The sequence below is a fragment of the Poecile atricapillus genome, chromosome 1 (genome assembly GCF_030490865.1).
Source record: "Poecile atricapillus isolate bPoeAtr1 chromosome 1, bPoeAtr1.hap1, whole genome shotgun sequence".
Taxonomy (NCBI): domain Eukaryota; kingdom Metazoa; phylum Chordata; class Aves; order Passeriformes; family Paridae; genus Poecile; species Poecile atricapillus.
In genome coordinates this window covers 56,243,641-56,531,998 of record NC_081249.1, presented here as the reverse complement: position 1 = coordinate 56,531,998, position 288,358 = coordinate 56,243,641, and the positions used below count along the sequence as shown (strand labels likewise).

At 37.0% G+C, this 288,358-nt stretch overlaps 1 protein-coding gene and 1 non-coding gene across 2 annotated transcripts; both read right to left on the bottom strand.

The window, feature by feature from the left end:
• Window positions 1–38,418: 38,418 nt before the first annotated feature.
• On the bottom strand, window positions 38,419–38,492 carry TRNAF-GAA (transfer RNA phenylalanine (anticodon GAA)). The gene has a single exon. It is a non-coding gene; the product is annotated as a tRNA-Phe (tRNA).
• Window positions 38,493–68,940: 30,448 nt separating this feature from the next.
• DIAPH3 (diaphanous related formin 3) lies at window positions 68,941–286,656 on the bottom strand. Its single transcript, XM_058829342.1, has 28 exons — window positions 286,507–286,656; window positions 275,249–275,281; window positions 263,897–264,070; window positions 260,266–260,370; window positions 254,560–254,690; window positions 252,448–252,522; window positions 252,298–252,367; window positions 251,782–251,918; window positions 251,233–251,338; window positions 241,785–241,895; window positions 241,240–241,358; window positions 240,409–240,525; window positions 239,071–239,189; window positions 238,808–238,872; window positions 238,119–238,223; window positions 235,531–235,866; window positions 234,451–234,565; window positions 197,110–197,205; window positions 196,091–196,185; window positions 189,760–189,861; window positions 178,257–178,496; window positions 175,494–175,623; window positions 165,809–165,933; window positions 156,752–156,916; window positions 151,505–151,640; window positions 135,615–135,710; window positions 135,113–135,172; window positions 68,941–70,387 (listed from the first exon to the last, which is right to left on the bottom strand). Exons 1-28 carry the CDS (start codon window positions 286,654–286,656, stop codon window positions 70,131–70,133), a joined length of 3,570 nt encoding a protein of 1,189 aa, XP_058685325.1. The 3' UTR covers window positions 68,941–70,130.
• Between the last annotated feature and the right edge of the window lie 1,702 nt (window positions 286,657–288,358).

Sequence of the window (288,358 nt, the reverse complement as noted above, 5' to 3'; positions counted from 1 at the left end):
TATAATATAGATTATTCTATAGCATGCTCTTTAGAGACAGAAGAGATCAATTATAGCTAAATTGAGATGTGATAGAAGGAGATTTAGTGATATGAGGAAGCTTAAATTAATCCCTCCTAAGGTAATATCGACAAATGTTGCTCGCTGGTCTCATCAGTCTAGTGCTTTCAGTAGTCTGTGACATGGGCAAGAGTACTGCCTTCTATGAAAGGAAGGAAGTGCTTCATCAGCAACCAAGACCAGTTCACTGGATTGTCAAAACCCTGAAAAAAACCTCCCTGATAATAAAACCCTAAATGCAGCCTTAAGGATTAAATTTTTGCTGTCTCATCAGATTGCCCTTGGACTCAGCACCTTGTTTTCACTGCAGGCCATACCAGCGGCCAGCCAAGGTTCAACACTTCCCAGAGAGTCTCCTCGGAGACAGGGCACAGGGTAGAGCAGCTGAAGGTTAAGCCTACCTAGACCCACAACCATGCCTAGGGAACTGCTTGGGTATCCCAAATAATGACAGAATCAGCCCTCTTGGCTTCTACCAGCACTCTCTGCAAGCCCCATGCACAGGGCATGGTTGTCTTTCAGCACTATACCTTAGCAACCCCTGGCCTGTTGAGTTCCATTCCCTCGTCCTCCAGTCCCTTTCCTCAGACCTGGAGGTAGCCAGTAAAAAGCTGAAAGACAGGAGCAGTCTCTTCTATTCCTGTTCCTTCTTTCTCTACTGGCCCAGGTTGGCTGAGGAGGAGAGGAAAAAGATGGCTGCAGATCCCCAATGGGCTGTCCCCCAGACAATGTGGGACACCTGGAAGCTGCTGGCAAACCCAGCCCTTCTCCAAGAGTTCCTTCATCATCTGTGCCTCTGCCCAGATATCTTTATCTGAGGGCTAAAGCTTAGAAAACCAAAACAAAACTTCTATTTTTCCAGAGGGAAAATACACAGTGGAAGCTGTGTATACTACCCTATGTGAAGGACCATTCTGCTTTTCATATACACCATGATTAAACACTTGTTCTTGTACTGCTGTGGTTCAGTTCCTTATGTGATCTTCAAAGGTGAAAGCTAAATTCCCCCCAGCCCTCTAAATTCAATGCAATTCTGCATCTTTTGATGGTACTCCACATAAATCACTTTGAATATCTGGGACTTTAATTTGGTGTGATCCTAATCAGAATCATACTAGAGCAGACCCAGGGTCCGTGTAGTCCCCTGCAGCAGCTGAAGCCTTCATGGCTCTCAGTGGATTTCTCTTCTACTTGAAGTCTTCCCTTGAACCCACTCAGTGTCTACATAACCTGGCAGGATGGCATTGAAATCTGTCCACAGAATAACCAGCACCTTAATGAGACTGGATACTTTTTGAGAAAGAAGACAGAGGGGAAATGCAAAAGCTATACATGGTGGAACATCAGATATTGCCCAGAAAACATCTGAAATTACATAAATGGAAGTTGTTAGTACAGCTTTGGGTTGGATTGAGGGAAAGGAGGAGCGAAAGGACCTGCTGATCACAGACTTGAGATCTAAAATTAGAAAAATCCTGTTAAATACTAAACTCGGTGGGTTGTGGGCAGAACGTGACAGATGGCTTCAAATGGCTAAAACAGCATTTCCTCAAAGGAAGCGATAAAACTCATATGCTGCTAGCTTACAATCTCAGACAGGGAAAGAAATAATAAAAAAAAAATCTATCTTACCAATTAAGAACTGTATTAGAGCTATGAAATATGAACCAAAAGAAATTTGTGAGTGCCTTGAAGATTTCTTTTAACACCTTTGTGCTTGCAAGAAACTGGTCTCTGGAGATAAAAGGTCAGATTTTGAAGGCTAATATGTCTGGTTACTCAGCAGAATAAAAGGCCAGATTGGACTGTCCTTTTGAAGCTAAGGAAATTCAAAAGTGATTTTAAAAATATGCTGGCAGAAAAACTTCAGACTTTTTCAATTCCCTTGTGACTTTTCATATTTTCACAAAATACTAGGTAACATGGATACATTGGAGGACAAATTTGCTTTTCCATTATGATGGAGGCAAATTTTACACATTCCTATAATTCATAAGCGCATTATAAAATGTAGATATGGATCCACTTTTCTGTTTGTCTAGAAGAGCATTTTCCATTACTACAGACGCAAGAAATATAAATTGAGCGTCTGCATTGATGTTTGTTAAGATGTGCTTCAAATTTGGTAAATGCAGTGAATTAGATAAAAGAGGTGAATTAGAAGAATGAGGGTAGAAAGGAAATTGGATAATGCATGGCTAAACTCAGTTGAAGGTGGGTTTAATTTTTTATTTGGAGAGACTGAAATTACTGACTGAAATAAATAAAAAGTGAATTTATTACTTTTGAATGTTACGGTACCTTGGTTCATAAAGGGGTACATTATGCTGATCTTGAACTCAAAGAAGCACCAAAACTGTTCCAACAAAGCTCCCACAGAGAAAGGCTTAGCCATCAAGTTCAAGCAGACTCCAGACTGTGAGCTTGCATGGTGGGCACCCACCTATCAGCTGTTTGATGTCTGACAGAGACATTTGATGGAAGCTGTGCTTACTCATCTTGCTCTTTTTTCCTGCCTCCTGTATTGTTCCTTAAGATCTTGCTGCTTGTCTTCAACAGACTTTTTGACAACTCTGGGGTCTTGCCATGGGTTTTGGACTTTCCAGATTCTGGATCAACTTTCCCTGATCATGGAACATGGATCTAGATCCAATCCCTGTCACTGAGCCTCAGCAGTTAGATATGATTTCTCACATCCAGTCATACATACACGCTCAGATCTTACCCATGCCATGATTGACCCTGCATTTGAGATATGTGGCAGAACTATTTTATTATTAGTGTAATGTTTAAATACTTCCACAACACACTAATGGCTAACAACCAGTTCTAACTTTGCTTATAGGGCAACAATATTACAATACAACCACAGAATAACACAGAATAGCTGAAGGTGGAAGGAGACCCACTGGAGACCACCTGGTCCAGCCCCTATACTCAAGCAGGGCCACTTAGAAGAGACTCCCTAGGACTGTGTCAAGGCAGCTTTTGACTGTCTCCAAGAAAACTCCACAACCTCCCTGGATTACCTGTGCTAATGATCAATCAATGTCAGTAAAAAAAAAAAAAAAGCATTTCCTGGTGTTCTGACAGAGTTTCCAGTGTTTCAGTTTTGTGCCTCTTACCTCTGGTCCTGTGATCAGAAAATAGTCTGGTTCTGTCCTCCTTACAGACCGTCCCCATGTATTTGTATACATTGATAAAATTCCCCTGAGCCTTCTTTAGCTAAACAATCCCAGCTTCCTCAACCTTTCATCATAAGAGTGATACTCCAGTCACCATCCTTGTCGCTCTCTGCTGGACTGTCTCCAGTATGTCCATATATTTTCTGTACTGAGAAGCTTAGAATGAGACACAATATCAGAGAATCAGAGAATCACAGAATATCATGACTTGGAAGGGGCCCACAAGTGTCAAGTCCAATCCTGGTCTTGCGCAAGATAACCCCAAAAATCATGCTATGTGTCTGAGAGCACTGCCCAAATGCTTCTTGAACTCTGTGAGGCTTGGTGCTGTGACCACTTCCCTGGAGAGCCTTTCCAGACCCCACCTGCAGGTATAGAACCTTTTTCTAATATCCAACCTCAACCTCGCCTGACACAACTTCAGGGCATTCCCTTGGGTTCTGTCCCTGGTCACCACAGAGCAGAGACAAGTGCCTGCTCCACCTCTTCACCTCAAAAGGAAGTTGTAACTGCAACTAGGTCTCCCCTCAGTGTCCTCAGTTTCCTCTTTTCCAGGCTGAACAGACCATGTGAGGTCAGCCATAGTTGATGACCTTCATTCAGACTCCCTGCTGTGTCCTAACCAGGGCTGAAGAGAGGGAAAGGATAACCTCCTTTCCCCTGCTGGCAACGCTCCCTTTATGCAACCCAGAATACTGGCACCCTTCATTACTGCAAGATCACACTGCTGTGTCCCCAGGACCCATAGGTCCTGTTCTGCAAAGAAGCTTTCCAGATGAGCATCCACCAGCATATATTGGTGCCTGGGGTTGTTCCTCTCCAGGTGCACGATATTGCTCTTTCCTCTGTTAGGCATCTTATAGGAGAGAGTATGGATAACCTCAGAGTGGAATTCCTTCACCAGCACCCTCTCTGCAGGCCTGTAATGTGGTATTTGACTACAGCTGGCCCCATGACACATATATTGCTATATAATCTTTATATATTTGTGTTGGCCGCTTCAAAATTATCTTAGAAAATGAATCTTATCTCATTGTTGTATGAGTTTAAAATACTATATTAGATTGGCAAAGATTGAAAGATTTACTATGTTTGCTCTAATGAAAGCATCGCTTTCATACCTTTGAAAAATAATTTATTACTTTTTAGAGTTCTGCACTGATTGCTCTTTAAATACTTCTAACCTTAATAAAAATATCTCTGGCGTAATCCTAATAAATGTTTTATCAACTTGTGAACTTCACAGAACAGATGACTTTGGGACTGACGTGCATGAAATTCAGCTAGTGAAAAACTATCTGTAACACAAAAAGAAACAAATTACTTTGGGGGGCGTGTGTCAAAAAATTGTTTGCCTTGCGAGAGGTAGCAGCTCTTATCCAAATAAAATCTACTTAAAATAAGAGAATTTTAATACAGAAATTTACCTACATTTTATTCTGTATACCCTCCACATTCATTTTCTGCAAATTCTATCTAAGGATATTGAGGTTTATATAATTTCCAGAAATATCATAATAGAGCAGTCTTCATGAGAAGTAAAATCAGATGTTTTCCCCTCCAGAGAACTGGTCTCATTACAAGGCTGCAAGGACAAGTTTCTTCCTTTTTGTCTCCCTAAAGCACATTCCTTTCTATGGCATTCCTTTCTATGCAGTAGTGATAGAAAATTATTTAGAAAACACAGAATTATAAAACAATTCAGATATTAAAATCCTTCAAGAGACAATTTCCAACAGCTTTTCCAGTCACATTTTGCAGTGCTTGACAGACCTCACACTGAAGAATATTGTCCTGCTTATCCAACCAGAATTCCCTTTGCTGCAGACAGTGAATATTGCCTCTTGTCCTTTACTGTGCTCTTCTGCTTCTCTATAACTGCCCTTTTAGAAGCTAAAAGCAGCAATTGGATTCATACTTAACATTCACTTCTCCAGGCTAAGCAAACAAATCTTCCTGTGGTTCTTTCTGTATATGAAGTGTTCTGCAGCCCTACTCACTAGGTGCCCTAGACATGCATCTTAGTAATTCTGGAATGGTTCCTTTCCAGTTTGTCTATGTTTGTTTTATACCAGGAAGCTTAAAGCTAGACAAAATGCTCTAGACCTCAGGAGGCTGGAGTACAAGGAAACAATCAATCCCTTCCCTTGATCTGCTAGATATCCTCTTGCTAATGCATCCTAGTATGTCGCTATCCTTCACCTCCAGGTGGCCTTGCTGCTGATTTGTGTTCTACAAAAACTGCACCTCCTCCACCAGTGCTATTCCACAGAGCTGCTGCTTTTCCACTCAGGCCCACCATACATGGGCTTATTCCATCCCAGGAGAAGGACTTTTAATTCACTTTTTCCAAGTGTGCCAAGGTTCCTGCTTGCTAATTCCTCTGGGTTGTGGAAGTATTGGGGTCCTGCCCTCCAGAATATCAATTGCTTTACCTTGTCTGGTGTCATCTGAGAAGCTGACAAAAATGCTTTCTGTCCCATTGCCCAAGCCATTGATGAAGACATTAAACACTGCTGAGGAGTTCACTAGTGGCTCAGCTGTATAGAAAGCTTACAGAGGCAAAGTGAGTATGGTTAACTGCTCCTTTCTGAAGTATTCAGATACAATAATAATAGATGCCATTGGGAATAACCATGCGGAAAGTAATAATTCAGTCTTCAGAATGACATTTGAATAGTGTGCAGCAAATAAGGCCTGGGGCAACACATCAAATTCTACAGATAAAAGAAAAAAAACTAGCATCTGCTCATTCTTTGAGCATTATCTATCTTTTGTGTTGAAAGGAGCAGGGGTTCAGTGAAAAATCTCAGTGATCATGTGATCAGGAAAAAAATAATCACTGGTCATTTACTGAAGTGGGCAAGGGAACTGAATCCAATATTTCTTATTTTATAAATGTTTTTCATTGTAATCTGCAATGTATGCATGTAGTTGGAATGGATGAAAAGGCTGTATCTTGAAGTAATAGTCTTACTACTATGATTCTGTGAAATTACTGCTCTGAACAGTCTTCACCTTAGTTGATCACTTCTACAGCATCACACAAGGAGGAGATTCAGTTACACTGAGGAATAAGAGAAAGAGGAATATGGCAGAAGAGAACAAGCTATGCTGATTTTCACATTTTATGGAGAAACTGAGTGAACTATAATTTGTTAAGCTTCAGCACTTATTAATATATAGCCATCTTTTTCAAGATTTGTATACTGCTGTAATCGTCAGTGTGTTCCTCATTTTGCATATTGGACATCTAGAGATTTGGATCAAATTCCAAATCTGTCTTTAATCACAGCTTTTACTGAGACCAATACTAAATGTACCTTTGGTTATTGCAAAAATATGTGGATACTGAAATGGGCTGCTGATACTGCACATTGACAATTCAAATATTTATTAGAACTGTCTGCCAAGGGAAACTGTGTGAAGAAAGCCATGTTTAAGGCACTTTAAATAATTCCCTTTAAAACAGTCAGTGTGTTAGTGTCCTGCACACACAAATGTGCATGCAAGCACTAGGCTGAAACTGGAAGCCAAATAATAATTAATAAACTATTATAATAAATAATAAACTATTGTGACTTGTATTTTATTACACCTAATTATTGTTTTATTTTCTAACTATCTTCAAATCCTTGCTGAAAAGGAACACCAAATCATATCGCACAGGGGTAAAGGTACAGCCTTGTAATGATGTATTTCTAATGCACGTTGCATAGCTTACAATTTTCCTATGGAAGTCAGATACCAAACAGTTATTAAAGAACTGTATGTGAAAAGGGAAATACACAAACCTGGGATGTGTTCAGATGCTGAAAAATACATGATTGCTCTTAGTTGAATAAAAACATGATTTGTACTCCTTAAGATTTCTTCTGAAAGAGAAAATCCACTACCTTACTTGAAAAAATAGGACCTGCAAACTTCCTACTTGTTTTCTTTTCAAGCAGATCAGGGCTTTTCTCTTTTACAAGAGAATATGAAGGGCACAATAAAGAACGTCAAAAGAAAATTTGTTCAATTTGAAAGGTGCTGAAACAATTAATTGGAATGTCACTATTATAATGAGGCAATCATGTATGAACAACTATTACCTTTATTAATGATCTGCAAAAGGCTTGTATTTGCAGCTAGCTCGGGTGGACGTTTTACCTCTCAAACTTTGCATATCTCCCTGTCTCTTTTTAAATAGTGCTGTAACTTTGTCAGAAATTTAATTTTCACTTGAGCAGGAGAAAAATCATTATGCCAGTGACAGATATATTAATAAAATCTTTGAAGAATCATGATGTTACTTGAACAACTGCAATGATTTCTTTTACTGTGCAGTCCCCAATCTGAGGGACTTCAATTCTGTTCTCTTTTATATGAAAAGAAGTGCATTTCTTTTCACTGGACATCATAATTGCCAAAATAGGTGGCTATGGCTTCATAAAAGTGTCAAATATATAAATAGCTTTTTCTAGCTATCATATATATCTAGATATATGGGGGGTTTTTTACTACTACAGTGCACTTCCAGGAGAGTGTTAGTATTAAATAATGCATTTTAAACAACTGGAAACCAGAAATTCTAATAGCAGGTTTTTAATCTCTTTCTAAAGGCAATATTTTACTGCTGACTAAAAGATAATAGTGGGGAGATGCTCAGTGTTGCTAGCAAAGGACACTTAGCCATGTAAATTACATACTTTGAGGTCATATTCTGAATGAGTGGGAAATACTCTTTTTTTCATTAAAGAACTTAAATGCGCATGGACTCTTTTTTTGTTGTTGACATGTAATCAGGCTCAGTGCTTCACAGATCTTCTTGCTCTGCTCTTTACTAATGACCTGTGTGCCTCTGCTGTGTTAAGAATTAATGGAATGTGCCTCTAACTGACCCCCTGACCAAAGCCACTGGTGGGACAGGCACTTGACAATGGCCAACAAAGTGGCTCTACCCCAAAGAGGCTGCTCAAAATGTGGAAATAAATTCTAAAGTTTCAGCTGTACAGTTGGTTTCAAAACCTTCTGCACAAAATATCTCAAAAAGGTTTACCTTTTCTCCTGTTACACTGCTGCACAGCTCCAAGGTGGGGTGGGACTGTCAAAATTCGACTTAAAAGATGCAGAAATCCTTGGCTACCTTCTCTGAATCCAGGGATGTAGAATGCCAAAGTTCAAGCAAATTTTGGATTAACAAATTCCTACATGATGACCAAGTGAAATGTATAGGATGAAATATGCGAAAACATTTTCCAAAATTACTCTGGAAGGAGCTTATATTTTTCTTTTCAATCTTTATCTAAGCATATTATTTATCACACAAGTGGTTTCATGTCAAGGAGGCAGAGGAATTATGTGAGCTCTAGTGATTAAACACAGAGATGTTAAACCTTGTCATAGCCTTGTGTTTGTCTCTGGGGCTGTCACTGTAGGAGGTGCCAGCTACTGAGGCCTGTCAAAATCCATTAAATGTGATCTGCTGCTTAATGCCCTGATCTGACGACAGGACAGGGAATCTGACAATGCAAGAGGAGCAGGTAAACAAAAGAGTGCTCATAAAAATACTCCCACTGAAGTGCAGAGAAGTAAGTTTTCATTACCAGTTTCTGAAAATTATCTTTTAATAAAAAGCAGTGTGAAATTTTGGAGGAGGGGTTCATAACTGTAGAAGAGACACTGTTTCCTTCAAGAAACAAAGAGGAAATACTTCTCTCATTCAAGCTAAGCACTGCTCTTATGCTGATCAGAAGAATATAAAGATTTTATGTATTTGGGAAGGTTCTATCAGTCCATGAAAGTTGTGTGAAAAAATATCTCCAAGTGCAGAGGTGGAACTAGAAGATAGGAGACCACGGGGGACAAACACATCAGACTGGCATTCTCTGCTGTTCTTTGCAAGCAAAAGAGGAAAACAAGGCTTTTCCCAGTAATTCCTCAGTGTTGATTACTCACACCAGTGCACAAAATGAATTTGAAGCATAGCTTTCTGTTTCCCTGTTCGTTCACTTGCATTCAGAGGTTCATGGGCAGAAAAAGAATGGGAAATGACAGAGCACCAGAGCCCTGGGGACCTGCCTGTCCCTGTGCATTCCAGTTGGCTCCCCCAACTCTGCCCAGGATTCAGGACCCTATTTCAGTCCTCAGGATCAAGCAGTGCCTTGTCAGAGCACTGCATGGGGAGATTTTCCATAGTGTTGATGGGCCTTCTTTAGTAAGATCACTGAAAGGATGTTTTCCTGTTTTGCAGAGGTTTGTCATTTGACTGGGAAAAGCCTTACACTAAACTTTATTTGACCAAAAGTAAAAAACACATTTAAAATTCATTGCATATACCCAAGCATGATAAGATGGGACACGCTTAGATTTGAACCAGACTGATACTAGTATTGTACAGGATCTTTACTCAATGTCAAAAGCATGAAGGGTTTTCAGTACCCACAAAAAAATTGTGCATCTTGCATTTTTTCTCAGGCATCTTTTTTTATTATCTTGTCATAAAAAATACTAGTTTTAGAACTGCTACACCTATTTTGATACCTACAGGACTACTAAATCTGTTCTAGTTCCTGAATTAATAAACATATGCACAAATGCACTAGAATATCAAAATCCCAGAAAATTTGTCCATCAGAAACATATTTTTATAGCCATGAGATACATGTTTTATATAGGTCTGAAAGGAATCCCCTACACCATAAATCAAGGCTTCAACTTTTTCAAGCAACCACACACATGACTTTATAAATGTATTGAGCTCCATATTAGAAACTGGGATTTTAATCTCATTACTACTACTGGATGGCTGTTCAAAATGTCATTTCTGTAAAGGTTAGAAACCCTTCCTTAATTTACAGCTTAATTGTGTTTACACAGTTAGTTTCTGTGCCAGGCTCACCCTTTAATTTAGTCTTGCCTTTCCATTTTTGCAATGCACTTTCAGAAACAGGTGACATCGCCTCACTTCAGTACCTTTCATCTTTCTGGGCTAAAGAAAACCAGACTTTTTTTGGAAGGTTTTGCCTTTTCAGTCTTCATCCTTTACCCTGTCTGAACCAGCTGCAGTTTTTTTTTTATTGCAAATGACCAGAATAACTTACTGTGTTCTAGATAATAACTTATACATCATAAAAAAGTATAAATCACTGATGAATTATATTCTGCTTTGGTAATACTGTACTTTGCCCTTTTAGAAGATGCATGGCTCCCCTCTCATTAGGTAAAAACATGTTTCTCTTTACGGTAGTTTGAGTGCTGACTTCAATGAGGCCAATATTTTAGCTCTACTTTTCAGCAGATTTAGGAGTTCATGGATGCATCTCAACATTTTGTGAGCAAAATAAATCCCTTTAATTATAACAAAATGTTAAAGCTCCACAAATGTTCTATGGATATTACACTACTGGGAAATGAGGCAATACTTAAAAAAAAAATTCAACAAAATATTTAAGCTGAAGAGATGAATGGAGGAATAATGTTGTTCTCTTGATAAATGTGAAGTTATATTTACAGTCCTTCCTTCCCACTGTCTCCAGAAACTGGAAGAGCTATCTGTTTTTAATGACAGTTCTTTCTTTGATCAGTATATGTATCTTCTAAGGATGCAGTTTGGACAAAGAAAGACAGCATGTGACTACATATGTGGCTCAGATAATAATTAGTGGTTTACTGCATTGATCTAGACTGAATCAAAAGTGATTTTCATTTGCTGTGTAACAAGTTCAAGCTCATCTTGCATCCAACCCAGTATTTCCAACTGTTACATTTTAAATACCAGTCAGCAGCATCTCAGCAGAACTGTTGCACCTCCAGTAAAGCAGGCACCTTTCTACTGTTTCACTAACAGGCTGCTGGCATGAGTAATAAAGAATTTTCCTGAGACACAGACTCCAGGATCTGATAAAAATTGGCAATATATCCTGATGGCATCCTGTTGCATGTCTTTTCTTCAGTAACCTCAATATCAAATTTAATTATGTAGGTTGAGCTTTTTAGACTTGTCTCAGGATATAAAATTAATTCCCATAAATCTCATGCTCTCCACATTCTGGTCTGTGCAGAGGTTAGTGAGCAACTGTCCCCGTGCCTTGCTGTTCAAGAGGGCTTTCAAAAGGACTGGAGTCATAGGCATAAATATTATTGAAAGACTGACATACTTCTGCAAAACTAATTTTCCCATCCTCTTATCAAGGATTTGTAGACAAGCAGGCACCTAGAAACTGCTGTTTAAAAGCTGAACTGTGCAGGCTAATGCTTCTAAATGGAATTGGCTGCCTTAGGTATATTTATTTGTTATTTTGCCTATTTCTATCCAGGTTCATTCTCCCACCTCTCTTCCCCTGGAGTCTTAGAGAATAGTTATTCACTTTCAATTGGTTGAAAAAGAAACCAGCAGAGAACATGAAAGCTCACCTGAGAGGCATTAGGAGGAATTGTATCGCTCAAGTTTTCCATAGACTACCAAGTCAGTTCTTCACTGTTGAAGAACTTGGCACTCACAAACCCATCAAGAGATGGGGAGTGTCTTGCCAGTGTTAATCTGTGAGTTGATTGCCACAAACACAGATTGAGGGTGTGACTTTTGGGCAATTGTAATCACAATTCTATGTATTTTGCCGTATTCTATGGCATTTTTGGGTCCTTCATGCACTCAATCTTTTGAGACTAGTGTTATTGTCCAATTATCCACAAGGATGTACTCAATGGCAGTTTCACAAATAAATACAGAAAGCATTTGCAGAATAATATGAGCACAGAATGCACATCCAATAGCCTCAGCAGTGCATTTTAGTAACATCTTGTAAACAATGGACTTAACTCGGCGCTTCTGTGTAACGTGTATGATTTGTCAGCACAGTGGTAGTCTGTTTAAAAGATGAAGCACTGAGGCTATAGTTGCATAAATTGAACTGGCCAGCATTTTTCCAATGGGAAATTTTATTTGATGGAAAAATATTTTTGTAGGTAGCAATTCTTAAACTCCAGGTATTTACAGTTTAGCTTCCAAAGTGGTGGAATTTATGATCAAAACAGGAAAGCTCCTCAGACACAAGAACAGATGGTAGCCTAAAGTTTTAAGAATGAGGTGAGAGATCAGTATGAAGACGCTCTTCTGTGGGATTCAGAAGAATTTAATCTGCAGACTTTTCATTGTTAAATGAGTGGCCTGATCATTACACATTTCAGCTACTCTGGATGTATCTTTCCTTTCAGAGGGTTCTACTTTGTACTAAAAATGCATTGAAGGAGAATAAAAGAGATTGGTTTCAGTGCTGTTTTTGGGTATAGGAGATAAAAGATCAGATACTTGTTCTGAAGGATATTTATTTATACATATAGCAAGTAGCAGCTCCAATAAGAGACACTAGAAAACCCTTCAATTTCCTCAAATGCTTAGTAGTCTGGTAGACTAGACATTCACCTGGAATTTCAGACTGAAGTTTCAATTCCTGGACTTAATCACGTGGAATAAGAACTTTCCTATCTCAGGAGAACACACAAATATGAACGTGTGAAAATCCCCTTATTTCATGGTCTTAGCATCAACTTCACACGTACTGGGAAATATCACAAAGCGTAAGGAATCCACAGCACTCTGCATTTTGCAAGTCCTTGCTCTGGCATTTCACCCCACAGTACACACCCATAGCAGGGTAGAAGGTACCACCTTCTCAGTGGTTCCATCCTTTGGTTGTATCAAGTGATGTTCAAGCAATTTCCTTTCTCCAATGGTACAACAACTGTAACCAGCAGCTCCCAGGGCTTATTCTGTACTGATAAAAAAAAAATATAATTGTAGCAGCCTTGCAAGAATTCTCCTCTCATTCAATCCTTCAAATATGTGCTGTCTAATATTCATAAGGTCTCCAATATTGTCAATTAATTATCCATCTACAGCACAAACTCATGAACTACTAGGTAGAAGTTCTACAGATAGATTTAGGTTAACTGGAGCTGCGTTCCTTTCCATATAAGGAGGGATCTATGCTGGTAGTAACCAGAAAAGCACAGTTTTTTTCATCTAGTTTTCCTGAAGCTTGGTGCATTTTATTTTTCTTTATGATAATCTCAAAGTGCCAAAAAAATATTTACACTTCTAACAAAAATAAAAAATTTGCACACTCCAAAAGCCATTTAATCTGAGTCATGTCTATTTTCCTCTCCTTTCTGCATTCATCCTACTACATTTACTGTTGTTTTTCTTGCTAATGGATAGACATAAACACAGGAGCAGGAGCAACTGGAAAACAGAAACATGTATTTATGTAAACGAGTATTGATTCAACTTAAAAAAAAAAAAGAAACAGAAAAACACAAAGAAACCAAGGCTTTCAATGCTGTTCTGAAAATCATTATGATCAGGGCTGCTTATCTGCAAAGAATACCTGGCTGAGTTCTTCTGATATTCCTTAAATCTGCTATGAATTTTCAGAGTTAAAATTGCTATATGTAGTTAAAAGTCTCTGCCCAATAGTCATCATTAGGTATAGATATTTGTGTGGTTTTCTTTGGTCTCTGAACATGATGGCTGTTTTATTTGTTTATGCAGCTCTGTGCTCTATGGCTGACAGCTCCACATTTGGGAACATCTGAAAAAGAGGTCACATGACCTTTCCAAACACAGGAAAACTGTGTTCTTCTCAAGATGACCCAAAATGTTCTAATTATTGGTTATTCCCTCTAGTTGGTGATGCAGCCAACAAGCACGTAAAGTTCAGTGAACCCACAATTGTACAGCTGTTATCTTTGACTTGTGGCCAAAATAAAAATTGGAACAAAATTTACCCAGACAAGTATAAAGCCTCCTGTTTAAAGCAGTTATTTTCTAAGCTGAATAATCAGATTGAAACTAAGGAAGAGTGAATCCTTTTTCTAGGAACACTGATTCAAACCAGGGTCAACATTTCAGAGATGAGCTGTTAACACAGATTACTGACTTGACTGCACAAGTCTCCCAAAGACACACAAGTCTCAAATCTATTAATATGTGTGCAGTTTTACCTTGTAATCCAATTGTTCCAATTTCATCATATATGTCATCTTTTCTTGCAGGCTGTAAGTTGATTTTATTTGTCTCCTGCATAATCAAGGTGAAGGTTGAAAGATGGCAGTGGTGGGTCAGCTGGAATAACCTCTGACATGCCCCAATGATATCTGCTCTGATGCACTAGTTTAGAGCAGCCAGAAATGAGAAAGCAGTCATTCCCTACTCGTTTCAACATTAATGTTTCTTAGGAAATTTCCATCATTAACTAATCTGGGTCTTCTTATATGAGGTCAAAAAGGTATGCTAGAAATCAGAGCCATAGCAGAAATTGCATGCACCTCCTCTTCCGACTGCTTATCCAGGCACCTCTGTCTGATGTGCTTTTCAGATCAATTCTGTGCTAGCTAAGACTAAGGGAAGGGAGACAATGTAATCAGAAATAAAGTTTCACAGTGCTTTCCATGCTGTGCTTGCCTATGCTGTACAGTGAGCAGATCTAAATAGCTGATTCCTGAACATATGTAAGTCACATCCATAGTAAGCCAGAGGAGAGAGGTCTTTCCACTACAGTGAACGTGTGTATCAACTCATCCAAATGGGTATTTGATTTCTGGTGAACTGTATCATGAGCTGCAAATCAGCTTCTACTTTCCAGGTAGCAGAGCCTGCCTGACTGATAACAAGGCTTAATTAATGTGCATCTGAAAAGCTTCTTCCTGTCTCTTTATTTTGAGACAAGGCACATTTGTACAGGGAACAATGCAAGTCTTACTAGCAGATGTAATCCTATCCAGAAGTCCCCCTGCACTGTTTGTGACAATAACAGAAATGCAGCAGTGCGCTGAGAAAATACTTTTTTGGAACAGAAAGCAGCTTATTACATTGTATGCAAAACCAATTGTAACTAAAACTTCTGACAGCAAGTTCGATAATAGTTCACATTTTAGGTTGTCAGCTTGGTAATGCCATCAGCAACAGTTTTCAGAAGTCTGTTGAACAAATGAATGGATGTTCTCACTGTACACCATAAAAACCAGTGGCTGACATTCTTTCAAATGATGGGTTCAGATGTAAAGTGCTTTTAAAGGAACAGTTTTTTGTGTTGGTGGGAAATTGGATTTTTCATCAAACAAAAAATAATGTTTTTCAAGGTAATGCTTGATAGACTGACAACTGACAACTAGTCAGTGGTTGGACAATTATATCTATAAAAATAATGTTGCAGTCAAAAGTTCCTACAAACATAGCAGGCCATCAAAACATTTCATTGCAATTTTTGTGCATGTTAGGGAGAAAATGCTAGCAAAATACATCCCCTCCTAAACTCTTTCCTTTCTCTAAGTAGCCAACGTCTTCATCAAGAAATGGATTTTATCTTGTCTTTTTCCTTTCAATAAATATTTATTTGAATATGTTAAGCAATCTTTATATTTCATTAAGTTCTTACTAAGATATCTCCCCACTCAGCGACTAGAAAATTCACAAATAAATTGCTGTATAGAGTCATATATAAGTAGTCATCTTCAAACTGCAGGTAGTGAAGTGGACTTCTTTCTCCTCAGTATTCCAAGTATTAAATTTTTCTTTCCTGTGAGACAGTTCAATTGCTTGTCTCAGGTTTTGGTGGGGTTTTTTCCCTCCTTCCAATGGATTGTGTTGGTTTTCTTATCTATTCCATGTTTTACTTGTGTTATTTGAAGTACATTTTTCTTAGAAGAGAAAGGGATATGAAAGCTTTTACCAGGAGGCAAATAAAATGGATTAATCTCTGTGTGATAGAGTATTCAGGTTTCAAGATAAAAACAGAAGAATTACCATGGACTGTTATGAGAGATGCACACACACTACACAGAGGGAAAAAAGAATATCACACCAAATTATATATATTTAAATAGATTTGCTACACAAGAAATCTGTCCCTTATAAAGTACACATTGCGAGTTAAAAGCACACCAAAAGATTATTTTCAGAGCAATTAAAAGTAAATCTTGTATCACTAACTGGTTTTTGACCATTCAAGTTGACTCATCTTTATTTCTCCTCAGATCCTTCTGTGCATTTCTGGTGCAATTTCTACAGCAAGAGGAGCACAGCAGAGTCAAGTTCTTGGATTAGGGAATGAAAGATTCTCTTGCTACTTCATCAGAAGTCAGTTACTTGTGGGAAGGATATCCAGATGGGGAAGCTTGGTCTGCTGCCCAGAAACCCTGCTTGTGCATGTCATGAGTGAGAGTTTGACAGCCACAGAGAACATCAGGTTGCAGCTCAGGTGGGTATGTGGCACAGTCCCACCTGATGAACCATTCAAATCTTCCTGGTTTCTGCAGAGCTGATACAATTTTTTAATGTTTTGAGAGAGACAGAAAGGCAGAGTAACAGGAAGCTTAAACATTAGCTGGAAGAAATGCTGGAGAGGAAATATGTGTGAAAGAAGACAAAGGCAGAATATTCTCAAGAATTTGATAGGAGCCATAGAGGAAAAGTGACATGTGGATAGTTGTCATTAGGGGATGGCAGATGAAAATGCTTTGATTTTGTTAGAAAGGCTAAAGAGAGGGTTGGGTTAGGACAATACCAAATATTTGTGTGAAAGAGGAGTGTGTGTGTGTGTGTGTGTGTGTGTGTGTGTGTGTGTGTGTGTGTGTGTGTGTAAATAATCAAAGAAGTCGTTCATTGAGTGGTCAGTAAGGAGCCAGGCTGTTTGAATGGCTGTAGGAAAAAAGATGTCATGATATTGAGTAAGAGTAGGAAAGGGGGAGAGGCAGGAAGCAGATACTATTTGTGAAGGATGATGGACTGATGCTTTGCAGGGTCAGAAACTGTATGGGACAGCTGCAAATCAGAAAAGTAGGCTAAGGTGGTGTCTGGAATGGAAATGAATGGATTTATGAAGGTTTCTTTTCATTCATATATCTGGTGACTTGAAGGGCCAAATGGTGGAACCGAACAGTGTCCATGGAGTGAGCGTGCTCAGTTGAGATAGGCATGATACTGCTGTGTATTGTGGCCACTCAGAGGCTTGCTGCCAGCACACTTAGTCCTTTGAATGCTGGAGAAGGAGATTTACTAATAAGAGCCAAACAAGCCATACCACAATTAGCTAAACAAGTTTAAAGAGTGTTTGCTACAGTCTGAGAGAGAAAGCAATTTTAAACATTTAGTGTCCTAGATTTGCAATTATCCTCTGCGCTGGTACATCACGGAGCATCATTAAGGTTCCTGACTTCACACTGTAAAATACAGAACAGTAGAACTGCAGGATACAGAGCTGCAAAGTTTGTGATGGAAAAAAAAGTATTAGGAACAGATTGATGTGTTCAACCGCTATAAACTATGGTAACATCAGGATTGTTGGTTATATGGCTTGGTTGTTCTGTTAATCAGTTAAACTTTGTCTTATTTAAACTATCTAAAGGTAAATTATTCCCTTTTTAGGAGGGAAAAAATATATAAATGCATTAGAAGGACATCTATCATCATTTATCATCTGAACAGAGGGACAAGGTCTACTGTACTTTGGATATGAGCACAAAAAGATTGTGTTAGATTTATGAGTCTGCTTGAGAAAATATCTATTCTATTTCCTGTCCTGCAGAGCCCCCTATCTATGGGCTTGTTCTGTGCAACTTGACTAATTTTGGGAATGTCTTGTAAACTCATTTCCCCATATACAGTGAGATTTTCCTTGCCAAAAGCAGTGTTCTGTCTTTCTTATACAATGGCTTGTTAAGTTTTCTTTGTTTTGCTCTTAAATAAAAGGTTTTCTTTGAACCTCATAGAACTGCATCATAGATGCTGTTGCCATGCCAGGTGAAGGAAATTGAAATATATAGAAACATAGTGCAACAGGTCATTCTGAATATTTAGGCTCTCACATTAATTGATGCCAGTTAGTGCTCACTGCTAAATTTCTGTAAGATTAGAATGGTTTTTAATGAAGCTCAGATTCAATGTCTGATGGTCATGAGATGGAGTGAGTCCATTCCTTCTCCATGTAACAGCTCCAAGTTCTTAGCAAATCAGATACCAGCAAACATGGTGGCAAAAATTTGTGCAAAGAAAAACACCATCAAAGAACTTCACAGAAAAGTTTCTCTCCAGGCTGAAATGAAAAAGTGGTATGTTTCTTTTCTTATTTGTACTATTAAGTGTGTGCATGGAAAAGTGGACTTCTACAAAATAAATTACTGGCATAGCAAGTGATCATAGTGGGTATTACCTCCTTTTCTGCTTCAAATTTACCTACACTGAAGCCAAATATGCAATGCAGCTCCTGTAGGCTGCCAGCTCTGCTACAACAAAATGTAGTAAAAACACAAATCTTAAAGCTTGCAGAGAAGTTTGTGCAGACCTCAGGCATGTAACTAGGAGACATACCCCCGCTGTGTTCCCATCTGCCCTCATGACACTGCTAGCAGGATCCAGCTTCACTAATGTTAAAGCAGCCTCTGCTACATCAGGGTGGGAAACATTTTTAAGTTTGTAGTTAAGAGTATAGTGATCAGGGAAAAGTCATTCTTGGCTCTGCCCCATTTCAGTGAGTATGGTGGAACAATCCAGCACCAGTGAACACAAATGTGTTGCTACACAAAAGTAGGCCAAGGATCTTGAGCACTGGACCTTGCTGTCATTGCATGATTATTAGATTTTTACTTTTCTGTGTATTGATCTGCTCCCTTTAAGTCCAAGATGAACTTTACACGATCATTTGTAGAGAGACACAGCACAGTTTAATTTGTGGTCTGAGTCAGATAAGCGTGGGACAGTGTCAGTATAGAAACCATGCTGCGCTTTAACTTTTACCAGTTCTGTGCTGGTATAATCAGCATTTGCTGCATTTGTTTTTAATTAATTCTGTCAGCATCTCTTAAATATTTTTCAGCTTGGGCAGCTATGAGTCTGTGTGAAACCTAACCATCTCTGCCTGGGGCTTTGGGACTTTGGCAAGGGCTGGGTAACTGTCTCCCAAGGCAGAGTACTGCTGAGCTGTATCTTAACTTCTAGGTGCCAAGAAAATGCTAAGACCAGTATTCTGTTTCTGATAGTGGCAAAAGAGAATGCTTTCTAGTGAGAGCATATGGACTTGACTTCTTCCTAAGATCTTCCTCCTTATACACCCATGGCATCTAGAAGTCCTGAATTAGAGTAGTTAAGGTTGTTGCATTCCTGTCTAGTCCTTTTAGTACCCCTTAACAGATGTGCTGGCTATGAATTTATCCAACTTCTTTTAAACCCTGCTGATACTGTCTGCTTCCACAGTCTCTGTGCTCAGAACACTATTTGCTGCACAAAAAAATACCTTCCTTTATTCAGTTTAAACTTAACTCCTACAGCTCAATCCAGTTTAGTATGCAATATTTTAGCAAATAACAGTTCTGCATTCAGCTAATCTATTGCCTTCATTATTTTGCAAACCTTGTTCATATCCTCTCTCCTGCTTAGCCTCTCCACTATGAAGATTCTCAGCCTCTAAACCTTATAAAGCAGCTGCTCCTCATCACAGGCTATTTTCACTGTCTTTTTCTACACCCTTTCCTACTCCACTACACCCTTCTTTGAGATGCAGGGAACAGAATGACACACAGGACTCAGTGTGTGCACAGCAGAGCTTTTGTACAGAAGAGAAGTGACATCCTTTCTTGTCCACAGCATACATCCTGGTGGTGACCAAGATTTTGCAGGCTTTTTTGGCTGCCCCTTCATACTGACTCAATGATTCAGAGAACTGTCAACACTGCTGCTTTAAAATCTCTTTTGCTAGATTTAATATCAGTTCTGATGTCAGCACCATGTAGACAGGGTTCAGATTCTTTTTTTCCTAGGTGCATTACTTCATGTCTGTCTACACTGAAGTTTACCCTCCAACCTTTTTGCCTTGTGTGGCCTTGCATCTGCAGACTAGGAAATGTTACTTTTTATTTCCTTCTCTAAGACACTGATGATCTCTGGGAGACCACTGAAGATTCTTTTTAATTTAGAAAAGAGATCAGTAACCTCTGTGTGTAGCACCTAATCTTTAACCAGATTCCAGTCTACAAAAGAGCATTTTCACCACAACCAGTGGCAGCTTAACTTCTTTCATAATCTTTGACATAGAATCTTATCAAGACTTTAAAAAAAAACCCCAAATATATTATTTAGGCAGGTATTGTCTTTGTCCAGGTACCTCCTGTTCAAGTAAAAGCAGATTAGTATTGCAAGATTTCACTTTACAGAAGCTGTGCTGACTCTTTTTGCAGAAATCCCTGTCCATTTGGACTCTCAATGATGTTATTCCCTGTTATAAACTCTACCATCTTAACAATGGAAGCCAGAATTCCCAGTCTAGTCTGTAGCTCTCAGGATCTCCTCTAGTACCATTTCTATAGGTGGAGTTCATCCACCTGTATGTTGGCACAATAACTGCTTGTAAAGGGAGCCTTCATGACACAATTCAACACCTCCACAATCTCACATTCAAAGAAATAAAATATGTAGTGGTGGAGGTGGTCAGTTAAGTATTTTGTTACCTGCCTATACATCCAGCTTTGCATATACAGTGGTTTCTACAGTAACACAGCACGCATCCTGTGCGCCTTAGAGCCTCTGTGTAAAGCTGATCTTGCCTTTGGCAAGTACAGAATGTCTCTCACTCCCAGCTTCCAGGAAAATGGAAGATGCTAATACTCTCATGCTGTTCTTCACCTTGTACTTGCTGTTTCGCTCAGTATGTCAGTACTTGAAAAGTGCCAGGCATATGTTGGTTGCTGCATGTCACTCTTGCTGTCTTGGAGTCTTGAGACATATACATTAGATATGTGACATATGCTAAGAATGAACTGCTGATGTTTGAAAAGGATTTCCATTGCTTTACACAAGCTTTGTGAGTGATAGCCTTCCAGCTTCTCCTACCTAATTCTCTGTGTGTCCCCTGACTATTTAACTCTGCTCTTATGAGCCTGCACATTACGTGGAATTTGCAACACAACTATTTGGTGAGCTTAACTGGTTGTTAGCAACCCTTTTTTGACCTCTGCTTTGGGAGGATGAATTGAGAAATCCAAAACGCTTCCATCCCCTGAGCTATTGTACATTCTTTCATTTGCTTATTTTTCTCTTGTCATTTAAGTATTATTTTTTTTTAAAAAGTAGCTCTTCTTTCCCCTCTTCTCTGTATTTATAACATATTTTAATATATTTATTGACATTTTCCTATTTGATTCTTTTATATATCTTTCAGTTTTTCCTTTCTCCAACTCATTTATTCAGTCCCTCATTCTACAGAGTTTGGGAAGCTATTTCCAGAAACAAATTAATTACTAGGGTCAGAAGGAGTGTCATTATATAATCAGGGTGAGATGGGTTAGAAAAATCTGGCACAAAAGCCTACAGTCCACTTTATTCTTGATAGGTCAAAATCCTGGATATTATCTCTTTGGTAGTTCTAAGCTGAGCTTTATTTGGAGTGGATGATTCAATGGCACTTATACCAGAAAAAAATCCAGCCATTGATAATTTTTTACTGAATGGGAGTTGTGCTGTGTGCTGGGATTTTTCTGCCCTGAAGAAACAAAGAAATCTAAATAACTATGTAATGGCTATATCACAATGAAAATAATCATCTAAATCATTGCACATACCAATTCTGATCCAAGCATAATCTTGATCGAGCTGTGATACTAATCTATTAATATCATAGAACTTGTTAGCATGAACAGCAACAACAGAGTCATTGAACCTAAAGTGTTGTAACTGGGTTTTTATTTCATCAAATAGAATTTCTAAACAAATTAGAGATAAGGTAGGAAGGACATAGGTGCTGTCTGCTACAGTTCATCCAGGAGGAGCAAAAATGCCTCACTTGCATGTAGAAATAATATTGTAGACATGATGATTCAAGGACTTTAAATGAGGTACATTTGATAAAATAGGTTGGGGGGAAAAAGTACAATTTTGATGAGTACTTTAGAATGATTTAGAACAATTTTCATAGAGACTGGTCATGACCCCGATTTGCCTTCCTTCAGTCACTTCAAGAATCTGGTCTAAGTATATTTTGGGTGAAGATGAATAGATGAAGCAAAGAAGGTAATTTTTTGCAGATTCACTTTCGCATATAATGTCATTGTAATGGTCTGATAACTAGGGTTATGCATGATCTAATTTCTGAGGATGATGTCATATTTCATAAGCATCCAGCAGAGATGATACAATCATTTCACAGAGGGAGCTGTAAGATGTAATTGCCAGCAACATCACATGGATCTCTGGCCAGCAGGTCACATTCAATTCATATTTTATATGGTGCTAATATGCCTTTTTTAGCTATTTTTTCATCTGAAGATGCCACAGTGAAGAACTTTTATTTTATGTTCATATTTTTTATTTAAAATCTGAGTTTCTTGTTTGTTTTTAAAATAGAGTAATTCAAAATGTCAGAAGATCTTTTTAACTTAAGGGGTTTCTACTTGCTTTTCCCGCTTTATAATACTGATACTTACTGAATTTGTGTGGCGAGGGTTTGGCAGCTGGGTGCTACAGAGATCTTTTACATGGGTGGTTTCTCTGAGGAGCTGCCAGAAGCTTCCCCACGTATCCGCCAGAGTCAATGCCAGTGGACTCACATGACTCCACTAATGCCTGGTCATTCTGTTCCATAGCCTTCCTTCTGCCAGCTAGATACTACCAGCTCGTAACTAATCACAGGATGCAAACAGAAGATCACATCATCAGCCCCTTGCTCAGATTTTTGTTGAGGCTAAGTGCTCTTTTAGTTCTTTAACAGTCCTGTCTAAATAAAGATTAGGTTAAGTAAAAGTCAGCCCTCTGAAACTAAGAATAATGGAACTAAAATTGCTTCCACGTACAAACAAAACAAAGACTGAATTCAGAATTCAGACAAAATTGTGAGGCAACTTTTACTTTCAGTGCCTTCCCTCCAGTCTTGCCTCAGAGAGGAATTTTGAGCAAATTAATTTCTGTCCTTTCAACTCCTCTTTTTTTTCCAGCACTCTTCTTTGCAGGTACATGTTCAGTTACACTGATCTCTTCTTTATACCTTCTTTTCTTTCTTTGGGTGATTTTCCCCCTGTCCCTCATCTCATTTACTTTCCTGCTTCAAAGATCTGTTTCTTAGATTATGCAAACAAAAATACAAATCATACCGGTTCCTTCTCTGAGATGATTGCTACTGTGGTCCTTTGCATATTCTTCTTCAGATTCCAAAGAATAGAAGTGTAAAACCCAAAATTTTATTTCACATTTACCTGGGATCATAAAAGAGGGTACTTGTGCTGTGCAGAATTTAGAAGTAAATAGATATCAGCTTTGACTTCTAATTACATTAAAAAAATCAGCAGCATGTCCCAGTGGCAAATTTCAGTGTTGTGTACTCTTTTTAGGTGTCCGGTCCCAGAATAAGAGGCTTTGCTAGTATGGAGTCTTTCCAGATTGCTTTGTCACAGATGTCCACTAAGGTTCCCTTCCCATAGTTACCAAAGGAAAAGAGTTCTCCCCTAACAGGCATCTCCTGTTTGGAGATCATCATGTTTGACTGTACCTGCATTATGGTATTGCTTTTGGCTTCCACAGCTCTTACCAAGGCTTCAACAGCAATGGCTAATGAAAACAACACCCCTTTGCTTAGCAAAAGAGTTTACCAGAAATGGGACTAGCACTGCTCTTGTTGCACCCTTGCTCTCCACCCATACACAGCCTGAGTGGTTCCAGCAGGAACCTGCCCAGTGCAGCTTTCTATGAAGTCACCTTAGGCAACACATGCACTCTCTGAGCCCTGAGATTACTGTCCAGCACACATTGCTCATGCATTTTGAGTAGGAGGATTGAGTGTTTGTTTGGCAGGAATTCATACTAGGAAGAATGAAAGTCAGCACAAGTTCTGATGAAGTGGGCATTGCTTTATCAGCCAAGTCCAAATGCAAAATGTCATACGAAGAACTGTGAACAAAACAGACATAAAAATACAGCTGTGATTTTTTTCTTCTTCTCACTTACAGGAAGAGAAAGATTGGGTTTTTGTCTCTACTTGGACACACTGGAAAGATACAAGCATTTCTATGGTCTGACTGCATAATTATTTAAAAGATACAGACCTCATTGATGCTGAATAAGCATTAAGGAAATTCAAAAGATGAAGCAATTAAAAATTAAATTTAATAGTAAAAATATAGAAAAAAAAAGTGGAAAAATAGTAAGATTTTGTTGCAGTACTGTCATCAGAAGTGCAAGGTGTGAAGAAACTCAATTTACAAGATGTTATCAGTCCAAATTATTTTGAAAACATAGGTATTAATCCAGTTTTCCTAGTGTCCACAGTATCACCCTGGTATTCAGACTGAGCTTATTGTTTGGTAACCCTTCTCAGTTACAGTCAGATGCAAACTAGATTTGACATCCATGTTTTAAAATTACCTCTCCAATCTCATATATTTTTTTAGTTGTTAAAACTTACATTGGGACCAGTTTGGCTCTTTTCATGATTTTTTTCATTTGTCAGCATATTCACTCAGAAGTTGTTTGATTTTCTTACTTTTTGTTCATCTCTGATTGTTCACATATAGGTGGTCCCAGCCCTTTATGAAGCAGCTGGTTTTCCTGGATAATGTATGCTAAAAAATTGAAAAAAAACCCTGACATTCTGCTCTGCCTTCATGAATATTTCTTTATTATATTTTTGGATAAAAATGTATTTCTTCATTATTTTTACCCATGGGTCCTTCAGGCAGTCACTGTCCATTATCTTGGACAGAGATGGGCACTAATCACTACTGCTTTAGAGACTAGCTGTTAACCAAATGCTTTAAAATGTAATTTGTTTAGTTCCACGTTGAATAAAGGACTATCCTTTCCATTTCTTTCCCATTCTGACCTTGTGCAAACTTTTATGTACGTTTAGATAGCCCTCTCTCCTTGACCATGATCTGTCCACTCAGCTGTAGTGAACTTCTTTGAAGATAAGAACTAAGAATTGCTTGCTCCAGAGCAAGGGGCAAGAACGGAAATTAGAGGAGTGTAAGGATGTTGTGGTCCATTTGATTTTTACAATGGATTCCCTGATTTCTTTGGGGGTCATTTCTCAATTTATGTTTTTACAAGAACTGAAATCAAATTATTACTTTGAAACATGTCTTGACAAATACAGCTGTGCAAAAGGCAGTCTTCACCATTTCCTCACACTTACTACTTGTGGTTTGCTCTCTTCAGGTGAAAAAGAGGTTGCCCTCTGCTTAGGCAGTGATATTTTTTTACCTCTAATCTTTTTTTGCTCAAGCACAAATCTTCAAGTAGAGAGAATGGATCTAGCTATAACTGGAGGTGTCCAACTCATGAAGCTCAGTGATACAGAGCAATATATACAGTATAACATTTTCTAGTGAGGCCTCAACCTAGCAGCTAATATAATACAATTAACAACTTCAGACATTTTTGACATGCCTAAAAATAGTTTTATTATTTGGTTATAATTAGCAATTTTAATAGTACTCCCTTCCCCTTTGTCTTGGAGTGAGGCATCTTTTTATCACAACATACTTTGCTTTACAGCCTTGTTATTGCCATCTTGTTGATGTTTTCTGGCCACGGTACTAATTAAAAGATTGAGGTATTCTTCTTTCACTCAATATCTTGCAAGAAAAAGTGATTTAAAGAGAGACACTTAGCATAGAAAACTCATAAATTTCCACCTAAATAAGCAGTTAGAGAACAGCAGATGTTTTAGATTGCATCAGTAAATGCTATAGTGTTATAGGCCCACCAGTACAGTTAATGCTACTTGTAATGCACTTTTGTCAAAATTGGTTCTTTTTTTCTTAAACTTAATTTCTGATTTATTTCACTTTCCATAGAGTAATTCTGCAAACCTGGTGTCTTTTGCATTTCATGCCTGCTAATGGAAAGCTGGATTAATCTGTACAAGGTTCATCTGTCTTAAGTATGTTAAAACAGACATGCTTGATGGAAAAGTGTCTCAGATATTTTGACAAGATTTGGTTTTTACATGTTGTCTTAGTTTAGGGTAAATTAGGGAGGAAAACTCTGGATGGGGATTTCCCCAGGGAAATGCCCCTCCCCACTAACCGGTCCGGGAAAGGGAAAAAATTTCTTTGGAGAGAAGTGGAAAAAGCTGTTTATTTAACAGAAAATTGAATAATATTAAATAATAAAACCTCTTGCTGTTCGATGGGATGGTAAATCTAGGAAGAAAAGTCCTTTTCATGTGGTGTGTAGCTCGGCTTGCTCAGTTTCTTATCAGTCCTTCCAGCGCTGGAAAAGTGCCGAGGCCCAGGCCCTGGTGGGCCACAGGCGTGGGCTCCCGGGGTTTAGCTGGGTGTTCAGTCCAGAGCAGGCTTGCACAGATCCAAGAAAAAGGAAAAAAACCAAAGGTCCGGGGAATTCTTTTGCCTCAGCTAGCTAAAACTAACTAAAAGCCAGGGAGAAGCTCTGTCCCGCTGTCTGTCTGTGCTGCAGACAACACCGTCCAGGAGCGAGATGTGTGGGAGTTATATTTTCTTTAACACAAACTGCGGCTTCTTTTTCCCCCTCTTTTGCTCTCAGAGCCAGTCTTAAAGGTACAGAGCTTAATATATAACATAAACCAGACGATTGGGGATACCAGTATCATAAAGTCACCCCAGGACACATGTTCATGGTATTGTGTTATATGATTTGGCTTGATATAAACCACACAACATTTAAGATCTTTCAAAGTCTGAATTTCTTGAAATTCTAATCTTGTGTATTTGTACAGTCACATAACACTGTTGGCTTTGGAAGTTTAACTGTGGAGTTAGAAGCAAACAGGATTTGGGGGGTTTTTTGCTTTAGAAAATAGCATGATGGTTTTTGCCATTTAATTTCTGAAGTGTGTTTTTTAAGTTTTCATGTAAGATCTTTGGGCAGAAGCAGTGCTGTGTTCAATGTATACAATACCTGGGAGTAGAGCATTTTTCAACATAAGAGTGCTGCCGAAATATCAACTGTAGTTGTTCTGTGAAGTAAAATGGTTGCTTTTTAAATAGGTTACTTTATCTTACTCTGCTTTTCTGGTGACTCAAACAACATTTTATAGGCCATCTTTTGTTCATAATGCAATACAATATAGAATGTGATTATTTAATAAAGGGCCTCATATGAAAGACAAAAGGAAGGAAGAAAAAATGGCTGAGACAACTGTTATAAGGAAAGCAAAATGTCATTAGGTAATTGAAAATATTAAAGACCTATTATGTTTCTGAAGTATCAATATTTTCCTCCATCCATAAGACAGAACATATACCTATGCTACATGAACAGAAGGTGAGTTTCTCATACCAGTCCCTCAAATTTTAAACAAACACAAATGAAGTTAGTCTGAGCCATCATCAGTTTGCTGTTGGCCCATGGATTTAGCACTCTTGTATTTTATATGCACTTTGTTGTTTGCATCTGCTCAGACTGCTCTCTCACTATTACAGTCTAATATTTCACGACCTGTATAACAGCACTTTTTTTTTCTTTTTCTGATAAATACTAGTTTGGAATACTTCTTTTTCTGCCCTATTTTCTTGGAAGGAAATAGTATTCTGCATGTGCCTACATCCATACAGCTGTGACAGAAATAGAGAATATTGGTCTGACTTCAACATACTCCCTGAAAAATGAACTGAAAATATTCTCTTTGTGAGAATGCCAGTCTGTCTTTTTACTGTTCCTTGTAAAAACACTGGCTCTTACCAAGGAAGGCTCTATCTCCTACCCCCATCATCAATCTGAAACTATCTCATTAGTCTAATGAGGGCAAAAATGGGCAAGATTTAACAGAACTGATACGATTAGCAGACATTAGAGTTGTTCTTTCCTGGATGGTGGCGGACAAACGCAGACTGTGTAGTGACAGACAGGTCATCTCTGGATTTCAACATGAAGGAAAGGAAAGGTTCAGTTCAGATTTTCACCTGACTTTTTAACACTGCAGGTCTCTGTGTTCCCTTCTGAAATCTCAATGCATCCTGATATTATTTAGATTAAAAATGTCATTCACATTTGGATACAGTTAAACCTTTAGCGTCTCCTTCTGTCAGTGTTCCATTTTCACAAACACTGCTCCATTGATTAGGTGGAAATAGGGCTTTCTTTCTATATCATTAGGATTATTGGCAAAATGACCCTCTACAGTTTCTGGAAATCTCTCTCTCTCTCTCTCTCTCTCTCTCTCTCTCTGAAGTACTGAGACACACAGTATGAAAGTTTCCGAATAGTTGAAGTCTACAATGTGTAGAGCTATTTTGTTCCACACATGACTTCTAGGCAGGCAAAGATATAGGGAATGACAGATGTTGAGTGAAGTGCAATAATCCTGAGACAGTGTTTGCTTGGAAACCTTCCAGATCTGGTCTTACTTTTTTGCAGCCTGAGATCATCAGACTTGAAGCCAGAGCTAAACAGAGCTCCCATCTCTCACAGCCAGTGAGTACGAGTTGTTCTTTTCTGCCATGACAGTGACTGAGAGCCAGACTGCCCTTTAGACTCCTACAGCTGGGGAGCATGGCAGGAAAATGTGATGCCTCCCTGACACGGCCTCTGATGTAGGAGAGGAGTGACTACCCCTGACCTTCTCCACCTCCCTGCAAGGAAACACAATGGTGAGGGAAAGGGAGGTGGGGAAGGAACCGGACAGGAAAACTTGCTTCAAGGGTTCTATATTTGAAAGATTTTGCTGGAAATCTGAGTGGGTCTATGAGGAAGGAGATTAAGGGCAGGCTTGCACAGCCTGGGCACAGAGTTATCTGTTATATAGCTGTACATTCACTCACATTCTGCCAGTGTCATATTTTCTCCCTTACCCATCCCTGTACATGTTAAAACTAATGAGTCAAGGACACAGATCAAAAGTCTTTAGCTGGTAATTCCTATCTCAGTTTTCACATAAAGGCAGATATCACAGGCCTCTTCACAGTATATTCCTGTAAAAGGTATTTGCCATGATCTTTCCTGGAATGGGTACAGATCCTGAGCACACCTCCTTGAAGTCAGAGAGACGAGAATTTATCATTTCCTAATAACAAAGTTGATTTCTCTGCTTTTCTTCAAGAATATACTTTCTGAAGTATTTCAGGATCCAACACAGATTAAATTAATCTAAAAATGATAGACTGTAATAAAGGATTATACTATCTCAGTGATGCAACTTCACAGCCGTCACTTCTTTTCAGACTCTTTAGGATTTTTCAGAAAGCACAAAATGTTTGCATTTTAAAATAGTTTTCCAAATGGAGTAAAGAAAACATCAACGACCTTACAGCTTCATATAAATCTTTTTTTACTGTCTGATCATGACAGAATGCTGACAAGCAGCTTCATTTTTGCCCAAGTAATTAAATAATATTCCAGCATTTCTGACCTCAAACAAATGATAAAGGATTGCACCCAGAAAGAGAGCTTTTGTGGGAGCCAATCAGTGACAGTTTGCTTGCTTCAAGGATATATATGGACCCAATTCACAGAAAAATGCTAACTAGTTGGGGTTTTTCCCAGCAGTATTTTGTTACAGAAAAGTTTTGCACATAGTGTAGAACTCATGTGGCACTTACACCTGCTAGTGTGCCTATTCTTGCAGGTTGGACCACAACTGCAAGATCCTCATGAAGAGATTTTCTATGAATGTTCCCTGAAGAAAGTGGGTAGGGAAAATTTTCATAGAAACATAGAAATATTTGGGTTGGAAGAAACACTGTAGATCATCTAGTTCCAGCTCCCATGCCACATGCAGGGACACCTTCCACTAGATCAGATTGCTCAAAGCCCCATCCAGCTTGACCTTGAACACTTCTAGGTATGGGACATCTATATCTTCCCTAGGCAACATGTTCCAGTGTTTCACCACCCTCACAGTAAAAATTTTTTTCATAATTTCTAATCTAAATCTATCGTCTTTCAGTTTGAAGCCTCTCCTTCTGGCCTATCACTACATGTTTTTGTAAAAAGTTACTCTCCAGTTCTCTTGCAGCCCCCTTCAGGTACTGGAAGGTGCTCCAAGGTCTTTTCAAAGCCTTTCTTCTTCAGGATGAAAAGCCCAAACTCTTTCAAGGAGATTTCTTTTTAGGAGAGTTCTCCATTCATCTGACCATCTTTGTTTTGACTCTCCTCTGGACTCTTTCCAACAGGCCCATGTTCATCCAAAAAGGCCTACTAGTAGTTTTGTGTGATTTCCTCAGGATGTGTCACTCCTGAGCTAGAAGGAGGTGTTCCTTGATATTAACCAACCTTCTTGGACCCCCACTATAATGCTACCTTGCTGCTGCTTTCTAGGGCTCCTCATCCATCCCCAGGCAGAGCTCCATGCACTACAGCAGGCCACTGACAAAGCATGACACTTTCTCCTGGTTTCCCTTGCTTGTCCTTCCCAAAAATCCTGTGTCCTTCCATTCCAACACTCCCCACCCCACCACATCTCCATGATGACACTAAGATGTCATCACAGTCCTGCATGGAGGCCTGACTCCATCTCTGACTCCTTTTGTTTATTCCCCCTGCTATATGTGTTTGCATAGGTGCATTTAACTGGCTGGCAATGAAGTTGATTTGCTGGTTGAAGCAGCTGGAATTCCTCTATGCTGCACTTCAGGTGCTCTCCTGACTTGTAATCCCTCTCCAGCCTCTGGGCATTTCTCACTTGCCCTGGCATCAGACTGATAGGAGTGGTATGGATTGAAGTTCCCTTCCCCCAGCAACTTTAAACCTCTGTAGTTTGACAGCATCAGCCTCCTCTATTGTTCCTTCACAGATATATATTTCTCTCACAGCTGGAATTTTGGAATTCAAAACTAAAGTAATAGTAGGAGAAACTTATTTTAATCTCCATAGGCCCCATTAGCTCAACGACTTGCTTATTCTCTAATGTGTGATAGCAGGGTGCAAGAGAGGTTGTTATAGTGTTAGCCTGGCTTCCTGTGTGTCTTTTTGTCTTAGCAGCTCTGCAGAAATGCCAGCATAACACAAAAGTAATTGTTGTGCTGTGATAATCAGGATTGCTGCCTTTTGTCAGCTCATTAGGAAGGCAAATATATCTCATTTACAAAGGAACTTTTTGACTGATGATTAAAGTACAGGGTTGAAAGTCAGTTACGTAAAAACAAGTTTCTATCTCTGTAGTGTTTGGAGTTTTTAATATGTCTTCTTTTTTTTATTATTTTAATTTTTATGAAAACTTTGATTAAGCATACTGTGCCTCAGTTTCCTTTCAGGTACAAGGAAGTTAATAAGTTAATATATTATAAACTTTTGATTGACAAATTTAATATTTGTCAGGTACTTTGACATGTTTAGATAAAAGGGTCTTGAAGTGCAAATTACAGAAGTAAGCATGACTGAGATGCAAGTGTCCTATCCTTATTTTGGTGGCAGCATCTACCAGTCTTGTAACTGATTTTTTTGTGAAAGCCTGTCGTGCAGCACTGTCTAATATCCTTTTTTTTCTTTTTTTTTTAATGGGGAGAGAGCCTTGTTTTGCTAGGAAGCCACTGTTTTCTTTTCCCTAGAGAAAAGTTATTTTTATGGAGTGTTTAAGAATCCTCATAAGTGAGATATATAATATATTGTATATCAGAGGTCTGGAAAAAGTATTGATATTTATTGTGCTAACTTTTTAGCATGGAGGTAAAATGTCAGATTATAAGGGTCAATCTGTTAATGTTTAGGCCTGGGTAACTAAAGCTTGAAGTATGTTAAGTTCCTATCTAGCCATACTTCAGATAAAATCACTATTTGGAAACATGACCTCAAGATGTACAGTTGAGGTGTCTTTGTTCCTCTTGAGCCATCTCCCCTCTCATCAGGTAGCACCTTTGTTGGATGGGATCTTATTCCTCTATTTGTGAGTAAGGTTTAAGTAGGAAGTTGTTCAGTGATTCTCCCTCTTTGGCTTTGCCATCATGAGTTTAGCTTGCAGGAATAACAAAAGTCTGTTAGAGACTTCACATTGTCCTCTGCCTTCCTACAAGCTTCTGTTTCTGGGTACATTCCCTTGGAGTTACCTCAACACAAATGAAAACTAATATACCTACAGGAATTATTGGAAAAATAAAAAAGACAGATATCTTAAGGGGAAGGTCTTCATTAGGCTCTGTGAATGAACTCTTCATTTTTTAGAGTTTGCACAGCATTAGAGGGAAAATTAGACTTTATCAGCCAAAAGGGATTTCATGTCAGGGCAGAGGATATGTAAATTAGCCTTAGTCTGCTTTATCAGAGGTTTTTCATCATATCTGCATGATGTTGAGAGAGGCTGGCAACTAGGGAAAGCTATTAATCTTGCATTGTTTTCACTGTATCATGTCTATTTTTGAAAAATTACCTTTGATTTAAGTGCAGTACTTTGAAGAAATAATTATAATTTATTAACCAAAACCTTTTCCAACCATCCACAGTGATATAAGTGTGCATGTTTGCGTGCACCCATATGGTCTTCTAGCTATAACTCCTGCAGGAATGAGTTTGACTTTGTGGACTTGCTGTGTCTTCTAACTGATGAGGTCAGCACCTTGCAGGAATAAGTTTGTAGGTCATCCACCAAGTTCACAGGTCATATTGGCTTATCACTGTCTTATTTGAAAGGTCATAAGTAATATTTACAGTATTAACTTTAAACTGTTCATTGAACATAACTGTCTATAATAAGTACTCTCAACAATGTCTCATGGAATGCAGGTAGTGATTTCCTATTAATTATCACAAGGCCTTGCATTCTCCTACACTTGTACTTCTAGAATTTATCAGAGAGGTGTTCAGTTCCCAGGAATCTGCCCTAATCCCCAAAAATGAGGCATGCTAGGAGTCAACAACACTTCAAGATAAGTGTATTTCCAAGCAAACTAGGACAAAAAGTAGCTCTATCAGAAGCAGAGTAAAGGAAGCCTGGTATCCAAAGGGATTTGGTCATCTCACTGAATTATTTGATATAATTCAGCTGAAGTTTTCTCTAGCTGAAAAGTTCTTAACATGCATTTTTGACTGCAGAAATTTGTTTTTGAGTAATATCTGCAGCTTTTCCCTTGGAGAAGAGAGGGTAGTAAAGGAGAACCTTCTTTACTTACTTGCCCATTTATGTAAGAAAGATTTTTCTAAAATGCATCTCCATTTTCAAAAATTGTAAGGGAAAGGACAGAAAGATGTGCATGCATACACAATACACTTGCATATATTTTGATCCCAAACAGGCTGAGACCTAAGGAATTAAGACTGAAAATTAGACAAAAAGCATTAAAATTAAACAAACAAAAAAACCAAACCCTTGCAGCACTAGCGAAAAAGTGTTCTAAAGCAACAATAAGGTCTTCTTGATGGCATTGTGCCTTACTTTGTTTTTGCAATTTCTGCTGAAAATCTTTAAGTTGGTGTGCATATAGGAACTGCTTCCACCTTTGTTCTTCCTTGCCTTGAGAGGAAAAACAATAAAATAGAAAAGAAAGTTTCCTAGGATTCTAGAATCATCAAATCCTAACATATCCTAAGTTGGAAGGGACCCACAAGGATCACTGAAATCCATGTTCCAGCTCTCTGCAGTGCTACACCAACAATCACACATGCCTGAGAGCACTGCCCAGGCTCTTCTTGACTCTGGTATGCTGGTGCTCTGACTGCTTCCCTGGAGAGCCATTCCAGTGCCTTACCAATTACCTTCTGTGTAAAGACCTTTTTCCCGATATCCAACCTAAGCCACCCCCAACTCAGCTTCAGGCCATTTCCTCGAGTCCTGTCACTTATCACAAGGATGAAGAGATTGGTTCCTGCTGCTCCTCACAAGGAAGCTGTAACTGCAGGGACGTCTCCCCTCAGTCTCCAGTCTGAACACACCAAGTGATCTCAGTTGCTTCTCGTTGGCTTCCCCTCATCCCATCACCATGGGTGACCCAGATTAGAAAGGTGTGGAGACAGCCATCTCACTGCCTTGCTGTGAACCACTTAGAATGACTTTTCCAGCCCCAGTTTCCCTGAAGCTGTAAGCTTTCTTGCACTTTAAACCCTGTCCCTAGCCCAATTTACCAGATATTTTTCAGAGATAGTAAGTGTAAGAGTATGACATTACTGTACTTTTTTTTTAAACTCTGGAAGGAAAAGTCAGCACCATTATGAAATCCATTATAATCACAAATGCCAGAATGCTGGAGTAGTTGCAGGAATTGTTGAATTCTCTGGGGAGTGTTTATTTCAGTTGTTTCATTTGCTCTAGCTATTTAGATTGTCCCTTGTCTGGATTCTTTCTCTATTTTCTGCACATTGAAAGCAAATGCATACCTCAGAGTACCAAGAGTTGACAGCTCTCTTGAGCTTAACAGAGGAACAATATTTTTCTCCCCCACCCCACACTCTGAAAAACTTAAATGCAATGATATGCTCTCTTGGGCTTTTATGTTTCCTAACTATATATAAATAAAACAGATGCAATTTTTTTAGAGCAAGGTTCCTGTCATTTTACATTTGTCTGTAAAACACATCAGTATTTATCTTTGGTATTATTAAAAAAAAAAACAAAAAAAAAAACCACAAACAAACTAACCAAAAAAACTATCTTGCATCTGATAATAATAAATAGCAAATAAAAATTACATATTAAAAAAAAATTAGTAAACTTCAGTCCAGCTTTAAAAGTATCTCCAGCCGTTCCAGGATTACTAAAACACATTTATTTTTCCCATGTCTTGTGGTTTAACCCCAACCAGCAGCCAAGCCCCATGGAGCCACTCACTCACTCCCGCACCAGCAGGATCAGGGAGAGAATCAGAAAGGTAAAAGATAGAAAACTCTTGGGCTAGGAGAAAGACAGTTTAATAGGGAAAGCAAAGGCAGCACACACAGGCAGAGCAAAACAAGGAATTCATTCACTGCTTCCCATGGTTCAGGAGGCTCCTGTTAAGGCAATTCCTGTACAAATCATGGTTCACAGCAACTGAAAGGACCACTCATTACATCTCCATGCCTAGCTGTTTTGGGCCCAGTTGTTTGGTTTAATATTGCAATGAACTCTACCCCTTGTTCCCAGCCTGGTTAATAAGGGACTTATGTTGGAGTCCACCATATCACAGTCCTCCATGGGCTGCAGGGGCACTACAGGCTGCAGGGGAATCTTTTCTTTCCCTACTCCTACACACAGGAGACACTCCTCCTTGAACTTCTCCAACATGGATCCTTCCCACAGGCTGCAGTTCTTCACTAGATGCTCCAGCATGGGTCTTCTGTAAGGCCACAAGTCCTGCCCAAAACCTGCTCCATCACAGGCATCTCACAGTCCACATGTCACATTCTCCTTCAGGCTTCCACCTGCTCCAGCATGGGATCCTCCCCAGGCTGCAGGTGGATCTCTGCCCCCTCATTCACACATACCAGTGCCTTCATCTCAAGTTCACACTGGAGTTTCAGTCTGTCCATTAGAGCTGCACAGAATTGCACACATGTAGATAACCTGATCACAGATACTAAATTTAACTCACTCATTATTTTCATACAACTTTTGTTCTATGTTTACTCTCCTGCTTTAAAATCATCCCAACTATTCTTGCAACCCTAGTGAGTAAATGGATTTTTTGAGTCAGATATTTATTTCAGTGTATTTCAGTATCTTCCTGGGATTCATAGGATTTTATGTTTAGTTGTACTATTCAGTTACAAGAATTTCCTTGAGGACTTCTATCTTCAGGCAACAAGCACAGTCCTCCAGTGGTTTCTTACCAGCCTCTGCAAGTGTCAAGAAAGAATTCTACCTGATTTTTAATGTTATCAAGCTCTTACATGACCATATTTCCTTCCAGTACATCAGCAAAAGGTTACAAGGATGCTGGAATTCAAGTGAAATTTAACTCAGTTTGCAAGGGGCAATTTGATTTTGCTCTTATACTCACTAGCAAAAGTACCATGTGTTTCTGAGCAGGGAAAAAATGTAACAAAAAAAAAGTGTTTGCATTTATAAGGCTTTAGCTGAGTACTGTTTCAATCCTTTGCCTGGCAACTCCATATGATATGATTATATCCTTACAGGATATTGAATACAATAAAGCTATTCACAGTCCAGGATGTCCCTGTGATAAGCTGAGAACAAGACTACTTCTGCCAGTCCAATACAGGATGGCAGAACAAAATCTCTCAGTGACAGGTACTGAAGAGCATCTTATATTCCCCAAGTCATATCAAGCATCCTGCCTGCAAAAGGTAATTTAAAATTTAATTACTAGAAAATAGACACAAAATTAGCCTCATAATGTGTATTATTCTCTAATAGTGTCTTTTTTTGTTAGACATTTCTTCTGGACAGATCCCAGTACTTATATAAGATACACGGTGCACCAAATTTCAGTCTTTCTGCAAGAAAAATCAGGAAAGATTTCTGTGTTGGTTAAACATCCAAGTCCATCTTAGGGAGAATGCTGGGGGCAATCATAACTTCTCATATATTGACAAATGCTGAGCAGCATAGCTCATAATATATTCTCATCAATATGAGAATCCATCAAGATATGTATTTTGAATTTTTTTTCTTAGCCAAGTCCATTTCTAAACAGCAGTTTTGATTTACTCTAATACCCACATCATCTGGTAATGTTTATTTTTTTCTGTATTGAACACTATTTCATTCTGGTACTGCCTTGACAAGTAAAAATGCCTGCCATAGAATCATAGAATCATTAAGTTGGAGAAAACTTCTAAGATCATTGAGTCCAGCTGTTAACCCAGAACCAACATGTGCTGATTCTCTAAATCATATCCCTAAGTGCCACATCCCACTACTGAACACTTCCAGGGATGGCAATTCCACTACTTTCCTGGGCAACAGTCAGTATAACTGCTTTAGGGAGAAGAGAGAAAAAATATTTTCAAGCTTTCCTGTGACCTTTCATTTTTGAAGTGTTAATATCCCCTGATTTAGGTGACTCTAAGATAAAAAAAAAAAATCTAGAAATAAAAATGGAGATTAATATCCAAGGCTTTGTGTTTGTTATTATGAAGTGAAGTTTGACAGATTCTGTCATGTTTAGAGTGTTTCTTGACTCTTTAGAGCATTGCCTGACTGAAGGCTGCAACTTTGGATTAATCTGGACATACTAATTAAAGGAAGATGCTCATTTTTTTGCTGTCAGTGTCTGGCAAAGCTGGCTGCATTCCAGCACACAAGTAGATATCAATGTGTATTATCAAACACAGGTGCTTACATATTTTTTAAGTAACAATACTTAATTTTCTGCTTGAGCACTGAGCTTCTGTTTTCAAGCATTGCCCACCAGTTTAGTGTGACAGGTTGAGTGTTCAGGCTCCACCCAAAGCTTTGAGCTCTACTTGCTGAGTTATTAGGCCAGGTATTTTGGCTTAACCAGTGGTTCTCCAGGGATTGTGTGGACTACCCAAATGGACCTGAGGTTCACCACATCACTCTCCCATCAGCACGCCTTCCCCTTGGTTTGGCCACCTGAGCTTGCTTTTACCAAGTCCTGCCCTGTGTCCACCTGCCCCACTGCAGCCTGCCAGCCCCAAGGTGTGAGGTGAACTTGATAGTAAAAGGTTCTAAAATCTTAGAAAATTCGGAGACTTAGAACGAAAGTTATGTTTGGAAAGCTGTTGCCTCGGATGAGACGTAGCGACCCGGTTCGTGAGTGACACGATGGCTAAACTTACAGGCCTGTTGGGCTAATCACACGCGAACACCAATGTGGTGGATGGTGAAGAGCATTTATTTCCGGTGTACAAGGTTTTATATGACCGAGTTATGATGACGTAATCACCGTGTTATTATGGGTTATAGAACATTGGAGAAAGAGGGGCCCTATCTTCACGTACATCGCGAGATCTTCCGATCGGCTTTCCCTATCTAACCACATCATCTCCCTCCCTCTCCATGAACAGAACTTTATAACTAAATGACTTATGTAATTAACAACAAACTGTGAACTTGTTAGTAATGAACATTAAAAGAAACCGCGGTGTGTTAGTACAAACTATCATGCAAACTCAGGTTAACTGTCTCTGTTCTAAATATAAAATGTCAATCTTATCCAAACGGATTTTTACAAACTGGGCTAACTTATTAAGAAGACAAGGACCAAAAATAAGTGCAAACACAACAACGATAACTGCTAATGTGGATATGAGGGTAATAATGCAGGGGGACTGACTGAACATTGAGTTAAACCAGTTTTGTTGAGAGCGTTGTCAGCTATGCTGTTCAAGTCTCTCTTGAAGCTCTGCCGAAACTCGGGATCGAACCAGGGACCTTTAAGATCTTCAGTCTAACATTCTCCCAACTGAGCTATTTCGGTGGGCCAGAGCTGGTTACGGTTGTGTTGGTTCTGAACAGCTATGACCTCCTTGATGCATAGATAGGATATCAAGTCCGCGTCTGTCGCTCTTAGGCTCAAAAGCACCGCGAGGCTGACGGCGGTAATGAGTTCTTGCTTTTGGCGTGGGAAACTTCTCTCTTGGTGGTAAGGCAATTCATCTCCATGGAAATACAGGATCCTAGGGATAACAACCACTCGGACACAAAAATCATTAGCTTCATCAAAGTGTTTGATGGAAATACACAGGGTAATACCTGTGGAGCTACAGGCCCAGATTCCCGAGGTTGGTGGAACTACCCAGGACTCAGTCTTATCGAGTGGCAGTGGGCTTCCGGGCTACGATGCCTTTTGGTGGGACTCCGCCCTCTCCCTTTCCCAGGGACGGGTTTCTCCCCTCCCTTTCTGCACCTTCCTTCCAGCGGGTTCTTTTCTTTACAAGGAGATACTCTAGAGCACGCTCTCTGATTGGACTGTGAGCTCTCCTCCCCTTCACCATGAGCGCTGTCCTCCCGCTTCCCCTCAGACTCCCGATTGCCTATGTCTGCGTGTGTTAGGCACCCTTCGCTCCACCCCTTGCTCCTCTCCCCGGCGCCATTTCGCGGCGCGTACAGCGGAGGCCTTTCCCCGACATCTCCAGGGCCTGCGGTGTCAGGCGCGACCCGCGGCTCAGTGGCATTGGTACCCCCCGGCGGCAAATTATGTTCCACGGCCAAACCCGCGTTAGAACCGGGCAGGCGGGACGGCAACTCGGGTTGCCCATCATCATTGGATGGCCAGTTAGAATTGGTGGGGCAATCAATAAACGTGGTCTGAGTGGCATCTCCAACCCCCACCCGTGGTGTAACCTTTAAACAGCTTTGAGCTGCCTTCCAAGTTTCCTGCTCTTGAAGCGCTTTTCGCAGCGCTTCCATAACTCTCGCCCAGCTTTTAAGGCACTTGCTGGACTTAAAGCACAACAAGTCATCCGTGAGCGCCTTAGTACACCTAACCCAGCAATCTGGGTGTAATATATCTACGGGATCATCAATAACACATAATTCTAGTAATCTGACAACCACGCATTCAAAGTCCCTTGATTTGCAGTCTATACCCCACTGCTTATGCAGCTGAGAAACTACCTTGCTGAGCGACTGCATCAGGGAGGTACGGGAGCGTCCTCCCCGCTGAAGTCGGTCCCGCCGCTCCAGCTGTCCCTCTGCATCCAGCAAGACTCCCGAAATCTGGCCGCTCGAACCCATGTGTCGGGGAGTGGTCCCGGGTTTCGGAACCACTATGTTGCCTCGGATGAGGCATAGCGACCCGGTTCGTGAGTGACACGATGGCTAAACTTAGAGGCCTGTCGGGCTAATCACACACGAACACCAATGTGGTGGACAGTGAAGAGCGTTTATTTCCGGTGTACAAGGTTTTATATGACTGAGTTATGATTATGTCATCACCATAATATTATGGGTTATAGAACTTTGGAGAAAGAGGGGCCCTATCTTCACGTACATCGCGAGATCTTCCGATCGGCTTTCCCTATCTAACCACATCAGAAAGCCCTGGGGAAAGTAGGCCCTGAGAAATGTTAGGCCTTGTGCTTGCCAAAGATCAGGTCAAACTGCACCTGTGTAGTCAGTATATGATAAATGATACAATTGTTAGATGTGATTAGATATAATTATTGTTTAAAGAACATGAGGAACAATGTTAGGGGGCTAGGGGGGATCATGAGAAACCCATGCTTGGGTAAAAACAATGCTTACAATAGAACAATGTAAGTTTAATAATTAATATGTAAGTTGTATAACGATAGAGTATAAAACATGTTCAACTCAAAACCAAATCCGGTCAGATTTGGGTATGTGTACCCCTGACACCCAGAGCTCTTGCATAAAGCACCTTCATATAATCATTTGTGATTATGTGTGTTCCTGAATGCTAACAAACGGAGGCAGTGTGACAAAGCAAGTTGGGATATGCAGAATCTGGCTCTCACTCTCCTTCTCTCTCCCTTAGTGTAGGACCCAGTGTTGACTCTGGGGTAAATTATACTCGTGGGGTCCCTAGTTCTTTCCATCGCAGGGTTGCCTTGGAGACCCAGATGAAGAAGTGTAAGGTAGAAGTATGGCATGAACCAAGAGTAGAATGATGAGGAGACCACTGATGTGCCTTGCTCCTTGGAGCTTTTCTATTCCTCTATTTTTATTTCTCTCCATTAGCTGGAACTTTTGTGTGTTCTCCTGAGAAGAAGAAAAGAAAGGTAAAGACCATAGCATCTTAGTGATCTCTCCATGAAATACTTTTTAAAGTATCTTTTTGAGAACACAGAGTTGGCAAAATTCAGCTTTGCCTACAAAGGTGAGAAGTCTTGAACCAAGCATGCTGACTGATTAAATCCATAGATTCTTGCAAGCAACGAGAATAGGTTATTTAGTATTTCTATTTCTTTTCAAGATTTTCAGAGTCCTCCTGCAGGCCACAGAGAAAAAAATCCTTATAAAAATCTCACTGATTTACACTTCTACATCCTGTCCCCAGAAGTAATTTAAAAGCAAAATGACATTAACTGTCAAGGAGACTTATGATTCAAAATGTCTGCCCCTTCTGAAAATGAGCTTTAGCTTCAAAATCTGCTATGTTTTGGAAGTCTAAACTGGGAAGAATACAAGACATTTTTGAGAAAGAACAGATTATAAAGACTACAATATGTATGTTTTTAGTGTTTCTTAACAGCTGTCTGTGGAAATGATTTCATTTCTTGAAAAAGAATGTAAAGTAAGTGTTCATCAATTAAATGATATCCAATGCTTAGGACCCTTAAATGCTGTAAGGAAATACCATCTGATACTGAAAATATTTATCAGCAATTAGTCTGACCCTTTTTCTGCTGTATGTTTTTACTATAGCTATCAAAATCATGCACAGCCAGGGCCTATGGGAATAACAATTACTCACCTGTTACAAAGAAGACTTTTTTAAGGGAGGCAAAAAAGGATTATTTTGATTCATTTCCTCTTAACACAAAGGCTTTGTATAAATACAGGGAAGAGATATGTCTTTCATCTTCTCTGAATAGTTGCCAACAGTTTCCAAATTTTTTTCAGACTTTCTACTGAAAAAATTGTATTAGAGACCAAAATCTCTGTTCTTCATAACATATTCAGCAACAAAGACTCGCAAAGCAAAATCCTTCTTTGTCCTGCATAACCTGTAGTGCGTGCACTGGCACGTCTGTTATCAGTGCAGTGCACTGTGCAACTGCAAACAGTAATACAATCAGGTTTTCATTTATATTAATGTGGCTAAGCTCTGTGTTTGATCATGTTAAAAGATATGCACTTGCTAAATGTAATTCCCATATATTAATATATTACCTACAAAAGGCCATTGTTTACGTAATGTGATTCACATGTGGATTCTGAATAAAAATTTATCAGTTAGATTGGTAAAAATTCTCATTTAGTTTTAGATTAGAAGAATTTAAAAAAAAAAATAAAAAGGCTTCACATGAAATCGGTAAATGTCCATCAACAGCAGATTTACTATCATCATCTCAAGACAAAACTCATCATCATGTATAAACCAAATCCCACAGTCCTGCTCAGGAATATATTCATCATTATCGAATGAAAACTGAACTTTGTATTTCTCTTATGGAGAAATTACGTTCTTCACACATGAAGAACTGTGGCAAAATAAAATCCAGGTTTCAGCACTGTGGCTCAACATGATCCCTATATTACAATTAGGATTGTACCGGAAATGGATTTTCCAGAGCTGATATTCATAAGGTTGAAAGTAACCAGCAGCCTTTTCTACAGTAAAGCAGGAGTTAAAGACATGTTCTCACAAGGCAGAAAATCTGGCTTAGTGTCTTCCTTGGCTTGGATGGACTCAAACCCCTATATCCCAAACAGGTCCATTTTTTTTTTTTTTTTTAATTGAGCATGAACAAGAACAAAGACTTAGATGCAAGGATTCACATGCTGGGATGTTCTACTCTCTGTTATCATAATCTTGTGCTTTTCCTCACTGGAAAATTTTTTGTTTAGGTACCAGCACTGTCTTCAAACCCTTTCAAGAAATAGAAGAAATTTAACCAGAGACTAAGCATGACCTCAATAAGTGCACTCCCCACTGAGGTATAAGCAGAAAGGGATATATACACATACTGTAATTTAGCTCTCCTGAGAACATAGGAAACTGCATTTTTCTGAATACCTCCTTATGACATCTTTTCACATATCAGAGGTGCTTAATTTGTAATAACTGGGGTCCTGTTAGTAAACTGGAGCTCTGTTCCCAATTACTTAAAAACATATCTGAAAAGCATTTTATATCAATGTTACTTGGCAGAGGATGAAACAATACCGATGTGATTGGTATTCAGTTCTCCATGTAGCTCCATTTACAGGTAGATTTCCTGTCTGCCCAGGCAGAGATAAAGATTTTAAGAGGTAGAACCAGGAGAACAGGGAAAGCTATGGGAGATGAAAAAAATAATCAGTATAATACTACAGGACAGTTTTTTTCTGGACAAATTAGTTTTCGAGAGTAGTTTAACTAGGCTGAGAAATTTTAGTCTGCCTTATTAGACGTAAATTTCAAAGAGATAATGAAGGCCTAATGATGGCAGGATTTACTGGAAATGAAGATGAATGAGGTAGTTGCCAACAGGTGAGTAAGAAAGGGGTGCATAAACTGAAGGAAGTGTATTTAGCTGACTGGAATTTATCAAAGCTTCAGTGAAAATTTTCTGTGAGGGAGGAAGGAAATATCCAGAAAAGGATATTTTATTTTTAGATCTCTGCTCTGCATGTGTGTACCTTTGAAAAAGTGTGCTTTGTTCTGAAAAAAACATTCTGAAAAAACTGCAGTCAGCTCAGCAGTCACAAATCCCTGAAGGAAGAAGGGATCACAGATGCCAGATGCACTTGTCATGCTACCAGAGCTGGAGAAATGGGAATGTCTGGCTAGTGATCCATTTCAGATTTCATCTTCTGAGAGAGTGGCCTGGTCACTGAGTACACGGAAGAAAGATGGAAACAGTCCAAAGGGAAGATCTCCCAAAGACAATAATGCTTGGTGTTGTCCAGTGACAATTTTTAGCTGGTAGCAAAGACAGCTGAAGGAACCTGTGTCCCTGGGCACTTGTTCTACGTCTCACTAGCCCATCAGTTTTGCAAACATCACTTTTACTGGGGCTGCACTGTAACCTAAAGCATCAAAACCATTGCGCTAAAAGGAGACCACCCAGCATGGACTGGGAACTTCTTTAAACCACAGCTGGTCTTTCTGCTGACCTCCATGTCAGCATGGCCACTCAGACATCCTCAACACTACAGAGAGGGAAACAGCAGCCTTGAGGTCTGAGGGAACAGGTGGCAAAGGGGGTTGGCACCTGCTATTTATTATATATGTTCCCAGCTTCTCTGCAGCCACAGTCCGCCCTTCTGCAGCTCAGAAAGGGGGGAAGATATTATGGCATGAACGAAAAGGACTAAAACAAGGCTCTTTCTCTCCTGAGATGGTATTACAGCTTTATTCTGGGGATCACGTGGAGAAAGAGGAAGAAAATTGATAACGCGCTCCTTTTTGAAGTCAGGGAAAGGGGGGAAGGGTTACAGCCTTACAGCCAATGAGGAAAACTGGGGAGGAAGAGGTAAGGGGAGAAGCTAACATTCTATATTTCAGGGGTACATTCTTGGGTTATACCATTTTTCTAAATGCGTTACAACAGGCACCCTGTCAGCCCACCCATCCAGTATGGTTTACACCCCCATGATGCCCACATTGCTGACAGTGTGCACCAGGTCTGGCCATGTACTGCAAACATTCCCAAGTTTCAGTACATGTTGGTTGATGGTTTGCCATAGATTTGTGAAAGGTATGGTCAAATGACCTTGGGATCAATGGAGACACAGTTCAGCTTTTTCAAGAGTGAGGAATTTTCTTTTTCTGAAAGCATGTAATACTCTTGATTTTTTGCTTGCATTCCATAAATCACCATTCATTTATTGAAAAGCTCAAAGTAGGAGATCTGATTATCTTGGAGGTAATTAAAATCTTATTCTTATCTGTGAGCAGGGCAATTACCTGGGAGGTCCCTTTTACATTTTATGGAGTACAACATAAAACCACTGAAGCAATATCAGATGACTCTGACAACATATTATGTGGTGCTGCCACATTACTGGAAAACTACTGTCATTTTTTAAAGGGAAAGTTGTGGTGCAGTTTTCCATGAGATACTGATTAATATGCTATTGAGTCTATAAATAAGGTGCCAACCAGCAGCAGTTGTGACAGCATTTCTGCACCTTGCTAGGCTGGGGCTGAGATCAGCAAGTCAGTTCACATAGGCCAGTTATCTACGATGTAACAGTAATGAATGGTGAAAGGCAGGATATGAGTTGCTATTTAGAGGGAAGGTGTTCAGAAAAATAAGGACAAAATGAGAATTTCTTCATACAACTTTAGCCATGCTACAAACATACCCAGACAGAAAAATGAGAGAAGTGTCTAAGTGCAAAACAAGCAATAAATCTGAAGATAATAGAAAGCAGTGACTGGCAGTCCAAGGCCACACACTGCATTTCATCATATGTGCAAAAAAAAAAAAAAAGAAAGAAATACAGAGAAATAAGACCCTAAGCAACCCTCTGATCTTTGTTTTAAGCTTAAGGTAGTTAGTCCTGTGGGCCTGTGTCCTCTTATTTAGCCCTGTTTTTCTACAGAATCAATGAATTTTGAGTGCATTAATAATAGCATAAATATTTTTTTTCTGTGGTCTGGACAAGATTCTAGTTTTGAAATATCTCCAGGTTCCTCTCAGGTTTATACTGTGGAAATAGTGAGGCTACAGCAGAAACATTGGTAGAATGAGAAAAAACATTTAATGGATGAGGTCCCTGGGATGCTTTGATTTGGGAATAACTCAAACACATGGTTTGATCAGGCAGCTGTCTGTGTGTAGTTTGTCATTTCTAAACTCTGTTTTTCCAGGAGATTAATTAAAGTCCATGCAGTGGTTTTTGTCTCAATTAGAAGTAATGAAATGGAGGAGCTTCCTTAAAATTACAGCATATAGGAGAAAGTCTAAAATGAATGGACACCATAAGAAAAACTAACCTCTCACAAATTATTCACATGGAATGTTGAAATAACAATATTCTCAGTGTCCCAGACAGAAGTTTGTAACTAATAGTATGTGTTAAGTTTTATTATGGCAATTGTGTATCCTAACCAACACTAGTTTATAAAAAGACTTATCCGTATTTCAACGGTCTATTATAATTTTTGTGAAATTTCTTTTGCTTAAAGTTTTGCCATTAGTCTTCTCCAAGCAAACCATCCTCAGATCTGACTAGTGAATTATCACATCCATGGCACTTGACTGGACTCAGTCTAGCATGTCTGTGTCAGTATTGCAGTGGGGAGCCCAGAACTGAACCCAGCATTCCAGATATATCTCACAGGGACTGAGCAGAGGGGAAGGATCACCCCCCTCCATCTCCTGCCAATGCTCTTGCTGCCACAAGGGCCTTCCTTGATTTCCTTCTAACTAAAAAAACAAAATGAAAAACAACTAAAACACATACACACACACCCCACAAATAAACAAACAGACAGACAAACAAACAAAAACCCTACCATTTTTTTGACAAGTCTTTAGGAAACATTGCATTGTATGTTTGTATGTTTTTGTTTGTTATAGCTTTCTTATTTTTCAGTGTTTCCAGAATTTTAAGAGGATGTACCAAATTGCAAAGATTAACCCTGTGTAACCAGCCTGGAGAGACCTGTTAAGTTTTGTGATCACCTGTTAATAACAGCATATGATTTTAGGAGTTGACATACTGAGGGTATTGACACATTGATTTGGGATTGTGTGTATATTTAAAAAATGGTCTGCACCACAGCAGCTACTACCAAATGCCTGTACAATACCAAATGATGGTAGGATATCTCCATAGGATATCATATGATTCCTAATATGTTTTCTCCTTACAGATCAGCCCTGAAACTCTAAATTCCACCTCTTTATTTTGTTTGTCATTGTTGCTTGATGTTATAGCTGGACAATTTTATTAATAGGATTATGTGTAGACTTCCTTTAATTTTGCTGGCTTACTAATCTCAAGAGTGCCCTCTGACAGTCTGTTTAACAGGATGGTCACACTTTTCTGGTTTGCCTATTCAATCAAACTGTTCTTTATTCAAATTTAGAGTTGTTGTCTTTCAGTGTATCTGGATGTCCTTTCAATCCTATAGAGAAAAGAATGAAGAAGATAGCAATTATTTTCCTCTCCACTATTCATTATTTACATTCCTTATTATTTCTTGCCTCCCTTGTGATTCAAATGCTTTTGCATTAAAAATATTATTTTCTTTTTAAGATTTTTTTCTCCCTTTTAATCATTCTTGTTGTCATAAGGGCTTTGTTTTTGCAAATGATGTCAGCAGAGTAATTTTACGGCGTTTTAGCTTTATGCTTAATGCTTGTATATCAAAGTATATAATCAGTTATGTCTGATGATTGACTGATTACTGTTTTCTATGTAAACATGCACAGAGGTATTCTTTGTATTTCACCTTGACAGTGAAATTGTAGGCTATTTTCCTTTGTTAAAGCATTACAAAACCCATTTGCCTACTTTTTGGTATTTCTTACCTTTTCTAAGCAAAAATTCCATTCTGTTCTTCATTATTTCCTTGTTGTTTACCAGAGGGACATCAATTAAAAAGATCAGGCATTATGAAAAGTCATTATTGCTTAAAGACTTTTAAATCCATGCTTTTGTGACTCCCTTGTTACCTATTTTCAGATAAACTCTTCCAAATTTGCTAAGCTGATATGAATTGAGATAAATTAGATCATTTATCCGAGCCCTTACTGCCAAATTTGGATCTGCAGTCTGTGTGCTTCCCTGTACAGAGCATGGCATTGTGTGCTGGGTCCTCTTGGAGGATGAAATCTCAAATTTACTCTCAGTTCAGACAGCTATTTTGCTTTCCCAGCACAGCTAGCAGTCATTGCTTCCCTCATTTTCTTACCACAATTGTCAACAATTACCTTCCATGTGCTTGTGCTCTCCAGTGCCTTCTGTGCCAGCAGTTTGATCATAGTATCCCACACTCTTTGAGAAATTTTAAGAATATGCATTTGAGCACACCCCTGCAGATGATGGCAGCAAGAACTCTCTACTTCATAGTGGTGGCAAGGTACTTCATTGAGCTCACATTTCTTGTTTACCAGGAAGGTGGGGATTCATTCATCTGATATGTCAAATTCATTGAATCTTTGTTAAAATATTACCTTGACTCGTTTTGAGTCAAATAGTAATTTTGAATTTGAGCATCTAATGAGACACACACAGGAGAAAATATTTGTACTTGTGTGAACTGTGGCTGATGCAGTATTGAAATAAATGGTTGATTCTGCAGTATTTAGACCACCATTTTGCACTTGATCCACACTTTAAGAAATATTGTAGAGTTCAGATCTGTCTGTGGGACTTTTTGAAAGATTGGCATTTCTGTAATGTAAAGTGGAACTTCCCCAATTCTTATCTGAACTTTCCAAACTGCAGTGGTTTTGAATAGAATCTGCTTTCAATAAAGCTCCAAAGTTTGGCTTTGTAACAGCAGACAAGAGTTTAAACAGGAGAAAAAAAAAACCACTATTGTAAATCAAACCGTACCTATGAAAACTAACAAATGTAGATTTGGAGAGCAAAGCTGGAATTACACTAGGAGTCCTGCAAGCTGCTGGGAATTTTTTACTACAGAAAATCAGATATCTTCCTTCTCATTTAAGAATTCATGGTAATGACAACAGTGCAGTTGTTTAGAGAGGCCTGGCACCAGACTGTGTTTGCCCAAGGCTTCATTGACCTCCTTAAATTGGTAGGTTTGGTATTACTTGCAAGACTCCTGCCTGCTTCCAAACACCACAGGTGCTCCAGGGAACAGGTATGAATGGATCTTCTGTGGCTTGAAAGGTTGTTAAATGTTGATTGATAGAAACTTTCATGAGATGCCTTGCAGCATGTGTAGCGGTTTTAAGGTAGGTGGATCATGGCCTCAGTTTGGAGGTGGCTGACAAGTAAAGGAAGGAGTAAAGTGCTGCTGCATTAAGGATTGGTTAGCACACACACACAAAGAAAAATGTTTTTAAGCTCAGGATTAGGAATCATGAAATAACCAACAAAGGTCATGGTGAGCAGATGTTCCACCACAAGCCAGCTGTAGTTCACTAGCCAGATAAGCAGTGTGAGTGAAAAAGGTGAAGGAGGGATTCACACTGTGTTGGAGCTAATCTGATTTACAAAAGTGTTAGCATGGCTATGGTACTGAAGCAGTACTATGTGGCTGTATTCATATAAATAAGACACAAAATAAAACTTCATTTTAAAACTTTTTTACAAATTAAATTGTGTTTTGGTGTATTTCTTTTTCTTTACAGCTTTTGGAGTGTTTAGGGTATGTCTCAAACTTGCCTTCATACATAGCAACTTTGAACCTACTCTCTACTTAAGTTAGGGCTCAAATAATAAAAAGTCACCCTAAGTATTTCATGACAGTGTAGCCCTGTACAGAGCAGAGTAATAAGATGTCACTCTATGTGATGTAAATTCTCAGCATTAACTTTTCTGGGAATACAAGTATGCAGTTGTCATTTATCATCATGAGTTCAGGGGATAATGGATATACACCTCAACCAAGTCACCTGAAAAGTAAAAACAACTCCAAAATCTAGGCTTGGCCTAGATTAGTTACAGCCAACTTCATCTGAGGAGGTGGTGCACAATTTATTCTTTCAGAAATCAATGACTAGAACATTCACAAGAAATAGGTAAACCTCATTCTAACCTTAATTCAGCCTAATACACATTGAGCGCCAATCTCTGATAAACTGTGAGAATGCTCTTAGTTCACTGGAGCATTTGGTGTAAAGAGACTTAAAAGCTCCCTGTTAAATGTATAGCCAGGCATGCAAGAGAGCTCTCTGCAAAAAACCCACTACCCAACAGAAGCAACAAAAACAACAACGGTAATAACCACAACAACAACACAAAAAAAGAGAGAGAAAAAAAATCCAAGTTAAAAAAATAGGAAGCCCTTCTTTAGCCTTGTGCCTAGGACACCTAGCCAAAGTGATAAAAATCAGCTTAGGGGTTTATATGTATTACACTTATGTCATATCATTAAACAAGGAGCAGACCCCAAAATATCTCTACCTGTGTAATGCCCTGGGTGAACTCTGGACTGCCTTTTCACATCCATGAGAAGATCTTAAGGGGGTGTTCACAAGTTGACTCCACTTTTTAATGGTCAAAACTGCTGTCAATTCTTATTGATACTGATAATTGGTCAGGAGGAAAGACTCCCATCAGCCACCAACAGCTTCAACTTCCTTAGCTCCCAAAACCATCTTAAAGGTAAAGTCACCCCATGACAAGTACCTTTGTACTCCTGTCACAATAACCTTCCTCCTTTCCTGCAGAGAGAGCTCCTGACACCAAATCCTGACCCAGGAAGGCAGGAACACTCAGTCTGTACTGGACTGACTGCCAGTTTCTCCATCATCTCCTCTTCCCTCTCCCATCCTGTTATCTTTTCCTGTAATTGCTGTGGGCTGAGCAGAGGGTGACAGGAGTCTCTCTCTTTTCATGTCCTTGTGCTTTACTTTCTGTGGCTGAAAAACCACAGCAGGCAGCAGAGCTGCTGGACTGGAGGGTGCTGTGAGGACTTCAGCAATGTAAGGTAACAATTGGACTCAGTGACCTTAGAGACCTTTTCTGACCAGAATTCTATGATTCTATGACTAATGAGAAAGCAAGGTGGGGCTCTACTACCACTGGCAGCAGGGGAACCTCCAGCGAGACTTGGAATATACAGAACTGGTAATAGCCTAAATTGTGATAGTTTCTATATTATGCTGGCTGCAGCATTCAGAGAATTTCAGTGAGATCTTTTTTTCTGTAAAACAATATTCAGGATCCTGCTACAGCATGTTAAGTTCTTGCTGCAAATGCACCAGCTTCACTTGGAGGTGTATGTGTTGTGCTGAACTTGTTGAGGTGAACTGCTGTGCTTGTTGTGCTGTGCTGAACAGACCTCACCAGTGACATGGTGGTTGACAGGGAAAAGCTGTATGAAAATTGCTGGCACAAAGGAAATACTGTGAAATGGACTCATCTAGGTTATTCAGAAATAAGAGCATTCTTGCACAGTGGCTGCTGGGAGGGAATGTGACCTGAGCAGTTCTGCTTTGGTAGCAACACTAGAATGGAGACAGGACTGGAAGACTTAAGTTTTACAATGTCTGTTCACAGCATGTCAAATTGATGCAAATAGACAAAATGTGAAGACTGACAAGAATTCATGCTTCTGAAGAGATTACCTATGGTAGATTTTGAAAATTAATGGTCAAAATTAATAAAAATTCTACACTTTGGGGGTAGGGGAGGAGTATGAAAGGAAAAAAAGGCAAAACCCCCGTCAAACAGTTTTTGGAGTGAGGTTGGAAGAGGGATAAATCAGATGGCTCTGAGAAGAATGAAGTGCTCATGCTGCATTGCTCAGAAAGGATGGAATTGAGGCATTGCCATGTGCCAGTGGAGCTGAATGACCTCCACAGCAGATGTGAGCTGATATGATCTGTGAAGATGCACTGTAACAGTGCAGAGCAGGACTGAAAACTCCAGTCTTTGCATGTATGTTAGAAAACCTGGTGATACATGCTTTCCACTGTGTAATAAAAAAGGGAAAATAAAAGCATATTACAAGGCAGAGGTTGGTTGCCAGAATGAGAATTGAACTGGCATCTTGTTTGCACTCGCAGTGTGAGAAGTCAGTGCCAGATCAATCACTTGTTCAAGCAGAGTTATGGATCTCACTGGGTGTAAAATGTAGAGTGTATATCCAGGAGATCTAACCACAAGGCCAATTATTTTTGCCCTTAGAGTAAAAATGACCTAAAGACCAATTTAGACTCACTAGGAAACAGGATATCACTTCCCTGTGGTTGAGTGGATGGCACTTAGGAATAAAAACATGTTATTGTTAATGGGCTGTGAGTTCCTTCATTTAACAAGGACACTCTCAGGCTACAAAATGTAATAAATTGGCCAGGAAGGACCATAGAGGAAGCTGGGGGACTGTTGCAAGGATTGGGCTGATACAAACCCCTGGAGGTGTTTTTGTCTGTCCTGTGCACTGTAACATGGCGAATTAGTGAGATAATTATAAGTAAGAAGGTGAGTTCATCCTCCTGCTCTGAGGAACAGCCCACCCTTCCCAGAGTATCTTGCACAGGTGTTTGTCTAACCTTTTCCTTGAAAACCATTGATGATGGGTGTCATGCCTGGGGCTGAAGGGGGAGCTGTTGACTATACATTTTCTGATGTTTTTCATTTCCAAGGATGACAACTTGCACGCAATCATGCTGTGCTGGCTCCCTGCAAAGTGTGTTTGCCAAACACTGAAACTCTTGAGGACTCAGATCTCTGCACTCTGCCTTAGGATGATCATTTCCACAGAGGCAGTGCTTCCCAGTTTATCATCTCCACCCTGATTCATGCCATGACATTTGGCTCATCTCATGAAACTAGGCTGTCTTTGTAATGAAACAAATTACAAGTGTAATTATCCAGTTGTCATATGTCAAAGGAATAGATACATAGGCTGAAAGAAACAAGATTATAAGTGAAGTAAAATTCATCTTAACAATGGAATACATCCCTTGCTTCACTACTGTCCTGAGATGCAGACTGCCTCCTGTTTCCCCTCTTTTTAGTAGAAGACCTCTAAGCTTCAGGATTAGCTGCTTCTCTCCACGGAAGAGTCATACTTGTCTTTAAAATCTCTTAGATTTACAGCACTCCATGCATGGTGCATTGCAAAAGTGTTGATTGTACATATGTTCAATCGTGCCAGTGCCCTCCAGCATATTCTCATTTTTTTATTATTTAAAAGGTACCACAGGAACAGATGTTCTCTCATGGACTGTCTCTAAGGTCAGGCTGTTCCCTCAGCTACTCTGGTGTGGGGGCAAGTGAGACTACAGCACTTCTGTTGTACCTAGTAATTTGGTGATATTCAAATTCACTTTTGTAGTATTGTGACCCGAGTGAATCTGACCCCATCTTTTCTTTTAGTGAGTTTGAACAATGTCAACTTTAGTCCCTTCATGTGTGAGTATGAGCGTAGGCATAAGAAAATCATAAAGTATATACATACATTCACTGATAAAGTGTATATATACATTCACAGAGTGAATATATAAATAAATACATCCCAAAATGCAAAAAAAGGGCAAATTACAGTGGTAATTTTTTGTCTCAAACTAGGCTTTCTTAACAGTACACTACTGGATAAATCAAGCTTTCCACATTTTTATTGTTATATTAATCCTTTTAAGTATTACTCTTTGTTTCTTACTAAATAGCATCATGCTTATTTCATACTATGTCCCAAATTTACAGAATAATTTAAGACTTTAATCCTATTATTCCAAATGCTTGCAAGGCCTCATGGACAGGTACCATCTGTACATTTTCCGAATGTAACCACTCGTGCAATACAACCAATTCAAAGTAAACTTGGCATAGAAGTGGATTCATGGTCAATCTCTCAGAACTTCGTTCTCCTGAAACATGGTCTTCTCATTTTATCGTTATATTACTTGGAGCAACTCACTTGTGAGGCCTTTTTTGAGCAGCTATGAAAGTACCACATGGCAATTTCACTTAGATAAAATTATGTGGGTTTTGGATATAAAAAACTAATCTAGATTAACATCAGAAACCCTAGAAAACTCAGAGTATCTCAAGAGACATACCCTTCTGATCCACCACATCCTGTCAGAAAAATGACATAAATCTGTCACAGTTTATCCTTCACAGATGTCTGTTGGTTGTCCACTCCAGCCTCAACCTTTAGGCTGGTGTCTGTCCAACTGCTCATGGTCCAGGACACCACTTTAAGTGGGATGGAGCTGGTCCATGATTGGCACCTGGTCCTTAAGAGGCCACATTTTTGTTGTCCTCTTCCCAGCATCCAACCTTCCAGGTGTCACCTCAGGCCTATTTGCTCTTCTCTGTGGACATGTCTAAGGAGATAAAAAGGGTCGGGAGTGCTATTCCAGTGCTTGTCAGTTGCTATGTAGTCGTTTGTTCCCGTGTGTCATCACGGATGAAATTTTAACTAATTATTCTTGGTTGTCCAGGCTCTTTTTGTTTAATCAAACAGGGGATGTATTTACCTTCCTCTTGATCACTTCAAACTGCCTTGAATCCACAAGTTCTTGAAGAACATGAGGATCACACAGTCTGTTTTCTCTCAATTCTTCAGTACCTTAGCAAGCATTTCTTTGAGGGATGGCAATAATTCATCCAGACTATTTAGGTGTTATTTCTTTATTCTATTCCTGTCCTAGCTTATGGTTCTGTCTTCTTCTAAAACCATTACTCTAAGCAGCTGATCAAATATAATAATTTTTTTGAAGACTGGTGCAGGAGATTTTTCATATGACTTTGTACCATTAATTATTGCTGTCCTCTGATTTGAATAATTGTCATGGGGTGACTTTACCTTTAAGATAGTTTTGAGAGCTAAGGAAGTTGAAGCTGCTGGTGGCTGATGGGAGTCTTTTCTCCTGACCAATTATCGGTCATTTCTAAGAATTGACAGCAGTTTTGACCATTGAAAAGTGAGATCAACTTGTGAACACCCCCTTAAAGATGTAAAGCCAGAGCTGTCTTGTTCTCTTTTTTAGGTTTCTGATTTCTGAAAAGGTAACAAGGCTCTGTCTTGGCCTCCTCCCCCCCCCTCCAGGCCGGACAAGGCCGCAGAGGGCAGGGGAGGAGAAACGGAGCCGGCCGGCTGGGCTTGGTTTGTAGTTTCTGCTGCTGGACTGAAACCTGACACCATGAACATCTGCAGCTTTTCCAAGACTTTAATTCTTTTACTACCTGGGTAAAACGTACAGATTACTCCTTTTTCCCAGAGAGACAGAGAGAGAGAGAGAGAGAGAGACAATCAACCATCAAAGACAGTGAAGAAAAGAGTTAAGTTTGAGATGGGGAAGAGAGAATAAGGAGATGCTTTATAAGCTGAAATATCTTTCTGTTAAAGCTATGGAGATGGACAATAAGGTCCTGAAAAAACTCCTTTAATTCATGACAGAGTATATTGGGAGGAATGGAGAGTTCAAAGTGTGGATTTTGAGCAAAAGGGAGAGTAATTGTGATACAGTGAGGTGCTGGAACAGAGTGAGGAGAAGATTTGAGGCCTTGAGGGCAATGAGAAAACTGTTTTCCAGAGAAGCTCACAGAGACAGATGAAAAGGACTTTTGCCTTTGAATAACTCATCCTTAAAAATGACATCCCTAGACTCATTGACCCATACACACCTCAGAGTGATGTGCAATGGGCGGAGTGAACTCTGATGACAGGATTTCCGGGCAGCTGGCATCAGAGAAATAGAAAACTATAACAGAAGTAGTTTTCTCATGAGAAACTCCATAGATTAGTTTAGATTAAATAGATTAAATCTCCATAGATTAAAACCACGACATTTATTTGGTGTGTTGGCTGAGAAAACGAAATTGACAAATCTAAACCACTACAATAATCAGCCTGTGCATTCTGTTGTCTTTTTTGCACTTCTATTTTATTTCTAAATCTTTTTCTAGTTTCCTTTACTCCTTGTAAAATGACTTTTTCTGGGTTTAGCCCTGTATGCCCTTCTGCTTCCTTAACACTGCTATGATCAAATAAAGTGGTAGGTGCTTGCCTGTAGTTCTAGAACTAGGGTGCTACTTGTTTCTGTAGGCAAACATGGAAGTCCAGATCTAAAGTCCCATCTCTGTGAGATGTTGAAATGGAATCTTCAGCACTGACATTTTCTCTGAACATCACAATGAGTGTGGTCTTTAATGCCTAAAGAAAATTGGTTTGGATCACCTGGAAATTTATTTCATTTCCTACAGGTACAATGTGAACTTATCATATTGTAGAAAGGCTGGAAAAAACCTTTCATGAATAATCTTAACAAGTTGCCTATGTAAATACCAGCTGAAATAATCTTTATATCATAATTTTCTTAGAGCTGCTGTGAGTTTGTTACCTTTCCAAAACACATGGGTATAGCACAGGTGAGATGTAGCCAACCTGCAGGGAAGGGCAATAGCCAGGCAGGCTGTTGACAAGACAGAGAAAATGTTGGTGAAGGACAATGGGGCAATCCTTCTTTTCATGAGAGAAGTGTCACTCATTCTTTAATATCCTTGCAGAGCAGACAAGGCCTCATTTTTTACAGTCTCATATTACCATAATGGCTCTCTGTTACACACTGAGGAGGCGCTAACAAGGCTACCCCCTGCCCTTTCTTTATAATAACTTCCAGGTTAATGCATCACGTTTCATTCAGGTTCATTTGCCCAGGCCATGTTTTTTCCTTTCTGGATACCCATTCTGGCCTCTTTGTGCCTCAGACCCTGACAATATGAATATCAATCTCAAAGCAGATTTTTCTGCCTCAGACAATTCTGTAATTTACATTTAGATTTATTTAATTTCCCAGACTCTGCAAGTTACAGAGCTGGGAACATTTTGGCCTGCAAAACCTTTTTCAAATAGCTGAAGCTGCATTCTTATCCTCCTTTCACACCATCAGACACCAGGTGCTGACCCAGTCCCATTAACCAATTACTCACACGTCACACCATTAATCTTTCATTGCGATTCGATCAAGTTCATTCCCATCTCCATATTATTCTTTATAATCCCACTGTGTAAAACGTGCACTATTTTGTCACTGTTCATTTTGCCCCAGTCTGCACTGCTTCAGGCTGGGAAGTGAAGTGACAGTAAATGTAATTTATAGAATCATGGGCTGTATAGAAACTCTTTTCAGTATGACCTGATGCGACAGGTTGTAATAGTTTCTTTGGAACCACTCTGGTTTGTCAAGTAGACAGGCTTCTTCCTTTAAATATCCAAAATAACAGATTTGTTTGAGCAGGATTAGGTGGTGTTCAGAGCTCTATTGCTATCTTATCCTTTGTCTCTTTTGTTTCACACAAACCCTTTTTCATGTAGCCCTCTGCTCATCCTGAGCTTTGGAAAGAAAAGGAATTCTAGTATGCAAAACTTAGGTATAGAAATTGAAATCTCCACCCTCACCTTCACCTATATGAACCAAATTCAGTAAAAGCCTTTGCCATATTTGGGGTGCAGCCCCACATGCTGCCTCTTGTGACAGAAACAGACCTCTGTTCCCATTTCCCTCCCACATGCCCGGAACAGGGCTCTGCACTAGCATCACATCTGCTGAGCACAGAGCAGTCAAATATTGTGGTTTGGTTCCAGAGAAAGAATAGCAATGTGGGACACATCTGGGAGTGATCTGTACCAGCAGATCAGCTTAGGTGTCATAAGATTATTCTGACTACCGTATCATGAAGGGGGAGGAGGATGAAAGCCCTATTTTCTTAGATGAACAAAAAAATAAGAGGGCAAGAGAGATTGTTTACTTAATCCATCACTTTGCCATATGTCAGATTCAACTCTAATTATGGAAATCCTGATAGATGATGACGAAGAAGTTAAAAGACATCCAACGTGGGGACTGCATTTCCTCTGCAGTGAGGAGTGGGTATGATGGTAGCAGGATGTATGGTGGAATCACTGCCCTTCTCCATATGGCTAGGAATTCTCTTTTATTGTCTGTCTGAAGCACTGCCACTTCAGTTTGTCTGTGACTTTTGTCCTAACCATTAAAGGTTTGAAGAACAGAATAGTCCTCTTTGTGATCATTTTCCCTACATTATTTTGCATCCCTCCTCATTCTTATTTAGGTAAACAACCCCAAATCAGTTAATCTTTCCTTCTAGGTAGGGTTTGCTAGATCTCTGATTTTTGTCCTTCCTCTTAAGATTTGTGCCTGGACTTATTATTGAAATGCAGTGCTGGAAAACTGGACACAGCTTTCCCAGGATGTTTTGACAGGACTGAACAAAATGAGTTGGTTACTTTAAAGGTGTGCCATGCTGTAGAAGGATCTATAAGCCCCTACAGGGTGATTACCATTTTTTCTAAGGCAGTGTGATGACTCAAGTTCACTTGTGCTTGCTTTGGTTCTACAAAACCCCCATGTTTTTCATGGTGACCACCATGGTGACTTCATGTAGCTACTTAGAGTGGTTTCTTTTCTCTATTTGCATAACAGATTACTTCTGCCTATAACAAAATACATTTTTTAGCCAGCTTTGTAACTATTTGGAACTGGTTTTGCATAGTCATGCTTTCCTGCAAGAAAGCCCCAGAGCATGGTGTGAAACACCACACGGAATCCAGTGTATATGACATTCTAAGGTGGTGTTGTAACCTTCTTTTCTGTTAGGCATCATGATTACTTCTTCCTGTCCTGATCTCTGATCCCTCCTGAGCCCTTAGGAGTTCTCAAGGATGGTCATTGTATAAACTGGAATAAAACTCCTGAGACCAAATTAATTTGAAAGGTTTTAACTTCTTTATGCCTTAAAGGCTTCCTAGCCTATATTTTCCTGCTAAAAAAATGTGGCATTGTCCCTTACTCACCCCTATGAAATGGCAGCCACGTGATCAGCTTCCCTTCTCAGAAAAGGCATGCAAGAAAATTAAAGAGCTTTCCTGAAGCTGTCTCTTGATTGCTTTCCTCCTCCTTTGAGTATCAGACCAACAACTTTTCTTAACTCTTGGTGGTAATGTCAGTATTCTTACAAACCAATTTCTTGCTATCTTCCATGTTCTCAGTTAATTGAATATCATGTTACATTGCTACTTTTATTTTTCTTTTGTGTCTTTGAATATTTTCCTTTTCTTTTGTCATTAGAAACCTGAGTTATGTTTGTCCTGTTGTGAAACTTCTCTGTCTCTCAAATCCAACTTAGTCATATTTGTATCTGCTAACGTTTTCCTCTACAGATAGATACCTCTTCCCATGTTTTGTTTGTTTCATTTTGGTGGGATATTTTCTTAGGAAATGACAGATTTTGTTTACTTTGGATCATAATCACAGATGATTTTCCTGTGCAAACCTCTGAATTCATTAGTCTCCCTCCAGATCCTCTCAGGATTGTCTACCACATCTATGGGAAGTCACTTCCAGTGTTTCATCACCCTTTTCATAAAAAAAATCCTCTTTGTAAGGAGTCTGAATTTACTCTCTTTCAGTTTAAGATTATCCTTTGTCCTGGTACAACAGGCCCTGATAAAATGTTTCTTGCCATCTTATAAGCTGCCCTTGAGTGCTGAAAGACTGCAGTAAGGCCTCCCCACACAGCCTACTCTTCTCCAGGCTGAACAGACCCAACTCTCAGCCTGTCCTCTCAGAAGAAGTGTTCCCACCCTCTGCTTGCCTTCATGGCCCCACTCTGAGCCCTCTCCAACAGGTCACAGTACTGAGGACCCCAGGGCTGGATGCCATCCTCCAGCATGGGATTTCCTTGTTTCCTCGTTTCACTATCCTCTATTAAATACAGACATATTAAGTTACCTTAATCCTTACCCAGCTGCTCATTAAGAAACAGCCCACAGATGAGAAGCCAGTACTCCAGTGCCACCCCCAGAAACCCGTTTCTGCTCTTACCCAAAACATGATTCTTGTTAGGGACAATTGGCACATGCAAGGGTTTCCACCCACACTCCAACTCCTTGTAGTCACTTTTGTTCTGCCATGGCTATTCCTGTCAGTATTGTTAATACCATAGGGATGAGCCGCACAGGAAAACTTGGTGTTAGTTTTCACTGGATGCCATGTCTGGTTGACAGATACATTCCTCTGTTCCCCTTAGGAAAGAGACAGCAATCACCACCACTGCTCTTTTGCTTCTTCCTGGAAATTATGATGAATTGCCGAGCTTTTGGAGTGCACAGCTTTTCCTAAACTGCCAGTCAGGTTGGCGTTATACCTGCAACATGAGGATTAGCGCCAGCACATGGTGTCAGTAGGAGTCAGGTTCAAAATAAACAAAAGGAGATGCCGAGGGGAGGGAGTAAGAGGGTTGAGTTCCTTGCCAAAGGACACTGTGTACAAGAGATGTTTACATGACTGGAAAAACAGCAGAAAGAGAGATCAGCTAGGTACTAGACATGTTTACAGCACTGAATCGTTTCCATAGCATATAGCTTCCAACTGCTAGACACAGGTAAGTCCCTACATTCCCCTTCAGGGATCAGAGATGGTTTGTTTTTGTTGCTATGTTCCTTTACCAGTATTCAATTACCTTTAGAAAATCTCATGGTTTCTTTTGTGAACTGCTGGCATAAAGGTTTTTCTGCCTTCAGCAACACAGTGATCTTTGCTTAGGGATAAAATCTCATTGCTTTTTGTCTTGATACCACATCTGCAGCAGTCTTGGAGGATTGTGGATTTCACTTCTCCTATTTAAAATAAATAAATAAATAAATAAATAAATAAATAAAAGCATATCAACACTAGGTGTTTTGCCATCTGATAGCAGCTGTGGCTTTCAGAAGCCCTCTGTGCAAAAGTAGCACTCTTCACCCTTTTGGAACATGACAGTAGACAACCCCCCTCTGCCTTCCCTGAAACAGTGCAAATCTGCCATAAAGCCAGAGGCTTTCAGTGTACTGCTGCACCTATGATCTACAAAGCATCTTGGAATGCTGTAGCAAGGCATTATCCAGTTCTGCATGTCAATATAATTAGGTGAGATAAAGGTGAAACTGGGAGGTCAGCATTCCGAGATGTCCTTGTTTCTGCAAGCTTAAGTAATTTCTCCTATTATGTTCACAGGGATTTCTGAGATAAAGTCTCTAAAAACACAGATAGCGAGTAACTTTGCTATGTATCACTTAAGTTGTACCTTCTTTTTGCTTTTATAAAAACCCTAGATTCATATTATAAACATGGAAGATGAAGTTCAATAAGTTATTCTTGTCATAGACATGTCATCAAGAGACAGAGGAGAAAATAAAGCCTTTTTACATTTTTTTATATATAATCTTTAAGAGAGAAATTTCATAGCTGCAGAATATGAGATGGAAAACAGGTGACTACATGCAAGTGGAATGACAAGACATTTGTGGAAGTTGATTATTCCAAATATATCATAGGCTATGAATAGCTGTTGTACCAGTCAAAGTCTGATGCAAAGCACAAAAACACACAGGAAGAAGAACAAAACAAGACACCTTCTTGTCAGGTGGTTGCTACAAATTTACACTGCCGGGTTTTTTTTAAGTGCACTGCCCACTGCTTTGATGGTGGGTTGATTTTAAGTGAATCATTGTTTTGCCATAGGCTTAGTGAGTGACTGTTGGTGGATGGGTCAAAAGTGGGAATTTAATTTCAAGGTCCAAACTGAGCAGAAAATACATGGGACAAGAGGCAACACCATAGGGCTAAGGTCCAGGCTAAAGCATAGAATCTGTGGGATCACGCTTTAGGAAGCCTCCAGCACACCATCAACTGAAAGGCAAACAGATGGTCCCCAGGGAACAGAATTGTCCAGGTACTTGTGTTAGATTCTGTGCTAACATCATTCAAGGGGAGAATTTTCTGCCAAGAGGACTCAATTCACCTCCTTCTTTTGTGAGCACGAGAGACATCTGCTGTTTCAAGCCTGGCAAGAAAGAACAAAGCACATGGAGTTCGTGACATGATGCTGAGCAGGGGCTCCATCTTCCCTTTATTCTAGATTTAGGTAGCACACTGGTTTCTCTAATCATTTGCAAATGCTCAGTTTCATCTGCCCACACCCGAGCTGGTCCCCTCAGGCTCTCTTTCTAGTCGAAGGAGGGAATAGGCATGGCTGCAGACTACCTTCTTTCTTCCTGACATATGCAGTTGAAAGAGTTCAAATTGGCCTGTTCTGTGTAGGAGGAAAGCCATGATGAGTGATAAAGAAAAGCCGAGATGAATGATAATCTCTGTTGGGGATTTTTACATCAGCAACATCTGAAGTGAGCCGATATGAAGCCTGCACAAGAGATTGCGTATTGTTCCAGGCAAAAAAGAGCTTTCCTTTCACTTTTGTTATTAGCAAGAGCAATTTGTATAAAACACATTTTGCTCTCCATTATAGCCAGATTGTGCACAGGGACCCCAGGCTTCAGTGGCAATGCTACCCTGCAGCCCTCAGCCTGATGCTGCTAACAATAAACATCTTCTTTTGTTCATGACATCTCCCAGGGAAGCATGGAAAGGTGTCATATCACAGACTTCTGGGCCTCATTTTTATATAATTAACTGGTTTGCCACCTAAAATGCTGTAATTAAGCTTTCATGTGTAAAGCAGGAACATATGCTTCTGTCACAAGAATGTGAATGAGACAAGTCAGGCATTTCATGTTAATTTAACTTTACCACGATTAACTCTTCCACTTGTTAGTGGTGACCAAAGGCAGAATCTACTGGCTGTTGCTTGCACACAAACCTGGCAGAGCTCTCAGTGAGGTGCACTGTGCCAAGCACTAACAACGTGACCTAGCTCAAAGGTAAGAGTTGTTTCTGTCAGGCATGACTGATCTCAGTGATGCAGGAGAGTTTTCTGTTACTGGTCAGTAACACATGACTGAGTTAGTTGTAGATGGACAGGAGAAGTGTTCTAACATACTTTGTGTCTATAAGAATACTAAATTTTGGATTTCAAGTTCACAAAGTCTCTGTGTATAACAGTACTCTACAGAGTCATAGCATGGGCTGAGGCACTGGCCCACTGTCCCCCATGTTATATAATTATTAATTTGTCCCTGAAACAAGTGTGACCTATGCCAATACGCCCATGAACAATTTGTGGGATGACACAACAGACAACACAGAGACAGTGTGTCCTGGGACATGGCCTTCAATATTGCTTACCCATTGCTTTGTTCCCCAGCTGGCTGAGCCACTGACTGGAATGCTGCCTTGTAGACCATGTGTTTTCTGTTGAGCTGTCTTTATGATTGTGGCTCATTTAAGGAAAATTAGAATTGTACACAATCCTGAGTCCTGCATGACATAAGAAATCTGATTACAGGATCATTTTTGCTGGTTAAAATTTCAAGCAGTAATTCAACCCTCCTATCCAGCATGATATTTATTGGGCTGGCAACAAGAAAATTATAATTATACTAAAAATCTGTGCAGATTGGAGCTGGAAGCTATGAGACAATAAAGCCCCACAGTATCAGCTGTATAGCTGCCTCCAGGCTAGAGCTGCACTTTGAGTCATCCTATTTAGGAGCTGTCTCCAGCACTCAGTGAAGTCAACAGGAGCCTTTGATTTCTTCTCAGTAGGTGCTGGATCAGACTGTTACAGTCTCCTTTTAAAGTCTAAGAACAAGGGGGCAAAAGGCAAGCTTAGTGAGCCACATTGTACCTTTGAAATGATATCACTTTAAGAAGAAACATTCTCCTTGGAGGAACATGAAATTTGCAGGAGGATGGGAGTTCAGGGCACTGCAATTACTACATAACAGTAAACTTTCATCAGTGAGCAAGGACAAAGCTGAATTTTTGGGGTAATGCTTGGTGTGAAGCATGGAAGAGCTTTGAAAAAAACTAAATCCATGGTTGGAAAATAGGCAGCATTTAGAAATAAAAACCACAGTAATTAACAATGCAGTTTGTATGCAAGGGGCTTGAGGTTAAAAATGTGTTATGTACTCATCTAAAACTTTATGGTGCTTTGAGATGTATCTGCCATATATATGGTGGGACACGCCAATCATCTGGCAAAAAATTGTCCAAAAGTTCAGTGAATTAATTAGTTAGTTAGAGCATTATCCATTTCTTTCTGAAGGCCAGTCACACGGGTCAAGTTGTTCTGCCAGGAAAATGTCCTAAGGGGAATATTTTATTTTACCTTTGTCAGCACATTGGAGAGGATTTCACTCAAGTCACCTTTGTATATTTTATTCATTAGGGCGTGATCCTGAAAAGCTAGAGTCACCCTTTGATCAGAGTAATTTCATGCAGTCTGAGGATGATGAGTACTTACGAGGACATGCCAGGGACCTCACAGGATTAGGTTTTGGGCATGTGTGTTCATATATTGTACTTCTGAGTTGAAAATGGGGCAGGTTAATAATTTGAGACAAGGTGCTGAAACTGTGCTAATCAAAGCACCAGTGAAAAAGGTACAGATGAAAAGATGAACACTGGGTCTTGGGTTTATCTAATTAAAAGCAATTCTAACTTTAATATAGGTTTGTGTATTTAGTATTAAAGATATTGGACATGGAAATGGAAGAAATGATCCTGCACAGCCTCTTTCATGAAGGACTTAATTTGTTCTTGCCTGCTGACTTTGATGCTCTACCTAGGTGTTATTGAGTTTTAACTGTTTATTAGATAATGGAAAGATTTACTGTAGCACAGTCCTTCTGAGAAAAATAAAAACATCTAATCTCTCCTTGGGGATTTGTTAATCAAAGAATAGGAAATTGCATTCTGGAGCCAAAGTTAATGAGAGCTCAGTCTGTTCCTTCTGGACAAGAGTGACCCATGTCCTCTGCTGAGGGGACAGGAGGAAAGCTGGCTCTTCCAAACCATCATCCAGAGGCTTGAGCAATTAATCTGTGGTGTGGGGTTGCAGGCTGGAATCCATTACATCCATGCAAAAAAAATTCTCATACATCCGTAACCGCTACAGTTACGGTTCCTTCTGATTCTCCACAATGTCAGTGGATTCCAGGACAGAGATGAAGACAGGGGTCTGGTTATGTTGTCATGGCAAGCTGCCACCAACTACATGGCAGGATTGTATTTTTTTCTGTCCAGGCTTTTTTAATGTTGTGGCCAGGCACCTTAGAGATAAATTAGTCATAAGCAATTCCCCTTCTAAAGGGGTGGAAATCTCTCACCCCATTTTTCATTTCAAACCACTTTTTGTGGCTCCTCTACCTCAGTGGTTGTCTTTCAGGAGCAGTGCTGATGGGTTGTGCTCTGAGGTTCATTACTGAAGAAGTCGTAAAATTGATGGGTCTTGCATTCCACTATCAAGGTGACTTGTTTGACTGGACTGCTCCGCTATTCTATCCATTAGCAGAAAGTACCCTTCGTTAGTAAGGAATTCGATCAACAGACTACATAATTGCCATTTCTGTCTTAGTTAATGGAAAGAGTCGTGTCGCACTCCATGTTTTTAACTATGTGCAACAACCCTCACATTAAAATGCAACAAATTAAACAGAGCTTTTACAAAAGCTTCTTTTTTAACTAACAGTTATAGACTGCAAAGCTTAAATGGCTTGCTTTGGACTGAAAATTTCAATTAAGGGCAGAACTATATATAAGAAGCCAAAATAATTGAGAATTGAAGCTCCTTCTGTGCAGCATGCATGGAGTCATCAGACTTGGAGAGTGGATATAATAGCTGTCTTTAGAAGGCATAAGGAATATGTGCACATTCTGGTGCTGTTTTGACACCTGAATAATTTAGAAGACTGTCTTTTTTACTGTACTTAATGCGTGGCTCTAGAACCATGGGGTCTTTTTTATGGTGATCCCGTGATTTGAGGCCATGTTTTCTGGCCATGGTTCCTGTGTCTTTCCTCAGTCTGAAACACTGGGAGGGCAGAGTGGCATCTGCGCTGCCTTCACTGTGCCAGCCAGGGCAGCTGCCAAGAGCAGCTTTGTCTGGCACAGCCATAGGGAAGGCATGGCCACCATGTGGACTCCTCTCTCTCCTCATGCTACCAAAGTGAAGAGGAGCAGGGCTGGTGCTTGGATATGAGATGAAAATATTCTCAGGTTTAATGGTAGTTCATATTTATCTCTGCCAGACTTTTCCTTCCTTTGATTCATTTGAGGGCTTTGAGAACTAACAGCCCAACAGTATTGCTTATTCCGAGGATATTCTGATATATGTCTTTGAAAAGACAAGACACCTGTGGCCATACCAACTCCGGATCGCCCACCATCATTTCCTTCATGACCTTTACAGATGTCAGATGAGACTGGGATTTTTTCCCCCCTAGTTCCTTCATTCTGCACTGGATGCAATTTCAGGTCCCAAAAGTGAAATCAGGCAGCACATTAATCAACTCTGCTCCCCAGTCTCTGCAATTCTGTCTTTCCAGAGTTTATTTTTTCTGGCTAATGTAACACAGATTTAAAAATAGGGGTACATTATCCTTCCAAAATACATACAGTTCTGGTGTCAGCAATGGAATAAGCTCATTTAGATGAAAGGAACTGTTTTCTTTCTATGGAATGAAATACCTTATCTGCCTGTTCGGGTTACATTTCAAGTGTTATGCCTCCTATGGCATATAGGGCTGATGTTGCATGCAAGCCATCTGCCTAGTGTCCTCTTGGTATGCTGCTAGAAAATATTTCCCTTAACAGTTCTTCAGTGTATGCCATTGCATGGATCACAAAAAGAAAAAGCTGCATTATGGAAGAAGAAGCACAGAGGGGTTTCAATGTACTCAGCTAACGTATGAAACTTAATGGCTATCTCTGCAGCTGGGAGAGAAAAACTGTGTCTGAACACCTCTTGTTTATTTCTCACTGCTGTCAGTGACCAGAATGCTTTATCAAACATGTTTTTACAGTGAGATGTGGAGTCCTGTTCTAAATACTGTACTTCAGCTAAAACACACAATAGTGCAATGGAGAAAGTATACTTGTAAAGGAAGAAAATGTGCTTGCTTCATGTGTTAAAAAAATGTAAACCAAGCTCATTAGTTGGTGCTGTTGTTAGTTTAATAGCAGATGGTTAATTTTAGAATTTCTTAGATATAGGAATCTTGGCATAAAATTAGGTTGGAAAATTGATAAAGTGCAATTTGTCTAATTCTTTTTATTTCATAGACTAGACAAACAGTTCCTCAGACTCAAAAGAAGTTATTTTTCTGCTGCAGTTCTGTTGGTAAAACTCACAGATCACAATAATAAAAAAAATAATTAGAAAATTGTATAGTAATGCTTTATTTTGTTCTGGACAAACCAATATTGTCATGTAATTGCTTTTTTTTTGCTGAGCTCTTTCACTTGACCTTGCTTGTTTATTATCATGTTTTAGGTGCCCTAGCTTGGGGTTTATTGACCCCTGTTTGTTGCCCATTTGTTTTATAGTTACTGGATATTGTAAGGCTTGGTAAGATTAGTGTAAAAATTACAATTTGGTCCTGCTCATTAGAAATGGATGTGGAAAGTGTTATCAGTAAATGCCATCTTTCTCAGCTTTTATTATAAAGCCCGAAGGGCTGCAACACCTCCAGCTGGTCAGCATTAACTGATGCAGTTCTGGAGAGTGTGACTTTGGACAGGCCAGGCTGAGGAATAGTTGTATAAGGGAAAACAAGGAAAACTGTCTGTTGGAGAAAATCTGTTTGTAACAACTGCATCTGAGACACTTTTTTCCTACATGTGGTCCCTTCAGTCTCCTAAGCAGTAGTGTTGCCATATTGGGAACTAAAAATAAGTACTTTCAGGTTGCTGGTCTGTGCTTCTTTAATGAAGTGCCTGATCCAGAGCAGTATCACATCTCATGGCAGCCACCAGGTGCTGGCACCGCTGGACGTTTTGCAACCAAGGCACTTCCCCCACTTTTTCTTCTGGGCTTACGCACGTTGGCGTACTACCTACGGCCTGTGAGTCAGGTGTCACACTGCTTGGCTGTGTGCAGCTTGAAGAGACTGCTCCAAACTTTCCTGCCTTGCTAAAGTCAAAACATTTGAATATTTCATACAAATTCAGACCACCATCACAATATGGTGTCCGCAGGAAGTCAAAATTGATATAGTAATCAAAATTGTTTTACTGAGTGAGATGAAAGGAGAAAAAAAAAAAAAAAAGCATGTGAAGAATCAAAAAGATGTGTTTTTACAGTTGTATTGGCATGAAAAGTCATGGATGTTTGTGCCTTGTCTGCTGTTCAGGTAGGGGAGGAGCCTTATGAGATTACTTCAAATGCTTTTATCTGAACAGTGTTTGACTAAATCAGGAAGCTCTTTTTATAAGGCCTAAATTTTCAGGTGGGAGTTATAGAGAGGGTGTGGTACAGTATGTGAAACCTTTGTCCATATCTAGCAGAAGTGTTTCATGGCTCAATCCCTCAGTTGTAGGAGTAGACTTGATAACTACTAAAAATGACTAGCACATACCAGTAAAGGTCTACCCTAAGTAGTCTGAAATTGAAATAACTTTAAATTTTAAACTGAATAAATGAATTAATTTTAAAATTTAATTAAAGCAATTTACTTTGTATAATTTACAAGCTGAGTTTTATATTTTAATAAAAACATAAAATCATATAAATACAGCTGTAGTACTTTCAAAGTTATTTTTTCCCTGAACTCATTAAGAAACAATAGCATTTTTCATATTAAAAACATCCTGTGTATGAGTTTGTGTCTAATGGAAATTAAAGAAAGATAAAATGTGGAAAGAAAACTTACTGCGTACTTCAGCTGGACCATGTACTTTAACTCTGAGTAGATCAGGTTATGACAGTACAAAGAAGCACAGAAGGAGAAAAAAAACCTGGATACTGTATTTACTTGGATTCTAAGAAATTGCATAGCTTTTTATTTGCCTTGTTACACCAAAAAAACTTCTGCAAATTAACTTGATGGCTCCTTGAAAGGATTAATTCAGAAAAACACCACATTAGAAGAATTAAAAGCCCTGGAATACATTTCTTAAATGTATTATAATTTAAAGATAAATATTTATTTGAAAATCAGGAGATGCTAGGCTTCTAGCAGCATTTTGTTCATTGCAAAACTCAGTAGGTAATTTTGTAACTTTGCTTGATCAGCTATGCAGCTGTGTCCTGAACTGCCAGTTTTCTGAGGTGGAATATCACCCACTAAGTCAAAGTTTACAGTGTTCATGAAAATAATTTGTACTTCCACTTGGTAGATGATCCTCCTAATATTTAAGAGATGGCCCTCTACTTTTAGCTCTTTTATTTTAGCACATCCTCAGCAACTGAAGAGATCCAGTGAACTGCTAACTTTTATTCCCCTTGAACAGACATTTTCTTTGTGTTTGAAATGTCATTTTATGTAGTCAATCATATTGGACTTTTTAGATAGTAATTTTTACTGCATCCTGTAAATAGGGGTAGTAAGTCTTAATACTGAAGGTGCAGACCTTAGTGGAACAACTATCAGTCACTCTATTTTGAATTATACATTCAAGATATATCTCAGGTTCCCAAAGGTGTCTCTGTATGACAGCTGTGCCCATTGTTTGCAAGGGGAGCTGAAGAAATGTCTGTTTGACAGGCCTTCCCTGACTTGTGTTTATACCTCTCTTTTTTCAGCAAAGGTGGGAAATGTAATTAGCGTATAATGACAGCTACAACAGTTCCAGAAACTGGAGATTGATTCCCACAATGGCTGAAACCCCCCCCTATGCCATGTGTATAATCAGGCCCAGTTTTCAAGTTCTAATTAACTTTATTAATGTTTAGTGCAGGAAGTACAAAGGCAACTTAAACAAGGACATAAAAAGCACTGGAGCATTGAAACACTGGTTTCATGTAACTGACTCTTATTGAAAGACATATTTTTCAGCATTTTGTAAGAAAAATAAAGTAATTTAGAAGAAAGACATTAGATTCTTAATACACTCTTATAATAAGGAAGCTTAAAATAACTGAGCAAAGAGAATAACAATAGCTCCCTACTTGGTAACATTGGTAGCAACTCTTTCTGATGTGCAATTAATAAATATGACAGCGAACATGCAACACTGTACAGTGACAGTGGGATAAAAGAGATGCAATCACTTGTAAGACTCCTGTTGTGCCAGTAAGTAAGACTTTATGGGCTACTGGAAAATGAGTTTGTGAAAAACCAATTGAAAAAATCTTCCCCATTACATGTTCCTTTTATAGAAACATATTAATTCCCATGTGAAAAGATAAAATATTACACTGGTAAATTACTGTGAAGACATTTTCCCCCACTGTAGACACAATTGCAAAACCTTGCAATCAAAGCAATTGTATATATTATTTTGATATAATAATCATAATAACCTTAAAAGCAGAGATATATTAATTACAAATAAAGTATATTACTTGCATAGATTTTTGTTTACTGCCCATGGATTAACACGTGGTAAATACATCTATAATTCAGCAAGATTTGGTGCTCTTTGATAAGCTCAAACTGAAATATGGTTGATAGTGTATATTACTGTAATTGCAAAAGACACTATAATGACACATTTTTGGTGCTTTAGCCTCTTAAATATAGAAATTACAGTAGAAAACATAAGAATACCTTTTCTGTTATACATTGACCCTATTCCCAGGCATGATGATTTAACAGTACATAAAAGATATTCCTATTTTCAGAAGCACTCAAAACAGATGGCTAGCAGCCTGTCAAGTAAAAGAATTGTGCTTTGGAACAATTTAATATTTATTTTCTTCTGATACTTTTCATATGCTTAAGTAAAAACATATAATAAAAAATCATCTTGCAGTTATGCAAAACTATAGTACTGTATAGACTTGCAAGCAAAGTTTAGAAGCAGATCGTTCTTCCACAGAGAAGTAAGGAACTCAGAAATATGTAACATCAAAAATAGAAAATTACTGTTTCTTTAAATATGTAGTGTAGGCTATTGTTTTTAACTTTTATTTAATCTGTTATATGATTATTCTATAATGCTCGCAGTCTTGCCAAGAGAGCTTCTACTTCTGGAATGGCTTCTCCCTTTGAAGGGGACCTGATAGGATCTATTTTCTTTTCTTTGCCACCTTCTCCATGACAGGCTTCCTTTCTTCCAACAGCCTTGTTCAACACCTTAGAACTTGTTTCCACATCATATGTAACTTCTTTGGTGATTGGGTTTCTTGTCGAGTTTAAACTGATACTGTGGTGCGAACATGCCTTCTCTGGCTGTCCATTCTGGTTCTCTGCAGAAGACAAATCAAACAAATCTTGTTTCACTATTAAAATACTCAGTTTCAATATTCTGTAATATAAAAAGACCTCTTGATCAGACAAATTTTACATGCAGATGATGTACTGCAAGGAGTAATGATTGCCAAGGAGGCAAGACAAAATATATTATCACTTCAAAAGCAGTGGACTTGGTCCCTTGGAAGTGATACAGACTTTACATGTCTTCATTAGATTAACATCCATATTTCTTACAAAATCACAGATATAGCCTGACAGCATCCTCCTTTCCTACTGGAGTCGGAGGCACCTAGCACTTCTCAGTGTCTTACAAGATTTTACCTTGTTAATTAAACTTCCTACATATTTTTTAATTGTTCAAATTTTAAAATGTATTTTAAAATCTATTTTAATTTAATTATCCATTTTAATACCTTTTCTTTCCTTTGTGAACTTTTAGGCAGCTAATTTCAAGAAATTGCATAATTCACTATTTTTTGCTAAACATCACTGGAATTGCCTGTCACACAAAGTTGCACTCAGTTAATATCCAGGCAGGAGTTTTGCAGGTTTGGCATGTATTAATAGACAGATATCTTTTTCTGTCATTCCCTACCTCCCTTCCAGATCAAGTGACTGTTTTCCAAACCAGCATATGAGTAGTTTCTCTCATAGATCGCAAACTTTTTTAAAACAGGCCTACTCAATATTCATGTAACCTTGAGCAAGGCTTGAAAATGCCTTCAACACACTTGACATGACATTTAAAGTTTTTTGGTTATTCGCTGAAAGATGTTCCATCATCCCAATAGTAATGACTTTGGAGCACAGGCAGTCACTCATGACAGTGTGTTTTATGTGAGTGCTGAAAATTCCTACCGAAAACAGCTTGTACATTAAAAGGCAGCTGCTGAAGATATTTACTGCACTGTCATTCCCTGACCAGGGGCTCTTAGTGATGGATGAGGATTTTACACACTTTCTTGGACAATCTCAGCAAATTCTGTAAGTACGATCACCTTTTGGGAAGTGGAGGAAAATAAATACCTCCTTTCCATCATCTTTTAAATCAGATAAACAATTCTTAATTAAAATTTCTTAAGACAAACTTGACACTTAGCTGAAAAACATAATTTTTTTTACACTACGGAAAATAATTTGACCTTGAATATGCAGCAGCACAGTGTCCCTGAATCACAGGAGGCCAATGACTGGTTATGAACATATCTTTATAATTATATGTAATAAACCCGTCATATATAATGAAAATATCCCTTGTATGTGCACTCTTAAATATTCCATTCTACTTAAATGTTTATGCTTATTGATTCTGAACACATATTTGCAAGCTGATAAAAGCATGCTACCTGTGTCAAGATACAAACTACCAGCTGCACCACAGATCTTTCTGTTTACGTTCAGTCTAGGGGCAGCAGGAAAAATAGTTGGTGTGTAAAAATCAACGCTTTTAAGTAAAAGAAAACACATTATTATACCATCTGAAATGAAGCACAGTTGTTAGATTTTAAAAAAGTCTAAAAGAAATTAGGCACTGAAAGTAAGCTTCTCAAATGTACCAACAACCAAATTTTAACTACTTTGCACTTCAGCAGTCTTTACCCCAAAATGTGAGGGTGAATTAGGTGTAGTGAACTAGACTGTATAACAGACAAGGGGAATTCTTATGAACCGAGGCCTCTAAGTAAAATCCAGCAGTAAAATCTCCCAGCTGCTCATAGTGTACACAGGGCAGAGTAGAGGTACCTTAGAGTGAAATTCACAACTGCAGCCTAAGCATGGAACTCTTGTAAGCTAGCTATTAATAAGTAGTAGCTCATGGGATCTATCCAAACTCTTTTACTATTTTGAAACTCAGTAACTAATTGAGGCTTTCACTTAACTTTGTCCCATAAATTGCTGCCTACAATCTGGAATTGTTGTGTAGCAATAGGACAGAGTAAAGCTGAAGACAGCCATGCCTTTTTTTCCCTTTAAAACAACAGCAATTGTGAATTTCTAGGCATATACTAATAAGTGCAATATTTAATTTGAATGACCATCCTTTCCCTTCACTCTGAAGAGTCCTGCAACAATGAAAAATGGCATTAGGAAACTGCCTTAAATTGTGTTTAGTTAATGTGAGTAGTTCTTGTTTCATCTCCTTTGCAATGATAATGTCAAAATTCGCTACAAAAATCACAAAGTCTCACGGTAGTGATTAGCAGCATTCCTTAATAATGAGAACACTTTGGTCTCACCATGTTACAAATAATATTGAGCAGCTAGAGTAAATTTTTTTTTAAATAGTACTTGGACACATATTTAATCTAAATCCAGTATTATCATCTCAAAGTTGTTATTTCAGCTGTTTTCTAAATCAGGTGACATCTTTACTACTTATGTTCTTCAGTCAAGGAGGAACTTCTCCACAGAGCATTTCTATGCCTAAGTGCAAGTCCAGTATTAGCAGATGTGGAGGTAGATAGTTCCCTGCTTAGCAAACTGGCTATTGTGAATTTCATTCAGAAACACTGAACTTTGCTAGGCCTGGCTCAGAAAGCATACAAATTTACTTACAGCCCTAGATTTCACTTCAGTAAATGTGCATGTAAAGAATTAACACTGTATTACTTGAGGTATCTGTGCTGCTCATGGCATTCTTATCAGAGCAAAAGATGACTTCTCTTTAGATCAAAGTGTAAAATTAGTCAGGCACTATCAAGGTAAAAAGTCTCACTAATTCCTCAATATTTTATTTTAAGACAACAAAAACTAATTTGTGTTAAATCCAAACTCTTATGCACTCTATACTGCTTCACACACTGATTCAAAACGCACGTGCATTGGTGATTTGATGCCACATCCATTCCACTACCGTGACATGGGATTGTAACCTTACCTCCCTCAAATCCTGTGCTATAGTAGTGAAAGCAAAGAAGTTAATTTTCAGCCTGTCAGTGTGAGGTGGTCTAAAAAAACTAGTGCATCTTGCTTGTGAATTCAGAACTATATGGCTGCGAAGTGCTGTAGGTTAGCACACAGCTTTGACCACAGCTGTGGAAAAACTGGACTTGGCTCCATATGATAAAGGCTATAAAGCATACAGTTATCTACTTGCAAGAAAAGCCAGAAGTCAAGAGTTAACTGACAAAGTACAATAAACAGCCATTAATTTACTGCTGGAAATTAAGACATTAAAACCTTGAACAACCAGGGTAATGAAGTTCTGGAATTCACATGCAATAGGAAGAAACTATAACCAGTTATAAGCAGGAATTTAATATGTTTCTGAAGACAGTATTTGATACGGCTGCCCAAACAGCCAGGACATGGCTTAGTGACATTGGCCACCTACGTTTCCAGAAAAAAAGAACACTGAGAAAATCCACAAACCATACAGGTATTAACAGACTTTTCCTAAAATGCTTTGAACCATTACATCATAGACATACATAAATTTGTTTTGTGCTTTTGACAATAAACTATATTTAATAAAATAAACAAATTATGTATTTACACAATGCATTGGTTCAAATACATTTCTGAAGAACTGAATAGAATTAAACACACAGAAGGTTAAACAAAAACTACTCATGGAAAGGCACTTCTGCATGAATTCATGCTAAGAAGAAAGCTTACATTTCCGGAGATGCACTATTTGTCCACCTGTAGCAAGGTGCACCTTCCAGCAGTAGCAAGACAAAAAGAAATCAGACATTACAAATCACTGGATAAAGACAGAACTTAATCATTTCCTGTATATACTGGAAGTAGTTGAGACAAGTTTCTCAAGTGACTATTTGGTCACTTTCAATAATCGAAATTTGTCATTCACCTGTATCACAACAATCACTATGCAGATGACAAAACAAAAAAAAAAAACCCACAATAATTTTTAATTAATTATCAAGTTTTCTAAAGGCTCAGCTGGTAACCCATAATAGTTTTGACTTTACTGCTAGTGAATGCTCCCAGGCACAGGTCAGGAAGAGATCATATTGTACACTATGAAAGTCTCAGTGTCCAGATTCCATGATACGTAAATTTTTTCTTCCCTTTGTTCAATATTGAACTTTTGTGGGTCCTCGAGACCTATTCAAATGCAGTTTTTGCAGATATTAATTGCTTGAACATTGCTGTTAATCAAAAGCATTCCAAAGCCATATTCACAAAACCTAGAGCCAAATAGTTACTATCATCTAGACACAAGACTTCTAACAGCAATGCTCAGGAAATTCATTTGACAGAAAATTGTGCTTACTATAGCTGTCCACAGTTTAAATGATGTCCTAACACAGAACAACTTATAATTGTATGCTTATAACCTAGTAAAAGATACATCATATTCAGAAAAAGGAAACTGTGCACTAGCATCTGAACAAAAAAAAAAATAAATCAGTAGTATGAGACCTGCCTGCTGTGAACTTTGGGAAGCAAAATATGATCAGTTGGAGATTTTAAAATCCTACACAATAGTGTTATATATTACCTTTAATAGAGAACAAAAATGATTGCAAGAGACTCACTAAAGTCAAGATAGATTTTTTTAAAACAACTAATAAATATTTAATATTAAAAAAAAATGTTTAAAAGCTTTATTTCATCGCACAGTTTCTCAGTAAAAGTCTTGATACTAAGGACATATTTTGGTTTTATGTAAATACTTATATACTGATTGAAAAATAAAGTTGCAAATACAATAAGGAGAACAGCATTGTGTGGCATTATGTGCTCGTATTACAGTCATACATCTCAATGTAGGGCATGACAAAACAGTAACATAAAAAGAACAATTGCAGTTACAACCTCATTACATCTCTTACCAAGTTAACAGGGAAAAATGTTCAAAAACCCAGTGGAATATTTGTGATCTCACTGACTTGTGCTCCACATGCTGCATCATATTCCTGAAGCTAGGTCTATGCCAACATTTTCCATAGCCCACCCATACATTATTGGCAGTGCAAATTATTTTTACATTTTAAGTCATGACTTGTCATTTAAGTCATGTCCTAGACAATACTCTGAAGGAACGTCCCCATGCCAAAGGGCTTTAGTGTGGAAAAAGTAACAGCCCTACCAATAACTCTTACCACTGGCTCTCCAGTTTGGTGCCATGGTGTGTCTCTGGTTCCTCATCCCTGATGTATGGAACTGAAATTCTCAAAAAGCTACACCATGCTGATGACGTGCTCATGTATTTTCCCAGCAAAACATCAGAGAAAAGAACATGTATTTTTAACAGCTATGTGTTTGCCATGTGCTAATTCTGGATGCAGCTGTAGAACATTCCCACAAGCTGAAATGCTTGACACAACCCAGTCGCTGTCTGGAAGTCCTGTCCATTTCTCAGAAATTTCACTGACCACATCATCATGCATGTCCCGGTACAACCTTAACAAGTTGTACTTAGACAATGGTCACATACTATGGATGTTGTGGGGATACCGGGGTATATCCTCATATGTTTCATCTAAATAAACAGATTCCAAACTCTTGGCTTCTTATTATCAAAAATGCCAAGAAGAAAATAATTAATTTATGTTTTCCTCTCAATTTTGAAACGACAGTCTTGTTTCCTGCACCAACCCCTATTAGAGCCCCAGACACAGGTCAGTTGCTAGCCCCAAGATTTTTCGGGCACCCAATTTTCTTTAATTTTTACAGCCCAAAGTTGGCCTTCTGAAATCCATTCTGAGACTTTAGCCCTGGTGTGAGAACATAACAAGTTCTTTGCTATACTTCTCAAAGCCTGCCTTATTCCTCAGAAACAGCATTTAGACATAATATTATAATATTTAGACTTCTATAGCTAGAAGGTCCATCCATATTACATAAGATCATGCATAAAAAAATGGGATAGCTCCTTTCTGGATGGTTTAATGGAAATATTCTAAATACTTTTTATTGATTTCATGTTTTCTCAACAATATCTCTGACTGACAAGGGTAGGCTTGAGGAATGTCCCTGGTAAAAGGAGCACTGTGTTGCTATTACTTATTTCGGTTTGAACCTGCAGCTCCAGCCCTAACACATAAAGGAGTGTGAGCTGTAGTCAAAAGATCTTTGCTTGATAAGTAATTTCTTACACCTTTGTATTTCATACTAAATGCTCACAATTCTACTAATCTTAAGCAGACAACTCATGAGACTGAGCTACAGGAGCTACTGATATTTGGAACAATTTTTCTTTAAACTATGCACATTTCATTTGATGCTCCTGTTCTTGAGTGTTGCAATCAGAATGTGTGAAACACAAGGAAGAAACACTATCAGTAAGCTCAATTTTGGTGAGACAGTTTTCAGAAATAGTGAATATAGGGGGTTTATGTATTTTAATGGCAAGAAGTAAGTATATCAGCCCTCTGTATTGTGTGACTAATACAGAGAATTTATAGGAACTAAATTTCAAAGACAGTCAATTACAAACTGTGAGGAAACTAATTTTCGACAAGAGGAACTCTGCTGGACCAGCTCCCTTTTACTTGGCCCTAAAGAAAAAATTCTTTTAATCCCTTTCCTATCAATATCTTCTCAAAGACTACTTTAACTTCCTGATGATCACTCCATTCAAACTTTTACCTATCCTTTCCAAAGACACTTTGCAATCGCAATGAATTGGAATCAATTTCTCTGTTTAAACTAATATATTCTCACTTCCGATAAGACAATGACCTTTTTTTACAAGAAACGCAACTTTCACTTACTGGGATTTTAACAAAAGTCTTGAGTACCTGTCAAGATGATAAGAGAACAAGAGTGTGGATCAAGATGCTGACAGAAATCACTGAAGGTCAGTGAGAGAAGAAACCTCTGCAATTGTCTAAGATGGCTACTTCAGACTTAGGAGTTTGGCATCCTTCCTATTTCACCCTGAATTCCAGTTGAAATTTCCTGTGTCTTTTCATGCATTTTTCCTCAAAAGATGGCACATATGGCAGTTTCCAGGAAAACTGAAAAATGGAAATTTCCAAAAAAGAAATCTGCTTTGTGGTCATTAATGATTTTTGGAGCACATGGTTTGAAACATTCTTGAAAAACAAAATTTTAAGTCTCTCAGTTTCAAAATGGACAGATCATAAGTCATAACTTTAGTATTAATAACCAATATATTACTCTTATTTACGTCAGGCAAAGGGGGTTAAATGGTAAATATTGATCTACGTGAATACCAGTGGCATGGGGTCTTCAGGCCCCAGTGGGCAGAAACAATCCACAGCCTGGGTGTTTATAGGACTTCTCTCAAGGTACAAATAGGACAAACATCAACTTTTTATCTTCTTTAAGTCAAGAAACAACCAGGAAATTACAATAATAAAACTGGAAGTTAACATATTTAGAATATTTTAAATTCCTGGAATTCCCAGAACATGGTTTATTATTTGTTTTATTTTGTTCACAAGTATATTGCAGCTTGCATTCCAAGTTGTCTTGAGAGTTAACAGTCAAAAATGATGACTGTCTAAGTTGGTGACCTGTGACAATATACACAGAGGTACATAGTCTTAAGCTACCCTCTTCAGCTGATGATAATTAAAGTAGATCACACATACTAAAGTGCCTTCAAGCAGTAGACACCTGTCTCCAAACCTGTCTGCAAACCAGCTACCTATAGATGAATAGTGCTTTCAAGGTGCACTTTGATAAAAAAACTTCAGGAATATGCATAAAGACTGCTGCTATCAAAGGAAAGCCACTGGCAGATGCAATGGGGAATGATAAGCAACATGCTGATGAACATAACTGAAATGGAAAAGAAACACACGATTTTGTCTTCTTTTACCAACCGTTGAGGAAAAACACAGTAGGAGGCCTCCTACCTCTGGAAAATAAAACCCACAACAAATCCAAACAGCAAAGCAAATCTTAAAAGGCTGACCTTCTATTTATGAGATTCTACTCACTGCAGTTCTAAATGTTGTTGCTTCTGTTCAGTATTTTCTATTTAGCATACACATTGAAAAAATCCAGACAAACAAGCAAAACCCACAAACCCTCACAAAAACCATGCCCCAGCCCTGGAGAGGTTCAAGGCAAGGATGGATGGGGTTCTGAGCAACCTGATCTAGTGGGTGGTGTCCGTACCCATGGTGTGGGTGTAGGAATTAGATGACCTTTAAGGCCAATTCTGACCCAAACCATTCTACAGTTTTATGTACTGTCCTGGGGTGACTTTATGATGCTTGTATCCCCAATCACCTGTTCTGTTTATGATGGATGTTAAGTTCTGGGCCTCTAAGACTGGTTCCGAGAGCGAAGGGGGGAAGAAGAAGCCGCAGTTTGTTTTCAGAAGCGGCGCTCACTGCCCCTCACACTGCTCCGGCCTGTGCTGTCTGCAGCACGGACAGACAGAGGGACAGAGCTCTCCTGTGCTGTTAGTTTCTAGCCAGCTGAGGCAGGGAAGTTCCCCAGACTGTGGCTTTTCTTTCCCTTGGAGCTGTTCAAACTGCTCAGGACCGAAATCCCAGACAAAGCCCGGGAGCTCAGGCCTGTGGCCGACGGGGCCCTGGGCCTCGGCACTTTCCAGCGCTGGAGGGACTGATAAGGGACTGAGCGAGCCGAGCTACGCCCCACAGCAAGGACTTTCTGCATCTGCCATCTCTTCAGAACAGTGAGAGGTTCCATTGTTTAGTATTATTCATTTTTCCATGTTTGTGAGTACTTTGCCCGTTAAATAAACAGTTTTTTCCACTTTTCTTGAAGGAGATTTATGTCTCCCAAACTGGTAGGACAAGGGGCCACTTGAAATTGCTTTCTAGAGAAACGCCTTTGGAGGTTTCTGCCCAAATTTGCCCTAAACCAGAACATGTATCTATGTCTAGTAATTGCCTTAAAAATTTAACACTATTATTATTTCTTATCCACTACTCTTGATACCAAATGTTTACAAGACATTCTCTAGCTATGCAGTTGCTGCTACAAATCCATGTAATTTTTATTTTTTTATCCCATTGCCAAGTTTACATCAGCATTCAGAGTACTGGTAGGTTGAACTACTTTAAGTTTGAATACAAATACTTTGCAATATCAAATCAATCCAACAAGAAGAACTATCTTTCATCTCTATCAATATATTATATTTCATAAGTCTCATCATCTGTTGCTCTTATCTCCTAAGGAATCAAACCACTTCTAAGCTAAAGAGAGATCTACAGAGTCCTGGAAATACTTTTGGGAATTGCATAAAGAGGAGAGGCTAGAGCTGAAAGTAAATTAGGTGGGTATTAGTTTCAACAGTTGAATAGAAACACAATCCCCTCACATTGCTGTAAGAGGCACAGGACCAATGTCGTGGGGCAGCTCTTGCCCACACAGGTCACAGGCACAGTGGGCCATCATTCGCTATTATTCAAAATATCACAAGAATAGTGTATTCTAATTTTAAATGTTTTTAAGAGGTCTCTGGAAGAAAAGCAACAGAGAGCACTACATGCTGTTACTGCTATGACAGGCAAGAGTGTAGTAATTTACTAACCTGGACAAGTATTTATGAGAACTTTGAATTCTAATCTGTGCTTTTTAATAGCATGGGTGCTTTTTAAAAGGACAGAAGCAGACCTGACTGTGAAATTTAACTTGTGTAAACTAACATCCAAGATTGCCTTCATGAATACACTGGATGGAAGTGGAATGAAGCTGAATCATCTTAGTTCATGTAACTTTCATATTATTATTATGGTCCTTACTTTCCTCTGACAAAGCTCTGCAGAAAATAATTGACAGCATCTTAACAAGCAGTTGAAACCATGGAGCAAGAAACAGTACATATTCAAGAAGATCCTCTTGCAAAAGTAAAATTGGGAAATAAAGGCAGAGGAAAAGTGATTCATCTCTCCCTCATTCTAAAAGATTGTATATTCCTTTGACAATTCTTCTCTCTCTGCTTATATGATGCTCTAATTAAAGTTATGTGCTTTTACTTAATTATTCCCTCTCTTTGGGATGGAGTGTAATTTGGCCTTGTTCATGTGTGGAGAGAGATGGTCTATAAAAAACATTTCTACTCTGCACATAATCCAGCCATACGTATATTTGACATCACTAACTGTACTGTGCAAGTGTGACAAACTGCTCTGAAAAGGGACACTGATTTCAACAGTCTCTAAAAGAAGAATTATTATTTAAAAATGGCTTTTACTGACTCCTCCAAATACCACTGAATTATCGCAAGACAAATATAAGCTATATTATCATGGGTAATTAATCCAGTCATTGCGAATTCAAAATGCTGTATTAAACATCACTAATGGTATGCACTTTTCATGCAATGAACATATTTACTGCCCTTTATCTGACCAGTTATACTCTTAGCAGCCACTTTGGTATGCTAAAAACAAGAGAAGCTAACTGTTGCAAAGTTAAAAGTTAATCTTATTATGTACAGGGTTTTTTCTTTAAATTTCCAAAAATTTGAAACGCAACACACTTTTGCACATACAGGAAAAAAATCTCTCTCTCATGGAGGAACTTAAAATATTACACAGAACATGAAAAACAGAGTAACTGAAAACCTGAACCCTTTATGCTCACTGAGAAAACAAGGCAGGAGGCAGTAAGACCTCCCAAGCCACGGAAACAGTATTCTTAAACATAGACTTGTTTTTCCTTTGTCTATTTTGACTTATGAAGTAGTCTTGCAAATGTGTTTAGCTCAAAAGGTGTTATAAAAAACAAATGGTTAGAGATCATTGTGGTATATTAATTATGCAAAAGAACCCAAACCGAATTTAATCAGAAACAAGAGACTCCAAATAGGAAAAATTGTCTCCTTCTCTCTTTTTTTTTTTTTTTTTTTTTTTTTTTTTTGACAGAGATGGTTAAGAAAACATTTATGGTAATGTCAGAGCATCTGCTGATTACAGTCAAAGCTGCAGGACGCCAGCATTAAATCACTGAACCATCTTGACAGCTTCTGGGTACTTGAATTTCATTCTAATAATAAACTGCTGTGAAATTTACACAAATTGGAAAATTAGCCAGAAAATATTTACAAAGACTATAGGTAAGAACATATAAAGCAGATATCAAATTGATTTGCATCTGAAAAAACAGGGCTAAAATAAATGTTTGGCACTCAGACACTTCTGAGCTGCATTTAATTGGTAAATATCTAAAAGACTAAGTGCTTTAAGAACAGAATATAATTTTATCATTCATTTCCTAATGATTTTGACCTACCTCTTTTGTTGGAATTGTTAGCAAGCTTGTTTGTTTAACATAAACACAGATGAGCCATTTGAACACAGCCTGCAACATTTAAAATCAATTTTTAATTCCTGACACCTGAGGATTCCACACAGAACAATATACTTCATTGTAAAGCTTTAATTGATGCATCTATGTGCTGCAGAGGGTGATTACTTGAATAATAAGTATGAGACTTGTGATCTGGTTGCTAAGCAAATGTGAGAAAGAGGAAAAAGTCCAAGAAACGATGTAACAATGAATCAAGGTGCGATGACAGGATAATTATTCTGTGAACTGTCATGTTGAAGGACTCTCAGAACATTGACCTGCACTTGATCACACATCAGAAGATTGCCTGAGGGGTAATTAAAATAATAATACACAAGTTCAGTCCCTCCCAAAGAAAAAAAAACATATGCTTAACTTATTTCTCTGTAGCATGCATGGTCAAATACATTCTCATGTTAAATGTAATGTTTGAACAGTGCAAGAATTCAGAGAAAAAAACATTACAGCAAAGACCACTGAAGTTTATCTGAATTAGCATGAATGCTTTTCTTTCTTCAATTGCTTTGGGTATTCAACTAAATATTATTCATCCTATGACACATAAAAGCATAAAAATCTGTGAAGGGGTTTTCTGAAGGAAGTTGGGAAAAATGTAGTCCTTTCAAAATATGCTTATGGTTGTAAGGAAACGTGTTCAAAATGAACTTTTCCTTCTTTCCCTGAGATTTTATTGCTGAGCATGACATTGATTGCTCAGAAATCTCCTCAATTTTCCCCTCCATTATTCCATATGTAACTGAAGAAACTAGGAGACAGCCAGGAGAAGTTCTGTGGATACTCTTCAAAAATTTAAGACTACTCAAAAAACTTGAAAATATTTTTTTAGGACACAAGGTACACACACAGTTTTATGTGATCATAAATTCATTCAGGCTAGAATGTCTATAGGTTGCTCTCAGTCATACACAGGCACAATCTCCACACATTTCTTACAAAGAAAATGCTTTTACTCCCATCATATTCTAAAGAGACAATAAAAACACCTTTTAGGAAACGCAATATACACAATAACTATTAAAATGACATTTCTTTGTAGATCAACTATATTGTGTAAACTCATTGCTAGCTCACCAATTAAGTTAGTCACTCATACTAAACGCATCAGAGATATATTCTTAAATCTTTTCTAGCACCTTCATTAGTGCTCATTTCCAGAGAAATGCTACACCTGAGTAGCTTTAAATGCTAAGGAAAAAACACAAATGCTACTGAAAAAAATCTCACAATATTCAACAGTTCACTGTGATCTTAGGAAAATTTATTTAAATGAAAATGTTGTTTATATTAGTATTAATTTAAAAGCAACATCGTATACAAAAATATAATTTTCAGTTTTGTGTAATAAAATAATACCACATACAATTGGTATTATTATCTAGATTATCAATGTTAGCCAGCAGTGTTAAGAATAACAATTCAGCTGGCTTCAAGGAGATTTGTAAAAATTTTGCAGCAAGAAGAGTAGGCTACATATTTATGTATTTTTATTTCAGAAACATAACTGAGGAAAACTTTGGGGAAGGGAATGCAAAGGGAGAATGTCCTCTATGTCTAAGAATTCAGTTATGGTACTCGAAAATTTCTCTCACATCTCTTAAAAACCTTTGCTGCTGAGCTTACTAGCCAAACAGATTTTTTCCAGAAATTAAGCTTAAAATCAGGACAGTTTAAATAAGATGAAGCAGATGTATAAATTTATAACTCTTTGGTTATATAACAGAATAGACCTAAAAGCAAACAGTTCAATTTCATTTGTGTAGATGCATTTCCTTTTTTTTTATTTTTTGTGGTAACGAGTGCTTTGAAATATTCTTTTAAAACAATTTAAAAGAATATTTCATTCATTTTACATTTAAAACAATAAACTACAAATTTAGCTGGCCTTATTACAATTGCAACTATGAAATAGATATAACTCACTGACTATGGATACATATGTATTGCAAGTTCAGAAAGAAACCTGACTCTTTTCTTCGGTGTTATATAAAATTGTAACAAGAGCATGCGAAGTCCTGTGCGTCCTTGTGCCTGACCAAAGGCCCTTGATCCCAGTGTGAGATTAAGTGGACCGAATGAATTTGTGCTGGTTGCCTCAGGCTCCCTTCACATTCAGTGAGGAGGAACAAGCACTTAAACTGTGCTTCATTTCACTCTAATGTAGATACTTTAAACAGGTAAAGAGAGCCCACACTGCAAATATCTTAAAGTAACTTCTGTATCTGGTAGCTCTAGACTTTTGACTGCAGCAAAGTCTGCATAAAAGGTGGATTTCCTATTCTGGACAGAGACAAGGGATTGTTGAGGTGACACGTCCCCTTGTGAGGGAGGACAGGGTGCAGATTTGGTGATTTTAAGGCCTGATAGACTATTAAGTATACATCTCACCACTTGTTTAACAGAAGGTATAGAATTTCCCAAAGCTTTTTCTGGCTACATGTTCAATATAATTAAAATGAATTACAATCGTTACAGAGAGCAGTTTGGATATAAGCAGGGGAACTCTGTTCAGTATGCAATATGCTGAAAAGAACTGTATATGTGAAAGACATCATTACTAAGTATGCTGCTCAATCAACCATTCAACCTATCACCATCTTTTCCTTTTTAAATATCCTTCTTGTTCACTAACCTTTACCTCCAGTAGATATAGTTCTTAAGTTGTTTAGGCTCTTCTCTCTGACAGATTTGTGATACCCTAGCTTTTATATAGCTTTGCAAGTTTCTGACAAGCTTGAAACATATTCTGGATTTAAAAATCAGCCTATAAAATAAATTATTTCTACTTCTGCATTGGTACATGGAATCCTACCCTTCAGGTGAAAATGATCACTGCTTTAAACTGAAATTGGCTTAGATTTAGTCTCAGCCATGTAAAACTTACAAAACCCTAATTGTGTACATCTAAATTTAAGAATTTCACATCCACAGAGGACTAAGTGTTTTAGTCTTTAGTGATTATACTTTGAATGGGAGGGCAACCCTGTGATTATTAGATACTGGTTCTGAGTGTACACATTTTTGTTAAGTAACATAGATTAGTAGGTGAAAGAATCAAAGTAACAGTGATTTGAGTTCCATGGAAGTGTTTTGAACTCTCTTTCTAAAAAAACCAAGAAAACCCAAAAAAGGCAAAACACCCATAACACTGCTTTTTCAGAGTATGCACTAAGTTCAAAAAAAGGGATAAAAATAGTATGCAGTGACAAAAACTATAACAGCACCTACTTTAATTCATGTAGTTTCACTGCCATTCAAAATAAGCAGTAAACAAAATATTTTCATTGGGCCTTATCATATTTTATGCATGTATTACAAAATATTTGTCTTTTACTTGTACAATATACTAAATATTATGTTAAATTTGAATTATTTCATAAAGCATAAAGCTAAAGAACTAACAAAAAAAGCATTAAGGTGTCAACATGGTAAAAAAAAAGTTATTTTATTACAACGACAACAACACCACCACCACCACCAATAATAATAATAATAATAATAATAATCATGATAAATGCACTATTTATCACACACACAAAGCTATTTTTGGTATGAAACTAAAACATGCCGTTACTTGAGACTCGATCATTTGAAACGACTGTTTTTATCAATCTTTTCATTGTTTAACAGACTTTAATATATATTCTATCAATAACCTATGCCACCAGAATTATAATAAATTTTATTTTATTAATTTATTTTATTTATTTATTATTTTAAAATGGCATTTTCCTCATAAGATTATGCGCAGCTCCATAGTCACTGGTGCATATAGGAAGGACTGTGATACACAAAGATTCAGCTGAGAGGTATTTCAAAATTAGGAGACATCTCATTTATAGAAAAATCTATTTGTGGGTGGCTGAGGTTGTGTACTAATTACACAAAATACAGAATTTCTGAGAGCAATACAAAGTGTGGAATGTTATCTATGGATCCTACGTACCCGCTAGTGCTGTATTTCACTATAATGAAATCATTGTAGAGCATGGTAGTCCTGGTGCAGAATCATTATGCCTGACTCTGCAGAACAATAATGGCAAAGAGATTGCACTGTCAAGGGACTAGTCAAGGGAAAAAGGCAATCTTCAGAGCACAATTAAAAGCACATACTTTCAGTATCTATTGGCTTCTTTTGATTAGAGACAGAGCCTAGCTCAGATTAGTTTTCAACAGATACTGAAGACAAGCACAAGAGATCCCACGTAATTAAGTGGAATATATCTACACCTGAACATAAAGTTTATTTACCTGCTTTACATGTGTCCATACCTGTCTGAGAATTGCCAGCTTTGAACAGTAATTTCTCACCAACAGTCTTTAAAGTATGTTTTTTTCAAACAGAAGTGATGTAATTTGGAAAGAGAAGTAGGCTGAAATAGCTAAATAGAGTATATGAGAGATAGACACCTGTAAGAGCAGCACTGTGGGCAGCTGGCTGGCTGCAGAGGGTGCACTGTCATGACTTCCCAGCCAGAAAGACTGGTAAATCTTGAACTAGGAGTCCTTACCTGCCTTGGGAAGACAATTCTGCTGTTCAGAGAACAGTGACTCTTGACTGCTTTAGGGGTGATGTGACCATCAGTAGGAAGACACTGTACTTCTTGTCTGAGTTCAGTAACAATGGAGTCGTTTCAACTGCAAATCCTTCTTGAGGATTTTATTCTAAAGCAGGTCCTAATGAGATGATAGCTTGCTCTCTTGCTCTGGGACCATTACCAATTCTAATCTCTACCAACTGTTTTCCTTTTTGCTTTTAAATGGCATTTAAGTCTTCTTTAAGAACACAGATTAGTAAGATAATGGTAATAAATTACTGCAAGATACAGTTAGTTTTATCTATTTATATAAAACATTGACTACATGTGATTATATGCATATGATGAGATGGGAAAGCATCTTAGAAAGAATTGAGCACTTATGATGGATGAGAGAGTTTTGGAAAAATATATCAGCTGCACCCAAGAGTGTGTAGGTAAATGAACTATAAGGAAAGGCAAGATAATCAAATCTATGATTGTTTAAGTCTAGGGAACAGAATAGCACTTGAATACTGTGTACTTATTTGACCTATACTTTCTGGGGGAAAAAAAAAAAAAAAAAAAGAGAAAAAAAGTTGGAAAATGTTTGAAAAAATTTCTCTGAAAAATATAAATTACAAAATCACACTATAAACTCTTTGATGTTTTGTAATTTTTTACTGATGATTATTTCTCTAAGTTTCATTAAATGTCCTTTATTATTACCGAAGCATGAGATTTTTTTATTGGATGAAATAATATAAATCTAGATATAGAACTGGTTAAGCATTTTATTCTCAAAAACATTAATTACATTTTCTTGCTATATTCAAAAAAGTATAAATAAACAGTAAAAAATAGCTATAACATGGTAAAGCAGAAAATTCAAAATAATGTGAAATCACCATTCCTGAAACTGCTTTTGCTTAAATGCAAAAAGTAGAAGGTTAAAAAATTATACATGGGTTATCAAAGAAATATACAATCTTGTAATAAATTATGGTTGTATTAAAAATTCGGAGTATATAAGAAAGATATGTTTTGTAGAAACAAAACAAAATATAAAGCATGGAAAAGCCTCCCCCCCCAAGTGGGATGAGGCTTTCTGCCGAGGGGTTGCTGATTACCAGCAACGCCCAAGATAACTAACCAAAACCGGCCCATCAACCCAAACAAACACACAGGACACGGACCATCAGGAAAACAATGACACTGGCTCGGGAAATTATCTACCTCCGGATCCAAGCAACGCCCTGCGGATTCCAGTGGGTAGAGAAACTGATCAATCGAAAAAGACAAGTTCCAAAAGAAAAGCTTCGCCAGACTCAAACATCTCTGTGTCGAAAAAGCAATCAGGGAAAACAAAGGAGGAAACCCGGCCAAGATATTCATCGGCACCAACCCGGATTCCACCACCCTGTCATGAAAAACTTAACTTTGCAACACACAGAGTCTCCTTTGCATGAGAGGAGACTCTGGCCGGACACAAAAATAATGTCATCATTCTAGGTCAGGAAATCCATTCACTGGACAATCAAGGACACTTGGTGAATGGAACTTGCCTGGAATTTTGGCCTGAGGACTTAAAAATCCTATAAAACCCCAATCCTGAGGATGCTCAGACGTGGATTTGGGAAACCTATACCTCCGGTGTAGACCCCTGTCCACCCAGCGCTGCGCTGTTCTTTTTATTGTGGGTTTTTATCGCTGTTTCTACTTATTATTGTTTATTAATAAATTTTTCTTTGATTTTATCCCAAAATTGCCTTTGCATTTATAACAGATTGGTGCCGTGACTCGGATCGGAAAAACTGTGGGAGAACCTCGCTATCCAGGGGGGTACCCCCGCTGATTTCAGCGGCCTGGGAAGCCGAGAACCTCCGCAGTTCACTCCGATATCCGAACCAAATTTAGGCCGAGGTAAAAACCACAATAAAAGAGGATACGGATCCAAGAAGAGCTCGGGAAAAAGCCATGGCTTGGTAGCTCATAAAAAGTCAGTCGTGCACGAAGACATCCTCGCAAGAAAATTGCTGTAAGTACTGCGAGGTTGAGCTGGTGATTGGGCAAGCGTGTGTGAGACGTGATCTGATCACGGAGCGAGAGCGGACTCCAAAGCCGCGGTTCCATCCTCCCGCGAGGGAATTGGCCGGCCACGGAGGAAGCGAATCGGTGTGAGAGGGCTCTCTCTATGCGTTTGTAAAGCCTGGGGCCAAAGGGGTGCTCTGGGGGACCGATCACAAAGGGCTGGAAGAGGAAGAGGACGTCCAGTAGAGCTCGGGAATGAGTAAACTCTTCTAGCAATCAGGGCCCAAGGAGAGGTCCGGAGGAGAGATCAAAGCGCTAAGAAAGACCCCGGTACAGCAAACCGCGAAGGTGAGTATTAGCAGACTTTTGTCTCTCAAAACACAAACACAACGCAGAGAAACAGGTAAGACTCTTTTTTTCACCATGGGACAGAGAAAGAGTAAAATACAAAAGCCAGTAGATAAGAAGAATCCTTCCATAGAAACGAAGGAATTGTTAGACATCCCACCAGAAAGTCCTTTTAGGTTGGTTGTTAAAATATTGAGAAAATTGCCCTGAGAGAAAAGAAGTCCAAGGCAAAAATGATCTACTATTGTGCCGAGGTTTGGGGTGGGCAGGAACTGAGACCCCATCTCATTTGGCCAATATTAGGAACGTTTGAAAGGTGGACGTGTAATGAATTGCTCTCTTATGTAGAGAGCAAGGTTCCCTCAGACTCTGAGGAGAAGGAATACGCCAAACTCTGGTTAAAGGCCAGAGTAGGGCTATTTCCAATGAAACTAAAAAGCGAAACAAAAACAGAAACCTGGGAGCCCCTTGATCATTTACCCCCTCCGTACCACGGGCCGGCAGGACCTCCCGTGGTGGATCAAGTGGTGCCATCAGCTCCCACGAGCTCGCCGGCACAACCAGGTGAAGCACACACATCGCGAACAGGGGAACCGGCGCCAGCAGTGGTTCCGGTGGCCCCCCCCCTCTGGCTCCTCCTGTGGGGACCGCAGCCGCCGCCGCTTCTCCAGAACCTATGGTGGTGCGAGGTCGGGGATCTCCATATCCCCCATTGCCCGTCCCGCTGCCACAACCAAGCCCCTCAAATTTGACAGGGGGAATCTTTCATAATAACCTGGTGGCAACGGACTTTACATCAGTAATAAAGGACCAGACTCTCAAAAACCCCTATCCCCCCCCCGCAAGCAGGACTCGGTTTAAGTCTAGACAGATGAGTGAGGAATGAGAAGAGAATGAGAGTAGGCACAGAATGTTCCCTCTCAGGGAAGTGCCTACTGCTCCAGGAGTGATTGGATTTGTGAATGTACCCCTAAATTCAGGGGATGTGCGGACATTTAAGAAAGAGATGGGAAGATTGTTGGATGATCCGTTTGGAGTGGCAGAAAGGTTGGATGAATTTTTAGGCAGTAGCATTTATACCTATGAAGATCTCATGGCTATCTTGAGATCTCTGTTTAGTCAAGAGGAAAGAGAAATGATTAAACAAGCTGGTATCAGGGAGTGGGAGCGGCGAAACCCTCAGGGAACGCCAGGCACTCAAAAGTGGCCGAGCGTAAGCCTGAGTTGGAGCGCCCAAACAGAGGATGGTAGAAGGAGCATGAATGATTTAAGGAATATAATTGTGCAAGGAATAAGGGAAGCGGTTCCCCGGGGCCAAAATATTAGTAAGGTGTTTGGGGAATGTCAGGGGAAAGAGGAATCCCCCACCGAGTGGTTGGAAAGATTGCGGCGAAGTCTGCAGATCTATTCTGGGACGGACCCTAGTTCTCCGGTAGGAGAAGTGTTACTTAAAACACAGTTCGTGGCGAAATCATGGGAGGATATTAGAAAGAAATTGGAAAAGATTGAAGGGTGGCAGGAGAAAGGTCTCCAAGAGCTTCTGAGGGAAGCTCAAAAGATTTACATGAGGAGAGAGGATGAGAAACAGAAACTCCAGGCCAAAATACTAGTGGCCGCAGTAAAGGAGGCTCAGAAAACAAGAACAGGCACAGGGCAAATTTAAAACAGCGCCGAAAAAGCCGCAGGAGTCTCAAAAGGACGGCTCCGCCCCGCGGAAGGATTCCCCAGAATGTTTTTACTGTAAGAAAGTAAGACACATTCAGTGGAACTGCCGTCAGAAATTAAAAGATAAACAAGTATTTCAAGAAGATTAGAGAAGTCTTGGGCTCTTTCAGATGGGGACGATAACAGCTAAAGAGCCCTTGATAAAATTAAAAGTAGGTCCCCATCGTGAGGAAATAGAATTTTTGGTCGACACGGGAGCTGAGAGAAGCACCCTGCAAAAATTACCACGGGGATGCGTGGTAAGTAAGGAAAAGATAGTGGTAATCGGTGCGAAGGGAGATCCCTTCAAAGTTTCTGTAATTAAAAATGTGGAAATAGAGTCTGAAAATAAAATATGCCTAGGAAATTTGTTATTAGTAGAAGAAGCCGATTACAATTTGTTAGGAAGAGATATGATTGTCTCATTGGGTATAAACATTGTCGTAAAGAATTCTGAATTAGTAATAAAGATATTCCATTTGACTCCAAAAGATGAAAGGGAAATCGATCCCAAAGTGTGGCATTCAAAAGGGGAGGTGGGGAAATTAGATATTACCCCCATCAAAATTGAAATAGAAAACCCAGAGGACCCGATAAGGGTAAAACAATATCCCATCCCGATAGAAGGGAAAAGGGGTCTGAAACTAGTAATTGATGACCTCCTTAGAGGAGGTACCCTCGAACCCTGCATGTCTCAACATAACACCCCCATCCTGGCAGTGAAGAAAGTGGATGGGAGCTTCCGACTGGTGCAGGATCTCAGGGCAGAACCCGAACCAGGTTTCCGGTAGTGGCAAATCCTTATACTTTACTTAACAGACTCTCACCCGAGGATGTATGGTACAGTGTAATTGATTTAAAAGACGCATTTTGGACTTCTCCTTTGGATGAAGGGAGTAGGAACTTCTTTGCCTTTCAATGGGAGGATCCGGACACAAACAGAAATCAACAGTTAAGGTGGACGGTCCTCCCACAGGGGTTTGTGGAATCACCCAATTTATTTGGACAGGCATTGGAACAATTACTTACTGAATTCATTCCAGAAGAAGGGACAAAGCTCTTACAATATGTAGATGATTTATTAATTGCTGGAACCATGGAGGAAAAGGTCAGAAAAAGTACAATTTCATTATTGAATTTTCTGGGGAAAAAGGGGTTGAAAGTATCAAAATCCAAACTGCAGTTCACGGAGCCCGAGGTAAAATATCTGGGACATTGGATTTCTCAGGGGAAAAAGATGCTAGATCCTGACAGAGTGGCCGGGATTCTGGTGCTCCCAGCCCCAAAAACGAAAAGACAAATCAGGCAATTTTTAGGGCTCCTGGGATATTGCAGACAGTGGATTGAAGGATACAGTGAAAAAGTAAAATTTTTGTATGAAAGATTAAACACAGATAGAGTAAAATGGACCACACAGGATGAAAGCAAGTTTCAGGAATTGAAAACTGCACTTATAACTGCTCCTGTTCTAACCTTGCCAGACACAAATAAAGAATTCCAGCTATTTGTTGATGTAAGTGGACAAACAGCCCAAGGAGTTCTGACCCAGGAGTGGGCAGAAAAGAAAAAGCCCATAGGATTTTTATCAAAAATCCTAGATCCAGTCAGTCGAGGGTGGCCCACTTGCTTGCAAGCAATTGTTGCAGTAGCTCTGTTAGTTGGGGAAGCAAAAAAGATAACTTTTGGAGCCTCTTTAACAGTCTACACCCCACACGATGTAAGAAATATCTTACAACAAAAAGCCGAGAAATGGCTAACTGATTCGAGGCTTCTGAAATATGAAGCCATGCTAATTAGTTCACCAGGCCTCGAGTTGAGGACAACTACTGCCCAAAACCCGGCGCAGTTTTTGTTTGGGGAACCAACAGGTGAGCTGTTGCATAATTGCATTGAAGCAGTGGAATTGCAAACTAAGGTAAGACCAGACCTGGAAGATCAAGAGTTAGAGGGGGGAGAAAAATGGTTTATTGATGGTTCATCAAAAGTGGTAGAAGGAAAAAGAAAGTCAGGTTATGCCATCATAAATGGTAAGACCGAACAAATCATAGAATCAGGTCCTTTGCAAGCATGTTGGTCGGCTCAAGCCTGTGAACTGTTTGCACTCTTAAGAGCCCTCAAAGGCCTGAAGGGAAAAAGGGGAACTATTTTCACCGATTCAAAGTATGCATTTGGGGTAGTGCATACTTTTGGAAAAATATGGGAAGAAAGAGGTTTAATAAACACCAAGGGAAAAAGATTAATACATGGAGAAATAATTAAACAAATCTTAGAAGCTATCAGGGAGCCCCAGGAGATATCAGTAGTCCATGTAAAAGGACACCAAACTGGGTGGCGGTTTCACACCAGGGGAAACAATCTAGTGGACAAAGAGGCGAAACGAGCTGCGTTACTGGCGGTAAGTATTCCCGAGATCAGTCCCAAAGAAACCCCAGAAGTGTCCGTGTTTCCTTCAGAGAAGGAGCAAGAAGATTTCCAGAAGGTAGGTGGATATTTTAAAGAAAATAAATGGTGGTTGCCAGACGGGAGGGAGCTGGTTCCAAAAAGTATAGCGAGAGGAATACTCAGGAGATTGCATGAACAAACCCACTGGGGAACCCGGGCACTGGCTGAACAATTTTTAAAATTTTTCGGATGTAAAGGAATCTTTGAACTTGCCAAGCAAGAGGTACAGGGGTGCGTGATATGCCAGAAAGTAAATCGTGCCAATTCAAAACAAACAAATTGGGGTGGCCGGCCACTTTCGTATAGGCCATTCGAGAGAATCCAGGTAGATTTCACGGAACTACCAAAGATTGGGAGAAATAGATATTTATTAGTGATAGTGGATAAACTGACACATTGGGTCGAGGCATTTCCCAGAGCAAAGGCTACGGCCCAAACCGTGTCTAAAATTCTACTAGAGGAAATAATTCCTAGATATGGGATAGTAGACCATATCGATTCTGATCAAGGGACTCACTTCACTTCCAAAATCATCAAACAACTGTCAGAGGCATTGGGAATCAGATGGCAATATCACACCCCCTGGCACCCTCAAAGCTCGGGACAGGTGGAAAGGATGAATCAAACCTTAAAGTCGCAATTATCCAAATTAATAATCGAAACAAAAATGACTTGGATCCGATGTCTTCCTTTAGCTTTGTTAAACATCCGGACCATGCCTCATTCTGAAACCGGTTTATCCCCTTTTGAAATGCTATATGGAATGCCATATAGGCATGGGATGCCGGTGGCACACCCTCAAATAGAGGATGTGCAATTACAACCTTATCTCATTTCTATAAATAAAAATCTACAGGAACTCCGGAAAAAGGGATTGATTCCTCAGAGCACAACATTGGGATTTCCAGTTCACAAAATCCAGCCGGGCGACAAAGTATTGATTAAAGTGTGGAGGGAACTTCCCCTCAGTCCGCATTGGGAAGGTCCCTTCCTCGTTCTCCTGACCACGGACACTGCTGTGCGAACGGCCGAGAAAGGGTGGACACACTTTTCTCGGGCCAAGAAGGTTCCGGATTGCCAAGCCCCCGAGTGGAAGATCACCACCCCGCCAGGAGATTTGAAAATCAAGCTCCGAAGGCACAACAAATGAACAATAGCGAGAAGATAAGTTGTAATATCCGCGATTGTTATTGTTTCCCGTTTATACATTTTAAGTGCGCTTATTGTAAGCAGATTTGGGTAACTCATTGCATAAGGGGTTATAAACCAAGGGGATTGTGCACTAGGTGCTACGAAAAAGAGCTAGACCAGACCAATCGATTCCTGATACTTGCGACTCGAGCGGGCCTTTTGGAACTTGACTCTCCGGAGTGGTTCCTGTTTTACCAAAAAGGATTAAGGGGTCAGCTTGATTGCAAAGCAGACCCCTTGGAAATTGAGTGCCGAAGGACCGTAAAAGTACCTTGTAGATTTGAACCAGTTAAAGCCTCTCGGTGGGCAACCTTCAAGCGGAGGTTTGCCATCAGGACATCAAGGGCCCCTGAAGACAGTCCTTGCTGCCGGGAAGATGGTTATCCCCGCCGTATACTTTTGTACGGGCGGAGGGAATGGCAGAGGGATGCAATTGTGGGGAATCCTGATGTCCCTGAGCCTAGTCATGTACTCGATCAAGAAAATAGAGGCCGAGGCCCCCCTAGGGGAGGCTCCCCAGGGGAAGTGTGAGCAGTGTCAGACTGCCCCAGAAAGCGAGCTCATGACCAAGTGCCCTTCGGAACTACGGGCAGGTATTTGTTGGTTAAACGGCACTCAGTTTGAATTATGTAAATCAGAAAGGAAAATCTGGTGCTCAAACTCGAGAGTAAGTATCGAGGAAAAACCTATTCGGAACTTGGAAGGAATAGGGGCTGCTGAGACCCACTTCCGAAACAAAAGAGAAATAAAGGGAATTCCCCCAATCGAGGTCTGTGGACAGTGTAATAAGACTGTCTGGATTGGGGGAAAGAAGCATTCGACGTTTTTGGCATACCACCGAGTTAACCCTACCTGCTACAATGAAGCAAGCTTAAAACCGTGCATGATGGGGGGAAAGCTGTACTGGGAAGGGAAAAATGTAAAACACGAGACAAGGCTGACATTCAATAATGAACCTATAATTTTGGAATTATTGAAGTCAGACGATGAGAACTCGTGTCTTCAATTCGACCCAGTGTTTTGCTTTTCAAAGGATGAAAAGGGATTGGATCCAGAGAGTAAAATAAAGCAAATAGCTATAGATTTAAAACGGAAAGAAATGGAAAATAAAAAGAAAAGGCTGGAGCAAGAGAGGTTAAACTCTCTCAGCGAACAATATGAATTATTAGAGAAACAATACGATAATTGGAAATTACCCAGCCCTAACCAAAACTTGTTTGTTGACTTAATGCAGGAAATAGCCACTGAATTAGGTATATCCAACTGCTGGATATGCGGTGGTTTAAAATCAGCAGAGAGGTGGCCATGGAAAGGAGAGGGATTGACCCCGGAACAAATATTAAAAGGGACAGAATTAAAATTCTCAAAAACTACCCGGAGGCCAGAGGGATGGGTCATAGATGACCGAATAATTGGAACGTTTTGCATTAGCCGGGAGGGAAAAGAGTTTACCGATTTGGTAGGATACACTCCGTGTGTGAATACACTCACGGTAAACTCAGAAAAGAAAACAAAAATCTGGCACCCGGAATCGCCCGAAGGATATTGGATCTCCTATCGGGAAAACAATTGTGAATGGGTAGAAACTATTGGATTGTGTTGGAACAAGAAACCGGGGGCCAATCCCTTCCATGTTTTCATAGGCCTGAGGGATTATTGGGAGGATCCGGCAAAAACTAATAAAAACTGGGAAGCTCCCGATGGAATTTACTGGATATGCGGGAAAAAGGCATACAGTGAATTACCTCGGAAGTGGAAAGGGTCATGCACACTGGGACTAATTCGGCCGTTTTTCTTCACCCTACCAAAAGATGAGAGTAAATCCCTAGGGGCTCCCCTCTTTGAAACTTTAGCTCGACAAAAGAGGGATCTAAAAAAGATATTACCGATAGCAGGAGGGAGCCAGAAATGGAACGAGGAAGAATGGCCGGCCGAGAGAATCATACAATACTATGGTCCGGCCACCTGGGCGAATGATGGCAGTTGGGGTTATAGAACCCCCATTTATCTTCTGAATCGGCTCATTCGACTGCAAGCGGTAATGGAGGTAGTTTCCAATCACACCTCAGAAGCCCTGGAACTCCTAGCAAGGCAACATTCTCAAATGAGGGCCTTTGTTTACCAGAACAGACTAGCCCTCGATTACTTGCTAGCTGAGGAGGGAGGGGTGTGCGGGAGATTCAATGAATCGGAGTGTTGCATGGAAATAGATGATTATGGCGAAACTATAAAGGGACTAGCTGCAGAAATCAAGAAAGTGGCACATGTGCCCGTTCAAAAATGGAATTCTATTCTACAAGCCTCTTGGTGGGACCAAATTTTCGGTCAAGGGGCTTGGTGGAAAAAGCTAGTGTTCTTTATAGGATGTTCAATAGCCGGAATCATCTTTTTACCTTGTTTAATTCCTTGCCTGATTAGGCTAATACAATCTGTAGTGCAAGGAATGCAAATTGCCGCCCTCCCAATAGATCCAGAAAAATCACAAGATAAAAGTGCCCTTCTTTCTAAATTACTGGTTTTAGAAGAAGAGAAAGAGAGTAATAAGGCATTAAGGGCCTTAGAAAAATTTGAAAACGAACATATGCTGACCACCAAAATTGACAATTAGACAAAAAAAAAATGATGATGGAAAAAGAATAAGAAAAGGATACTTTTCTGTAAAAAGAGTGTAAAATAACGAATTTTTAAATGTGATAAATTATTAGGTGGGGGACTGTAATAAATTATGGTTGTATTAAAAATTCGGAGTATATAAGAAAGATATGTTTTGTAGAAACAAAACAAAATATAAAGCATGGAAAAGCCTCCCCCCCCAAGTGGGATGAGGCTTTCTGCCGAGGGGTTGCTGATTACCAGCAACGCCCAAGATAACTAACCAAAACCGGCCCATCAACCCAAACAAACACACAGGACACGGACCATCAGGAAAACAATGACACTGGCTCGGGAAATTATCTACCTCCGGATCCAAGCAACGCCCTGCGGATTCCAGTGGGTAGAGAAACTGATCAATCGAAAAAGACAAGTTCCAAAAGAAAAGCTTCGCCAGACTCAAACATCTCTGTGTCGAAAAAGCAATCAGGGAAAACAAAGGAGGAAACCCGGCCAAGATATTCATCGGCACCAACCCGGATTCCACCACCCTGTCATGAAAAACTTAACTTTGCAACACACAGAGTCTCCTTTGCATGAGAGGAGACTCTGGCCGGACACAAAAATAATGTCATCATTCTAGGTCAGGAAATCCATTCACTGGACAATCAAGGACACTTGGTGAATGGAACTTGCCTGGAATTTTGGCCTGAGGACTTAAAAATCCTATAAAACCCCAATCCTGAGGATGCTCAGACGTGGATTTGGGAAACCTATACCTCCGGTGTAGACCCCTGTCCACCCAGCGCTGCGCTGTTCTTTTTATTGTGGGTTTTTATCGCTGTTTCTACTTATTATTGTTTATTAATAAATTTTTCTTTGATTTTATCCCAAAATTGCCTTTGCATTTATAACAATCTCCATGGAGAAAACCACTCGCTTTCTCAGCCAAAATTTAAAGACTTTTTAAATTAAGTCTTTGCACAAAATGTTTCATTGAGTAATTACCATAATATTTCACAAAATAACAATGAAATTCAACAGCTGAGAGAAGATAAATATTGTCACATTTCATTCTTACAGTTTGGAGGAAATTGTATTTTTATCTTTGTAGCCACTTTACTAACAGGTTTTACTCCCATAAATACGAAACATTACATTTGTCCTCATTTGTAAATTTGGTCCTCAATCTTTAATATCCTGTGTGTGATAAATCTGAACTCAAATACACAGTATTGTCCCTTTTACTTCAGAGAAGCACTATTTTATAGCATAGTGCCTAGCATTATGACTGTGATACATTTACCACAATGCACTGATAGCCAGAGTTTTCTAGAAAAAAAACAATTGAATAATAGACCTTATTTAAGACTATGAGGAATAGTTAAATGGACAGCAGCAATTAACAAGATATGCAGTAGGACACATTTTAGAAATAGGTGTTAGGAAATATCTAGTGATATTTTGTTTGTTAGAGACATTAGACATCTTCTGGAGAAATGAAAAAAAATCAAAACACACTCCATCTGCATGATGCTGTCTATGAAGAATCTTCAAGTCTTTCAAGATCAGCTTTCACCACACTGGCCATGAATCAGTTTACTCTAACTACCACTGTGCTACCTGATGATGAGGGAAAAACAGTATTCTTCTCATTTTCACTGCATTTAGTGCTTTCAAGCAGTTAAAAGAAAGGCAATTTTCCAAAATAAACAAACTCATGCAAGGCTACTTTCTTTCTCTGCACCCCAAAAAACACCTCAGTAATGTTATTTAAATAACTGTTCATTTAAAAATACCTGACTTAGGGTTTTTTAATATATATAACTTTCAGTTGATTTCAGTTAAAAGAAATACCAGACACTTATTAATGGTGCATTACTAAAATATTAAAATAGTGGCAGTTTAAAAATCCATCACTTGGTGCAGTTATTGTTCACAACAGGAGCAGTAATTTCTTGTAGAGTGACATGTTTCCTTATGCCACAGCTATTCTTCCCTTACAAAAGCTGTTACTTTGAGGGGAGGGGACAAATTCTTGCCATCTATTACTATGCAGTCCATTACAATGGGTTCATTCATATTTATAATACAATCTGTGATGTTGATGCAATCACTTTAGACTTCACTGTTATTTCAAACAAATCCATAACTGAGAAAAAGGCAGGCTGCTGACAGGAGTTAATGTGGGTTTTACTCTGTTTACAATTGCTTTCTAATCTACTAAATGGCTGTGAAAATTGATGCACTGTTAGAAGTGCTTTTATACACTACTACAGATAAAGGGCTGTTATACTGCAGTAATCTCTGTAATGCTAAATTGAATTTTTGACAGTGTTTTCTTTCGTTTTTCCAATTTGAATGTGACAAGGTAGGCTACTGCATTTACAGTAAGCTTAATTCCATCAATGCAAAGCATTTTCCCATCTTTATTGAGATGCCTATTATAGCTATGAAGAAAAGAAGTTATAGATAAAACTTGTAACTATAGTATATATATACTTTAGGGAAAATCTCTTAGTGGTCAAAGCATGAGGCAGAGTCACTAAATTTTGCCATCAAATTTGTAATCTGTTGAAGCTGTGCAAGTGAATCCTTAGGAGGTAAAACACAATAGTACTGCTTCCAGAACTGCTCAGCTTGCCATGAAGGTAAACAGATTCTCCTCAAACATCACAAAACAAAATTTAGGATTAGGTGATTTCCTAATAAGTAACTTTCCAGTGGGATTTTGAGGAGACATGCAAAGATAGTTGATTAGTTACATGACCAATGAAATCACAACTATAAAGAAGTCAAAAGAACGTATACTTCAGTTTGCCAGCCTAAAAACAAAGCCAGAAATAAAATAATGAATCCTTTTAAGCCTTAGATTTCCCTGATAAGAAGGTGCAAAAATACCAAGGCTGTTGCTGACATGAAGCACAAGTACCAAAGACTTAGGTACTGTAGAATAGGTGCCCTAAAAATTCCAAACACTTGCCTGAAATGCCTGGTGCCTCACTAAAGCCTAAATCTGAGGAATGCAAGACAAATGCCTTTTTATGTTCGTCAAGGAGCTTCTAATTTTCTATACGATGTGAAAATATAACTAAAAATTAATGATCAGAACTTCTACATGATTCCTGACGGAAATAACTCCTTTTATATTCAAGACATTTGCATATGTAGTAACTTCAAAATTTACTTATGTGTTTTAATTCACAAAATTTAATAGAGAGATATAGCTCTCAGATAATAAAAAAGCTTAGGTTGGGAAAGACCTCTATAGAGGTCATCTGGTTCAAACCCAGCTTCAAAGTGAGATACAGTTGTTAATTTGGATCATAAAATTCTTCAAAGGATAGACTGTTAAAGATTCAAACTTCATAATTTAACCTTGGTGATGTTTAACCACATCAGCTGAATTAAGTAGTCAAAGATAATACCAAAAATGCCTGTGTAGGACAGCATGATTAGTCTGTGCAGAGCAGTAAGTAAAGTTCACCTAAATAGCCTTTCAACTAATCAACACAAATGTATGGTAACCAAGCTTCATGAACAATAAAGCTCACAGAGCAAACTCTTTTGGATTTTTTCCACTTTATGACTTATTTCTTTCTTTGAATGTGCGTTTTTTCTATTGCCATTTTCAAAAGCAAAAAAAGGCTTAGGGATTAAATTCTAGAATTTTTACTCAATTGAAGAAAACCTATTAAATTTAGGTGCTACTGAATAAATTCAATAAATTCTGCAACATAAATGAAAACTTGGGATGTAAAGATGATAATTTTAAAAGATTACAGTCAGCAGAAGTTACTTCTAGAGTGGCTTGAAAATGTGCTAGGCATGGTCATCACTTATAAGCAATCTAACACTGTTTAGAAGAACCATGTTGATTGCAGGTCCAAATGTTATTTACTCCCCTACCAAATTTAAGAAAATATTTTACAATGGGTTTTTACAGAAAATTGATTATTTTGCTTGACTAGTGCTAAGAAGAAGAAAATCTGCTTTATACCTGTCATTTTCTAAGATTATTTTCTTAATAGCTAATGCAACCTCTTAGGAACAAAAATGTTTCTTCAGATAATTAGTGGTCATCTTCCAAATGCTGCTAGGAATTATTTCATCCCAACTTCTACTTATTTTTGAAACACAACCAAAGAAGCAACCTAATTTAACACCCCAGCTAACTTCAAATTCTGTCACTCTCCGCAGAAGTTGCTCATGTTCAAGTATACAATTTCAGTTGTGGTCTGCAACACTGCTTTGTACGTTGTTGGTTTCAGATTTTCAAACATCTAAAACTTTCCTGTAAAACTATACTAGAATGAAAAACCCACAACTTATTATAAAAGACAGTTTTATATTTTGGAAAATTTACAGAAAATCAATAAATGTATCTAACACAAAAAGAGGACTGGAGCCTCTCTCCTATAAAAAGGCAGGCTGAGAGAGCTGGGGTAGTTCAGTCTGGAGGAGAGAAAGCTTAGGGGAGACCTTAAAGTAGCAATCCGGTGCCTAAAGGGGGCTTATAAAAATGAGAGACCTTTTACACAAGCAGACAGTGACAGGACATGGGGCAGTGGCTTTAAACTGAAAGACAGCAGATTTAGATTTGATGTTAGGAAGAAATTCTTTACTCAGAGGGTGGTGAAGAATGAACAGGATGTTCAGAGACTCTGCATGTACATCCCTCAAACGTTCAAGGCCAGGTTGGATGGGGCCCTGACCAATCTCATCCTAGTGAGTGGCATCTGTGCCCATGGCAGAGGCATAGGGACTTGATGATCTTAAAGATCCCTTCAAACCCAAACCATTTTATGATTCTATGATTAGCTGTTCATTTAATGCTTCACAACTTTCAGCATGATTCTGGAAATCTGGATTTCTTATTTAAGTAAAAATTGGAGAACAACTTAATAGAAAACGTTGTTTCTGTGAAAACATAAGCACCTCTGCTCTTAGCAGGCTGACATGCATGTGACAGACCATGAATCTCTAGATCCAGACTTACAGAAACTCTTCCTTACCATACACTAGAAGGGAACTTCTTACTGGTAAACTGTCTTAACTGTAACAAACCTGAGGTACTTGTAAATTGTAGAAATTACTTTGAGTACTTTATGTTGTACATAAAGTTTGTATCCTTTGTGTTACACCTAAAATTCATCTGAAGCAGAATTTGAGCATACTTAACAAAAACATCCTTGACAATTAGAGAGAAGTTTGACACATATTTCATAAATATACCTACCTGTATATCACAGAAATAGAATAAGATTAGAAATAACTGTAGTTGAAAATCAGTTTTGAATTTTCAGCTAACTTGTCAACATGAAAGGGGCCTTTTCTTGAACTGCATCATATAAGTGTAAGATCCTGCTTTGTCTGAACAAGAAGAGATGGAAATATGGCAGTCAGGTCATATGATGCTTTTTAAAAATTCCTCTCCTGTTCCGCAAATTGTAGTTTTACTTCCTGAATGTTCCACCTTTTAATAAATTAATTTCCTGAAATGCTATTCAATGAAAACATACAGGAAATGGTGATTTATGGGAAAATACAATTAAAACCACAATAAGATTTCAGTATGTAATACTGATAATGTTTAAAGATAAGGACACAGACTTTTGTCAATAGCATTTGGTAAAATTACTTCATACAAAATTCTATTTCTACAATAAATATAACAAGGTGGTTTTTAAGTATTCATATCTGTATAGATTTTAGGTTCACACTATTTCAAAAATAAAATATCAGATGAAGGCTTTCTTAAAAACTACAAAGTTTATCATTTAGCACCTGTGACAATTGCCTTTTTTCCCTATATATCTTGCTTATATGAGAAATCGAAATTAAATACAGCTTTTATAATTTCTATTTATTGTACTTATGTCTTAAAGACAAAAATTGGAAAGAAAAATCAATCACAAATGTCAGCAGTGTCTTTTGAGATATACATTGTTAATATTACAGAAGTTGTAATTTAGAAGCATACAATTTAAGTCCAGATTGCTCGATTTACTTTACTGACTCCCTGATCTAGTTTAGTTGAACACTGAATTTAAATAGAGGTGCTTGAAGTCAGGAGGGACTTCTGTATGTGCTTATATGCTGTGCTGAATCAACATCCCATTGCAACAAATCACAAGTACAGTATGCTTAACAAGTGTAACATGGCAAGCATATTTATCTGCTCATAACAAAGCTGAAAACGACACCTTCACTTTGCATTTTTTGAGTTAGCAAGAATCAGCAGGCAGGAATAACCTTACTTTTCCTTATCTACTTTACCTTAGAAATAATTCTTTAGCATATCAAACCAAGAGCAGCGTATATGTTTTGAAGTTGAAAGGAAAAGGTTCAAACTGGCATGCTTTAGCTGTTTGTTAAGTGCTTTTCTCCTAATGAATTGCCCTGTTGCTCTGCATCACCCTGATTGCAGTCTAACAGCTTTCATTAGTCATTATAAATAAGGCTTTGTGCCACATTATTTACATTCTTACAGTAAATAGCTAGAACTTCACACCATAATAATTCTGACTGCTTCTGCACCAGCTAAAAATAATCTGGAAATGTCTAATAGATGATTTTACCTTAAAAATCTGAAAGTTTTTGGGTTTGTAGATTTTTTGATACAATTTTACCACCAGCATAATTCCATTATGGCCAAAATCCTTGCCAATAACAAGGCTAAGGGAATTGGAATTTCACTGTAATTAGACTTTGCAAACTGGCCTTCTCTTCTGGTAGAATTGTCATGAGAAGAAACTGATATTCAAACCTTAAAATATGATTACTGCTTGAAAATTAACTAGGACTGTAAATATGCATAAAAATGAGCTTAAGAAAAATCTGAATCACAAATATGAACAATAGTAAATTTAATCAGTAATAGGATTGTTTTTATAATACACAACTATTTTATAGATATTTTGGTAACATTTCATTAAAAATCCTCATTTTCTTCTTTAACACTTCAGCATGTTAAAAAAAAGAATACAATAACTGTTATCTGAAATACTGTTTGATGGTAGAGACTCTTTGTAAAACAGTTTTCTATTAAACACATTATTTTACCCAAGTCAATCTAGAGTCAATAAATTTCAGACATAACTGACCTCCTATGAATTCTAGTGAGTGATTTAGGCAGAAAAGTGAAAAATGTTACAATTTTTTTAATGTACTGTTTTTGGAAACCAAACTGCTTCCCTTTGGCTGAAAAAATATAAGCAACAGAACCCATATCTACATTGAACAACAATTATTACAGTGAATATTTTTCATTACTAACATTCTGGAATGCCCTAATTTTTGTACTACTAAAAATTAATGCCTGATTCTAACAAATATATAATTATTAAATACATTATTAAATACGTATTTATATAATCACAAAATGATGATGTCTATAGACATTTTATATACATGCAGGTATTATGCATGAATATATGTTACATCCAGATTTCTTGACTCAACAGGATTTAGTAAAGCTTTTAATGCCAATATAATTCTGTTAATAATCTACACCTGTACTTTGAAACAGTGACTTTGCAAACTCACAGCTGTCAGTCTAAACTCAGTTGCAAAAAGGCAGTTCACCTTCTAACTAATTTATTCTAAGAAAAAAAAAAATTATCAAGTGCATTACAAGGATTTAAAAATAATATTTACATATTATAATAGGAAAAAGTACAAAGACATGAAAAAATGTCTAGAAATGATGCTGAGTCAACAAAAGCGAAAATAAACGATAAGAGAGTTCTTTGAAAATTCATTTTTAACCTTCCTAAAATAAGAAAGCAAACTTCTTTTGTTCAAATATAAATACCTTCTCAATGAACAAACAAGTTTTATTGTATTTAACATATTCCTCTCTGTCTAGTTAAGTTTATATTAATCTTCTCAAATTCAGGTTGTATTCAATATCTCCCGACCCAGGCTGCTGCTGAAAAAAAACCTTGTACAGGGTTTTCCCAGCTACTAGCTTTCAGCAAGTAAAAAGCAATTCTAATTTGATGGATGCGATATTAGGTCTATTTAGTTTGTCATCTTGCTCCTTTTCTTCCCAATTACATGTTGGCATCACAATCCCTGAAGAGGATTCTTTCATCTCATAACGGATTGTGAACCATATATCACAAATGTGGCATCTACAATGCATCTATGTAATCTCTTTGGCAACATAGCCACTTAATTCTGCGGCAGAAGTTGTTCTCAGAACTGCTTTTATATTCTTTTAAATATCTGAAATATTTATCTGACACATAGATACAATCTACAGACTTTCTTCTGAATGCTAGTATCATCTTCCACCCAGTGTCAGTGCTGGTCAGCATTACGGTTAGAATCAGGGTGAAAATGGTTAACTGCTCATTTAACAAGCCCTCATAAGGTAACTTCAGTGAAGACTATTACATCTTCATCTCTAATGAAAATATTACGTAGTTATTGTATAACAGCACCTTGTACTAACAGTGAGACCAATTTGACACCACTATATTTATTCCCTAACATCAGAGGATTACACAAGCTCAGGAAAAAAGAAAAACCCTGGCAAACAACCTCCCTCTGTCATTGTGCTGCGCATATTCTAGAATACACAGGACAATAAGTATAGAAAGGTAGAAAAAACACATGGATAGGGAAATTCTTCACTATATTCAAGAAATAATTTAAATTTTACATGACAAAGATTACCTTATAATATGTTAAAATAAAGGAGTTCTTACTCTTTTTGGTGGTCACATTAATCATTAACTAAAATGGCCTCAGACTCAAATCATCTGAAATGTTTTGGACTTCCCAAATGCCACCAAAAATGCAACTTTTCACCACTTTTCCCATTTGATATATTAAAAAAATAATAAAAATTAAGTGTTCTGTCTACCTTCAGTTCTGGTCTAGCTGAAGGCCAAACAGAATGGTATGAACAGCTACCTACCTTAGCCACTTGACATGGAAAATGAGAAAATTTATCAAGCAGAAATCTTACCGGAAAATGGATTTTGAAATACTCAAAAAATCTAGAGTCAGACAACTTATCCTATTTTTTTTTATTGCAACTAAAAAACTAAATAAAAACTAGTTTTCTCCAGAAGAATGTATTTTTCTTTTGAAAAAGGAATTTTTCTAGTCATCGGATATAGCACTTTGCTCAGTTTTCAAGAGGGAAATTATTACTTACTGCTGCTTATTAATTTGAATAGGTTGGAACACCAACATTCCAATTTAGATTAATGCTAGAAATAGTTTATATCCTCAAAAGAAATGCTTTAAAACAGGAGAAATAAATATAGGTTTTATAAGTTTTACTGTAAACGCTACCCACATTATTTCTTGCACAGAAGAAAGTTACCACAGCAAGAAACAGTAGGAAAGAGTGGACTCAAAAATATTGCCATGTTTTAACAATGCAATATAAAAGTAATGAAATCCCATTATCTTAATGCAGAGAAAATATAGATAAACTAGTAAAAAATCAACTTGATTAATTAACAAAGAGTTCTATTACTTGAAATTCAGAAAAGAAAAGCAAAAACCAGTCTTTGGAGAGAATTAGTAAGGATGAATATAGACAATTGCTTAAGGACAAAATAACATCAGCGCTCAGAATGAGATACAACTGGCAAAGAAAGAAAAAAAAAAAATCACTGTATAAGTATACTGATAAGGAGGAGACCAAATAAAGAGTTGGTTCCTTACTCAAAAGGGAAGAAAAGCTTTGAGTGCATGAGACCACCAAAGCCAAATTGTTTAATGACTTCTTCTACTTCAGTATTCACTAAATTTGCATTTTGAATATAATTAGTGCATGTGACAGAGCAGCAAAGCACAGCCGACTCTGATTTTTTGTAAGAAACTCCCCCAGAACCCCAATTCAGATAAAGAGACCCAGGGCATTAGTTAAAGTAACCTCAAAGCAAATTGCAGCTACACTTGATAATAAATTTTTAGAAGAGATTTGATTTAAAAAAATTGAAAGAATGCGAAAGTCATGATTCTAATAATAACAAAGGAGAGAAGTGTCACAGAATTGCTCAATACAAGTCAAAATATCAGGCTGCTTCTAGGACATATGAACAGGAACATCATCCTTTAAAAAACACGAACCATGCCTTAGCTCTTCTGTTCATCAACTTCAGGTTTTTGTCCAGTTTTAGACACTGAACTACAAGAAATAAATCGACTTTTTCCTTTTAGATATCTGAAAATCCTAAGCTACAAGAACAGTCAGAAAAAAAGTTTCATGTTGTTATGTCTGCAGACAACAAAATACCAAGGAAAACATGAGATGATAAAAGTACTTCAGAAGCCCACATAAGCTTCTTATTGCCTTGATCAGTGCTTTCTTCCTCTGCAGTAAGACACTCCATTCATTAATTTTTTTTTCCGTATATAAAATGCAAAAATGAAACAAATATGCAAATATGCTCTTTTTGTACACTGTAAATGTGTTTGTCTAAATTTTCATAGAAAACTCCATCAAAAATGGCATCTGCATCCTTGAATTCGCCATGTGAAAGGGAAATAGATTAAATAAACTCTTAACTATCCATTACATGTTATGATTCTTAAATGTAGTGAAAGGAAGGAGAGCTATCTTCCATGTGAAAAACGATTTTATTATTTCTCCTGAGTAATATAACCATGTGTTACTTTACCTGAAATCAAGGTAACAAAAACAAGGAGTACAGCAAGATATCTGGATTTGTTGAAAAATCCCCCTGCAGCTCACCTTTCACACAGAACATGAAACTTCATGTAATTCTTGTTGTAGTATCAATGAGAAGATGTGCTAGACCACGTGCTAACGGTTAAATTACATCTGTGAACCAGTTTTTTAAAGTAAACCTATTTCTGACACTCATTAACAGAAATTCCACAGTGGTAATAAACAGAGGCAAGAGATACAGCTCTAAATTTATTTATACTTCTAAAATAATCAAATAACTCTTAGTAAATATTCATTTTTCTGGGAAGTTGAACAGATACAAATCAAGGACATAAGAACAGACTTGGACTGCAGCATCCCAGTGAAAGTTTTCCTTAAGCCTTACAGTCAATCCAGTCTACATTTTCAATTGTAGAACAGGCAGACAGTGATATTCTAAGTATTTATAAAAACTACAACTTGAGTTATGATGGAAAAAAAAAACTGATTTCATTTGGAAATGCTTTCTATATTCACATTAGAAGTCTGAATGACTTTACAAAACAGGGAAACTAATTAAAACTATGAGAATTTCTATCAGAACAAGCTTAAAATGTATTTATATGCAAAAATGAAGTACAAAATGTACTACTGTGACAGTCATGCCTATCAGAGGCGATAACACCTCTCCTTTTATCCCTGCAGTTTTCTTCCTGGCTCTTGAATTTCCTTCTAAGCACTATATTTAACCACTTGTTTCATTAATTAAACACTAGGGCATTTAAATCTACAGACCAGAACATGTATTCACTTCCATTCCCAACTACAATACTTTAATGTATAGTATCTCAAACAGTTGTTTATTACATGTCTATAACTGATCCATACTTTAGGATTAGACATCCTAAATTAAAATTACCAGTCTCGATCAAAAAATGACAGATTATTTTCTTAACTCCTCAGAATTTCCAACAGGATTATTGGGAATAATTATTATCCCTTTCTGGTAGGTTTCCCCTCAGCTTTTCCCCCCAAAATAAGACTCTTAACTGAAAAGTCTCTGTAAACCAGGTGCCTGAGCACTAGATCACTAAGAAACAGCCCTTCCCTCTTTTTTACTATCCCTCTTTTTTACTACCCATACAGTGCATTCAGACCCTTTTCTAGCTACACACAAATACACAGGATATTATTTTATAGCAGTGTTTGGTACCACAACCTACAATGCTTTTCTAAAGCTGTTTCTTTTCATTTGGAATATATATTCACACAGACATGCTTTACATTAATGCACTGAAACCGATGCAGAAGCAGACAATGAATTGTACAGTAAAATACTTGAAGCATTAACTCACAGGCATCTCAAATTAGAGACAATTTGGCATGGCAAGGGCAGATTTTAAGATATAGATATATTTATAATGCAAAAACGTATGTGTGCACATACACAGAGAGGCAGATGAGAAAAGTCCACTGGCCTGGTGAAATATCTTAGCGTAAAACTCCTGTGATAGGTGAGCACCATGTTGACATTTTTAGGCTTGCAAAGTTTCAGAACACAGAATCTTAAATAACAGTAAATGGGGAGTCGTTTATACTCTCCTGCTCTTTCAGGAAAACAGGGAAAAAATGGTAAAAGAGAAAACTGGAAGATTTTAGGAAGATAAAAAATGATGGAGATTGTTTCATATCTCAGTAAGATTTAGTTAGCCATCAGTATCTGATTAAATGTTTTCAAGAGCTTTAGAAAAAGGACACAGCCAACTTAAAAATCACATTTGCCCAACTGCAATTCAAAGAAATAAAATAAAGGAATAATTCTCCTCTATAAGGGAACATTCTGCATTATTTACCTCGCTTAACTTACCCATTTCCTCTTTTGCATTGGACTTTTGCAAAGCAATGATGGACAGAAAGCCATGAAAAATATAATAATGATGCCACGAAAAGTAGAAATGGCATACATAATTAAGTATAAATGCATACAATTAAAATTTCAAGCTAAAATGTATCCCCTGAAAACTCCAAATACAAAGTATTAAGCTATAAATATGTAATCTTCTGCAGTATAATCTGGCTTTACCCCTCAAGTTAGGAAAAGGGGGAGTAAAATTAAGAAAATAAAGAACCACTTACAATAAAAATATTTTATAAGAAAGAAATAAAATTTAACCTACAGATTCACAGACAACAGAGGCAAGCACCGAAAGCCTTCTTTGCTCCCCTCCCCACCAAAGCATCAATTCAGATTTGAACACTTTGAAGTGATTCTATTTATCTTTACTTATTTCTAGGTAACAGGATTATATAGAAAATAGCTGTAAAGTTTGTTCACAGTTCACTGCATAGGGGCAGTAACAGCCATTCTGTGAAAAGATCACAGCAGTGGAGGAAAGGTTGACTGTTTACTATCCCCTGCTGAATGCAGGACAGTTGAAGTTTCTGGAGATGGGGCAATTTGCTTCTTGCTTGAGGAAGTAATCATGCTCAACTTCAGCCAAGTTTCTTAATGCAGAGTAGAAGGGGATGAAGTAGATGAACTTTTTTTCAGAGGACACTGAGGGCAGGATGCAAATGGGTTCTGAAGTTTTTCAGGTCATCCAGCTCACCCACCAGTTTTGATTTTTTGCTTCATACATAATTATTTTATTCTTTTTATATTCTTCTATAATGGGAAGATAAATAGGGAGCCTTTTGTGTCTTTTGGTACACTTCCTTCAAAGCTCTGTCTGAATTCAGTCCCATCATTATATTCTAGCTCAAAAACATGCAAGTTCCTAAGGGCTTTTGACACACAAGCTTCAGAGGCAAGAAGCACCTTGGGAAATCTCAGAGGTGACTTGGTCTCATACTATATCAAGTCAAAGAACAGTCTGATGAGATACTATGTAAATGTTAATGAAATGCTCTCTGAAATGTTAATGGTCTAATCCAGGTGACCAGAAGGAGAATTTCTGAATTAGTACACTTAACAAAAAACAGTAGCTATATATTAGCTTCATAACAAGTTGCCCAAGCAAAGAAATTACACTTATGGAAGCAAGCTACTCATTTTATTCATCTGTAACTAAGCTCAAGTGTAGTTTACAGGATATGTAAAAGTAAATTTTACCTTATAATGGTTTCATATCTATTTAATACAAATAATGGTTTTGGAAATAATTATTATAATTATTATGTGGCTCATGTCAAATAGCAGTACTCAAAAAAGAAAGAGCCTACAGTATCTAAGGAAAGATAAGAAATTTCCAGAATTTTTGCCTTTAACATTAGAGGCTGGAGTACTGATATTGCATTCTGGTGAATTATTTCAAATTTTGTCAAGAGGACACAGGAGTCTAAAGCAGCACAAAGAAAATAAAAATTGCAGAGTAGTGGTGGAGAGAAATACAAGTTTAATAACTGAAATGATTTTTTCAGATACTTTTTTAGGGGAAGGCAAGAGGTAAAGGTTAGAAACCAATAGTGTAATGAGCATGCCAAGAGTGCAGAGCAGCCACTTTTAACTCTGAGTCTCAGTTACCCTCCTCAGTGCAGTGCCAGCTCTGTAATGAGCAAGCAGTCCACTCAACTGGGGAACTTAGTGTATTAAAGAAATCATGGGATACGGAAATGCACTGCTTGGGGAAACAAGCATAGAGATCAGCATTAACGATGAAGTGAGGCAGATAAATAGTGAGACAAAGATGCAGAGGCACTACTAGTTTGGATACATCATTAAGCACAATCACCTTTGACAGAAGCGGTTTTGATATTCCAGTACTCCGCTTATGTCAAAACCCATGAACTTGAGCATGATGGGATGGTGTCTTAAAGGCTGCAGCTAATTAACCCAGATGATCTTCTGCAAGTTTCAGACCTGTTGTGAAACAGATCTTTCAGGGTATTTTACAGCTTAAATTGACTGGATTTACAGTGTTACTCTTGAATATTAATATGGCATAAACGTAGAGCAAACAAATGCATAATTTTCTACGTCATAGTTGTGTAGGGTTTGTAGTCAGTATTTCTATATTTAATGCAGCTGCTCAGTAATCTGCAGGAGTGTACTACACTTTTGTTCTGATGCCTTGCCGTGAATGTGTCTAGGTAAAATTTAAGATGATAAACATACTGTATGAAGTGCAAATAATTTAGATACAAGTTATTGGGAAAATTTGTTCTCATGGCTTTTGGGTATCTCTTCCTAGAGTAACATTTAGGAGTTGGAACAGTGAACTACAACTTTTTCCAGTTGTAGAAACTCAAGGGCTTCAAGATCATTCCCATATTTCTGCCTTACCTACATCTTCAATCCCAGTTGTTTCAATTTCCTGAGTCTCTTCAGGTTCCTTGCAGAATTCAATACTCCTTTTGTGTTATCTTTAAATCTTACCTTTAAGTGTTTTATCAAAACACCCATGTAGTTGAAGTAGCCTTCCATGTCTTATCCATGTGATACTCTCTTTAAATCGGAATATTTTTAGAAACAGTATGAAACAGGATCCCTCTATAAATCCATCAGTTGTGTTTACTTTCTTCATCCCATCTATAATATTGCTTTGCAATTAATATCCGTCAGCATAAATGAAATAAACATCTTTTGCTTTTCTTTGACTATGGTGATGTTAACAAAATTGGTAAATATTAGGAAAGCTATATACATTTATAAGTTCTAGCTATATTTGACATTTGAGTGTAAAAATATTACCTTTTTTTCTGTAATATAAACACAACCAATGAACATCTCTTTTTGAGGGAGCATTTTATCTAAAAAAGATAAACCTTTTAATAAACAAACAGGAATTGACTGGGAAAAATACAAATTAGTGTGGAGAAAGTCACAGTTAAAATGTAGGATATAAGACTTAAGAGATTCCAGTTCCTTAATTATTTTCAGTGATGATGCTAATATACTTTGACTTGCCGATTAATAGGTGAAATTTTAAAATGTCCCAATGTAAATGGGACCAACTACCCATCCTACTAGAATGCCATTTTCAAAACTGCACTTGCTACTATTCTCCTTTTGTTCTTGTGTTTATGCTGTTAACATTTCTTCTCCAACATTTACCCTCCCAAACAGATCCAATATATTGTATATATGTTTGCATTGCATGTAATACAGATCTGTATATTACACACACACACAAGCACACACGCACATCTATGTACAAATACACTTGCTTCTTGTCAAGCCACACTTTCAATCATCTAATTTTAAATAGTCTATTTGTGTGTATTAACCTAGCAGCCCTGCTCTACATTAACTCTAGTTGAATTAATTATTTTTGAACACTGGTGAAGGGCATCAATATCTCACTTTTTATTTGCAAAAATATTTTCCTTGATCCAGACAGAGAATTACTGACTTTTTGTAGGGATGCACAGCAGTGGAATTAAAATAAGCCTGATCTTTACACTTACTTAACTGTCCAAGTCCTTCCTAGCTCATGAATCCTCTGTTTATATAAAGTATATGATGCTTTCTTATCTCTCAAGTTCTCATATACATAAAATAAGTATCATCACAGAATTTTGTTTGGGAATAAAGTTTGTATCTATTTGGCATAATTAATGCTTAAATAAGGAAGAGGCAGAATGTATCCATGACTTCATATTTCTTAAGATAATTCTCTGCTGTGTGTTTTCTAATTCTATAATCCTTACCCTTGTAGGAAATGGCAAAGAAGACAATCTGTGTTTGTTAATTAACTCAGCTGGAACCAAACTTGAAACTGTTCAGAAATCAAAAATTCACACAGAAATAAGCTAAGTTTTCTGGACATTACATTACAGATTAATTTGGTGTTACCTCAGAATTAAGTCCCCAAAGCTTTATTCAATAGTCTTACTAGGTCTTCGTTATTTTAGTAGCCATCATTATTTTATTTCTTTAAAACACAAAACCCAGCCTATTACAGAAGATCCAAGTGTCATAGTGATACTCTACAATCATACCAGGCATAACTGGGACAGATACTGTATCAGGGGAAAAGTTTCATCAAAAGACCACACTGAATGAAATCACGTAAGCTGTTCTTCAAGGCACGCAAAAGAGAAAAAGAAGTCTCCTTACCCATGCAAATCCTTTTAGGTCATAAAACATCTATTAAATTAATGTCATAATATAAAATAAGTCAATTTCCAGACTAACCTCAAAACTTCATGCTATCAATAAATTGCCTCTAGGTCTAAAAATTCTGATTTATAAAATGTTTTGACAAAAATACACCTTTAAATCATACAACTTGGCCTCTGAGGAGTCATGTCACTTCTTTTTCATGTCAATTCTCTGCACTGCTGCATTGCCACGATCCGCGGTGGCCACTGGAGCTCAAGTCAGACAGAGCTATCAAATCAATTATAGCAGCCTGCCACTGTCTTACACTGACAACAAATGATTGATAACAAAACCTGCCTACTTTCAGTTCTCATCTGACAGCAACAAAACAGTCCCTGCCTGCTTTTACTGGCATTTGTCATAAATCAATAGCAATTTCATCACTCAAAAAGGTGTTGTCAACTCTACTCAGTCCATCTGGTTTCACTTTACTGTTATAATTTTTAATGCATAAACTATTCAGGAAGGTTAATGTATAAAACTGGTTTCATTTAGAATCTCCTATACACTGGCACTGGAGCAACACTTAGAAAAATATAAAATGTCAATCATTTTTAAAATGGGAGGAGGAATCAAGAGAATCATGCTCTGTAATCTTAGCAATTTATTGACACCTAGCTTTGCTGGGAATTTTCTCTTTATTAGGTAACACTATCATCTGATCCAAAAAGAAATTGCTCTTTTGACCCATTATTATGGCTTTACAGTAATTATACCTGAAAGTTGAATGATGAATCATTTAAATGAAACTCAGACTTCCAAGTATGAGATGATAAACTCTGTATTCTTCCTACCATGCTCAGCTAGGATGCTAATACTAAAAAAGATCTTCAATGTTCTACAAAGATGAAAAAGAATAATGATATTATTTTTAAATTATTATATTTTAAAACATCATCAGGAGTTACAAATATAAATTTGTGTTATGTTGCAGAATTCACTGGTATACTAAGGGGCACAGTGAATTGTGTGGCAAAAGAGATGCTACATATCTTAATCCATGGATCTGCTTCACATCTAAGTTTCCACAGCTGATCTGAAAAGAACAGAATCACTAAATGAATTGCAATCTTCCTTTGCTTAAAGCAGTTGGTGAATGGTTCAGCTCTGTGGTGTGTGTGAGCTCTAAACCATGGTATGTATCAGGTTACAGTGTATGCTTAAGAAATATAGGTCTGTCACACTCAGTTTTCCAGCAAACCACTGTTCAGATGTTTCTGCAGGGGAACGGTGTTTTAATGGTTTATATCTGTGTTTTGGGATGAAAAACATGTTCGATTTCCACTTCAGATAACAATGATACTTCTGCAGTGGAACTTTATAGCAGTGTTATTATTTGACTCAGTAATACTTACATTGACTAAAAGAAATCCTTATTTAAATCACTTAGAAAATTCATTTCTGATCCATAGTGTTAATATTATGTAGTTAATCAGAGAAAATAGTTCCATTAGCACCTAAGTCTTACCGAAGAGAACACTAAAGCATGTACTTTTCTTGGGGAGAATATTAATTGGTCAACCTATAATTCCACTTTTCCTTCTGTAAAAAAATCTCCACTATCACAAGACATTCCCGGGATTCCCTAAGCTAAATTGTAAAGGATTCATGAAATAACAAGAAAAACCCGTCAGACTGATTTCTGACAGTTTTTAGGACATCCAGCTCTACTAAAAAAGCAAAACAACAATACCCACACTAACCAAAGCCAACTAAATTAGCTGGCTGAAACTCCCTTTCTGATGTTCCTCTGAGTGCTCTGCCACCTTTGAATATTTATTTATAAATTTGTTTTAACTGAGTATCTTTTGGGATCTTCTATTTGTATTTATTTTATTTATTGATCATAACCAGAACTTGTCTTTCTGGATTTTTCTTATCTGGATGGCAAATTATATCTACCAACAGCCATCTTGGATACCTTGTATTCAACAAGATTACCAAGATATCAAAGAATCCATTGGTTTTAAAGGAAGAAATGGTGTTCAAATCTAGAAAGCCACAAGTGAATTAAACAAGAGGCTCCTCTCTTATATTACTGAAAGTCAAAAAATTTCACCTGCTATCCAATGAACACTAATGCCTACAACGTTATCCTACCATTACCAACCAATTACTTCAGTCTTGAACATGCAGCAAGTTCAAAAGAGTCAGAGGTTTCTGTTGTTTTGTTGTTGTTGTTGGGGTTTTTTGGGCGTTATTTTGTTTGTTTTTTAATGTATCACTATGATAGATGTACCAAACCCTAGGAATGCATTTAGAAAAAGGGGCATGTTGTTGAGGTGATGAAAGACGCTAACAAAGCAATGTAAAACCCAAGAAAGAAAGAATTCATGTTCTCATAAAATGTACAGACCAGGAAGGACATGTTCATTTGGGATGAAAACCTAGCCTAAATGCTACTTTATATCCTTCTGTTAGTATAGGAAAATATGGTAAGGACATGACAAACATACACGGTGCTCTTCAATGCTTATCTTAGCCATAACTAATGGAAAAAATATGAAGAAAAATTAGAAATAGATAAAATATCCAGGAAATGACTGATTAGTACTTGCACACCAGACCTTAATACATATTGATGATCATTTGACAGAAAAATACAAGAGACATTTCCCTGAAAGTGTAGGAGAATTTATCTTCCTTCTGCCTAAATTGATTCATCATCCTTTTAAAACAATTTCTCCCGTGAAGGCCCCCAGAAAAGGGCAGTGAGGGAGATGATCTGGAAAAATATGGAGTGAAATTAGAATAGCAACTTTTTTCAGAAGTCACTGTGGTAATTTTAATCCTGTTGCAAAATGTGAACCTCCAAAAGAAAAGAAAGTAAAAGGGGGAAGAAAAGCATGAAGAAATAGTACTTGTCCTATGATCTTGAGAACTATGTCAAACACAGTAGCTTTTATTCCCAAGGTATTCAGGGAAGGTGCCTTGGGATTCTGTTCCTCCAAAGGCAGATAAAAAAAATTGCCACTTACTGTGGCATGTTTTCACAGGTTATTACAAAAAGAAGGGTTGTATAAAAGATGTGAAAAGAAAGGCTGCAGGCATGTTTTCTTTTGATTCTACTAGCACATCATCCACTGAGAAAATCCTGCAACTCATACAAAAGACGCATAGATCAATCTATATCTTCTTAGATTTTATACCCTGACCTAAGGGTTATCTAAACTGTAGTAACTGAGGCTATAAACCTTGCAACTTCACCTAAAAAGTAAGCTGATGATCCAATGCAGCATCTGGATGTCTTGATTAACTCTGTCAAACCCATTTCTCACCAAGACTTAAGTTAGACTTAATCCATTGGGACAGTTCCACTACCTATAGATAGATATTCAGAGCATGTAGCCATTGGGAAAGAGCAGCTAAGCTTGGTGGGTAGGTGACTTGTTTATTTCTAGAAAATTCACAAACATTCTCACACAAAGGAACAAAACTGAATCTGTGTTCTCATCTCCTGGCTAAATGATGAAGTAATCTGGGTGTTGAGCAAAGGCAGTAACATCCATCTCCTTCTTTCTCAATTGCTTTTCTTTCTTTCTCTCAGAAAAGCAAATATTTCATGCCAAATGGAAAGAAATTTCAGTTTTCAACACAATGCAGAAAAATGTACATTTGGGGTAAAATTTATTTTTTCTCTTTGTCTTAGCAACAGGAAAAAAAAAGATTAGGTATCACAGCTCTGCCCCAGACATTTCTCAGGCAATACATTCTCCAACTCCCCATCAAATAACCCATTCCATTACTCCCCCCTTTCCCAAAATACATCTACTGTGTCAGAAGTGTTTCTTGATGGCAGTCAGCCTGCTGTTCAGTGACAGACTCACTTACAGAAAAGTTAACACATTTATTTTCAGCCTAGGATTTCTACTAAATCTTTCTGGGTATCACATTACAACTTTAACAACAATACTTCCCCTTCCTCCCCACCACACAAAAACCCCCAAAAAATCCCAAACAACCAAGTAAATACCTCCCCCCTCCACTCCCTGCCACATTCCCAAACCTAGGCCAAACAAAACCTTCATTTAAGAGTCAGTTTCAAACATTTTTCTAGCATTGAAGGAAATAACCAAGTGATAGGATTGGATGTTATAAATAGGTATATGTGCACAGACAGGAAAAAAAAATCAGTGAAACAAGTGTTCTGCCTTTTAAGCTAGTTGATATGGTACAATGGTAATACAAATCTTGGTCATCTAAAAATAGTGAAACCAGTTTTAACTGTGAGAAATCTCAAAATTCTGAGAATCTCCCAGAAACAAACACACATGATGTCCCTCTTTGATGAAATTTTTAAGGTTGAATTTAATTGGCTATTTTAAGGATTTTTTTCTGGTATGTAAAGACACATAGCTTAAAACCCACATTTAGAGGTAAGTATCAACCTACAACTCACATTTGAAACTACAGATAATGCCCACTTGTGCAGGAAAAATGAAGTGTGATACTACTATTGAAGTGCATTATTATGCAATGACCCCTTAATAACAAATAAGAGGGACAATATTAGTTTTATGCTGTTTTCCTGCAAGGCAATTAGAGCGCCTGTGCTATTAGTAGCCACCTGTATTCCTAAATAAATAAATTGCATCATGTCAGGTTTCCCTGGAGTAGCACTAGTGTTTGTTTTCCCTATCTACCTTCTAAGCCCTTCTTCTCTTCACCAACTGCCAGAAAGAAACATCCATGACTGTAAAGTTTTGCTGAATGTGCAATAGCTTTGTAAACCCAGCAGCAGCTTTGTTTGGTCCTCCCTTCAGCTGGGAACAAAGGTGTTTTGCCAGAACAAGGTCTGAGAAGTCCCTAACACTCTGGCATTTGCAGTCCCGGGGAGGGCCAGGCAGCGGGAGCTGTGCTCATCCCTCAGTTGCTGCTGCCATCGCCATGGCAACCTGGGTTGCCCAGACGATGTGGCGGCTGATGCTCCCAACACAGCAGGCTTGGTCTCATGCACCCATTCAGCCGCCCTTCACATCCTTCCCCCTTCATTTTCCACTTTGATTCATAAGAACCTGGTTTTTTTCTTCATCCTTCCCTTCCCCTTCCTCCCAGGCTGTGGTACATCCAGGTCAATTTTAATAACTAGGAACAGCTGAAATACCTTTATTTGCTCCTTCCCTTAAACAGACATAAAAATACCTGGAATACAGCCAGACAAGCAAATGCAAGAAGTCAGTCCAAATATGCTAATTTTTTTCACAGGTGGCTTACATTTCTTTCACAACAACTGATGGGGAGAAGAAAAGATTTATCCCTAAATAACGGAGCTGCTATAGCAATGGAGTAAAAGCAGCTATAGGGGTGGGCAATAGTCTGCATGGTGAGCCAAGATAAGAGGAAAGAGTAATTTAATTATCCCAAAGCACACAGAGTTGTTAATTTGAGCTGAATCTGAATTAACTGAAAATACTGTACCAGAAAATAAAACATGTAAATAAAGTGTTTCAGAAGCACTCTTCAAAACTTTTATCCCAAACAAAACAGAGAACTTCAAGCTGATTTTTCCTGTTGGGCCACACATTTAAGTCAGAAAGCTGCTGTGAGTTGTGAAACCTTTGAAAACACCATAGACCTGCTACTTTTTTTTTGGTAATTCTTTTGAGTTGATCAGATGCAAACTCCACCCAGAATAATGGCTAAAAACAGCCCTTCAGGTGATTCATGCTAACAAAGCTGGGTGACTGAACTGGCTAGTAATCAAATACCCACCCCAAGAAATTAGTATATTTCAAGACTCTGAGAATCAGTGTGACTATGATGTCAGCCGCCACATTTTTGATAGCATCCTGTATATAAGGAAAAAGTAAAAAATGTAGATACTTCTCTGATTTCTTTTGGCAAACTAAGTGTTTCATTTTCGCTCTTTTTTAACATGCGGAGAATGACTATTACCAGAATAGGTTTTAAAAAGTGGCTCAGAATATAAAATACAATCTTATTTCTAGCACCACTGTTTATGTGAAATAATTTATTTCCATCTTTCTCTCATATTCAAAAGTATCAAAGGAATGAGCACAAATGAAACAATTTCTAAAAATTAACAAGAAAAACTTATAAACACTTTTTCTTTAAACAAATAGACCTCTTCCCAAGTCCTAGTTGCAATTATTTCTACTGTATTAGAAATTAAACTTTTAGGTAAACTCTGATTGTGATGAAGAAATATGAAAATTTTTATCAAAAGTGTCTGTAATGGCACTTGGGTAATTTTTATATTATCTTGTTTTTGCTTTGGATGATAGTCTTACTAACTTGCTTTAAGGATTAATTTACTTCAACAAATAATATTGGTTAGACTGCAGTATTTCTTGTTTCCTTAAACTGCTGAAAATGTAATTTGCCAACAAGGAGGAAATAAGTAATATTAATTGGAAACCTATTTTGAAAAAAAAAATATTCCAGAAGAATCACTGCTTCTGTTTGATTGATGCAGCGAGATCTAGAGAGTTTCAAGGTTGACTCAATTTTTTGTTAATAATTAATGGGATTTTATTTACAAAAATGTAAAATGGAAAACGAGTACAGATACTTTCCATGAATACATATTACAACAGAGCATCTCTCGTGCATTGATCAGTAATGAGTTATTATATGCACTCCAATCATAAATCCCAGTGGAAAGTTTAGCTGATAGAAGTTCTATTCTTAGGCTGACTTAATAAGCCTGGACTGATTTACTGAGTAAATTGAAAGATATTTCAGCTTTCTTGGGTGAATTTGTTCACTTCCACATACCCACTTCTATGCAAGTTAAAGAACTAAACATCAAATCCACCACTGCTCATACACCTCAAAGTTAAGTAACTCCTCAAAGACAACAGGTAAAAACATCTGTTAAAGTAGGTTACTTTCATCATACAGAGGAAGGATTTCAATATGTACTGAAAATGGCATAAGCTCAAAGCTCAGATTTAATGTCTGTGATACACCAAATATGAACATGTTAAAAGACATTGAAATACCAATTATGATACTTTTATCATTAAGCAGTGTGAAAACTACCAAGCTCTTTTTGTCCTAAAGATATACAGCAGAACTTAATACTGAAGAGAAGCACTATGCTTCATCAGAAGAAAACACTTCAAGGGCAATATCTTTTTTCTCATCAGTATACATCATGTAAGTGTACAAAGTATATCATTAGCTCCAAAATCTGAAAATCTTGTTTAGGGCAGCAAAGCTGCAGTGCAGTGCTCTTTTCCAAATACACAGCACCTTGAAGTAGACTTCTCCACTTGCTCACCATATTCCAAGGAAACCAATATATTATAAAATTTTATTGCACTCAACTTAGTTTTTAAAGGTGGACAGTTTGATGTAAAGAGAATTCTACATTAATAACTGAAAAAAAATTAAGGCTGAAATCTGCAATTGAAGCCAAGAACTTAAGGCAGTGGAATACACTCTTTACTAGAATACACACTGGCAACTTAAGAAAAGCTTTCCCACTTACCATATCTTCCTATCGTTCTCCCTATTGTTTAATTTAGCTTTGAAAAAGGCAGGCCCTGGTAGATTAATTTTAGTCAAACTTTATTTCCATATGAAATACAGTTAGTACTTTTGTTAAAGTGTTCTTGACCAAGTAAGTTCTCTTATCACTTGCAGAAATTTATCACAGTAATGCAAACATTGAAATAACTTTCACTATGTCAATGCAGGCTAAGGGTATAAAGATTTTTAAAGTAAAAATAAGAAGCAATGCCTATTTGTTTGGTGACTTTTTTAAATGGACTAAATTAAAGCAAAGAGGTACTAAGTATAAGAAAAAATGCCCTGCAACTACTCAGTGCGCTGGCACTGTAGAAGTACAGATGAAGAAAATCTTGTTTTACTGCATGGTGCAACCCCAGAGCAAGCAGATCTTGAAGTGCACCTTGTAGCAAAATCTGGGCAAAACCAGATTCTGAGAGACACCCAGTTTTGGATGGGAGGTCTAAGCATACGATGTTTGAATCTCAACCCACCACCTTTTCCTCAGATTTTTAAAAGGACATAAACTCTATGTCTATTTAATTTAAAAATGTTTTATGACTTTTGGACAGCACATTACTTTCAGTTATTGCTGACCTGTCTCTCATTTAGCTTTTAAGTAGTTAGGACATATTTTTTTTTAATGCATCTCTTTGGACTTTCAGTTATTAGAAAAATAATAAAAGTATACTTTGTGTTACCACAGCTTTCCCAGAAAACATCAGCTGGAGATCCTTTGCAACGTTTCTGGTTGCTTAGTTCCTTCAACATGCACAATTTCACCAAAGCTTTATTACTAATGTGAGTGTAAAAGACTTGTATAATAAGTAATAGTCTCATTTTTAGACCACGGTACATTTTATAGTTTATTGGTACAGGTCAAAAATGCCCTTTTTATTAGGCTAAATCTGCAGTTACAGACTGAAATAGGAGTAAAATGTTTTATACACTGGAGTTAAGTGGTTCTGTTGAATGTGCTAATGTGCTATAGGACTGATAAATGAGTAAGAAAGATGGGTTAGAATAAGGATGCTATGAGATGTGGTTGGAGACAAGAAAAACTATCATTAGGTATCATTCATATGGTTTCTTATACGAATAGAAAGGAAGAAAACAGATCCATGAAGGAAGATCAGAACCCAAACCAAGAAATTAGTATATAGCCAGTAGTATCTGCAATTAAAAAGTCATTACAGTTTATTTTTTAACTTCTAATATTAAAGATAACCCCTTTTTTTATTTGTCAGGCATTGGAATGTGGAAAAGGAAGAAATTAATTCCACTTCAGCATGCTTTGTTTTCTGTCCCATAGGAAGCAACTATTCCAAATAATACAATCCAATCATAGACTGTAAGATTCCTGTATTTTTGACCCCACTGAAACAAATACAAGATATTATAATAGGAGATCTCACTACATAACAAGTTTTCAATAAAATGATCTCAGAGCAACTGCTGTTAGGTGGATAAACAGAGACTGGGTAAGCTCAGCGGAGAGTAATTGGCTGTGTCCTGCTTTCAGTCAGCAGCTGGCAACAGAGAAAGAACAGACTTAAAGCACTGGGGTAAGCTCTGATTAGTCAAGAAGCTATTGCTAAAGGCAGCAAGAGTAGGAGCTATCCCAGGAGCTCTCTCACAGCAGTTTTCTCTGCCCTGTGAGACACAACTGGAAATTCCTTAATGCACTCTGCCCTTCATTTATTTTTGCTACTGGACATTTGAGAGCATTTAAGAATGTTACTTTTTTGAGCAGTTGCCTGATGATGGATCACACAGAATTAAAATGATTTTATATTTCTTAGAGAAAGGGGAAGACTACCATCTACAGTACAATTATAAAACTAGGGATTACAAGATAGCAAAGTACTTTTTATTCTGTGCTGAATAGCAAAAATGGAGTTTGCAGCTACTCACTCATCAATCCTGATTTATTCTTTATGCTGAAATTAAGAACTCACCTTGCATTCCAGGAAGGTTGCATAGCTTAAAGCCACACTACTGATCTATTTACTTTTAATCCAGCTAGTTAAATAAAGCATGAGTAGATAAAAAAAATATTATTATTGTACTAACAGTTTAACACAAATTACATAAGCATACTCTAGTAAAGGAAAAGAGACGAATATCAAGACACTAGAATTTGGCAGCATAACAAGGTTAGCTATCCAAATTTAACATAAATTTTGTAAGTATACATGTAAGAGAATTACATTTTTTTTGCCCCTCAGAAGCACTTGCATCACTGCCTAGGACAGAATATAAACTTAAAGAGCAGCTATTCAAGCTTTCATCTGCAGTATTGAGTGTGCTGTGTCCTATTTTATTACCTTTATTATACACAGAGACAGAGAACTAAAACATGAACAACCTCATCAGGTCTCTCAACCTCAAGCACTTTAATTGGAGGCATGAACTCATTGAGTATTATAATTTATATAGGCTAACTCCTGTAACTATGTCGACATAGGATGGGTATGTGCCTCTCTCTACCCACTACGTGGAGCCTAAACACCCTAAACTGTGAATCTATTTATGACATATTTTATCTATTCAAAAGACTAAATACATAGATTAATTTTGGAGGTCAGTTAAAAATGCTTGATACACGATTTCACAGAGTAATTTACATTATAAAACACTTTATGCATTTAGTGCTTTGATTCTACCTTTCAGTGCAATTGTAGATGTCTGTAAAGAGAGCCTGGAGATCTCAATTTAAGAACCAAACAATACAAACTGTGAAAAATTTCACCCATCTATCAGAAGGGCAGGAAGGAGGATCCTGTACACTACAGGCCTGGCAGCCTGACCTCCATGCTGGGGAAGGTTATAGAACAGATTGTCTTGACTGCCATCACATGGAATGTGCAGGACAAGCAGGGCCTCACCCTGGTTGGCCCAGCCAACATGAGTTTAGGAAAGGTAGGTCCTGCTTGACCAACCTGATCTCTTTTCATGACCCAGGTGACTGATGAAAGGCTGTGGATGTAGTATACACAGACTTCAGTAAAACCTTCAACACTGTCTCCGACACCATTCTCCTGGAGAGGCTGACAGGCCATGGCTCAGAGAGGGTGCACTCTTTGCTGGGTCAAATACAGTGTGGATGACCAGGTCCAGAGAGTGGTGGAGAGAGGAACTAAACCCAGTTTACTGGCGGCCAGTTGCTAGAAGTGTTCAGCCTGGGGAACCAGTCCTGTTTAACATCCTTACTGATGATCTGGATGAGGGTGTGAAATGCACCCTTAGTCAGTTTGCAGATGACACTGAGATGGGCAGGAGTGTTGATCTGCTGGAGGTCAGGAAGTTTCTGCAGAATGATCTGGACAGGCTGGATAAATGAACTGAGGCCAATTGTAAGAGGTTCAGAAAGGCCAACTGGTGGGTCCTGTCCTTGGGTCACAACAACCCCAGGTAGTGCTACAGGCTGGAGGTACAGTGGCTGGAAAGCTGCCCAATGGAAAAGGACCTGGGGATGCTGGTCAACAGCAGCTGAACATGATGACAAGGTGGCCAAGGAGGCCAATGGCACCCTGGCCTGAGTCAGCAATGGTGAGGCCAGCACGACCAGGGCAGTCCCACTGTACTCAGCACTGGTGAGGCACTCAAGAGGCACTCAAGTCCTCTGACTGTTTATGGGCCCCTCACTACAAGAAAGACACTGAGGTGCTGGAGCATGTCCAGAGAAGGGCAAGGGAGCTGGGGCTGTTTATCCTGGGGAAAAGAAGTCTCAGGGTAGACCCTATCACACTCTACTACCTGAAAGAAAGTTCTAGCAAGGTGGAGGTTGGCCTCTTTTCCCAGGCAATCAGCAACACGACAAGAGGACACAACCTGAAGTTGCATAAGGGTAGCTTCAGGCTGGACACCAGGAAGAATTTCTTCATTGAATGGGTGGGAAGGCTTTGACATGGGCTCCCCAAGGAGGTGGTAGGGCCACCATATTTGGTGGTGTTCAAGAAATGACTGGATGTGGCACTTAGTGCTGTTGTTTAGTTGACATGGTGGTGTTCAATCAAAGGTTGAATTCAATGATATTGGAGGTCTTTTTCAACCTTAATGATGCTATAAAAACCCAAGGAACCCAAAGCCACTTCCCACTCACCTTCGCAAAAAAACCAAAAACAATAAAAACCCAAAGAAAACCCAAACAAACAAAAAACAAAAAGGAAAAAACAAACAAGCTTTAGGATCAGAGGAAAGGATGGGGCACTCTATTGGCTTGTAGCATTTCTTTTGACATATCTGTCATTCAATGTTATCTCACTTCATAAATTCTGATCAAATTGTAACAGTGTCCTCCACAAGCTCCTCCCTCAGCCTAATCCCTTAATTTAGCATGGTGTTCATATGAGTTAATTTGGAAGCATTAGATTGACTCAGACAGCTCTTGAGCTACTGATTGATGGCAGAGTGAAAGATACTGTAAAGTTCACTTTCTCTTGGAAAAGATGGATGAAAGGAGATATTTACTTTTAAGAGCACAGGAAGAAAAAAATATATTCAGTCTCCCTTCTCTGGTAATGACAGAAATAAAATGCACCCACTGAAATAAGAATATGTCCTCAGATAAATGTTTCTGTGCTTATGCACAGAAAAGAAAGCAATTTTGGCAAGGAATTGAGAGTATTTGGGGATTAATCTCTGCTTTTGAAACTAAGGCAACATTAAAAAAAATGACCAAATGTAATTATGACTACAGTAAAAAACAGCCAAAATCAGAAAATGCCAACCTTATACAAAGCTATAAATGCAGCAGAAACCTTTATGTGTTAATAGGTTTTATATTCTGATCCCTTCTCCAGAGCCTAGAGAAAACAATGGGAAGATCACCACCTTTAAGACTTATTTCTCTGGCTAACATGTATCTGTAGTAACTCAAACAGCTGCCTTTCAGCTAAGGTACACAACTCTGACAGGAATCTCTTCTGTTGTTCATAAATTTAGTTACCAAGCTAAAAGACCAGTAAAACTTAGGTGCCAAAGCTAAGCTGGGTAATGAAAGTTTTCACTCAGCTGTGTTTAACCCTGGTTCATCAAGATTTATTGTTCCCTGAAGGAGAGGATTTAAACCATGTTTTCTGTATCACTGGAAAGTTCCCTTCTGTTCATTAGCCCCACTGCTCACTGAGTGTCACTATAAATAACAAATGTTAGTGAGTCTACTGATTCAAATACTCATAATGGATGGGGATGAATGGCAATGATTCCTGCCACATTCTTGGACATGCTTCTGAAACTGTATAGCTTGATTAGGTGTAGTACACAGATGCCCAAATATCTTCTGAAACCCCCAAATAAGGCTGTGATATTCAATTTTGTTCCTGACCTAAAAACTATCCTGCCTCAAGTACAGAAAGTAGACTGTGAAGAGCTAATTCCAGTATTTTTATATGCACTATATTATAATGCACCACATACACTCATCTCTTTTCAAATACAAGGAAACAGGCTTAAAGCCTAAGAAAACAGATAAAAAGAAAAACCTCTGGAATAATTATTTGCCTGTGCTAAAAATCTGCTGAGATTTCATTCCATTTCCCTGTTTATAACTCTAAGTAGTCCTGATGTTATCTTTTCAATTTCTTATTATTTTGAAATGCTACAAGGAGGGAGAAAATCAAGAACTGCAAGTTTGAGCAGTGTAGAATAAATTCACTCTTAGAAAATCTAAAGACTGGGATTTGGAAAACTAAAACCTATGGCAAATACAGTCAAGCTTATAGGGTCAGGTAACAGGTTTTTCTTTTATTTCACTGGTATATGGAGTTAGATAGTATCAGGAGCCAAGAAAAAAAGAAAAAAAAACATGAGAAAAACTCTTTTCCCCATGGAAATAAAAAACTTCACCATTACAAACAAAGTCTTCTTTTGAAGACATTATGACAAACCATTGTAACAGAAAGACATTGCTACTAACTAGACAGTTATAGGCTCTCAAAGAAAGAAGCATATACTAGTTATCCTCCAGGAAGTAAAATTACACAGACTTCACATAGTTTTTCTGTTTGGTTAAAACCATTTTGCTTTAAAAAGTTGTTGGCTTTTTTTTTAAAGCGAAAGATTACCATGCCAAGAGTAAGAGACAAACTCCTTCACAGTGCGTGCTGAAAGGGAATAGATTGATTAGCCCAGTATCTTCCAAAACCCAAATATTTCTTCCTGAAATTACTTAAACTGCAGCTTCCCATCTTGGATTTGCAACCCACCTCACCATAAGAAAAGAGGATTTGCAGACCAACCTGCTCACAGTATTCCAGATAATTCAGTGGAAGCCTGGTTATCATCTTTCCTCCTGCCATTCAGGCAAGAGCTGCATTTGACCTCTGCATTTCCTTCCTTTATCACTCATGATCTCCAGGTTTGAGACACTAAAAGGCCGCCTGAGGCTTCAGATTATTTTCCTGGGTGATTGATGCAGATATTGCCTTAGGCGTGTATGGTGGAAATACACAAGACTCATCTATTTTTTTGAATGAAACAAAGATACTGGATTTATCAAGCAACTTACAGGCACAAGCACTAATTCTGATACAACTGAACTGCCAATTTCCCTTTAGAGTATTCAAAAACTTGAAAGTAAATCTTTGAAATCCTCAACAAAAGGAAGAAGTTGAAGATGCCATTGTTTTCTCTGCATGTTTGCACCTTTGCAGAGGATTGGCTATAATGAAAAAAGCCAGGCAGAAACATAACTCCAGTATTTTTCTACACAACATTTTTGTTCTGTTACAGCAACCGTTTAGGAAAAGAAATGGAATTGAATTCTCCCAAAGGACGAAAAAAATCCCAGAGCTTTAATGGAACACATTCACTTACATGGCAAAAAGAGATGACTTAAGAAAAGTGCTTGAAGAATTTAATGAATAATGTTTTGTGCTTTCTCTAAATCTTTTGAATTCTGACTGGCTAAACAATGTTGTATTAACCAGACATCACTGGAGTCACAGAACAGACTCAGGTCTGGAATCATACTCTGTTAGTATCTCAGATTTTGTCCCCAGTGAAGTCCTCAACCAGAGAAAACTCCTTTTTAATGTCTAGCTCACAAAAATTTCCTACCTAATATTTCACTTGTTGTTTATTTGTGGTTTCTTTATGATAGATAACCCCTTTAAGAAAATATGTGCATGTATCTATCTAGCTATTTCATTATTTATTTATTTATTTATTTATTTATGGCTGTTGTTCAGCAAATCTGCTATTCAGATCAAATTTCTAAAAACCTCTGAAGAATGAGGAAGGAGTTTAGATACTACTTGCTCTTAACATTCAGAAAACAGAAGTGAAACAGACTGGTAAATTTATACATAAAATCTTGTTTAACAAATACAGAAGACACTTGAAAAGTGCTCTGAGAAGTGACAGAATCTCTGCTATACATATAAACTTGGTAATTGTCTTCGAATGGGAAGTTCTGTGTGACTAAAAAATGAAAAGACAAATATGGGCAAATTGCTGCCAATTTACAGCTCCCTTTGCAGATTTAAGATTTTCCACTGATAAATTTTCAGCTGACTGCTTTGAATATATAACTTTCCTGCTGTAGCTTTTGGAAATCTGGTTACCTACCTAGGCGATTATGAAGCTGACATTTACTGAATATGCAATTATGGAATATACAGTGTCACTGCTTTCAAATGTCACCTCTTTGCTACTGTTCTTATCTTGCAGAAAGTGTCCTTGCCTCCCTTGAGAGCTGTGATCTTATTCAACTAATACAAATGAACACTGGCAAAATATTTACAAAAGCAATTAGCTCTTCTGAGTGTCTAATTTGACATCTTCAAAGGGCCGCATTTTAGGAATAAAGTTGTCAAACCTCTGGAAAAAAAGCTTTATTATAAGGTCCACCTTGTTTCAGGCTAGTACTTAAAATTTTTATTCTGAAAAAGCTCGGGTTCTCCTTTTTGCCTACATTATGTTCAGATATAATGCCATATGATAAGATACAGGGTGAAGGATATCCCTGCAACCTCACTCCTGAGAGTTGATAAGGGAAATCTCACAAGACTAATAAAACAGACAGGGACATGTTTTGTAGGATTACAATTCCTCCTCACCTTTCTAAACACAGGTTGCCAGTGTGTGTTTAGCTTACACTAAGAGTAAGATAGCATTTTTTTCTGTCTAGATCAGTATTTTCACTGTAATAATATGGAATTATTACTAATTTGAAGTACCCTTTTCCACTCTTGACAGAGTCTCCAACCATTTTTTAGCATTCTGCATTTTAAAATAAATAAATGCTTAAATAAATGAGTGGTTTATACCTTCCTATGTCAGTCTTTATTTTAAAGAACATTTTGTCAGAAAAGGCCACAGGAAAAAAAATTCTCATTTTTCATTCTAAACTCCTGCTGGCTGCAATCCCTTCTGAGCCGGAAACTTTCTTCATTCTAACATTAAATTATGAGCATGAGAGACTGCTGAGAACTCTTCATCAAAATTAATCTTTTTCCTAGATATTTTGGAATGAATATTCTTCAGGGATATTTTTGTGATGGTATGTATTTGCAACTGTGGCAATGCAGAAATAGTTCTAAAGAAAGAAAGAAAAATGTGTAAATTCACTTTCCTTGTCTGGATATTATTTTTTCTTTCCACACGTGTAAAATTGACTTTTATGGTCAGTTTCTTTGAACTCTGCTGTATGCTCTAGGAAAAAAACTATTATAAACAGTGTAGATGGTTCCAGGGGAATTATTTCTGTTAGAATAAGCAGCAATTTTACTTGACCTATGAAGTCAATATTGAACTGAAGGCTTGGTCTTAAAATGGCAACAACTGAGCACCATTTTTAATAGAAATCCTATTACATGTTTTCCTTTCATAACAGTGCCTACAGTTACTCCATGTCTTCTACTGAGAAAACTTGTCTGTTGAGCAAAACTTCACAAAGCTGAAAAAAATTTTCTCTACTAGAGGTACTGATGTTTTGTGATCACACGGCTAAACATGCACAGTGCCTTGAAGCAGTATCTACCATGAAGAACTGCTAATGCTCAGGAGGGTATCTTTACTGCTAACATGATCTGGGGAAAAAGTTATCTTTATGGGTAGCTTCTTCACTTCCTAATGCTCACTACATACAGTTGAGGAAAAGCCAGCAACATACACAGACTTAAGGAAAAATTAGGTTGAAATGCCAATCATAGCTTGCTGTCACATGCAATGATGAAATAAGAATGACCTCTACGTGGTCACACTGTTTCAAGAACTAAGATGTGCTTAAGCTCACTGTCAGCTTTGCTTGTCAAAAATAAGGTAGCAAAGTACATTAATATGAATATCAGATGACAGTTCTATTATAAATATGAGATGAATACAACAAACATGAAAAAAGGGTTTCCTTATGCTAAATTGGGACAGAATGACATTACTACATAAGGCTTTATTTAGCAGAAGTCTTTAAAATGCTTCAGACTACATGTGACATGAAAATAATTCTACTGTGTGTAGATTTACTGAACAAACAGCTATAACAATTACAACCATCTCTTACCATGGAAGTTTGAACTCAATATAGAAAACAAGACCTTTTTGTCAGCTTCAGAAATGTAGTCCACAATGCAGCTACTGATTGTGACAGAAAGATCTCTTTCAACCTCTGCAGTCTCAAAAAGCAACCTGTATTTTTCACTTGCACTTTATTATAGATTTTCTTCACTCGCAGAATTTTTAATATGGCCTGCTTGTAAAGATAAACTCTTTCTGCTGCATTTGAGGTATGTGTTTATATACAATCAAAGCTGCATCTCAAATTTGTATTCATGCAATTCAGGTAGCATTAGCTTGGCTAATGCTACTGCAAATAAATGTGTAGCCATAGCAGCAGAGAACTTGATGCAGGCTGCAAAACCTGACCAAAAACTTAGTGAATAATGCAGCTTTCTGTGCTGCAGTTGGCTGTGCCCTGCCTTGGATATGCTGCTCCATGTATCCAGACTTCAGTAGCTTGAAATAAATATAAAAGCTGCAAATTTGCCTTGACTCTTGTAAATAATTGATAAACTCAGATCAGCCATAGCTATTAGCTGCTTGAAATGATCTTCTAATGTACAAAATCCTGATCACTGAAAATTAAGTGCTTTCTTCTGCTTCCTAAATAAAATAAAAAAGCTCCTCTGTTAGATGCTACTGAATCCTAAGCACACCACTAAAACTATACCAATGCTTTGCTTGTGTCAAACAGTGCTCTGAATTGGAATTGCAGCAAAAGCATATACCACAATATTTACTGCAGTCCATGGTCCTTTGCAGCTAAAGCAAACTGTAACATTAACAGAGAATTTTGCATATAGATGTAATTCAGTAGGTAATTTAGAAATAAAAAACACAATGAATGGGAACAAAAATAAACCAATCACATCTATATCCACTAAAATCTAGTGTATATTAATTACATTCTTAAGGCTTTAAAACACTTACATGACTTAGCCATTCTAAATGTACATCATTTCTATTAGTTATGCAGCAGAAATTTTTCTCCATGAGAAATATTGTGACTTGATGGACCTCATCACAAACATTAAAAATGTTTAAAAAATTTAAAAAAAATGTAATTCTGATCACAAAAATAGAGCAGATTTAAATTTGAGAAAACCTACATATCACAGAATCGCTAGGTTGGAAGAGACCTTCAAGATCATCGAGTCCAACCCATGCCCTAACACCTCAACTAAACCATGGCACCAAGTGCCACATCCAATCTTTTTTTAAACATTTTTTTTTTAAGCATATATAAATGTTAGAAAGAGGCAAGCTGTTCAACAACAGAAGAATGTAGTAGGACTGAAAATAAAACAACACACATTTGGCTACCGTGGAATGTGGCATGAGAATGGGTACTCCTTTTTAATTAGAAGTACCAGCTAAACACTACCAGAGCTTCCAGGGGAGCTCAACAGATCATGAAGAGAAAAATGGCCCACACAATAGCTAGCATTTCCCTAAATTTATTATTGTTCTTTTTTTTTCCTTAAGCAGTCTATTTACTTAAAGGAATTAACTTCTAGGCCTAAGCAGCATTGGCTTGCTCCTCTCTATTACTTTGTTTTACAGCGTTTGGCTAAGCCTGTGTAGTGGTTCAGGTAGTGTCGTAGGGTTTGGCACAGCCTGAAAAGATCATGCTAGTTTGATACGTTGTGTAGCATTGTACTGAGGGTGACATTGGCAATGGTTAGAAAAATTTCTTTCCTGCTTCCAATTATATGACAGCTATGGAAAAAAGTGTGCATTCAGACTGTATTTCTCTCTCCCTTGTCATGCCCTGTGAGACATGGAACCTCTGTTTGTGTGGGATAGAGTTATTTCCTTCCTAGTAACTGGTACAGTGCTCTGTTTTGAATTGAGTCTACAAAGGATGTTGATAACACACTGATGTTTAAGTTGTTGCACAGCAGTGCTTACCCAAAGTCAAGGAACTTTCAGGTTCCATGATCTGTGATGCTCACGTGCTCTCCATGTGCCCTGCTCTGTGGGCAGAAGCACAATAAACTGGGGAGGAGCATAGCTGGGACAGCTGACCTGAACTGGCCAAAGGGATACCACATACCATATGGCATCAGGCTCAGCATGCAAACTGTGGAAGATGGTCAGGAGATGTTCACTGGGGGGAAGAGACAGGCTCAGCATTGGTCACAGTGGTGAGCAATTGTGTTGTGTATCTTGTTTCTCTTGTGTTTCATTCTTCTCCCTCCACTCTTTACTCCTCTCCTCCTTCTACTCCTCCCTATCACTATTATTATTAGTAGTAGTAGTAGTATTATTGACCTATTTCAATTATTACACTGTTCTTTTCTCAACCCATGAGCTTTACCTTTTTCCATCCCAGCAGGGAAGAAAGAGCATGTGGCTACAAAGTACTTAATTGCCAGGTTAGGGTTATAACACTATGCATGCTTGGATCTGATTTGGTTTCCACCTTTTAAAGAGAAGTATCTTTAATCATAAAGACTAAACTAGATTTTATTAATTTGGTTGGTTGTGTTTTGAAACAGAAGAGATTAGTTAGAACTTGATGGCACCTGCCCAACAGAGATTACTACACTCAAAAGGATTCAGGACAGATATTTCAAGTCATGGCTTGCAATTCTTTTTGACTGTATGATGAATTCTAGGTATGAATCTGCTGTGTGCATTAATAGGATATATCTACTGTAAGTGAATCTGTCAGTCTCAGCAGAATAAACAGTAACCAAACCAGTTATCAGTTAACCCAAACAGCCAAAACCAGTACAGAACTGAACATGTAGAGTGCTTGAATTGCTATTTAAGGACTTTCAGTAATCGCCACATATTTTAGCCTTACAGTAAGACAGTGATTTGGTTTTTTCCCATGATATAAAATTTGGCATACATTTGAAATTTTAGGTTGGGAAAAAAAATAGCAAATTAGGAACGACCAAGCCAATACTTCTGTTTAATAACATATTCCACTTTTTCTGAAGTGGGCTGAAGTTACAGACTTCTTGCTAGTATGGTGAATATGTAATAGACCATTCTTCACTTATTACACACATTTAGATAGAAAGAACAGGCTATTAAGCATGTATTTATACATCAGATATAAAGTGCAAGAAAAAATTATGCAGAGAACAATACTGACATCATCCATTGCTGAACTCAGAAACAGAAAATTAAAGAAACTTTATCATTATAATTCCAATCTTGACTGACCACATTAATTTCATTGAAGTTATTGTTATTACCCAAAACTGACTTTGACACTCAGCGTCTAGCATTCATTCCAGACAGTATGTAACCTAAATGACCATATATTTCTACTAAACAAGAAAAAAAGGCTTTGAACTCACCATAATCTAAACCAGGTTTGGTGATCTATTTGGCTCAAGGTAGGAAGATGTAACACATAGACATTGTGACAAATGTCAGCAAATCAAAAACATGCTAATGGATTCCTTAAAAGCAAGCTCAGATCTGTACTAGCCTGTTTCTGAGTTAACAAAACAAGTGAAAGGAACATTAAATTAATTTTAAAATGTCTTAAAATTAGACTGTCTTAAAATGCTCTAAGGAAAAACTGACTTTGGTAAAAAAACCAAAAAAATCCAAGAGTTTACGTTTCTCTCCAAAGCAGGCATCTGAACTTCAAACTTTAGCACCAAATTATATCCATCTGACGTACAAATCTGTCCATGGTTTAGATTAACACTTTTTGGCATTAAAATTTTGGTGAGTGTGTTTTTGTTGCTTTGTTTTTTAATCTGAAATATGGCCATAATGTTTGACCAAAGGCAGTTAAGTTTGAAAATTTTAAGCTACAGCCTGCCACAGACAGCTACCTAGATGGAATGTGCTGATAAGAAGCAATATTCAATATGAGTGCTCTTACAAGCAGAAACACTTACAGGATAAATTCAGATGTGCTCTATAGTCATTACACAAATATCAATATGTTATGTGCTAGACAAGTACTTGTCAAATATACTTGATTTCTCTTTGATCCAATTTCTGTAATTATGTACAAACTGTCCTTTCAGCTCTATTTTCTTCAATTTTTGTTTATATGCCAAATTCAACAGGTTTGGGGTTTTTTTTGCTACACTCAGAGTGTAGAGAAATATACATGACGTATAATAAATACAATCACTTATATGACATCTACTTTATAAAGCCCGCAGTCCATTTAAACATCAAGAAATAGTGGAATCTGCTTTAAAAATTAAGAAAAAGATGGTTTTTTTGCCATTATTAAAATTTCTCAATAACAGAAAGACTACAGATATAAACTTTTTCCTGAGACCATCAGTCAGGAGCAACTCTTGACTCAAGCTTCATTAAAACTCAGCCAATATAGTAATAGTCCGTAGACTGACTATCTAATAAATCTAGCAGGCACCCACACCTACAGTGTAACTTTTTTTTGTAAGAAAAACCCTTGTCCTACCGATTACAGTGAGACAGTTCAGCAGTTTGTGAATAAACATTTACTAAAACTTTGTTGAGACAACACTTCTTTTGAATTATTCTGATAAACAATAGCTTAAACCATTCCAGCTATAGCACCAAGAAAACCAAGACAAAGAAACACAGAACGAATACCAAAAGTTCTCAGATTTGATATAATAGGCACTTAGTAACACTTAAAACATTACACAATCCTTTCTGTTACAGTTCCATAAACCCTAAACAACTTGCACAATAATTCTTAAGGATGATGAAAGTACTACATTTAAAAACATAATCAAAATTTAAATAAATAAAATCCCACAAAAGATAGAAGAGCTCTGCAGAGTAATCAGTAAGAATAGTTTCAGGATGTAATATTCATATGATTCTTAAAAAGCAAATTCTAATATGGTTTAGTACTCCACTAATGTACAAAACTGAAAAAATAATCACAGCAGTCTTGAAAGCACAGATCAACTACATAAGCTAAGCTAAGAAGTGCATGCAATTCATGAATATAGTTCATTACCATGGTTACAAGCTTTCAGCACAGGCCGCTGTGTGGTTGGACTGAGATTTTGTGGTATGTCTGCAAAAGCAAAGAAACAATGGAAAACAAAACACCTCTTGGAAAGCTACTAGAGTATTACAACATTACAAAGCAGAAGTTTAGGAATTTAGGAAAAAAAAGTTAGGTATTTCTTGGAATAAATGACAGTTATATACCAGAGAAATAATTTGGCTCAGACTCACTTATGCAGCAAGATAACTGTCAGTTCCCCCATTCAACTACAAGCCCTAAAAAGTTAAAGTACATTTGGCTGTATTGAAAAGTCTTGTCATAATTATTTGGCTATAGTAAGTTTAGTACATTAATTTCCAGTCCGACTGATATAAGCAACAGTCTGAACATCCCTGAAAACTGTCCTTGCACAAACTAATTAAACCTGACAGTATCTAAATTCTAGAGCACTGGACTCATAATGCTTTTAACTTTCTCTGGGAAATAAAATCTAAAATAGAATATTCACCTTTGGACCTTGGTGTCCTTCTCCTTCGGTCTCGAAAAGCCGCACCTGACTGCAAGGCCTCCAATAGGCTATCCATCACTCCAGTCTCCTCACCTTCTGTAAAGGAAAAAGGAACCCTCTTGGTTACCATAGCAATATCAAAGCACAAAGAATAATACCAACAGAAACCAGTAATAATGGATACCAACAGTATTATTAAAACCATCAATTTCAAACTTTGACCCAGTGCTTTAATATTTACAAATTGTTCTCTTGCAATTAACCACAGCAGATTTGGTCTTCTAGAGATTGAACTAGACCAAATTCTATTCCATTCATTTCACATTCCTCTTTCACTATACAGAGTCAAGCATAGTTTTAAGCGAAATGTCATTTCACTCATATTTTCATTTCAGTACCCTTCTACAACTGCAAATAATCAGTCTCATGTCAGCTTTCAAGAGCTGTCCCTTATATGATTTGTTACATTTGACAAAAGATCATTCAGTTATTGTGATAAAAAGTTGAAATTGTTTCTCAGTAGGGAGCAGAGTGAACAGAATTGGACTGGATAGGATACAGTGATATCCACAGGTAGCTTTAATCAAAAGCCATTTTCCGTTCACATTTAATAACCTCTGGCCAATACTAAATAATTGATGTAGTTCAGGAAAATTCTACTTGTCAAATTACATGCTTATAATGCCTAATAATATACACAGGTATATAATAACCCCCAAAAGAATTATGAATGTTACTCTGTCACAGCAACCAAATGCAAATATTTAACACTTTCCTTTTACTTCCTTAAATAAACACATCAGAAAGTGTCATATTTTTGAACCTGGTTACCCCACTGTGTATGTATGCATAGGAGGACAAAGAACAGAACTCCAGGGATTAACTACACAACAAAATATCTCCACAGAGAAATAAAGAATTCCATGATGGAAATCTCATTATACCCCATTGGGCAAAACTCCCTAGGTCAACACACATCTTGGATAGAGCCATCAGTTATTGCTAACAGTGAACATGCAAATCAGGATCTAAACAACCTGGTGCATATAACAAGATGCTGAGTACAGGGGGCAATCATTGCCCTGGTCCTGCTGGCCACAGGATTGCTGACACAAACCAGGATGCCAGTGGTCTTCTTGGCCACCTGAGCACACATGCTGGCTCACTTTCAGCTGCTGTCAATCAGCACCCCCAGGTCCTTTTCCACTGGGCAGCTTTCTAGCCACTCTGTCCCCAGCCTGTAGCACTGACCCATATCCAGGACCCACCAGTTGGACTTGTTGAACCTCATACAAATGGCCTCAACCCACTGATCCAGCTTATTCAGACACCTCTGCAGAGCCTTTCTGTCCTCCAGCTATTCAACACTTGTCACCCGGCTTGGTGTCATCTGCAAACTGACTGAGGGGACACTCAATTCCCTCACCCAGAATATTGACAAAGATACTAATCAGGACAGGGCCCAACACTGAGCCCTGTGGAGGGCTACTCATGGCCAGCCATCAGCAGGATGTAACTCTACTCACCACCACTCTTTGGGCTCAGCCATCCAGCCAGCTTTGTATCCAGGAAACAATACCCCTTAGTTCTTCTCTTTTCTCTATACTCTGTACTACCAGACTAGTTTTCAACCTTAGACAAAAGTGCTATACACAAAACCAAATAAGTAAAAATTAGCAAATAAATCATAATTTTGCCTAGCATTTATATTTATGGCAGGTATAGAATAAACATGAAGACTGAAATACAGAATGTTTTTTCATTTTCTTTTGCGTTTGCTTTATTACACTGAAGTTTGCTCTCTTATGACTAATGGGCAATCACACCTATTAGTATGGCTTGGAATACACCTTTTTTAAAAAAAATCAGTCAGACTATGTCTTCAGCTTCCTATTGTTCAGGTTTCCTTTCTGGTTTGCTTTTTTTATTTTGATTTTGGTTTTTTTTTGTAGTGTTTTCTTTGTTGTTGGTTTGGTAGGGTTGTTTGGGTTTTTTTGTTATTTGTTTAACTTTCTCCATCTGATGGATTAGCACTTCTCTAAAATACTAATGTCTGGAATAAATATAGTGAGTGAATATTTCAAACCAACATGATGCCTGAAATTTTACCAAGCTGTTAGTTACATTAATGAACATGAATGCTGGAGGAAAGCTTATAAGCATTTTGGGCAATAGCTATTCAGAAAGCACTGAATAGTATTACAGTCACCAAAATAATACCATTAGCATCTATAGAAAAGAGTTCTTAAGTTTTGTTTTAGGAAGTAGGAATAACAGAAGAAAAATTTCAATGCTATTTCAGCATGTCATCTCTTTCCTCTTAAGCCTGCCAAAGACTACTACAGATTTCATAGTAATTTTAAAAACTGAACAATTTGCAGTATAAAAAAACCCTGGTTACTATAAAAAGGCTCATCAAATAAATTAAAAAAAAAACAAAACAAACAAACAAAAAACAAAACCAAAAACCCTAAACAAACCAGCTTTAAAACAATGAAACAGAAATATTGCAAACCCACAACTTCTTTTAGTAAAGCTGTAGCCATTTACATCCCACTACCTGTTTTTCACATTTATCTGAAATATTCTGGTAGTCACAAAGTGGATTATAGATTACTGCTTCCACTGACATGCAAAACAGTACTAGAAGAATAAATTGTAGTAGATTGAAAATAGAATTGAATTGAAAAACTCCTCTAATAGTTGTCCTGCATACATGATGTATTGAAACAAGCTAACCACTGCAAATAAAAGCATTCATACTTAACAGTCTTTGTAGCCAAAACATGTAGAAAGCCTGGTTTTCAAAATCATACAGTTTCAGTAGGTTCCAAATTCTGGTTTCTGATACTTACATCAGCAGCTGACTGTGACAACTTCTGTCAAGTTACGCAGGTAACTGTCAGTACCCACACTATTAATAATGTTGTTGAATTATTAATAATGTTGTCCAATAATGATGGAAATATTAAGAAATGAGAGTCTACCATGCAGTATTTGAGAAATCTTTTAAATTACCTTGGGAGAGCTGTATACAAAATTGCTACCATGACAGTACAAGAGTCACAAATACTGTTTGATATTAACACTTCCTAAGGGACCTTTAAATCGGCTTTCACAAGCTGCTGCAGATGACTGGCACCAGTCCCAACCGGCTTCCTAATTAGTCAAATGTATCAATCTTTTGACATCATAGAACTAGGAATTCTAGTTGGCTTGCAGATAGCTACATAGCCCACAGTAATTCCTTTGAGAAAGATACCCTTTTATGATTTAAATGATCTCTTTTCCCTCAACTGCAGAATAGAAGATTTAAATTCTTTTTTAATATCATACCTAATTAAAACTCATACAACTGTCTTTTAAATACCATCTAAAGGAGAAGTAAACTTCCCAAAGTAGCCAGTGAGTCTTGCCCTTGACATTTCAGTGCCAAGTCAGATATAAACTATCTAATTTCATAATTACATCTTTAAAAATGTTAAGAATATTAAAGACCCTTCTCTTCTAGTGCACTGAGTATCATTAGCTTTACATGTGCACCTATAATGTCTTATAATGATAGCAACAGATACTGCAGTTAGTAGTGACATCTGCATTTCATGTACTAAGAACAAATTATAAATACCATAATTCCAGGAGCAGTAGTCCACTGACATGATAGAATCCCAAATATCATTAGCAATATGGTTTTATAAAGAGTGTTGTAACAAGATTATTTTGGATTAAATTTTTTTTTATTTTTACAGTTCCCCTGAACTTGTGTAATATAGAATAAACCACAGAACACCAGGACACCAAAAGTTCACTTTATGAGGAGAAAATAATATGCCTGTTTCCTTGTCACAGAAACAAAGCTTTGTTCAGCCACTCTTCTCACAAAAGAAAACACTAAGAAATTTCAAAAAAAGCAAATCAGGGATTCTTTAGCATGGTGTCTTATTGATGTTGCTTACTCAATCTGTACACTTAAGAGATTAAGCTACAGGAATTTTGACTACCATCTTCCACCTGCCTTTATTTATGGCATTGCAAGTACAAGCAGCTTTCTGCTATACTGTAGGTAATGAAAAGGACCAGCTCCTAAAACCAAACACGAAGTTTCGTGTGAAACTCAAACCACACAACTTGGACAAATACATACATTAAAAAGAGATATTACAAATTCCATAGCTGTTACATAAGGAAAAGGGTGCAAAACCTCAAGGGCTACTCCTGAAGTTATGTGGATGGCCAAGTTTAATTATCTTTGTTTCATCTTTGACTTAACTCCATGGCAGCACTCAAGCCTTTATATAATTTATCAACAAACTTGGAGTTTGTTAAATTATAGAAATAATTATACTTAATTATTTAATTAAATATAATTAAGCTGTTGGATTTGTTTTCCTCATCTTAAGAATTAAATCCTCTCAATTCAGCACATAGCAGAATTGATAATTTTTTACTCTTGTTTGCTAAAATAAAGACTGATTTTTTTCCTTCCTCCTCCACTCAGGACATAATTCAAGCTAGATATACTGCACCCAGTTTTTGATTGACTAAAATGTAAGCCCTTCACAGCCTTCTTCCAGGTTTAGATCCATCATGTCTTGTGCATTTATGTACAAAAATTTCAGTGGCAAATGATTACCAAGCTTGGGACAGGGACAGCTGAGACGTTTCTATATTATTTGAACAAGGAAGGAAAAAAGAATGTTACATCTTTTAACTTTATTAATGTACCTTTACTTTAAAGACATCATGAGAAGTCCTTTATTTGTTTGTGTAAGGACTGACTTTGATTAGTGCAGGCTACAAAGCACTACTCAACTGATAAAAGGCCTACACCTGAGTAAAACTTGAAGGACCATTGTCTGAACAAAATCACAAGAGGAAAGCTTAAGCTATGAGTAGTTTTGAATGACTTAGGCTCCAGGAAGCTGAACAGCAGATTACAGAGAGGAAGATCATTTAAGCCATCAGTGCAGCACTGAGCTCCAATGTTTTAGATGTGGATTCCATCTTTTCAGTCTCAGAGTGTAAGGCAGACAGATTCTGTGCAGTATTCATAGTGCTGATTTGAACAATTTCTAGATCTTTCAGCCATACATACTATCAGGGAAGAAAACTTTTTGAAGGCTTTTGCATTGTAAACATAAAACTATAAAGCAACCTTAATGTTTCAATTGTAACATGCTTAGCCATGACTACCTAAACTCTTCATACCAATGAAATTCAGATACAATTTTACAAAGAAATTATGGGTGAATGATAAGTGCAACTTGTCCAGAAAATGCACAGGATATATAGACTACAATTTGAACCTATTCTAAGGCTTTGAATATTTTCTGGTAAAAGCCATAGCAGCAACCAGATAATCTTCATTGACAGGTGTGTTAAGACTATCAGTCTGATAGTCAGTAACAGCGCACAAACTACAGGCATGACCCAGAACACAGGGATCCCTTTGACACTGATAAAATTTTGGAAGACCTTGTTACAATACAGTTCGAAAATTAAACTTTCCAGTGTACAGTTACAAGAAGAAATAGCTGCCACATGTGCCTTGGATGGACTGGCTGAAAGGACAGCTCCTTTTAGATTTAGAAGCACTAAATCCAACTTCAGAAAAATATCACTATTTGCAGTGACTTCAAAAAACATACAACAGCCCTTCCAAAAATAAAACACATGCACATATCTCACATTTCAAATCAACACTCTAGTCCAGTACCAGAAGAGTTACACTTCTTGCTTATGCCCAACACAAAGTAGAAAGTGTTTGATAGTGCTTCAGAGCCCTTGGTAAGTATACTCTAAAAAGGTATGATTTCTCCTAATGAATGATGCACCCATTCCATAAATCTAGCTGAGAAAAGTAGGTTTCATGCCATCTTGTATGCTCTTGATAAAGGGGTCCATTGTTGAGCTGTCCTAGAGAACTTTTATGGTTAAGAAATAGATACATTTTGACTCTAAGCATATGAACAAAGAGGGTCCCAAGCTCCAGAGAGTTTAAGACAAGTTAAATTCAATATAAATTCCATCCTTTATGAACTCTGAAAGACAGCTGTCACTTTCAAGGCAGCTGTTGAAATTAAGGTCGGTACCTACACAAATTTAATTTAAGACAGTTCATATGACAAAACCAAAAGGTAAACTGTAGTAAGAGGTGGTTCTTTACCACAGAGATACAAAAATCCATGTAAGGTACCAAATCCTGCATCTCAGCTGGATGACAATTTCTTATTTAAGTAACGGGACTGAGAGTCAAAATGTCTTAAGTCTCTTCTTTCTAAGACAACAGAAAAAAGCCACTGTAAACTCACACAGAGTTTTCCACAGAGATTATCCAGTTTTATTGACATTGGTGCCAGATCCAGTAGAATGACTGTCAGAGCAAATGTTTCTGAGAGACATCCAGGTAAACGGGACTTATAAAAGAATGAACAGAACACCAAGCCTTTGAAGTTGTGTACCCCAGGCCTTGATACTGGGGATAATATTTTTACATCTTCCTTCGTGACCTGAATGATGGAATAGAGTGCACTCTGATCAAGTTTGCACATGGTGCAAAATTCAAAGTAATGGCTGACCCATTCAGAAGAACCTTGAAAAGTCAGGGAAATTGGCACATAAGCATGCTAACGAAATCCAACAAAAGACTTGTATGTGATGAGGTGACACCTCATGCAGGAGCACAGGTGGGGGGCTAACTGGCTGGAAAACATCTTTAAAAAAAATAATTGGGGCTTCTGGTGGACAACATATTGATCATGAGTGAGTATTGTGGCTCTGTGGAAATGATGACCAAAGAAAAGCATTGCCAGCAGGTCACAAGAGGGCATCCTTCCCCTCTGCGCAGCACTGGTGAGACACATTTGCAGTGCTGAGTCCAGCTTTGGCTGTACAAGGGAGACACAAACATATCCAAGCAAAGTTAACGGCCATGAAGATGCTAAAGGGATTAGAGCACCTCTCATATGAGAACATACTGAGAGAGCTAGGACTGTTCAGCCTGAAAGGAGAAGGCTCAGGGGGATCTTATCAATATATACAAGCACCTGTGGGGAACTGTGTGGGGTGTAAAGGTAACTGCACCAGACTCATCTTAGCGATGCCCAGAGAGGACACTAGGCAATGAGCATAAACTGATTACAAAGAGGTTACTTTTTTACTAAGCCCACTGAATTTCGTATACACACCTATACTCTCTCACCAGCTTAACAAAACAGAATATTCTAGTAATACATTTTATATTGCATTACCTGATAATATTTTTTAAAGCTAGTTAAAAGACTCTATCTTTTTATAGCCTTTTTCCTATTCACTTGGGATGCTTTGCCTTTTTAGTGGGAAAAAAAGCCTGCTAAAGCCTTCATTGAGAACAATGCTAAGTTTCTTTTAGTTTTACTTAATCACTTATAACTAAAACAGATCAGCCTTATGCACTCAGATTATCTAAGGCTATGATTTGAAAAGACAGCTAGCAGCAAGAACTATTATGAACTACATATGAAGAAGTCAGTCAACATACTTTACTATTAAAACTAATTTTATTATTTAGTTTTACTATTAAAACTAATTAAAACTATTTTCTTACTAATTTGCTACTACTATTATTTACTATTTATTATTTTCCTATTTTCTTTACACATCATAACTCCAATGACACTAACAAGAATACAACCAACCTGCTTTCCAGACTAGCCAAAAACTAGTATTTTCATTAGTTTTATTTCACAGAGGGAAAAAAATACAAACATCTATTATTGAGATGAATCAATTACAATTTCATTTAGAAAGCAGGAAGACCAACTATAGGAGCATTATTAATTGAATATAACTTCTTAAAAGAATATATGGAGCTGAACATAATATACCTGTGTGGATGTGTGTGAACATTTTATCTCTTGGTTACTGTGTGCCTCTGAAGGAGCTCATTGAGCACAGTACGATTTCCATTTAAATTTATTAACAGCTAATACATTATAAAATATACATAATGATTACTCATACTGAAAGTTGTGCTACAGAGTTGAGGGGCTCAAGGAAATTTTCAAGTTAAATAATTTTTCACCTGTGGAGTGCTAAAGTTCTGACTGGATTACATGACTGAGCTTACTCTAAGGAAAACTTCTGGACAGTTTTGGGTGGGAAAGACCCTTTGGTCTTGGGGTGGGTAGGTATAAGTGCCTAAGAATACCCAGGAAAATCAGACCACCAGCCCACCTACCCCTGCATCCTTTGTGCACTAATAGCTGACAGCAAATCTGTACAAAGCACAGGATAAATATATAATAACATTTCTCAAATGGTCTCTTGGTCTCCAGCTGTTCATGATTCAAAGACTTTGTATTTGAATTTAGTAGGCTTCAGTAGAGAGAAACTGCCAGAGAAATCAAGTAACTTTTGTCAGCAAGCTTCAGAGCGAGAATATTTTGGTATGCAGGAACAAGACTGTACTTCTGTACAACCACTGAGGTATTGCTGAGTGAAGATAAGCGTCCTAGCCAACAGCATAGTAATAGAAGCAGCAGCAGACCCAGTTTGAAGGAAGAGTCAGAGACATAACCTTCCCATCATCTAGCTGTCCAACAATTACAGAGGAGGTTCTTGGCTCTTTTACAACCTAGGACTGAGGAAAATAAAAACAAAGCATATCCTCCAATGCTTTGGTAAGGATATTTATTCCTCTCTTCTGCTGCAACTTGAGAGAAGAAACTTCTGATGATACAGAAAAAAAACTGAGAGAATAAAAGCATCACATAGCAGGAGTGAGAGTTTAGAGGACTCTGATGTCTACCTCCTTTCAGAGGAGATGTGAGGTAGTATTTGGAGTAGGAAATGCCTACTCAAATCAAAACCTATTATCTGTACAAACATTAGAGCTCTTAATTCCAAAGAATTCTCCAGAGACTGTAATTGTTTTTCATGGTAATGGCATTTTAAGTTTGCAGTATTGTTTTCATATTTGATGAGAAATTTTATCACTATAACATAAATGGCAAGCCTTATGAGAATATTCATCTACAGACATTACTTTATTGACCCTTAATTTTTTCAACAGTTCTGTTTGTTCTAATTATTTTTCTCTCTTCCAAACACAGCTGCTATTTATTTTTCCTTGGGCTTTGTGTAAACCTCAGTTTCATAAACACTTTTCAGCTGCTCTCTCCAAAGATTCCACTTCTAAGTAAAATTTTCAGAAGGAAAATAATTGTTTCTTCTAAACAACTTGCTCTTTTGGAGCTACTACATAGTACAAACTAACAGCAGTTGCTGCATTCTGAGCCTCACGGGCTGCAAATAAGTGCATGAACCTCCATGTTCCAGAAGACTTAGCACCTTTGACATCTTGTTAGAGCATGACCTGTGACTACTAGCTGTTAAATTAATATACATTCAGATCAGTTCTACTTTTTTGCACTAAAAACATCAAATTCTGGGAAACAGATAAGGTTTTGCTGTATCTCATCTTTTGCTGTGGCTTCTGCAGATGTTTTACATCAGATGTACCACACTGAGTCTTTTAGATTTTTTTGATTAAACGTACCTGTATTTTATCATTCTCTGGGATCTTTTTCAAGCATGAATGTGCCAATTACTCTTGAGGGAACATCTGGATGTTCTTGGTAATTTACCCAGATTTATACTTTACTGTCAAAACAATACAATTTCAGCTGAAAAATAACCTCCATACTTAGGAAAGTATCAAGTGATATCTCCTTTCTGCTGGATTTGTGGCCAATGTCTGTCACATCTCCTTCCTCATATGTATGATTTTTTTTTTAATTTTTTTTTTGTAAACTGACATGCAAAAATTAGATCTACTCCCCAAACCCATCATGGGCTTACTACCAACTGTCCAGTAAATATTAACATGAGTAAATATTGAGTAAAGAACTCTAAATGGTCTCAGAGTTCTTACTACCATTGTAATTTAACAAAAGAGGAAGAAGCTACACTCCTCACAGTTATGAAAAAGAGTTATTTCCCACTAGCCTCCTAATAAAAGTGATTTTTAAGAATGAATTCAAATAAGAGAAAGTGACCTCAGGAGTCCTCTTGGTGAAGAGGGTCCAATTTGAGGATAAGTGGAGGCAATCAGGGAACAAGAGGAAAAAGTTATCAGCACCAGGGAGGAACCAACTTGAGTGGAGCACTTGAAATTCCAAAAGGGGAAGCTACCTGGAGAAAATAACTTCCACAAAATGCTTGTTGGATATTAATAATATATCCTTAGGACTGCCTCATATATAACATTGTCAGATCTTTTGTCCTTGTTCAGTAAATCAAATTGAATGAAATATATTCCTGAGTTCCTGAACGGTAGTAATATATGTACTATTGTCCAAAAATCTGTATTTTTTTCAGGATATTAAACAGCAGACGTTTAAAACAACAAATTACCAGCATAGGTTAGAAACTAATGATGCCATTTCAGTGACTTTTACAGTCCTTCACTTCCCTCAGAGGAAAGGAATACTCTTGAGAAGTACTGAATCTCTTACTCCAGTGAGAACAAATTAATGTAATGGAGGTCTTGTGAACTAGAGCTAAGCAGGTAAAGTAGGGTCTTTGAGGGAACCTACTAATATAAATAACTTTGGGGATTTTTTATTCATTTCAAAGGCAACCATTTTATCAGTTGGAACCTGAACTTTAATTACCTAATTACATTTACTACTTTCATTTTTTAAACTACCAGTACTGGGATCCATGGTGTCCTTTTGTTTTGCAGAACGCTACAGAACTAATGAAAATATTCATATTGCTCAACAATAGCAGACAATAATAAAGCAGTTAATATTTTAAGAACTAAAGCCTAAAATGCTCTTAGCAAGTTTGTGAGACAGGAATGTGGGTTTTTTTTCGAAAACAAGATAAAATATATAAAACCTCTAAAAATAAATGCTGCAAAATTGACTGCAAATAAGGTCATAACTGTTTCAATGAACTAAAACTTATTTAAAACCAGATCATTAAGATAAAAATGAAACTGAATAACACAACTGAAAACAAACTAATTTGCTATATTGGAAATCAGATGTTCCATTTAGGCATTACTGCACTGCTTTTATGCAAGAAAAGGGCAATCTTTGTAAATAACCACTGATAAAAGTGGCTTGTTACTTAAATAGTATTCAAAGTAAGACACAATGAAAATGCCACAATGATGGAGTTCTCAATTACATTACAATAAATTTAGCTGCTATTATCTCAGCTATAGAATTATTTACATTCTGATAAGATCAAAATAATTGATTGGTGTGCTTCTACTAAGCATCTGAACAGCATGAGAAAGTATGTATCTGAATGTTAATAGTATGCAGAAAAGTGGCATTTACATAAAGATCCCCTTTCACTGGCTATTTACCTTTGCAAGGATAGTGTGTGATAGTTTGATCTGGCTTCACAAAAGCAAGTAAAGCATCTCATGATGAATATAATTTTGTAATCCATAGAATATTTAGAGAACGGATTTTATTAACATAAATTTCAAAATACTAAGTATCACTCACTACTTAGTCAAAATGTTTACTGAATTCCCCTCACTTTTCATGTTAGGATGGAGCTGAAAGGAAAATGTGAAGCTGATACTTCTACTACATAAACTGAAGACTCACAGCCTTCTTTATCAGTGAACTATTTGAGCTGTGACCACTAGGACATGTAGGTGTTGCTGAGATGTAAAGGAGAGATAGAGACTTCTAGCAAACCACAGTTTAGAGCTGTGTAAATCTGACACTGGTTTGTAGGTCCAAATCTCAAAAACAATTTGCAAGAGGGCAAATGAAACTATTCCATATAATAACAGAAATCTATGATCTTATCAGAGGAGGTTAAAATTTATGTTGTAAAGTCTACCTAAAATATTCAGGTTTTTCTAAAATATGCCATACTGCATATACATAAAACACTACACACTTCACAAACTATAAAATATTGATATATTTATATCTGAGATACAAAAAAATTGAATTTAAAACTTTACAAAGACTTATCACAATGTACACATATATATCTAATTTTAGAAAATGACCATATCAACACTGAATTTGGTGCAACAGTATGACAAAAGAAGCCTGATACAGAAGTAGGGATGACAGAGCATACTTGTGATCTAGATGACTCAGCTGTCACCTGTGTATCAAAGGCACAACATAGGCTAAGAAAGATTATTATAGTTTGTGAGAAGGCTGATATATTACAGGGTTACCTTGGAACTCATATTTGCCATAAATGTCAGTTACTACTAATGAAATTATTGTTTTCATCCTGAAGAAATTAGTTTAACTAAAACTCAGGAGCTACCTTTAATACAGATTGATTTTCTTTTGGGGTTAATATGACCTTTTTAGCCTTCACTTTTTTGTTGTTGTAGCTAATTCAAAACTGGTATGATTACAGTCCTAATATGCTATATGCAACTTACTGACTCAAGTCACATACTGGGTATATTTTAACAAAATTTATATTTTGTTACATAGTATTTTATGATGTAAGTGTCCCTGCACATGGCAAGGGGGATTGGGGGTTTATATTCCATTCTACCCCCTTAGCATTCTATTATTCTATGATTCTATATTAAGTTTTTGTCAATACAAAAAAGTCAGCAAATACCCCCCAAATAACTAAAAACTTCTGCAGTATTATGTAGGTTACTTTTATGCAAAAGTAGTTTCCTCCACCTCATGCAGCCAAAGGTAGCACGATAGGCAACAAAACCCTGCTTTTCAAATAGCTTCCAAAAGCAGATGAAAGATGAATAAACCCAGAGAAAAGGACTTCAAGAACAAAGCAGAATCTGGGGCAGGTTAAATGTCGGTGCTGTAAAGGAGACCAGTGGTTAATACAAGTTTAGGATGGCGATACAAATCCTGTTTAAGCACTGGATAGCACCTCACATCTTGAAAGATATGAAGTAGAGGCTGAAAGCGAAGCTTCAGAACCATAAACTAGTCACTAATGGCTAATTAACAGTCACTGAAAAAAAAGCACAACCTCAAGCACTGTGAAAAGATTGCTTTTACCTGAAGAAAAGGAGCAGCAGCTAAGCAAGAGAAAATCAAAGGCATTGCTGTGGTCTGAGGAATTAACACACTGAAGCATTTCACATCTGCTAACCTAGAGATAGACAAGAGGATGTGAACTATCTAGAAACCAAACCATTTTATAAAAGAATATATTCCAAAACTGTGCATGGGGAAGGAAAGAGAGATGGTAGGGTAGGAAAAAAAATCTATTTCCATTCTAGCTTCCCTTGCAGAAAAACTCTCAAATTTCAGTATGTCATCCTGTCAACTAGGAACGTCACTGGTAGCCATGATCACCAACACTACATACTACAGTATGAACTCCATGGGATTTTATACTGGCATTTAATTTAGGACACAGATGTTACACATGGACTATGCAGAGGTAGTGATTGATAGGTACTAAGAACTAATTATAGTGATAATGACAAAAAATGCACAAGGGTAAGATAATAGCACAACCAGTGCTGCTAATGACTGTCAGCCCAGTAAAGTGGGATTGGATTATTTTTTGATTTTTTTTTTATTTGTTTGTTTTGCTTTTTTATTGCTGTTCATGATTCTTAAGAGTTTTTAAAAGAAGTTTAAAAGAAAGAGTTAAGAAACCATGAAGTAGCACATAGTACAGGGATACACAGACATTCCGAATCTTCAAATCATTTTCAGTTAAAAACCATGTTACTCAAAAAAAAAAAAAAAAAAAAAAAAAAAAATTTAGTTGAGATGTAGAGTACACTATGATCTATCCAGTGAGGAAAATAAATATTGAAGAACCATTATTTAGCATATACACTCTCATCTTTTCTCCCAGGTATGCACCTCTTTGAAACCCCAAAAATAACTTCTGGGTTGGTGACATCAATGAGTTTTATTCGAGTAATATGTGAAATAATGTTCCTACAAATCTAACATCTGATCTAGTCACCGTATAAAGAAATAATAGACAGCAAAAATCAGTTACTCCACAGTCACACTTCAGGTAAGAGTGTTTTGGTATTTTGACAGAGAGAGAACCTGGTTATGAGTTTTTAGCAGATCAGACATGACTGATTTACAGATTCTTAATGAGAAGACAGCCTTTCAATGAACAAGTTATAACTAGATAAAAAATGGATAAAAGGAAAAAAAACCACTTTTTTTTTTGGCTATGAAACTCCAAAAAATCAGAGCTACATTATGCCTCCAATTAAATACTGTAAATACAATTTTGGTAGGGCTGTCAAAATAACACTATAATAATCATTATTAAAAAAATAAAACAAACAACCTCATTTTTCATATATTTGTTGTTGTCCTCCCTGACAAACAAATCTACCACATGTGCTTTCCTTCCCACTCCCAAAATTCAGGTTTTTTAGACTTAAAAATATGTTGCAAACAGGCACAAGAAACCTTACAACTCACAGTGGCCAATTTAGTCAATATCAGGCTCAAGACATTTATACCTTGAGGTGATTCTAGCACCATCTTTTACTATCTGCTGTTTAGATCAGGCATTCCAAACTGAACTTTAAGTAACTCACAGGACAATAAACGTCTTTCTGTACACTTGCATGATATCAAAACCCCAGGCTAATTAAAGACAAGTAGAGGACAAATACTTAGTTGCCTGCCACATCAGCTGAAGTGTAAGGGTTCACTATCAGAGGTCTACATACACATGTGTATATAACACATAAGTCTCCGACATTGGCACCTGCATTCTGGGAAGACCGAACATAACATTATGAAGAACAGGATTTGAGAGCAGCTTTAACTTTGACTAAAAGACTATCAATTTTCCATCCAAAATGCCATACATGTCTGAGAGAAATCTCATTTGAAACATTTCCAATCATGCTTAAATACAGACACCACTTTTATCCCTTTCTAGTCTTCTGCAGCCTCCTCTATCTTCTATAGCTTTGAAAAGATTGTTACTGGCGGTTTTCTGATTTGGTCTTGAAATGTACTTCTAAAGAATTAGAATTTCTGTGTTCAGAGAACAGCACCTGATTTCCCACAAGAAAGCTTTAGACTCACCCCTCAAAACATGGATGGGCTTATAAAAGTAAATCAAAGACATTTGGTCTGAAGCACCTCTGAAACTAAACACACCTACTCTGGCTATTAGTGAAAACTGGAAGAGACAGATAATCATTTATGCCAAAGGTGCCAACCAGGGTTTAGGTAGGGAACTGTTTAACAAGATCTGCTCAGGAACAAAAAAAAAGATTAGCTCGTGGCAATTTACCCATTAAGTCATGTATCACTCTGAAGGACTACTGAAGCTCAGTCTAAGATAAAATACAGGCATATAGAGGATCATCAGACACCTCTTTTAGTAACAGGACACTAACAGCATCTGCCATCTCTTGGTACAAAAGACAATATTGTACCAGTAACTTTTAAAATGCATGGCTGAGGGGGTTTTTGAGGCATTTCAATAGGGACCTGTTAAAATAACAATTAGCATATTCAAAGTAAAATACAAAGTAATTCAGGAAGGGCTTAGTCTTATAAAAGAACGAAAATGAGTATGTAACCTTAGTTAAAGAAAATTGCTTTGTGATTTGGAAAATGTCTTTTCTCAAGTAACGTAAAGGGTTCTGAGCATAACTGAACTTACACTTGGTCACACAAAGTTCAATATATTCCAATGGTAAAATAAAAAGCAGCAATTTGAGTTATTTTATAACTCAAAACCCCAGGCGATTAGGAAAGCTCATTTAAAAAACCTAAAATTTAAACACTTCTTTGCTGAAAACTTTAATCAGTGAAAAAGAATTCATCTATTTTGATTTTTTCTCACAGCACTTCAGATAATGAAAAAATAGAAGCTTTATTTCCAGTAAATGCTTGGTAAAATGTGTTTTCTACATTACTTACCTGTTTTCATTTCTAACAAGCGTTTTTTCTTTTGTTGTCTCTCTAGTTTTTCTTTTTCTGCCTTCTCCTTAGCTATTTTAGCACGTCTCTGTTTTTCTTCTGCTTCCCTTCTTCTCATATTTTCTTTTACAGCTTGCTATGAAAAAAGTAATAAGGAGTTCCATTAAAATTGAAATCTTAGCAAAATCAAAGCTGAACCTTAATAAAAAAGAAAAAAGCTTTCAAACCATATCCTCTAACTAACCTTAATTTATCAAATCAAGTAAGTATTTTGCATTCCATATTTAGTACATTTTATTCAGAAGAGTAAGCAAACTCAGAATAAATACATTAAAAGCATACTAATTGCCCCCAAATGAGGATTCTAAATTCAACAAGAAATACATCTTAAGAATACATGTTAATGTAGGAAGAATTCAAACTGTCTAAAACACCTTGTTCTACAAAAATGTATGCGACCATTTGTAGTTCTAAAACAATTTCAACACTTTCTTCTTTCTCATGCTGCCACTATATGAAGCAAAACAAGGCTGCCTGGGTAAGAGTGTTGCATTTTTCTTATTCTTATCAACATATGCATTAATTCACTGGGTTTATAAATTCTAGTTAATATGAATACAAAACTGTTTATTTTGAATTATAAATATGTACTCCAAAACTTCCAATGAAGCTAAAACAGAACAATGAGTTTCAGAGTTTTGAAATAAAAATTTTGCGTATTCAGACATTAAGCAAAAAAACTCTATTACATTCAATACATTTTTAACAAAAGTAATTTGGGATTATCTTTTCATTATTTTAGTATTAGCTATGTACACTGGTAAACTCTCAGTGCTCTGAGAATTTACTTTTGCATTAAAGTGCACCTATTCTTCATTGCAGAAAGTTATTTTTTTCAGAACAGTTACACAGAACCCTGTCTTTAATAATATATCAGTGTCCCCTCTTACAAAATGGCTAACATCTTCACAAGGTCTGAGGCAAAACTGCAAGTTTGTAGGGATAATTAATGTTTCATTTGTTTTTAGCAAGAAAACATCCAGACTGCACTCAGGAAAAAACAAAACAAACTTGTTTTGGATAACTGAAGAAGCTTTACATCATGAAAAAAACGACAATGAAATGGATTTTTATACAAAGCAAAACAGTATTTTCACAGTGACCCCTCCAAAGTCATTTCTGTCAAAGTTCTTGATGGCGGGGGGGGAGGGGGGGAGAATAGATGCTTCCTACAAAATGTTAAAATTTTTAATTGAATTAATTTTGACAAATGATTTGCAGATTTTCAGACTGGGCATTCTGTAGAATAAGCTACTGGATAAACTACTGAATAAAATTCAAATGGGACATAGTACTTGGCAACTACAATATTGGCAGAAATTATACACTTTCCTAATAGAGTGACCATAGGAATTTCTAACTTTTTCCCTAAAAATATTATCAATAGGACTCAGCCTCAGATTGCAGTCATTCACATGAAGATGGCTACTCTTTCTAATCACATTGAACAAGTGGGCCTGACTTAATAGCTTATACTTTCATATGCAGTGTAAATTGGATGCTTTGGAGTATCACACCTTGTCCCCAGCCTTTCTCTAACAGGAAAGTGATTTCCCACAAATTCTATGTCAAAGCTTATAATTTCAGGCTGATGATGTCTTGGGTACTATTTAAGACACTTCTCCAGGATACTAGGTACTTCTGTTGTTATGTCTCCTTTGAGACATCAGATAGACAGCTCTCCAAATTCCACTAAATGAATTAAATATGCATCTCCCTTGACTTAAACACAGGATTAGACACTCAAACTCTCATAAAGATATGCCTTAAGGCAAAATTCTATCCTACATGTCCCATGTGCTTTCAACATGAAATGTAAGTGGAATGCCAAGACCTAGATTTTCCAAACTGGAGGCATTCTTGGGCTCTCTCTTGTGATTTCCAGGGTTGTTTCGAATTTTTATTTAAGTATTTGCTTCATATGAAGGAAAAATAGAGTCTAGGGAGCACTCTTACTTGGTTGCTCTTCTTCTGCTTCTTGAAGTTTTGTCTCTGCTGCAAAGTAACCTAGCGCCAATAGGAGCAAGGGGTTTTTATACCCTATGATTAGCCCAATTAGCCTACTCTTTGACAGAAGAGCTGCTACCTCAAGGTATGTTTGCTCCCTTTCCTACAACTGGAAGAAAATTCTAACCATTAGACAATTTCTTCATCATGAAAGCTATCCTTCGAGGTAAAGGAATGAGCTCTCCTGCAGTACCCGTGATGCTGTGAAAGTACAGAGTGAGGTTTACAGAGACCTCTGATAAGAGATGTTCCACTGAGTGTACCAGGAACTTAGCTGTGGAAGCTAAAGCTCTGAAGGCAAGATGCTTCACCCCTTTTTTGTGATCTGGCCAAGTAACTGTACTTTAATTTGGTGCTCACAGAGTGCAAATAACAGTTGCCACAACTACCAAATAGCACTGAAATACAAAATGCAGATCAAAGTTACCTATGAAACTGAAGTTCTAAACACAGAGATTTTTAAATTTTTTCCTATATTTTCGTTAATTAAGAATAAAACATATAAATATAGGTAGGAAAATACTTCATGTAAATCATCAACTTTGCATGACAACAAGTTGATGGAACTTCACTCTCCCATACCTACTGGTGACGAGTGGTCTTTTAGTCTGAGCTTCTTAATAATCCAATGATTTTTCAGCACTAAATTTACAGGTCTTCTGAACTAAATTTTCTAAGATAACAATCACCTGCAGTTTCTGTCAGTAATAAACTCCAATACCAAACAATTCTGAAAATCGGTTTATTTGTCTCATGCTAGGCATCTCAAAAATCTATTCTGAAAAGCCTCAGAATTGAGCAGCTACTCAAGATTTTGGTTAGTGTCATTGAATGATAGGGGGTTTAATGCCTTATCTACACATCTTTTCATACAGCCTTCAAACTGTGCTCTGCAAGACAGAATTATTAATTTTCCTCAAGGTTTCTTCTATCATGCTCATCAATAATACCTAACTGTTTTGAAGCATTAATTAATCTATCTTTATGACACTGCTGTGAAGTAGAGGCTAGCATCAGTGCTAATTTTACAGATACAGAGAAGAAATATGGGAAAATTAATGCAAAGCACAACCACTTCCTTAGAGCCTCCAACTCAACATGAACCTAAGCATTCAGAATTCTATGACATTTACATGGAAGGCATGGTTTAAACATCAGAATTAAAGTATTACTACTATTTTGTAATACTTATTAATTCTGAAATCTGACTACTGAGCTTCGTATTAGGCACTGATCAAGTTAGGAAAACACAATCAATGCCCCTGTTCCCAAAAATCTGGCATATGTAACTTGCCAAGCAAAATTATTGCAACGAATAATATCTAGGGTTTTAGTCGTTAAACTCTGAAGCAGCAGAGGCTTAGTAATCATTACGTGTTCCAAATGGTTGCTAAATATGGTGTCATAGGGTGACTTTACCTTTAAGAAAGCTTTGGGAGATAAGGAAGTTGAAGCTGCTGGAGGCTGATGGGAGTCTTTTCTCCTGACCAATTATCGGTCATTTCTGAGAATTGGCGGCGGTTTTAACCATTCAGAAGTGAGATAAACTGGTGAACACCACCTTAAGATGTAAAGTCAGGGCTCTCTTGCTCTCTTTGGTTTCCGGCTTCTGAAGAGGTAACAAGGCTCTGTCTCGGCCTCCTCCCCCTGCCCCCTCCAGGCCGGACAAGGCCGCAGAGGGCGGGGAGGGGGGAGAGAAACGGAGCCGGCCGGGCTGGCTTGGTTTGTAGTTTCTGCCACTGAACTGAAACCTGACACCATGAACATCTGCAGCTTTTCCAAGACTTTAATTCTTTTACTACCTGGATGAGACTTACAGATTACTCCTTTTTCTCAGAGAGACAGAGACAATCAACATGAAGAAGACATCATAAAACCATCAAAGACAGTGAAGAAAAGAGTTAAGTTTTAGACAGGGAAGAGAGAATAAGGAGATGCTTTATAAGCTGAAATTTTTTTCTGTTAAAGCTATGGAGATGGACAACAAGGTCCTGAAAAAACTCCTTTAATTCATGACAGAGTATATTGGGAGGTTTGGAGTGTTCAAAGTGTGGATTTTGAGCAAAAGGTGGAGTAATTGTGATACAGTGAGGTGCTGGAAAAGAGGGGAGAGAAATAATAGTTGAAGATTTGGGGCCGTTTTAGAGGCAAAGAGAAAACTTCTGTTTTCCAGCAAAGCTCACAGAGACAGATGAAGAGGACTTTTGCCTTTGAATAACTCATCCTTAAAAATTACATCCCTAGACTCATGGCCCATAACACACCTCAGAATGATGTGAAATGGGAGGAGTGAACTGATGACAGATTTCCGGGCAGCTGGCATCAGAGAAATAGAAAACTATAACAGAAATAGTTTTCTTGTGAGAAACTCCATAGATTAGCAGAAGAAGACTTCTGTTTCTCTAAAAAGGCTGATGAAAAGATTCTAGCAGGAATTGGGACTGTTTTAAACACCAAAGTTCCAAAGTTTTTTTGTCTCTATATTGTCATGTAAACAAGGGAATGGTTGGGTAGTGGGGGATAAAGGGGTTTTCTGGAGGTTTATTCTGGTGTTCTTATTCTTGTAGTTTTGTTAATAAACTTTCTTTATTCCTTTTAAGTTTTAAGCCTTTTATGCTCTTGTTCTAATCCATATCTCACAGCAAGAAATAAGTAAGTTTTCTAGTAATTTTTTTAGTTACTGCTTTAAAACCACAACATATGGGTTCCAGTTTAAGCCCTTTTCTCAAAAGTGATGGCAATATTCATTTCAAACTGTTTCTCAGGACCTGTGAAAGAAGTAATTTTCTCCATGTAAATCTTCAGACCTGTCTGAAATCATTAAAAAACCCAACTAACCAAGCAAAACCAAACAAGACTGGGAATCATGCAAGCAACCTAAGTACGTGTGTTGTAATGATAAGTTGTAATGATTAGGCTGCAATGAGGAGTAGGTGGCAAAATCACTAAGTGAATCTTTCTACAGTTCTATAGGCTTTAGTTGGATCACTCTTCCAGATTTTGTCACAGAACTCATGCTCATACAACATTGCTGCAGGAGTGTAGTCAGTAAGTTAAGCTATGTAATCAAAAGAAGCCAGTTGTGACACAAATCAGCTTGTTTTCCAAATTCATACATATAGATAAGGTTACAAAATATAACTTCTAAGAAACATTAGGCATAAAATAAACATATTGTACCATGAACATCATCCTGAAGTTGTTTAAGTCCGTTAAAAACTCCTCCACTGAAACTTTCTTCAGGTCAATGGCATAATACCCCATCACATTCTGACAGAGTTTTTCCATGTTCTCATGCATCCGTGAAAGTTTCTGAAAATCTTCTTTGGCATGAACTAGGAAGCTGTACACTGCTGTTAAGGCTGCAAGAATACTCAGTGAATCCAATCAAGCACATTGCTTTCACTTAACATTGATTTGTAAGTCATACACATTTTTTATTTCCACAAATAAGGACCAAAAGAATTCCTTCCATGTTGTATATGTTTCCTAGTATTTACTCTGTATACTAGGCCTATGAATAAATTCAGGGACTTTCATCAAAATATCTCAACCACTTTAAATTTAAAGATTATTCAATTAATACATAATTTCTTATGAAATGAAATTAAATGTATGTAACTAATCTAACTTCAAGCACCCATGTAGTTTATTTAGTATCACTGTCTTCTTATTGAAGCTAAATGCTTAGGTATATAAATTACAATTTCAATGTATTTTAGGTACAGATACCGATAATTAATCTGAATATTTCATCAATAAATACTTTCATCAATAAATATAGTTCCTACTAAAATTAGAATAAATATAGAAATATAGATATACAGTATTAGAAGAAAAAATTATAAAAGATAAATACTTCATTGTAACAGCAATGCATTTATTTCTGTTCCTGAAGGCTGCAATAAGGTATTTATGGTTTTTCTAAGGATATTTGCAATGTCAATACAACTTAATTAAATTAGACGTGAAAACGATAAAACTACTTATATAAAAGATAAACAATTTATAAACAGCATCAAAATATTGCATAAAAAATAAAACCCCTTATGTTTACACAGGGCTTCCAATAATGTAGTTTGCCAAAGAAGCTCAAAGACAAAATATTGTACATAGCTATTTCCTTATGTCGGGCAACTTCAGGAAGTGTGTATTTTAATGAAATGGTAGCTAAACAAATATTTATGTTCCATTATTTTCCTGCTGTAGTAAATGCTACAAAAGACAAGAAATAGCCATTTTATCTTTTCTCTCAATTACCCACCTCAACTACTGCAGAAGAGAATTTATTTTGTTTGTATGCTTTCTACTATAGATTCAATACACTCTGATCATTTTATGAAGCACAGAATTTTTAATCAAGTGCATGAAAATCTAGACCAACAGAAGAGCACAGGACGTGGTATTTTTTCATAATGAATCTCATACCACTGGCCTCAGTCCATTGTACCTGGCTGCACAGATCCCTCTGCAGAGCCTTTCTACTTCCAGCAGATCAACACTCCCACACAACTGATAGCCAGCTTGCTGGAGAGTGAACTCAATCCTGTCGTCCAGATCATCAATAAAGATGTTCAATAGGACTGGCCTCAATACTGAGCCCTAGGGAACTCCATTAGTGACCAGTACATATTAACATTTTACAGCTGAATGACTGTTTTTACTCTTCAGGTTTTATGCAATACACTCCTTTTTTTAGTTTTGTTTACAAGCCGAATTCCATTTCAGTTGCACTGTTAAGTGTCCCTCTGGTTTCTTAAGGCTGCTTTAAAAATAACAAGTAAGAAGTTCATAGGGGTTTTTTTGTGATTTAGAATCCAGGCTAGAAACTCACACAATAATGATCTCAGATATGTGCAGGAAGGGAGAAATAATGCACTTTCACAATATTCTAATTAGTCACTAATGGCTACTAGCTGATTCTGTAAGTGCAGAACAACCTCCCCTATGACAGTCGTGAAAAAAGACTAACTAAAGTCAAGATTTCAGCAATTTAAAAAGCTGCGTCTTCCATCACCCCTCAACCATCTAATTTCAGACTTTCTCAAGACGGTTCTTTTGCCAGTTCAAGCTTCTTTCCATGCTTTTAATAACTTCACAAGATGCAGCTCTTAAGCAGCTTCAGACTGCCAGTGCTGATTGGCTGGCAACAGCTCAGACTGCTGGTGCCAGCCCTCTTTTCTTCTACATCAGTTTGTCTCCCTTACTCAGCTCCCAAGATGAGCACAGAGCACAGGAAACTGATCTTTAGACTGAAGATTTTTAAAAAATTATTAGGACTCTTAAAAAGCTATTGGTAGGAAACAAAGAAAGTTGATGAGAGGTTTGTCTATAAATGGAGCCCAAGGACTATATAAAAAACAATTATGAGAAACAAGACATGACAAAACACAAGCTAAGACCATCAAAAGAAATGTCACCAGTTCACAAGAACACAAACGAACCAAAACAAAAAAAATAGTGAAACTAGAGAAAAGAATTTGTACATCTGGTTTAATTTTGATCCTAAAATTTAGGATACTTATTATTTGTGATTCTTTGACTATTAACAGATCTTATAAAAAAAATATAGGTTTTTTGCAATTATGAGGGTGCTTACGTCCACAGAGTGAAGGGTAAAAAAAATTAGATAAATTAGTTTGGCTGTCTCTCTATATAAATGCCAGATATTAAACATTCCAGTATTTTTAGCTTTCTAGGAAGCAATTTTAAAAAAAAAAAAAAAAAAAAAAATAGTTGAAATTATCAGTAAATATCCTGGAAAGAAAACCTGGGGAATGGGAGAGATGAGAGAAAATTTCTGTAATACTCTTCAAGACAAAGATAAAATTAAACCTATGTTAATAGAGCCCATATAAACTGGTTAATTTTATATTGTTGAAATCTGATTCCCCTTGAATATCTGATGCATTATTTTAAACACAAAATACAGTATTCTGTCAAGATGTTTTGCTATCTATCATTTCAATGCCAGACACGATGAATCCTGAGATTTTTATTTTCCATCTGGTGCATTATGGGATACCCCTAAGCTTTTGGCATTCTACTGAGACTGTGCATCAATTTAGGTATTTTTAATAACTCCTCTTCCTTTTCTCCTTAAATATGGCTTTTGTTAGCCAACTCTAGCTAAACTGGAAACAACAGGGAATACTACAGAGTAAAGCAGTCCCAAATGTAATTATTATGAACAGGTTGATACATACGCATTATCAACTACACAATTCATTGGTTTTGGATGAATGAAGGCAGAAGTACAGCTGAGCTGCAACACAGGTGGGAAGAAAATGAAATCAAGAAGTTTGGTATTTTCTAACTTTTTCTGAAGTGGCTTTACTTCATGGACTGTCTTTTTGGAATCACTGGACTTCAGATTATTCTGATAATTAATGTACTAGGACAGCATTGCATGGCTGAGACAAGATCTGTAGCAAAATTTTGGTCTTGCATATTATGGCAGCTCTTTTCACAGTGAATTGCTTGTCTGAAGTTTATACTTATTTTAATACATTGTGATATATAAAATACTAATATAGTGCAGCTCATCAAGCCAACTAAAAGCACCTGATACCCTAGAAAATATAATGAACAACATTTATCTCTACCAAACACTTCCTTAAAAGACACCAATATTAACTATTTGTATTTTAGCAGAATCTTCAAAAGGGAACTGAGACCACCACTATACTAGATGACAACAGTCTCCACAAACTATGGCAAACCTTTTGAAGACCGATGCAAAAATATTTTGAGGTCACTTCAAACTGTTTCAACAAAGTAATTTCTATTAAGAGCAAGAAGTGTGAATGCTGTAGGACTCTGTTAAAGATTTCCCACATTTTGGGAAAATACTTGCAGCTGACAAATACATGTCAGAGAGAGATATACCAAGGTTCAAAAGAAAAATTCTGCATCTGAATATAATAGTTCAAGAAACACATAGAAATGTTTAGATTTTTTTAATTAGTACTTCTGAAGAGTACTTATCAAGTAATACCTTTTCTTTGATTCATTCCTACTTATCTCTATGTTATAATACTAAAATAAATTGGCACATATTTGTATCGCACAAAGCTTCTGCATCCACTGTGTATGTATCATATATTACAAGTAAAACCAGTGCTAGCTATGATACATGCCTTACATCCAGACCAGATATAGAAAGAATTATAGACTTATATTAAATTTACATTGGTTGCCAAAGCCCTATCTCATTACCTGTCCCCACAGTTAACATCTTGACCCTCTACCAAAGAGCAACATGCAACCTTTTTTTACCTGAAGAGCTCATGTCCTGTAATCCACAAAAGTCCTTAGGATGCAAGGATATCTTACAGATTCAGTTTATGCTGCACAGGGGAAACTTCAAACTATAAGGTCAGCTAAGTAACCCACAGTTTGGAGGCACCAAGACCTGCAGCTGAAATAGGTTTCTTCTACCTCATTTGATAGTGATGGCTCTGACTTAAATAAGTGCTGTTTCTTCCTCCCCTTTCTGCAGTGTCAACAAATCAAATTAAATTTCAAATAAACAGTTAATTGATCAAAAGAGAGGAGGTTTTCCTAGCTGAAAGGCAGCAATCAACTGACTGTCTCTCAAGTATTAGTTCCATAAGTTTCTGTAAAGAACACCATCAACACTACTTTTATCAGTAAACTCAAACTTTCTCAGCTGCTGCTTGGAAAATCAGAAGATGGGAGTTGTACTGATAAAGAGCATGTTGACTAAATCACTTTTCATATGCAATTTAAATACTCTCCATAAACCCACTAAGTAGTTTTTGGAACGTACAAGTGTATTTTGTTCACTGTGCTTTTTATGGAACACTTCACTCAATGGATTTAATACGTTAGATCAATATCAATTCAATATTCTTTGACTTCCCTAATTAAAGGAAACAGAAGAATTGTGATAATAACTATTTCTTTTCAGCTAGCATACACATGATAGCTCACAAATTAACACAATCTAATATATAGGAGAAATATTCATAATTACAGACTTTGTCAATAAAAGAGTGAACCAACTGTGCATGTCTCTGACTTCTTAAAGAAACAAGAATGCTAATCAATTCATTAGGGGGCTTTGGGCTGTGATATTTAGCGACAGGATGTAATGGTCTGCTTGTCCATGGAGCTTAATTGTACCCAGGATGAAAAATTATTTTCTACAAAGCACTATCCTTCCTTTTTAAGACTTCCTGCTGGTTTCTTTTTATGAACTGCATGCTTTTCAAGACATCAGCATCATTCAGATTTCCTTGTCATAGGAAAAAAAGTAAAGACAGGCACAGGTTTCATCATGCTCTGCAGGATTATCTAACCTTTACATCAAACCTTCTCTGCTTTGTAATTTATTGAAGTTCCTGTTTTTCTAAAAATGAGCTGCTTTAATTAGTGTGTTCACAGACATGACTAGAAACCATATGCAACTATGCTGTTTAGAAATTGCTGTCTGTCTTCTGGGTCAGGTAGTAGGTGAGGGTAAACTACTTCTATTCATAATATTTACTATTCAAAGCATTGCATTTGACTAGTCTAATATGATGAAATTTGTAGTCTAGCTGGTGTAAGGACTCAAAGAGCACAGTTGCCTGTCTCAAACACTCTTTAGGCCATAGAAAGACATTGCCATGAGATAAGCACAGAAGGGAGCGACAGGAGGTTTCTAACTTGGCAGAGGTGAGATTTGGGTAGCACATCCTGGTTAACACTTCCAGACAAATATTCCCACTGTGGCAAACTGTGCAAAGAAGCAACTGCAAATACAGGTATCACTGGTCAAACAAAGATTACCCCAAGTTATGGGACAGACAGGCAACTGTGACCACTGAAGATGCCCATCCCCAGATATGTCTCCTAGGGACTATAAATAAAGCCACTGTGACAGGAACTCAAGATAAGATAAAGATGGTACTCTTGTCAGGGTGTTATCTCAGACCTAGGGGAAGGTAACAAAGATGGGGAAGAAGAATATATTTGTGATAATGGACACAAAGAATGCAGGATTTCTGGTCCACAAGGAAAGCCAACTCAGAAACTGTGCTGAAATCAGCTCCAGTTGAAGAAGGTAGTTCTGGCAGGGGAAGATCACAATCCACTGAACCAAGAAACAGACCAACTCAAAGAGGAAGACTGAGCATGGGATTAAGAGTAAGAGAATTGTGTAGCCAGTGAGCATCAATTAATTTCTTTGCTAAAATGTATAAATAGTGAAAAGTTTTGATTGACCTCAGGACACACCACCAACAAGAAGCCCCAGGTGAAGAGACTAACAGTTTCTGGGTCCATGTGTGGGGACTATCTCCTGCTTTACATCTCCCTTCCTTTCCCCCTACACACCCCCATTTACTGTCAAATAAAATGTGCATTATTGACTTCAGCATATGGTCTCAGGTCACTAATCGGACTTTAACAGTTGGTTTTACCTGTACTGATTTATTCTAAGTAAGACCAAATATTTATTTTGCCTGTTTCTGACAGCAGTCAATACACAACCACTAGGGAAAACAAGGAGGAAAGGAAACTTGGCTAATATAGCATGATAATTCAAGTGATGTAGCATTCAGTTTCTAGCAGTTTGTATGTTAGTCATCCTTCTGACCTAAAGCTACCTCTGGGCTACTGTGTTTAATAGCTCCTGATGCACAATCTTTAGCCCCCCACCTAAGCCTTATATGAAATTCATTCCCACTTTCAGTTTAATTGTCTGTGGTCTATGAAAGCATTTCTGTAAGTATGTTTTAGCCTGCTGGACAGTATTTCAGGTGGGAGGAACCCTTGGTTATTTACAGACACAAAGTATATATTCTTCTCTTTCCTCCTGTATGGGACACAAAATTACAAGTATTTTTACTGTATTTTCTTAAATTTTTTATTTTCCACTGTCAGAGTGGAAACTCCTTCTGCATAACCTGTTGCCAGTCGCTGCTCATTGCCACCATTCTCTGACACATCAGTAGATATATACTGCAAAAACTGATGATGTAACAGTATTGCTGATTTTTATAGCATCTTGTTTATGTTTTCTGCTTGTTCTCAACTAGAATTGTTCCCAATTGTTCTAATACAGTATTTCTCCTTTAGATCTATTAGTCTATAATCACTGAGCTTCTCTTGCTGACTTGGCAGCATCGGCCAGTATCTCCCTTTGCCAGGAGGATTTTTTCAAGGATACTAATCCAGACAAAAACCCCACTTTTTACCTAAGAAATCACTTTCCTGTTAGTCTGTTGAAACACCTTGTTGAAATATGGATGGAAATTCACTTATGCTCTACTGTCTTCTTACCTTTATCTGCATGCTGCAACAGACCTGAAAAGGATAGTTTCCCTTTACAAAATACAATACAATCACTCTCTTCCATCACATTTTATCTCCAATTAATACATGTTCATTTTTTATTTAGTCTTCATAATTTTCTCGGTAGAAAAGCCTGATGCAGATCCTCCTTGTAGCCCTTCTAAAAAACTTGTGGGCTTCCTTTCAGCTTTGACCTGGTCTAGTCAGAGGTGTTCCTGCCTACAGTAGAGGGCTTGAAACCAGATGATCCTTGAGATTCCTTCCAAACAAAATTATTCTATGATTCCTCAATTGCATGATTCCTTTGTGCCTTCGGCTAGTTTAGTTCATGTAAGAATCTGTAGTCCATTAAGTTTATATTTGAGTTAATTTTGAATTTTTTCAAGTATTTTGTGACCACTGTTTACTCCTGGGGATTTATTGCTATTTAATTTATATTAAGAAAAATACTTAAACTGATTCCTTCATTTAACATCATCCTCCCATTTAAAATATTATACAGTAGGGTCAACTGAAGTCCTCCCTAAAGAAAACTGATGCAAAGAACAAATTTAACTTTACGGCTGTGACTTATCTTCTTGACAGACACTGATAATCCACATCTTCTCTGGCAGCATTAGAGCTTTTGAGATGCCTGAAAAAGATGAAGTGTAGATCCTCCTTTGCATTTCCTAAGATGATCACTATCCTTTTTAAGTGATCAGTAAACTGCTCTAATGGTCTTCATATATGGGGATGGAATTTCAATCCCTGAAAAAGTTTATGCTACTTATTGACGAAGTCTGCCTACTTACTCTGTCTTAAATACAATTTATAACTTTTTATCACAGTATTCCACTCACTTCTGCCAGGAAGTTTCATAAAATGCCCAAAATGTCAGTAACACAAAGGGAAATGAGGAATCCTACAAAATCATTTTTGGATTTTGGATGATTGGTATTAGCATATAATGTATATAAATTACATCTTTATTTGTGCACTTTTCTCCTGCTGGAAGGTTAAGATAACCCACAGTGGCCAGAGAAGGCCTGAAGCTAAGTCACAAACACTTGGGTTGCAGTGCATCTAATGAAGACAGAACTGGCCCTCACACAAGAAGAATCAGTAGATCCACTTAGCCTCAGGGTCAATTGCCATGGCTCAGATGAGATGAATTAAAAAGACTGTGTCCTGAGACCCCAGCCTTTGTATACAACAAAGCAGTTTTCCAGCTAGGTAACAACCTAGCCATGCCTGCAGAGCAACTTTCAACCTGTCTGTTCATGTTTCTGCTTCCAGATTAGTCTTGGTGCCAAGCATATATGGCCAACATTTACTAGAGAGGTTTAAGTGAAACAGTGCAATTTTTTTCCAGTTTAATTAATTATCTTCAAGTCACAATGTGTTCTTATGAAAGTCAGACAGTGAAGTTGGCTGCATGATTTGGAATAAATAGTGAGAAAAATAATTTTGGCAAAAATAACACTAGAAAACTGTTTTCATAGGCTATGAATCTCATTTCTGAAATAACAGAAATTTTCTGTTTCTGTAGTTGCATGTATAAAAACATTAACAATGGTAATGCATACACTAGAAAACAAAGAGACACAGAGTGACAGACATATTTTTCTAAGACACTCTGACATAAAAAATACCATGTAACACTAGAGTGCTTAACATTCCTATTATAACTTCTTTTCACTAAGAAACTCATATACAGTGTAAAAGCCAGCAGTAAGCATTTTTGTTCTCATTCATTCCACTTCAGAAGAATCCTTTAATTGGACTGCTCATGTATTTAGTCTTTGAGAGGGAAAAAAAAGTTGTATTTTTCAAAAATACATGCTACAAACTAGACAGAAGTTATGTAAAGAAATTCAAAACTAAAAGAAATGCAGTTAAATTACTTAGGAATTTTTCATTTGTTTTGTTTTTTAAGAATGCTCTAAAGGATATTGACATTTTTACTACAAACTTATCGTGCTTATCTTCAGGAACTGGAAAAGTCTGCAAATCCTTCTCAATCTGTTGAAGTTGCCTCTCCATATGCTTCAGGCTCTTCTCCAGGTTCTCTGCTGAGACTAAAATACAGAACATTCATTCTGTTAACACACTAAATAAAAACCATTGTTTTCAAAATGCAAGAGTTAAAACCTTAACCAAGTCACCATACTACATTGTTAATTCTGAAATAAAAGCACGCTGAACAAATTACAATGCAAGATGAGGAGGTCACTCTACATGTTCAGCTCTCCTGAATGCAGGCTCCTTATTCTCACTAGACGTATGCTGTTTGAATGTTGTATTTTCATTTGTTTTTATGCCCAAGATTTTGCATTGCAATTAATGCTCTGTTTTAAGTAACCTGAGATATACATATGCCAGTCTGTCTCTTCTGATTAACCAAAGGACAAGTTTTCAAGATATTCTAAGAACCACAAAGCTTTCCTGCATCTCATTCTATTGAAACAGAAAATACAAACGTTTTTATGAAAGATCATGAAGAAAATAAGATCTTTAAACACAGAAAATGGGGCAATTTAACACCTATGCATGAAACCTAAACCTCAATTCTCTAGTTTAAAAGCACTATGTATGGTAAAAGACACAACAGAATTTGTTGGAGCAAAAGTGCTTGCCAAGCACTTGAGAGCATAAAACAGAGCAACACAGGCGCATAGAAAAAAAAAGTGGAGCTGAAACATCAGGGATTTATAGAAGGATGAAGAAAAAGTGTAAATTTTCTTTGCCAGGAAAAGAGATACAACTTTCATCCATTTGAAGCAATGAATGTAAAGATGAATGCTTGATCTGTAAATAGTTCATTGAAATATCAAAATGACCAGAGTAATCTGAGGATAGCATGTATTCTATCTTAGATCTATATTACTGCCATTGGTAAAAACTTATTTTCAATTATTTATGTAGTCAGCATTCATTTAAATTTTATAGGAGCAATATATGAAGATGTAAGAATGCACTGTGAATTCTAGTCTAATTACCTTTTTTTTTTTTTAATTATTTATTTCATTCATAACACACTGTAAATATCTGTAAAGGTATAGTTACCTTTATACCTTAATCTTCATCTTAAAAAAAACAACTCCTTGGAGAAAGCCTGTGTCCCTATGATGTTACTAGGATCTGTAGTGGATCCATAATTTCATCCACCAAATAGTTATGTGAGAGATAAAATACAAAGAATAAACACATCCTTCTCTGATAAAAGCCTGACAGAGTCCCCAAATGACCAGAGTAAAATTCTGCATGGCAACTACAATCCCATTCACAGCAGAAAGATTAAATAAATAAAATGATACACAGCAATGTGATAAATGGCTTTATAATCACCATATTTAAAAGCCTCTGGTTACTTAAAAAATAGTTTCTCAATTGTATGTCAGACTTGCACATTTCGACTCAGCAATTAGTAAGCCGAAATCATCACCAGTTAGGTTGGTTGGCTTCAGTAGTTAAAAAACAGCTTTTGGGGAGCATGACTAAAATTAGAAGCTGACAATGTTGACTAAGAAGTGTTTCAGTCTTCAGTGGCCTCAGAAACAAACCTGATTTTAATAGAAAGTCATACTTCTGCTGTCATGAGAAGCATCTGAGGGTTAGGCAGACACCTAACCTCATTTTAAGTCACTGATTTACTTAGAAAGATGCTAAGAAACACAGAATACAACAGCTGATTGCCTGAGTGCCAAATTGAACTACTGATTGGACTCTTCACAAGACTGTTTATCTTGCGTAAAAGTTCATAGTATAAATGAATGTGACATGTACATATAGTACACATAGTACATACAGTACATAAGGTCAAAATTATGAGAGCTGGCAAGGAACATCAATTTAAAAACAATACAAAAGCCCAATCCACCAAAAAATCCTCTACACCAACTGCAGGTAGCAGCTGAGTAACAGCGACACTTTTACTCAGATGAGAAACCCAGCAAAATAACTCACTGCCTAGAGCTGATTAACAGATTCTATACAAGAGATTTTCTCAAGCTCTTGCTTACAGCAAAGCCAGTTTTTCACTCTAGTACTTCAGGATTTTTGACATTGAACATTTCTACATTTGATAAGAATCTTTGTATCTCTATTTTGTCCTGAAGTTCTTTTTTGGTTTTTTTTTCTGTGTCATGATCTTAGAACTTGAATTTAAGATTTCAGCATGCCTTTGATTTCAGGAGTGTGTAACTGTTAGATATATTTTCCTTTAAGACTGTATTTCTGATGATAGCCTCAAATAAAGGCTAGCTCACAATATGCTGCTATTAAGTTTGGTACTATTGTCTTAGCAGTTTGGTTTTTCTTTTTCACTTTGTCTTTGCAGCTTTTTATACATAAATTTATATATTTCAATTTAGTGAAAACAGATTAAATCCAAAAATCAAACCTCTAAATATAACCGGCTCTTCCCAAGAAAGATCATATAAATAATTGCCAACCTTTTCTTGTGTGCCTCTGAGAGACATGGTAAAAAATCTGAAGGGACATAGAAGGATGGCAGAAAATGAAAAAAAAATCCTTAACTTCATACCCTAATCCTGGAAGGATTCACAAATAAACCCAAGCCAAACTGAAGCACATAACCCATATGCTAGCTAAAAAACAAAGTCAAACCCTGGGGTTATGAATGTTAGTGAGCCCACAAGGCCAAGTTGTTTGCTGAATACAATGAATATGTGCCTAAACAATCTCTACTTACACCCGCTCACACCCCCTAAGCTCTCACAGCCCTGTTCCAGAATGGCTCCTGCTATTTTTATAAGCAATAATTAGATTTTCCACCATCTGCTTTTCATGGTTAAAACAACTTTATTCTTAGGGCTTCCTCTTCTGAATCTGGTTTTCTATTATCACAATGATTCTGGAAGCCTCTTCAGCTGCTTCTGTTTTCAAATATTTCTGCACAGTGTTTCAGGTGATGACTCACCAGCCCTTTACTTTTTGCATTACAATTTCTCCAGTTATTCTGGGAATAACTTACCTGATTAATTTACAATAAAATATTCTTTTTTTCTTGACCAAAGGCCTTAAATGATCTTGTACTTCATGCTATTGATTTTCGTTTCTTTTATTCTGCTTCCTCAGGATCACTCAGTGATGACAACCTGATACCCCTCTCATCTGGCAGACTATCTAACCTTGTGTCAGACATACACATTGGTGCAATACCACAATTTAATTTTTTTACCATGATCCTTTTAAGAGAGTATTTTGTTTCTTCTGCTTTTTAGTCTAATGAATATTCTCCCATTGTAAATAAAATCAAGTGCTTTACTGAAGTCAACATGGAATTATGGGATTGAAAAAAAAATAAATTAATAACCAAAACTACCAATAAGTTCATTTTTATTTTATGCTACTCTGATTAACCTGTCTCTGTGTTGGATTATTTTTTCTTCTATAAACCTTCATATTGACGTAGTCAGATTAAGAGACATGAAATTGCTCAAATCATTCTTTTTTCAGTTTCTTAAATATTCTATAGTAGCAGAACATCACTATAGTCACAGTAAAGCTTAGTAAAAAATGTACTTTAAACTCATAGGTTTATCTCAGCTATCTCAGGATGCAGAATATGAAACTAGTATTTACAGTATGATATTACAGTACTCTAATTTTTTTCTTTTAAAAAATTCATGTGGTGAATTTTTGCTCCCCTTTCTCCCATCCCCGGATCATTATTCTTGCTTAAAAATAAAACAGTATTTAATCTAGCTCTGAAACTATACCTGTTTTATCTTAAATACAAGAAATAATTCTCCAAAGTGAAGCAATACTTGCATGTTCTCTCATTTTTATTCCTGCAAACCTTTTGCTACTTTTTGCATCAGTCAATATTTCAAACATCTTATGTGCCCACCCTCTGTGACGATTTGCTTGGATGTTGCAATTCCCTAATCATGATGCTCTTCCTCTTGCCCACAGGTATTGTGCTATAATGGCCCCTTTATTTTGTAAGACTGATAGTGACAAACTGACCTCTAGCTTGATACAAAAAATTATACTGTATTATTAAAAAATTTCTGGAAATATACTATTGGTTTTGCCATGTGAACATCACAATGGACTGATGGAGTTTATCGAATAATTCTCTAAAACTGTCATCAAATTGTAAATGCAGCATTTAAAAGTTAAATGACAAAATATAGCCAAAAAAAGCCCAAAAACCAACAAGAAAAAACTCACCCATATTTTCAGGTGGATTTAGAGTACTAACAAAGAAATATTGCAGAGGAAAAGTATTGAGTGTTTCTCACAAGCAAACACCAGAAAAGGTCTGAAATATCTATTAACAGTGGCAAAAAATCTACTTGGATATACTCAGAGTCACACAGCACTGAAAATACAGTATTTTTGCTTTTTTTTCTCCCAAAATAATGATTTCCCTTGTCTCTACAGCCATTTTTTGGCTTTCTTGCCTTTTTTCTCCCCTTTCTTCTTTGTGTGTGTGTGCCTAAGGTGCATACAACTCTCTTTTTGAGATCTTCTTTTTCCCCAAAGCTCTGACAATGCCACTGGCTCTTTAGCACTCAGACTTTCCGTTCCGTGGCCAGAGCAGACTTCAACTGCACACATGAAAAAAAGCAGCCAAGTAGGGCTTTTGTCTCCTATTTTGAATTCAAAAATGAGCACGCTAATGTAGTGTAATTGGTAAATGATGTGGAAGCATTTTTGTACCCAGTTCACCAACAATAATATTACTATCATAATATTACATAGTGGTGTTAGGTGTCAGATCTTATAGCAGCTCTGCCCTATACTACCTCTACATGAACCCTGGCCTGCTGGACTTGTTATAAACTTCAAGAGCCTCCTGGGAGAAATGCAGTCTGACACCACATCTCTTTTTATAATGTACAGTTTAAGCTCAGAAATTGTTAATACGAGAAACAGCTGGAAACAGAAACACCTGAATGACAATTCATTGACTGTCAGTTATTCATCACTGAGCTGCTACTGAAAGAAAGAAGCAGCTGCTAAGCCAAGTTACAGGATACAGCGCCAGCCCCGGGCATAGGGATGGATCAAGGTCCCTCAGTGTTGTACAGCACACAGTGATACGGTTCAGACAAGATCTGTCAAGAGACAAAACTGTCTCATAAAAGAAGAAATTAAATTCAGAGGAGGAAGCAGAAGACCCTTGCATCAGTTGCAGCTTCCCTTGCTGAAGAGTTCTTGAGCCTAACCATCTGCTTCCTTGGGGACCACAAAGTGCTGAGCTGACTGCAGCATGTTGTATACTTGCAGAGAATTTAGGGTATGATTGTTAATAACTACCTGTTTTAAATATGCAGTGAGAGTGGTTAATAATGATTCAGATGAACTATTAGCATGGAATGGCAATGAATATCAGTCTAGTAGAGTTAAAAACACCAAGTTTAAAAGTGGCCCCATTTATGTCTTCTACCCAATATTGTCATTCTAAGATCTAACTCCCTGAGGTATATAGGTAACAAGTCACACAAGTTTACATGTACATCTAAATGCATTTTCAGCACCTTCCTACTCATTAAAATTAATCTTTCTCACCCTCAAGGGTTTATACATATGCACAATGCATACAGCATTTTTTTTAATTGCCTTTTCCATAATTTTAAGGTTCCTCTTGCAATTGATTTCTGCGTAACCCATTTGATATTTTTTGTGCTTCCAGCAGGTATCCACATTTTTCCCCTACAGAGTACATAATTCTGAAGGCCTGAAAATAAGAGCCTGTGAATCTGTGACCCAAATCAAAACCCAAGCAATGCACAGCACAAATACATTTAGTAGTACTGAAGAATTTGTCATTAACTTAGAAAGTCTCCAATGAGAAAAACACCCTTTCCTTATGACATACAGAATTCTTATGGCATATATATTACTATTTTTCTCTCATGCTGCCCTAATGTTTTTGCATTTTAGAGGAGGGGGTGTACTACTTTCCATTAATATAGTTTAAACTTCACATTTTCAATTTCGTTCCTAGCTTTTTTTTTATTTTGAAGTGAAATTAATTATTATGAAAAAAACCGAGTTTTCAAAAAAGAGAAAATGGATACGTTACTTCTAAAGCTGTGATGAGTTAATGTCTTGTAGAGAAAGGAAAATCTACAGCTTTATAGTGTTATTACAATATGAAAGACTAGATACATTGTTACATGTAAGGTCTGTGTAAATTAGAGTCAATCAAGTAAAACAGCAGCCTGCATAAATGCAATATATAAGTCTTTATAATGCCATAAAATAAGAAATTAGTAAATTGTACTGAATTACCAAAATATTTCTTTTGTGGAATACTAACAGAAAAGCAGGAAAGTCATTATGTTTAAAAGAAAAGACAGCTTTAATTATATAAATCTTCAGGAACTGTCACATCTGTAGGCTCATTAGCTGCAATGAAAGTTCCTCCTGCTGATCTAAGAGCACTAAGAAAACTGGATTTGTTATACTTCAAAGTAAAAAGGTATCTTTAATTCATGTACTGTAACAGTGAATTAAATCTACTTCTAGTATTACAAAAGTAAAAACTGAAACTTTAGTATATAATGGAAAAAAACTAAAACCACATATTAAATACCTTAAATACCCTGAAGCAAATTTCAATTGCATAGGTCATATGTCCCTTACTGTTTGCCTCTCAAAATTAGATTTTAAAAAAAAAAAAAAAATTCCTGCAAAAATTAATTTACATACTGTGATCATTTAACCATTTATAAAATCTGTTAGCTTCACCATTAACTTGGTGCAATCACTTGTCGCTGCTCTTGAAGCCTTACAAGCTATTTTAACACCTTACCATACGATCACTGGACAATGTTTAATGAAATTAAAGATGCAAAAATTAATGTTTCTTCTGCATAAAAAGTATAAAAAGAAAAGTTGCTGAACATTGTAATGTTCTAATGTTCTCAATTTTGAATAAGAAATAACTTGAAACTTGAGATTCAACAATTACTTGAAGATGATCAAGCCAAAACTAACAAGTGTATGGTATAGTTCCATTTTTATATATAAATACATATGTTCAACTTCAAGTTTTCTGTTAAGATTGTTCAAATGACATTTATACATCTTTCTACCACATTAATTTTGATTTATAATTTAAAGGACACTTACAAATAATACTTTTATGACAGATAAAAAAAAGTGAAGTTATTGCATCTGAAGACATGAATATGCAGACAGCTAATAAAACCAGCTCAATAAAAACCAGATTGCAACAATGGTATAGGAGAATATTCTTGTGTAATTTCATTGATTTCTTCTTGGAAAGTACTTTTAAAAATTACTTCAGAAAACAAAGTTCAGTAAAGCCACAAAGGGAATTTAATTCCACCACCTGTACAAGGCCCTAACCTTTCGCAGGACAAAAGCCAGAGAAGAGGATTTAAAAACAAGTACTGGAACAAATTACTATCTCCATGGTTCAGGGAAAAATTGAACAATATATTAATATGATTCAAAAGCAGAAAAAAGTGATGTTGTCTCTTCACCCAATAACTGCAGAACAAAGCAGCACATGTGTGAATAGAACCTTTCTATTGGATGACAAGAAAAACCAAGGCTGACTTTCCTCGCTTTTGTGCTATCAGCAACCTGTAATCCTTAGATGTAACATTTGGATCCAGTAGTTCTCTAGACTTACTGGAAGTGTGAATTTCCCCCTAGACATGCAAATCAGGATGGATTATTTCTATTAAGCCCTAAATTACAGTATTTTAGAATGGAGGAAATCCTCTAAGCCCTCAGTACACCAAAGTTCTGTTCTATGACAAGGTTTTTTTTCTAGAATATATTTGCCTATATAAAAGATTTTTGATGACTTCCCCTCTATCATTGTTCCTAGTAGATGTAATGATGGCTTGTATCTGCTGTAATATCTGCTATGATTTCCCACCTGTCTTGGTCAACTTGTTAGGCTTCATCAGTGTATGAGTAATACAAGAGACCATTAGAGTGGATGTGACTGAAGAGATTCACAGACCTTCTTTTTAACTGACCTGCTAAATTCAAGCAAAAATAGCAACTTCATTAAAAATTTACTGTACAAAAGTCGGTGCATATTAAATCAACTTGCTTCATAAAAATGTACTTTTGCAGAAGTACTAAAAGGTTTAAAAAAACTCCATGAGTTACAGTTTTTGTGATCTCCTGGGTTTTCCAAAATTCCAGTGCAGCAGGAGTCTTTCAAAAACAGAATGGAGTTCTGCAGGTAGGGAAACAAGTATAAACAAACACACTGATAAGATAATCTGTTAAAGATATCCTAAGCCTTTGTTTTTTTCGTACAGTAAAACTGAAATGCAAAATGCATCTCATAATACACTGTAGTAAATTCAATATATAAACTTGAAAACATGATCATTGATTTCCATGCTGCCTCATACTGAGTGAGATCAAAGACTCAACTAGCCATTACCAGATGCCTAGAACAAAACAGGAAGCCTGGGCAAACTGATAATTTCACTGGCTACTCTTTGAATGGACAGTGATTTAGACCTCAGAATTTTTCCAGGAAACTCATCAGTGTCATATAAGACTATTGCCTACACTGAAAATCCTGCCTTCTAATAAGGATTAAAAAAAATTCAACCACAATACAGACAATAACATATTAGTGATGAAAAAAAAGATCACTGACCAGTTAACACTGAAAATACTGCCAAGCACACTAAATTAATATGCAACAGAAACTGTTGATATTACCAGTATAAACAGTTAGGTGACAGGCTTGAAGCATTTGACAGCTATATAAAAATAATTGAACCTTTCACGGATTATAATACACCAAGTAAAACTGGAAATTTTAAGAACCAGAAAGTGAAGTCTATGTAAGTGAGCACTATTTCAAGTCCTCTATCAGAAGCAGGTTTTGCAAAGCTGTAATTCGTGGCAGGGAGACTGACTGAGGCATGAGAGTGACACTGTACAATGCATTATAAATAAACTGATATTTTCCAAACCGACATAAACAAAAAAAAATTTTAACTGAGCCCATCCAATCATTTTTTCCTGCTAGCGTAGGACAGCAACAAGGTAGCATTAATTTCTACCTCTATGATTCGTCTGATTAAATTACTTAAACTGATAAAATGTGGAAAAGGCACTTTTAATTAAGAAATTAATTTCAAAAACTCTGCTGGTGCTGAAACAGAGATTCCCCATATTCTATATTGCACGATGAAACCACAGATTTTTCCAGACTTCCAATGTTATTGTTGCATGAAAAAGATACATGTAGGAAAGAGAAAACTGTCCCATGTTTTAAAAAAAATAAAATAAATTAAAAGTGAGGCCATGACAGCCTTTCTATATGTCTGAATTAGAAGACAGTGAGTGATACACTTATAAAAGATCAAAGAATGGAATTAAGATCTGGTAACGGAAAAGAACTTTTAAAAGAAATCCAGTATGGAGAATGGTTCTAGAAGATATGTTAGAAGAAATGTAATGAGAAGTCCTGTAGTGAATGTTAGAAGACCATAGAATAAGTATATTCAAGACCATTCACAAGCAGCTCAAATTACTGATCTGTAATTAATATCTATTTTTTAAATACTGTTAGTAAAAAATAAGCATCATCTTATACTGAAGACACTGTAATGTGTCAAAATCAAAACTTTTAGTTAGTTACACAAACCTTTACTAGCTTTATCCAAATGCTGAAAATCCTCAACAAAATTCAGGACATCCTGATAGCTTTCTTCACACACTTCTACAAGAAAATGAAGCAATGTTGTTTTCTGGTCTGCCGACTTCGTATCCTTCAGCTGGGCAGGGGAAAAAAAAGAAATGTAAAAACACTGAGAAAAACTTCTTTTCTGGCCATAATTTATATAAATTAGTAATTATTCATCCAAGAAAGGAAACAACAAACCGTTAAGAGTATTTTTTTTAAAGACAGCAATGGCTTGTTTCATTTTCCCCCTTGTTAAAAATCCTTAGAAAGGTCGCACTAATTCTTTTTTCATTCAATGCAATATTTGTGTTCAGTATTCAAAAACAGTACACATATTTTTTTTTTAAATGTAATTATTTTAACAATACAGGAATATTTACAAAACTGTGAACAAGCACATGAAAGTATAAAAAAGAAAAATCAAAGTTAAATCAGCAAAATCTAACTATACATAATGCACATATCCACTGCAATAAATTATTTCATTCTTTATGTATGAAATTAACTCTAGCCTAAAAATATTTATGTAGTGGAAGCTACACAATACACAATATACACAAGTTCTTGTTATCAATTCTCAATACAGTAAATAAGAGTTCATAGGTCTCATTGTTTCAAAATGCTGACTTCAAGAATTCTTAAACGTTAATCTTCCTTTCTGGACTATATACATATAAAATTATTTTCAAGCCTGGATACTTTAAAACTTGCAGCTACTTGTGTAAAATCACTAACAATTCACAAGTGACAAACACTTTCATTGTAGTCTTTCAACTGAGACATTCTTTTAAATCAAAGATATTTTTATAAATAGAAGATGTCATCACATATGAAAGTTTTTCTTCACTACTTAAGAACTATTTCTACATAAAAAAAATTAGCAGGAAAAGTATACAAGCATAGTAGCATATGTATAGATATGCATAGATACAGCAAAGTAGGCACAAAGTAAACATGAGAATAAAAAGGGCTACCACAATTGCACAAAGACTGTCCCTCTGAATATCAAGGCACAAAGTCCTTAACACAGTATTGATATTTCAAAATTAACTTTAAAAAGTCTTTTTATTTTCAAAGACCAAAATGCTCCTATGCTGAGTCTCCCAGAGCATTCATGTTTTCCTTCAGAAAAGTGGATTAATAACAATGTGTTTCATTTCCAGAAAATGGAACACATACATATAAAAACCCAAAAATATATTCTAAGATACTTACTGTATTTATTGTTATAAAATATGTTACTTCTATTGTATTGGGAATCTCAGTGAAAGATGTCTCAATAACACCACAAAAATTTTTAGAATGTGACACTGTGATACATGTAATATTGTGATACATAACAAAAGTTAGCTATAAATATGAACCTGGGTTATAAACATGCATATAATTTTAATACATCAGTATTTAATGAATGATTGAGTATTAGCATATCAATATTGTATCTCTCTTCTGAGATTACTCATGGCTGCTCTCTGATATAGAAGAACTAGTAGTCATTCATTCCATACTTTGATTATCTATATACATCAATTCTCTCTCCTATATCTAGTACTCCATGGTTATCTTCAAAATCTTTGTATTCTAGCTCTTAATAAATTATTTCTCCAAGATAAATTCTGACTTTTGATCCTGCTCTGCGAAGTGCTTATATCAATTACCTTCATATTGTTTTCATAAATGTATTTTTTGTCTTGTGCATTAAAAATACAGAGAATATAAGCTTCTTGTAAAATCATACTGAAGTAAGTGCACCTAATTGGAGAAAGAACCTTTAGTATCTTCCTTCTGAATATGTTTCTCAATAAGTTGTATTTTTAACTCAATCACTTCATCTACAGTGTATTAAGTCTAGGCGGATGACTCATGCTTAATGCTTGCTTTAGACTAGGGAAAAAATATAACTTATTCTTCATGAATATTTATGTCATAGGTATCACATCCAACACTCAGTGAAAGAATTCTGAAATATGGCAGAATAAGGGTGATTATTTTCATGAATGTAGAAGTTAACATATTGTGTTTTCTCTTGTGCAAAAAGATAAAGAAACAGAAAGACAGAGTACATACAAAGTTTCAAGTACTTTCTTCATTGTAAGAGCTAAATGTGTACTCTCAAGATTGTTCAGTAACCTCCCAGAGAGCACAGGAAAAAAAGTAACAACACTAAACATGGGTAAGGTAATTAGCATTAGAATGGATTATAGGTTAACACCCAGAAAAGTATAGACACCTTGTACACACCTTACATAAAAGATGAAAGAGTGAAACTTTAAGAAAAATTAGAAGAAGCAAGAAACTGATGAAACTGAGAAACATAAGAATTACATAAGGAGTAAATTCATGTCCAAAAGAAAACATAACTGTATGAAAACATACTAAAATGTGATAGGTATCGTAGAAGTGCTCAGACATGTTAAAATTACAAAACTACCATGATCATAGTGATCAGGTCCTTATATAACCTTATTTAGTTTGGGTTTTTTATTATTCCTTCAAAATAATCACTTTAAAGTGATTAAATGCAAACCAGTTTTAAGATGACTATGTGTGGATTAGCTGTAGTGTTCAAACTATCAACTAATGCCAATAATCAGAAAAAAAATTAGTAAGCAAATAATTAACTGCAGGAAAAACATCAAAACCGAAGTATTTATGTAGCATAATAAAAACAAACAAAAAAAAAAAAGTGAATGTAATACTCAACATGGACATTTCAAAACTCACTTTACATAGCGAACTGAGATTATATCCAAAGGTCTGTGCATTCCGAGAACCTGCATTCATGTAGTTTCCCATTAACAATACTAGTTCCAGCAGCTTGCTAAAGCTTTTACTCTTCTTTATCTCTTCACAGGCAGCACTGACAGCCATGATGTCAGGTTTGATGTTGTTCACCTGCTCCTCAAACTGAAGCTTAAAAAGAATAGCACTGAGCCGTGGCCGTAGTCTCTTCACGTTGCTCATCTGATTGAAAAGAAAAATAGAAGATTTCCTTTAAAATTCATGGTACACTTTGGCACTGTACAAATGCAAACACTCTGAAATGATTTATTGGTGTGACAGGCTTGAAGAAGCAATATATCTGCTATAACTGATAGCAAATGAATGAATGAATGAGAGACACTTGGGTAAGCAACTGAAATCCCATCTTGTGGTTAATAGGAACTACCCCCATCCTTTCCAAATAACTAGTATGTGTAAGCAATAAAAGATAAAGTGTCATCATATATCACATCTGTCAACTCACATACCAAATCCTATAAAACTAATCCAAGTTTATGACCCAGTAGTTGAAAAGGAATGAAAGTAGTTCACAAATTTTGTATAACTCTGGATGTACCAATACAAGACAAATCTTATTTTCTGGTGCAAATATTTGAAAGCTGACGTCAATAAGAGCCTATTATAAACTTGCAGCAAAATAACAATATTGAAAAAATCTCAGCTATGAAACACTTAATACAGTATACACTAATATATACCAATATTCAAACCCCCTACACTCCTGTATACTAACCTAACAAAGTTCATTAGGTGCAGCTGAATGCTCCCAGGAAAACAGCTTCTGTAGATCATATACAAAAATCTTGGCTTTTTCTATGGTTTACTGATCATGTATTTTCAACAGAAATTTTGATCTTATATAATATGTCACTGAATTCTCACTCCAGATATACTCTGCACATGGTTTACTACATTCACACTAGAAACACAAAAAAATTATTCAATGAGCTGCTTATCTTACTTTTCCCTGGCCCTGTTTTCTCATCAGTTTCATGAATTCCATAAGATCTCCTTCCTCATACATGTCTTCTTCCTTCTCAAGGCAGGGTTCAAGACAATAATTTATTTCTTTACAATTCCCAGAATCTTAAACTAAGTTTTTACTTTTTTTTTTTTTTTTTTTTTAAATAAGGAACATACTGTTTTCAGCTGTCAGTACTTCTCCATGCAAGAAAGAAGCAGTAATATTGGCACTTCTCCTAAAAAGCAGCAGGCTTCATATAATGGCCTGAAACTTTTGCCTTTAAATTGGACATATCCCACTCCGAACCACAGTGATACCTAAGGTTTTTGCAAAGTATTTTCCAAGACAGATCTAGTCTACCAATGTGAAAATTCTTCTGACAGTGCAACATTCATAAGTCATACGGCACTGATTATCCCAAGAGACTCAGTGTAAAGGATAAAGGTGAACACTCCAACCATTTTCAGTGTAAAGTGAAACTGAAGGCTGTGTCGTCCAAAGGGTTTGATATAGAAGCAGAAGAGGATGAAATTTACAGTCTATTTTATTGGTTTTACTGTGACAGTAGAGAAAACAAAATCAGGTAGAGTTAAAATTTTGTATCACTAGGCCATTTCAGAAATGCCACATGATGCAGCCACATGATGGTGTATTGAAGTAAACACACCATTTGCATTTTAGTTCACATAAAAATCTTGATGTAAAATAAGAAACCATTTCCACTAACCATACTTTGGTTTTCATCATAGAGCAGAGCAGAGCAGGTAATCAGGATGTCTTTCAGATTAAACTAGGTTGAAAATCAACTGTTGCGCTTTAGTCCATTGATTGCCTCCAGCCTGGTCATCAAGTAAAACACTTAAAATGTTCACTTTGAACATTATTAGCTCAGTACCAACTGTAGGCAGATATTCTGTTTTTATACTACATGAAATAGCATCCAACAAGTGAGGTAGAATTCTTACTTAAGAATGGATAAATAAAGATAATGAGACTTGAATTTGAACCGGGCATTTCACAGCAAAATAGAAACAGAAATACCTAAATTCCACATGAAATTAACATAGTACTCTAACAGTACCTAATACTGTTTAGGATTATACCTAATTTAAGAATAAGTACATAAAAGAATGTTAAGGTAGTGGACAGAGGCAAGTGTCACAAATTCATTCTCCTAGCTCTATCAGGAAGAATCACTATTAACTCCTTTTCCTCAATTGTCTTACTAAATTTGTATATGCACTACTTCTCAGCATCTTGAGAACAATGTTCTTAATTTTAAGTTTTGCCCTAAAGTTTGTCACAAAAAAAAAATTGAGACTAGAGTAGGAAAAAACCCCTACAACATTCCATTGAAATGATCCAGATTTTTAGTATTTAATAGCTACTCAGGGTGCAATAGAGATGATGATTAATATTAAACCATAGAAACTAAAAAAATGCAGTGCAAATTGCCTTGATTTTAAATGCTATTGAACTCAAGATACTACATAATCACCAGAAGATGTATCATTTCTTGACTCTTGCCTTTTCAGACAGGCAGATCCTTGAAACTGAAATAATCATGCACTTTAGACCAAAGATGTGTTGCACAAACATGAGCATGCACAGATGCATAAAAGATGCAAAGTTTTCATGAGGGCCACTTGAACTACAAGAAATTCAGATGTCTGGTATGTAAGTATGTAATTCTTAAGGCTGAATGCAGAAATATGTAATCTCAAAAACTAGAAACAGAACACATGCCAGAAACACAACAGAAATGCCATGGGGATTGTTATTATTGTTATGATTGGTATATTGTTGTTGTTGTTGAAAATGCTCTGAAATCCATGTACAATGCATGTTGTTGGTATTATTTCTTTACCTGTTTGCTAAGTCAATAACTGAGAAGGGAAGACATAGAGTTCCCTTAGTAATATATGAATTTTTCGTGACATGTAGTTCAGTTATATCCAAACTTTAAATCCATACACCCTACCACAAGAGATGCTAAGAATTTAAGTGCTGCAATGCTGACCATCTTATGCTAACACCCTATATTTTTTTACAATCAGCATATAATGAAATAAGTTTACTTCAGTATTGCTAGTGGAATTCTGAAAACAAACAACCCAAATAACCAAAATGGGAAATTGAAGTAAAAACCTACACATGTCAAAGAACTCAGTGTACAGGTAATGAATTGTACAGGTAGTGCACAAGAGGAGTCTCACTACAAGAAAGTCCAAATGGGAACTAACTTATGAGTTGAGCTGTCCGGTAGCAGTTCTCAGAGATCTCACATCCAACAGCAGGTTTTTCTCTCAAATACAGCATAAGTCACAAGGCAACTACAAGAATGTGCAATCTGATATATGTGTACTCTCACTATCTTTTTCTGTTGATGTCAAGTAAAGGAAAGCATCTCAGAAGTTCCACTGACACTACATTTTGATCACTGAAGAGGTTTCATTCCTGTCACAAGCTCATAGAGAAAAACATTGCAAGTGCTTTAGTTTTATACCTTCTTTTAAAAGGAGCAACAGTGCTGAGGCTGTCAGACCACCTGAAAATGTTCTCATCCAGAAAGTAAAATAACAGTTACAGCCAAGCTGACTAAAGAGGGCAAACTGGAACACCATTCCCTGTGGATAATGTACGGCTTTCACCACTGCAGCATCAGTGAACTCCTAAGAGTGTACACATAAAAAGTGGAAGTTCTTGACATTTATCTTTAGACCCAGGCACTTGAAAAGCAGGGAAAAAAAAAAAAAACAAAAAAAAAAAAAACAAATAGGGAAGGACGGATACCTTAACAGATATTTTATCATATTTAAAGAAGATAAAAGAACATCCTGCTCATTTTGAAAAGGACAGCTGACATGCCTAAATCTTGGTGAAAAACAGCAGCATTCTGGAAAGATCAAACATTATTTCATGGTGTGGGAAATCAATTCACAATAAAAATCAGTATTTTTGTTGAAATTTTTATGGGTTTTTTATGGATACATGGAAATCTTTCTTCACCTTAGATATACTCTTTTTCCTCAAGGAAATAATAATAAAGTCAAGAACTGCCAACACAAAATTAAAATTATGTAAGAGAAATCAAGTGTATATATATATATATATATATATATACACACATATATATACATATATATACACACACACATATATATACATATATATACACACACACATATATATACACATATATATATATGTATGTATGTATACATGCAAACAATTGTACTAATGACTTTTCAGACTTATTAGCAGCAATTGAGAGCATGTCCTGTTACTCTGCTTCTCCAGCCAGAATTATGAACAGCTTAAATTTGAACTACTGACTAAGTTTCCTGCAAATCTATTATTTTCCTAGAGGATATTCAGGTCAGAATAGAAGGCAGTGTATTGTAAGTGACACTGGGACAACACCTATCAATTACCTCCTAGCTGCACACAGGCAGCCTTCTCATGTTTTGTGGATGACAGTGCACTGACTCACAGTGCAGAAAATCCCTGGTACTGTTTTGGATTGCATTATGTTCAACAAGGATGGCCCAACAAGGTCAGTGAGCAGATCTCAGAATTGCCAGTGGGGGCTACAACACAGCTGTCAAAATAAGCTGAGCTTACAATCTTCATGCTGAAATTCACAGGAAGGTAAGTTCTTGTCCAAAAAATACAATTAGATATACTAACATCTTGATCAGTATGGAATGCAGACAGCTTTTGTTTCTCCAAGTTGAAACCAGACAATGATATTTTCCTAAAAAGGAATCTTTCAAGAAGGGGAGGGGCCAAATTTTTCCCAAATTCTTCTATTTTTAGGAGGCCTAACAGATGTCTGAAAGGCTATTTTCATTAAAAGACACATATGGAGCAGATGCTACTAGAATGAAAAGCTTTCCTCATGGGAAACCAAGTCAAGGGTTTAATATAGGTAAAAATCCTCTGTAAAACCTCTAATCCATACAGGTAGCAAAAACAAATAAATTAACACCTGAAGTCAAGGGCAGATGTCATTGAGAAATTTAAAATCAAATATTATCGTATAAATACAAATGGAGAAAAGTTTCTGAAAGTAAATCAGATGTAACTGTATTCCAGATCGAAAAATCTGATAAGCCTGACTTGAAAATAAATGCCCCATGACTACTACTAGGAATCCACCTTCTAAGGAAAAGTTTACTATAAGAAATATTCCAAAGCAAGGTCATGAAGACACATGATCAAGGTCTAGATGAGAATGTCTCAAAATCATGACAACAAGTTTAGTACATCCCATCAGGTTGAACCATCAGAACAACTCCCACATAAAAGTGGAATGTGATGTTACATGACTAGCAGCTGATTCTGATGTCTTTGATGTGACAGAAATGTTCAGGCCTCCAGCAATTCATATCTGGTATCATCTTCTCTACTGACCCAACAAGGTGTGTCCCAGTTAATTTCCTAAGATGGCAGATATGTGTCTATGATCATGACATACTGGTAAGAAAAAAAACATTCCACTGTAGAGCTTCTGTAGCCCTGTCAACAGTGAATTCAGTAATGGCTGGGGAATTTTTATCCATATGGCTATTTGGTGTATTTGGAACCACAGCTAATATGTGGCAAAAACAGTCTGACATATAAGTGAACGCTGCAGAAGACAGTTTGTATGGAGAAAGTTCCTCAGTCATACAAAATGATCACAGGGAAAGCAAATCCTACGCCACTTGGAGCTCCACGGAGCTCTAAAGTCTGAATCTGGAACAGGTGAAATATCTGCGTATTAATTTCAGGCTCTAGGGACTTAAGAAGTACTGATCAGTCTCAAGGCTCTTTCAGCACAATTGCCCTACACTAGCCACTCATTTGTATACCTAATCAATTTAGGTGGCTAAACTACAAGAAATCCTTGAAGCTGCTGAGTCAAAATGGCAGGATCATGGTCCTTACTCAACACTAAAGTGTTCTCCTTATTATGTATAAAGCATTGCATGAACATTAGAGGGTTGCTTACATTACTAGTGAAGAAAAACATCAAATCTGATCCAGGACAGGCTCCTGACAGAATGTGCAGTGAATGGCTGGCAGCAAAAGATGGAGACCCCTCAGAGAAATAACATTCGTGCTTTGAAGTTGTAGTGGTATCTGCCAAGAGGAAAACTGAGATAGCCTTTGTGTGTGCTAAAACAAACAACAAGCACACACTTAGTTATCTGAATTAATATCAGACAACAAAATTTTTTAAACTGTTCTTTAGATTAACTACCCAAAATGGTTTTACTGGAACTAAACAGAGGAGTAAGAGCTGCTGGTACTGAAGCATTTACAGGAGCACTCATCTATAATATGGCATCACAATCTTTCACTGATGCAAAGTGATATATGTTGGATATAACCTGATCCAATGGTAATTGCGAATAGTCAGATCAAAGCAGATCATTCATGATGGCCATTTTCAGAAGGTATTTCTGGAGCTTTGCTCTCCACCCTTACCTAGTCTCAAGGTTTGAAATACATCAACATTAGGAGTTAAGGATGTTCTCCTTCTCAACAATATAGGTAACTTGACCACAATTTGCCACAAAGATTTTTTTAACTCCCATAGTTGGCATATAATAGAAAGTTAATTTTTGTCAACACTCCTGGAAAGGCTGCAAATACTGACAAGGCAGAGCAGCAGATACACATAACATGACATCTAGAAGACACAGAAGATAAGGTTTGCAGATATAAATTAACACAATCAAAATATCTCACAGCCCAGATGTACCTCAGCACTTCAGAATTTTAAAGACTAAAATGTCGCTAGGTATGGCTGCGTCCAAGCATCAAGTATTATGAAAGGCAGAGTACACCTCTGCAGAAACAGTGATATGATATTTTCCAGACAACAGTGTAAAAACATTAATACATTTTGAGATATCCTCAATGAGAACATACAGGTGAAACTATCAGCTGAACATGGAATTGATCAACTTAAGTGTCTGCTGAATTATTTAAGACAAACTAGCCTTCATCAGTCCTCACTCTAATCTTCAATTTACTCTAGTGAAATCTTTTCCTTTGGTACGAACTCATTAAAAACACATCCATCAGTGAACAAGCTGTGAAGCCACATGAGGATTGCTTGCCAAATTCTATTTGGGTTAGCTGTCAGTGAATTTCACAAGGTCTGAACATTAATTATTTCTGAAACAATATTTTGTAATTCCCTCAATTTTATCTTTGAGCAAATATAAGTGATCAAGGAAAAATCAGTTTCCTTTTTTTTTTTTACTACCAGACAATATGGGAACATCTTTCTGAATGTCTCAGATTACAAGAAAAGAAAGACAGCAGGAGCTATCACATATGGCTCTTGAGATAGTATTCTCAATATGTAACAATGCTAGTATGCTTGCCTGCACCTGAGGTCAAATGTCTACTAACAGCATCCTGTCAAGCATTAGAAACTTTTTACATTAGAAGTGTAAAAAAAAAAAATCAGAACTTTGATTTCTTAAATGGAATTGCAATTATGGACTTCAAGCCATTTAATAAATTTAATATGGACCAGGACTATTTTATACTCTTAAGGATTACAGGCACTGATGAGGCTACATAAAAACATAGAATTTTTTGTGTTGGAAGGAATTTTACAGATCATCTAGTTCCTACTCCCCTGCCATGGGTAGGGACACCTTCCACTAGACCAGGTTGCTCTGAATCTCATTCAACCTAGCTTTGAAAATTTTCAGGGATGGGGCATTCACATTCTCTGGGCAACATGTTCCAGTTGTCTCATGCTGGAATTCACTACTGTATTCAGCTCTATCCATGTAGCATTATCAATTCAGAACCACTTTTTGGAATGGTTCCTAGTGCAACAAACAGTTAAATTATGTTGGCACGAGTAGGCCTGAAGCCTTAGCATTGCTGTATGGGCAAGAGAGGGAGGACAGGCAAATGTGTGGTGCTGCAAAGCTGGGGAACTACACTTATAGGACACTGGGGTGGAGGGTGTGCAGCAAAGATCTGGAACCATCAGATACAGGACCAATCATTGCCATGCACCTCTGTGCCTCCAAAAAATGCCTTGAAATGTCAGATGCCTGATAAAGAGCATCTAAACTGTGATTTCTTAAATGGAATTGCATTTATGGATACCAAATCGTATAATAAATTTAATATGGTCCAGGATTATGTTACACCACAAAGAATTACAGGCGCTGTAAATAAACAAGTGTACATCAAATCATAGAATGGAATTCTATGAGAATTCAGAACATTCAAGTTCCAAATAGCTGGAAGAAGCTTGTACCCAACTTCCTTATGAATAATATATTGACCAGTGGTATGGTAATAGTTCAGTAAAAATCCAGTAAATAAATTACTGCACTCAAAGTGTCAGTCATGATCAATACATCTAACTAGTAGCTATTACATCAACTTCACTGAAAACAAATGAGATTAACATTACTAAATGAGCTACTCCTTAAACATTTCTTTGGTATGATGACAGACAGTACACCAAAAATTAGGAAAAAATATTCTCTAAAACAATACTTCTTTCTTAGTAGGAAAGAACTTCCTGCAAAACAAATTGACAGTGCTAAAAGTCCTAATGCAACTTAAAATTTATACTAACCACTGAAGAAAGAACCAGGTAAAAAATGTAAAAACCACCAAAGCACAACCTTCTCTCAACAGTTACCAAGATGAACATCTAGATGAAACTCCATTCATCCCCAGTGGATTCCATATTGCACAAAAATAATCTTTATCAGTACCAAGTTTTATAGGAGATTCAGCATGGTGCTAGTAAAGACAAGGTTGTGGGTTTGATCCCTATATGGGCTATTCCCTTAAGAGTTGGACTCAATAATCCTTGTGGATCCCTTCCAACTGAAAGGATTCTGTGATTACATGGTAATCAATGAAACCACAAAGAAAATAATGTGAAGATTAAGAAAGTTTTAAAAAAGTTTTGGAAGAAGTTTATTGCAGTAAGTATGAAACAAGAACTATGGTAAAACAAAACACAACTGAGAACTTATATTTTGTCAAGCACAAGCATACTTCATCATGAATTTGAGCAAGGAAATATAACATTCTATATATCAAGTTAAGGTAACAATAGTACACTAAATTTTTAATAAGATGAACAGAATTAATGTAATTTTCATGAAATAGTTAATTAATCTCAGCAAGCCCCTCCCTGTCATCCCCCCCTCAAAAAAAAAACAAAATTCACAACCCTAAAACAAAAACAGAGCTCCACAGTAATAGGTGATAATATCTGTGCTCTGAGACATCAGCCTGGACTAAATGAAAGAAAGAATCTAGCAGAAAATAAAGTAGTTTATCTAAAGAAAACCCAAAGTCTGGAAGAGAAGATAAGGACTATAAAGGATTTATTTTATACTTACTGCTGAATGAACAGAAAATATAAAAATGATAAATAACTTTAAAGAGAGCAGGCAGAAACCACAAAAGCAATTCATAGGGTCAATACAAAGAAAACAAATCCTCACAACCATAAGACAAAAACCCAAACAAAACCCAGAAAACGACAAGCCACACACTCATGAGAGGAACCTGAACTGTTTAGAGTCATGCCCTCAAGGTCTTTCAGCCAACAACTTAAGTTAATTAACTTTGCTTGAAACATACAATACTGTAACAGTCACAGCAAGTCAATATTTTGCTAAGTGTCTTGCTCTTTCTTTCAGAGTATCAGATCTTGACTTTCAATTCAAAGCCTGAAAGATAATGGGTTTCCATGATTAAAAAAAAAAATATTACATAAATAGTAATTAGACATTTATTCACTATTTAACTTCTTCCTTAGGAGTCAAATAGTTTAATTGTTCCTTTAATCACAACTTCAGAACAAACTAACATGGAATCTCCTAATTCTCTGAAAAAACATAACTATAAAACAGTACTCATCTAAGACTTCAAGTCTTGTATTTTATATTTGTTTGATTCTCCGCATTTAAAACAGACAGCAAAAAATGAGGCATAAACCAACATTTTCAAGGAAAAATAAAACCAACAAAACCAGCAATAATGTGAAGATTCAGATCAGGATCAACAGTGGATTCCTAAGAAATGAATAGAATTTCTAAGCCTGTATCCTGGCCAACAATAAAAGAAAATATACAAGAGAGACAGATGGAGTTTGAAGAACTTTGATGAAAAGTAAATGGACAGGATTCCACATTAAAAGAGTAAAAAAGAGATTTATTCAAATTTTACCCCACTGGAACAGAAACAAAAAATATTTCATGTGATAAACACTGTACATTGTTCTCTGAAATCTGCTCTACTACATGCATAGAAGGTGTGACACGACAGAAACTGTGCTTAATGATGGGGTTTAGACTTTGTTTTTTAATGTTTTGCATGGAAAACCAGGAAAAGCATGGACTTGCACTTTTCAGTGGGAAACTGGTTGTTCCTTCAGAAAAGAAGCTCCACAAATTTTTGAGCTATAAGATAATTTTGTTCATTTATTTTACTTTTCTGAGTTATCAAATTGACTCAACTTTTTAAGACAAATTTATCAGAAAAACTGGGCCATACGCAACAAAACTCTAACTGCGCTGTTACTGGTCTAGCTCCATCTAACTGAATAAGTATTATTCCCTCATGGGAAATTCCCTGAGATAAGATAATCTTAGCAATAACCACCTTAGGTTGAAACTCCAGGACTGGACAAGAAAAATCAAAGACTTGTATAGATTTATTCACAATGAAACTACATAGCATTACTCTGAGTTGGTCTGGATAAAGATATTAACAACTATGAATTATAAGCTGTACAGAAATTAGATGCAAACTGTATTTCCACAAAAAGCATCAACTGCCAGCACTAAACTAGCATTTTTGTTTTTTCACTTCCAATCTTCGTTTGTGAATTCAGCCTGGAAGAATTACAAACATATCTTTCCAGGGGGAAGGGAAAAAGTGACTAGGTTTACTCTTGACAGAACATGATACAAAACACAGGCAGTAGAAGTCAGAATAGGTTAACATGATTGCTATGACATTATTTTCTTCTCATTTACAAGGAGATTAGAAAGAAAAACATAAGTGTAGAAAATTTCAGTGAAAAAGTTAAGATTATAATGCAAACAAAAGTAAGGCCAAACTATTTTAGCTATGGAAATTCAAAAATAGCTCTGTATCACCCAGTGAAACTTTGCTACAGAAAATACCAAAGTTTTTACGGTTATGGGTGGTTTTTTTTTTTGTAAAAGTAAATTACTTTTTTAACTAAAGATAATCCAAAATCATTCCAGCAGCACTATTTCAATAATCAGGCCTTCCACATCCATGGATATATCCAACAAAAAGTCCAGTTGAAAGGCAGCACTTGTACTCTTCTCCTGGTCTGGAACCCCCCTCACTTTTCGGAAGAAGCAGTTGTCATTTTTGTTTTCTATTACATTATATTAAAACTGTATTTCAAGAAAGGACAAAAAAACCCAATGATAATAAAACAGAACTCACCACAACTCCAAACTGTTCCGGCTCAGACAAATTGTTATACTCGTTCTTGAACTTGGACAATGCATTCAATTGTTCTTGTTCAGGGAGATGTTTTATTAAATTCTATAAAGAAAGAAAAAATAGACTTAAAAATCTCAGATTCAATGTTGCTTTTATTATTGTAAACAAACAGGTTTACACATGCATTATTACCATACACTCCAAAGACAATACTCTTCCCTGAAGACAGCAGAATGTACATAGCAACACACAAATTAGAGTAACTGAGAGTGTAAAAGATGAGTGATGCAATACTGCCAGCACCTGACACAGATCCTACACACTTCCATAGTGTTCTTTTTTAACTGTTTTTAAAGAAAGAATATGCTTGATAGGCACTATGCAAACAGAACACTTAGAAGCAAACAGAACAAGAACTTCAAGTATAACATTACCATCCAAAGGATGGCAAGAATTACTAATACTAGATTAAAAGTATTTTGAAAAAGAATAATTAATTTTCTAGCATTTCAAAACAAAAGTTTAAACCCATTACACTTACTTACTTATACTACTACTGAGCCTGAAAACTTGCTAGTAGTATAACAGAGGTGAGATTCAGCTTCAGCTGAATTCACAAGTCCATATTGGGAGGTTGGATACATATAGGTGAATGTCTTGTGAACACAGGCAAAGGAAGGAATTTCACCTTCATCTGTTCATCTGAGGAATCCTCTGACTCCCTAGTTTCCTGAACACTTAGATACATATTATCTACATAAAGACACTCACATTTGGGCACCTGAACCCCACTCTAATGAGCTTCTGCTAGGCTGGCTAAAAATGGCTTTTCAGATGTTCTGGAAATAGAAAACTTCTCAAACACTTAATTTTGGTACATAACTTGAGTCTGTAGCTCAGTTCTGTCCCATCTCAAGATGACTGCTAGGCAATAGTCAAGATTCCCTACCACCTGTCTTTCTCAGATTGTTTCTGGTTACACATTGGTTAAGCTTCTGTTACATAAGAAAATCATGAGAGAAATTTTTCTTTCTTAAAACAATCCCTGTTTACTGGTAAGATCACTCTCCTGCACTGAACTGAAGATTCAATCCTTTTAACACTGAAGCCAGTTCAGGAAACACAGCCAACCCACTACCTATTAACACATTTCAAGAAAGAAACAAGAAGACCAACTCCAGAAGATCCCCATTACTTGATGGGAAACGCAGACATTTTGGTTGCCAACATTTGTTTTATTACCTTTTAAGTAAATAGCTTTGGTGATATACAATGAGCAAAAAAGAATTTGTTTCAGTTAGTGAACAGAATTTTCATTTGAAAGTGTTGAAAAAAGCCTAATTGTACCCACTAAAAATCTTACTTCCTTCTTTTACAGAAAATTCAGCCAGTTAAGATATAAAAATTACCTCCCTGGGGCCAGACAGATAAAAAGTCATACCTATGCTTTGCTTAATGTACTTCTTTAGTTTAAGAAGAATGAATTTTACTGTTTTAAGTAGTAGCTGAAAAATATCCCTAAATCAGTAGACTGATTCAACAGAATGTCCATACTCAGCTAAGGATTTCGGTAAGAAAAGAAAAAAAACTATTAAAAATGCATGAACGATGATGCTTAAAACAATAAACTTAAATTTTAGGAGCTTGGTTTGGATATGGACAAACTGATTTTTAGTGGAACAGCAGTCATACATATCCTTACCACTATAACATTTGGAAAATATTTCTGTAAAAAAGATTACATTTATTAATTATGGATGAAGATGTCTGGCACTAAATCAGTAACACGAAGCAAAAATGAAAGGGTACAAAGTGTAAAAAGATCCATTCTAAATTAGAAATTCATAACACCTATTTTCTTTTTTTATATCCAACATTCCCATAAACAGCTCTAAATATAATACAATTCCTTAATCTTTACTGAAATTAAAATGTTATTATTTGATACAGAAATAGTTTTCATATGAAGAAAAACTGCCCACAAAACTTTCAAAAAACAAAACCAGTCAAGTGTTAGATGAATATTTTCAATATTGAGCGTCAGAATATAAAAAAAAAAAAGCTACCAAAACTGAAGAAGCACCTGATATCAAAGCAGCTTTTATGGTATTCAGATAAAGCTTTTAAACAGCTACAGAAGAAACACATTTTGAATATCAAACTAGGATAAAAGAGAAGAAAGAATTTTGACTAAGTCACGGGAAACATTTCAATAATCAGTCAATAAGTTTTTGGATTACAACATGACTTTTGGAGTTTTTACATTTTTAAACACTAGATTTAATTTCTAAGTGAAGCGGGGTGGAGGGAGGGGGATGCAGACTGATGGAGAGGAAATACATTTTATTTTGTAAGCGTAACAGGAGCTGGACTAAGAACAAATTTCCAACTTCAGAAAGAGTGATATTAGGACTCACTGAACACAACAGTTACAGCTAAACAAAGAAACATTCTGAAAGCAAGAAATTCCTCAAAAGGAGAAGTACCATATTGTCTAAGGTAACTTTTAGGAATGAAGAAAATTAGCCGTATGGTTGCAAACCTACATACGCTTTCTCTCTTCTCAGAATGACAAAATACACAGAACACATTTTTATAGCATGGTCATAATGCATACTTGAAAAGGATTTTGAAGGTAAAAATAGAGACATACAGCTGGATACTTAAAAGTTATTTAGTAACCTAAGTACATATGAAGGTGGATACCAACTTTCTGAAGAAATAAAGCATTGTTCTACCACTTTCAAAGAAAGATGAGTGTCTTAAGTCCTTTTTCAAGTTTAAACTCAGTCCCTTTTTCAAAGTTATTTGTTGCTTTACCCAGAAACAAGCAACTTGAATGAAACCATTTGATAAATATTATTGCATCCAAACTTGCAAACTAAATTTGAAGCTTAAGTTCTACTGAATTTTCCACCTGATTTAGGTTTTCAAGTGATTAATCACTTGGAAAAAAAATGCAGTCTATACTCTTGAGTGTTTTATATGACTGTGATCATACACGATATTGTGCGCATGATCACTTGTCTTCCATTCCATTGACTTTCACACAATCACAGCAGCTGCTAATATCACTGTAATCTTGCAGGATAAAATTTCTCACTTTTGGCTCTTCATCTTCTCTTACCCTTTTCTTAAATAAAATTGATCACTCCCCTCCAAAAGTAAATGCAAAAGGGCTCAACCAATGTCAAAACCGCTTTGGATTCAATTTTAATGCCAGCTACATAGAGAAGTTACTGAATACATTGACTTTCAACATACTTTACTGTTAATACCAATTAATAATGCCACAAGATTATCAGCATAGTATAAAAAAGGTTATATCCTATTACATTGTTAGCCATGCCTACTGCAAAGCTCCAGTGGGGTTAGGGTGTGTTAGATGTTCTAAACATACTATAAAATTAGGCAATCTTTATCCCAAGGCATATTCAATTATAATGGAAATAATAGTCCACAGAAATGAAAAATAATGATACAAAAGCAAAAAAATTATCCATGAAAATAATTTTTCTCAGATTACTGCATCTTCACATAGAAGTATGCCATTCATTCATTACCCCTTAATGGTTTGATGATTTTTCCCCCCAGACTCTAAATGCAAAAATAAGTTTGTCTTCTTTAAATTACATACACAGAAATTATCAAAATGAAAGTTTGTAATATTTTTGATATATAGTATTTTTTTATACAGGTAGCTTCATTTAATTGTTGAGGACCTAATTTTCTAACAAGCTAAAGATTAACTGTTGAAGAACAGTGCTAAGATCAAATAGCATGAGAGACTCTCAGAGCAAGCACGGACTGAGACAAGAGTTTAAACTGAACATAACAGCAGAGCATATACCATCTCTCAATTTTTCATGCTACCATACAGAATTTCTACTATTATACCAAAAATATAAAATAAAGATACACATCATGCTGCTCTTGAGCATGAAGAAAACCTTGAAAAAGTGATCTAAGTGCAAAATAGACTAAAAAAACAATTTAGAAGTGTAAACTATGTTCATCCTAATAACCTTAAAGTAATAGTTTCACTGCCAATATTAACTGCATCATTGAAAAAAATAATTAGAACTATACAATGACTATATATACTGTCACTGGAGATGAGTGCTTGCTCCTTCAAACACTTAAGAGAAACATCTCATTCTTCAGTGAATAAGGGAAAGTGAAGTCCCAATGGCTGAAGAGAGATTAAACATCTTTGAATTCCAAGTCAGAAGAAGAGAGGGCAAAACTGCATGCAGGAAGAAAAAGGGCATGCTGAGCACTGCACAACCTCCTCAGTAGGATGTTATTTTGACATTCCAATATGGTGGAAATTCATTTTGCTGGAAAACCACACACATACAGATTTGTCTTGTTTTGACATCTGAACGCAAGTTCCTATGTGTTGTAGTACCAGACACATCTGAATTTCAGTAAGCCTTAAAGTAACAACTAATTTTATCATCCTGATACCTGTATTTGTCTTAACTAATCAACATTGCTCCAAAAAGGAAATGTTTCTAAGAAAAAAAAATCCACATTCAACTTTCTTTTATATTTCTGTAGGGACTGGTACCCATGTCTGTAACACATTTTTAAGAATGCTGAAGAGACTAGCTACCTAAAAATTATACCACATTACTAGTAGAAAGTAATTATCAATTATTGACATATTATGTTTTGACATTTATGAGCCATAATAGAAATAATTTGAAGTTCATCACAGTATGCCAGAGTCCTGTCCAAACCACAGAAATTTTTCTTAAGACAGATCTTTTCAAATTTATTGATGCCCATCAAGATGACTCAAGATTATGGCACATGACGGGAAAGGACAGACAGAAAAGTCACTTTGTTGAACTCTAGGAAAGCAAGCCTCATGGGCCCTTAATGTGTGCAGATACCCAACTAGATGGTACAAAGAAGGTGTAGTTAAGCTCTTCTTGGAATTGTGTGGAAGGTCAAAAGTTATCACAATAAACATCCCACTTAGATAAACAAAGAAACGTTTTCTACTACAAGTGTTCAACACTGGAAAAGGTGTCCAGAAAGCCTATGGGGTCTCCAGCCATGGAGATACAAAAAATTTGATGGAAAAGGCCCTGATCAAACTGCTCTAGTTGACCTGGCTTTGAGCAGAGCCTTGGCTCAAATTACTTCAAGACACCTCTTAAAAATTATTTTTCCCATGGTTCTAAAATGATTCATTTGTGTTTATTTCCTTAACTTCTTCAGCTTTTCAACCATTAAATATCACTGTATATAGAACTTCCAGTTTCTTTTGTCTCTACATAGAGTCATACTGACTTTGTGCTTTAAAAAAAAAAATTGAAAGTGAAGATACTACCTAAATAAGGTCCATGGAAGAGAAGTAGAGAATGATGTAAATGCCCTAGGGCAAGATATTGGATTGCTACAGCTCTAAACAAAAAACTCCAAACCAAACAAACAAAACAGATATTTGTGCAGATAACACAGAGCTAAAAACAAAATAAAGAAAAAATTGGTAAGCAGGGAAGAAACAAAACATCAGATGTACTCAAGAAAAAGTGTCAATTTAGACATGGACAATACAGCAAATTGAAAATATAAATTCAGCGGTATCATAGTTTAATCCCATCCAGCAACCAAACCCCAAGCAGCCACTCACTCGCTCTCCCTGCAGTGGGATCAGGAAGAGAAGGGAAGGGTAAAAGCCAGAAGACTTACAGGATGAGATAAAACTGAAAGCAAAGCAAAGCAACGCAAGGAATACATTCAGTGGTTCCCTTGGGCTGGGAGGTGTTTTCTGCATCTTCAGGAAAGCAGGGCCCACCTTGTGTAATGGTGACTTGAAAAGACAAACACCACTCCATCTCTCTTCCTTCTTCCCCCCACTTTACATACTTAGCATGATGCCCTATGGTCTGGAATGTACCCTTGATCATTTAGGGTCACCTGTCCTGGCTGTGTCCCTTCCCAACCTCCCAAATACACCCAGCCCCCTTGCCAGGGTGGCAGTACGAACTGCAGAAAAGTCCTGGCTCTGTGCAAGCCCTGCTCAGCAATAACAAAAATATTTCTGTTTTATCAACTCCATGCTCAGCACAAATCCAAACATAACCCCATACCAGCCATTGTGAAGGAAGTTAACTCAATCCCACCCAGAAACAGCACAAGCTGCTTTCATAAAAATATTAGCATTGCAAGTTAAAAAAAAATCTAACATCCACAGGAAAAAAAACATTCTTGCTGTTCATTAATAGCCAAGTTTACATTAAGAAGTTTCTATGAGTTTCTATTTACTGAGAAGCTTCTCTTGAAATACTGGGATCTTAAGTGTCATTTTTGTTACCTGAATCATGGACTCTGAGAGGTGGGTTTCATCTACGTCCAATATCATCATTTTGATTTCTTCATAAGGCACTCGGAAAGATCCAAGGAAAATTGCTGAAACAAAGATTCCACAAATAATGAAGAAAGCAAGACAACAACTATCTTGCCCTTACTTTAAAAACACTAGTGAAACAGGTCATAGCATCTCCAGGTTATCAAACAATATGCCAAGTAATATAGGTAAGGAATAACTATTTTTAATGTATTTTAAATTACTGTTCTCTTTCAATTCCAGCCTTCTCCATATCCATTTGTTTTATACAACATCCAGCATCACAGAAGACTTCCATAAGCAGTCAGAGACAAGTCTACTCTGCAGAAGAATCACTGCTATTACAGTATTTTGTGCTGAGGTGACAATTATAATTTTTTCAATAGTCTTGTCAGAGCTTTCTCTTAAAGAGGCACATGACAAACAAAAACCATAGAAGCAAAAAACAAAATGTTCTTAAAAGCACTCTTTATTTAGTCACAATACATTTCTTATTTAATCTCTGCTGACATTTAGGAACTTATTCTTTCCAGAACTCCTCTACATCAAAACTTTATTTTCTTTGTATGCATATTATTCCATAATACCGAGTATCACCTAGTTTCTATAAAGTTCATGAGACAGGCAGACATGCTGCAGACATTTCTATTCTTTTGTTGATAAGGGGTGGGGACATGCAGGGGAAGGGGGGCATCCAGTATTCCTTGATGAATGTATTGAAAATACAGATGGATTAGATACATAGCTGTATGCTTGCACTTCAATATACACAATCTTGAATAAGGAATAATCTTTAACTACTTTTGGGGTCTTTTTACGTGTTTCAGTAGTGTCAACTCACATATTTGGGGTTAAAAACAATATGCACATATTTAAACATATTTTAAACAAGAAGTGGTTCCCAGGCAATCACAAGAGAGAAAGGCATTTTTATGGAACATTTATACATTACTCTGAGGGTAAAAAACCCAACAGAATCTACTTACACAGATTCTGTGCAATCTTAGGATCCAAAACTTTTAATTCTTTGATTCGTTTCTTAATGGATTTCTTTTCCTCAAAATCCTCCTCCTCTCTTTTTACTGCCAAAGTAATCACAAATACAATCATGGTTAATTCTTAATATTTAGAGGAAACATTCATGAATTCAGAAAGCAGATTTGGTATCAAGCGTAGTCAATTCACAGAGGAAAGATCATAAAACACAGAGACAAAAAATTAAGAGGTTTCACATATATTGCTTGCATTCCGAAACTTTTGCTCTTCAGTCAAATATGTCAGCTTGTTAGCCTTCTAGATTTTTTTTTTGTTTTTTAATATATAGGACCTAAATAAACATGCTAATGTTAATTGTACAAATTCAGTCATACTTAAAATATCATGCAACATGCTCCAGTTACCCTGGCCAGGCTAGGATTATGAGTTGGATTTTAACAATAACAAATCTTTAAAAATATGGCACTATGTCTTAACACTGAGACATCTATCTATTTTTGCCAATGCTTTTGTCTAACTATATGCACCAAAATTATCAAAGATCACTGGCTTATTAAAAAATTAACATTACCTTATAATATAGGTGAGTTGTTATATACCTATATAGAATATAGGCATATACATAGATCTATTTTCCTTCTCCCCTCAAAAAGATGTATTTTTTAATATATTATGTAATCACATTATTACAAAATACCACAAAATTATTGTATAAACATATATTAACATTGCTGGAGATTTTGGGTTATTCTTTCTTTTAATAATTCATATAAATAGAAAATAATTCATACAAATAGGATCTCCCAAATACATTCTGTAAGCTGAATTTATTTCATTAGTCACACATTGTCATAAGAATTTCACTTAAAATAACAACACAGGCTTGATAAATATTAGAAGGAATTATTATGCAAACAAACTAAAAAGTGAAAACCACACAAATCTTTCTTTAAATATGATCTGGTATTGTATTATTTTACAATAATATGTAATACAAAATAATCTTTCCTTTTTGACTTTTTCTTCTTCCACCCCCAAGCACAAATCTTCACTGTCAAATTTTATTTACCAAATGCATTGCTACTGTTTATCTAATTCTGTATACTAGTTCACAAATGAAATTAGTTTCCAAGCTTTTACAATATGATTGTTCCAAATTAAGTTATACATGCTTCAAATATTTGAGAGTAGAAAATATGCTACAATAATATAATGTGCTACTGACTTCCGAAGTAGATAGGTATAGATGAGAAGTCCTGTCAAGGCAATATAGGATTAAAACTTCTAGCACAGTGATGGTCCTTGACAAAACTAGACATAAGCATGAATTATCAAGATGATTTCCCTAAGCTGAAATTAATTCTGAAAACGTTAAGGAAGCTATTTAAGAGCTACATCACTCTTAAAAATGTTTTTCAAAGCATGATACATTTTGCCAAGGATTGGGACGCAGACTAAATGAACTCTGGAGGTCTTTGAGCTTTTTTGTCTAGGATACAACCAAAGAGATTAGCAATTGAAGACCTCCCACAGGGATTGAAGGAGCCAGATTCAAGTCTCTTCCGAGTAGGCGGAAACATAAATTTGAATCATCTCCTGAATCACTTTTGAAACTCTACACCTCCTAGGCACCACAATGCTTCTGAGAATATGCCACAATGCAGAAAAGAACCTGTATTCTGCAAAAATGAAATCACTATGTTAAGACATAAAGCAATCCTTAGAAGAAGGACTGATAACCTTCTGTCTGGGTCCTGGAAAATGGGTTACAAAGCCACAATACTACTCTTTTGTCTCTTCCCAGTCTACCCACAAAATCCACTTGGCCTTGAATTTCTTTTAGGATAGATTTAACGGAATGGTTAGTATTCTCCTGTACCAGGAAAAACAACGCACCCTACTTACTACACACGTGAAAGCAAAAGTAGGTTTTCACTACCAATGCGAGAACTCTATAGCCAAAGTTCCAAAGGAATAGAATGACATTAAAGCTACTGGATAAAAAGAAGGTTACCACTAAAGGTTCACTTTTTCTGATTATGCTTGAAGAAGAACCCTTACTGAATCCAGAAGGGGGTGTCAAGAGGCTGCTGATCCCAGAATACCATGATTGTTTTCTCCTGCAGTTATACACTTTAACAGACCTCTCAAATTTCTTAATTTCTTCAACAACACACTGAAAACAGTAACGCTTAAAAACATTACTTTTGTGTTGCCTCAAAGTCATATCAACACTAGAATTGCAGATTCTCCTAGAACACCTGTACATCCCTGCAGCACAGGTTCCAAGCAATTTTAATGCCTCAATGAAAACAGTACAATGCTTTATGGGTACCTTGGAACTTCGCAAAGAAACTTGGAACTTTACATGAAGCAACATAATTTCCTTTGTAGTTCACAATAAAAAAAAAGGTAAATTATCTAAATTTACTAATTAGCTTAAATGTGCCCTGACTGCCTCAAACTGGACACTAATAGGGACAGAAATTAAAAAAAAATAAAAGCTTGCATCTTCCAGCACTAGAAAGCAGAATTTATTAATTACGAGTCTTATAGTCAAGATAATACAGATACACAAACATGCGAAAAGATTAACAGTTAAACACACACTACTTAATTCCCTGCTTCCAAATCAAGAAACAATGCTACAAATGAACTGGCTAATAGCCTCAGGAATTTTCACCCAGGAGGAGGATATGCACTTGGCTACAGCACTATTTAAGGCATTGCAACACTAAGGAAAAACATGTAAGCATAAAACGTATCTACTCTAGGAAACTCATGCAGGAATTGTATGCAGAGTTTTACAACTATGCAACAAACTAAATTACTGCAAACTTACATGTCACTTCTTCAGCAGAATTCAGGTCACGTCCTTAGGTAGTTGGCAGCAATAAGAAGCAGAGGACATGTATTACCTTTCTAGCTGGTTTGAAATGTTGCACTTCCCACTGAAACCTCTGATACCTTCTACTGCCTATAGAAATTTTTACTTCCTTTGTTACTGTCCTGGTTTCAGACAAGGGCACAGGTCCTGTGGAGCCATGTGGCCATGGCCAAGACATTGTGCTACTCAATCCCATCTCACCTCATGGCCAGGGAGGAGGGAAATGGGTCTCTCTCTTGCTTCCTGGAAAAGAGGGGGAAGGAAAAGCCATTCCTTTTCCAGGGAACCAAGTGATGAATGGAGTGGTGGGGTAACACTGGTCCTGACCAGATGATCTGTCTGCCATTTTTTTCATTGTCTTGGGTTTGGGGGAAAAACATGGGGGCAGATGGTCTGTCCACCATTTTGTTCCTTGTTCCTGTCTGTGAGAAATTACCTCCAAATCACATTATTTTTGTTAAATTTTGTTATTAATATTTTGCTGTCACTGTTCTTATCTCATTGCTGCTTCCAGTAAATTGCTTTTATCTCAGTCTGTGATCTCTGCCTTTTTTACCTCCCACTGAAGGCGGGAGGGGGCCGCTAAATGAGGGAGTGCCACTCCTAAACCATAACAGGTGGCAAAAAAAAAGCACACCCAAAATCCCAAGAAACATAACTCTTCTCTATTTCCAACAAGAAAAAAGGGGAAAAAAAATCCCAGCAGAGGAAAATTAATAGAAATATCTGAACAGGTGAAGTAAGAACCTAGACTAAAAGGAAATCAAAGAAAATAAGCAGTTAAATGTTCATTTGTGGAGAGCACTGGAAATAGAGAGGAAAATATACAAAACAAAGTAAATGGGAACATCTGCTTACAGTGGAAAAAAAGAAAACAACCTCCTGGGAGTGGGCAGCTGCTGCAGAAAGGATGTGACTATTTGAGGAAAATAGATGTGAGATGTTACCATGCTAATTAGAGAAGAAACCAGGGGATCACAACATACATAGACAGTTCTCACAGCTCCAGAAGTTTGATCTTACTAAAGCATTAACTTTTTCAAAATTACATTTTTTTTATAGCTTTTATACAAGAGAAAACTGCACACCCTTTAAAATTCTGTCCATACGCTAAATCTATCCCACTGTGGGACACACAAATGGCCCTAGCATCTGAGCTATATTTTGTCAGTAGTACCTCATTGGATGCTCCTGCTCTGCCCTCTCAGGCGAGAAACAAAGTGCTAGAGCACTTTGAAACGCACAGAATGCACCTCCCACCCTTTGCATTTCCTCTTATCTTCACACCCCACATCCTTATTAACAAGACTGTAAAATTAACAGATGTGGTTGCCAACATACACACACAGAAATACCTCAAAGGAGTTTTAGATCCTAGACAGATTGCTTTTATTGTCTCCTTCAAATTCAGATCCACATACACATTCAAATGTAGTCAACTACTTCCATCTGTGGTAATGACCTGACTGAAATTAGGGTCCTGAAAAGAGTGGTGATAGGACTGTTTTACAAACTACAGTTGGAAGCCTGCGGAACAGCACTTCATAAAACTGTGGACTGGATCCTATGGAGCTACTCTGTAAAACTGTGAAACTATTACATTCTTGCTAGGTGCCACTGAAATAATCTACATTCATGAATTGCAATACACATTTCTATTTCTGACAAAGGTCTTGATATAATCTGCTACCCACAATCTTTGTAAGAAAAATCATGTCTGTGCATCCGTATGCTAAAGAAAAAAAAACTTCTAAAATACATCATCCTAGTGGAAAAAAAACAGAAAATACCTTTGAAATACAAGCTTCAAAAGGAATATATCTGAACATTTCTTTTTAAAAGTCTGAATTCCTATTTCAGATGAAATTTGAAAACTACATTACATAGAACACTCAGTGGAGTTATTTCGTCACTAGAGTTATTTTGTCACTAAGTAACAGCACGTACAGAAAATTACACGACCTTACACTTTTCCTAGCCTCTTAGCTAAGACAAGTCATCTTGTGTCCCCTCTTCGCTGAAAAATGAAAAATGAAAGAACATGACCTGGGGTCATGGACTCAAAGCACGTACCCATACGGAGCATCATTATGGAAGTAGATGCCTACTTCATCTGTATAGAACTCTAATTCTTAAAAGTAAATGATAACTTGTGTCCCATGTATCCCATGGGTATTCAACTGGAAAACCTGCAGTCTTCATCTCCTAAAAGTTACCTGAAATCAAAGGAGCAGATCTTTAATAGAAAATTAGGTTCTAGCTAAATAACAAATCCTGTAGAACTTAGTTATTCAAAGCTAAAATGTGGAGTACCTTGGTCTCAATCACTATTGAGGTTGGAAGTGACCTCTGGAGGTCATTTGGTCCAATCCCCTTACCAGGTGCCCAGGACTGTATTCAGGTGGCCTTTGAACATCACCCCAAGGCTGGAGAGAGAGTCCAAAACCACCATGGGCACTCGGTGCCAGTGCTCAGTCTCCGTCAAAGTAATAAAAAAGTGGCTTGTGATCTTCAGGAGGCACCACCTGTGTTTCAGTTCATGGCCACTGTCTCTTTTCTTATCACTGGGCACTACTGAGAAGTGTCTGGCTCAATTCTCCTTGCACTCTCCCTTTCAGGTGCTTATGTAAGCTGGCAAGATCCTCCTGAGCCTCCCCTTCTCCATGTTAAACATTCACGGCTTTCTCAGCCTTTCCACACAGGAGGGAGGCTTCAGTCCCTTCACCATCTTCATGACCCTTAGTTGGACTTTTCCCAGTACATCCATGTCTCTCTTTCACTGGGGAGCCTCGAGCTGGACACAGTATTCCAGGTGTGGCCATGCCAGTATTGAAATCAAAGGCCAGACAAGGAATATTTGTCTTTTAACTGACAGGACAGAAACTTTTGAAGACTTGGATTGTTTTAACAGCTGCATGCTACTGTCCTATAATATGACATGCAACAAAACAAAACAAAACCTTTAGTCTCAAAAAAAAATTTAAAAATTAAAAAAAAATAAAAAGGCCTATTAATAGGCCTATTAATACCAAGCCTATTAATAGGCCTATTAATAGGCCTATTAATACCAAGCCTATTAATTACCTAGACCACGACACTACACAGTGCCATCAGCTCCACTTGCATATTTCATATTGATTTGTTCACCAGCACAATCTACTTTAAAATACAAAAGAAATTGCGAACTAGATCTAAGGCATTTTACAATAGCATTGAAAACACCTTTCTTTTTTTTATGAAAACAAGGATAAAATAAGGTTACCAGGCATAGCCCACAGAAGTAGGAAGAATGCCTGAACACTGAAAGAACAGGAAGCTGATAAATATTCTGCTTTCCAAACTAAGCAACCAAAGGTTGTATCAACACAATTGTTATCATCAGGGACTGCTCATCACTTAAAGTTCTGTTTTAAATGATAGTTCGCTCTAAACCAAGAACATTAAACTCTCACATTTTTTAACAGTAGCTGACAAAATTCTGAAGGGAAAAAAAAAACAACCCTGAAGTACTATTTCCTAAGAAGTAACTAAAATGCTCATAGAAATATGGCATACAAAATCAGAATAGTCATTCTCTTAGCTACAATCTGAACACCTGCTGGGCTCCCCACTAGAACTGAAAGTTTTAACCAAGTCTGATTCAACTCTTGGAAAGACCTGAAACTTCATTAATTCTTGTCTTAGGGGAAAGATAAAATGGGAGTTTGAAATAAGCTTTCTGCTACAATGGAGTCTGCTGGACAGGGAAAAGCAAAACATTCTGCTGTTTCCAGCAGAACAGTCTAGTGCCAGTAGACACTTAATTCTATTGTTTTCATATCTCCCCATTCTAAGATATATTCCTACCATCAAGATTTAGCTTTCTGGGCCTTACAAAGCTGATCCATCACTTGTCAAAGGCATCATAAGCTGAATAACAGATCTGAGTGCACTTGTACAAACCCAAAGGGAGCATAGTTGATTCAAGGAAGACCATAACATTACTGATAGAAAATTGGAACAGCAAGTGTTCCCCTCCACTCTTTGATGTTCAATAGTTGCCTCTCAGATGTTGTCAAAATTCAGAGCAAAATTTTTTCATTTAATAATCCTTGAGAGATTGTTCTTCCACACATTTGTGTCACTGCTTTTTAAAACTAATAAATTTTAAATTTTAAGTCCTTCAGCACGGAGTTCCAACTCTTAATTATGCATTGTACAAAGAAAGACTTCATTTTTATAATCTTGATTGGTTTTGCTGTACCTCTACTATACTTTTTATTAGTAAGAAGAAAGGAAACCACAAAGAGTATGCAGGATGTGGGCAAAGCTTGAACTTTACCAATGACACTTTTACTTACTATTTTGTTTTCCTTTCCTAACAGTTTCAAAAACCCTGTTTTGCCAGTATATCAGTAATTTATCAAATTGATACCTAATTCTGCCATTTATCATTGATAATCCAATATGTACCCCTGGTACCAACTTTGGCAATTGTATTCAAGCCTTTTTTAAAACCGTTGTCACATTAGTCACCTTGCTTCCTTTCCTCTGATGCTGGCATAAGTTCAAGTTATAGTTTATACAGCACAGCTCATAGCTCAGCTGTTTCATCCTTCAGTTCCCTTAGAAGTCCAGGGTGAATACCAGCTGGTCTTAGCAATCTGTTACTGTCCACTTTACTGACCTATTCGAAAACTCACTCTGATGACCACGGAAGTCATGTTTCTTGCTCTAATGTGGTGTTCCCCCAAAGCCCAGCTTGGAGGTAACTTCATTATTGGTCAAACAGAAATAATTCAGAGCTTCAGCAATTGGCAGCAGGAAAAAAGGTGCGTTGCTCTTTCTTTTTTTACTTTTCCTCTGAAAGGTAGATATAACACTCTAAATCATACTTTTGTATACATTTTTATCCATGCTTAAAATTCAATAGTATGAAAATTTTAACACTTTAGTTCTAAATCACAAAGCAGTTACAATCAGAAACCTACTCACGTCCTCAGAATTAAAATAAAAGCATATATTCCTAAGTGAAACCTGCATGAAAAACAGACATTCAAAGATGTGGCTCCTGTTGCTTATAGATTTTATGTAGCGTTTGTTAAATATGTTTAATATGCTACAGTCCCTCTATTTCCTTAACTATGCTCTGGGGTTTTTTTTTAGGTGAGTCTACCAGTTAATTTTTTTTAATCTTTTAATGAAAAATTCATTACTTAGCTTGATATCAAAACTCTTTAAATTTCACTAAATAGCTTCTAGAAGCTGGACTTGGCTTACTTGGCTTATTTCTAGACCAAAGTCCAACATACAAGCTAATTTTAGTTCTTCTTACTGTGCAAGTTCTGAAAATATTGCTATTTATTTATTCACAAGAATAAGTAGAAGTATATTTTTCATTTTTATATCTTAATTTACTACACTGACAAAATTGCCTCATCATAATCTTAACTTTCAACTTAATACAGATGTTTCCAGCCCTTGACTTTTAAAGACTAGAAGTCTTTGAACATATAGTATTTCAAGTTTTTTCACCTTTGGAGGAGGACTTGGGGTTGTAGTGGATGAATGACTGGACATGTTCTGGCAATGTGTACTTGTGGCCCATAAATCCATCCACATTCTGGACTGCATTAAAAGCAGCATGGCCAAGAGATCAAAGGAGGCAATTCTGCCCCTCTACTCTGCTCTGGTGAAACCCCACCTGGAGTGCTGCATCAAGCTCTGGGGTCCCCAGCACAGGAAGGACATGGAACTCTTGGAACAGGACCAGAGGAAGGCCACAAAAACAATCAGAGTGCTGCAGCACTTCTACAAAGACAGGCTGAGAGAGGTGGGTTTGTTTATCTTGGAGAAGAGAAGCCTCCAGGGAGACCTTGCAACTTTTGAATATTTAAAGGGGGCTTATAAAAATTAGTGTCTATTGTGACAGGAGGCTTTAGCCTAAAAAGAGTTAGACTAGATATATAGTTGAATTTTCTTACTATGAGGGTGAGGAAACAGTGGAACAGGTTGCCTGGAGAAGTGGTGAATGCCTCATCCCTGGAAACATTTGAAGTCAGGCCAGAAGTGGCTCTAGCAATTTGATTTCATTGAATATGTCCTTGCCCATTGCAGATGAGTTTGACTAGATGGCCTTTAAAGGTCCCTTCCAATCTCAGCTATCCTATGATTCCAAAAGTCACATTATGAACACACAGCTGAGCAATTCTGGAAATACATGGGAATCCATTCTTTCCACTACACAGTTTTCCTCTTGCTTGCATATTCCTAGAATTTATGAAAAAGGCAACATAATAATCAATGTACTTCAAAAACTTCAACTGACAAAAATGACCAAAAAATTAACGTGGGGGGAAAAAGTTTGCTATCAAAGTAGTAAATTTAATCAGCTTATGGCGTAATCCAACAAGCCCCAAAGTGGGGCAGGCCATGTAACCAGATGTAACCAGGGCAGAAGACATCAGTCAGGCTTCTTCCCTTCAGCATCAATGAACTGACATGTTCTGTTGCTCAAAGAGCACCATCCTGTGATCCCAGCTGAGCAGAAGCTTGCAACGCATCTGAAAGAAGCTGTTCACCATTTTCCTATTTTTATCTGTATATTTTATATATATTTTATCAGTTGTGCCACTTCTCTGCACAGATAGTAAATACTATCAAACAAGAAAGAGAATTGGACTCCCCGGTATAGCAGCATCAGATTTGCCTGTCACTGAAATATAGCAAAGAACAAATTCATGAAATTTGCTGTTATGAAAATTATAAACAGAAATTACACATTTTCAATTAAACATTTGTTTTTAAAGCTCATTTCTCAGAACAGTACACTGTAACTGACAAGAGAGACATTTTACTTAATCGATTTGATCTTTGTTATTGTAAGATTTAAAGTTAACAAGTACCATCTGAATATGCATAGGTTGAAGATACATTTCTGACAGAAAAGTTTTCCATCAAGATCTCATCTCCTTCCTTTGAACTATGGGGTTCATTTCACTTGTGTGCAATAGTGTTGTATAGTCTTACCAGCACCCAGCACTCAAAATCAGTTTTATTAAATATCCTTATTTATTATCCTGAACAATACCTCAATTCACAAGAACAACAATTTTTATTATTTATTATGTTGAAGTAATTTCATTGCAGAACACATACTGCATTATATGTTATTCATCTGTAAGTACTTTTGCTGAACAGTTTTATAAAGGGTACTCTATGTGTTCTGATGTTATTTTTAATTCTTTTATTAACCTCTGATATTAACTTAAACCAATTCAAAATATTTCCAGGAGGGAAACACTGGATCAGGCTTTCAATCTAATTCATTGAGTGACTATACAAAAAAAAAACCCAAGACATGGAAGTAGAATAGATGAGGTAGTGGAAGGGCAGGAATGAATGATCTAGCATAAGAGGGACAAAAAACTTACTAAGCTACCACTGTCACCTCATAGCACTGTCAGTGCCTCACAAACCACAAAGGCAGGGGCAGTACCAACCTGACAAAGGACTGATCATTAACTTGTGACAAGAAACAGCAGTACATGGGACTCCAAACTGAAAAGGCAAATGGACAAGAATAGCAAACCAGGATTACTAGGGAGGAGCTGGTGTATCCTCACTGAAACCGAATGAACAGCCATGGTCAGCAGTGGACTGCCAAATTACAAAGGCAGAGGAAACCAAGGACGCCAGAGATAATAAAGAGCAGCCTCACACTAGCCCCTAAATTACCTCAAAGCACCTGAACCATGTCTGGAGATGAGGATGGGACACTTCTACCAACATAAGACATGAAATACTGGTATATAGCCAGCCAGTGTGACTAGACCTTCAGGATGATGGTATTAGCTGAAAACAGCCTTAAAGTAGCAATGGCATTGCCAGTCAGATGCCTCGGTTTGAACCTTCTGAGTGAGACTGCTTACCCCTTGTTACAATCCCTAGGAGCTGGAAAACCTGGGAGGCAAGGCTAAAAAAAGACCAATCACTGTGGATTTCCCATCCTGCAGAGTGCAGCCCACCCTCTTCCTCACACACCCCTCATAAACCTGCTACTTACAAACATTAACCTTATGTGGTGTATGGGAGCAGGAGAGAGAAGATAAAGGAATGCAAATCTATCCCTTATTTGTAAATTTTTGCAACAATAATAGGAGCTACTGTGTCATCTAATAAATGTAAAATAACAATTCATCGTCCAAAGTTCAGGTCACTCCTAAAACAAAGCATAGCAGATAAATTTTTCATAATTTTGTTAAGTCTATCTTCCAAATACTGAGGTCTTTTTCTTAAAGAAGCATTCTCAAGATAAGTGTGCCTGAATCTTTCTGAACTACTTGTCTGGAACCAATCTGCAGTTTAAATTTATTCATGACTAGATTTACTTATTTCTTGTGGTTGGAACAGTTCTTTTCCCTTTCTAACGCTCTTCTAAAAGAATAAGAAAATGTCTTAGCACTACAGCATGATCTTTGGGTTTTTTTAATTAAATATTTCAAATCCATTTAATCTCTTCACCTGATGATACCAGCAGCTTCTACGCATCTGTGATTTAATCTGCCTTGAGTCTGGGACAGTAGAACTGAAAGTCACATTACAAAGCATGACTTGTAAACATATTAATGACAATGCTTCCCTACTGGAAACATTTCTGTGAAATCCAGGATTTGTTCTGCTCTTCTTCCCTTACCTTTATTTACTTTTATTCTAAACAACTAATACACACACACACACACACATATATATACATATATATAAATACATATATATATATATAGCCACATGTATGTAAACTGAAATAAAAATCATAGATTCTAGTGCTGACCTAAAGTTTGTGTTCACACTGTTAAATTTCAGACATGAGCACCTCCACTAAATTCTGATTCCCTGCCTACAAGAGAAGGCAAGGGAACTATGCCATGCTCTTACACAGTATCAAATGGATCCCAATGGACTGGAGAAGTGTGAGCTTGTTGCAGACTGATTCTTTCTCAGGTGTTTAATTTCAGGTTTCTTTGATTTTTTATGCTATAACTATACCAGCACTCATACTTTCCATTCTCAACCACCACCAATACTCTGCCACCTTTAAGGAGTCAGTCAGCTACTACAGGTCTCCATAATCCACTATTAGCAGAGGAATGCCAGCAAGGCATCCACGCAAAGCCAGCAACAAACTTTTTAGAGACTGCTGGCTATCCTCCAGTCCTGCTCTCTGTACTGGCACCCTTGCAACCATCAGGTACACGCTGAGGCCTCAATAGCATACTGGTAACTACCAGGCAAGCAAGATTAATAGCATTTAGCAATGTGAACAAGGGATTGAACATGTTAATTTTTTTTTTGCTACGTGAGAAGAGTTATGTTTAAATACAAACAAGTAAAGTTACAGTTAAAGCTTTTGTATAAAAGAAGTCCTGTGGTTTTGATTTTGTAGATCCTATACGTAGATAAATATCCTGAGGTTACTTGAAATGCATTTGAATAGAGCAAGCTCTTTCAGAATTAACAGAACTTAAAACTAATGTAAAATTTGCCAATCATACTTAAATATTTGGCTTTGTTCTCAAATTTATCTTTCTACTCATCCAGCTTCTGTAACATTCTAGCCTTCTTGAATTTGAAAATGCTTCCAAACTCTGCCATCTTTTCTTAAGATATGCAACAAATCATTGAGAGTATTTAATAAATGATTATTCCCAAAATTTCAGAAACGGTACTAATAGTCTCATAAAATCCAATGCTCCCTTTTTCAATATTCCCCACATCCTCTTAATCTTACCTGTTTTATGAGTCTGCAGCTAATCCCACTTTTCATCAATATTGGTATAATGGCAGTCCTACTGCAGTCCAGAGGTTAAACTGTTCATATTTGTTTTGCTTAGAAAGACCATCATCTTCTCAAAAAAACTAAAATTTTATCTACTGTCTAGCATCATTTACTTTTCATATGCTCAATCTGACACACACTTCATACTCCTTTTTTTAATCAACCACCATGTCTTTGATTATAATTTTGTAGAAAAACTGTTCGGTTTCTGCATATCATTGATATAATAACTAGTAAACCTATGAAACAAAGTCCTCTGTCATTTTTGAAAATAACTTCTAGAAAAGGTGATGTTTTCTTTTCCCAGCAAAAGTAAATATAAACCCCCTCAGTATTCCCTTGTTAAAACTACTAAATGATGCATGATTCCCTTGCAATCATCACTAAATATCATACACAGTTTCTAATAAAAGCAGTGAAATGAATTTACATAATTGAATAAAGAAAAAAAAAATAATGGTCCACAGCATAAGTTAAAGTCCTTATGTGCACAAGCACTTCAAGGATTACGCTGAAACAAAGTACAAATTTAGCCAACATATTTTATTGCTAAAGCAAGAGCTGTCAATCAGCACATTTGCTTGCATGGTCTCATTAGAGTACATTGCCTCAATCTCAACAGTCATAGTGAAGAATGTTGAGAGCATAACTGAGCATAACTGTATCTACTTAACAAGCATTCATGCACCCTCATTATTTTTTTCATCTCACTTTGAAGCATGACATGGCTCATACCAGAACAATAACTTGCTGATAATTGTTTGAGACAACAACTGGACAGGAACAGTGCAGAGGTGAACTTTCCTATAGATTATAGTGTGCCTCAATGAATTACAATTAGTTTTAAAAGTCATCTGTCCTGTTCAGCAGCTTTCAAGATATTTCATTAGCAACTAAAGAAAAAAGCCTAACATATTTTAGGCTTTAATGACCCAGTTGCACTGTATTTTCTAAGACAGAAATTTCTCCAGAACACATGACATATATTGAAATATGTGTGTTCACAGCTCCACAGTATTTATCAAATTGTCACACGATATAAACTGAAGCTTAGTTTGTCATTCATTCATTTAAATGCTAATAAAATAATGAGAATATTTTATACAACTCCCAAATCACAAACCACCTTTACAAAATTCTGATGATAACTTCACTGTACTCCTCTGCAAGATCAGTGTCATATTTAGGAATGTAACAAAACAATCTAGATCAAGTACAAATCACTAAGGAAAACAATCGTATATAGAGCTGTATAATTGTATTCCATAACAAACTAAAGGAAAATACACTATATATCTACCTAATCTATGGTTATTATAATGTACTGATAAAAAAAAAAAAACAATAAAAACAAACAAACAAAAAAAAACCCCACAAAAACCTAAAAAAACAAAGCACAAAACCTAACAAGATTACTTATAAAACAATGTTAGAAAATTCTTTCAGATGTCTAACTGCTTTAATACACTGCTATGTGATGATAATGTTCCCTGTCTCTTCTAGAAGAATCACTTCTATGCTGCATTATCTCTTGCTTTTTCTGCCCCAGAACTCAACCTTTTTCAAATTCAGAGGATAACTTTGACTACATTTATCTGTAGTTTCCCAGAAATTGTTGAAATTAAAGTGTTCCATTTCAACAACAGAAAAATCTCCATATCTAGAAAAACATTACTTCTTTAAAATTATTCATAGTTAGAAGGCTGCCTTCATAATAAAAATGGGTTTTAGCTGTATTATTATTAAGTGACAGATATCTGCAGAAATTATTCATTCTTTTTACTAAGATAAAAAGAAAAAAGAAAAAAAGTTTGGTGATGAAAGAAGAGCTATAAAAATGAAAGGGAGGGAGGGAGGGAGGGAGGGAGGGAGGGAGGGAGGGAGGGAGGGAGGGAGGGAGGGAGGGAGGGAGGGAGGGAGGGAGGGAGGGAGGGAGGGAGGGAGGGAGGGAGGGAGGGAGGGAGGGAGGGAGGGAGGGAGGGAGGGAGGGAGGGAGGGAGGGAGGGAGGTATTTCAGGTACAGTTTAAAACCAGTTTTTAATCAATTAATTGTCTTCTGTAGCACCTACCTCCCAAAAGCAACACTGAGAACAAATACAGTTATAGTTTCTAACGTTAAGGGCATAAGTACACCATAGTCTTTGCACCACTGCCATTTCTTAAGGCATACATTAAGTCATCATGGTCTTCCCCAAAGCTGGGGATGTTCCCATACAAACATGGTGCAGGATCTTTACTTTCCACCTTGTATATTCAAAATAGAAAAAGTTACATCTGTACATGCAGATAACATGTGTCAATGAATTCCAATCACTGACAAGAAATCTCTCTCTCTCTCTCTGACAGTTGTGTATCTCTCTACTCTGCTCTACTCACACACCATCCGTTACATCCTAGAACAGCATCCTGGAGTTAACAGAATAAATATCACTCTTTTAAAAGCAATAAGATGTTCAGAGATATCAGCAAGAGAGTAGTTGGTAAAATCATAAGTGCACTTGAAGCAACCAACAACCACACTATTATCATAAAGTTCTCTCCCTATAGCAATCAATGCTTACTCATCCTAAGTCCCACCCATTCCCCCTGTAATAATATCTGATGCACCTGCAAATGAAGTCTTTTGGGGCCTCTACAATACAAAATTTAACACACAACAGATAGGCGCCAAACATGATGTTTTGGTTTGGTTTAACTAGACCAATGCAAGTCAAGAATGGAGAGTAAGCTGTTGGAGCTGTTGGTTGTGTTTCTCCTACAGCTTTCTTTTTTTTTTGTTTGTTTCTTTTTTTTTTTTTTATGGGGGGGGGAGGGGAGGGCTGGTGGGCAGATGGTGGTAGTTTATTTTCCCAAATACTTAAGCATTGTTTGTCTATACTTCTCACACTTGCAACACTTACGCTGGAAAGACTAAGTTCAAAAAGCTCTTAGACTTCCCCTACTTACTCTGGAAAATGGGATTAAGAAAAAGTCAAAAGCTAACAGTGCTTTACGGAAGCATTTTTATGGAAAGAGAGAAAGCAGATGCAATTCCGTCTACCCATTTGAGTTATTTTATCTCCTACGGCTCCACTGGACCTCAAGTGCATCCTAAGATACATACCCATAACAATTTTAGATGCATAAACTTTTGGAAGGAAATTTAATCCAAAAAACCTAAAGCAGATAAAACATCCACTGCTAAAAAGAAATAAGTATATATATAGTTAGTATCTGTGCATTCTGGATGAATAAACCTTACTGTAAAGAAAAAGACAAAAGCTTCTGTACATGTAAAAACAAAAAAACAAGCATCATGGCAGCTTAATTTCACCCAAAATTAAGTACAAGAATGGGAAAATGCCATATAGTCATAGGGAGCATTTTTTGGTTTCTGCCTTCAGAAATCAAGACTTCTAAACATTATGCAGTCACTATTGGTTTTTGTCAGCTATGCTCCTGCCCTTCTCTCCTTCTTTTCCCTTATCAGAGGTAAAAACACTGAAACCTCCAGGAAAGGAAGTGGTCCATAGTCTGTCCATAGTCTGTCCATAGTCAGTCCATAGTCAAATACAATAATCTTCCTTCATTACACAGAGTGGAGATGATCATACTTCAGTTCATGAACCTCTGAAAAAAAGATTCTCTTCTTCATTTCATTTCTTAGTCATTCATTTTAGAGAGTGTATTAAAGGAGGGTGTATAAATACACTTTACAGAGTGTATAAAAGGAGATACTGTATCATAACAGCATATTCATGCTGTCATGTTTTATAATTGAGGTGGTGGATTTAAGAAGAACTGGTTTGATCAATATTCAAAATCAGGAAAGTAATTCCAACTTTTGTCTTTTTTGTCCACTCAAAAAAATTAAGCCTTTGTTCTTCAGAAAGAAAATAGGAAGCTGTTGTGTCTTGGAAATTGCTCAGCAGTTGAACCCAAAATGCCTTTTACCCAGTCAACCTGAAGAAAAATGTGCTGTATTTACATTGTTTGTAAGAGGAAGTAGGGAGGTTATACAGCAGTTTCCCTCTTCCAAGCAGAGCCTTCAATTTTTCATGACTATGTTAAAACACTAACACCATACATAACCAGGACTGTATTATACAATGAAAAAAAATGCAAAATCCTTCTTCCAAAGCTTTCCAGTCCCTTTTAGCTGTACTTCTTTCCATACTGCTTCAAATATTTGAAATAGCAAGCCAAATAAATCAAAAAGATTGCCTAATGTTTCAAAAGTTAGGTCCCCAAATACTGAGTCTGTACTGTCGCAATGTTCAAAATTACCTCTATTCAGCACCATCTAAAACTAAACAGCAATGTTTCTCTGTGCTAAAATATACATGCAAAAATATGACACTGAGATTAGAAATACATAAGCTTACTCTAGCTCTATGTTTGTATTTTTTATTGCTGTTGATCAGCAGTACCAACATAATTGATCCATTATTAAGTGATTGGGACATGCACTTGTGACAGCAACAACTTCCCTTACCACCATCCAGGTTTTCAATTGCAGATACTGAGACTGCACAATAATTCTACTTCTAAAGCTATCTCACCACAAAAATGATCCAGAGTTGCCTTCTTGTATTTACTTTCTGAGAAAAATGCAACCATATAGGCTACAAATCAAAAAACAATAACAGAGCTGTTCAACTTTTAAAATCTTTTTTTTCTGTCCGCTTAACTTCAAATCAACACACAGATCTAGACTGACTATACATGGCACTCAGGGACATCATTTTAATTCCGTCAATAAATATGCAAAGCTATAATTGTTTAGGTTTATACTGAAATATTGTACATATCTAGAAGCATAATTATTTCTAAGCTATGCCCTGTATTTTTATCTGAAAGTCAGTAGAAAAAAAAATTCTTTTTTATGTATTAGAGAAATTTACAAAATATTACTTTATGATTTTATCTTGAAATCCATTGTGATAAAAGCCTTTTCCAAGAAAAACTGATACCTGATAAGATGACATTTCTTCATTAGAAACTGTAAAGTTATAATAGTTGTAAATCTCTATGGGTATATTTAAATCCACAAGTTAACTATAATAGAAAACACATTTTATAAAATTACTACTGTTTCAGACTGGGGGAAAAAAATCTGTACTTAAAGCTGCATAACCATTATTTTCAACACATATTAAAAATCATCTTTTTAACCAAATATTTTTTAAAATCACAGTTCTGAAGTGCAACAAAAAATGAAAGAAAAAACAAGGATGCTTTGCTCCCTAATCTCTAAAACCATAGCATACATATCTATTTATTGAAAAAGCAGAGGTTGCAAGGTTTACAGAGAAGTACAAATTAGCAACTTATCCAATATGATGTTAAGATTTGTTTTTAATATGAATGTATGATAAGTAAAGTTTGGAATCTTTTTTACATGTAGAAAGATCAAAGTAATGTAAGACAAAATACAGGCTGAAAAAAGATTCAAAATATAGTTGCTATGGTGAAGGTAGGAGGCAACAGAAAGCCAAAACGACATGCATAAATAGTTTTTAAAAAGTATTTAGATACATAATAAAAAGGTGTGGTACAAGAATGTACTGTAAGACTTTATAGTGATTTCAGATAATGCATGCAAAATTAACGAAAAACATACAAACACAGACACACTGAAAACCTACTGAAAAATCTAAAGTAGTGCAGAGCCAGATATTTAACAGTTCATTACTATTTCTACTAGAAAATAACAGTACAAACTATGATTCTCCATCATTATTAAGTTTTTGTTAGAAGAGTAATCTTGTTGATTACAAAAAGACTGCTTACATAATTTTTTTTAAATCATATCATTGATATGTCATATTCATTATTCAATAATGAGTGTCTGATTTAGTTTAAACAATTCGAGATCTAAGGTAACAGAAGTGTTTATTTCATTTAAATTATCTCAGCCATTAAACCATCAGGCAGATTTAAACATGCTAAAACTTAGAAAATTTATCATTCATACTTAAGCAACTGAACTATCATCTTCAAACATCAAATAGCAACAGTAACAGCAACAGCTATAGTTCTCGTCTACCTATTCTTACAAGTATATGTAAAGTCCTCAAAGGAAAGATTGAGGTTTAAAATTAACTAGAATTAAGGAAATGGAGATGAATAATAGCAGTTATAGTTATAAGAATGTTTGGTTTGCTCTACAAAGGGAATGTCCATATCTCACATATCTGTCTCCCTACAAAAATGCTACATTCCACCTCAACTAAACTACACTACTTAGCACTGTGGAAACAGCATATCAGCTGGAGCGAGCAGACAGTTTGCAGTGTAGATGCACAAAGTGCATAGCTATTGTACTATGAACATCTTAGAGATTTAGTCTTGAATGACCAAGAAATAGGATAATATCTTTTCTCTGTGAAACGCAGACTATCATTGCACGCATGTACAGTTTTCTGAGAAAAGTCTCTGTGAAGGAACTCAATCTGGCATTTGAAGCTTAATATATATGTAGCAATCATGTTACACGTGAGCAACTTCTCAGTTGCACGTGGGAACATTCCACTTGATAAAAATATGTCGAAATAGTTTCTAAGAAAAATCTGAATGAATCGGATTATTTACTTACTGAAAGCAGCATTAATGTAACTTTCAAACTTATACAAACCAGCAAGTAACAAAGTAATCAATTTTTAAGTGTAATAAACAAATTGTACTTGTCGTTCTAATTAGGAACGGCGGAAAGAACGACACGGACTCTCAAAGGAGTCAGAACAGGAGAGAATCTCTAGTTTATTGCTACAGCCATGTTATATAGACTAGTTCGTGAAGAGTACAGAAAGGAAACTCTTATTGGTTAGTAACGTGCTACATTACCATCATTGGTCATGGGGTTCACCACCCCCTGACTTTCTCCTGCAAGGAAAACACGGGAACAGACAAACAGCACCTGCAGGCTGTTTTGTGTCTTTGAGGATTGTTTTGAATCCTCCCATGAATTTCCCAGGCTAGCTTCTCAGGCAGGCCTGGCAGGCCATGGGGCCTGCAGCTTGCTCTAAAGCTAGCCTCCATAATTCACCCTTTCGGTTTAGAAAAAAAAAATAAAAAATGTACTGTGTTTGTAACATCCTGCTGGGCCCTGCAGGAGGGAGAACAAACACGGCACAAGTGGTTTCTTTTACTAGATATTGGAATGGATATTAATTTGGAATTTTGGTTTATGATGATGTTTAAAGATTGTTTTCCTTGCTAGGATTTGACGGTTGAGTCAAATATCCTTAACTCAGTGAACTAATACAAAACATTGTTAGTCTGTTCAAACTGACAGTCTAACTTGTCAATATAGTAGTTTAAAAGAACACTAAAGTGGTACAAAGTGAGCAAATTTTGGTCTCGCAGGGATTGCAGGACTTTGGTGCGGTTCACCCCCTGCAAGGCGGGGGAGAACGCGTGCTGGCCGGGGCACTGCTCGAGCCCCGGCACCGTCTCGCGGGGCGGCTCGGGTTCGCAGGAGAACCTGGCAGCACAAGGCTGGCAGAACTCGGCCCGGCGCCTGTAGCACGGTCCGCGCGCGCGGGCCGCGCTGACGGGCGCGGGGGGGAGCGAAGTTCGCTCCCCGTCCTCCCCGCCGCTTCCCCGCTGGAGCGCGGGCGAGCGCGGGGCAGCGGGGGTGTTGTGCGGGCCCCGCGGCTCCGCGCCGACCCTCGCGGCTCGCTCCGCGGGGGGCGCGCACGCGAGGGGCAGCGGTGGGCGTCCGCGCGGGTGCCGCGGTTTCGCACCGCTTCTCGCGGTACAGAAGAAAGGAGCTCACAGGGTGCGCGCGAAAGGGGGGGCCTGGGCTCTCCCCCCCTCCCCCGCTGCTTCTTGGCTGGTACTTTGGATGGGTGCGGGGGGGGAATGCTCGCCACGGCTCCGGCCCCGGCTCCAGATCCGGGCTTCGGCTCGGCTTTTACGGGGTTTTTGCAGCCGACCGGAGCTAGGGGGCCCGGCTGGCCGCCCGGCCTGCGGCCGGTGGCGGCGGGCGGCGTCCTGAGTTAGCTTTTTTTTCCGTCTTTTCCACTTTTTCTCTCGTTTTTTTCTCGCCGCTGCTGCTGCCGCTGTGGGGACTCGGGGCACCGGCGGAGGCTCCACGGCGGCCGCTGGCAGCAGTGCTCGCAGCGCTGGTCCTGGAGGGGCCGGCGGAGGCTCCGCGGAGGGCGCAGGGAAAGGCGGCTCTCGCGGCGCTGGCGATGGCGGCGCCTGGGGGTGCGGTGAAGGCAGAGCTGCGCAATTTCTGCTCTTTTGTTGTTTTTCTGCTGGCAAAACCTGCGCGCCGAGCTTTGCGGATGGCGGGCGCTCAAATTTTTCTGGAGAGGGAGATCTCTGCTCCACAGATTGCTCCTGCCCGCTGCTAAAGTTCTCTAAGGGTCCGGGCAGAGCTGAAGGACTGCTACACAGCTCGGTTTCACTGTTTTTAGGCTGGCACTGTTTCAGTGCCTTAAAAATCACTCCCCAAGTTGCTGCTAAGCTGCACGCACTGGTATCTCCCACAGCCAGCTTAGTCCACAGGTGGTCTCCCACTGACCACCAAATCTCAAGGTTAAACACATCATTCACAGTCATAGCAAACTCCTGCGCTTTCACCCAGTGGAACAAAGCGCGTGTATCTTCTTCAGGAATACAGAGTTCCATGCTCAGCAAGGCGTCTTGCCATGCAAAGCTGACAAGTTGCTCATCAGCTAAATCACAGTTCTCCATTATGAAAACATTTTTATCTTGGCGGCTCTGCGAATGCAATTATGCAAACACTATCGGCTTGGACCCGGGATTTCAAGCTCTGCTTCACCAAGATAGGCTGTTCCAAGCCCGCTCTCCGGCAGGCTCCACTATCCCGTTGGTTAGAAACCAGCTTCCTCTTGGAAAGCCCGGGAGAATTCCACTTTCCCCTCTAGGGGGAAGGGCTGGTGTTTTTCCCGCTCGCTGCTTACCCTCAGGGGATTAGCAGATGTCTTCACGTAGGTTGCTTTCTGACCTCGGGGGTCGGCTGCACATCACGTCGGGTTACCAGACCTCGGAGGGTCGGTTCATCATCACGCGGGGTCACCAGATGTCGTTCTAATTGGGAACGGCGGGAAGAAGGACACAGACTCTCAAGGGAGTCAGAACAGGAGAGAATCTCTAGTTTATTGCTACAGCCATGTTATATAGACTAGTTCGTCGAGAGTACAGAAAGGAAACTCTTATTGGTTAGTAACGTGCTACATTACCATCATTGGTCAGTGGGGTTCACCACCCCCTGACTTTCTCCTGCAAGGAAAACACGGGAACAGACAAACAGCACCTGCAGGCTGTTTTGTGTCTTTGAGGATTGTTTTGAATCCTCCCATGAATTTCCCAGGCTAGCTTCTCAGGCAGGCCTGGCAGGCCATGGGGCCTGCAGCTTGCTCTAAAGCTAGCCTCCATATGTACTGAACACCAAATCTCCAGAGGACAAGGGAGTACGTGCATGATAAACAAGTTGCAGAGCTCTGTAACTAAAGCCAGCGTCAATCAAGGTCAGAAAAAATCTCCATGTGGCTCAACTTGCTGTATTTAATAAATAAATCCAGGTACTATCAACAGCATTAACTTGTTAATAGATGAATACAAACAACAGTCCTCATGCTGTAGGAAAAAAGTTAATTAAGAATAAAGAACTACCATGCAAGTCTGTACTGCAACTCCTCAATAAGATAATTAAAAGCCTTACATATTTTGCAGTAGGAATTTATTAACTAGCACAAAAACTAGGCTTTCAGTCACACAATACATATCAAAAGTAGCTTTCTGACAACACCCTGATGACTTCAGACCAAACACTAACAATTATTTTATGAGATGTTTTTTAAATTCAAGAGATCACTCATACTGTATGGAAAGTATGCTGAACCTCAGCAGAAAAAGATAAGGGAATTCAAAAAACCTTATTTTCCACCTTGACCTTCATGCTCTTTCCAGTGTGTTAATGTTGCTAAAAATAATTCCTAAAAAAATGGTTTTAAAATTAAATAGCAGCTCACACAATTAATGCTGGCTTCAGCTCATAAGCAATAGAAATAACTCTTAAGTATTTCTGTAATAATTTTTGCTAAAAAGTCTAATAAACAATTTCAACTTACTTCCTAAGTACACCTTTAAAAAATGTTAGAAAATTAACTAGTGAAGGAGATTAAGTGTTCCAGAGCACAAAGAAAGGCAGGTCATTTGTGGGGGGGTTGTATTATTTTCTTTTTCTTGGAGGGGAGTGTTTAACAGCCAAGAAACCATAGTAATTTCTGAGTCTTCTATAGGCCAAGAGATCTGACTGACATCATACATTCAAACTGGATACAACTGGATTCTATCAAGATATTCTAGATTAGAAGTTTCTACCTAACACCCTACAGTTTACATCAAATTGTAAAATCACTTCAGACACATTTAAGGGTTGCACAGTACATTAAGAGTAGCTAAAGTAAGACATTAGCAAGAGTAAAGGAGGTTTTAGAAGTTTCAATGCGTTGTGTGTCAAACAAAAGATTACACTGTTACAGGGTATTCCCTCTAAGCTCCTGAGTTACACTGCTAAGAATCTGTGTGCTCATCATACTAAACACTAAACTCTCATAGTCTCAAGCCATAATGAGGCTGCAAATAAAGGTAAATGGAGCATACTTTTATTTAGATTATATGCTTTAATATACCCTGCAATAAGCAAATTATTCAAGTCTGTTCAGAAGACTGCCCATTTTAACTATTGAGTTTGGACAGGTCTGACACAGAAAAAATCTAATAAAAAGTACTGAGAGAAAAATATAAAATGAGGCAGTGATAATTTAGTTAATTTTATTACTTTATACACTGTCAATTAAAGTTCTGATTCTCTTGAAATAAGCCTTGAAAGACAAGAACACTAACAAGGCCAAACAGGAAGGAAAGGAACATCTAGGAACGGTAGCCACAAGTCAATTTATCAGAAACTGTAACAGCTAAAAATGCTCTATTCATAACATACTCAAGGTATCTAAGGCACAAGGAAATTACATCACAAACCTCTAAACACCAGATTATTTAGCTACCAGATTATTTTCTTTCCTTAGGGATACAAGGACTCTCACATATAATGCTCAATAAATAAGACATAGCTTCCTATTGTAAAAGACTTATTAAATATCATTAACAAATATTTTTCAACAGCAATCTCTAAGAAAAAAAGGCCATTAGAGCTACTATGATTAATTCCTATCAACATACTTATCAGTGTATATCTGAACATAAAACAGAGAGAGGGTTTTAGGTTGATCTGATTAACTACTGTAAATAACAACATCTGTTCTGTCCAGATTATAAAACTAACAAAATGAAACAGGGCAAAGTAACATATAGTGTTCTCAGTGCTGCCTCTGATAGTGATGCACTTATCCAACTTTTTGAAAGATGCAAACAGTTTGCATCCTTTTTTTCTCCAAATAAATAAGTTTGAAATATTGGTTATCTACTAAAACCAGTGAAACTTGCTTGATTATTTCAAGTCTGCTATACTGCAGTGCCAGAACTAAGATATTGAAACAAAAGCATGTATTTCATTCTCAAAGGGAGTTTAACCTAGCAGTGCAGTCATATATCCACAGGTTGATTTTTTGCAAATAGTCCTTCCTTCTATCACTTTCCAGAAATCTACTTTAAAAAATTTTATGACCTATACCAGTTAATATGGTTTTCCCAGCTGCTTATCTTCACTAGTATTCAGCAATACAAAACAACCTGGTAAAAATACTTCCAAGAAATTTAATTGTTCTTCATCTTTGCATTTATACAGTACTTTCCCTTTGCATAAATTTTCTCATATTTTAAAGTGCATATTTTGTGATTGCACTTAAGCATTGGAACCACAAAAACTCTACTAAAAGGGATATGTTATTTATTTGTAGTCAGTGGCATGTGCTGTGAAGTAGAATAAAATAAAAAGTTATGCAGTTCTCAACTCTGAAATAAGACATGAGGATTTATTTCAAATTAGAAACATAACCCATTTGTTTAGTTGTAACGTATACCTTATTTAGAAAGAGACAAAAATGTTCCAGCTTCTGTAGGAAAGTAAACAGGATGCACACCAAACATGTAAATCACCTTAACCTTTTCCTCAGAAGTGAAGAGTATAACTGATGACTATGTAGTAATCTTCAGCACAATTTTCCAAGAATACGAAAGTGTTCTAATCTCAGAACAGTTTTTCAAAATTTCCACATTAAAAGCTTTTAATCACTACTATAAAAAAATACAAAGAATAAAGTAAATTTGATAATTCAGGTGAATCCACATGATTTAGAATCCACAAAAGAACCTCTTACATTAATTCACAGCCTAAGTGCTTAGCAACATTTAAATATACTCTAAAGATTTAACATTCATTGTATGATTCCATATAAATAACAAAGAAAATGCTACAATTTTCTTAAAATTAAAATATTCTGTTAAAAGCTCTCCCTAATATGAAAGAGAAATATAAAAAATATGACACAAACAGGAATCAATGAAGTGACTGGATTCTGGGTTACAAGACAACAACTGTGATTTCACTGAAAATAAATCTTGCCGGAAATAACACTGGCTTAACTTTTCCAAAAAGTGCAAAAGAGTTTTCTGGTTAAAAATGCCTGTGAATCTGCCAATTACATTTCTTCTGCATTATTACAGATGTACAATTAATATTACTTCCAACATTTGTATTTCTTAGGGTTTTCTCTCCTCTGTTTCAGCAAACCTGTAATAGCTACTCAGTAATACAGATCATTTACTGTACTATGAGACACTCTTGTGGTACATTAAGGAATGAAGTGATGAGCCAATCATAAACAGACAGATTCAAATTCAGAAAGCATTCACTGCAAACAAACTTTGAGAATATTCATCATTTTAGAATATTTTATTAAAAAGCAAGCAGGAGAGATCTGCAGCATTCATTCTCACTGAAATGTTACTCTATCTTTCACACTATTTGACAAGTTAAACAACAGAAACACTGGAATTGCAAGTGAATTCTTGTCTTTGTTGGCTAGAGAACATATTAATGCCACAACACACTATAAAAGTGAATGTAACTTCATATTATCTTATGTTAAAAAGGTTGTGCATTTCTGCAACAAAAATAGGTCTTTCATAATCTAATGTACCTACCTAAGTTGTAATATCAGACAAATATACTGCAAATATAGTTTTAGGTTCATTCTAATTGGCATGTATTTAAACCTCTGTCCAAAAAGCCTCTCATTCCTCCAGCAATTCAGGCAAACAAAATTTGTATAATTAAAGCTACTCGAATTCCTGGTCCTCAAAATCTGTGCTAGAGTTCTATGAGACTGAAGATGACGTAGTCTCTATTATAGAGACTCTGCATAATTAGTCTAATATGCAGATTCAGTTGTTGCACACATATTTTATGAAGAAAAATATGATTTATCATAAGAGAACAATAATGGCAGTATTTCTTTACTATCTCATCACACATCTTTGCATTAGTCACAATATTTTTAAATGCTGGAAAAAGACAAAAAGGGACAAATAAGTCTGTTTTGCACTAGTTGGACTCTTTTACATATTATTTAGTTAGCCTCTCCAAATGCTGTAGAATATGATTTTATCTCTCTCTTCCTTTTACATTCATATATGCAAAATAGTTGACTATCTAGTCTCTAGACCTTGCAGACTTTTGAGGAATTAGTCTAATCTTAGATGTATAAAAATTACTTAGTAGTTCTACTAGTAACAACATACTCATTCTATTTGACCTGAGTATCATTATATGTAAATATAGTTCCTGCAGCAGAATTATAATTTGATTAAATCTATATGACTTCCTTTCCCTTTAAAAGGTAGGATACAAATATTACCCTGAGTCAACAGAAAACTTCAGCTGGTGATCAAAGAATAAGCCTTAGCTTCAGAGTCTGGAGTGCCATAAGTACCAAGAGCTATATAGACAGTCCAGAACAAATACCAAGAATGGTACAAATTAACAATCTGTGTCATTATTTTTAAGAAAGTAAAGCGTAACACAATTTAAATTTCATCCCAAAGGCAAACATGAGTTTTAGCAAAATGAATCGCATTATTTTCTTGACAAATCAGAGGCGTATTAGCTCCTTCACACAAGGAATACTTTGTCCTTAATTTCTCCTATTCTTTTCATACTGACTTATTTTTGCCACTGTAGTTTCAGGAGGGCTTTATATAGTTCCAAACATGCCTCCTACTTTGAGTTTTGGTCTATACTCCCAGGTTCCCAGCAGCAGAAACCTGGAGATCAGAATTGTGTATTTCCAGTGCATATGAGTACCCTGCTCTCAAAAAACTATTTTTGTTGAAGTGGTTGAGATTCTTTCCATTTATTATAAAGCATGCGTCTGCACAGCTCAGCTTACGTCAGCATTTGTCCCCACTTGATCACTACCTCTTCCTTATTCTGCTGAATAAGGAAGAAACCCAGGTACATTCTGAGAGTCAACTGCTAGCAGCAAATGGATTCTATCTTCCCCTTTTTAAAGTTTGAACAAGTCCATTTATCACTACTGCATCTCTTCTGTAGAGCATTAAAACAGCAGTTCACAGAAGAGTAGTTCACACCACTAGATTAGTACTGAAAATAAACTTTCTCTTTTGGCTTTTTGCAGTTAAGGTGATCTAACCTCCTTTGGTCTTAGCTATAGCTACATCTATCCGTAGTTATTTCTTTTCACAGCAACATTACAGATCTGCTGAATTACAGATGCCAAGGTTTTTGCAATGGGCAACCATGTCTTCAATCCCAGTTTCTCTACATGCATTCCAGCTACAGCTACCTTCCATTCTGTCAGCTTTGATAGCAACTTTTATTCAAACAATCTTGCTGAACAGCGATTTGATTTTTTCATCCTCCCACTGCTTCATGACCCACTATTTCTCAAGACCTTACACTGAAATCCAACAAAAACCAACATTCTGTTTCATATATATCAAGTACATTGCAGCAAAATTTTAAGTGCCACAAGACACTACACCGCACAGTCTAGGAACAGCAAAGATAAGCAGTCACTCAAAGCAGGCTCTTTCTAGCTTCTTATTCTTGCCAGCTATACACATGCATTTACAATTTTAGAAAAAGCCATTTCTATATCAAAGGACAAGTCAAATTGCACAGCAGGAAGCATTTAGTCTTTACAACTGTTAAGCTGAGTAATATAGCAGATGAAATTTCTAAGTTTGATTAGTCATCTGATGTTAGAGGTGAGTACGGTTTTAGAAGTATCTTGTGAGTTAAAAAGAGTTCCACTAACTTGTAAAAACAGGAAGAATCGAGCAGCAAAGCCATAAAACAGGAATATGAAATTGTTAAAAGAAGCAGGATATGCTGTCCATGCCCTCATTCTCTTAAATTTAAATGACATTGAATGCAACAAACTCCTCGAGAAGAAGAATGTATCTGAAAACACAACCATTTCACTGTAAATATTCAACTATTATGCCAGCCAACAACTACAACAGTGCAAACACATCCTGCCCTATTACAAAAGTTTTCAGAACATGGAACTAGATAATATCCTATGTAAAAGAATATTTTGTTACAGCTCCAATTTAACCCCCAAAAAATCCTATGATTTCAGATCAAACAAATTCTCTCAATTCTTACATAACCTTCAGAACTTGATTGCTCTTATTGGGGGGTACGTCATCTACAGGACATAACAAAAGTGCTTCATGGTGATGTTTATTTCATAAAAAACATTGAAAGAGCCCTATTAAAATATCTGTCAGCAAACAATGATAACAAGATAGAGACTAGAAAACTTTATTTAGAATGAGGAAATTGTATGAGAAATTCATCATGTTGAGATCATGCAGAGAACAGCACCCCACAATGGAAGCCTCTTTCAGAAAAATTCATATGAGGTACTCAACTTACTGTTTTTTTTAGTTAAGAACTCACTTTAATTAAGAAAATAAATCACACATTAGATAAGGCCAGGTCATATTTACACAAATTTAGTAGATAATGAAGAGTATGTAATCTTAGTGGGTAAGGAAAGAAAATATCTATAGTCATTTTTTACATATGAATAACTTAAAATATTCTAAATTAAAATATTCAGTTCTAGCTGAAACTGATCAAAAGCAAACAGAAACAAAGACTGCCAAATAAAATACTGCTCAAGTCTACATGGCATACCAGTACCCAAGTACTGTCCAACAGCTGCCTAATTGGACATCACTGCCCCATTAACACGTAATCTTCTTAGGTTTTTTTTGCTTGTTTTTCAAAATGAATTGTCCTTGAAATTAATTTCTTCTGAAACAAGCCATTTGCTGAAAAACTAAATGACAGACTTTCTAAAGGACAAAATCTAGTGCTCATGGAAATTTAAATGCTAATAATTTTCATCAGCAGTGACTTTGAAGGTTTGCCAAATAAGGTTTGTTAAACATATCTTACATGTAAATTATTTTTCTCAGTTCACAAAGAAAAAAGGCTGCAATAAAAGCAGCACTGTAATGACGATTTTATTACACTCAAATATAGCGTTACCTTTAGTCAGATATAAATGCTTGGAACATTAGATTGGAAATTCATCAAAAGCACTTAGTGAATAAACATGTAGGAGAAACAAATAGGAGGTAAAAACCCATGAAAATAGGTTTGTACCAGGTGTAGAGTTTTATACCTCCTGTGTGATACAAACATTAGCAAATTAATTCATGCAGAATCCTTGCCAGTATAGTGACAATTATATTGAATTTCTCAAAGTGAGTATTTTCCATTAAATAAACAAAATTATTAGACTGAGCAGGGGCACTGGGATGAGTTTCCATAACTTGCATTTTAAATTCCAAACTTGTTTTTCTATTCTGTTGGTATTTATAGTTTAGGCCTTATGAAATTGAGTAGACTATTTTTGATCTCTGGATACATGAAAATAATATCTACCTCCTCTAAGATCTTACTTGTTCACACCATGGAAACATTTTCTAGTAGAAATCAATAAAGGAACACTTTTATTGCTTCTAAAACATGAAGCCTTCCAAGGCTTTTCTTACCACATTGTTTGGAAATGGGAGTGGAGTGCTTTTGTTACCCTGAATATACTGTCATATTTTCATCAAACATGAAGTGACTGCAGATTGATATTGTATTTCATGAGGAAATCAACTATTAAGAAAAAAAAAAAAGAATCAGTTGTTCGAAAGAAAAAGGTAAAGGTGAATTAAAGGAACTACTCTGTCCAGGTACTTCACTGAGGAGAAAAGGCAAGCATTCAACTCAGTTTTACAGAGAGTAAAAATTGTCTGTGTATGGAAGGTAAGAAACAGTCATGTAATAACAGCACATACTACAACTCTGTTAAAAAGAAAGAAAAAAGCTAAAATAAATTAAAATTAAGGTAGAGTTTATACTGTGAAGATACTTACAAATGTTGCAACTAATTCTTCAATAATATCTGTTCACTATCTGACAAAGTAGTTCCTAACTGAAAATACAAATCAAAGTACCTTATCTAATAAAAGTTTACAACATCTGCTGACACTGTCTTCTACAGTCCTACCAGAAGAATGAACTGATGTTACTCATGATTCTGACATAGATTAGGGCACTGATGACACAGTCATTTAATCATTAATTAATTCAAGGGAGAATTAATACTAAGAAGTTGTCAAAAAAGGAGAATAAAGGGGAAAAGATGTCACAATTTTAGATACCAAAAAAATCAAACAAACAAACAAACAAAAAAAATGCTATTGTCAGGCTATTTTAACCACTTCTATGCTATTTTTTTTTTTCAGGTTTTCTATTTTTTCTTTGCCACACATTCATGGAGTTATCTGGATAGCAAAGTCAGGTTTTAGGAGTTATTCACATCCCACCTCTTTAAATACATTTAACAGTCTGAACAACTGAATGTGTCTCCTATCTATGACAGGACATCAGAAAAACTAAATTAAGTTGATTTAATTTTCCATAAATGGGGTCTGTTTTGCTGTGACAGTAATTGGTAAGTAATCTCCCTGCTTTTAATTCAACACACAAACTTTTCTATTTCATCAGAGAGCAGTTGGGTGGGCATTTGGCAGCCAGCCAAGCTTAATGCACCACAGAAGTATATTCACTCATTGATCCTTATACATCAATCTCTACATAACAAATATCCTTTGGTACAAATATTTAAAACAGATAGGAGCAGATTTCATTCTATTTGCTAAGAATGTAAACAACTAATCTAGTTACTACCAAACAACACTAAATATACCATCCACTCTCCACGTGAAGATCATACACTTAAGATGCAAGATATCACTGACATTTCAATGCTTTAGTTGCTGTTCCTTGCAAATGCTCATAACTTACTCCTGCTTCTTCAGAAAGGAATGATTTTTCCTTATTTTATTTTATATGCACAAATCTTTTTGAATAATTGTGCTTTCAGGATAGTTAGGATGATACTGAAAGGCCAGCCAAACAAATGCATAGCAGGTTTTATTTACTTCTACTTGTACAGTTACATTAAAAGGTAATTCAGGTTACTCAGTGCTGTATTATAGCAGAAGTTACTAAACTATATTGTTGACAGTCTTACAGGTTTGTAACAATAAGATTGCACAAGAAATACAGTTTGGAGCTACTTCTGATAAATCCTCTGGAGAAGGAGGAAAATACGAGGTTAGTGGGCTCAACCTAATCTTTCAGATGGAAGACAACATGTTCTCTTGCTTATGCCCTGTATGCTGTGGTGTGTTAAACACAGCACTAAACTGATTTATATTGCTAATTTGATCTTCTCAGTAGCATTTACTCTCTTTTCTGATTTAAAATATTTGAGACTTAACTGGCACTATAGCACCTTAGGTCTTAATTTTTCTTAGAGTATACGGGGAGAAAAAAAAATTAGAACTATATTGACCTTTTCAAGTCAAGTGCCAACAGAGATAGTACTCCCACAGAAGTGCTTTATTTCTGAATAATCAAGTCTGGCAGGAGCTCTGGTGTGATGGGATCAGACACTGCCATTTCCAATAAGATTAGGATGAAAATCTGTCCTAGTTGATAAAAAAAAAAAATAGCGAAAGATCATGCAATCTTTCCCTCTCGAGTTTACTAGATTAATTCCCTTTGATATCTAGAAAAGAAAGAAGAGAACAGTTCTAATTTTTTCATGCCATCTCCCATTAGCTGCAGTTCTCTGTATATTGCTAAAAAGAATGAAGAATTTACAAGTGATTTCTTGTATGTTTGATGTGCAATTTCTAATCCTCATTTGGACTTTATCACTTTAAACATAAGAATCTCTGGATCAAGTCAAATAAACTTATTGGTAGGGTATTTCATGGAACTACTAGCTTCCTTATATTTTGCATATGTGAGATGTCCAAATTGTCATTTTGGACTGAAATGCTTTAAGATTTCTTTTTTGGTTAGAGGTTGCTTTCTTGTGTACTCTAGACTCCTAAATCTTAAGAGTCACCTTGGCAAACCACTTCAAGAACCCAAGGGATTACTTTAAGCAATATGTAGCTGGTTCTCTCTTGTTATGCTGAACACATATCCCACATTATGCCTAACCACTACAGTCTCACTACATTAATTACACTTACTCACAGACTTTAGCAACTCACTGCTATAATCTTCTCCACACCAGTACTCTTCAAAGTAACTGCACAAACACAGTGTTTCTGCCTTAAAATTTACCTTATTTCAGTATTGTAAGTCTTAAAAAAATAGCAGTTTGAATCTACTCTAAGCAACCTGGCACTCATATCAATGATTAAAAAGTAAGAACTGCAATAAGAGTTATCTAGAAAAGACATTATGCCAGCTTTACCACATCTTATATATAATCCATTCTCGTCACTTAGCAAAAGAGAAAGTTCCTTCCTGAAAACATAACCCTTCCTATTTCTTTTGGACCATTTATCCTGAATTTTTCCAATGTTCTTTGAACCTACTGAACTTTTGAAGTTGTCTCCAAGTGGCCCCAAAAATTCCTTAGATAGCTATTTAAAAATTAGCTGAAAGGTCCTTTGCAAGAAATTCAAGATTCAAAATGACTATGTGAAGAACATCCTGTTTATATTTATCTAGATACATTGAATGAGTTTTCCTGTTATCTGCACACTTTTACATTTTTAATACTAATTTTTTTCTTGCAATACTATCTTGAACTTCCCTATCAAGACACACGCAGTTTTTTTATCCCACAGTTTTAGCTGCTGGCAATTTTTCTGTATTACAATACAAAGCTTAATCAAGTCTTGGATATAGTTAAATTGCCCACTTTATTATCACAAAATATTCAGTTTCTCTAATCGTAATATTTTCTCATCATATACATGTTGAGATCCAAGAGCCAATAATACAATATAATATTATTAGAAGGAATTTCCATTCACACGGTTTTGAACAGGAGTTTTTTTACCACACAAGATTTTCATGATTCTAGAGCTCATGCTATTTTTTATGCAAAGTGTCACTCCCCTGCCTGTATATTTAATAATTCCAGCAAAGTTAGTAGCATGTTAGCTTTACAGACCGGTGATTGTTCTTCCATCGGGCTTTTAGTGCATTACAAAGCAGTGGACATTCAATAATGAGAATTCGTGTTTGTTATCTTATCTTTTAGGATTAAATAATAGAAAAGCATATGTAAACTCCAGCTCTGCCATTCAGTATTTCACATATCAATTAACTTTAAGTCATATATTCAGTTAATCAGTTTCCAAAAATTTTAGTAAGAGATTCATTTAAAAACATTGTTGCTGGAAAGGCTTTACACAGATTTTCTTCATTGATCTGAGATCATGAGGATAACCTTTATTGGTAATTCTTAAACTCTTGATATTTCATTTCCTTCTCTTTCATGTCTCTTCTAACCACCCTTCATACCAATCCTTTTTTTCTTTAAAATATACCAGATGACCAAAGATCACCCATGCAAACCATTCACATTCATCACCTAATTTACAAAACTTGTCAGTTACTTTTCTTTCCCCCCAGACAGTGAGTAGTCATGGAGCTGTCAGAGGTACACAAAACCAACTCTTACTCAGGTAACCACCACACAACCAAAACTAATGGCCAAAACAAATGTACAACAAGGGCAACCACAATGACAATCTAGTGACATCTCACAGGTTATGGGTTCATTGTATCAATTAGGGATAGCACCACGACATGGACAGGAACAACGCCCTTAAAGCACACACTCATGCACTGACACACATGGAGCCCTCTCGCTCAGGTTTTTATGACAAAGTTGTTGGTTTGCCATTATGCCCTTGACTAAATTCTAAATCAATGAAAGAAAAATCACATTTCATCTTCAGTAAGTTGCTACCAGAATATCATCAACAACTGATGCTTTGATATTTCTCAGTGATCATCCCAAAGTTAAAACATGTTGCTTTCACAAAATGATTCAGCTTTTGAAAAGTGACAAAATCGGCCTTATAACATGCAAAAGAAAATACCTTAATCATCCATAGTCTATGTGGACTTTCCATTATCACCATCAGCAAGCAGCACAGTGAAAACATTTCCTCCAGTAAAGTACGAAGAGTGCTGCCAGCAGCAAGTCAAAGAAGTGGTTACTTCCCTCTACTCCCCTTCTCAAGGAGATACATCTCCACTCTCAGGGAGAAGCATCTAGAGTATTTTGTATGGATTTCTCCAGCCCCAAAAAAATACAGGTACTTTGGAATGAGTATAACACAAAATCATCAATATTATTAGAGGGCTGAAACATAAAGATACAGACAGAAAAGCTGAAAAAGTTGTCAGTCTTGAGAAGGATAATAAAGGACAAGGGAAAACTTACTGTTGTCTCAAATGACTTGAGAGAAGGCTGGAAATAAGAGGAAACCAGAATTCTTGTAGATGCACAACAAGCAAGAAGAAATAGGCACAAGTTTCAACAAAAGATATCCCAAAAGATACTATGAAAAAAATATTCACCACAATGACAAATATGGGAACAGGTTGTCCATCCCTCTATCTCCATCTTGAGAAATACCTCAAACTCAGCTGAAGGAAGTTCTGAGCAACATGAATTAGACTGGTCCCTTAACAAAAAGCTGTTGGACTTTCAGATGACCTTCAGGGGTTTCATCCATGGTTCATGTCTCTGAAGTATCTCTGGATAAACTCAACAAAGGTTTCCTACAGTCTTAAGCTAGGCCCTCTTTCACTTCTTTGTTCTTGCAATAGTATTTCTTTCATACCTCCATAACATCTTCAGTTTTTCAATTGCTTCAATGCCCCTTCAGGATCAACATATTTTATAACTCCTATACAAACATCTGCTGAATCTTCAAATCTATTCTATACTGTTCTTTGTTTTTTTCCCTAGTGAAAATTCCTCAGAGGATTATTTACATAGACATAAGACTTCCTTTTCTAGATCAGCACTGATATACTTTTGGCATATTAGCTGGTAAAATGCACCAACGGAATATTTGAGTACTTCAATTTGATTTTACTTAATGATAATAAAATTCACTTAAAGCTTCATTGAACATTCCTTGCTTCCTCTACCAGATATCTCTTCTTAAGCAAAGATTTTAATGAAAAGAGTCTGCATAAGCAGACCCTTTAGCAGAGTGGAAAACAGCTCCTTCTTTGCATGCCATCATTTGGCTATGGAATAATTTTCAATTTCTCATCTTTCTGGTTTTAGATATAAAGCTTTAGAAATAGTCAAGGACTGTTCCCAATTTGAGTGTAGTGAATAGCTTGCTGATTCTACTTTAGAGAGCCTGGTGTTAAATCTCCTCAAGATTGTGAAGAAAACTCTATGTCTCTAATTTCTTTGGTAAGTTTTGATATAATCAGTAAATTAAGTATAAACTACGAAGAAGTATCCCCTCTCTCCATGGTCATGATAACAGAAGCAATTGCTTTGTTGTACTCTGTAGGAAATTCATGCTATCAACAAGAGACCTTGAGATCTGGTCCTGCCTACTAACACACTTAAGCTTGCATTTAAAGTTCTGTTAACCACTCACTTGAACAAAAATTAAATTTAGCTCCATGTTGCCCTTTAAACACCTACTTGCTGTTCTAAATAAAATTGTTAGTGTCTCCACTTCCTTTGAAAAATTAAAATGATGGTACACTTATATCACCCATGTGGGATGAGAGAAATTTCAAAACTTAAAAATAAAAAAGATTAAGCAGTAAGCCTCACCAGTAAAAGAAAAAAATAAAAAATTTGTTCCTGGAGACTATAGTCTTTAAATTGGTGTACACGTACACACACACACACACACACACACACACACACACACATTTGGTATACAAGTGTACTTCACTGACTTTTCAGCTGTAGATCCAGTAACTCTCTTCTATTGGGTTTTGCCAAAACAATGTATTCAGTCCATTCAGTTCAATATTGAGGGATGTTAATCTTGTTAACTCTAATGCTCATGTTGTCTGTGGAGACTCACAATCCTCTTCTGAGCCATTAACATGTTTGGCCTAAACATCATCTTGTCTCCCAAATTTTACTGTTTAATTACACATAGGAAACTATTTCCTCCAGTGGCTTTTAAAACTTCCAACCTATTAATTCAGGGAACATTCTTGGGAATTCTCCTAACATTATAAAGGCACCATAATTAGCTTCTAGACTTATTTTAATAGATTCAAGCTAACATGTCTGTGGTGAGGTTTTCTTGCCTTTTTATCTTTGTACAACATTCTTAATATTATTAAGTATCAGCAGCAACAAGCTATAATACTTAAATCAGTAGAAACACTACTAGGGCATAAAAATCATGCTTTGACAGGAGTGGAATAAAGTTCCTGATAATGGTAAAAAAAGAAATTGGATAATTCACACCAAAGCATACCCCAAAAAAAGGAGAAATTTGAGAATGCCATGCCATTTTATCAATAAAAATATCAAAATGGAATGTTTTAAGCAAATTAAAAATACAATAACCCCTGTTCAATTTGCAAAGAAATTAAACATTACAGCCCTCTGGCTGCTCTAAAGTACTACATCTCTGATACCAAAAAAAGGAGGGAGAAAACAAATGAGTCAGGAAGTAACAGGCATTTTATTTCTGAGACAGAATAACCTAAACTATGGCTAACAACTTACTTCCACAGAAAAGAGAAGAGTTTTAAAACCAGGAATACTTTCAAATATTTTGTTCTTTCACAGTGCTTTAAAAGCTAAAGAATCAAAGCAAATATCAAAGGAGATCTATGTTCCTACAGGTTTATCAGGAAGTAAAAAAGAAAAATCACTGAAAGACAATCGTCCATCGTGGATCCAATATGCATCAATTATCATATCAATTCTGAGGGTAAATGTATTACCTTCTGAGCTCCAGATTAGATTTCAGTAATTTATGAAGGTATTCTGATAAAATTTTATTAATATTTTTTTTTAAATGTGATAAAGAAAATCTGCATTATCCAGAAGAATTTATTGGAGTTTTTTTCTGTGAGGTTTTTCTACAGGTCACACAATTTTTGCCATGCTTAAGTAAAATAGTTCAATATTACTGCTGTAAGCAGTCTAGGATTTTCAGATATTTTTCTTCATACATCCCACTTACAAACAATGTTATATTCTGAGGGTTTTTTTCATACATTTAAGTCCCAAGAATGTTAAAGGTATCTCCAAAAGCTGGAAATTAAATCCATCACCTACTTACCCCTTTTTTGACAACAAAATGTAAGTTCCAATTTGCAAAGCATGTCAGCATTCTCATATTTGTCTTCTTCTGCCTTAACCCAAAAACAGGATTCTGTCATCTCCTGAGGCCTGATCTACAAGCAAGAGACAAAACAAAATGTTACTAATTATTTTGACACTATGCAGAAACTGTACTCTGTAAAGCCTAAAGCACATTAAATATTTAAGAGCTCTGTAAAACGTGAACTTTTAGTACACAACTCATATTTAGAATTGTTAATATATTACTCATTAAAAATAATAAACCCTAAAATAAGTGGGTTTGGAAAAAAACTATTCTAACAATGCAGACAACACACTCTGTTATCCAAGATCTAAAAGGAGTGAATTAGCTTTGCAAACTTCAAATAATCTCTGAACATAGTTGGTTTAACTAGATACTAAGTATCTTACTTTCCAGAATGAAGCTTTGATTAATTCATTAATTGTGAAAATATCTTTACTGATTTACTTTGGTCTAAATAATCATAGTTTCCAAACTCAGTAGACTGGTATACTTAATCCTGTCACAATGGTGAAGGAGAACAAAACAAAACCAAAACCAACCAAACCTCAAATTGAGTCTATATTTTGTCAGCCATTAAATTTATGTAAGTATATTTATACTACTGACAAATGGAGATAACTGCACTCCTTCTTTCCAGTCCAGGCTAGATAGATTCAAGACACTTGTTTGGAAACTGTATAGCTACCAGTGTAGTGCAGTGACTGATCTAACATAACATGTCTGCTGAAAAACAAGGCATAATAGGCCCCAGGAAGCATAAGAAGCATCCTGCTATCCAGGTTGTTTTATTCTAGACCAGAACTGACTTTTTCAGGCATCTCATAAAGTCAACAGATACTTGCCCAAATGATTCACGGGTTAATGAAACACACTTTTCAGAAAACAATGAAAAGCTGAAAACAGAAAGTATTCCTATCTCACATAATTTCAACTAATGTATAAGTTGCTTATCTAGTCTTACTTCTGACAATCTATTTTCCCAAAGATCAGTGCCAGATTTTACATCAAGTATTTGTCATTAATCAACATTACCTTAGACCAGTTGAGTCTTTTCATAGTAACCTCAGGTTTAAATTCTTTTTTAGGCTTCATTCCAAATGGCAAAGCACATGAAGGTGGGGACCACTGTATTCCAGGCAGGCCTGGTAGAGGTGGTGGTGGAGGAGCACCACCAAAACCCAGAGGAGCTCCCAAGCTATTCAGAAGTGGTGGAGGAGGAGGGGGAGGTGGTGGTGGTGGAATTGCTCCATTAGAAGGCAGCGGTGGAGGAGGAGGGGGTGGAAATTGATGTGGTCCTGCACCTTCCAGTGGAACAACAGATGCATCTCCATGAGTTGATGGCACAAAACCAGGTGGCACCGAGCCATACTGATAAGGAAAATATTCTTACTCAGTTTCACAGTTTAATCAACAAAATGCTATAACAATCGTAGTTTATATATTAAATCCAGAAAGCCAGTTGAAAGTCAATGCCATTTGTCTTGTATAGAACAGTTAAATAAGAATGATAACAAGCCCAACATGCTTTTGATTTCACAATCGGAAGTGTCAATATTTGAAGCGGACATTTAGACCCAGGGCTGCACAACAAAAATGACAAACTGAAATGGTGTTTCCCACTTCTTGTTTTTCACTGGACCATGAGCTAGGAAGGGTATGATAGATATCCTGAGATCTTATCTAGACTACCATGGTTTAGCTCAACTTTAAAAAAAAATAACATCCTAGTCTCTGTTGTTTTCATCTTACAGATGACAGAGAAACATTCCAAGAATGTAACATCAAAATCTGAAGATAAATAATTCTGCTGAAAAACAGGTATCTTCCTATGTAGGAGCATTCTCATTCTACACAATTGAAAACATGGAGGAATAATGAAAAAATATCCTTCCAAAACAAAGCTTCCTTAGACACCAGCTTCTTATTTCATATAGAAATGACATCTATAATGTATCAAAACAGGAATAGGATTTCAGCAAGTCTAATAAAATTACTTCTACTATTTGAAAAATTTCTATCATAGGCCTACAAACATGAATAAGGAAGTATCTGACAAAAACAACAAAAGAATAAATAAGAAATATTTAACTACTGGTGATAGCACTAATTACCTTTCCAACTAATTATGAGCTGAAACAGATAATTGTAGAAAATAAAGGGAAATACAATAGGCAAAAGATTTAAAATTTCCAAAAGGAAACAGCTGAATATCAATAAATACAAATAAATGCATGCACAACAGCATGATAGTGTTTTGAATTTCTGAAAATAATCTTTGTTTACACTGACAAATAGACACTGAACAGTTGGGCTCCAGAAATGAAAGAAATACATGAATACATACCAAATGCAAGAAGAGAGCAAAGGAATGAGACCAGAGTTAAAAACAGTCATTAGAGGTGGAAGTCAGCATGCTAAGTAGCAACTGATGGAAGCCTAAGTTTCGTCTTTAGACAGATTTAAAAAGTACTAAGTTGCAGTAATCAATTACCTGACATTTACAGAACTTTTCATGTATCCCATTAACAACAGTGGGATAATTTATGGTATGAAAATTACTGAGCAGAATCACACGTTATGCTCTCTGTCTGCATGTAAAAAAAAGTTATATTTAAAGCAGTAAATAACAGAAAAAGTAAAATAGGGAGGAAACCAATTTCACTTACAAAAAGTATTTATGTTTTCAAAGTACAGAAAAATACTTTCTTAAAGAATGATGCCCCACTTTTACTTTATTTAGTTTTTTAGAATTTAGAAAAGCAATTGCTTTTGTTAAATGTTTGTCTTTGACTTCAAGAATTAATTTTGACCAGAAACATGAATAAGAACGACATTTCTAAATAGACCAAAGCAGAACTAAATTAATTTTCCTCACAAAGAAAATTAAAGAAACCAATAAATATTAAAAAAATTTCTCAGAATTATTAAAATAAACACCTATAAGCATGTCTTTCTGATGTTTTCTTCTTTAGCCATTTTAGACTGTGCTTCTTATTGTCAGAAATAAGACATAAGAAAAATCATTTGATTACACAGTCTCCTTACATAGATTTAAGAGTTGAAATAGTTATAATTCAAGTATTACTCTCAAAAAATCTGAACTATTCCTCTCCATCACATTTTAAAATATCTATTTCTTCTTGAAAATTGAAAAATTTTCAGAAAATGTTCTTATCCAGCCACAGGTTATTTTTTTCACTGCTGGATATCCATGGTAAGGCCTCAGTATAGCAAACTGTATAATAAGCAGCAATTTCCTGTGGAGGAATATAGATCACAATGATGAATGCTAATCTAAAAGCATAAGACTTACTACTCTATGTGGTTAATTACTTTGGAAATCTATGACTCTGAAAGAAAAACCCAAATGAAACTTAAGAAAGTAGTTAAATTAACTGAGCTCAGGCATAAAAGGATTATCTGGGAACTCACAGCTAACTAATGTCACATTACAATTATTTGTATAAAACAGAAATAAAGGAAACTAACATTCAATAATAATTGATGACAAAGATTCTTTGAAAAAACCCTCAACTGTACTATCAGAATCCAAAGCAAAAGGAAATGGAAGTTCCTTTCAAAAACATTTTTTCATGCATTCATTAATACTGTCTTTTTACCTGCAATTTAAAAGCTTGCAATTCGGTTTCAAGTTCACTGATTCTCTCCTCTTTTTTTTGCAGCAGGGCCTGGGTCTCCTGATGAACTACAAAATCTTTTTCAAACTAAGAAAAGAGAAAAAAAAAAGAAAATTGTTGGTACCAGTCAGTTCTGCATGGTTTCTTTAAATTCCAACTTTTCCTTTTGTGCTTCTTAAAACTCATGTGATAACAATACCAAGGACACATGTCTGCTATTCCAATTTCCATGCTGAGGGAAGAATCATCTGTATTACCACTACAGGTCTTTACTATACGAAATGGCATAAAGACTTAATGTATACTAAATTACACAGCATAGCTTAAAAGCCATGTGTGTACAGTAATTACAGTCTATGAAGGAGTCTATTTTTTATGCTCCCACTGTTTATTTTGTTAGGGAAACTGATAACTGTTGAAATAAAGTATTCCGTTGGTTTTTGGAAGAGTTGTACATGAAAACTTAAATGGTAGAAAGCTTCTTAATTAAGGTTAACTACTTTACCCCACTTGGCTTCCTAGTCTACAAGGAGCATCCAAATTCCCACTTTAACACAGAACTAATATTAAGTTCAAGTTAAAAACTATGCCACAGTTCAGTTACGCCATTCATTAATCTATTAAGTAATCCTGTGTCCATCTTATGATCACATGATGTAAAAATTACTTACTTTTCTGGAAAGTTCAGAAGCCCTCTCTTCACATTCTTCTAATCTTGCTTTATCAACACAGACATCTTGAAAAAAATCAAGCACACTTACGCATAGGCAGGGAAGACAAGATTCTTAATCACTTATTCAGTTATATATGTATGTGTGTATGTATATGTAAATATATATATGTGTATGTAAATGTGTATATATATATATGTATATATATATACATACATACATATAAGTATGATGCTGTAATCATTTCCAAACATAGAACTTACCTAGTAAGTGGCTGAAATTTATATCTAATCTCTTACGATACGTGAAATCTGGGTCTGTTCCACTTCGATGTAACACTATCTGTGACACACACTCTTCAATTAATTTGAAATACTGTGGACTAAAGACAAAGATGAGCTATTTTACAGCATATTTATTTACCAATCTATACTTAAAATCTCATCTATGAACAGTAAGTAAATACGGTCAAAGGCTTTGGGCTGATTTGTTTCCATAAAAAAGTAGAGGTTTCAAAGAGAAATTATGTTTGGCAGCTTATTACACAAAAAGAGTTTACCAAAAGCCTGAAAAAACAATTGCCCTAAAGATAAATATTTCTTGTATTATAAATTCTACATCTCCATCCCTATAGAAATTTAGAAAGGAAAGACCACCTCCTGCTTCCTCTCACTAAAGAGAAGGCTCTTCCGTCTGCATGATTCAACAAGTTTTGTGACTTTTCTAACTACAAGTGCATTGCAGCCCTGCTTCAGTAAAAGGAATGAAAAACACCTTGTTCTAAAATGCCAGGGGGTATGACAGCTGGGTCACTTGCCCAGAACACACAAGCTGTGAATTCAAACCTTTTCAGGTGGAAGAGGTCTAGAACAGATGTACCCATAGCAGGCAAGTACCCTTCACCTTTAAACGTACGTCTGTGCTAGACCTTGCCTGAAACGCAAGGTTATGCAGAATGTTGTGCAGAAAACAGATGGCCCCTGCTCAGTTCATACCTTGCTCCTCCAGTGCTTCCTCAAAGACAACACAAGACTTTTGGAAGGAAAGTATTTGTCAGCTTGAAACACTTAAAGTTTTATTAAGTGTTTCCCTGTAATTTATCTGACGAATGTTCCAGGAGACAGAAACATGTCTACACTGACCTATAATGCATACTGCAAATACTCAATTCCTACCCAAAAGTTACTCTAAATTAGGCATATATTCAGATTTCTGCATAAAGCGTACTTCTTTGCATACTTGGTTTTGTCCTTTGACTCGAATACACCACAAAAATTATACTATGATTTATAACTGATAAGACATCTCTCCTGATCACTTATACTTGCAATCAATAAGGCTCAGCTCTTAATAAAAATAGTTTTCTGTATTTATAGAATAAAATTATACACTAAGCAGAAGAGACTAAAACATACAGATGGCATTATTGATTCCAAGTTTATTCTTTCAAACATGAGCTCACAAATTACAATCCACATAGAAAGAAACCTACCATTAACCTACCATTAAACCTACCATTAAACTTATGGAAAAAATATCCTATTAATAACTGAATAAAAAAAAAAATACATTATTAACATTTAACACAGCATTAAACATACCGTATAAAATAATCATTTCTTATCAGCAAAAGATGTTGGAGAATAGAAAGAAAATATCCTTCAGCGCTAGTGTCCTTAACTGTATTCCACACCATGTTGTAAACATCATTTGCTTCAGTGAAAGTGTTAAGCAGAATAATACCAAAGAATCAAAAAAGTTCAGTCAAATGTTTACTGGTAATTTCTTTAAACAGAAATTGCAGCAGAAAAATATTCATTATATGCTTTATTTTGTTCATGTTTGTCCTTCTGATATCATGCAATCATTTATGTAGGAATAGACCTCTAAGATGATCAAGTCCAACTATTAGCCAAGCACTGCCAAGTCCACCATTCAGACATGCCGCTACATGCCCCATCTACAAATCTTTTAAATATCTCCAGACATGGGGACTCCACCACTTCCCTGGGGAGCCTATCCCAGTGCTTGACAACCCTCTCTCTAAGAAATTTTTCCTATTATCCAATCTAAACCTCACACAGCACACCTTGAGGCCCTTTCCTCTCATTCAGTCAGTTGTTACTTGGGAGAAGTGACCCCGCCTCACTATAACCTCGTTCCAGGTAGTCACTGAGAGCAACAAGGCCCTCCCCTGAGCATCCTTCTCCTGAATAACCACAGTTCTCTCAGCTGCTCCTCATAGGACTTGTGCTCCAGACCCTTCTCTGGACATGCTCCAGCCCCTCCATGCACTTCTTGTGGGTGAGCTGCCCACAAGTGAGCACAGAATTCAAGGTCCAGCCCCACCAGTGCCCAAATCAGTGTCCTGCTCTTGCTGGCCACACTATTTCTGACACAAACAAAGACCATATAGCCCCTCAAAAGGATATTCTAGTTCAGATCTAATATCTTCTAAACGATGAGAGAATTCAATCATGTCTTCTTCTTTATGCTCATTGAACACTTTCAGCTGAATATCTAGTGCTTCATTCTTTATACATTGTAGTTGCTGCAAAGAAACAGTACAAAGGCTTGCAAAATTAGCATCTCCATATGTAAATAAATGTATCTTTTTAATAAATTCCCGAAGTCTATGTTATTTAAAAGTTAAAAATTACAAGAACACGTAAGTTAAGTTAAACATTCAAAAGGTAAACATAACTTTAGGCTGGCTTAAAATTTTTGCACAGCAGTGTGTCACATGTTCTTAAGCAAAGCCATAAAATGCTGAGGAATCATTATAAAATTCAGAGAGCACATTTTACCTTTTCATTTTTATTTTAAGGTTGATTCTTTTATCTGACTGCTCTTTCCCAAACTTAATAAAATGCCTTTGAGAATAATTTATCAGAACGTATTCTCCCATTCACCTTCTAAGGCTCAAATAATTAAAAAAATTAAATAGTAATGCAAAGAGAGATGACAAGATGCTTACTGGCAATATCTCTTTCAATCCACTGCGCATAAATTCATTTCTGATGTGAAGCCTAAAATCCAAGTCATCAGGAGATGTAACGAGAGCATTGATGAGCTGCATGCAAGCTACCTGTAATACAGTAAATAATAACCTATCTTATTTCTTAGATTCTAATATGCATCACAAAGATACAATGAACTAATAATTAGGCATTACATCATTTCTAAGTATAAAACTACTGTAATCTTGTAACTAAGCTACTTAAATTCCTGATCAGCCACATGAGCTATAAATATCAAACTCTAGATCACAAATTTCCATAAAAATTAAATATTTTCTCACTCCATTGAATTTTGTCATTTTATACAAATATCAAGTTCCTTCAGCCAATGAACTTTAGCAGATAAAGCATAAAAATCAACATGTTAAAATCATTGCAAATACATATTTATCTATACATATATATAAGAAGTTAGGGATATATACCGTCTGTGTAGAGTGAAACATATATAGTTTTTTTAAATGCTGTTTAAATTAAACTGAGCCTGAAGAATAGAATGGGGTGTTTTCCACTTCTTTTTGAAATGGTCATTCTTTAAACATACTGAGCATTATAGAGTACTTCATGGAAATCACTCCTTCAACTCAAAAGAAAGAATCAGGCCAACTAGTGAGTAACCCCTCTTCTGAAAAATCAAGATACTTATCTTGAAAACCCATAGCCAGAAGCAGCAGAAATTCACTGTCCAGATTCACAAGCCTTTAGAACAATGGCAATTTACTGGCAATTTATCTCTAATTCAGATGTAAACAGCCATTATTTCCTTTTTTTACCATCTTTGCAAGTTTTGCTTCAATTTACAAAAAAAATATGCTATTCAAGTAATTCCAGCATTTTAAGGGCTTTTTAAAAGCATCAGACCACTAGAATTCTATTTGGACCCTACATACTATGTAAACAATTAAAGCAATGTGGTTCAAACACTTTGCTGTAAAGCCTTTTCTAATCAAAAAATGATGATGCATTATGCCATATGCAAAAGGTGATACTGGAAAGATGCTATCCCAGTCATCTTCAAAGTATGCATAATTCTAAGTTCTGAATTTACATATGGTCATAAGAACAACCAGATGTACAACCTACATTGATACAGACTGTGAGACTTTTCCAAAGGAACATGCTAATATTACATAACAGCACAGACCACAGCCATTATCCTACCTTTATCCTACTACAAAGTACGTAAGCATGAGAGTAGCTCTATACATTATTTCAGCTGAACTATTATGGAGGTGAATGGCAATTGGCATCATTTAGGCTTGTTTGACTGCAGCGTTAGTCTGTGTAGATGAACTTACTAGCTAGCACTAGAAGAGAACAGCTTTGTTATGAGAACAGAGATGTAACAAATGTAAACAAACAGTTAATGTGAGAGCTGTGAACCTGCTGAGAAAATCAAGTCAAGTAGACTGTGAGCTACAGCAGGTTGTTACGGATCACACGTTAGAATGACCCAATTAACCATGAGGCATTCTCCACCCAATCCCATAAATTATGGTACTTGGAGTCACTTAAAAATAAAACCTCAAGGGTCCCACAACTCTGCAATAGGAGTTGGGGACATCTTTTGGATCTGGAGATGTCTGAAAGAACAAGAATGCTCAAGGGAGGATACCATGGTTGGAACCACTGTACTAATCCATCCAACACCTCTCCTGGATAGAAGCTGCCACAACGGCATCTATTCTTAAATTACTCTGTCATTCTACATACCTTGGATCAACAATAACTTCAAAACAGTAATAGAAGGAAGGAACGAGCTTTGCTCCTTCTTCTAACATGAAGGAAGAGCTGAAATTAATTTCTATTCCCTCAGAACTTCTATGAAATTCAGTACATGCAAATATTTGGATTTGCATAATAATAAAAAAGAAAACTATTGCTTTTATTTTATTGATATAAATCAGGAAAATCACACTAAATTAAATACATAAAATCACATAATTTGTATTTATATATATTTATATATATGATTTATATATGAAAGAATGTCCTGAGTGGGAAGGGATTCAAAAGGACCCTCAAGTCCAACTCCCAGCCTTGCACAGGGAAGTCCAAAGAATCACACCTTGTGCCTGAGAGCATTGTCCAAATGCTTCTTGAACTCAGACAGGCTTAGTGCTGTGACCCCTTCCCTGGGGAGCTGCTGCAGTGCCCAACCACCCTCGGAGAAAAATTGATACCCAGTTCTAATATCTAACTTAAATATCCCCTGACACAGCTTCAGGCCATTCCCTTGGGTCCTGTCACTGGCCACAGAGAAGAGATCAGTGTCTGCCCCTCCTCTTCCCCTCACAAGGAAATTGCAATGAGGTCTCCCCTCAGCCTCCTCCAGGCTGAACAGACCAAAGTGACCTCAGCTGCTCCTCATATGACCTCCCCTCAAGGACCTTCATCATCCTCATTGCCCTCCTTTGGACACATTGTAACAGTCTTATGTCCTTCCTATACTGTGGCACACAATACTGCACACAGGACTCAAAGTGATTATTCAAATCAACTGTGTAAGTGTTAAGACAGACTTCTGTAACTTACTTCAGTGTTAGACAATAATCAAGTTGCAACACCTAAACAAAATAGTACAACACAAGTGGAGGAGGAGAGGAATCAAAGCTAACCAATCAAACATGAAAACATATTAAAAGAGACAGAGCACTTTGAAGGACAACTTACAAAAAGCATCTATGATTAAAACATCTAATTCCTCAAAGATAACAAAAGAAGGAAGACAACAACAGAACCTGTAGGGTCAGTAAAAGACCATGCTGTAAAGGAGTGCCCAAAGAAAACAAAGCAAGATAAATAGCAACACTGTCATATTGGCATGTGAAAGGAGACTGCAAAGTAAAACAGAGACAAAACAGCTCAAGAGTGGCAGAAGAAGTCAGAGAACCAAGCAAAAATGACAAGTAACAAAAGAGCATTCACACTTCAAACATTCAAAGCTTTAAAGAAAATCTTTTATATAACTTTAAAATAACTTTACTTGCTATTTCGTCCAAGTTTGTACTGAAATGTATCTTGACACTGAAGAAAACTAAGATGGCCGAAGTTATATTGACATTTAAAAGGCCATTTTTAGGAAGATCTGGACAACCACAGATTGCCAAGCTTGACTTTTTCTACAGTAGAAATATATATTTTGTATAGCTGAGAACAAAATTAATGAGTAATGCAAAAAAAGTAACATGAATAAATAGCCAGTATAAATAAATGGCTTTGCAAAGCAAAGTCCTATTTCATGAATCAATGAAAGGTGTTCAAAAGGCCCAAGAAACAGGCAAGAATGCTCCAACCGAAGTCTGAACTTCAAAAATTGAAACAAGTGCAAAATATCAAAAGGATTCAGAAAAAAGTAGAAAACAGCATGCTAAGTAAACAAAATAAAAAATTCTACCAGTATTAAATAATATTGAATTTGATGTTTAAAAGTTTGTTTTTAAAAAATTTTCTATGGCTCAAAAATTATGTCATATTAAATTCTGTTGAAGTAATGTTTCCTTTTGTTTTCCCTGCTGCGTCACCATAAGTCTGACTTTTTGTTAGCAAAGTGTTTAACAGACTTGGCAAGGCAATAAAAACCTGTTCCTGTCCTTTCTCCATAATATTTACAGTGAGAGCAATTAGATCATCATCTGATGAGTAAAAATAAATAACCTTACATATCAAAGAATATACCTATGGTGTGTTTTCTTTCAGAAAGGTATTGGCATTGCATTAGTAGCAATTCAGTTAAAGAATTCAGATAAACAGGAATATAGCTAAAAATACCACAACATTGACTGTTTCACCTTAAATAAATTATGTTTCCTGGAGAAAGACCTTCCTGATTTGGGGCTTCTTTGAAGTTATAAATAAGAAACAACCCTTGGTTATTCTTCTCTTCTTATAAAGCTGCTAAATTGATAACAATTTGAGCGTTTAACTGCCATAGTGGATTTCTCATCTTTGTAGTGCCTGTCAGAACAATTCTTATGATACTTCTCCCTGTTATGTCCTTCATTTTATACAATTTGCTTCTGTACATATGTCTATAGTATTTTAAAAACTTAGGGGAAAATACAACTTTGTTAACTTTTCAATTATTTTCTTCAAATTCAAACAAAAACTCTGTATTACTCTTGAAGTCTGTTTCTGTGCAAGTACTTTTTCCTAAGAGTCACTCTATGTGTGTTACTGCCAAAGCATCACTCTACACTAGGTAAACAAAGAAGTGTGCTAACCCCAGCAAAGGAAACTACAACAACCAAAAGATAAACATAAATAATACAATTCTCTTATTTCCAAATGCCAGCACTACAATAACAAAAATTTTGATGCCAGCTAAGGTGCCCAGCCCACTTTGCAAAAGTAGACTGAATAAAATCTCCCAGGAATTATCTCAACAGCACCAAGCGGAGAAGAGAGCGTCTGCCACACAACCAAGTACTTTTGAACACAGAAAAAGCTCCTCATATTAAAAATCTGCCTGTAGCTGTCTGAAGTCCTCTATAGTCTTGTTCAGCACACGTAGCCTCGTAGACCACTTATTTTTGCTAGTAACAGGCTACAGGTTTTGTATGAAGCTAACACCGCCTACTTCCAGACCTCTCAGGCTTCATCGAGACTTGGCTTGCCTGTCTGGAGCTCAGTTTTGGCTTACTTAGTTGCAACACGATTTGTTTAGTAACAGAATCACTATCACCCCACTAGCTGTACATTTTTCTTAGTCTTATACAAGTCTCTGGCATAAAGTTTACCATTACATACATTTCTGTAACTAGTGGATAGACTATGATCATAAAGTAAATGCATTGTAGAAAGGTACCGGTAAGGGATGGGAGTAGAGAAGTGTTAGCACTACTGAGAGTGATTTTATTAGACCATAAGGCTTCACTTGGACTAAAAATTAAATCCTTGGCTTTGAGTACCAGGTGTATTTTTTAGGCCCACAAATTCCACAAGTTACAATGTCACAACAGAAGAACTTGGATGCAACAAGTGGTTTAAAATGCAAGCAATAAAACCAGTTAAATTTACTGCAATAAAACCTTACAGAATATATTGCCTTATTATCTGAATATGGGCTTTATTCTTAAAGCTTTTTGTATTTGTTTTGGTATAGGTCCACTTTATGAGTATTTGTCTTCCCCTACAGCAAGCCAAGATGAAAATTTTTACTTTCCCTAATTTTGATCTTAGTTAAAACAAGTTTTATGATCTCCAATTCATCTCTTTGGAGGAAAAATCTTTCATTCATTTTCTGGATTGAATTAGTTGTGCCATTCAAAACCAGTAATTCAGAGCATTAACAGCTGCCACCAACACCTGCTCTCCTGTTAACATCAGCAAGGCATTTCAATGATTGTAGACTTCACTACCATACAGTGAGTACTAAAGTAGAGTACCACGAGGTTATATTTACATTTCAACTCCATGTTGTTTGATTATATAGAATTTGGAACCTTTGTCATTGTTACCAGCAGTTTAAAACACAGTATGTTTTCCTATGCGAATGGACTGTTAAGCAAGGAAGCAGCATTTATCGCATATGATTCAAACTATCAATGAAGAGTCAATCAGAGACTGAAAAAGTACAACTATGAAAACCCTGATCAACAGCAAACTATAGTTTTATCTTTGAGATAGCAGGGCAATTTAAATGACAGGATGCCTACAGATGTAATTGTTTCCAAAAAGAATATTACTTTCTTTTCATTTGCCAAATCGACATAATACATGTGCACATGTGCTATTCAAACAGAGCCATGATACAACAATGAAAAGCAAAAAAATAATCAGTAAGATGTACTGCTATTCTAGTACTTCTAGTCAAATTTGATGAAGTGGGAATTCAATTGCAGTTCATAACAAGAACATACTTTAGCCTTCCTGGAACCAACAAGACAAAAATTCTTTGGATAATACTAGCAAACTATTTATTTGTGTAAGAATACAAAGCAATAGTCCCAAACACAAGCCTACAAAAAGCAGAATGAGAAAAAGTTATAGAAGAGGAAAGAAAAACAAGCCTAAGGAAAGCACATTATTTTACACATCTAGATTTGAGTAAATTAGATGACAAAATATTTTTTCTAGGTTTAAAAACTTTTTAAAGGACTAATGATAGAGGTAACAGCAGGAATCCAATAGTAGATCACAAACATTTAAATCATGCTCCAAGTGAAACTAATTTAATACCTAGCAGTTAGCACAAAATACTTGAATGACACAAGATCACAATAATTTGAAATTAGCTTGGTTCAGTCTTGACATTTAGGTAAGGTGAACTTTGTTCTGACTGACCCTATTACATAAGCAGTTATGGAAAGAACCTCATTAGTACAGAGCAACCAAGAATCATCAAGTTATTCAGCAAACCAAAATGTCAGAGCCATCTCATATATTATTAAATTATAAAGATTAAATGGTATTCCCTGACAGTTGAAAATACTGGGAGGATAAAGCTAGTGATGAATACTTTGGATCTTTTACTTCGTCACAAAAATGCTTCTCCTAGGATATGCATGAACCTGAACTTTTCCACAGGAATGAGCAGTGCTCATTTTTCAGGAACTTATCCAGAGAAGGAAAAATTGCACCTTTGCTTTACAATTATACCTCTTCTTAGTCCTAAATGGAAAATTAGAAGGAGCTGGCATCTGCAACTAGATCTGCATGGAAGAATAACACTCTTCATTAAACCACCTGCTTGAGAAGCAGTGGTGAAAGTTGATGATTAGAGAGTATAAGCACTCATTTGATTCTACTAGAAGAATGAGAAGTAAGCAACAAACAAGTTGCTGTTTTTGTAACTTTCTTATATATCAAAATGGGTTGTGCCAGAAAAGCTGTATTTCCTGCCTCCATGACCTGAACAGAGTACTAGACTTTTCAGTCATCATCATAAATATACAAGGCACCAGACTGCCCTGTATGTATTTTAGGCCTAAGATGTTAAACTACATTTACTTTAACAAAACCAGAAACTTAATATTACTCCTGGCTGTAGTTATATTCTCAGAATAAGACTACTAATCTTGTCTTGTACCAAAATCAATTAAGTATGTTTTCCATAATTTTGGGTTTTATGAAAGAGTATCTTTTGCTTTCAACAAATGGAAAAAATATAGACAGAGTTTTCACTAAAAATACAAAAATCACCCTACTAAGGCCTTTTATGTATTCAGTCTTCTAGTAACAGAAATGTTAAGTCAATTCAAAATTGAAAAGGTCAGTTGTTAGTGTCAAATTGAACTGCCACAAAGCAAGCATACATACATGAAGCAGACAATCAAGGGAAGTATGCCAAGTAACTGACAAGTGTAAACCTCTGTCTCATTAAAACACTGTCAAATTAACCACCAGGTCAATGTCATTGTTAGAAAAGTTTACAGCTGATTCACATGAGAAACCTTGATTTTTCTGCTAAAAAAAAAAAAGAAATCTAGCAACCATCTATGAAGTCTGAAAAAGTAAATATCAAAAAGCTTTTTAGCAGAAGGAACATACTCTAATGAAAATTTAACTCAAAAAAAAAAAAAGAACAGAAAAGAACTTTTAATGAGTTTCCATGTCCACACAAGATATAGCAAATGAAACAGCAAAGCATTACCTATTTGCAGGAACTTCAGGCTAACTCTCAGCAAAGCCAAATGAATACATTTAGCAGAAGTATTTTAGCAGAAGTATTGCAACAATAGCATTTAAAATTAATTCAATGCTTCTATCTTCTGTATCAGAAGATAACAAAATACCAGATGGAGGTATAGCCCAATTGATAGAAGGCATAACCAGTAGAAAGAAAATTTTTAGTATCTAAAGAGTAGTCCTAGAAAAATAAAAATTGCTTCTACATAGGTAACTCAGCTGAAGTTTTCTGCACTGGTTTGGTCATTTGGTTAGTGGGTACCCTTCCTGGATAAAATGAGAGGTAGAAAGGATTAACTTAATTTGCCTGCTGGTTCAAATAGAATAATGGGCAGCTTTTAGGGGAGTTTCACATGCATTTTCAACTATAAAGAAAAGGAAGTTACCGACACTATTTTTTCTGTATTAAATCTACAATAGTTTTTTTTCTTCATTAAATCTACATAGATGCAAATGTACACAAGCCCTGAAAATTCAGCATCACATCTGAAAGTCTAACACTCAAAACAGCATCCTCCTAATTTCAACTTGGTAGTCCTCAAGTCTTTCTATGCTCTACAGAGACTCAATTTCTCTTAACTTAGATACAACAGCCTGGAATTGCAAAAGAATTTTCGTGATCTAAAGCATTTCTCCCTAGTGAAACAAAATATTTTCAAATTTTTTTTCATATCCCAGAGAAAAACTGATAACTCAGAATTTTTTGAAAATTCCATAAAATTCAACGATAGCCCAGGGAAACTGTGGATGCCACATCCCAGGAAGTGTTCAAGGTAAAGCTGGACTAGGCCTTGAGCAACCTGGTCTGGTGAAAAATGTCCCCCAATGGTACCTGGGTTGGAAGCACATGGTCTTTAAAGGTCCTTCCAGCCCAAACTGGTACATGATTAGAAGAGAGAAGGGGTAAGGAAGAAGGGACAGTTTTTCAAAAGAGAATTAATTCCATTGGTACGGGCAAAATTGAACTACAAACAATCCTCCACCTACAAATATTCCTTTATGGTTAGCTTTTCTGTGAGACAAATGAAACAAACAGCAACTTTTATTGTCAGACATGAACTGTTTAATATAAAGCTGAGTTATGTAAACATTTCTTTCAAACTGTAGGTTAATATTTTACTATTTTTGTAATAGTCACAAAGAATTACAATTATGAGCAGCTCTCAGGTCAACCAAATGACATGAGTTCACATCTGTACTTTCAGACCAATGATTTATAAAGATCATTCAAACACAGTGTGATACTTTGTGCCTTCCTGCAGTAAACTCTACATCCAACTGAAGGAAATTGACAGTAAGGTGAAAGTTTTCTTTCCTCAGACTCTCTGAGCAAAATTTTATGATATCATAAAGTGAGCATGAGGGACAGGCCTCCCAATGATTTAAAACATTAATTATAAAATGCAGTTGCCTAAAATCTTGCTTTTTTACTATTATTAATCTTCAACTTCAACAAATATTGAAGAAGTAATATGATCTTTTTGCATCAAAACACATGATTTATCCTTTATTTTAAATATATACTGACTTTTAACTCACAAAGGTAAGATCTCAGTGAATGGAAACCAGCAAATTGATCTGCAACACCCCTGTGTTTCCAGGCTGGATCTTCCCATACCACATCTTAAAAGACAAAATTATAAACAATATTCCAAACATTTACCTCAATTTAAAACAGTATCCCTACTCCTTTTTATTGTTATGCCTTGTTCAGTCCAGAAAAATATGTAATTTTATTTTTATTTGCAGTGGTTTAAAAAAAAACCAAAAACTTACTTGCAGCTGAACTGAGTTATCCTGAAGACCTTCTACAATAGGAGAGAATCTATCAACATTCCTCTCCTCTGCTGCTACTGTTACAGCTTCCAAAATTTTTTCAAGGCTGTGAGAAAAGAAAATAATTTCACTCAGGAGACATATTTAAATTTATTTGCTATCTTAAAAGCCATGTTGCCAAATTATTCACCTACTTCAATTTCTTCTAAACAAATATAAGAGATTCAAGCAATATTTGTTGCCTTTAGAGATTTTTGTAACCAAAGAATGACTTACTAGATTACAAAGGTTAAGAAAATTATGCTAATAAATATTAAGCAAAAGAATTGCTGCATAACTATTTCCATCTAACCAGTACATCCAGATGTGAAAAAGAAAACTCACTGATAAGAGCATGATCAAAAAAATTACAAAGGCATTCTGAAAACTGACAATATAATACAGATATTACTTTCAAACCTAAACTGAAAATTATATCATTTCATTCAGATATAATTTGGGATATTGTAAAAATTACTTTACTATTTCTTGCTTAAATACAGTACTTACATGTTTTCTTCTCCAACAATGCACATTGCAGATAAGAGTTTAACTATATCAGTCATCATGTTAGTTTGCTTGGGATCAACTGCTTTGGCCAGCAACAGAAGGCTCCTCTCTTCTCCCAAAATTCTTTCCAATCCATACTAAACAAGAGAAGAACATTTGTAAGGGAGGAAATCCAAATTACTATGGAGTATCTAGTATCTAACCACACCAATGGTTCCCCTCAAGTACTTCAAATGACATTTAAGTCTGTAAAAAAACAAAAAAAATTAAACGAGAGACAAATCCCAAATAGGTCACTTATTCTGTAAGAAGGACACATATCAGCATCAAAAGTTTAAATTACTGTCTTGGAATATTTCTGCAGAGTAAGTGGCAGACTTCTGGCAGACAGAAAGAACTTCAAACCACAACAGACCAGCCCACCACTTCACCAAATTGCATAGACTTATACTCAACACGTACTTTATGTAATTGTGTTGCAGTAGTTTGGTTTCTAGATTAAATAAAATCCCATACCTTATTATTCATGAAGGCTCTCAAGCACTGTATAACTTTATGCTGACTCCTCTTCACAAGTCTGTCCTGACTGAATAGATCAGAAATTTAGTGTAAATACATGCTCTTTAAATATTAAGAAAAGCTAACAATTTTGTAATAAATCCTTACTTTTTTGTTTCAACCAATCGTTCCAAAACATCCAACAGCAGTCCCAGACCTTCTTGGCCAAAATTTTCAACCCAGCTGGAGAGAAAGAAAAAAGACATTTTAAAAAATTGACATTTCGAAGACTATTCACAGTGAAAGAAAATTGTCACCATAAATAAAAGCAGGTATAACTGGATGGTTTTAAACCCAAAATATCGCCAAGAGAACACAACAAAAATTTAAAATTTCACCTACTACCAAAAGCATCTTTTGATGAGGTTAAACCTTTAGCCTGTTGTTTCTACATGAGACAGATGCTTCATGGTCCTGTTTAGTATTGCTCAAAACCCCTTGGTATCAAATACTAGTAATGACACACTGACAGCAGCACTTAAAATTTTAGGAAGAGGAAACCAGATATTTTTATATTTTTTTTTCTAAAAGTAAATATATTTTGAAAGTAGATTTTGTCTTTCTTGGATGGGTGTTTTACTCTGAAACAGATTAGGCAAGTAACTGGCAACTATTTTAGGCATATCTGGCCATATCAGTCCTAAAGATAATCCTACAAGATTCATTTCTTTGAACATTTTGTATTAGCAGAATTATGAGCAGCCACTTTGCTGTAAATCCAACAGCTGGGGATGATCGACTAAAGTACTGATGCATTCTTACTTCCTTCACCTCTGTTTCCGCAAGAGAACGAAAACTACTTACACTACCCAAAAAAAACCACTCACCTTCTTGTCTTTCTGACAAAATACTAAGTTAACAGTGTCTCTATTGTCAACATATTTATTTAAAATGTCCTCTTAATGAAATTCAATCTGTTGCAAATATTACACAAAAGGAAAAGAAAAAGTTGCAGATAACTAGTTATCTGTAATAATATGTACAGCTAGATCATTTGAACCACCTTTGATGAACTGTGTTGGCAACTGTGAGGTCAAAACACCTAAATTATTTACCTGAAGATTAGTGACCAAGATTGTCCTTATAGAAGCTTTCTTTTTATAGTGATGGAAAATAAATACAACTTTTTGCAGTAAGCCATAGATTTCAACACCTGTTTCTAAGTACCAGAGATCAAATTACTCAGTATCACTTGATTCAGATTTGCTCTGCGAACTAAAAATACAATTTACAAAAAAAGACTAATTGAAAGCCCTTCATCAAAATAACTCAGGCTACTGTAAAGCATGTTTCTTTCCACATGAACCATTACATACTCTAAATAAGACAACCCAATTCAGAAACAAATTAATAGAAGAAGCAAATACCCATAGAGGAGACCCACATCAGCAACTCTGCCCAGCCAGACACAGAGAAAATAAAGCTGTGCAATCCTTTTCTAATCATGTCCCAACATTTCATTTGTATTATTTTAAACAACACCCTAAACAGTTTCCCCAAATCACGTGTTCAACCATTGTCTTAAATGGTAACTATAAACAAAAGGACATAAATAGTATAGAATAGGAAAAAATACAATTTAATAAAATAAAGTCAGCATTCACAAATCAAGCTGCATGGGACAAATCAAAATTAAGACTGATCAGTGATTACTGAAGAGTTAACCTTCCTTCAACAAAGCACAGGTGAACAAAGGTTGTGCTTTCTTCTGTATAGACAAACCCTACATGTACAGAAAAAAATACCAGAAGGCAGGCAGGAAGAAAACTTAAAAGTACACTGGACAGAAGCAGCTGCACACATTTAGAAATATATATATTTTTCTGGTGAACAAACTTACACCAATGTGCCTAACTCCCATTATTGATCACCCTGACAAAAATAAGTTAGAAGATCAAAGACTTGGAAAATATTTCAAAAATAAAAATGAAAAACAATTGACTATTCAGCACTAGAAAACAAAGGGAACTGCTTCTGTACCACATTTAATTTACCTTCTCTTAGCATTACCTTGTATAGATCAGCCAACTGTATTAAAAATAATAGACCTACAGAGGATACATAATCAATGAAAAAGAAAGAAGTTACAATCATTCACTAATGCATAGATACTCATTAACTGGAAAACCTTGAAACATATACATCTACATATCCATTAATTTTAATCCATTAAGCAATTAGAATATGATTAATCTCTTCAATAAGTGCTAATGATGTTACCTGACAGGATTACTAGTCAAGGACACACGGAGAGATTCTAAGCAAGTGACTAGTCTTTCATCCGTTGACCCAGATTTTAAATCCTGTATAAATTCTTGGGGAGAAATCTTCCTACTGTTCTTGAGACTTCCCTGAAACACAGAAAATACACTTGTTTTTCATTTGGTGCATATAGAACTTAAATAGATTATTAATGGCTAAGCTTCATTTTTGTTCCTTGAAAAATATATAATGTAGACCTGTAAATCTGTAATTGATGCCTATCTATTATTTGCCAAATACTGACTGAATCTGGTCATTTTATGAATAAATTTATTATCAGCAGACAAAAATAAGAAGTCTAGTCCACTTAATATCCCTTTCACATGAAGGAGAGATATATTTTCTGCAGAACATAGCTAAATAAAAAAAGCAGGCATATAATGGTGCATAAAACATAGATTTGAGTTAATTCATTGCAAGACTTTTTTTTTTTAAATAGAAGCACAACTGTCATGTTGCACAAAGAGACTTACTAAATAGCTCTTGATTAACTGGTGGCTTAAGTCAGTAACTGAAGAGAATTAGACTTGCAGTGTAATAATAACTTGAAATTATTCACTGCAAATGGTAAGGTAGTCTCATTATATTATTATGTATAGCTTCATACAGATGATGTTTTCTCCCTTTGTTAGATCCTCAGGAAATACTGAGAAGTAATCTTTTCTTCTATGAAGCAGAAGATGATTAAATATTTTCTAACAAAAAGATAAAGTTAAAAGCTAGGAAGCATGGTTGACCAACCAGGCTGCTGAGCTGCCTTCCAGAGGGACCTCAGCGGACAGAAGAAATGGGCAGAGGAATTTCAGGAAGTTCCACAACAGAAAACTCTAAATCTTGAACCTGAGAAGGAATAATCACATGCAGCAATGTGTGTTGGGGCTACCAGCTGGAATGGGGGCTTGTAGGAAAATAGGGGACGTGATGGATGACAAGTCAACCACAGGTAAGTGCATCACCAGTTGGCTGAGGGAGACAACCCTTCCCCTCAGCTCAGCAGTGGTGAGACATCTGGAGAATTCTGTCCAATTCCTGACTCCTCAGCATGAGGGACATGGACATATTGGAATGAGTCCAGAAAGGGCTGTGGACACAATTACAAGAGAATCTGTAGTACTTGGAGAAGCTGGTAGAACTGAGACTGTTCAGCCCCAAGAAGAGAAGGCTCAGGGGAACCCTATCAGTAAAAGGACAAGAAGAATAAACTGAAATACAGGAAATTGGTTAAACATAAGACAAACAAACTTTCCCCCTCCTCCATTTTCTTAAACTTGAGGCTAGTCAAGCACTGGAACAGGCTGCTCAGGCACACTGCGTAGTTTCCCCATCAGAGATATTAAAATTGGAATAGATAAGAAGTTGGATGAGACTATCTCCAGATGTCTCTTCCAGTCTAGTTCTATTTCACGACTTTGTGACAACAGAACATTGGGGGCTATAATAGTCTCCACTAAAACTATATTTCCTCAGACTTCGTAACAAATGCTCCAGACACAAAAAAAAACCAAAAAAAAATCCAACCAAAACCCCACCAACTGCTGCCATCCCAAAACCATCCTGAAAACATGGCATCTCATGCTATATTTTGAAAGAAACACCATGTGTAATATATGGAATGTCATTCCAAACATGCTTCTGAATTGATAGATATCCCTACCCGTTTAAGTATGAGGGTAACTTCCAGTAACTATTCTCCATAAAAAAAAAGTAGATGAGATGTACAGCAAAGGATGATGGCTTAGGTGAGAATCTGGAAGACGTATCTAGGAAACCCAGAGAAAATTTTAAAAAATCAGTAACAATAAATGTTCCCATAAACAAAAAACTCAGTATTTTTACTTTTCTTTCATGGATCTTTCCAGCTGGACTCTACATAGATGAGATAAGAGACTAGAGACAAAATGACCAAACAAACTCCCAGCAGCCTTCATGACAAAGTATTTAACTAAATGTTACAAGAGAGTTGGAAATTTCAAAAAATCTCAGAAATTCTGCTGGCAGCTCCTGATGCACATACACTACTTGATAAGCACTACTTGTATGCCTAAGCACATCAATTAATATCCTGTGTGGAGAATCTGTCATTTCCAGTGACTTCTCCCAGCAGTTCTGCTGTAAAATTGACAAAACTGATGTAACCAAAATACTTATAAGTTGTCAGTAAAACTGCTTTCTTCTGATGCAGTCAGATAGGACATTCATATGGACAGGACATACAGTTAAAATGGTTAGAAGATATTTTGGAAGGAATTTAATATAATCCATAGCAATGTGTGCTGTGCAAAGGTCACATGGGACAGGAGCCCAGCCAGACTAGAAGAATTCACTAGCATGACATTTCAGAAAGCCTCATGTGACCCATCTGAAAACAGTGTCACACACAGTGGAGACTCACATCAACATCCAGAGAGTAACCAGTCATCCCATTTCAGACTCAGTTACCCCCTGGAACATTACCCTATGCAAAAGAACCAGTAAACTGTGAATTTCTGTACAACAAACTACCACAGAGATAAGTGCCACTTATTCATAGTTATGCCAATGTTCTGCAACGTAATAAGAATATGATACATCTGCCAGTGCTTAAATAAAATGAGAGCTGCATTTGGTACCAATTGTGAAACATTATATTAGCTGTATTTCAGCATGAGAAAAGCTGCTTAAGTTCAAAATGTTCAAGCTAACTGAGAAACAGGAAATATCTTGAGGCATCAGTGCCTCTAGAAACTTAATTGCTCAACTGGAGAACAACTGGTCTGTGAGCAGATGCAGCATGAAGTCAGCATTAATTAATCTAGTTAAAACATTACAATGGCACAATGTGAACAACAAAAACAAAATCTTGAGAAGAAAACTCACTTTAAAAACCCAGTTTGTGTGCTTTGAACATATAAAACAGCAAAACCTATGGTTGAGTACCATGATAGCAATGCTGCTTTTATTTCCTCTTGAGTATTAACCCCATAACATGGAAATTTATTTTCAAAACTTTTCGGCAAGTATTACTATGCAAAGAGGTGTGCTTTGTGATTATTGGAAAGGAGTTGTGCACTTCTAAGAAAGAGAAACCCTAACATTAAGGTCAATAATATATCTTTGATTACAGTAGAGCCCACTTTGATCACCAGAGGCTGTCTCATTTTCATTGATTCACTAGAGTGGCAGTCCCTGTTCCTCATTTTAATAGTTCTTAAAATTATAACTGCTTTAAATGAAACATGCTCCTCAGTACTCTCCATAACAGTTGTGAATAATGATATCTTTCCCAAGGTAAAATAGCTTAGTACCCATCTCCTTAAAGTTCAAGAAGTATGAAAAGAAGTACAAACTATCAAAAGAAGTTACTGCAGTATCATTTATAGAAGGAGAGACCAGAGATGGGATTAGTTGCACACAATAGTCAGGAGCTACGTGACGTTTCAACTGTTCCAAAAAAGTATGAAGCCTTCTCATGGTACACCATAAGTTAGCCAAGTACTCTTGGGGTGCCGTGCACTATTCTCTCTAGACTCAGAAGGCACTCAGTCCAACTAACTTAAGGAATGAAAGAGCATGTCAGGAACAAAGAGTTTTCAATGGCAAGGGAAGAAATTTCCTATCCCAACTCCAGCACTAATCTGAAATCATCTGCAGCACTACTGGATCAAAGTACTGAATCTGTGCTCCACAGAAACAGCTTCTCCCAGTACACAACAGGTGAATGCCACTTCCAGTAACAGCAGAGAGAGATCAGGAAAGACAAGTCTCCCTGCATGGATTGGTCTTTAGCCATCTCCCACCACAGAAAAGGGAATACATGGGCTAGTAGCAGAGGAATGGAACAGAAAGGAGAAAAAATGCTGTTGCGGGGCTTTAGGAAAAGACACAAGACAACAGTGTTTGTGAACAAAATACTGCCCTGGGGGAGGAAGCAGACCTGTTCTCTTCAACAAAGTACCATAATTATATAGCTGCTTTGGGCATAGTGCAAGAAGCTCCATTGCCAAAACACAAGTGTGATGATATCCAAAGAAAAAAGGAAAATTACAAATGGCACTCAGAAAGAAGGATCAATGACACCTACTCTGTTATATAGGTTTCAGTTCCTATGAACTGAAGTTCCTAAGTTTGAAGTGCCAAGAAGCAAAGACATTAAAACCTTCCTCTTGACAAAGACAGCCTTAACATCACCACCACCAGTATGCTGATTCCAGCAACAGATGTGAATGCAGCAACTCTGCACAGCCAGTCATGTCCTATTATCACATTACTTTTTTCAAACAATTGAGGTCTTAAAATACATATGGAAGTTAGGGGTGCCAATGATACATAAACCCTCACATACTATTTTGTGCAGATAAATTTCAAGAATGTTGTAAGATTTACTACTAGATTTAGTCTGTTTCTTTACTAGTCTGAGGAAACTGAGATTTCCCATACAGTACCTCTAAAAAAAAAAAAAAAAACAAGCTAGACCTAATTCCTTGGTATTAAGGACCTGCCAAGCTATAGAAAGACTAGTAGCTTTGATGAACTCATCTTAAATAATCTCCAGGCAGTTCAGTCCTGCACAAGGCTTACCTGCCTTCCTAAAAGTGCTAAAGCATTACACCAATAGTATCATTATTAGTCACATGAAGTAGACAACAAGATAAAAATCTCAGTTAAATTACTATATTTAATGTTTTAATTTTTCAGCATTTTGTTATAATTACATACAGGTAATTATTTTTTTACTGATATCTCTAGTTACATACAGCAATGAGAGTTGAGGATTCAAACATATGAATTCTAAAACAACTCAGAGTATCTGAGGACAGGATTAGCCATGCAGCATTTAGCACAGGAATCAGTTCCCATTCTGCAAAAACTAAGCACTTTTTCTTTGTAGAAGCTAGGGCCTGGTGGACAGAAGATATCGGGATGTATCGGAAAGATAGTCACCCCCCTCCTCTATAGTGTATGGTAATGACCCCCCTAATTAGCCAATAGCACCTAGCTGTGATGAAAGCAGATGGGAGTAACACTGTGAACCTAGGTTATAAAGTGTCAAATTCCCCAGCAATAAACGCCATTTCTGCCATCCATCACATTGATGCTTGTGTGCGGGTTTGGACCGAGTGGCCTGAGCGTGGCCACCGTGCTGCTCTTGAACCAGGGTGTCTGCCTTGCTAGGCAACATTTCTTATACCAACTGCATCCTTAATTTGGCCCTTGCATACAACTCTTTCACTGCTTTAGAACAACCATTCATTATCTCTATAGGTTAAAAATGGACAATAATTGATTTTGTGTGCAACACTTTCATTACCAGGTATTACGTAGCATCAAACATGAATTCTATTTTTAAGTCAGGCATGGAAAAGGCTCATCAGTTGATGAATTCTTTTTAAACAATGCTGGAAAAGAAAAAGGTTCACACCAAATTTTTGCAAGAAGTTTTTGCAGAATCTTTCCATCTCTACTCTTAGCCATACATCTACCAAAAAGAAATGCTGGTTTCTGGATAGACGAAATATTTCAAGTAAAAGTGACTATCTGCCACTGTTTCTCGTAAAATAGTAAGATAGACACAAACATTTTTAAAGGGCACTGTGAGAAACAGAAGTAAGTCAAAGGAATGTAACATGCATGCATCATTTTTTCTGTCAATAGGGAAATAATGTAAGGTTTTAGTCATTTACTTACAGACTTGGAAGCAGTGCTAATATATTGCATCACCATTTCTTTTTTGGTATTAAAATCTTTTTCTCTCAATGGCATCTTCTTGTCTTCATTTAAATTCATATCTTCCTAGAATGAGACAGGAGAAAAAAGAAGAAACAGTCTCAAATGCCATACAGCAACAGAATGATTTAAATATAAGAGACTGACTTAAATAAAATAAAGACACAAAAATATGAACTCATACAATTGAAAACTGTTGCACAAACCACTTTTCATAAGATGTTCATCAAAACCATAAAAATCCTTATCCATATTCAGTCTCTAAACTGAGACTGAAAAAAACCAAAAGCAGTCAACTATACTAGGATTAACAAGCACATCACAACCATTTTTAACACACTCTCCTCTTAGAAAAGACCTACTGTTTCACATACACATGCACCAAACTACAGATAAGCATTCTCTAATACTTCCTAAAACATTTGAAAATGTTCTCAAACCAGTATTTTATATATTTTTAATTTCAATTTTAATTTATTCCATAATTCTCTTCCTTTATTTCCAAATGCTTCATCTTAGGCAGCAGAATGTGGTTTGTGCTGAAACTAGCTCACAAATTTATAATCACCTTTGCAATAACCAAGGCCCAAATTTTTAAACATTAAATCAAAACCTTCAACCATTATCAAAATGCCATCATAATTGATTCAGTCGAACATAAATACAGAGGTCAAAAAGAATAGAGAGAGCCCTACATTCAAAACCACACAAGTGACACTTCTGAATGTCACTAGCATTTCTGACACAGGGAGTTCTACTGTTCCAGCCTAGAAATGCTCTGATCATTGTAATCAGTTGCACATCTGTGAGAAATGGCATTTCTCATCATGGTGTAGGTTAAAGAACAAGAGGGAAAAAAAAAAAAAAGGAAAAAAAAAACCCAACAAAAAATAAAACAAACAAAAAAAAAACCACCATAGAGTTTTCAGGAACAATTAACAATTTTGGCACACACATATAAAGCACATATAGCATTACTATGTGCATTACTCAGAGTTAGAAAGAATTACTGCAGTTATTTTCAGCTGAGACTCATGAGGTGAATCCCCACCAGCTTTGGCAGGAGCAATGCTACAAAATCAATGAGTAACCATCTTAATACCAGAGTTATTTCACCCAGTCAGAAATCAAAGCCAAACAGCATAGACAATCCTTAGAATTTATACTACACCAAAACCTAAGTTTCCTTTTCTTTCAATAGCTTTCATACTGAATAGAAGAGAATGAAGCAGTTCCTAGAAAGATTTACACCTTTGTATAAATCCAAGCTTTGAGAAGTTATTGCAGAAAATGCTTGACCCCTGTCCTGGTTTCAGCTGGGATAGGGTTAATTTTGAACTTAACTTGAACTAAAAAAAAAAACAACTTCTCATGTTATCATGTAGCTATTGTAAAGTTTTCTTCTATTTAAAGCAGTTTCTTTCAGACTTGCTCTTTCATGTTTTCTGAATAGCAGCTTCTAAACTTAAATATAAGTATCTAACTTCTAAACACAAAAAACCTCACAAGAATTAAGAAACCTGTCAACACAAACTGTATTCCATAAGCCTAGATATAACAGCAGGTTAATTTATGGGAAATATTCTGTCTGTGTGCGCAGTAAAACATAATTTCTTTGTCCTTTTTTTTAACAAATGAAACATCATTAAGACAATTAATTTATACAAACTAGAGTGATACAAGGGACACAACAAATATTGCTTAGTTAATAAAATACTTCATCCTTTATTTCTTAAATAATTGAAATATATTCTACAGGTAAGCAATACCTCTGGAAAAGATGAATACATCATTTCATATGGATATTTTCCTAATACCACTAACAGAAATTAAAGAAGCTAAATGACAGTTAATAATTACCTTTAACTGTTTGGTTTTATGAGCTCTTTCATAATTTTTTCCATGAAAACCACATGAGACGCCACTGCATAAAATATTGGGAGAAGGAAGCCATATGCATCCAGGAAAACCCCAAATACAATGCAAGACATTCAGTAAATCCTACGAATTTATAAACTTCTCCCTTCAGTATTACTGCATTGACCATTTTTTTCTGTGCAAAATTAGTTCTAAAAGCTTGGCTACAACATTCAAATTGTACCAATCCACCCCCCAAAATCACTTAATTTGATCAGAACAGCAAACTAGAAGCTACAATATATAATTAGCTATGTAATCTACTGTGACTAAACTAGCTTTATTCCAGCCCATTCAAATGTGGATAATCTGAAAAATCCTTTCTGTAGTACATGTTATAGATAAAACAACACTGATAAAGTAGCTTAACACAAGTTTAAGTGCTTTGTTATTCAACGAAACTAGGAAAGCATTCAAATTATCCAGATGTCATCAGTACTTTAACATATTTTGCAAAGCAGTTTTAAAATTGGAATTAATTATTTAAGGATCCATGAATATGAGCATCTATATCTATCTAGACACACAGTGGTAGGTTTCTGAGGATTTATTGAAAGTTTCCATTTATTTATGACACAATATAACATCACAGACTATCCTATACCAGAATGTCTGTAGGATAGAAGAGAAACACAATCTAAATGTAAGGGGTACACCTTCAAGTTTTATTAAAACGAACTGTCCCATTTCCTAACATCTGAGCGACTATTGGTTACAGTGAAATTTTTAAGAGAAGCAAGACATCAAAGTACACCAAAAAAAATAAACCATTTGGCAACAAGTACAACTACAAAAGTCGATAACACAGTTAATTAGTCCTTTCCTTCACCAGCCTAACCATGAAAACCCTGAATGTTATCCTTCAGTTATAATTCTCAAGAGTTCTACAAAAACTTCAAAACTAAGCTATCATCACTGAGTACTAGGAAGTACGAAGGTACTTCTCTCATAGCGCATTTCATTTTCTCCATATGCCAGTCCCTGGTAGTCCCTTCATATTTCAAGAGTTACTTGTTACTTGCTGTGAGGCAGAGAAAGAAATAATAATCTAGGCATCATTCTCCTTGTTAATGTTCTCTTGTGTTCTTCAGATTTCAGTCACTTTTTTCATGGTCATTCCATGTTTAGTTTTCAATTGACCAAAATGTCATCATCATGACAAAAAGCTCAACCTATTGAGGTGCTATCAATGCCACATGATCTTTGTGACTGCTCTTTTGCAGTGCACTAACAATGACAGCTAACGAAATAAGCAAATTTGCAGACAAATGCTACTTTGGAGGCAAGTCTCTCTTTTTGTGCAAGAGTGACATGGCATATAAATTCAGAACTAAATGTGGCTGTGACATTTGAATGCATAAAATCTCTTTGTAAAAATTTCAGATAATCTTGAAAGGAAGAAGGATCCCCCATTTCTTGTTCCTCCTCAAAATGTGTTGCATAATCTCACTTCTAATTTCTATTTTAAATATACTTGGACCAAAAATTTGCAAAAATAATTTCAATACTTTATTTCCTGAGAAACACCCTAATAAACACACAATTACAACTCACAACAACAATAATATTAAAGAATCAGGTAAAGATTAGAACACATGCACAGAAGAATACATGTTCCACTTATTATTTAGCCATGTAGTCATTCTTTAAGTAAAAGAAAGTGTAAGACTCTTACCATCATTTTTTCAAACAGTGCTATGATTTCTCTTTCTGACAGTGGTTTTTGAGAAAAATCCTCCGGGTCCATGGGTGTGGATGACCAATCTGTAGAATGTGACTGCTTCATATGTGGCAGAGGAGGTCTTTCCTTTTTACTTCTTGGAATCCTTATACTTGCAAATCTATCCAACTGAAAACACAAAAGGTATAACAGATCAACTAAGATGGATGTTCTTGGAAGTTAAACATCCTCATTTTTCTGTGGTAGCTTACCTGTTATTTAACTGCCTTATTCTAAAGGCTTTCCCTAAAGATACATATGACGGTCAGTTGCCTAGCACTGGAGTTAACCGACCAGGATCTCATTACATTAGAAGGAAATCATGCAGAACATCAGAATTTTACAGAAAGTTTGGAGGAATAGATATCTACAAAACCAATTTATGAAGAATTCTTACCAAGCGTTACATGTAGAATATGAAAAAGCAAGCTTATTCACCAAAAGCATAGTTTTAAAGTGGTTTTAGTTACTCAGAAACAACTGTGCTCCTAACATGGCTACAGAACATATAGACATGCAAAGAAACTACTTCTTATTAAAAGATAATTTAGCATAACAAAGACACAGTACTATTTACTTTCTATTTCTTTTTGCATCATGTAATACAAAATTTAGTGCCTTTGTTCCAATTATTTAGAAATTAGTTTTGGAGAAACCATTGACTCCTCTATTAAAATTACATAAAGTAAGTTTATGATTTCATGAATGATCCTTATGTCTAATCCCCAGCACCTATCAATCACTCTGGCTTTATTAACCCTTTCAAGAGCCAAAAACCTTCTTTAGAAAAGTGGTTTGGGTTGTGGGATTTTTAACTGGTTAGACATTTATCAACTTTTTTATCAGGATTTACTAAGTGAAACTTTACAGATTTTCAGTGCTAGAGCTTGTGTGTTTTAAGGTTCATGGGCAAGGACCAACAGAAGCCAAAAGCAGCTGACACTTAATGAGATGCGCTACATCATCATCATCTTTGTAGCACCTTTTTGACCAGATATGAACAGCAACATCACAGTTGTTATCACAAAAGAAAGTTACGGAAACATTTGATGCATAAGAAATTTTGGACCAGATTTCAACCATATCAACAGATTTCTGTCTTGGAATGCTATGCAAAAATATTCTGAGGCTTCAATATATATTTAAGATAAGTATCTTAAGACAAGTACATCAGTTACAAAACTAAATGACAAGTAAAATTATTATAGCATCTGTGGAATTAAGATCAGAGACAGCAAAGAAAATCAGTAGCAAAAATTGGGTACAAGTGTTCCACTCTAGTCAGAGCAAGAATTGACTATCAGACATCCATGAAGAGAGGTTTAGAAGAAAAATATAAAGACTTTAATTCTTCCTGCTCAAAATTGAAAAGAAAGAGTTTTTGGAACATAGAAATAGATTATAAGCTACTCACAGATGGTTATAGAACATGCAAAAGCAGAAAATTATTATAGCATAAACATAAAAGAGCTCAGCATGGATGATGGGGCCCTTCTGTGTCGCATCAAACCAGCAGGCAACGAGGAAGAGCATACTCTACAGGAATAATTACATAGGCAAGACCCAGGAAGACAAAGAATGCAACAAAAAAAGGGGAAAAAAAAAAAAAGGGAGAGTAAGGGAAGTAGTAGTCATCAATGGCAAAAACCATCTTACATCTTGACTAGAAAGCAATTTCCCTTCCTGCTTGTAAAATCAGAAGTCTATGGTAAGCATGGGGGGATGAAGCCAGACTTCAAACTGAAGTAACTAGACTGGAAATGTAAGAAAAAACAAAAAATCCTATTACATAAGACTTCTCTTTTCAAGCAATGTCTTTCACAGAGCACTGATGAAAGGCAGTTTTATCAGTTTGCCTGCTCCAAAGAATGAGTTAGCCAGTAGCTTCTCCATGCCTCCACATCTTCACTATAAATAAAGTGCATAACCTAAGGCACAAGCCATTGTATTTGCAGAAGGTTCACAGGCAGACTTGAAACAGGTGTAAATGTAAGATACCTGGGCTGAAATAATGGATTTCAGCTCATGAATCAGTGAACAGAGAACAAATTAGGTTAAAGATAGCTGTGCCCTAAATTCCTTTTCCAGTATCTCCTGAAAAATCTCAGTCCCTTCTTTGGTCTGTGCTCCACAAGTGTCTCCTCTTCCTTCTCCTGCTCCACACAGCAGCAGCAACAGCAGATCTGGCCAGGCAGAACTGCCATGCAATACCCCGTGCAACCCCACAGGTCCACTAGAAACAGATAGCCTTATTCAGGGAGAAGAGCCTATTCCTTCTTGAAAAGAGATATTTCACTTTTCCCATTTTTAGTTTATGTTTTGGTTTTAAGCTTCTCTTGAATGTATAGTAGATGTTTTGCATCATTAACATTATGCTGCAACATTCATATTCCCATATTCTCCAAACCCTATACCACCCATCCTAGAGGAGGAAAGCACATCTTGGAATATATTTGATCAGGCAGAACATGTAAGACAAATTGAGATAATAGTGTTATAAGCACATTTAAACATGTGTCAAACTAATTACTTTAAATAATTTAAAACAATGTAGTCTAAAAATAATTAATTATACATTAATTAATATACACACATTAATAAAAGGGAATTCACAAGACTTGCACGGCAGTACAGTGTGGATATTCTACATATACTTCCCTTTTGAATTATACATTGATAGTGCTTCAGAAAAGTTAATACCTCTCAGTATTCCATACAGGCAAATAATTTCATGGTCCACAGAAAGCACTATACAGAAAGAATAGAAATTTCATTGCTTGGATGTAATGAAATCTACCACTGATGCTGCTGGCAATCCAAGTGCATAGAGGAGGAAACAGCAAAAAAAAAAGTTCAATAATCTTCCATGTTACACCAAAACATTTTAAATCAGGGTAACCAATAGGCTGTAGCTAAGCTTAGCTTTGATACAAAGTTTCCCTACAGTTGAAAGTAGGTTTGATCTTGTATCTTTTTTATTTTTTGGTGTTTATTTTACCAATGGATACATATAGATGCATTCAGGAACAGTGTTCTAGGACAGAAAGAATAATATCTGTATGAGCCAAAATCAATCAGCCATCAAGGATGAATGGCAAAGGTTTATTGGTTTATTTCATAGGCTGACTACTATTCCACTGAGAGCCCATGAAATAAGAAAGTGATTTTATGCCCACACCATGGCCCTGAAAAATCAAAGTTATACAGAGATCCACAATACAAACTTTATGGCTCATCACACTTTCTAACCAGGTCCTAGAAAGTAAATCTATTTGTGCTCTCATTTTGATCTTAGTGATGACTTCTTATACCATTCTCTGTAAGATAATAGCATATATTGAACTTACACACTTGATAATGCAGGAATCAATAGATTAGTTACTGCTAGACTAATTGTTGGCACTACAGCTTGTCAAGACATCACCTACTAACAGAGCTGCTATGCATGCAGGAATGAAAGGTGTTATTTCACTGCCACCCTGCCTCCCTCATCTCCCCCTTAATTAACACATCAAATCACCTATTCCTATATTAAGAAATTCCTCAAAAATGAAATCCAGCACATGCATGTATAAAAACACATTCATTATCATTGTAAGTGATGGCCTTGGTAACAGCACTGAAAATGGCCCTTGTGATGGCCCTGCTTCTTCTTCATCTCCACCCTCTCCAACCTCCTTGTTCTCCTTGACTGCTTTTGCTAAAGCTTTTTTGAAGGGTGATTTTCATATACATTTCTTCTGCTTGTGTACAGGGACAAGTGACACCAGCACTTGTTGTTTCTCTGCTTCAGTGGCACTGTTTGTCATCAGGGTTGAACTAACACAGTGTCTGTCACAGTGGCTGGCACAGCTGCAGGGCCTGGTGTCTCACTGTCAGATTCAGAGACCTTCTTTTCCTCCTGAGGGCATTGGGCAGTGCTGGGCACAGCTCAGTAGGCCTGGGCCAGGCCCCAACACATTGCAGTGGTTTAGGTCCTCCTGGGTTGCCAGGGTGGCAGCACATCTTTTCCAAGGCCAAAACTTTTACTGGTTTTACTGGATTATGCACTTGCTAGGGGTAAAGTGCAAACACAAACCACTGCCCTTGATGCTAGCCCATAGAATCCCACACATTTCTCCACCCCAAACTATCCAGCTTCTGGGCAAATATCTGTGATGTTCATAATTAAAAGTCTGACCTTAAACAAGACCTGAACCATATGCAACAACATGCTGGCTCCCAGAAAAAGGATGCAATTGGTTTCAAGGGAATTCAAAGGTTATTCAAAAACCTTTAAAATTCTCAAAGGCTTATGTAATCAGCCTGGATGGAGGAGAAGGAATGAAAGGGGGCGGGAAGAATGATGCAGAAAGGTATTGTTACAGGTTCAGGAGGATGCCTGTGCACAAAAAACTCAAGACGCAGTCAGAATAGCAAAGCAAGTCAATTTTATTAGTCATGTCATACCAACCTCTAGATGTTGAAGAAGCTGCCGAGCAGAAGGAGATAGAGCACAGCTCCTGAGTGGGAGGGGCAGGAGGGCAGTGCACTTTCAAGGCACATTCTGGATGAAAACAGTACGCATCATGTCATCCTCTCCTCCACCTCAGAGGCACACCTTAAATCCCCCTCTCAGGAGTGGCCAGTTTCAACATCACCTCACATGCGGCCAAGGTATGAGAGGAGGTCACAACAGCCCATGATCACACCTCCAGGCCAACAACAGCTTTATTGTTCCCCTTTCACCGAATGAATTCCACTGATACATAGTTTCATTTCTGAAGGTTAGTCTTACCAACAGTAAGTTCTTCTACATTATCTTGTGGATGTGAACAATCGCAGACCAAATATGTCAGGCCTTAGACCCAATTTCAGTCCCTGACACAGGTATCCTCCCCATAGATTGTCTTTCTGAGGACACAACTTCTGACACCTCGTTATGAAGACAGAGCATTACAGATTAACTATGGTTTAACCTAAAGCATGTTACTAGAACTTTCTTTCCTCCACTCCCATTCCCATGAAGAGATGCATACATTCACATATATATAAATATATACATCTACATATTGCCAAGACTGCCAAGACTGCCAAGACACTGATGATGATCACTAAATACTCTTTTACCAGAGTTCTGATATGAAATATACACAGGCACAAAATATTCCTTTCCTGAATGAAGGCATAAAGCCAAGAGTACTACTTACAGCTTTTGCTCTTTTCCTGGGTTTTCTTCTCACTCTGCCTTTAGATTAGTAGGACAAAAAGTACTGCCACCCTTTATTTTCAAATTCACGTTTTTGACTGTCTGCTATTTATATACTCTGTAAACACACTTTCACACCTGAAAAATCTGCTCGAGCGCTACAGAGCAGCTCAGACTCCCAGACATTTTGCCAGTCGTTTTAGTCACAGAAGCCAACAGCTCAGTCATGAAAGTCTGCTGTAAAACCTTGACACTGACAGATGACATAGACGTAGGGTAACATTAACAACACAGGAAGGAACAAAAGGAGAATACTAAGTGGAACAAATCCCATGTCTTCACTTGAAATAATTATTATTCTTACTGGATAGGGAACAGACATGATGAACAGGGTTGCAACAATTTATTTCCGTATCTTCAGAACTTAAAGTAACCTACTTACAAGCAGAAGTACTTCTCAGAAGATCAAAGAAGTTACTTCCAATGACTGAGTCAAAGACCTCTTAACATATTTTTCCTCCTTGAAAGCTGCAGAAGATTAAAAAAGTATATTCTTTCTTTAACAGTCAAATTGCTCTACAAGCTTAACTCTTTAGTATATGAGAAATTCCATTGCCAGCAGTACAAATTTTAGGAAAAGCAAGACTTGAATAAACCAGGATATACAGAATCCCTTTGATAAAATGACTTCTTATTCCTAATACCCTCAATCTCAGGGATTATTTTACCAATCTAAAATTTATAGAATTTAGACCTGTGCACAATCAACATCCTAAATGTGCAGACAATATTTCACTCTGAATCTTATTTCTCTATATACTGAAAATTACACATCCTTTCTAATCTTTAAAGCAGTTGCTATTTTAACTTTTCTCTATAAAATTCTTTTTTGTTTCTTTTTTCTCTTTCTCTGATTATGCTGCACTTCTTCTGTATTTTTCTTTCTTCTCCTGGATTTCTCAGTCTCCTCTGTGTTGAGCTCCTTTAGGATCTTCCCTCATGGGGAGTCCCACTTATCTCAGTTCTCTAGGTTTGGAGAAAACTCCCAAGCTCATTAGAATCTTGTTTCTCGTGTTTATTAGGAGGCCATTTCAAAACTTGGCAGGTCTCTCCAGACTAGCTGCACAAGGTTAATTCACTGCAATCTGGTTCATTTTCTTCTGATGGTACAGAATGGCCTTGTGGCTCACTTTGGCTTTGAAAGCACAAAATGGCCCCAAATTACACAGTTCTTTTATCTTTATACTTATTCTTATCCAATTAACAATAGACACACATATTTTTCTTAATGACCCAGTGACCCATCACCTGTGTGCTGCGCTGCTGTATTTTCTAACCAATCACTTACTGCTACCCAAAAACCTCTAGAAGAACATGAAGAAGAAAGAAGGAAAAGAAAGAAAATTCTAAATCCTCCATGTTGCTTTCTGCTTTCTAAACTAACTTAAATTCTAAACTAACTTTTTCACCCAGTGACTTAAGAAAACTTTCTAATCTACACACTCACACTTTCAGCTTTTCTAACTTTAACAGTTGTTCTCATGTATCACCATGAAAACATGCTCATGAATTTCATGTTATATGAAATTCAGTGTTTTTCTGGATCTTAGAACTAAGTATCAGAAACAAGAGCACACACTCTGTGTCTCAGACTCCAACAGCTATGAAATCAGTATAATTTGATACTCTAAGGAATTTTAGTATGCTTTTCTTTTTTACCTACATAAGATACCTCTTAATAAAATTCTGTTAATAGGCAGGTTTAGTTAACCTTTCTGAGTCTTACTCTCTCTCTGCCAACTCTGAGGTAGGCATTCCAGCAAACTGCATCTCAGGAAGTGGAAGATCCTCACCCCAACAGGCAGGAAGGGACCTAAGAGACAGAGAAAATGGAGGTAGGTCCCTGCTTGGGGCACCAGGTGAATCCCCTCCCAACCTACCAGGGGAACCGTCCCAATACATCTGTTGTTTGTGAGCAGAGGACTAGTGTGTGATGCAAGCACAAAACTGATAAAGCTCTGAATTCTGAACAATGTAAGGATGGGCACCAGCAGAACTGCCACTTTGGGCTTCCAGGAGGCAGACTTTGGCCTTCTTAGGACATGGACTGACAAAGTCCCTTGGGAGTCAATTCTGAAGGGTAAACAAGTCCAGGAAGGCTGGGCATACTTTAAGAAGGCAAATTTTAGAGATACAGAAGCAGGCTGTCCCCATATGCCATAAGAAAATCCAGTGGAGAAAAAGAGCAGCCTGGCTATAAAAGAAAAAATAAAGGATCACATCTGGAAGGATACCATGAATAACTTGGGGGTAGACTACAAGGGTGTTGTAAGGTTATGCAAGAAAAAAAAGCAGAAGAGTTAAAGTCAAACTGGAACCTGGTCACTATTATTAAAAACAACAAAATTTTCAATTAATATGTTGCCAGCAAAGTATGTCTATGGAGAGGCTTCATCCTGTGCTGCTTGCAGAAAGTAGTGTTCAAGGATGACAAAAAGGCTGAGGTATTTAATACCTTCTTTATCTCAGTCTTTAATACCAAAATCAGTTGTGTTCAGGAAACCCAACTCCCAGAGATGAAAGTCAGGGATGGGAAGCCAAGTGAAGCCCCCATAAACCAGAAGGAAATGGCTAGTGATCTGCTATGCAAGTTAAACACCCACAAGTCTATGGGCCTAGATGGGATGTACCAGAGAATAATGAGGGAGCTGGTAAAGAGCTCACCAATCCACTTTCAAACATTTAAAAGCAGTCATGATTATCTGGAGAAGTTCCAGTTGTTGACTGGAAATGAGCAAAATGAGGCCTACCTAAAAGAAGGATTGGAAAGATGATCCAAGGAACCGTAGGTCTGTCAAACTAACCTAGCTGCCAGGGGAAGTCACAGAACAGATCATCCTGAGTGTCATCACACAGAATGTACAGCACAACCAGACAGCCAACATGGGTTTGGGAAAGACAGGTCCTGCTTGATCAACCTTATCTCCTTCTATGACCATTTGACGTACTCAGTGGATAAGGGAAAGGCTGTGGGCGGTGCCTCCCTAGAATTCACTAAGGTATTTTTGCACCATTTCCCACATCATTCCCACAGAGAAACTGGCTGCTCATGGCTTGGACAGGTGCATTCTTTGCTGGGTGAAAAATTGTTTGGATGGCTGAATCCAGGAAGAGGTACATTAAGCTGGTAGCCAGTCACAAATCTACCAAGTGGGGCTCCCCAAGGCTCAGTACTGGGGTTGTAGGTTGTTTAGTATCCTCATCAGTGATCTGCACAAAGGGGTTAAGTGCTCTCTCAGTCAGTGTGCAGATGACATCACACTGAGTGACAAATGTTGATCTGTTGGAGGGCAGGAAGGCACTGCAGAGGAATCTGGACAGGCTGGATCAATGGACTGAGGATAGTTCAATATGGCCTGAAGCTCAATATGGCCAAGTGCCAGGTCCTGAACCTGGGTCACAAAACCTCTCTCAGAGCCACAGGCCGGGGTCAGATTGGCTGTAACATGGCCAGCAGAAAAGGACCTGAGGGTTGACAGTGGCTGAACATGAACAGTGTGTGCCCAGGTGGCCAAGAAGGCAAATGGCATCTTCACCTGTATCAGAAATAGTGTGGCCAGCAGGACCAGGGCAGTGACCATCCCCCTGGTGATGCTCTGGTGAGGCTTCACCTCAAATCCTGTGATCAGTTTTGGGCCTCTCACTGCAAGAAAGGCATGGAGGTGCAGGAGTGTGTCCAGAGAAGGGCAATTCGGCTGGTGAAGGCAAGGTCTAGAAAGCAAGTCCTATAAGGAGCAGTTGAGGGAGCTGGGGATGTTTATGTTGGAAAAGAAGAGGCTACGGGGGGATCTCACTGTTCTCTACAAATACCGGAAAGGTTTTAGCAAGATGACTTCTTCCGCCGTCTCAAGTGAAAGGATGAGAGGGAATGGCCTTAAGTTGCACCCAGAGAGGTTCAGATTGGACATTAGAAAAAAAAAAAAAAATCACTGGCACAGTGTTTAGGCATTGGAATGAGCTGCCCAGGAGCATGATAGAGTAACAATCTCTGGAAGTGTTCACGAGGCATCTGGATGTGGCACTTGATATGATTATATCATATCAAGTGATTATGGTGGTGCTATGTTGACAGTAGAGCTACATGATCTTGAAGGTATCTTCCAACATTGATGACTCTGTGATTCTTGGAATGTGGAGTATTTTAGAATACTCTGAGTAATTTGATATCTCAGCTACCTGCTTTCCACTCCTCTGCGGAGCAAGAATGCAAACTGCCATTTTTGCAGATAGTAAACAAACAAGCTAAAAGAAGCACGTGTAAAAAGCAAGGTATTTCTGAACTTAATGAGGGTTTGCCACTATAAGCAGACAATTCAGCAGCATCTCACAAATAATCCAATTTAAATATTGAAAAGCAGTCTGCATTTTAGATTCTCAACATGCTGCTAACATACCTGAATTTTAAAACAAAAAAGTTCCTGGTCACCAACATATAATTTTATTTGTAAAAAATGGGTTGGGAAATATAAATATATCATAAAGCATAATGCAGCAGTAAGTTAACATGCAAGTGATTGCCCATAAGAAGGAAATACATTATTTCATTGAAAACTACAAAATCAAGTAATTTTAAACCTTCAATTTGTTTTTCTTCTCCTTCTACAAATTTTGTCCTTGTCCCAGAATCGCACACAGAAAAGAGTAAACCAACAGAAAACTGAAATAGAGATAAAGTGTCCATCTGAAAGCATATCCTCAGTCCAAGATGATGTTGCAAGTTAACAGAATATCCCCTTTTACATGTATTTAAAAGATCTCAAATGTTGTAGTGTTGTTTTCTTTGCAACTTTTTTTTACAATTTTTGTTAACCTTTCACTAAATAGCTGTAAATTCTCTTTTTAAAAATATATATTCATAAGAACAATTCGGTATTACTCTGCAAATGAGGTTTCATTACTCTGTAAAGAGGCTTTTGGTATGCTCTGAGAAATTTAAGGAGTTGGGGAAAAGTTTGTTTACTACAAAAAGCTGACAGGTTTTTTGTCCTTATCCCAAAAATCCACAATAAACCTGCTGACTTTTTGGGGCTACGATTACAAGCTGGACAAGTCCAATAAGCTTTGTAAAGGAGAAGTACAATAAGGAGCAGTCTAGCCTCTTTAAGAGGAATAAAAAGCACATCACAAGAACAAACAGCAAGATTTTGTGCATCCCAACTATAACCCTTACATGACACTATCAAAACTTGTTTTCTAGTTACCAAAAAATACTTTTGCTTTCAGAGACTTGATAACATTTCCTTAGCTCTCCAAGATAAACACAAGTTTATACAATCAAACTTGTATTATCAGCCAGTCAGACTCAAATTTCTTAATAACAATTTCCATCCAATGATAGAAACAGATTATTTAAGTCAAACTAGGACTGAGAAGCATAAATCTCTCTGCACTTCAGCTCTTAGCTACACACAAGTACTTCAGCAAGAACTCTGTATAGCACTGAAGTCATAACAGCTGACCTTTAGGTGATGACAAAACATTACTTCCTAAGCAAATTCAAATACTTTGTAAAATTATGTCTTTTAAGAAAAAATAGTATTACCCACAAAAGATTAGTACAGGAAGTGGAAAAGGTAACTTCAAGGGCAAGAAGAAAAAAACTGATTTGTGGTTAGATACAGAACCTCATCACTGAGCAAATTTGAGAAACACTGTTAAAACATGACATTGAATATATTTAAAGTGGTTTGAACAAGCAATAATGAGTTTCACAACCAAATGTTACTTTGTTAAACATGTTATTTTAAGCTAGCCATGCAGCCTAAGTAACTTTAATATTAAACATGCAATCACAGATAACTATACTGCATGTAGATTGGCACAATTACCTGTGTCAGGCTCATTTAGCTGTGATTAGAGCATACTTCAAAGCCGTCCATACATTTTTGCTACTCATACTGATTATGTTACAGATAATTACCAGTTCAGCAAGACTTTGCCAATTAACTAAATTATCCTCAAAGTTAAGATAGTTTCTTGTATTAGTAAGGTTATTTGTATTACATTAGCAGTAAGGTTATTTGTTTAGCACAGCCAAAGCAAAATTTAAGTTGTCTTACCACATCATCTGTCAGTGTCTTGATATTTAAGTGCTGTAAATCAAACAGGAAAGCAGTCATGTCAAAATTGTCCAGTAAAAAAAAAATCTCAGTTATAGTTACTTTTATTTAAAATCACATGCAAGTGGAACAGTGTTGAATCCTGACACTTGAATCAAGTTTCTTGGCAAGTTGTACCTTGCTGGTTTACAATGCACAGCAAGGTACACAGATTTTAAAAAACTTCCAGTTGATCTTCCAACAGAATATCAGAAGAATATGAACCAAGCAGAGCTTGAAACAAGTTGTATTTTATCATATTTCACAACTAAATTAGAATTTATAGCTAAATATACAGATGACCGGCTCAAAATTCAGCTACTAGATATGTGTCTTGTCAAGATGGCTGTGAGGACACAAACAGCAAATCATCCAGAGATTTCAAACTCAATAGAAGAACACAGAGCTCCTCAAAAGTTCAAAACTAGCCATCAAGCTGCACACTCAAACTACTCACATTGTTCAACAGTCTCAAGTAATGCTTCTGTGTGGCAAGCAGAACATGAACTTGTGAGCAGAAACTGAACTAAGCATGAAATAATAGTAGTGTCCAAATACTCTACAGATCACTCAAAACAGCAGTTTCTGAACCAACATTTGCTCTCCACTGCACATTTACAAACACAGCAAGTGCTAGGATATACAGCTCTTGCACAAAACCAAAGAGCAGCACAGAACATTGGTGACTGGTGAGTCAGTGCTGCAGGGATCCCATGTATCATTTTTATGAAGAGGTGGATGTTGGAACAGACTTGGCAGGAAAATATCAAGAATGTGAAGTCACATACTTAGTGAGATAGACTCTTACCCTTGTCTTAGACTCCACTCTCAGCCTAGTGTGCACAGCTTGGCAACAGCCACAGCAACTGTCAATGACTATATCCTAATTAAGCAGATTTGGAAACTCTTCACCAAGTCAACAGTAATTGCATATCACTCTCTACAACAGCCTGAAAGGAGGTTATAGCAAGGTGAGGGTCAGTCTCTTCTCCCAGTTAACAAGCAATAGGACAAGAGGAAATGGCCTGATGTTGCATCAGTGGAGGTTAGCTTGGATATTAGGAAAAATTATTCACTGAAAGGGTAGCCAGGCACTGGAACAGGCTGCCCAGGGAAGTGGTAGAATCAACATCCCTGGAAGTGTTTAAAAGGCATGCAGAGATGTAACACTTGCGTTTGGCAGTGAAAGTGGTGGTGCTAAGTTAATGATGATGATCTCAGCGGTTTCCAGCTTTAATGGTTCTGTGATTGTGATCATTACTTCTGACATCTTCTCAGGCTTATCCCTCAGAATTAAAGAACAATTTGTGTTAAGTCAAATATTATTGCACAGTAGCTCTAGTCTGAATAGTGTCAAGAAACTAAGAAGTGTCTGATGAATGGTTATGAAGTTAAAAATAAAAGACAAATGAGGTGCAAGGAAACAGTATTCAGTGACCAACTAAGTCCTACTATTAAAAAAAATTGTTAAGAGAGGTGCTAGGTCACTACTGAACCTTTGTCGTAATTCCATTCCATGTTCTAATAAATGAGGATTTGTAATAAATGAAAACAACAACTAAGTGAAAATATTCCAACCCTGTATCCCAGTCTTCTCACTGGTGTTCTCCTGTGGTGTTCTACCATAGGGGTAGATCAGACTCTTGCCCCACATGCTGCTATATAGAACTGGAGTTTATTACTCATTTTTCCCATTCTGGTAAATATCTACAAAGACAGTGTTAACTGGTGTCATTTGCAAAATCTCATAACTTTGCATTTAGCAAGGTTTGGTATGATACTTCTATCCTTACATGAGCAAAACTGCAATAGAAAACACACATATGGTCTGACACTGTAACTAGGTAGAGAAGACACAAAAATGTATTCCTTTTTCATACAGATTACTTAAATCACTAACCCTTAAGCAATGCACAAATACCATCGTGGAGCTCCTCTAACATGGCAGGAGATTATATAATCTGCTTACAATGAAAACCATCTGCATTCTATGCTTTGAGCAGAAAGTCAAGATTCATGTCAAACTCATGTATACTCCACTAAAAAAATGCAGGAAAGCAACAACATCAGGTTCATTTCCACTTAAGAACAGATGCTGGATGTTTTGGAATTGCTCCATACAAGACACCATCATCATTCAGGCAACCAGGCAATTTCAGATTCAGGTTTTATTCTTTGAAAAAGACAGAAGTTAGTGGGATAGTTCAAGCCAGTACTTTACTTTTAATTTAAGTTGTGAAATTCAGCAGCGCAATATCCTATGATAAAAAGTGAAAAGTTTCCCATTTTATATATCAGAACACCCCACTGACCCAAGTCATCTGACTAATTAGTGAAAAAAGACTATGACACAATCAATTAAGGACACCATAATGGTATAACAAACTCAATATACAGATACAAGTCTTGTCTCAAAGTCTTCATCTTACTGGATACCTAGAGTACAGAAGTCTGAAAATGTCAGCATTTCTTTCATAAAAAGTTGTGAAGTCTAGTTTGAAAGCAAGTGCTAAAAGCAGGTTCTTAAGTAAGAATCTACTCAACCAGATCTAAATATCAACACTGGTGATGTATGTAGAGATTTTCTTTATAAAGGAGAAGAAATTCCATGCCAACAACAATCTAATGTTCAGCTCTTTTAGCACTCCAATATTAAAAGGGTGAATGACTTGCTGTAACACATCTCTAAATACTTATTTAGAGAACTTTATGTTACAACGCTTCTCATCAAAGGAGTTGGTTAAAACAGAACTGGGCTTCTCTTGTTCCTCTCTTCCTCACCAAATCCTTCTCTTCTGACAAGGCTGTACAAAGTAAAATCAGTTGACAGCATTACTCATCTTCTATAGCATTCAAGGATACAGAGATGTGGAACATTACACGTGGTCTTAACAACAACAATCACAACAAAGAAACTTACCACACTGTATCTTTTAATGGCATTGCATTTAGAGGAGTGCTGTGACTCAAGAACAAGAGCATATTTTTATTCTTGACAGGCCGAACAAAACAAACACATTTCTAGTAAGGGGAAAAATAACTAGACTAGGAGTCAGGTAAAGACCAGGTAGAGGCTAGAGTGCTTTACTACCACGGGGACATATTTCTATTTTCAGGTTCAGATATATCAGTTCACAAAAGACACATTCTGCTCAAGAGAACAGGTTTCCTTAAATGCAGGCCCACAAGTAAATAAATATGACTTAAGTAATATTCCTATAATATTCAGTCATTGCTAAAAATATTAAGTCATTTTACAGAATACTGCTTTGCAATGGATGAAAATATTCATATGCGATTCTGAGCCTTCCATGAACTACTCCACAATAACAAAATTATTGATTTGAAAGCATAGGAACTATGCACAAGTATTCCTCTAGTCTGTTTATCATGTAGAAAACAGATAGGCAAAACTGAAAAACAAATTATCAATATTTTAAGTATGCTGACATTGTGTTTTCTAGTCAGAAATATATAAAAGCATGAGGAGATTAAAGAGTTAATTAGGACAGTTCAGAAAGAGAGATTTATCAGTAGCACCTACAGTTAGAAGAACAGAAGTAACACCACTGCTTAGTCTTCAACTATACAAACACTTCTATAAACTAAATTTTAAAATTGCACTTTTCAACATAACTTAGTTTTTAGTCTAAGAAATGGAGGAAGAGAGGTCATATTGTTTTGCAATTGAGTAGAAGCAGTTCACTTAAAGCTAAGTCAAATGAAAAAGAAATGCACAGGTGTATAATTTTTGAAGAAAGCAAGCAATCTGACAGAATTACCCTTTATGGGAGATGATACCCCTCAGGCATACTGTTAAATAACCAATGTCATAAGACAGAGGATATGCACACACATGCAGCATGTAGTACAGTGTTCTTGATGAGCTGGCAAAACTCCAAGGAGAGTGAAAGTCTTAAGCAGAAGCTGAAAGGTACAACAGGATACAACGGCTGAGTCTCATAACACAAGCACAGCAACAAGATGACTGTTCCCGAGACAGAAAAGAGTAATGAAGACACGTGTGATGCAATCTTCATACCCCTCAGGTAAAGGACACTATTTGACTTCATATATATTCACAGTAAAGAATCTTACTGACATACTGATGCCTGAAAACTAGGCAGGAAACCAGTACTCCACAGTATAAGGCCTATAGAGCAGGTATTTGTTTTTTCAACGGCAGGAGTGAGAGGGATAGCTCCACCACAAACTCACTCTTCCATTCTTTGAGTAGTACAAGCTTTTATACTTTTTTTACTTAAAGAGCACATTATACTTTCCTAAGCTTCATATTGTAATGTAATTTCTAATTACATGCTTACATAAGCCCTTGTAGCATGAGGTGGTCATCAGCCTCCTGGCAGTTGTTTTGGATGAAGGCTCAGAAGTCTTCCTCGGGCTTGAACTTTTCACCTCTATTTCTGCACATGCTCTATAAGCTTGTCTGCTCAACCAGCAGTTAAGCTTTTTGCAGTTAGCTTGTGCTGTTAAATTTGCTGATTTCTCAAAAAGTGCTTCATTCAGAAAAAAAAAGCTGTTACAAAGAAGCTACTTCTTTCTGCATAGCTACAGCTTTTGCATAGCTCAAGCATTATCTCATTGCTTCGGCATCAAAAGGAAGGCAGGGAGGAGGAAGCAAACCAGGGAGGGTGATAGGACAACATTATCTTGCTGCCCAGTTATCAGTACATAAGATGATGATTTTGTATTGCAGATCCAAAGGGCAGTATATACTTGAAGTTCATCTGCTAGATAGAATTTACTAACTTGTAGGATTGCCTGTACAATTACCCCACTCAAGTCCAGGTAGAGACAGTGAAGCAAAGCAAAGCAATGACAAATCCCACTTAATTGGATCAACAGTACTAGTCTGATCTTTTGTGTCATTACATCTATTTCACTATCTTTATATATGCATATTTACGGACAAAATTCTCTCTAGGAGTGGTACAAGCAGTTGAGGAAAACAGGATCAGAACTCAGGAGAATGACATGTCACATGGGAGAGTCTTCAGCATTTTTTCCAACAGCACTACAGGTCAGCGTGGCCTGGAACCAATGAAGACTAGCCTAGTACAATATTGAGTATAGTCTGTATCATCTAAGAGTTTTGGCACTTTACCAAAGGGATCAGCATCTACATTCTCCACAAGTGGTCTTTTCACCATGGCATAAGCACAAAGTGATGCTGCTCATCTGATTTTCTGAATGAAAGCAGATTGTTTAAACACGGATTGAACTCAGACCATGGTTGGCAGGGATGGGCACAGTAAGCATGACAGAAAGATCAACAAAATATGATTTTTCTGATCATAAATGGAAGTAGAAGACGGAGAAGCATAGTGCCATACACCCCTGCCAATATGAGACGGGTTTTAGGCATGCAACATAACAGGATGTCAGACAACTAAATAGCAATTTCAACATGCATGTCCCTCCACCTCCTTGAAGTACTTCAATTTACAAAAAAAATTAAAAACCCACACACAATCCAGATGTTTTGGGATATTCATTTTTGCCTTTTTTACAGATGAAAAAGAAACAAACCCACTTTAACACCCCCTCCAAATCATATGCACATGTATAGATTCTTTGATAAATTACAAAGAGCTTCCAGCCTGTATGTGCCTATGAGAAAATAAAAAAAAATTGAAAAAAGGAGGACTTAAGCAAGCTGAGTTTCAGAACAACCAGCTAGCTTATGCCTGAACACTGAAACAATACAAACGAAGACTAGAGATGCTCATATAACCACATAATCCCCTCTGCACATTTGTAAACTTGAAAGTGAGCAAGAACACATTGCCATTAATATTACCACCAAAAAAAGATTCAACACTAGCTGTTTTTTTCCCCCAAAGGATATTCTCCAGCAGAAACACAAGTAGAATACTGAATCAAGGACTGAAAGAAACCTGTAGACTCAGAGAAAAGTTAATTGGATGATTACGGTGAATACTATCACTTTAGGATCTCCTTTGTAACAATATTCCCTCAATAATTTTGCTACCTCCGTCTGAAAACACAATTTACAAACTGCACAGCATTTCTTGCTTTTAATTTCCAATGTACTACTTCAGCATTTAGATAATGGCTTTATCACACACTCTGTCTCTGCTGCTTGGAAAGCAGTCTGGAAAGCAATCAGGAGCAAAACTACTTTAACACGACAGGTTCTATAGAGTGATATTCTTTAGGCATTGATGAGTTAAACTCAAAATTGGTGCTTACAGGTAAGATCATATAACAAAGTGCTAGAACACAGCACTAAAATTTAATATCATAACCCACAGTGTTAATTCATGCCAACAAAAATAACAGCATGAGGAATTTACAATTTTACAAAGCTGCGATAAAGTGTTTTAGGTAACATCTGTTCAGCAATCATTTCTTTAAAAGACTAATTTAGATTCAAGGTCTTACACTGCAGCATAACTGCAGCAATAATTCAGTCACTTTGTAATTAAAGATATTGACACAGATTGGTCTTACCTTTCTACTCTGTGCCAGAGAAATGGAAGTGCTTTTCCCCTTAACTACATCTTTCTTTGATTTATAGACACTGTTAAATGCAACTGTTAATTTGTCTATTTTTAACAGATTGGTGTAAACAAAAAACCCTTCTTGACTCATAAATTTCATAAAGAACTTAATCAAAAATGTAACCTGAAAGTCACTGAAGTCAGGTCAATGGTATTCTGAAATTAATAGAAACACCTCTAATTTGAGCTAGAAATTGAAGTTGATCTTTTGAGGACTAGTATCTACAAGATGTAGTATCAGTAAAGTGCAGTTAGAAGCCACATAATGTAGCACTCACTATAATGATTTCCAAACAATTCTAATGCAAGGGGGGGTGAATCAAGGAGAGGAAGAGGCAAACAACTGCTTTTTACCCCACCCTCCCCCAGCAGATTTCAGCATTTTCTTGCTCAGTCAACGTATACATAGAGAACAGGTACTTCTCTAGTATCTACCATCCTTCAGTAGATTTCCTCTTTTTACAAGGTCCTAAACCACAAGGGTGGATGCATGAGCTTTCAATTAGCTGAAGTACCACAGCTGTGGTATGAAGTACCACAGAAATTCTTTTACCATTTTAAAAGTCCCACTCTTCTAAAAACCTAGACCTGCTGAACAAAGTAATGCTGACATGAGCTTCAAAATGAACCCTCACTCCTTAAAAAAAATATTTGAAATGATTCTTCAAAAGAATCGAGACAACTGAGGGTTAAAACTCATTCACTTCTTCTAAGAAGCTAGGTTATTCAGGAAGAGTCCTTCAAGGCCTCATTTGACTGGGCTAAACAGTTAGAGTGGCTGATTCCAATGCCTCTTTCTCCCCTCTCCACCGCTCGTATGCAGTGAGTTTTGAAAAAAGAGCATTTTCCTCAGTTAGAAAAGAATTTTCTTCCAAAGGGAGAAAAAAAAAAAGGAGGTGCATGTTAATGATGTCACCTTTGTCAACCAGCAATCCAATTTCACCTCAAGGTTTTGTCAGTGAATCAAATTATTTTTCAGATTAGCATATCTGCTATGACAGATCAATACGTTGCATTGACTGGAAGGGTTCAACCTGGAACTTATTTCCAAGCCTTGAACACTAAAAAATATTACACTCACATAATCTCTATTACTTGAGGTCAATAAATCTAACAGCTAATTTAATTTGACAAGCATACACAAGATAGAAATATAACTGAGGTAACATGAGGTATTGCACTCTTAAATACCCCAAACAGAGAAGAGGGCACAGGCTAAATCTAAGACTGGATTACAGAGAGCCCAAAGGGGTGAGAGCCAGGCTTTACACATTCTGGCACAAAACTAGTTTAACTAATAAAATTACAATGAAGAAGTATTATGGAAAGAGTTAAATGCAAAGAAGTCAAGTTGGAAAATACCTCTAAGGTTATCAAGTCCCAACCATAAACCAAATACTGCCAAGTCCATCACTAAACCATGCCCTTAAGTACCACACCTACACATTTTTAAACACCTTACGAGATGGTGACTCAACCACTTGTCTGGGCTGCCACTTCCAGTGCTTGACCACCCTTTCAGAGAAGAAAATTTACTTAATACACAATCTAAACCTCCCCTGATGCTACCTGAGGCCCTTTCCTCTTGTTCTGTCACTTGTTACCTGGGAGAGGATGCTGACCCCCACCTCACTACAGCCTCCTTCCAAGCAGCTGTAGAGAGCAATAAGGTCAGCCAGTGAGTTAATGGCACACCTAGAATATAATCCATGTTCAGTCCATAACTCTTCAGTCCCTATCAACATCCAAGGATAAAATCTTTACTTTAAGACATTATTTAAAGATGAAAAATAGGACTATCATTAGGGTGAAATGCTTTTGAAAACTGCAGTTTGACAAAGCATTCTCATGAATTAAGGACATTCTCATCTATCCCCACTTAAAGAGCAACTAGGCAAGGGAAGAGGAAGAGGCAAAAATACAAAAATTATCAAAATCCACACCTACCTACAAGATTATTATATACCCTCTACAACTGAGTCAGAATCCCAAACTCGACCCTCTTTATTTTCTGTAGCTATGACCTCAACAAAACAGCTGATGCCTATATTGAAACATCAAAATCACCCTTGGACAGCATAGGAAGCCTAGACATATGCCCAACAAGCTCACCTGCTTGTTGAAAAGGCCTTCTTTCACTGAAAATATGAGATTTCATCTAAGAAAAAAAAGGCTGAATGGCTTTTATCACATATCCACGTTCTACTCCCTATAAACTATTGTACTGCCATTTTAACACATGGTTAGTAAAACTGAACATGATGGCAACACACTACTTCTGTTTTAGCACATAATTTGAGGAAAAAATTAAAACCATTGTGATATCTGCATATGAACTTGGCCATTAAAGTATTGGTAATAAGTAAAACCTCTTGACCCAGAGCTCTTGTTAGTTGCAAACACGCAAAAATCTGTGTCTCTACTCACAAAAGGAATATTCCAACCCTCAAGTCATACAGCAACAACACCACCCAATCTTTTACAGTGGCCACACCACACAGTGAGTGTTTCTCCTCACAGATCATATACTAAAGCACGTTGTGAGAGACTGGGAAGATCTGGTGTCACAAGGCATTTTGGGATGCATGTGGGGGGGGGGGAAGGGGCAGGTGAGGTGATGCCCTGCTCTGCACATACACTCCTGGGGCCTGTATCGCAGCCCCACACAGGCTGCCAATCCTTGGCACAAAGGAGGCAATACACCACACCTGGCCTCTGGAGCCCCTAATCCAACTTCAAACAGAAGTCCCACCTGGGGGAAGGGCCCCAGAAGGCAAAGGGGTATTTAAAGCTGAACACAAGGTAAGCATGTCTTGACCCTACCTCCTCTTGGAATTTCTATGAGCTAAGCACAGCTGGAACCCAGCAGCTGGAAGCTTTCTGTGTCCTTTTCTAGACGTTTTTTTGTCTTTTAATTCCTTCTTCTTGGAATTTTTCAGTAACTTGAAGTCAAACGGGCTTAAAGTTTGCCAAGTCAAATGGGCTAAGTTAATGCTTTGACATGTATTTTTATGTTGATTGAATGTTGCACTAAACCTTTTGCCAAAGTTCCTTGATTTTCTGAGGTTGCCAGTAATGTCTTTTTTGTTGTTCTGACCTCTTGAGAGTATCTTGTTGCTCTTTCAAAAGCCTCATCAAGTGAGGGGCCTTACCCATGTCCAGCCATGTCCTCCATGACTAAACACACGTCCCCAGTGGATACACAGCCACTTTCAAAGCCAAGCAAATAGCTGTTGGTCAGTTTCATATATGCCCATTCTAACACGCAGAAAAAGGCACAGGGACATGTTTCAAACAGCAGCCTCTGCAGCCGCAGAACAAAAAGACTGTAGCAAACAGGAATATTCCAGGAGCCATTTCTGACCTTTCAGAACAGGTCTGGCCAGTCTGTTTGATACCACTTATTGGCTAACTTTTTTGAACCTGTGCACAAGTGCCAGACACTCAAGTACTGAAATTACACAAATACACCTAAGAATCAAGAGTCTAATATAAGTGTTATGATATTTCTTTTGTGTTACATAATAAATACATTTTAGAGCAGGTGGGCTCATGGATAGCTGAACAAAGATCAACATGCATCGCCTAAATATAAGCACGGGATGGATCTCCTCTGCATGTGGCAGATACTCCGTGAAAAGAGGCTGTATCCAGATGGGGGTCAGCCCCTTCTCCCAGGCAACCATAGACAGGATAAGAGGACACAGTCTTAAACTGCACCAGAGGATGTTTAGGTTGGACATTATGAGAAATTTCTTCACAGAAAGGCTGATTAGACATTGGAATGGGCTGCCCAGGGAGCTGATGGAGTCACCAGCCCTGGAAACGCTTAAGGAAAGACTGAACATGGTGCTTGGTACCATGGTCTAGTTGACATGATGGTGTTCTGTCGTAGGTTAGACTCGATGATTCCAGAGGTCTTTTCCAACCCAGCTGATTTTGTGGATACAAGGTCTGTAGAATATATGTTGGTCCCAGCTCTAATGCTTGGAATTTTCATGATGTCCAAACAAAAACTGGTTATTTCTGGATAATTTTTGGTTAGAACACATCTTGCAGATACATTATATCATGAACAATTATAAGCCATCTTGAGTTTCCCAATTTCTTGCTGTGCTAGCCAAAAGCTTTGTAAAAGCAGGCCTACAGAGGAGAACTTTACTATGGGACTTAAATGAAAAGACAGTTTTTTCACTGTAGAGTTTATACAACTAAAGTTAAAAAAAAAACAAAAAAAAACAAAAAAAAACAAAAAAAAACCAACAAAAAAACCCCACAACAACACACCGAAGTCCTATTAGAAGTAACAACGTTTAAGAACTGGAAGTCTGTTCTACTTCCCTTGCACCCATAACTGTCACACAGCTAGTAAAAAGGCAATGAAGCCTTGTGATGAAGCCTTCGGGAGACACCTGAAAATTTGCTGCGTCCTTTCACACGGGCAAGCAAGAGGCGAGCTGGACCAGGCGGGATCAGCCTTCGAAGCCCATCTGAACCTGACGGTGCCACGTATTCCCACTCTGCCAGCGACTACTCTGACCCAGGCAGCGACTGGCCCCGAAAGGGACGGCGGGAGGGAGACGGGGGTGTCACCGCACGGCCGGGCCCCCTCGGCACAGGCACGGCAGGCCCCGCTTCTCGGGCACCCCCGCCGCGGGACCGGCTCATACTTACGAATTTAGGCTTCCTGCTATCCGCCGCCTCCTCGGGGACATCGGCGCTCCCGGTCCCCGGCGGGGCCTTCCGACGGAGCCCCTTGTTCTCCCGCCCGCCGCGACCCGGCGGCGAGGACGGGGCGTAGCGACGCGGCCGCGGCGGCTCCATGGCCGCGCACGGGCGAGAAGGGAGACGGGCAGGGGAGAGCGCTGCCCGCGATCGGGCCCAGGCCCGGCGGCCCCGGCCGAGCTGGACGCCTGCGATTAGCGCGGCTTAGCTGGGCTCGGCCAGGCAGGGCGCCGCGGGGGGAGGCAGGGGGCTCAGCGGTAAAGCCGCAGCCTCACCGCGGCGCAGGATTTAGCGAGGAGAAGCGCCTAATCCCGCCACGCCCGAGCCGCGCGGGGCCGCGCGCTCCCAACGGCCGCGGCTGGCGGAGCGGGCAGCGTCCCGCCGTCCGAACCGTCCCGCCACTGCTGGCCCCGCCCCCGCCCGCCGCCGCAGCCAATCCGCGCTGGCGCGGCCGCAGCGGCGCCTCCCGGTTGGCGGGACCCGTGCCCGTCTCCGGTGAGTCAGCGGCTCGCGCCGGGCCCCGCCCCGCCGGACTGCCCGGGGCGGCGGCCGCGGGGAACGGGACAGGGCCGCGGGGCCGAGGTACGGACGCACATACACGGAGGAAGGGAGAGCTCGTCTCCTTGTCGTGCGGATCCTGTCTTCTGAGCGTCCTGTCTGTTCAGGATCTAAACACGAGGCAGGTGCTCACCTGTTTGGCCTAGGATTTCCAACAAGTGGCCTTGTTAAAAATTCCGACTCCATATCTCAAGCCACTGCCTGACAGGTGAAAAGTTCTTCATCTATTTCTATATGAGCTTTTTTTATATATAATTAGAGCACTGACTTTTATATGTAAATATACATTATTATATAGAATCGTAGAATTATCGGGATTGGAAAAGACCTTTACAGTCATCCAATGAAAAAATCCAAATCACCCAGCAGCAGATCCAGACACCTCTTAAACACCTCCAGGGATGGTGACTCCATCACTTCCCCAAGCGACCTATTCCAATGCCTGATCATCTGAACAGTGAAAAAAAAAATTCTAATATTTAATCTGAATCTCCCCTGTCTCAGCTTAAGGCCATTTCCTCTGTAACAGTAGAGACTGGCCCCCACCTCCATTAGAACCTCTTTTTTGGTAGTTGTAGAGAATATATACACAGATATACATACATAATACGTACATATAAATATACATGTCGTATATAATTAATACTTCTCATATTACTTTTATACCAACTTGGTAGTATTGGGTCAAGAAGGCAAAATGACACAGAAGAGAAATAATCCCTATCCAAAACAGTGGCAGTGTTTCCATCATCCTCCTGCGTTCTGTTTTGTGATGGACACCGTCTGTGTGGAGGAGCTGCTAGCTGTGCTGCCAAGGCCAAAAGAACAGGTGTACCTACAGCCTGCATTTGTTTAATGCAATCTGTTGTTTTCCATCACTGAAAGACCTGCAAGATGCTGTGATTTATGGGGAAATACATAAATAGAGATTTCATTATGCTGTAAACTAGCAAATTGCATATGGTTTACAAGGCAATTGAATTCTCATTACTACAATCAATACCTTGCATTTATCTTTATTTTAAATTAAGAGTAGTTAGAATAATGATGCAAACTGGAGACTCGTGTAGGGGAAAATCTTTCCAAATCTCAGTGTTAGGGATCAAGAAAAAGAAGGCTAACACTCAGCATTTCTATCTCTAGCGTATTTCCTAAAACAGAAAAATTTCTGTCATTCAGTCCTTCACCATGACTTACACAGGCAGTGACCTACAAAATGTAACATCTGCCAGTACACAGAGTT

What these genes read in the sequence shown, in the direction of transcription:
- DIAPH3 (XM_058829342.1), bottom strand. Translation starts at nt 286,656, where the DNA reads ATGGAGCCGCCGCGGCCGCGTCGCTACGCCCCGTCCTCGCCGCCGGGT. An exon ending in AGACACTGACAGATGATGTG is followed by an intron (nt 264,071 to 275,248) that starts GTAAGACAACTT and finishes TTGTGTTTTCAG; the next exon opens with TTGGATAGATTTGCAAGTAT. An exon ending in AAGGACACCAAGGTCCAAAG is followed by an intron (nt 135,173 to 135,614) that starts GTGAATATTCTA and finishes TTGCTTTTGCAG; the next exon opens with ACATACCACAAAATCTCAGT.